This window comes from Lutra lutra, chromosome 17 (genome assembly GCF_902655055.1).
Source record: "Lutra lutra chromosome 17, mLutLut1.2, whole genome shotgun sequence".
NCBI lineage: Eukaryota > Metazoa > Chordata > Mammalia > Carnivora > Mustelidae > Lutra > Lutra lutra.
In genome coordinates, this window is record NC_062294.1 from 25459039 (window position 1) to 25747396 (window position 288358).

General features: G+C 38.4%; 1 long non-coding RNA gene across 1 annotated transcript; it reads right to left on the reverse strand.

Moving 5' to 3' along the window:
* Positions 1-32323: 32323 nt before the first annotated feature.
* LOC125089766 (uncharacterized) lies at positions 32324-219067 on the reverse strand. The gene is made up of 3 exons (XR_007124056.1): positions 219013-219067; positions 65093-65155; positions 32324-32452 (listed from the first exon to the last, which is right to left on the reverse strand). It is a non-coding gene; the product is annotated as an uncharacterized LOC125089766 (long non-coding RNA).
* Between the last annotated feature and the right edge of the window lie 69291 nt (positions 219068-288358).

Genomic DNA, 288358 nt, shown 5'->3' on the forward strand with positions numbered 1-288358 from the left:
TATAAAGAGAAAATGGCTAAAGGACCCAGAGTCATCTTAAGGATCTTCAGGAGAGGTAACCCACTTGTCAGATAAACAAATATTCCCATCATTCTGAGATCCAAGGCCTCACTCATTAAGAGTACACAGGACATTTTGTGGAACTTTCAGGAATTCAGACCATGGCTGGATAACAGCATTGTACTATATGAGCCATTTTTGTGGAACTTCTGTGGAACCTTTCTCTTTTGTCATGGCATAGCATGTGTGCATTTTACAAGATGGATTTTTTTTTTTTCCTCACGAAGGATTTGGAATTCATGGCTAGATTATAATAAAAGAGCATAGTGATTTAAGTCAGCTGGACTCTGTGTTATTGTAATAGTTGAGTTTGGTCATAGAAAGGGAGGGGATGGGTAGATTATTGCCTCCTGGAGTATAAAGAAGGAAGAGCCAGGCCTTCTAATAGAATCTCCAAAACAGCTTTTAGAAAAGATGGTGTATTGTTTTCCATGCTGTGCATACATTTGAACTTGCTGAGGAGCCTGACTGTTTAGCCTGTGTGGATGTTGAAATATCAGCAGTTTCAAATGACAATGAAGTCACAATTGGGAAGGGCATTAAAATGGGAACCACTTGAAGTAAGTGGCAAAGGGAAATCAATCAGCGTTGTTATTTTTTGTGTCTCCTGGAGAGCTAGCAAGGCCATGCATGAAGACAGTGGCAAAAATTTGCCTTTGAAAAATCTCACTATAATTATCTGTCTAATGGCATGGTGTAACTTCCATTCAAGGAAAGGGCAACATCACCTCTGGGTGTCAGGTCCTACATTTCATGATGACTATTAATCATTATAATGGCTGTAACACCACTGTGCATCTGTCTAGTGCTTTGGCATAGTGAAGAAGCCATAAGACGGTGTGTGGTAGTCTTTGATTTCAATCCTCATCCTGCTATTTAAGCCTAGGGAACCCTAAGAAAATCGCCTAATATCCTGATGGACAACAGATGCTCAATAAAGAATGACCATTATTATTACTAATATTGTCAGACCCTCAAAGTTAACTCTAAAGTTAGATGGGGCATGTATAAAATATTTTAAAAAATACATACGAAGAACCTGGTTTCAACAGAGTAGTGGTACTTAGATAACATAGCTTGTTAGCAAAAGCATTAGAATTCCAATGCAGAACTTTCATTCTTGGTCCTGAGTCCTTAGAAAATGTGTATCTTAAATGGCCTTTCCCACAGGGAGATTATTGACAGTAAGAACAGTTGGTTTAAGAGAATGAGGACACAGAAAACCTTTCTTCTGCCTTTCAGTTTTAGAATCTCTATTTTGTATGTAATTAGGGTAAGCAAGTATAGCAAGTACACCACATATTCCAAAACAGGTCCCATTTCCATGTATTAGCATACCCTCAATCCCAATGATGACATTAAGAAAATAAGCTTTCTCTATCTGCATAAACTGCTCTGACACAAAACCAAATGGGGAGGGGGAGCTGTGAATTGAGTTTAAGTCTTTTGATTCATCTGTGAGACATTTTATTTGTCTAGAAAAAATTATCCCTATCAAATTAAACTCTTTGCTGGGCACAGAGCATCTGTTGGGCCAAATTAAACACATATTAGTATCCACTAAAAATGTGCGCTCTCTTGAGAAGCCACACCATACGTTATCTTTTCCTTGTGTGAAATAACAGTTTGGGTCTCTAATGATAGCAGGACATTGAGTAACCAGAATTACAAACACAGACAGTAGTGTGGAATGAGGGATTGGGATGAAGCTACTAAGGATCTTGTTATGTTATTGATTCTCAAAGTCCATAGATAGCAAATCGGTGTTTCTTTACCTGATGGATCTGTAGGGCTTATACAACAAAAGATCCTTTAAGCAGTAGGATTGATGCTTTAAGTTGGGAAACAGTTTATCAATAAAGGTCAGTGTGACAATATGATTTATTCAAATACGATGCAACTGCAAACAGTCAGTTTTTACATTCCAGGATAAATGGCAGGGATTTTTTTTTTCTTTGTGTTTGGGTTCCCCCTCACAGAGACCCTGTTTGAAACGTTTCATTATTTACTGTGGCTTTTTAGAGATGAAAGGAACCAATTTATTTACCTCTCATGATCATGTCTAACTTGTAAGAGAAGGTAGGGACCTACAGCAAAAATCAATTGGTTAATAAAATAGTTAATTGACTAAGTGCTCCCTCTGATGGGCCGAGCACAGACACTGCGCAACCAAAGTAACGATGCTTAATTAAAATGGGGCTGGCTATACTTAATACAATTCTGCCATGTAGATAGAAATTAATGCTGGAAAGACATCTGCATTTATTATACTGCAGAGTGGAAGCAAATTAACGTAGCTCAATTAGGCCTTTGTCTTAATGTACTTCACATAGGGCTACTTGTGGCTCGCACAGCAGTTATAAGAAATTCTAAAACTAATTGTTTTGCAAAATACAAGAGTCCATTACTTATATATGTCACATTCTAATGTGGCATATGAAATAGAAACTGGGACAAATTAGACGAGAATACCCTAATCTTTTGTAAATCATGTTTTTATTACAGATAGACGGTGAGGTATGAAACACAGTGTAGGGAAATTTGCATGCATGAAAGATATTACAAATTTACTTTTTTTGATAAAATGAGAAAATCTCTGAAAATGACAATTAACTCATCCTGCTCATACATTACTAGCCATACCATAGGATTATGAGTGACTTTTTCCTAAGAATATAAAAATTCTAAATGACCAGAGTAAACAGGAGTTCTTTGGTTTTTTGATTTTTTTTTACCATGTCTGTGATTTTTACTTTTTATATCAATTTTATTGTGGTAAAATTTACATATGATAAGGTTCACCAATCATGGTGTACAACTTGAGGGTTTTTTTTTTAATATTTATTTATTTGACAGACAGAGATCACAAGGAGGCAGAGAGGCAGGCAGAGAGAGAGGAGGAAGCAGGCTCCCTGCTGAACAGAGAGCCCGATGCGGGGCTTGACCCCAGGACCCTGGGATCATGACCTGAGCCAAAGGCAGAGGCTTTAACCCACTGAGCCACCCAGGTGCCCCACAACTTGAGTTTTTAAACAATATTTTTGAGGTGGGATTGACATATAATGAGCTGCATATATTTGAAGTATACATTTGGATAAGTAAATCTAAAACTGTTATCACAATTAAGATAATAAACCTATTACTCACCACCAAAGAGTTTCCTCATCCCTTTTGTTGTCAAGGGTCCAGCCCCTCAGCCCCCCCACCCCACCCCATTCTCAGTCAACTGTCAATCTACCTTCTATCACTAGAGATGTGTCTGTATTTCTAGAATTTGAAGTAAATAAAGTCATACAGTATGTAGTCTTCATTTTGATTCTTTCACAGAGTAATAATTTTGAGAGTCATCGATGTTGATGCACACATCAATAGTTCATGTCTTTCCTTTGCAGGAAAGACATAAGACTCAACATGTGACTATCCAACATAATATTTGTCCATTCATTTTCCTGGATGGACTTTTAGGTTTTGTTTTTGGCTTGTCTTTTTTTTTTTTTTTTTAAGGATTTTGACTATTACAAATAAAACTGCTATGATGAACATTTGTTAAGTCTTCGAATAGATACATGCTTTCGTTTCTTCTGCCTAAACACTTAAGGATGAAGTGGCTGGCTCAGGGTAAAAAGTGTATGCTGAATTACTTTAAGAGGTGTCAAACTGTTTTTCCAATGGGGTTGCACGTTCCCATCAGCAGTGCATGAGAGTTGAAGGTGCGCACACTCTTGCCAACATTTGTGCCCGAGTATCTCATTGTGGTGGGTTTCTCTAATGATTAATGACATTGGGCATCTTTTCATAGGATCATTTGACATTCATATGCCCTCTTTGCTAAAGAGTTTAATTTTTCCCATTTTTACTGGGTTGTTTGTTTTGATATTACTGAGTTTTGAGAGTTTTTTATATGTTCCAGATACAAGTCCTTTATTTAAGTATGAGATTTTTAATTCTTTTCACCCTGTCTGGATCATTTTTTTTTTTTTCATTCTCTTAATGGTGTCTTTGGAAGAGCAGACGTTTTTAATTTTGATAAAGTCTAAATTATCATTTTTTTAATTTTATGGATCATAATTTTGGTGTTACATCTAATTAATCTTTGCCTGACCCCATATCACAAAGATCTCCTAGCTATTTTTTTTCTGAAAGTGCTATGGTTTTAAATTCTACATTTAAATCTATGATCCATTTAGAGTAAGTTTTTGCATTTGGTGCAAGATGTGGACCATTGTCAAAAATAAATTGACCATATGCATGTGGTCTATTTCTAGACTTTATTCTGTTCTGTTGATCTATTTCTCTATCATCATGACAGTACCATGCTGTCGACATTTTTGTAGCTTTATAAAATAAATGTTAAAGTCAGGTACTAAAAAGGCCTCCCAATGTTGTTGTCCTTCAAAATTCCTTTGGCTATTCTAGATCCTCAACTTTTTCATTTAAATTTTAGGATATGTACAGCAAATTAAAAAAAAATAGCTTGCTAGGATTTAAGATTGTAACAAATCTATAGATCAATTTGGGGGAAACTGTCATTGTAACTATACTGAATTTGTCAATCTACTTATTTGCTAAATCTTTATTTCAGCAATGTTTTGTAGCTTTCAAAGTATAGATCTTTAAAGTCTTTTGCCATATTTATCCTACATTTCACACTTCTGATGTATGTGGAAGTATGTACAGCATACTTCTGATGCTATAAGTGGTTTTGGTTTTTTATCTCAATTTCTGATTCATTGCTAATACATAAAAATACAACTGATTTTTGTAGACTGATCCTCTATCCTGCAGTTTTGTTAAATTCAATAGTGCCCTTGATTTGTGTGTGTGTGTGTGTGTGTGTGTGTGTGTGTGTGGATTCCATCCAGTTTTCTACACAAATGGCAATGTCCTCTGCAAGAAAAGACGATTTTACTTCTTCCTTTCCAATATGGGTAGTTTTTTAAAAAAAAAAAAAGTCTTGCCTTGCTGTGCTGGTTAGATCCACCATATACTGTTAAATGGGAGTAGTGACAGCAAATATTCTTGCTTTGTTCCTGATTCAAATGGAAAGTATTCCGTCTTTCACCATTAAATACTAAGGAAGTTGAGCAACTTCTGACCAATTTCAAGTTTGCGTCATGTCTTTATCAGGAATGAAGGTTGGATTATTTCAAATGCTCTTTTGTATCTATTGAAATGATCTTTTTTCTCCATTTCTTAATAAGGTAGATTTCATCAATTAATTTCTAAATATTAATTCAATCTAGCACTCTTGGAATAAACTCCACTTAGGCATAATGTAGTATACTTTTCATATCTTGTTGGATTCAATTTGCTAAAACGTTAAGAAGCTTTATGTTTTCATGAGAGATATTACTTTTTAACATTCTTTTCTTGTATTGAGTGTTTCTGGGTTTGGTGTGAGCATAATGCTGGTCTCACAGAACATGCTGGAAGTTTTTCCTTCTTCCAATTTCTAAAAGAATTTGTGCAGAATTTGTATTACTTCTTCCTTAAGTGTTTGATTGAATTATCCAGTGAAGCCTTCTGGGCCTTGAGTATTCTTTGTGAAAATGTTTTTCCTACAAATTCAATTTCTTTCATAAACACAGGTTTATTCCAGTTATTTATATTTTCTTGAATGAACTTTGGCAGTTTGTGTCTTCCAAAGAATTTATCCATTGCACCTAGTTTGTCAAATTTATAGTCATAAAGGTGTTCATAATATTTCTTTACTCTCCCTTTAACATGTATAGAATTATCTGCAGTGATCCTATGGGTGTACACTTGCTACTATATGGGTTTTTTTTTTCTCTTTTTATTGAAGTATAGTTGACATACAATGTTATAATTGTTTCAGGTGTATGACATAGTGATATGACAATTCTGTATACTATGCTATGTGCAGTTACCCTCTGCCACCATTACCATTTTGACAATCACTGCACTTGACCTAGCGAGAGGGGGATATTCTAATTGTTTATATTTACTGTGATTATTAACAGGGTTTTTTCAATTCTACCACCTTGCTGTTATTTGTCCCATTAATTTTCTTCCCTTTTTTTTTTTTTTTACCTTTTCCACCTTATTTGGCAATGAGTATGTCTGTGATTCCATTTTATTTCCTTTGTTGATTTGTTAGCTCTAACTTCTTTTGTTATTTTCATGGTTACTTCAGGGTGTATAGTATTTACCTTGTTATATTTTACTGTATCACTTCACATATAATAATAATAATATAAAAACTAACAACATACTTCCACTTCACCTCTTCTAGGCTTTTTACTTTTGTTGTCATACATCCTATTTCCACACAGGTTATAAACTTTATAATATATTGTTACTATTTTTGCTTTAAAGATAAGTTGATTAGATTATCTTTTAAATAGATTTAGTTGAGAATAATTCCTTATATTTACGCACATAGTTACCATTTCTACTTGAAGGACTCTCTGTAATAATTCTTGTAGGGCAGATCTGCTGGTGATAAAAACTTTCAGCTTTTGTATGTCTGCAACTATTTTGCTTCACCTTTGTTTTTGAAAGACAGGTTAGCTAGGTAAGAATTCTACGTTGATAAGGTTTTTTCCCCTTCTGTCAGCATTTTAAAGTCATTGCTTTACTATCTTTTAGTTTATAATGTTCTCAATGAGAAATCCACTTCCATCCTTATTTTTGTTTCTCCATAAAGGTTCTTCATCTGGCTTCTTTTAAGATTTTTTCTTTTTGTCATTGGTTTTGAGCAATTTAATTATTATGTACCTCTGTATATATATTTCTTTTGTTTGAAGTTTTATTGAGTATTATTTATTTATTGGTATTTGTTGGTTTTATGCTAAGACAAGCTAAGTAACAATACGTTGTGATATGAAATGATACATTCAGTATTGAGGGCAAACTAAACAAGAGGGCACAAGTACTCCCATTTGAGTACTATGGCTTCAGAATTTTTATCATATATATTTTTTTATCATACTTTATCATACATAAATTGGAAGTCCCAGAAAGCAAGAAAAGACATAAAGTTATTTGAAGGAATAATAGCCACAATTATATAGATATAGTTATTTATATATTTATTTTTATATATGGAGATATATATACATATATATATATATATATATATGTTTTCCCACAGTTCACTGAGGCATTTTTAAGTCTTTTTTCTGTTTCACGTTGCATAGTTTATATTACTATATCTTTGAGTGCATTAATATTCTCTTTCAAAATTTCTAATCTACCATGAATTCCAACCATTTATTTCAATCATTGTAATTTTTATCTCTAATTGTTTAATTTTCATTTTTTTATCTTCCATGTCTTCACTTAGTATGTTTTTTTTTTAAAGATTTTATTTACTTATTTGACAGACAGAGATCACAAGTAGACAGAGAGGCAGGCAGAGAGACAGAGAGAGGAGGAAGCAGGCTCCCTGCTAAGCAGAGAGCCCGATGCGGGGCTCGATCCCAGGACCCTGAGATCATGACCTGAGCTGAAGGCAGAGGTTTAACCCACTGAGCCACCCAGGTGCCCCTTTACTTAGTATATTTAATCATTCTTCTAGTTTCTTGAATATTTGGAATGTAGTTATACTTTTCTATTATGTCTTTGTCTACCAGTTATGTCTTATCTACAACTAATTATGGGACTATTGTCCTGGTTGTTGTCAATTTTGTTTTGATGCCTGGTAATTTTTAATTAGATGCCAAATGTGAATTTTACATTTTTCATGTTATTTTTCATACTCCTATAACTTTCTAAAACTTTGTTCTGAGACATAGTTAAATTACCTGGAAACAGCCTGATACTTTTGGATCTTGCTCCAATACATCAATTACACCATACTAATTTAAAAAAAAAAAAAGGATAAATAAGAAATGTCTATCAAGTTAGAACATTTGGGAAGTTTCATGTGCTCTAGAGAAGAAAAGATAAGCCCCACAAAGTTTCAGCACTTTGCTATCTATGTAAAATTTTAGAGATTCAGTGGTCAGGAACATGCTAGAATATCCCCTACACAGTAAAGGACAAATTATTACATCTTATACCTCATTCCATAATGAAGGAAGCATATTACCTGGTAGATCTCTTTGGGTTCTAGAGACAATATTTTCTTTTTATTTACTTTTTTATTTGACAGAGAGAGACAGCAAGAGAGGGAACACAAGCAGGGGGAGTAGAAGAGGGAGAAGTAGGCTTCCTGCCAAGCAGAGAGCCCAAGGCAGGGCTCGATCCCAGGACTATGGGATCATGACCCGAACCTAAAGGCAGATGCCCAACAACTGAGCCACCCAGACAGCTCTAGAAAGACTATTTTCATTATTTGGATCTACTACTATCTACTACTACTACTACTACTACTACTACTACTAGGTCTACTACCCATATACCAAGTATCACAAAAGGCTGTCATCTTTGAATGGTGACCACAGCATGAGAGGACTGTGCAGAAGATCCAGGCTACACTGCAAAACCTCTACCCCTTACAGAATATTTGAGCCAGAAGAACATATGGTTTTTGAGGTATCAGTCATGAAAAAGATGCTGTGTGAAGTTTATGACAAACCCAAGAGTAAAAAGTCACAATGCAGACTAGCTACATTTCTGGAGTAGAGGCATGCCATCTGAAACAAAGAATTATAACCCTTAAAAAAAAATCCTGGGGCACCTGGGTGGCTCAGTTGGTTGAGCAACTGCCTTCGGCTCAGGTCATGATCCTGGAGTCCTAGGATTGAGTCCCACATCAGGCTCCCTGCTCGGCAGGGAGTCTGCTTCTCCCACTGACCTCTCTCATGCTCTCTCTCTCTCTCAAATAAATAAACAAAATCTTTAAAAAAAAATCCTGACATGCTTCTAGACCCCAGTACAGAGAAAAAGTGCCTGATGATGGTGTAACACTGTCCATACAACCAAAACACAACTCCATCATTAGTTGTGTTCATCATGGTTTCAGTTTGACCCACAGGGCTTTATGCTAAGACAAGCTAAGCAACAATATATTGTGATATGAAATGATACATTCAGTATTGAGAGCAAACTAAACTAGAAGGCACAAACAAGCTACCCATCTGGCAATCCAGCCTCCCAGGAGTGTACCAATGCTTCAGTTCATGACCAAGAGCCATATGGGGTTTCCACTATGACCAGCTATATCTGATAATCAATAAAGTTTAAATGAGAGAAAATAGGGTAGCTGTTAATGGTAATCAGATTGTAGAAAGTTTTTTAAAGATATACAATTTTGATTATTTGCAGAGAATTCTATTAAAATAACTGAATCAATGCTCACAGTAACTTAATTTAAACTTTTGACAAAGATCTCAGTAGAAGGGGAAAAATTCTAACATTCCAGATGGATACTGAAGCACCAATTATGTGTCAAAAGCTATGCTAGGCACTTGGTATCTCTTACCTCATTGAATCTATAAAACCAATCCTAAGAGGCAATTATCATTACCACTCATTTCAAGGTGAAGAAGATGATGTTCAAAGGAAATAAGCAACCCATCTAAATATGCAGACTGCTGTTTACTTGGAGGGAAAACTCTAACTGCCTTCAAAATAAATTTTTCCTGTACACCATTCTGATTAATAATGCAAGAATAGGGGCGCCTGGGTGGCTCAGTGGGTTAAAGCCTCTGCCTTCAGCTCAGGTTGTGATCCCGGTGTCCTGGGATCGAGCCCCACATCAGGCTCTCCGCTCTGCAGGGAGCCTGCTTCCTCCTCTCTCCCTCTGCCTGCCTCTCTGTCTACTTGTGATCTCTGTCAAGTAAATAAATAAAATCTTAAAAAAAAAATAATGCAAGAATAGTCAAAATATAGTAAGATACATAGAGAATGTTTTGAAATGGCAAGCAGAGGGTTTGTTGTAGGAGCACTTCACAAGAGCAGAAAAAGGACCCCTGAGACTGAATACCCAACTCACTAGTAACCATCAACCTGGGCACTGAACCTGATACCAACAGAAAAGAGCCCTACTGTCATTAAACAGGACAACACTACATTTCTAGGGCCTTCCCATTGTCACCCCAGCCTGCACTCTTCTTCTCCAATCATACTAACAACTACTACAAATTAAGCTTCAACAGATTATTATTTTAGGGTAAATATCATGACTCCTTTTTTTTTAAGATTTTATTTATCTATTTGACAGAGAGAGCACACACAGGGGAGGCAGCACTCAAGGGGAGAAGCAATTTCCTGGCTGAGCAGGGAGCCCAATGCAGGACTCGATCCCAGGACCCTGGGATCATGACCTGAGCGAAGGTGGACACTTAGCTGACTGAGCCACCTAGGTGCCCATGACTACTTTATGTGTGTTTCCCATAGAAGATAGAGCTCTGTCATGTGTGATGTGTTTAGTGCATGTTTCTTAGAACAAAATTAATGATTTTCATCCCAGAATATGAAGTTCTCATATCTATGTGATTGTGGAAATTTAAAATTGAAAACTTCTGCATAGACAATTTAGTACAATTTTCATACTTTATGAACATAAAAAACTCAAATTTAACTGGTCTGTACAAGATCACAGAACCAGGTAGTGGCAGAACTAATTCTGTAAATAAATACTAAGCAAGTACCTGTTATGTTACAAGAACTAGGATTATAATGAAGGTCTTCCACTACCCAAACTCAGTACTAAGTTCAAATATCTTGGAACTAGTCTTCAATTACTCTTACTATAATATAAGCTACATGAGATTTTGTTCTGTTCACTTCTGGATCGCCAGCAAATTGAGCACTGTCTGTATCTGAATATTTGATGAGTATTTAAAGAATAAGTTAATGTGTCATCAATGTTCAACTACATAAACATCATTTCATGATCTACTGGTTACTTAATATTTTTATCAGTTCATCTTTGGGAATGTCAGTGACTACAATTCAAAGATGGCAGAATTCTGATTATGAATTCGAGTATGTTTGTCTATCTCATAAAAGTGGCACGGAGAGAGACAGAAGAGTTTCAAGTATGTGTGCTTTGTGATTGCATTCAATACAAGCAAGAGTTTGTTCCTCTTTTCCAAAACATTTTCATGTTTGGAGTGAATTTTTCACATCTCCTTCCCTTGTTTGGGCACAGTGCAAACACAGCCAGAATCTATAATTGGCCAGGCTATCGCTGAGCCCTGACTTACCCAATGAAACGTCAGCTTTATGAAAGCAGGTTTGCTTTTCATGTTCACAGTCGTGTGTTGAGTTTTCTAAAATGAGGCTCTTGCAAGCCATTATCAATGAGAAATAATAAAAGGCTAGTGGAGACCAGGTTTGCATTGCTTCTCTTTAAGGCTTTTTACAAAGGTATACTTGGGAATGCTGTTTTTCAAAATCCTGTCTTGACAAGTTAAGTACTAGCAGTTCTTTGTTGAAAGAAAGAACTTTCATCTTTTTTTTCTTCTTCTTTTTAGGAAAGTTTCCTTCCTCTGAGATAGCCTCCTTTGGTCTATAAAACACATATTGTATGGCAGGCAGAAATTCACAGATTCACTCCCCATCACCACCCTTTATTCTGAACATAGGAAAATTGTTAGCTATACATATCCTTGAGTCTGAAGACAAGATGCATTCTTTATGTTTCGTAATAGTTATTTATCTCTCGCAAACATTTCCTGAGTGCCTGATATCTGCAAAGGTAGGCTACACAGGAGTCCAGACGGTGCAATCAACCCTTAAAATTATGGTATATGTACAGTGGAAATGACTTTTACTGCCTGCTTTCTATATTCCAAACACTGAGTGAACCCCTGACATTATATAATTTAATATTCCAAACACCCCCATAAATTGGGCATTAAGATTCTTATTCTTAAAAAGAGCTCAGTAAGTCTCCATGAGATTAAATAGCTTTCCAAAGGTCACATAGATAAAAGACCCTATACCCTGATTTCAAACTGTCTTCATGCCCACAGTCCTCATGCATATTTCTGCTCTAACAGATTATTCTAACTTGAGAAGAACTCGAAAGGGGTATACACAGACACAGCATCCAGGGTACCACTGGATTACATTCTAAAGTAAAAGTGCAAAGAAACTTTCCAAATCAAATGTACAAAATAAATTAAATATGCAAATAAAGTAAACTGTGAATAAATTAATTAAAATAAATTATTTTTCACTAATAAAGTACACATGTATAAATTAGTAATATGATGAAAATTATTTAACTGGTCCTGATCATTAAACCCCATGGTTTTGGGGGTTTATTAAGCTACTTTTAAAGATCTGACTGGGCAAGATGTTAGACACACTGGTGAGAAAGAGAATGGTTGGGGCGCCTGGGTGGCTCAGTGGGTTAAGCCGCTGCCTTCGGCTCAGGTCATGATCCCAGGTCCTGGGTTCGAGCCCCGCATCGGGCTTTCTGCTCAGCTGGGAGCCTGCTTCCTCCTCTCTCTCTGCCTGCCTCTCTGCTTACTTGTGATTTCTCTCTGTCAAATAAATAAATAAAATCTTAAAAAAAAAATACCATTTAAAGAGAATGGTGCCTGGGAACTACAGCCAAGCCACTAATAGGCCCCTGTCCTCTGATCTGTAGAGTGAAGAAGCATGCTTTCTCAGTGGCTTTCAGACTGGGCACCTCAGAGCCCTGCCTTCTAGGTACCTCGGAGGCCCAAGAGAAAACCAAATGATACAGTACTTAGAGGCGGCCCTTCTCATTCCTCCACCCCATAACACATCTGTACTATTATCAGATAGTCTGATATATCGGATTTCTGCTCAGCATTATCTTTAAAGAAAACATCCCAACTTCTAACAATAAGTTTTTAAAAATCAAGCCTGATAGCCACTTGACTCTAAGTTTTAGAGTCGAAGGCCTCTTCTGAGTCTGTAACTCTACTGCTCATAGAAGTAGTAAAACGTGTCTGGTGCAGCAATCACAAACCCATATGCCATCAGGGGTTAGAGAGAACCAATAAACTTATAAAAAATAAAAATCAACAAAAAACCTGGTTTGAGACAACAGGGGTGATGCTATTTCATGGTAACATCAGAATGTATGCCCTACCTTAAAAAAATTAAACCAGATATTTTTCCATCTTTAACAGTGTGTTGACAAACAAGTATGTAATTCTAAACATGTGACTTCCAGTCTAGAAACCACTAGAATGAGAAGCTGTCCCACAAGAACAAGAAACCGTGAAGGGAAAGATTATGTCCGTATTGACCATCTTGGTTTGAATGGGCATCATTATTATCTCATTCAAGAAGAACCTAACGAAGACTTAAAATTCAACTATGGTTTGTGAACCTTGTACCCAAATGTCCACACTGGGGGAAGCTTAGAACATAGATTAAACACAAACATGGGGGAAACTTACAACCTTTCATTCGCCTTCCGTTTCCTCATTTGTAAAAGGGAGTCTAAGGATGCCAGCTCTACCTACCATTACCGTTGTCCAGTCTGTAGGATCTCTCTGCCTTGTTGTGATCCTCTGTAGGTTATTTTCAAATCATAGGTCATAGACTCTCCACATTGTCTTTAGCTAGGACGAAGTGTGTGCACGTGACACCCATGTGCACACACACACACACACACACAGAGGCATGAAGTATATGTGGGGAGACTTAATTCCTGCTGTTCATTGTTCAGTGCATCAAAGGGAGCCTGCCAGCCACTTCTCTGTGAATGCACTAGTCTCAGAGCAGGGTCAAGAAGAGCCTTCTTCCTCTGGCTCTCAGCATTAGCTGTCTTATGTTTGACACCTCGTGCTGAGAGGACTTACTTGGCTGGAAGCTCTGCACTAACTCAGCTTAGTCTGATGAGCCACTTGGAAGAACCAAGTTGAGGCTGTCTTGAAACTGCAAAAAGAGCCAGAGGGTCAGTGTAGTCAGTTTGTAAAGAATCAACCTGCTAATGAAGGGGCCAGGAAAGTCCAGCACACTAGTGTAAAGCTGTCTTTTGATGCTGCAGGGGGAAGGAATTAGCACGTTTATCTTCCAACAAATGTGCTTAGAAACTCTGAATCTAATTTCTTCTCCATTCCATTTTATTCCCCCTTGGAATGGCAGAAGTTGGCCTGGAACATCAAAAGATTGGTAGGTTATCCTGAGACATTAAGCAGAATAGCCTTCAAGGAATAAGGAAACTGGGAGCAAAGTTGTGACATGGGAGTGTCAAAAGCACATTTGAGAAAAGGGTCTGTACCGGAAGGGTCAGAAAATACGTCTCTTACTATTGTTACTCCTAGAGTAAAATGATACAACACAGGATTGTCACTGATTAAATCAGAAACTGCAAGGAAAGTGTGTCACAGTGTTCTTGGTGCCTAATAAATGTTGGTTGTAATTTGTTCTCAGTACTACTATTATTGGAAGAAAAGGTATTAATAACGCACTAACAAAATTCATGTTCTACAAAACTTACCATGTGACTATGCAGAGTGCTTGACATACATTAAATTGTTTAATCCACATATAAGGTGGATACTATGTTAGATGAAGAAACCGAGGTAGAGAGAGGTGAAACAGCAGTCCCAAGATTATCCAATCGGTAAAGGTAGTGAGACTCCAAACCAGGACTATGTGTTCCTGAATGTAGGTTTTGGTCACTGGGCCTTACTACCTCTCCAGATCTTTAGTGGCCAGGAGTGCCATAGTAAGAAGTATAGATCTCATTCTTCCTCCCATGAGAAGCTATTTGTGGTTTTGAGGGAATTGAAATGGTCAGACCGCGCCAAAGTGGAAGAAGCACTGGAAAGCAGAAAAACTACAGATTTCAGAATGTTTTAGGAGGTTACAACAAAGCAAGAGAAGGCACTGACACAAGGCAGTGATTAGATGGAAACAGAAGAAAGACACAACAGAACCACTGCAACTGACAGGAGGAATGAAAGACAGAGAACCTCAGCTCTGAAGCTTAGATTCCATGCAAAGAGAAGGAGGTGGAACTATTGTCCCCATATCCCCAAAAAGGAGAACCGAGGAAATAATCAGGATTAAAGAGAATACATTTAGGTGAAGTGGAAGTCCTAAAAGGGTACCATGGAGTGAAATGAAAATATTGAATAAAAAGTAATTATCACTTTTTTAAAAAGTGATCTGAGTGTTAACACTTTTGTTCAACTCTATGGAGGAGGAGGCTATAGATAATCAAGTAAGGGAAAAAAAAATCCCAAAGGCATAAGGACTGGAAATGATAAAATAAAACTGTCACTTTTCACAAATAACATGACTGTAATTTATAGGCAAACTATTAAAATCACCCAAAAAATTAAGTGGATGTAGCAAAGTCATTGGGTATGAAGTCAAAATGTAAAAATCATATAGTAACAAAAATAGAAAAGGAATTTGTGCAATAATATCATTCATAATTGCTTCAAAAATATTAAATACCTAAAGATAAATCTAATGAAAGATGTATAAGATTGCCACACTAAAAACAGTAAGTATTATTGAGAGAAATTAAAGAAAATATAAAGAAATTACAGATAAGCAATGTTCATGGACTATAACACTCAATATTATTAACATATTAATTGTCCCCAAATAAATCTATGAATTTATTCTGATCCCAATTAAAATCCCTGGAGGGGTGTGTGTGTATAAGAGAGAGAGAGAGAAATTGTGGAAGTTGACAAAGGACAGTACAGGAAGATTTAGCATATCAAAATTTAGATGCAGTATTAAAACAATGCCATATTGGTACAAAATTAAATAAACCAACCAATGGAACAGAATATCAAAAAACAGACCCATACATAATCATTTGTTTTCTGAGAATGTTTATACATTTCAGTGGGGAAAGAAGAGCCAATAATTCATGCTGGGTCACTTAGATATCCATAAAAGAAAAAATTTAATTTTAACTCCTACCTCAAACCATAACAAAAGCTGATTCCAAATAGAGTGTAGGTGTCCATATAAATGAATAAAAAAATCAATAAACTTTTAGTAATAGCAGATGAGAATAACTTCATTACTTTGGGAAAGGCATATATTTCTTTAAAAATACCCCAATATTCCTAATCATAAAGAGGAAAAAAGATAAATTGTACCACATTAAAATAAGAAATTTCATTCACCAAAAGATATGACATAAATGTGACAAGGCAAGCCACAGATTGAAGAAAATATTTATAGTATATATGTAATGGATTGAAGAGCATATCTCAAAAATATATATCCAAATCCTAACCACTGATGCTGCGAACATAATGTTATTTGGAAATAGAGTCTTGGAAGATAAAATTAAATTAAGGATCTTGCAATGAGATCATCCTGGATTTAGGACCCAGTACCCAAAACCCCATACTGGATCTATGACCAGTGTCCACATAGGAGAAGGGAGAGGGAGACCATGGATGGGACTGGAAGAGATTATGCTGAGTGAAATAAGTCAAGCAGAGAGAGTCAATTATCATATGGTTTCACTTATTTGTGGAGCATAACAAATAGCATGGAGGACATGGGGAGTTAGGAGAAGGGAGTTGGGAGAAATTGGAAGGGGAGGTGAACAATGAGAGACTATGGACTCTGAAAAACAATCTGAAGGGTTTGAAGAGGTGGGGGGTGGGAGGTTGGGGGAACCAGGTGGTGGGTATTAGAGAGGGCACGGATTGCATGGAGCACTGGGTGTGGTGCAAAAACAATGAATACTGTTATGCTGAAAATAAATATAAAAAAATAATTAAAAAAAAAAAAAGACAAAGACACACAGGGCAGAAGACCATGGGAAGGTTCATGTGCACATAGAGGCAGAAATGGGAGTCATGCAACCCCAGGCCGAGGAACGAATCCAGCGACCAGAAACTGGAAGAGGCAAGGAAGGAACCCCCTCTATCAGAGCTTCTAGAGGACCTGCAGCTCTACTGATACTTTGATTGCAGATGTCTGGCCTCTACAATGGAGAGAATAATTTTCTGTTGTTTTAAGCCACCAAGTTTGTGTAATTTATTAAAGAAATGCTGTAACAACACAACTTGCGCTTGCAAAGGACTCGTATTCAAAATACATGTTCCTTTAGATGTATCAATAAGAAATTAGAAAAATGGACAAAACACTTGAACAAGAAATTCACCTAAGATGGTACTCAAGTGGCCAGTAAATATATAAAAGATGCTCAACCGGGGCACCTGGGTGGCTCAGTAGGTTAGGTATCTGATTCTTGATTTTGGCTCAGGTCATGACCTCAAGGTTGTGAGATCGACCCACAGTCTCGGGCTCCATGCTCAGCAGGAGTCTGCCTGGGATTTTCTCTCTCCCTCTGCCCCTCCCCTGGCTCACACTCGAGCTCTCTCTCTCAAATAAATAAATAGATCTTTTTTTAAGGAAAAAAAAAAAGGATACTCAACTTCTTTTGTGAAAGGGAGAATTAAAATTACAGTCAAGGGGCGCCTGGGTGGCTCAGTGGGTTAAGCCGCTGCCTTCAGCTCGGGTCATGATCTCAGGGTCCTGGGATCAAGCCCCGCATCGGGCTCTCTGCTCAGCAGGGAGCCTGCTTCCTCCTCTCTCTCTGCCTGCCTCTCTGCCTGCTTGTGATCTCTGTCTGTCAAATAAATAAATAAATAAAATCTTTAAAAAAATTACAGTCAAAATGTGATAAAACCATACTGGACTGGAATGGCATGAATTTAAAAAGGAGGCAATAGAAATGCTGAATACATACTTTATCATTCAGCAATTCCTCTCTACTAACCACTGTACATCAATTCTCAGACTATGCTCATAGTAATCCTGTGAGGCATATACATCCATTTTACAGATACAGATAAAGGGGGTTCAGATTAAGTAAAATAATTTTCCCAAGGTCTAGGACACATGCCCAGGTTTGTCTCACTCTACCGGGCCTGTACTATACACAAGATTAGTACTATACACAGAGAACACATGAGACATTTGAGACCACAGATCTGGAGAAAGCAAAAAGTTCCAGAAGCAGAAGAAGCAAAGCCAGAAAAACACAGTGTATGAAGTATGAATAAAAATTGTAAATTCTTTTTATTGGAGGAAATCTCTAGAATCATACTGCCCAATGCTCCCACTTCACAAAACACTCACCTCACTTCCATGGCGAACTAGCAGAAAAGCTAGGATAAATTCCAGATCCTTTGGTTCCCAGCTGCATGTGTTTGCTTTCACCCTATACGGTCTCCTAACACCCATTCTTCCCAGCACCTACACCTTGATTAAATACCTACTCACACAGAATTGTCATAAAAGTTTCCCCACACATTCATCAAGATGGACCAAGCAAGCAAGCTGACAGGTAACCAGCATTCTAATTCCGTTACCCACTCTAAAAATCAAATTTGATAAATTATATGTAGAGGTGATTGCCTGCTTGTTAATCAATGGTTGTTACAAGTATATTATAATAATTATAATAATTCAGTCTGACTAAAGAGCCTTATTCTTCCTTACCTGGGATGCCTCTATCTGTTGTACATGTTTCCTTATAACAAGTAATTTCTGTGGATCTCAGAGCACTTTTAAAACATCATACTACTCTCAGGCATTTTCATTGCCATTTCTGTGGACTATTTAAATCTCTTCTAAGTTTGTCATAAATTGAGGTGATCCAACAGTTCCAACTAGAAGGATTAAGTCTAGCCCAGTGGGGGAGCCATTAAACCTCCTTGCAAGTCAGCAAAAACAAAAGTGACAGCCTGGTAGCAATTTAAAATTACTCTGAGACCACAACTGCCAATTAAAATAGACTTTCATGGTAACAGATGAACATCTGGTATCTTCCATTTGGAAAGAAAAATTAAAAAGAGTTTATATTTCTTAGTAATGAAAAACTTAGGTATAAGCCTGTGATGTTTTAGTTTGGGCTTTGCTGAAATTATATACTTTCATTATGCCTGCCAACAGTACAATGTTTCTTTTTTTGTTGTTGTTGTTGTTTAATAGCCACAAAATGTTCATAACAAAACAAACTAGGCAAAAGTCAGAATTCATGATTCATTCATAGTCATTCTAAAAGCTACACATTATCCTCCTCTTATCCTCCACAAAAATAGATATGGAGGAGATTATCCTAAAGATGCTATTTTGATGAAATATATGTGATCTGAATTCTGCAAAAACATTCCTGGAAAAGGACTCTCAGATCTGAGATGAAGAGAGGTGGGGGGAGGGTAATAGGGAGGGAGGAAGAGGGAGGGAGGAAGAGGAAGGCAGAGAAGGAGGAAGGGAGGTGGAGAAGAGAGGAGGAGAAGATACACTTACATGTGCACGTGCACGTGTGCACACACACACACACACACAGCCTAGTGACTGAAGCTTGATCCTTACTTTATGCTCATAACCCCTTATATATGATCAAGTTTTTTTAACCTATAGATTCTTCAGTAAGTTGCATTTGATTAGAGGAAAACATACCAAGCATTTTATGATGAGGATTCCAGGATAACTCATATTCCATTGAGAGAAATATGTCTATGTTCAAATGTTACATCTTTTGAGAAATCCACTTTTACTATCTCAATTCATCCATGACATCTACTTCCTACAATGCCCATCTGTACCTCCATGGTAGTAATGAGTACTGAGTCATAGGGCTTGTTGCTATGGGTTCCTAAATAAGCTCTGACATATTTCTTTCTACTTCTTATCCACGACCCAAACTAGTATCTAACACTGAAAGGACATCAAATAAAATTTTGATGAGTAAATGCTATCATGAAAATTCAGTGGAACTATTATCTGGAAGTGAACCTCCCATCATTTCTGCCAATCAAATTATGGGCTAATTTCTTTGATTTTACCTGTAAAACTCAATTTCTCCTCATGCTCAAAAGCCTATATTTTCCAGATTGTAATTATGTTGTTTGGTGACAGATGGTGACTGCATTTATGGTAGGAGGCACCAAGTAATATGCAGAATGACTGAATCATTATGTTGTATACCTAAAACTAATATAACACTGTAGGTTAATTATATTTCAATACATAAGTAAATGAGCTGTTTCCTATTTTTTCATTTCTTTAATAATGTGTGGCCTAGAAAAATTCAGTAGTACTAGTCGGTAGTAGTATTCACACATCCTTGTCACACACGTAATGTACAATGTACTCCTCTAGACAAGCTGGACTTGACCCATCTTACATAACGACAATCTCCCCTACATCTTTTGCTCACTGTCTGGTCAAAAACAGCTGCTGATGTCATTTCCTTCCCAGACACACAATCCATCTGTCTTTATTTTCTTCAATAAGCTCAACCTTTCTTCACACTGATTCTCAAGCCTGTGTTGAGATGAGAAGACAAGGTCTGGGAACCTGAGGAAGGAAAGGCAGCCAAGAGAAAAGCAGAATTTTTGTGTGGTGTGAAATTCCTAGTGACTGGCACTGTCCTTCCAGTCTATGAAGTAAGTTAAATGACATCAATCCTATCTTTGCACATGGTGATATTAAAATATGGAGAGAGTAGGTAATTTTTCTATACATGAAGGTCTCAAAAATCTGTCTTTTAGTGAAGGGAAAATAAGTATGAAAATGTATCTGCTTCTATTAGGTCTTAAGCTCCTTCAATTCAGGGGCTGTATCAAATTTACTTTGTATCAAATCATATCAGTCCATCCATCCGTTATTGTTAAATGAATGAAAAAATGTGCCTCGCACAGGAATTCCCTAAGCTGTCCCACCTATAAACTTTACCTTCCCATCACCTCCTTCACGGAAAATGCAGAATTATGATGTCAACAAGTATGGTCATATATTATCAGTTTCTCCATTTTTTAGATAAGAAAGCTGAAGACCAGAGAATTTATGCAATTTGTCTGGTATCACACAGCTAGAAAATGGCAAAGAGAAGATCCAAACACCAGCTCTATCTAAATTTCATAATCTGTGCTCTACCCATTATGCTTTTTTCTATTTATCATCTGAACCACTCATGCAAGACATTTATAGTGCCTAAAATTGCATACCCAACATAGATGGACCCTATATACTTTATCAATCTATTATACAAAAGACAAACAGTGAGAAGTTAACTTATTACATCCTACTCATTGGTGGGTATCCAACAAAACAATGGAGAGAAATTAGTCCAATCTCTTTGCTTTACCCATACAGAAATGAAGTTCCTGAAAGAGCACAAGATTTCCTCAAGTCTCTCCAGCAAGTGGTGCTAGAAATAAAATTAGAGCCTAGTGTCTGTCAACAAGTTGAGTCCTCATTCTGCCACACTACTCTGCCTCTCTTAATTAATTGCTGCCTCTATTATTATTTTGTCAATATCAGAATGGCCTTTGATTTAGTCATTCAATGAAGCTTTTATAGGACATTATACGCCAGTCCTTGGGATTGCTTCTAGGGGAGGCAAAGGTAAGACACGCTCCCATTTCATATTTAACAAGCCCCCCCATCCATGGAAAGGAGGTCCTTTGTGAGACAGACAAAACATATGTACACTCACTTCTTGATATTTAAAGAAACTTCCCATTTATGATTCTGTCTCTTGCCTCCTGCCCATTGCCTTCCTTTTTATTCTCTCTGGCCAGAGTGATTAGGTTATGAAGCTGAGCTAATCCTGTTAGTGCCGGGATGACTTTTCTCACACTTGTGTGTCCCATAGCTCTTAGAAAGTCAGAAGGAATTACTGGGCATTGGATTCACCTTGCCAGAAAGATGACAAATGGGGGGAGGGAGGAAATGAAAGCGTGGATGCCCAGCTGACCTGTTCTTTAACCTCTCCCTCTGGAAGCCATTCTTCCCTCTGTGTGTGTGTCGGCGCAGGCCAGAGGCATATGCCCTTGAGATACAAAGAGAGCAAAGTTGACGTCAGCTATTTCTTCCTGAGCAAACATTCCACTAATTCCACAGCCAGACAGCTTGCAAAATTGCCTTTGTAGGACTGCTGAGGTCTCCTTTCCCATCAAGTTCACTTTGTATTCTTTCAGCAAAGATGCCCCTACCACAGAGTGCTCCAGGAGACACCGTGTCAGAGTCGTGGTGAGCCCACTTCATGGATGATTAGCATTCTCTGACCCAGCCACCATTTTCAATCACTTGCAACTATGGACTTCTGGTTGCAGCAATTACTTCTATCCTTCAAAACCTTCTCCTCCTCAACAACAGCAGAGTAACTTTGTTAAAGCAGTCTCCTTCAAATGGTGCCTTGCTTGCAGTAGTTCTCTTTGAGCATGGTCTCTATCAAAATATACATATCCTAAATATACTTCATGGAAATCTAACTTCTGTGCATACCAGCATACCCCCAATTAAGAATCACTGAATGAGATAAGTCACCCCTTGTCTAAAGCAGAAGTCCCAAAATTAACTCATTTGATTTTTATTGAGCATCTACTCTGTCCCAGGCATGTTGTTAGGCCAGTGTTCCTCAAGGTACAGTCTGGCAGCATCAGCAACACCTGATCCTTGCTATAAATGTAAGTTCTCAGGCATCACCCCAGACCTACTGAATTAGAACCTCCAGGAGTAGAGGTCCAGGTTTCTGTTTCAATGGGCTCTGTAGGTGATTCCTATCAGTGTTTAAGAAGCAATGTGGTGAACTATATATAGCTCAATGCCAGTGGGAAAGCTATCTGGCCCCTGAGATGTCAATATAACTGTTGAAACCTGGAGTCCATGGCCTGGGTGTGCTAGTTTGCTAGAGTTGCTAGAATAATCAGACCAGGGGGCTTACACAACAGAAATTAACTGCCTCACAGTTCTGGAGGCTGGAATTCCAAGACCGAAACGTCTGCTAGGTTGACTCCTTCTGACAACTGCAAGGGAAAGATCTTTTGTAGTCCTCTCTCCTGGGTCTGTAGATGACTGTCTTCCCCTGTGTCTCTTCAAATCATCTTCCCTCTATGTATGTCGCTATCCAAATTTCCCCTTTCTGTAAGGACACAGGTCATATAGGATTAGGGCCCATTCATCCTAATGAATCCATGTTTACTTGATTACCTCTGTAAAGACCCTAAAATACTAGAAGTATGAAATACTAGAAGACATGCTGAAATACCAGAAGTTATAGGAATTCAACATATGAATTTGGGGAGCAGGGAGTGGGGTACAATTCAACACATAGCCCTGAGGCACTCCCTAAGTTTAAGCATTCATTACTTTACAAATAGTCAGCTTTGGGCTAACACTTTGGTTTTTGCTCTCACACACAGCCATGTCACCCTGAGTAGGATACTAATCCCTCTCTTTAGTTCCCAGGTGAACTCTAATAATGCCAAGTTTTGGTAGATTTTACTGTATCCTCCAGATGATTGTCATGGGGAGACAAGTGTTGCGTGTGGCTTAGCATCTGCCCCTTACTTTCCCCTCCTTACTCCCTCTTCTGTTCTTGACCTACCTTTTTAAGCATAAACTCTTTGTCTGCTGCTGTGCTAACTACCAATGGCTCCAAGGTGGAAGAGAAAACGCCATGATCCCTGTCATGTACACTGAGAGGCGGTACTTTAATGTTCTCACCCCTGATTTAAGATAACATGGTTAAAATTAGTATAACATTTGCTTCTGATTTGCTTTAAAATTCTTGATACAGACATTGTTAATTATGCCTCTCATTTCAAAAACAACATTCTTCTTGATGCAAATGGTTTGTGGCCTTCTGACTTTCAGATGCTCAAATGTTGTGAATGATCCTGAGTTTTTTTATGAGTAGTGAAATGTAAATCACACACTCTATCAGAGCTCTATTAATCTTTATTGTTAGGAGCTGACTTTCATCCTTCTATGGACATTGATCTTTTATTCCTAGTTCAGTAGATGCAGTGTCAATGTTAATATCAACTTTTGAAGGGGGGGATTGCAATATTAAAAAACCTATAGAGCACCTTAAATGCTTATTCGTTTATTAATCAAGCAGCATCTTGTATCAAGCCTCACACCTCAAAGTTCAAATGCCCCAACATAACTCATATCTCACCCTCAAAACCCAACCTCATCCTTGCCTTTCCCAATAAATGGCACCATTGTCCTCCAGGCACCAGCACCAACTTCTCACCTTTTCTTCACTGCCCACATCCAATCCATCAGCAAATGTGTCCAGTATTGCCTCAAAAATAGATCTTGAATCGAGTCACTTCTCCCAGCCTCCACTTCTACCATAGTATTGGCTACTACATTTGTTGACTATCTGACATATCCTCCTGGCTGTTCCATTTCAACTCTCAATCCCCACTTTTCATTTAAATCACAACAGCCAAAGTGGTCTTTTTGAAACTTAAAACATGTCATTTCTCTAGGTAAAACCCTCCAATGCTTTCTTAGTGTGTTTCAAATAACGTCCAAACTCGGCACCTTGACTTACAAAACCATGCACATTTCCCATTCTGACTTCATCTTGTGTAATGCTCATTAGGCCAGATACAGTGGCTTAATTCCTCAACAAGGAATGTCACCTTTACTCATCACAATAGTGCCTTGGCACAGTGGTTGGTAGAGAGAACACTACGGATGAGGATTTAATAAAATTAAAGAATTTTCCCAAGTGCACATAGCTAGTAAGTTCTACAGCTAAAATTCATACCCAGTTTTTGGTATATATTACATGCCAGACACTGGGCCAAGTCCTTTAGACATATTTATTTATTTGGTATTTATATCAGCTCTGTAATATAAATATAAATGTGTGTGTGTGTGTGTGTGTGTGTCCTTCATTTGATGGATAAGGAAACTGAGATTCAAAGAAGTTTAGTAACTAGCTTATGGTCACACAGCCAGTAAATGGCAGACTTGGGATCTGAACCCAGACAGGTGGCTCCTTGTTCACGCTGTTATCACTCTACATTCTGTCACTGTCTTACTACCACTTGGATTCTCCACATTCCAGACTCTTTTTATCTTTAAAGTGCAGTTAAGCTACTTACCTACCTTAAAAAGTTATTTAGAGATTAAAGGAACGAATTATACATGAAATTCAAAAAAATTAAAAACAAGTTCCATTTAATCACTACAGTGAGAGGGAGTCTGGCCCAGAACTCTCAAGTGTATGAGATAAAATAAGAAGTATAAACTTCCGTGCTTGACAGTAGATTAAGACAGGGTAAAGGAAATAGAAATAACATCATCAAGAAGATAAATACAGATTCATGAAAAATGCATTGGCATCCATGGCCCTGGGGATATAAGTAGTCAAACTGAAGACCCAGATGACGTAAAGTCCAATTTCTTAAATATACTAAGCCCAGAGCAATTTGGCAGGAGTGAGATCATAATTCCACAATGTTCATTTTCACCTCTTCTGTGTCCTTTCCCACTGCATTCAAGACCCAGCCTTCTCGGTATCAACCCAGCAGCCAGAAAAGTGGTGTGATCCCTGGAGGAGGCCACTTGGCGTCTGACTCTGACATGGTGTGAAGCCCACGTCCTGCTGTCTTTCACAGTTTTACTTGGAGACGATTCACAGGATGGTTCCTGTGGTTCCTGATCCAGCCAGGGGACACAAAAGTGGCAATTTGACTTGAAAGAAAATTAATGTTTCTCTCTAAATTGGCAACTACCATGACCAGTCAAGATTCCCTACCACCTCCATCCCAGCTGCACTCCATGAACTATAAAAAGGAAAAGACAAAACTATGTGAACAATCTCTCTCTGTCCCTCAAAATCTATCGCTGCAGGTATTAGTAGCAAAAATGAATGAAGTATCTGTATTGATGTTTTTAGAGTTGCCAAAGGGTTTCCTCTCTTGGTCTTCTCTGCCCACTCTCTACAGACGACCAGCCTTCTATCTCTCCCATTCTCCAGGTTCCATCTAGCTCAGGAATGTGAAGAACATGTGTTTCTTCTCCATGGAACAATGTCTGTCCTGCTTGTTATGAGTTGAATTGTGCCCCCCTCCTTCCCAGGTGAATTCATATACTCAAGTCCTAGGATTTCAGAAGGCAACCCTGTTGGAGAGAAGGCTATTACGGAGGTAACCAAACTAAAACAAGGTCATTAGGTGGGCCGTAATCCAATATAAAGAATGTTCTTGTAAAAGAAGGAAATTTGGACAGAGGCACACCCAGAGAAGACAAGGTGAAGAGACACAGGAAGAAGATGGCCATCTACAAAGCGTGGAATGCTGGCAGCTACCAGAGGCTAGGAAGCTGGGAACAGATCCTTCCCCAGTGCCTTTGGAGAGAGTAAGTCCCAACTGGAACCTTGGTTTTAGACTCCTGGCTTTCAGAACTATGACAGAATAAATCCCAGTTGTTCTAAGCCACCTAGTTTGTAGTACTTTGCTATAGCAGCCCTAGCCAACAAATCTACTGATCTTTATATAACGATCTTCTTTTAATCCTTCAGACTAAGATTGGCATTCTCTGACCCTCCTATCTGAGGTACCTCTGAATGTCCTTACGCCTGCACCCCTTTGTTTCGTTCAAAGTGCTAAACACAGTTGATACCTATTCAACCTCCCTCACATGCTCTCTCCCTCTGTGTGTGTTTGTGTGTGTGTGTGTGTGTGTGTGTGTGTAAGATAAATCTCCTCGGAGAAGGAACTACAATTTTCCTGTTAACATTTCTATTCCAGCCATCTGGCATAGTGTCTGGCACATAGTAATTGCTAAAGAAATAAACATATTTAATAAATGGAGAAGAATCTGGAAACAAAAACTCAACAAACATTTAAAAAAAAAAAAAAAGAGCAAATGCAAATCGTACCTTCTGAGACATGTCCTACAAGTTTGGGGACTTTGTCCCACCAGAATGCAATTTAAAAACATGAAAGAAAGCCACTCTAAACTCTTGATAAAATTTTTCCTTTTCTCTTGCCATTTGCCATCTCAGAACTTTTTGACTCCTGCTAAATTTCACCAGACTGGCGAGTTTGTAGGGAGCCACTCAATATTCATTTGGAGCCTCTGGGAAGTCTTGCTAAGGCAGGCCCTGTAGGCTTCTTCCTTACCAGGTGGGAAAGAATTGATCAAACAAGAGAGTGCTTCATGAGATGTCCAGGAGGTGAAGGGAATAGGAGAAAAGCTTGGCTCTGTTATTTGCCAGCCCCTGCTGGCACCTTCATGCCTGGAAAATAAGCATTAGGAAAGAAAAACTTATAAAAGCTGCCTCTCATTGCCTATAGCTCAAAGGTCAGAATTGAACAAATGCTAATACTGCACAGAAAATTGCCTCTGAAAAGTTCTCTTCCTAGATCTATATCCGACATGCAAATATAGTAGCGTCTTATTTTTCCTTCTTAACTCCTAAGGGTTATAGATGTCTCACTTTCATGCCAACAATGGTGAGAATCTTGATCTTGGACTCCAACTCTGGATCCCACAGTTTAAAAGGCACATGACCAACACAGGACACAGTCAGAGGAAGGTCAGAGGTAAGGTTACAGAAACAAAGGCAGAAGGCAGATATTAAACCAGGGAATAGCATTAGACAGAAGGGCCTAGTGATACTTACCCTGGAAAATAAAATGCATTATGATCTGTGGGGATTGGGAGGAAAGAAGTAGGGCCAGTGAGTGTGACAATTAGATTGGACAGAACTTTAGCTCCATCTAAAAAGACCTTATATTGAGATGTACTCTTTTAAAAGCAGCTGAGTTTCCTGTGTAAGAAGACTCTCCCTGTGTAAAACACTCCCTGGCCTGTTTATAGGGCAGTCTTACAGAGGAATTGCAGGGGGAAGTCTAAATCTCCTTCAGCACTAATGATGGTGATTTCATAAAACTTGCCCCAAAGTCCAGCCTGTCTCACTTACCCAGTTTTTACCTGGGAGGAACCACTAATACTTGTAGACCCTATTATTTGTAGAATCCCAAAGACGTCTATCTGAATTGATGAGAGACATTCAAGGTCTGGGCATCTCATTCTTTATCCACTAAGACTCACTTGCCCCAAAGACTTGTCATTTAGCATAAAGAAGTAGCTGCTTTGTCAAGTTTTTCTTTGCCTTTCCTATAATTACCAGTCCCTAGGAAGCCTATGAGTCTCCAAGCAATTCGGTCATCTCTCCTCTGGCTCCTCATCATCTACAGGGGAAAGCCCAGTCTTGAAATCTTCCATAATCTGGCATCTGCCTCCCTCTTCAGGCTCAACTGCTTTTCTTTACCCTTTACCCTTTTCTTTACCCTTTCTCTACATCCTCTATTACCACTCTGCCAAGATGTCCTTTCGTCCCTAAAGCTTCTAGAGCACACCTGAAGGATCTCCTCTGAGATTCCTGCACAACACACGGTTTGCATAATAAACATTTCTATAATGCTACTTATCATACCACACTCTGAGTCTCCTATTCCACTGTGTCCTTCTTGGGAGCAGGGCTTGAATTGTTCACATCCAAATGTCCACTATCTAATGTATTACCACACACAGAGCAGAACCTCAGTAAATATTTTAAGTCCACTATATATACCTATGGTATCAAGAAATTGAATTTACAGCCATAGACAACAGTCTTTCTATAAATTCTAGTAAAATACACAGAGTAGAGTTTTTGTTTTTTTTAAAGATTTTTATTTATTTATTTCACAGAGAGAGATCACAAGTAGGCAGAGAGGCAGGCAGAGAGAGAGATAGAGGAGGAAGCAGGTTCTCCACTGAGCAGAGAGCCCAATGCGGGACTCGATCCCAGGACACTGAGATCATGACCTGAGCCAAAGGCAGAGGCTTAACCCACTGAGCCACCCAGGTGCCCCAGAGTAGAGTTTTTTAAATACTGTTTGTGATTTAGTAAATGAATATACTGTCCCTGGCATAAATATTTTTTTCTTTTCAAATTATATTAATACATTTAACTGAAACAATATTGTTCATTTAACAATACCAACATTTTTATTCACGTATTTTGTCTTCAGCTTTTTCTCCCCTCTCCTTGATTTTCGCTCTTTCTTTCACCCTTCACTTTCAGCCCATTGCCCATCTCTAATAATTAATCTAAGCTGTTCTCCACCTTCCCTTGAAGTCTTCCTTTCTTTTCTAAGACATTCTTAAAGTACATATTAGATACCAGAAATAGTGAGCTTTGTGCTGGAGACCGAGATATTAAGACGACATGCTTTTCATTTAATGATTTTTCATCTGGTGGAAAAAACAGACTAGTGGAGCAATACTAAAATAAAGCATAGTAAATATGAAAATAGGCAGTGGTAAGGCTAGACAGCTATAGGTGTTCAGAAATGGGGTACCTTCCTTAACAGGGATAGCCTGGAATGCTTCCCAGGGGACATGATGCTCAATTCTGTTTTAATATCCTACCATAAATGGACTTGCCCAAACTCCAAAACTGGAGTCAATATATTCTATAAATGGAAGACTAAGGAAAAGTCAACTTTTATGTCTTGAATGAAAAAATTCCTAAAGCATTGGTTATCGAAGTCCTAAGTGACTTCTATTCCTATAATAGTTGTCTTTTCCTTCAAGTCATCTTCATAATGGGTACTAATTGCTAACGGGCCATATTGATCTTCTGGGAATTCACATCAGCTGTTAGGAATGGCTAGAGAGAGTGAGGGTAGATATTAACATAGACTGATTTCCATAACTTAAATGTTCAAAAATTGAAAAATGAACTAAATAGCAACATATCCATAAGATGAAATATTCAAAATTCAGTAAAAATAATGGCATAGATCTATATTTACTGACTTGGAAATAGGCCTATAACATATATCTGAGCAGAAAGGCAGTACATGTATGTACTGTTTTATTTGGGTGAAATGTTTGCAATCATTGATGTGCATAAAGAAACATAGAAAGGTACCCAAGTAAAATATTAATCCAAATGAATCATTTTTTGCATACCCTAGACAGGGAATTTGTGTTGCTTTTATTTTTCTTCTTTGCACAGTTGTGGGTTTATTTGATTTTTTTAAAATTAGCATGTCATTGGAAGAGCAGTGATAGCATTTAAGAACAGGGCTCCAGAAGACATCCAGATAGCTAACAGACACATGAAAAGACGCTCAGCATCACTCAGCTCAGGAAAATACAAATCAAGACAACAGTGAGATACCACCTCACACCCGTCAGAATGACTAAAATTAACAACTCAGGATAACAGGTGTTGGGGAGGTTGTAAAAAAAGGGGGGGGGGGAGGGATTACTCTCTTGCACTGTTGGTGGGAATGCAAACTGGTGCAGCCACTCTGGGAAATAGTATGGAGGTTCCTCAAAAAATTAAAAAATAGAATTATCCTGTAACCCAGCAGGTACACTACTAGGTTATTATCCAAAGGACACAAATATAGTGATTTGAAGGGGCACCTGCACCTCAATATTTAAAGCAGCAATGTCCAAAATAGCCAAAATATGGAAAGAGCCCATATGTCCATCAACTGATGAATGTATAAAGAAGATGTGGTACATATATACAATGGAATACTACTCAGCCATCAAAAGGACTCAGAAATAGGCAGAAAATGCTTGGTCATTTTGGTTACTTTGCACCACAAAATGGAATGGTCCCTGGAACACTGTTTTTAAGGAATTTTAATAATTACTGCAATGGTTATTTAACAAAAGCAACAAAAATATAGTTTAAATTATAGGGCTTACTCCTTTACATTCTTCAGACCTTGAGTCAAGTTTCATCTCATAAAGCACTTCTCTGGCCAATGAAAAACCAAAAACAAACAACCCTTCCCCCTTTACCACCAACAGACACTCCCATTCCCTCTTTTTTTTTCCTCCATAATGTCTTTCCCTACTTTATTTTTCCCATTGGCACTCATTACCATCTAACACACTGTTATTCGTTCATTCATTCATTCATCCATTCTGTTTGCTCTTGATCTCTTCCCAATAGAATCTCAGGCCCAGGAAGAGGATTCTTGCCTAGTTTATTAATGTATCCTCAGCAGTATTGGCACGTGGTAAAAATATAAATATAAAATGAATTTACATGTATATATTTATATAATATTAATATTTATATTGATGAATTAATAAAATATTAATATGTGCTTGTTACTATATCATTAATAATTATATTATATAATTAATAAAACATTAATGATATGTTTAAACTATATCATTAATAATACATTAATAAAACATGATGGTATATTTATATAATATTAATATATCATTATATTTATTATAAAAATATAGAATAAATATCCACTGAATGAATGAATGTTAATAAAGTTTACACTGACATGGTAAATGGTATATGTTGGGCATATATATCTATTCAACTTGTCCTTTCAGTAGAAAGTGATTTGACCAAAAATGCCAACTTAAGTGAAATCAACTGAGGCTGTTGTACACACTTGAACAAACTAGAGATGCAGCCTGATCTGAGCGGCGCTGGCGGAACAGGGGAAAGGCGGGGATCGGCATGAACTGGCTAAGAAGTAACACACAACTGGTATCTCTCTTACTCAGTTAAAGCAATGGTAAATAATTATGCCAGACTAAACTGGCTTCTTTTGGAGCTTCTTCTAGAGACTACAGCAAGGATGAGCCAGGTGATGAAGGAAAGAGTGATTTACAGAAGGAAGGAGAGAGACCATAAAACAAAGTCAAAAGAGACAGCAAAAAACTGACCAGAGCTACTGCCACCTCTAACAGTTCTCAGTTCCAAATACATGTCAGAACGGCCGTTCAGGAATGAGCAGCCTCCTGTGTTTTTTGTTGGTTGGTTGATTTCCCTTAAAGGAACTAAAATAGCTTTGTCTTTGCAATCCAAAGATCTATGCTAACAACTGAAGACTGGTTAACTAGAATAAGTAGTACACAAATTATGCGCTGGGTTTAAATCACTATTATTATTACTATTATTACTATTTTTAATATGCTCACCAAAACAAGACTAGAAGGAAATGTTCATCATGCCATGTCACTGTTGTCTTCTGATAGTGGGATTAAGTTATAATTATTTTTGTTTCATAATATATTTTAATATTTAATCTTTAAAATCTTCCATAATCAGTATGCTAAGAGCAAACATTTTAGGCATTTAAAAACCACTATGTAGTAAGTATTCAATATTTATATCATTGTTTGTCCATTTATTCATCAAGAAAACTCAAATGAAGTGCTTACTATTTGCCACCTATCTCTGCAGAATAGTAAGGAGGATGATGTCATTGCTAAGTTTCAAAAGTTATTTTGAATCATTGGCCAGAATATTCCTGCAAATTAGTATTATATTTTATTTATAATATATTTTATTTTATATTATTTTTATGTTATATATATAATATATAATATATATTATATTTTAAAACTATTGTGAATTCTAATAACACTTTTTTTTTAAAGATTTTATTTATTTATTTGACACACATAGAGAGAGAGAGAGAGAGATCACAAGTAGGCAGAGAGACAGGCAGAGAGAGGGGGAAGCAGGCTCACCGTCAAGCAGAGAGCCCGATGAGGGGCTCGATCCCAAGACCCTGAGATCATGACCTGAGCTGAAGGCAGAGGCTTAACCCACTGAGCCACCCAGGCGCCCCTCTAATAACACTTTCTTATGTGGAAATTAATTGCTTTTGAGAAGGACAAGTTGTAGAAAAGCCTTTTTTCAGCTATCCTTTCAGGGATGATGCTCAGATTTTGATGTTTTTACCTGTGGAAGAAGATGAAGGTCAAAGTGTTAATTCCACTATCATTAATACCATGATTCTAATTATTATCATTATACGTTTTTATAGCACCTTTCATCTTAGAGACTTTCAGGAACTAACTGCTTTGTCGATGAGCTGATTAACTCCTCACTGAGTCTGATGAAAATTTCTAGATGAAAAATAAAGTAGATCATCATAATGGGGTTCGGATATCTCTCCCCACGAAGTGGAATGAAACTATCGTGGTTGGTTTCACCTTCTTTTAAATTCGATATAATTTGAGTTGAACAGAGACTAACTGGAAAGTCCTGAAATTATCTCCCTCAGAACGTGAAGAGTGACAGTATCTGATCCAGCGGTTTCGGCAAGTGCATTCAATTTTGAAAGGCCAGTTAGATAAGGGAATATTGGCACAACTCTCCAGATATCCGTTCCCCAATTAACAATGTCATTTTCTGTTTTTCTAAATGGAGTCTGGGAAATTTGTCTTGGCAATACTGGTCTCTGCTTGGAGCTTATGCTTTTCACAGATGATGACTGCTCCAATTCCACAGCCTTGGAAAGATGTGGGCACAGGTGATGGAAGGTGATGGAGAAAATGAGAATAATAATATAATAATATGTAAACACCACAGCTTATACTATCCCTCCATGCCCTCCTGTGGCCAGGTTTCTACTTTACAGAAACCTATTTTTCAGTAAGAAGATACCTGTCTAGACATAGTAACAGAAGTCAGCTACATGGGTTTCACTTTGCATGGCATAATGAATGGACATCCAAGAAACAAAGAAGGAGATAAAAGATCAAAAATAAACAGAATATTTCTGTTGAGAAATTTTAGACTTGGACAGACTTCAGCAATCCTGTTGCTCACTCCACTGTGGTAGTTCACAGGTGTGTTCAGACGCTTGGCAAATTTTAAATGTATGTATGTGTATTTATGTGTGGTGCAGGGAATTTATGGATATATATGCTAAACACTTATATGTGTAAAGAATTTAGGATGGCGCATCCACCCTGCTCTTTACCTTTTCCCAACAAATTTCTTTATAACCAAAGACAGGAATGAGTTCCTAATGTGGAAGATGAATTCGAGAATTACCTCAAGGGAAAAAAAAAGTGAATACTGTTAATCTACAATGGTTATTCTAGCCTACAAGCTAGAATAGATACATTCCAATTATCTGTCCTCTTGTTATACCAATCAATAGTTCAGACATACGCCTTCCTCAAAGCTTACCAGTCATTTGAGTTCTAGCCAATAGCCTACTTTTCCACTCTTTTTCTTGATATTTATTGGAGGAACAACTGCATTTTACACCTAGACTGATTTATGAGTACATGGCCAGCGGTCCTTTCTGGTGACATGGTTTTTCTACTCTGAAGTAAGATTCTAACAAAGAAACTGGTGTGAGAAACTCTGACATCAGTTTGCATGTGCCCATCAGACACCAGCCACTGAGCTTACTTGTGGCTTTTGCAAGAAGGTCAAACACAAGCCATCAATAACCAGCAACACTGACAAGAAGATAGAGCTATCAGACCGGGGACTCAATGGAACCAGTCACAGGAAAGAGCTTATCTTTGTTGAACACATGCAGTGCTTTTCTTGTAAAATATGTCTTTTGAGTGAAAAGTAATCATGTCCACTTGTTTAACTGAGTGTTCATGTATTCTAATTTTATCTGGACAAACCTAGAAAAAGGAAAAGACATTGTCTGAGTGTTTGTATGGTAATGGGGATGGGGGTAAATATGCCCAGTATCCAACTGACCGAATTTTTAGAGGTCAGATAAAATTAAATTGAGGAGGCATTTAATGACTTGCACAGAAATACTCAGAATAGTTTTGTTTCTAATAGCTGAGAAGTGGAAGCAACGCAAATGTTCATCAAGAGGAATATGGCATACTCATTCATACATGAGTATACATGTATGAATTACTTATTGATTCACACAGTGATTCATACATTGTGTGGATGGTAGATTCATACAAGGTGATATATTGTGATTTATTAATACAGAATAAGACACTGTTCTGCGATTTAAAAAGTATCAAACCATCAATATAACAGCAACACAGATGAATCTCAAAAATTTTATTTTGAGAAAGAAAGTCAGAACCAAAGGAGTACATACTGTATTTACACTGAGCTCCAAGAACAGGCAAAACTAAGGCAAAAACATTTTGAGTAGTGATTCTACTTGGGGTACCCAGTAGGGCCCCCTCATTATACACATAATGAAAACTGAGGCTGCCAAAGCAGACTAGCAAGGTTATGAGAACAATTAGCAACAAAACTGGGATATAAATTCCCAGACATAGGCTGTGTCCTCTTGGCTCAAATTTATTCAGTCAACACATGCTTGTACACCCTACCCTTTGTTCCAGGTGCTATGCTAGGCATGAAAATCAAATGATAAAAATAGACTTAGCCGGTGCCCTAACTGGCAATAAAGCACAGAAGATAACGCATTTATTGCAAACCAAATACATTGGATTCGTAGTACACAGAATAAAACTTCTTAATAGAATATAGGTTGTTCATCTCACACCTTTAAGCCCTCACCCTTCCCCTACCTAGGAAGAGAGGAATCTGCTGAGCAATGACTTCAGTCCTTGGATCCTAATTTTCTCGAAGGTGGATACAGAGGCTACAGGTCTGTTCTTAAAGGCAGCCATATGAGAGTATCCTGCCATTTCCTGCCCTATCTCCAATACCTCCTCCATTCTGCAAAGTGAGGTCGCCTCTACCTTACTACTTTGGTAAAGCTGTAGTTGTTTTAGATCTGATTGTTTTCTTCACAATATTGTGAACTCCTTGTAGGCAGCGTATTATTTCATTCATCGCTCTATCCGCTGAGCATACACCCTCGTGTGCCGACTGCCTGAATTCTACGCTCTGCCTAGCAATCTAGACCCTTCCCATCACCCGCTGCTATATTCTTACTCCAGAGACTGTGGGTCTATCTAATATATAGGTTCCCCTATATATTAGATAGCCCCATGTATCCTTCGCTCTGGAGGGAAAATGGCTCCACCCAAAGGCTTAGATCTACTGTGGGACACGTATGTATTGATCGTGAGTTAGAACGGAATCCCCAAACTTCAGATGTTCTCCCATGGCCTCAGAGTCATTCATTCTAGTTCATCATCAGCCTCACCTCATCCAACCTAAAGGTCCAGTCAAACCTCAGGCTTTGAAAGTGGGAGCAAAGTCGGAAGGATAAAACCCTTATCTGATTCAGCTCAGGGTCCTTGGCCTCCCAGCACTGGAAACCTGAACAAACAAAGAAGTGAGTATCCCTCAGGGCTATATCCTGAAGTTCTCATGTGAAAGAGAAGAGGAAAAATGGAAGATAATTCTTAGAAGATACTACTTGGAAGAAAAGTCTCGTATAAGTGCCAAGTACTGAGTATACTATGACAAAATACGCAGGGGAAAAACAGACTACTCAAAATGGCTGCTATCAGAAAGACCCCCCCCACCCCAAAAAAAGCCTCATACCTGATTTTTTTTTTCTTTTCTGTTCTACAGTGTTCAATGTGTAAACAACAGTTCAGAGAGAAATAACAGAAATGGTGTATGTACCTACCTAGCACCATCAACTTCATTTGATGGGAAAGGATATTGGGCACAGGGCCTGTGGTCCAAGCTAGGGACCTCCTCCCCTCTGTATCCCTGCTTCTATCATTCCTTAACCAAAAAGTTAGATACTGCATAGACAACCTGCATTAGAGCCTCAATCATGATAAAAAAAAATAATAATAATAAGGTTTTAATATTTTCTTATTATTACTTATTTTTTGTTTGTAATTTCTTCAAAAGCATTACATACCATTGAGAGTCTATATGGACTTCAACAGAACGGGGGAAAGAAACTTTTAAACCCAAATGTATTATTGCTCTTTTGCCATGAGCATGTGTTCAGCTTAAGAATATTTATTCAGGCCCCAAAAATAGCTCTAGGCTTTTCTTTTTTTCAAGTTCAGTCACGAGTTACAAAGAGCCTTCATTATGAAAATTTAATTGAGCCACGTGGCTTTGTATCAATGTGCACCGTGAAATATTTTGCTTCTGCCAGTGGGAAAGATATTATTCTTAGTTAGGTTTCTAAAATCCTACCACTTTAATTCTTCTCTACCATTCTGAAATAGATCTGGTTTCTGGCAAATTGAGTCAGTAAGTAGAATTTATTTTTCCTTATAATTGTTTTATTTTCCTAAAAAAAAATACGTGCAACATGAAAAATGAAGCAGGGCTAGAATAAATGGCTGTCAACTCAACAAACCTTAAGTAAATTTTATGCCTGGTGCTGCCACTGGTATTCAATATCACTAGATATTTTACCTTGAATCATCACTGATGGACATTGATTTTGTCTTTGCTCTTCACAGCACAGCAAAATTAATGTGAAAGTCAGACTCAAATGAGTCCCAATGGTGTCCTCCGATCTCTGCTGAGAAGCACATTTCAAATACAGAAGAAATGGCAACCAGCTGAGACCCAGCGTATCTTGTATTGTAACAATTAATGGATATGAATAGCCCTCACAGGAGAGCTCAGGTTACCTTTATATCAACTTTGGAGGTGAGAGTCTGAAACAGTTCATTGAGGTTAATATGTAGTGGTTTTATGATTTGATTAATCCTCACCAATTAAAATGATGTTTCTCTTTTTTTCACATTATATTTTCATAATTATTCTTTTGGGTATGTGGATGTAACAGTAAAATGTCAACAAGGGGGCAATAATTTCATAGGAGTTTAGAGTCAGGGAAAAAATGTTTCCCTGAATGTAGTTTTTTTTTTTTTTTTTTTTTTAGAGAAGAAGAGAAAGATAAGAGTGTAATGTAGTGTTTAAGGAAAGTTTAAGGAAAGGGAAAGTAGCAGTGAACATAGGGCTTAGAGCACAGATCTCTATCCTTGATTCAAGAAGGCATGTGGTGACCTGTCACAATGACAGTGCCTAAAACTCCATGCTCCCATTTCTCTGGTTCGACCTAATTCCGGTGACACCACAGAGGACTGAAGAAAACACGAGAAACCATGTGATGTGAGCTTTGGACTATTAAAGATTGTAGAGGAGGTTTGTTCTTTGTTTTTACATCTCTCAGTACCTAATTCAGTTCACAGGGCAGAGAAGGTAGGTAGATGCTTAGAAAATTTTGAAGCATGACAAATAAAAGCCTGCCTGACATTACTATCTTTGTGGAGCAGGTACAGTTGGTGGTCCATTCCTAAACGCTTGGCTCTCACTTCTAAGCTCTGTACTCACCAACGGCATTTGATGGCAAACACAGGCAGCGCTCTGCCTAAAGGTTTCTCCCATTATCCAAGCATTCTCATCCCGCAAAGGGCAAGCCATCAGTGCTAGGTATTTAACAGCATGAGAAACAGCCCTCAGTGATTGACGGACAGGAGGAGCTGGTGGATTAATGACACAGTATCTTCATCTCTTGGGCAGAACAACTCAGGAATACTCAGCAATGTCACCCAGAGTTCCTTAGTGGGACTGACACCAGGGCTACAAAAGTAATCATCTGATTCATGCTCCCTATATTTTCTGCCTTTCCTTCCCTGTCTTACCTTTGCCCTCCCCTTCTAGCACCTCCTGGAATCACATCCCATGTGCTACATCTTGTCTTAGGTCTGCTTCTAGGGAAATTCAAATTAAGACACATTGTTGGAAAACATCCCTCAGGATGCTAAAAAAAAAAAAAATGATAACACATGTCATCCTATGCCACAATGTGTTTTAAAAGGCAATGCAAATAGGTAGCTGTCCTGCTCAGTTCTAGTACCTGCAATTTAACACCTTTTCATGACACTGAATGCTTCGTACACTTCGTACACACTACACTTCGTACACACGTAAGTTAAGTGCACACCTCCTACAGGTGTCTGTATTCTACTTTGAGCACCCGCTCTGACACCAACGCAGTGATCACAGAAGCAAAAATGTTCTACATAGTTAACTAGATTGCTTCATGGACAAGGGGAAAAAAACCAAATCCAATCATTTATCTTCAGTGCTCTTCTAGTCCAATGTTACTCTTTCAGCTGTCTGTGCAACATACAATGAAGAGAAGATTTGGCAATTATTTGGTATAATTTAATCAAAATAGATGGCAAATCAAATAATGCAAGGCATAAAGTTACACAGAGACTAGATTTCATCTGTGTTGATGATACAACTGCCAAATTACTATTTTAATCTCTCCTGAATCTTTACCTCCCTTAATGGAACCAGTTGTAATACCACTGGATTTTCGTTTTACCATTTTCACGTTCAACAGTCTTGATCAATTGGATTGATTTTTTCATTCTCAGTCTATCTCAACGTTTTGAAATATATTATATCAAATATTAAGACTAGATTATGCTCAAAGTGAGAGTTCCCATTGATAACCAAGCACAAGAGATAGTAAAGAATCCTTGAAGCTACATACTGCTAATTAAATTTATTACTGATGTGTGACCTTGAACAAAGTTCTTGATCCCTCTAGGCCATTTTTTAAATCTATATAATAAGAATAACAATGCCTAATTTTCAAGGACTCCATGAAAATTAATAATAATAGACTTGATGTTGCTAGCACAAGGAAGGTGCTCAGAGCTATTTTTGTTTTGGTATTATGGCTAATTTCTTGCCCAATTGTATTAATTGCCTCTGAAATTGATTATGCTTCTTTGGAAAGCTTTCCATTTCATGTTTCCCTCAATTCACATGGGACCGGTTTTAGCCAAGGCTTTCATATGCTTACAATTTCATCAAGTCAACAAATAAAACTTTGCACGGGCAGCTCATGAGGTAGAACTGGAAGGGCCTGTTTAGATAGTTTCCATGGAAAGGAAATACAATTTTAAGATAAGCCTAACAATGTAATTAAGTGTAATGTGTCACTAAGCTAGGAAGAAAAGTAAATTTGAAATTACTATTTTGGAGTTTACGCTTTAGAATTTAGCGTACCAAATTGCCAGCTCTAACAAATAGCTATTACAGTATTGCAAAGATTAAATGAGATAACATAATTAAACCACCTAGCACAGTAGTTGGCACAAAAGCCATTCAAATAAAGTATGACAACATCTTAACAAATGAGAAAAATATGAAATTGTATTACTATTCTTGCGATATTGTGGTCCAAGATGATTTGGATTGCAACATACTACTCTATCTTAATGTTACACATCAGCGATATTAAATATGTAACATATCCTTATGCATTTAAAACCCAGAGACATGATTTATGATGAAGCAGAATTTTAAATGACTTCTTCACTTTTTTGCCCATAAACTGCATTTCCTTTCTGTCTTGAAACTAACAGCTGGGAAAGTCCCTAACATTCATTCGCAGTGATTTAAATTTAAGATTTTGGGTTTTAGAAAAAATAAAGTATGCCAGTTCTTGGGTTTGTTTCTTCCTCTGAACTCAGATTGTCAGGACTGATGGCACAGAGCCCAATTTGTAAAAAATGATTCAGGTTTACAAAAAACAGTCTAGGTCTAAAGAGCATTTCTAAACTTTCCATTTGGGAATCTGTATTCCCAGGAGGCATGTAATCCAACTAGGGTAAGAGATCGGTTCTATCCTGTTAAATATCCAAAAGATCTAAAAGACATTTTAGATCTGTGCCATAAGAATGCAATGTTGCGCACACATATGCACAAGATTGGAACCAGCCCATTTTAATTTTCAAGCTTTCTACCAAACAACTCATGAGAAAGTTAGTGCTATGTGCAAAGAACCTTTTCTTTTTCTTTTTTACGGTAAAATCTATGCATCTTTCTTTTGATCTTTTCACACACACTCTTGCACTGCTTGTGTAAAACAACAGAAAACTGGGCACAGTGTGATGGCATCACCAAAGTCTCTTTAATTTCCGGAAGCATACATCACTTACAAAGTGAACCAATTCAGTCAGATAAATCCTGCCACTGTTTTGTAAAGGGAGGTCCTAGAGTTTAGTTGCTTGATAAGCTATGAAAATGTCTTACTATGTTGAGCAGGAGAGCTAAGTGGAAAAAGCAGAGTTTGCATAAGATTTTCCTAAATATCTCTGTATTTTCATGATTTAAAATTGACCCATACACTATGTCTTTCCAAACATACTTTTCTCTTATTCAGGCCTCTCCCTTTACATTCTTAGCGTAACTGGACATTTATGAGTATTACATACAGTGATCCTGTCCTACTACACATTGCAATAGCAGTAGAGAATCTTCACATGGAGAACTTTTTATTTTCAGCTAGGCATGCCCATTAAATAAATGGACATGAAGGTCTGAGTCCTTCCCACCTTCAAATTAGCAGGTATGTTAACTAAATTTGGATGGTAAGCCATTGAATAATTCGTAAGAAAATAAATATGACATAAAAGATCATTGCAAATTTGTACTGTTTGCTTTCCTCTTAATTATAACTGAAGGAGAGAGTTGGCTCTATGGGTTGCTAATTGGGATGGAAATGGGAGTGGGGAGCTCATTTTCTGGAAGCACAGTTCCTGGGCTTGGTCAGCTTGAACTTCAACACTGGAAATGAATCCAGCAATCATGATCCTAAAATGCTCCATCCTGGAACCAGGATGGCAGTCAGGTCTCCTTTCCTATTTCAGTAATAACCTATTGCCTGGCACATACTAATAGTACCAAAGCCAAGTTCTTTGCAAGAAAATGAATATTAGGTCTCACTGCTTGAATAATAATTAAATTTGGACGGTTAACTACACTAGATATGACAGTCTGTTAGGGAATGTTCCATTAGAGAACTGAAGTGTTTGGATATATTACAGTCACAATGGAATTGAAAGCCCTTTCTATATGAAAATGCAGATAGAGTCCCAGAATTATCTTTCAGAGACATGCATCCATGGACATGCTAAAGATCCAAATTTTCTGCAAATAAACTAGATTTTGTGATCCCAAATAATTGTATAAGTGGTCAAACTTTTCAGATAAAAGTGTTTAGCAAACATTCACCTATCGATCAGATTGTCATAAAATTCCCTACAAGTTATCACCACTTTAGGGCTGAGGAAACTGAGGCTCAAAATGCATCAGTAACTTAGTAAACGTCTCAGGCTATGACATATTGCATTTTCCAAAGACAGTCACAACAATACCTCTACGTGTTTTTCTTCAATGCAACCTTGAAGTGGAGTCTATGTCTCCTCCTCTTTTTTTCTGGGAACTCTTTTAACAGCTCTAACCAACAGAGTATAAGAAAAGTGATGCTATTGGACTTCCAAGGCTAGGTTGCATGCAGCTTCTGCCTTGCTCTCTTCGGATACTAACCCTGGGGGGACCGTATAAAAGCTCCAACTTCCCTGAGACTGCCACATTGGAGAGGTCACATGTAGGTGCTCCTCAGATAGCCCTAGCTGAGCTTCCAGCCAACAGCCAACATCAACTGCCAGTCATGTGAGTGCACCATCAAGGACATCCAACCCAGCTGAGCCTTCAGATGACTGTGGCCACCAACATCCAACTGCAACTGCAGGAAAGATCCCAGGTGAGAACTTCTCAGCCAGACTCTACTTAAATTTCGGACTCACAAAATCATAAGCAAAATAAAATAGTTGTTTTAAGCCACTAAAGTTTGGGGCAATAATGACTGAGAGATGCATCACCAAGCTAGGCTTTGGAGCTAAATGTGTCTGATCCAGGAGTATTATTTTTCCCAATTATATTTTCCCATTATTTTTCATAGTAAGGATGTGGTGTTTCAGTGAAGAGAACATAGAGCTTTCAAATCACCTTTAACGAACTGAGTGGTCAGATAAGTAGAACCAATAAAGACTGAGTTACAATAAAGGTAAAAGAAAATATGGGGTAGAAAGCTGACATTCATTAAGCCATTATGCTAAACCAAAAGCATTAAAGTAGTCTTTAAGGCATTGAAATCTAGCTCTGTTCTTTTGCTTTAGTGATTAGTTAGGAGACAAAAATGTACCAGAATAAAGGCCTCTACCTCATCCCCACTCCTCAAAAATATCCTCTGTTCTATCTCGCAGAAATCAAATACAAGTAATTGAAAAATAGACAGCTATTAAGAATTTAGCTTTAACACAACTCACAGAAGGGAGGGGACAGTTAATGGATGCAGCATTCCAGGGGAGGCAAGCATCTTTCATAAAGGTGAAGCAGAGCAATTGAATTTGTTCTTGTCAATCATCATCAAACAAGGTATATTGAGTATCTGTGTAGTACAAAGAATCCTGAGATAGGAAAAAAAAAGGAACAGAACATAATTTCTATCCCCAGAGAGCTTCAGCAAGCTCTCTAGGGATAAGACAAGCATATGTGAAGTGATAGCACAATTTACTTACTTCTTGCTTAAACACATGTACATTCATAAAGGACCCAAGGGCAAAGTGAAAACAAGAAGGAAAGAATACTGATATGAGAGAAGTCATCTAACATTTGCGGGTCTGAAGCAAAATTGTAAGAGTATTCATATTTTTCTCATTTGGATATAAAAGGACAGGATTAGAGGAGTTGGGTGATTTGCTCAAAGTCACCCAACAGAGCCAAGTTTATTTTTGGAGCCTGTTAATTTAGAAGCACACTTTCTACTCATTTTGCAATGAAGGTGAAGGGTAGAGTAGACACAGAACTCTAGGCTCAGGACAGCTCTCAAAATGCACAGTTAAAAAGAAGAATATACACACAAAAACTGATGTACATCCATGTGAATCCATCTCCATGTTCCCTGCATCACTTGATTTTCTGCATTCTTTATTTTTTTTCCCACCTTTGAATTGGATTGAAACCAGAATCCCTACCACCTGCCATCCCAATTCCTGGAAGCATCTTTATACATGCTACCTTTCTGGTCTCTAACTTGCCTCCAAGACACAAGTGTGTAACTAAATCAAGTGCATTTTTGAAAACTTTTTGCATGCATTTGTCTTAATTCCTTGATGATAAGCTAAGCTGCCTACCTTACATTTGCATTTACCTATGCTTTACAACAGCTTTCCCCCTGTTAAAAGGAGACAAGGAGCCCAAAATGGAGTCAGTTGTGCTAAACCCGAAGTCAGCAAACCAGGACTTAATACCTCCCCTAACTGCAGTTTCAACCCCCTAGGAATGTAACCTTTTTTTTTTTCCTTAAGAAGCAGGCTCCCTGCTGACCAAGAAGCCTGATGCAGGGCTCGATCCCAGGACCCTGGGATCATGACCTGAGCCAAAGGCAGCGGCCCAACTGACTAAGTCACCCAAGCACCCTGGAATGTAACCTTCTTAACCAGTCAACATGGAATTACCTGGTTGGCACTAGTGAACATAACCTGCCCAATGAACCCCTTTCATTGCCCTCAGGAAGGGGACCAACCTTGCCTGAAACAATGCATTCCTTGCTAATAATTTCCTTTTTCCATCCCCTCTGCACCTTGAAAAAGCTTTCCCTTTTTGCAGTTTGGAGGAGCTCTTTTCTATTTGCTAGTTGGGATGCTGCCTGATTCATGAATTGTTTAATAAAACCAATTTGATCTTCAAATTTACTCGGGTGAATTATTTTTTTAACACCTCCCATTAGACTTGCTCATCTGGTTGTTAAGAAACCTAGACAATCATACAAAAAGAGTTCAAAGAAAAAAACTGTACCTGGACCTGAACTTGTCAGGAATGTTTTCCTTGATTAAGCAAGACTTGAGCATGACATTTAAAATGGTGGAGTAATAAATATGCAATAAACACGGAGAGGCTGGTGCAAAGTAAAGGTGTGGGATAGTGGGGAAAGAATTACATCACATGACATATTACAATAAAACTTATTTCTAATGTTTTTTTCTAAATGATGGAATGACTTACATTGGCAGGAAAGGTGGGAAGAATATCATTTGGGGAATGGGTTGAAATACAACTGTCATAAAATGTGATTGCTTTGTCTTTCAGTAAAATGTTTTTATCTAAAATTTACTTAAAATAAAAATATAAGATAAACATACCAAGCACGTAATCGGCCTAGTCATTCTGCTGTGTATTTGTATGTGATTCACATGGATAATTAATAAGGTTTGCATGGAAATAAAGGATGGAGACTCCATTGTGGGCTAAATCCTATCTTTGCAGCTTGGAGGCTTTTTCCCATCACAAAGCTCATAGATGATGTAACCTAGTAGAGAAGAAGTCTCCAGAAGACAATTGTGTATTGAAAACCTTTTCTCAGATGCAAATTGACATCTGGGGCAGTTATCTTAATGGTCCCCTCCATTCTCACACAGTACTTAGTGCTTTCTGGAGAGCTTTTCTACCCTTTTAAAAATAACATTATTGGAATTTTATTTTAACTGTCTTTCAGAGGCACTGAAGAAAGAGCCAAGATGTTTATGGCTTTTAACTTTTTTTTTTTAAGCCAAGTACTCTCTAACTGTGTTGATTATAAGGGCTTTCTTTCTTCTTTCAATTCTCTAGTCTAGTTTACCCTTTGATAATCAAATTGATGATGGTCAACATTAGTTAAGCAAAAAGCTGTCTTATTTTCCCCCTATTTGCCTTTTCAGCAAATCTGACTGCTGTAAGTCATGTACATAGAATAATAGCATAAAAGCATGGCCCTGGAACCAAACTGCCTGAGTTAAATTCTCAACTGTCACTCACAGCATCACAATGGATCTTGGACACAATGCTTGGTCTGTGTTTCAGTTTCCCTATTTGTGAAAATGGGGAGAATAATATAATCTCCTTCATAATGAGGTAATATATTTTATTCTATAAATCTGTCATATTGTGTACATGTAAAGTGTACATCCTGCTATCTCGATACACTTACACATCGTAATATGGTTGCCATTGTAATGATATTAACCTTATTACATATTTAAAATACAATATTTTTGTCTATGTTCAATATACTGTACATTAAGTCTTTATGGCTATTTTAGTATTTGTTATAAGTTTGTACCCTTAAACATTACTAATCTTAACCCCCACACCCACCCCCAGATAACCACCATTTACTCTGGGCTTTTTTTAATGTTTCTTTTTCTTTCTTTCTTTCTTTTTTTTTTTAGATTCCACATATAAGTGTTATCATAAATGGAGTGATATTTATAAAGAGCTTTGGGAAATTCCTGGCACATAATAAGCCCTTTACACATGTTAGCTATAGAAAGTACTGGGATCTAAGATCCAAGAGGGCAGAAGTTTTTTTTTTTTGTCTATATTATGCATGGTTGTATCTTGGGTAACCACACTGTGCCTACCACATAACAAATGTTCAATATGTAATTGTTGAATAAGTATATAATTTCATTTGCTTATTGTATTTTCATAACAACAAGAGAAACACTGCTAGAATTCCATTATCCCAGGTAAATATAAATAAAAATTTAACTAAAGAAAAAACATTAAATCCTGCTGCTGACCAAAAACTTATATATAATGAATTTTACCATAGAAGAGCCTCTCATGTCCCAAGAGAGTGAACATATAGTCCAGAGAATTTCAAGAGGAGTTGCAAATATACATGTTGAGTTGTAGCAAATATTTATTAAGCATTTACTATACACCAGGCATTTGATGTGCAAATCATATTGAATGCTAGCATAGCCCTGTGCTTTATAAAAAGGCGATTTTTATCCTGATTTTACAGATGAAGCCCTTGAAGCTTAGAAAAGCTAAATAACTTGCCAAGGTCACCAACTAGTAGCTGACAAATAATAGAGCCAGGTATGGAACCCAATGATTCCAGAGAACAACCATTTAAACACTACACTAACTGCTAACATACTCATTTAATAAAGAATGTTTTGTTGGGAATCTAAAATATGTCTGGCTCTATGTTGATTATTCTGGACATGAAAACAGGCTGGAGGAAGAGTTCCAATGGAAAAAAATGGCAGAGGTGCACCAGGAAAACTAAAGAGAAGATGAGCATCTGAGTTAGTGACTAATGTAAAGGGATGTCTATGCTAAACTACATGAGGAATACTGAGATCATTCTACAAAAGCTGGACTACAAACCCAGTGACTGGAACAAAGGGGAGAGAGTCAGTCACAAGTCTGGTGAGCAAACAAAAAGGTGGTCCTCAGTGAACCTGACTTGGCACAGATGAAAGGAACGAGGTTAGATGGCCCTCTCTACTGAGCACACTCTGTCTCTCCATGACTCCTTACTCTGTGTATACAGTGGCCCCTTACTAGGATGCACGGTTCTAGTTTGTTTAAATGTTGCTATCTCTCACTAAATACCAACTGTTCCTGGACAAGAACCCCTGTCATTACTGATTCTAGTATCACTTTCTCAGCTTCTTTCATTAGCACAGTTTACATAGTAAACGTACAAAACAAAACTGAATGAAACAAAACTTGCTTATTACCAGTCCGGTGAACTCTGGAGAATGCGACCCATCAACCCAAGGTGTGGGATATGGTTTGGGGTTGAGATAGTGTCCTGGCAAAGGGAAGCAATCACAAAAATCCCTCAACCGATGAAAAAGCTTAAGTGGGCAGCAGACAACCAGATAGATGGGTCAAGGCAAATTATACCTGTGGCAGCTGAGGTAAGAACATGTTTGTACTTTTGAGGACATTTTCCATGAAGTGATTCAGCATTGCTCATATGAGCATCTACATATTGTACTCCTGGTACAGATTAGGTCGGCAACATCATCAGATGGCAGGGGTATGTGCTCCCTTGTCCACTGTCTTCCGGGAAGCTCAAACTACAATTATAAGTCTTAGCCTCAGCTGCAATGTATATGTTTATCTTGAATTTCTGTTACATTGAATTTCTCTTATCTTTTATTCTTCAGTGATCATTCAATATTTATTTCTTTACTCCTTCTTATTCTAGTGGGGAGAATATTTAAGTTTGTATGATAAGCATCTCCCTCTATTTATTAAAAATATAATAAATAGTGTTTTTGGATGGGCATGGGTGCTATGAAAGAAATAAGAAAATGCCTAACTATATCCAAGATCACATGAAAATCAGTGCTGTTAGTTCTGCACCTATGTTGAAAAGTTTGACTTCCTCAACCCCGTTAAAGCACAAAACTACATACTACAACATTGATGAACTTTAAAAACATGGTAAGTAAAAGAAACAAAATACAAAAGGCCACATATTAGATAATTCCATTTATATGAATAATCTTAAGTAAGCAAACTCATAGAGAAAGCAAATAAATGGTTCCCAGGGGCTGGCGGTGGGAGAATGGAGAATGACTGCTTGATAAGTATGGGGTTTCTTGTTGGGGACAGGAAAATTTTCTGAAATTAGGTGGTAATGGTGGTTGTACAACATTGTAAATATGCCAAAAGCCAATGAATTGTACTTTAAAATGGTTAAAAAGGTGAATTTTATGTTATGTGAATTCCACCTCAACTTTTTTAAAAAACAGGAAAACAAGATCTTTTGTCCACAAAAAGTACTTTTTAACTTCAATTCCAAAGCTTCAGGATATTCATCTGAAATCAAACACACTCTGAAAGTTGACAACATTTACTCTTACAGAGATCGAGAAATTGAAAAACTGAATGGTTTGCTTCTAAAATAAGAAATTACCTCTTCCCCCAAAATAATCACAATAAAGGAACAAATCCTGAGCCACTTTTCCCCCTGAATCACTCCCAGCAGAGCTGCCCTCACACACGGGTATGTCTTCACTGCTGCAATAAATTGCTTTTTTCATGGGCGCCTGGGTGCCTCAGTCTGTTGCATGTCTGTCTTGGGCTCAGGTCATGATCCCACGGTGCAGGGATCCAACCCCATCTTGGGCTCCCTGTTCAGGGGGGTGCCTACTTCCCCATCTCCAGCCTACAGCCTCCTGCTTGTGTTCTGTCTCTTTCTCTCTGTCTCTCTCTCCTGTGCCTGAAGAGGAAAATTACCCAGAACAGGCCCAGATCAGAAGGCACCAGAAAATGGAAGTTACTAACAGTAAGCTAGAGATAACCAGAAGCCCTACTGCGAGCAAGAGATAACCAGCCACTTCGGCTTCTGTAAACAGGCTTCCCGCCAAAGGCTTCCTGCACTACTGTTCCCGCCTAAAGCAGCCTCCCCTGCCCACCCCCTCCGCTCCCCCAGGTTAAACCCACCCACCAGCAGTCAGCAGAGCCCTTGGAACCTGACTGCTTGCAGACCCCTATAAAATCCCTATAACCCGGTTGCCAGGGACCCAGAACTTTGAGCATGAGATCTAGGTCCGCTGGCATAAAATCCATCTGAGTTCTCCCACTCCTCCGAATGTCACTTGGTTTCTCACCAGTCTGATTATTTTCCACATTATGCCAAATAAATAAATAAAACCTAAAAATAAATATTTTTTTCATGTCCATAATAAAATCTTAAAAAATACTTTAGGAAAACTAATTTCAGATGGCACAATAATATTATTTGAGTAATTATTAACACCCCCCCAAAATAACCAATATTTATTTATAGTGAGTAACCAAGAAAAGACATTTGTAACTTAAAATATTTTGGTTTTCGTTATCATTCTTTACTCACTTTAAATAGTCCAATCTCCCCACCGCTAAATTAATCAAGCTCTTGCCAATTTTCCCAAATACCACCAACATCCTTCCATCCATCATGTCCCAACTCTTTAAAGTATTTTGCAATGTCCTCTTCCAACTCCAAGTATCCAAATGCTCCTTCAAATTAGACAATGAAGTTAGAAGCAAACAAAAGAAGAAAAAGTGAAGCTCACAGAGAAAAGAGATATGAGACTGGGATAGGAAGCATGGAGATCATGGAGCTGAGATCAGAGCTTGACGCCCAAAAAGGACCAGTTGGGAGCCTTGCTAGTTACCATTGATACACCCGCTACCTTCCATAGTGCATCACAATGCAGATTAAAGTGACAGGCTTGTGGTCAGATATCCCTGGGTTTGAATCCATTTCTTTATTCACATGGTTAAATTTTTATCTACTCTTAGCCTCAGTTAATTTGTATATAAAATGGGATTAATAATACCTATTTCATGAAATTATCATGATGAGTCAATAAGATTATTTTAGCAAATCACCTAGCACTGAATAGTTCATAGTAAACTTTAAGCATTACAGGGGCACCTAGGTAGCTCAGTCAGTTAAGCGTCTGCCTTCAGCTCAGGTCCTAATCCCAGGGGCCCTAGAATACAGCCCCATTTCTAGCTCATTGCTCAGCAGGGAGTCTGCTTCTCCCTCTACCACTCCCCACTGCTCATGTGCTTTCTTGTGCGCTCTTTTTCTCAAATATATAAACATTTATAAATTTTATCTCCGCATCCTGATGTGGTTTTGGGATATCTGTGAGGTGAGGTCCAGAGCCAACAACCAATCTCAAAAATTTGAAAATAGAGCTACCCTACGACCCAGCAACTGCACTACTGGGTATTTACCCTAAAGATACAAATGTAGTGATCCAAAGGGGCACATGCACTCATAATGTTGATAGCAACAATGTCCACAAAAGCCAAACTATGGAAAGAGCCTAGATGTCCATCAACAGATGAACGGACAAAGAAGATGTGGTATGTGTACACACACACACACACACACACACACACACACACACACGAATACTATGCAGCCATCAAAAAGATGAAATGTTGCCATTTGCAAAGACGTAGATGAAACTAGAGGGTATTACACTAAGTGAAATAAGTCAATCAGAGAAAGACAAATATCATATGATCTCACTGATATGAGGAATTTAAGAAACAAGACAGAGGATCTTAGGGGAAGGGAGGGAAAAATGAAACAAGACAAAACCAGAGAGGGAGACAAACCATAAGAGACTCTTAATCTCAGGAAACAAACTGAGGGTTGCTGAAGAGGAGCAGGGTGGGAGGGATGGGGTGGCTGGATGATGGACATTGGGGAGGGTATGTGCTATGGTGAATGCTGTGAATTGTGTAAGACTGATGATTTACGGACCTGTACCCCTGAAACAAATAATACATTATATGTTAATAATAAATAAATAAATAATTTTTTAAAATAGAAAAAAAAAAGAAGAAGAGGAAGAAGGAATTCTTGAGAGGTCTTTGGTGCAAATGGTGGCTTATTAAAGCACAGGGATGGGACCTGTGGGCAGAAAGGGCTGCTGCACTGAGGTTGTGAGGGGTGGCTGATTAAATACTATAGGGTTGGGGGAGGTAAGGAAAAAGGGAGGTTTCAAAGAATTTTCATATGTTAAAGAAGACACACAGGATACCAGAGGCCTTGCCATGATCCGGTTAAGGTTGTTTTTACCTCTAGCAAGGTATTAACATGAAGATAGTTGGGAACTTCCTGGAGGAACATTATACTCTCCCTGCTTCAAGTATCTGTCAATGGGCTGCAGATTATAAGGACATTTAATTGTATTTACATTCCCTTCTGGAAGCTATTGCTACGGCCTTTGCAAGTAAACTGAGGGAGACTCCTGTCTTACAGGACTGTGATCTCTACAAGTTAATTGTTTTTCCTTTCAGGCAGCCAGGAGTGCCTGAGGAATGGCACATTTATCTCATGGTGGGGGCGGGGGGAGGCTGTCAGCTTCTGCTTTGTCCTTAGCTTGCCTTCTGTTCCCTCATCAATCCTAATTATTTATTTTTTACTTACTTGAAGGACTTTTACATTTATTCCCTGTTCCTCTTGTATTGTATCATTCCCCTGACCCTTTTGGGACCTTCCAATATCCCACGCTTGCCTGTGAGTAGTCTCATTTCAGTTTCTCTTGGTTGCCACCCTACAATTCCAAATCACTACTGAGACAAGCATCAGTCAACTGAACAACTGAAGAGGATAGCCCTTCCACTTGCGTTTGCCTTCTAGAAAAGACTAATAAGTTGATTCACGGTCCACAGCGCAGGGATGAATCTGGAGAGTCTGTTCCCAGCAGGCAGGGCATATGCCTTCTCTGTAACAGCTGTCTCTTTGTGCTGTAACTTCAAGTGCAGTATTGTGCTACGACAGCAAGTAATGTAATAAAAATGAAACAATTCAGCCTCCCCTCTATGCACTGGGGCGTGTGAATAGGAGAAATAAAGAAAAAAAAAATATGACTTTTCATCAGTGAAATAGAAGAATTGCCTAAAATACAGCTGGGGTGGAGAAATGGCCTGGGAGATGATCTTTCCGCATCTCCTCTGCTAAAGAGAAACCCCAGTTACTCTCTTGCTCACCTTCTGATGTCTTGCCAGTAGCATCGGACCCTCTTGAAATGAAGGCAAAGAGATACCAACAGCTGTGCCCAGTGTGAAAACCACCAAACTGAAGCAGGTCTTGTGGCCTGTCACGTGGCATCAAGCCAAAGGAAAACATCAATGGTGCACTTAATGAAATCTAAAAACAACTTGCACCTATCAGAGTATTTAAGAGAACTAGTGGGAAGAGCATCTGGAAGCACCATGGGCTCTACAGTAAATTTCTTTTCTGAAGATATGAAAATCACAGGATTTCCATGAATGTGCTGGGTGAATGGATGCAGTAAAAGAACATATCACTATGCATGGTACCAGATGAAATTCAAGAGAAAAAAAAATAGTACCTTTTAAGTAATCATAGTGCCACACTATTTCACATGTATCATTCAAATGATCTTCATGCTAACCTTTTGAATTAGGGAGAACTTTTTAGTTGATAGAAACCAATTTCAAACTAGCTTACACAATGAAGAGAATTTATTAGCTGGTCTGGCTTCATGAATATCACATACCTTAGAGGATACTCCTGTCAAACTTATATTATTTTGTCCTTGGACAGAATTCCTCCTATTAGAAAGTGGAGTTGATTAAAAGAGAAGGAAAGTTTTGAGCTTTCTCTCGTACTCAGTTCCCTCCATTTGTTTTTGTGAGCCGGCACCCTTTCTTCCATATGCCCTCAAGATCTCCTATTCCCACACTGCTAAACAAGTGTCAAAGACCTTGTCAAGAGGGAAGGAGGGAAGAGCAATAGAACAAAAGAAAGGAGAAATGATGGAAATGCTGTAGAAAGAGGAGGACACAATCAATGGAATATGAAAATAAATTAATGTTCCAGTGTGCTCCCTTTTCTCTCTAAACATAATAATAAATTAGGATTTTATTAACCTACAAAGATATACTAAATCTGTACCACCTAATATGGCAGCCACTAGCCACATTAGGTTACTTTCATTTAACTAAATTAAAATTAAATAAAATTAAAAATCCAGTTCCTCATTGCTTGAGCCACATTTCAAGTGTTCACCACATGTAGCTAGTGGCTACCCATACTGGACAGCATGAATGTTAGAACATTTGCACCACTGCGGAAAGTTCTATTGGACAGCACTGATCTCTAAAAAAGAAAAACCAGCCAGAGCTTTCTTAAGCCTTAATTTTGATGAGGGAGCAGGAGGCTGACTGAGGACAAAGCAAAAGCTGGCACACTGTACCCCCTCTCCATCCACCCCCTTTGGTAATATGTGTAGCATTCCTCAGGCACCCCTGACCACCATAAATGAGAAACAAATAGATAACTTGCAGAGATCACAATCCTGCAAGACAGGAATCTCCCAACTATCTTGATGTTAATGGCTTGCCAAAAGACAACATTGATCAAGCCCCAAGACCTCCGGTGTCCCGGTGTCCCGGCACCTTGTAGGCCCTCTTTAGCACATGAAAACTCCGTTGAAACCTTCCTTTCCCTCACCTTCCCCCAATCGCAGGGTACATACCCTGCCATCCCTCACAACCCTGGGCAACAGCTCTTTCTGCCCACGGGTCCTGTCCCTGTGCTTTAATAAACCACCATTTTGCACCAAAGAGGTCTCAAGAATTCTTTCTTGGTCATCGGCTCCGGACTTCAGCCCACCGAACCTCACCTAGGTTCTGAACTTCATCAATTTGGCAGGCAAAATAATGAGAAACATGATCCATACTGGGAGAAATAGAATCAGAATTGGAAAAAAAAAATAAGATTTCTGATGGGGGCAGGATAGATCAGCCTTTAGTAGATAAATCTCTCCATATCAGAAAGAAGAGATAAGGTTTGAGCTTGGAAGTGAGAAAACCGGATCTGTAATATGGGGCCTGATGAAATATACAGAGTCAAATTAAACCTCAAACTTGAAGATCAGAGATACACCACTCAAGGTGAGGAATTTTCATCTGCCTAAAAAATGTAGTTTTTCTTTCAATGGAACTGCCATAAAATATACTATAAATTGGCTAATCGATCAGGTTGCTCTATCAGTTTCATAGAGCAAATGCTAGAGCTTGCAAATTTTATTGTGAATTAAATACAAAATAATGCATTCTTTCTTAATTTTCTTAGGTGAGCAATTACACTCAAATGGTGGTGTTTGAGTAAACAGATCATGGATACAAATAACCATGATCTTAAAATGGAAACAATAAAGTATTTTTTTAACTCCAGATTTAGCATGAATTGTGACACCAGATGTCACTAAGTATACATAACCTGAAATTTTTGTAAATCTAAGCCTCTGTGATCCAACACAAAGTTTGTTCTTTCTCTAACCTTCCAGATAGGTTAGTACATTGACCCTGGTATCAGAATGTCCTATGATTCTTGGTATACCAACTGAAAATGAAAATGAAAGTCAATATTTTCTCTTTTTTTTTTCAAGTATAGAGTGACCTATAAATCAAAGTAGAGGATTTTCAACTTAATAAAGATAAAAACATGTTTCCAATGTCCTTGACAGGTATTTTTTAAAATGTCAATGTTTAAAAATATATTTATTATCTCTGTAACAATATACTCATTATAATAGAAAAAATAGAAAAAAGATACTCAAACATATTTTCACAACTTAAATATAATCCCTATTGACATTTTGATTTTTCTTTTCCAATTTGTAGCTTAAATAAATATGTTTTTGTGCTATATTTACATTTAGGATTATTTTTTTTTTAAAGCTGTCAATAAACGAACTTTGTTTATATAATTTTACATAGTATAATTTACTTAACCATTCTCTTTATTTATTTATTTTTTAAACTTTTGAATCACCATAAATACAATGGCAACTAATACTTTAGGAGATAAAATGTTGCACAACATTCAGTGATTTTTGTGTTTAAACACAGATGTTAGTTAGATCCTGAAGGCTGAAGACCTGATTCTTCATTTCCTATCTGTGGGATATCTCAAAGCTGTTAAAACTCTCTGTGCCTCAGTTTCCTCATGTGCAATATTGAATTCACAGAGTTGTTTTAAGAATCAAAAGAGATGACCGCACAAGGCATAAAATAATAGCCCATTCTCTTCATAAACAATAGTATCTCCATAGGGTAGACTCCCAGAACTGAAATTACTGGATCAAAGCTATAAAAGGTTTTAAGTTTTTCCAGAAATTTTGCCAAGTTTGCTTTTTAAAGATTTATGTCCATGGTCGGGACTGGAAGAGATTATGCTGAGTGAAATAAGTCAAGCAGAGAGAGTCAATTATCATATGGTTTCACTTATTTGTGGAGCATAACAAATAGCATGGAGGACAAGGGGAGATGGAGAGGAGAAGGGAGTTGAGGGAAATTGGAAGGGGAGGTGAACCATGAGAGACTATGGACTCTGAAAAACGATCTGAGAATTTTGAAGGGGTGGGGGGTGGGAGGTTGGGGGCACCAGGTGGTGGGTATTGTAGAGGGCACGGATTGCATGGAGCACTGGGTGTGGTGCAAAAATAATGAATACTGTTATGCTGAAAAAAATAAAAAAATTAAAAAAAAAAAAAAGATTTATGTCCATGGTTATGCCACCAGTCATTTTCGAGCATGCCTCTTCATTGTCTAGTCAACCAGCCCTGCTTCCACTGGCTTTCTAACTTGAAGCAAGTAATCATGTAAACAACAGCCTTTTTCAGCCAAAATATAAAATAAACTAAAATTCTACACACACACACACACGTCAAAGTTCGAGTCTTACTCTAAAACACCTGGAAGGAAATAATCTAGACACCTATTTAAAAATATTCACCACATATGTCTCAGGAGACCTTTGTTTACATTCTCAGTGGGGAAAACAAATGTCCTACCAGTAAATGGAATATCACTGCTTATAAGTAAAAGCAACAGTTTGCAAGGGATTTAGAAGGGATGAATGGAAATGATAAACATCCAAATGATAATAAGAGTTTCATCCTTTTCCCGTGCTGTAGCTAAATAAAGCTTTACAGTAGATCCCAGGTGAGGGAATCTACTGGCAGGTTTTGACTATCCAGATTTTCTATCACATTTCCCAAGGTTAAATGCGTTGCCTTGAGGCAGCTGCTCAAAATGATAAAGGAGACACTGTAGGACAGTGGTGCTCTTTGTAATGTTAATAACCCTTGATTCTAATATCTGATGCAACTCTGGGGAAATCTGCCAGTTCCGGACTTTAAAATCTAACTCAGTTAAATGCATATTATTGCAAAAAATAAAATAAAATAATTTTTTTTAATTTGGCAGAAGCAGGAAGATAATTTGAGCTTTCCACATGTTTATATACTTACTTTATTTCTATCACTGAATTGAATTTGCACAGTATAACATGTTATGGTATAAAATTAATGTGTGTTTTTTTCCTATAAAAGCAGATGGAATTTTATTTCAGAATTCACGTATATTTATACGCTTATTGAATTCACTTTTATGGTATAAACTAACCATGATAGTGATCATTTATCATATGTTTTACTTATTTATTGATTTAAGATTTATGCTCCATCTGGCTTCAAAGGGGCATGAGAAGTCTGTAAATGAAAGCATAGGTAAAATGAGACATAAACCTGTGGTAAGTTAATCAAAAAGAGCAGAAGGAATGAACACATTCAGAACCAGAATTAATATCAGGTCCTGCTTTGGGGGGGAAAAAAGTTCCTCTATATTTTCTAATTGCTAATTCAAAAAAACAAGAAGAAAAAAAATGAATATTTTTAAGCACATAAATCTCCATCCACCACCTTTTTTTTTTTTTGATAGGAAGCATCCTCTGAATCTATCTAAAGAAATTAATGTGATGAAAGTAGGGGCCATAGGAGCCAAGAATAAAGAAGAAAAGAGAAACATAGTACAGGGGATGATTCTAGAAGCAAAGGAAAGGGCCCTTCTTCAGTATGGCACGCACTGCGGTTGGTTCAAGGAAGGCAATAACAAATACAATGATGTTACTATCATGGGAGGAGGTCTGATGAATAGGAATTGTTTAATAAATGTTGAAAGAAATGAAAGTGGGTACTTTCTACATGGTTTTTTTGTTGTTTTGTTTTTGTGTTTTGTTTTTGTTTTTGTTTTTAGTTAATACAGCCACTGTTTGGATTTCCTTTTGAAGACATGGAGTCAACCAAGTCATAATATACTTAATTACAGTTTTATGGAAGGCATTTTCATATTATTCAATTTGCTATCACCTTAACTCTCAGTAAATGCTAAGGATGAAAGGAACAATATAATTTGTATTCTAATGGTCTTTTAGGATAGAATTTGGAAAAAGCTGGAGAAATTGATAAACAATAATATTGACCTTCTCAAACACCAATCCCCTTACAAACAATAGGGCCACATACTAGGGCTCATTCATTCACTTATTAATTCATGGAATTTCTGAATTCTGTATACATATATGCTCAGTCATCATTGTCCCCTAGCTATCAATTCCCCACTTGTATGTATGTAGTGTGTAATTTTTTAATTGCAAACTACAGCCATTATGGGTATGTCAGTTGAGTTTTCAGTAGTCAAATAAAATGACATCAGAAGATTTCAAGCATAAATAGCTACTAAGGCGGAGAAAAAGATGTTAGGACTAGAATACCTGTGACCCAGCAAGAAGAAAATTACAGGCCATATTTTAAAAATAAGTCATAGCTGATAGATAACAGAAAGTTAACTTGGTTGCATATACCCCTCTTCCAGAAATCACTGGACAGGGAGAGAGATGGGCTGAAAGTCATAAAGTAAGAAACAAGGAATGTGGGATTTACAACTGAGTTAGGCATTATATCTGCCCACAATCTTGACCTTTGCATTTTGCCTTTCTGCGGTTCTAGAATCCTTTGGGGGCTAAAATAAGGGAACCTACTGCTAGATACAGGGATCTGCAGTCGACAGTTTTCCCTTCTTAAGTACGACTTAGAGACAGGAACAGTTGCTTCTGAGGCACCTCAGGGTGATACTTGAAAGACATGCTCCATAAATTTCTGCTCCTAATGTTCCAAGAGTTCTCCAGGCTGTTGACCTTCCTGAGATGCAAATTTTAGTATTGTGGCACCCAATCTCTTTTCTATAAATTCCCTTTGGGCTTCAGATAGCCAGAGCTACTTTTGCATCTTGCAAACAAAAAACATTACATAAGATAAGGCCTACATTTGTTAACTCCTGATTATCTTTTTCGCAAAACAAGTCCACTACAGTATTTTGATTGAATCTAAGGAATTCTATCTTAGCTTCCACAGTAGAGGTTGGGATAGGAGCTTGTGTACAAGTGGCTTATTTGGGAGCTGATCTTGGGAAGCAGGAGTCATGACTAGAGAGAAAAAAATAGAGGAGGAAGGGAAACCAAGAAAAAAGTATATCGTCAAGTTGGCCCTGATGATCCCACTGGCCCCCTTAAAGAATGTTTAGAATTAGTCCCTGGAGGCATGAAAGGAAAAGATAAGCAATGACCCCTGTTCCTCTTTTGTCGAGGGTTGCCTACAGACATTTACTGCTTTTTCTACAGTTCCTTGACTTCCCAACAGACTCTCTCACGTATTCCCCGCTAAGCAAAGGCATTGGGAGAAAATAATAGCTAAGGCAAGAGCTAAATAATAAAAGAAACTGATTAAGTGTAGTGGTGGTAGAGTAGAGAAATACAGAAAAATATTCCAGGCCTACACATTACCTAATTTAATACTGAGATGTGTGTTATTTCCATATACTGATGAAATAACTCACATTCTGAAAATTTAAATTATTTTCTCATAACCACAGGTCAATAGACAATGAAATAATCACTTTATTATTAAATTTGGAAAGTCAATCTGAGTTTCCTCAGTGACTCTTGAAAAATATTTTTAAAATTGGGGCGTCTGGGTGGCTCAGTTGGTTGAGCTACTGCCTTCAGCTCAGGCCATGATCCCGGACTTCAGGATCAAGTTCCGCATCGAACTCCCAGCTCCTTGGGGAGTCTGCTTCTCCCTCTGACCTTCTCCTCTCTCACACTCTCTCTCACTCATTCTCTCTCAAATGAATAGATAAAATCTTTAAATATATATATATAGATAGATAGATAGATTTTTTTTAATCTTAAATACACATTCTCCCCTTTGCCTCTGATCTTATTGATAGGTATATGTGTTATTTTTTTCCCCCTCAGTATTTTTAGGCAGGTGTTCTTATTTTATTTAACATGATTTTTCTCACTGTATTAGCTGGGAAAGAAAGGGGCAAAGAATAGTAATAATAAATGAAAAATTTTAATTAAGCTTATATTAGATCTAGGCAATGTTCTAAGATTAAACATGCATTTGCTAATTTAATTTTCACTGCAACTCTAAACCATAGCTCTATCATGATATTTGCTTTCTATATTAGAAAAATGAGGCACAGGACTTAAGTGATCTGGCCAAGATTACCCAACCAGTCCCATGCTGAAGTGGTACCTTAACCACTGTCATACATTGCCTCATATTGTGTTATGTGTCTGTGTCATTCAAAGCAATCCAATCATGAGAAGTTCAGTCAGAGACTGGGGAAAGCTGGGGTGTCTTCTGAGTTCATTTCCAAAGTTATTTAATTTTTGACCTCTGCATGATAGTTAATATTATAAATTCAAACTGGAAATAGAAACTTTCAGCACTATTTTTGATCTATTGTTATGTGCTAAGTGCTTTACATAATGACTTAGTTCATCTTCTCAGTAGTCTTAAGAGGTAGGATTTAGTTGGGGGATGAAGTCTGAGACTCAGAGACATTCAATAACTTACCAAAGGTCACTTAGTTGCAATGATAGACATAATTAAATTAGCATTCTGGCTGAGACTTCAAAGCCCATATTCTGTGACCTAAATATGTAAGGATATTTATGGGAAGGATGGCTCTATTTGAACATCAAATATGGAGTTAGATGCTATAAAGTACAATGGCTTGCCTTTTTTTTTTTTTTTGGTTTGTTTTTTTCAGTCTTTCCAATCATATCTCGAAGTACTAGAAGGACATTTATTTTTTACAGTGATAGCTTTTGAACAAAAAGCTACCTACATATCAAATCATCATGTACACCTAAAACTAATGTAATGTTATATGTCAGTGATATACCAATTTTTAAAGAGCTATCTATATAAATATCACCATTGGTATTTAAATAATTTTATTTAATTTTTAATTATATTAAGATTTTTTTTTTTATTTGACACTGAGAGTGAGAGAGCACAAGCAGGGCAGAGAATGGGGAGAGAGAGGGAGAAGCGGACTCCCCATGGAGCAGGGAGCCAATGCGACGCTCGATCCTAGGACCCTGGGATCACAACCCTAGCCGAAGGCAGATACCCAGCCATCTGAGCCACCCAGGCACCCCTAATTTTTAATTACTTTAAATACAACCACCACTCTCTCAAAACATGTTTCAATTTGTTTCCTGGCCAATCTACATAGCAAGATCTTCCTAGCGACTCACTGAAGCCTGAGGAAGACTTAGTCCAAGGACTAAGAGGAAAATTTCTAAGAGAGACAGAAATTTACTTGATACTGATAAAAGTAGGAGTTAAGTGGAGTAGTGCTAAGGTGTGGGAGAAGAAGACACGAGCAGAAGTATAGGGAAAAGTTTGTGGAAACTTATACGGAAAATGTCATAGGTTCATTTTAAAAATTAAATGAGATGCGCCATAAAGCACTTAGCTCAGCATATGCTCTATAAATTTTAAAGTCTTTTACCTCTATCATCATCATTACCACCACAAATATTGTCATCATTATCATGATCACCATCATCTTAATCATAATTAGGCCCCTGCCTACCATTCAATATCAGCCTCCACTGCCCCCAAATTTTCCATAGACTTATAATGCAACATCATTTTTATTGTGAGCAGAAACTGATGGAAATATCATGAACTTTGTAGACCTTGGCAAAACTGCATAGATTCTTTTTTTTTTTTTTTGAGTTTTTTTTTTTTAAATTAGAGAGAGAAAGTGAGAGACAGTGCAGGAGTGGGGGCAGAAGGCAGAGGGAAAGAAAGAAGGAGAATCCTTCTTGCTGAGGTGGGAGCCCAGCACAGGGCTTGATCCCAAGACCCTGGGATCAAGATCTGGGCCAAAGGCAGACACTTAACCAACTGAGCCACCAAGGTACCCCAAATTACATAGATTCTAATGAGAAAATTATTATTTCTTATCAGAAAATTAAAAGGGAAATTTTACATAGTACTTGTATTGGTTGACACACAATAAATGTTCAATACATGATTGCTTAAAGTAACATAGCACTGCAAGGTGATATGAAGTAGATATAAAATAGAAAGTCTACAAGCTAAAAACATGGCACTTCAAAATTAAGATAATTTGAGGAGACTTTAATAAGGAGTCTATTTTAAAATGTGAGAAAGAGAATACAGAACCCGTAAAAAATACTACAGTACCCTGGAGTTCTATTTTGACCCCTACTACTGACTGGGTAAGAAGACAGGAGGATTTGCTCAAAGAGGTCAGGACTGTGTATAGAGAGCCATTGTATGCTAGCAGAGAACATTCGTTGAAAGAGGGAACAAGCCTGCAGCAGGTCACAGAAAGGATCCAGTGGATTAAATACCCCTAACTCCATCTCCATCCTCCTTCTTTCCATGGATATAATGTATACAGGTCAGCCTCTTATGGCACAAAACAGAGAGGTAAAGGGTACAAAGTGTATCTGAAAAGGCAAGAGGAAAATGTTCACTGAAGGTCTATTTAAATAATTAGCTTCTGGGGCACCTGGGTTGTTCAGTCAGTTGAGCCTCCAACTCTTGACTTCAGCTCAGGTCGTGATCTCAGAGTCATGAGATTGAGCCCCACAGCAGGCTCCGAACTAAGCATAGAGCCTGCTTAAGATTTTCTCTCTTCATATCCCTTTGTCCCTCTCTCACTGAGGCTCTCTTAAATAAATAAATACATAAATAAATAAATAAGCTTCTGTACATATGCATAAAACATATAAACATACGTATGCTCACAGTGAATTAGGCATAAAGCTTTCTTCTGTTACATCAAATGTTGTGATAACAGGTTTCCTTTAGCTTAACAGTCAAACAAGAATTCATATATTTATTTTTCTTGTTAATTCCTTAATGGCATGGATTTATTCCATTTTGTATCCATTTTCACCACCTTTCAATATATACCTAGTTCAGTGTAGTTACTCCATAAATTGCTTATTGTACTGAACTGAATTAAATGTCTGTTGGAAGCTACCCTTTCCTTCAGTTTGGAATCTCACATTGAACTTCAACTTTACATCTGGAAAATAACCTTATTGAAAGGGTTAAAGATTTTAGTCAAAGTCACAGAGTTGATGATCCATAATACTGGGTAACAGCCTGGATCCCAATTTTTAATCCTATTCTTTTCCAGTATGCCATTCTCTACATACAAATTCTCCTTCCTATAAGCTTGACACATCCATCAGTTCAGCACCCTGGACAGTGCTCAGGATGTACAAATAGACCCTTTGTTGTTGTTGTTTATATTCTTTTTCTTTTCGCCCTCCTGTTCTCTGATCTTACAACAGTACTAAGAACCCTGTAGATGCTCCATAATGGTTTGTTGAGGAAGTAAAAGCATTGATGAATGAGTAGAAAGAGAGGAAGGAAGAAATTTGTCCCAAGCAAACAGCATATCTTCCTATTTACAAGTCTTTTCCCCTAGGTACTTTGTTTGGGCACCTTGCACATATATGCAAATCAAGCAAGCACAATGCACCAATAGCTGTGTGCTCGAGCAACACAAATTATTAGGGCTATTCCTCACCAACAGCTGGTTTCATGGAGAGGAAACTGAAGGACAACCAAAGTAGAATTTTATGTAAAGAGACGAGTCATTTTTCTATGTTCTCTTTCACAGCATTAAAATGCTATTCCTTATTTAAATACCAAAAAAGTACTTTATGTGCAGAGCTCATTCTGGACAAATTTCTCAATCTATGGGTGGAATGACTGAAATCTAGCTTTTCTCTCAATGAAAAATTATTAACGGAAGAGCTTTAGAGATCATTTCCTTGTGAAATATAAATCTGTCGTGTTGAATAAAGCATTCTGACAGGCAGACTAAAAAGTATTAATACAAGGTAACAATCTATCTATACTATGGGACTTTATTTGACTGTGACAGTATAAAATTCTATTATGGCACATCGGGAAGGCCAGGCTTTACCCAGGCCTTTGTATTTCTTTTACAGAAATCCTCATAAATCATTTAAAATCATTGACCATATCTCACACCTCCCTTTCAGCCACAGTGCAGATGGAAGCTGTGTTGTACTCTAAATGGCTTTGCTTCTCAGATGTAAAACGGAATTTATGTTTACTATTCTTCCTCAGACACCCACACTTTCCTTCTGCAAGATAAACCTTATAACTGCTTTAAATCATCCATTTTCTTCATGTGATTACTGAAAGACTGGCAGATTTACAGGCCTAAGACCATCTGTGCCAAGAAAAGAAGATGATTTTTTTTTCTTAATAGAAAAGATGGCATTGTTTTATTGTCACTTTTATGATCTTGCTTATCTGCACACAAGAATCCTCCATGTTTGACCTGCAGGTACTCACTGGGCTCACTGACAGTCTCCTCTGCTCTCCTACTCTCCCATAGAAAACCAGTGAAATGCAGCCAGATTTATGCTAAAGCAGGGTTTGACATTTGGGGAATGAACAATTTGATAATTCTTTGCTGTATGGGGGAATACCCTGTACATATTAGGATGACTAGCAATGTCCCTACCTTTTTTTCACCCACTAGATGCCAGTAGCACACCCATCCCCTAGTCGTGAAAACAAAAATGCCAGATATCATACCGCAAAAAGTCGCCTGGGAGACAAAATCACCCCGGGTTTGAGAACTACCATAAAAGCATTCCATACCTGTTTAGTAAATTGTGGGGGGGGGAATTAAAGATAAAGTGCACCTACTGAGTGTCTAACAGAATTCATTATACCCGTTCATACATCTGTTCATTCATTTGCCAATTCTTTCTTCCATTGACTTTCTTTCCTGACCGTTTGGAGTTTCCACAGATCTTATCCCCAAATAAATAACATTCTCATGTAGAGTTGGCTTTACAGTTATTTGAAGGGTATAAATATGCAGGAAGCTCTGGAAAGGACTTGGTGGTAAGTCCAGGAGAGAGTAAAATTGAATAAACGTGAAGCTTATAAACCCATGAACTCTGACAAGAGTAGTCAGGGCACTCTCACTCACCAAGATTCTACTTTACGTAATGGACTTAGAAGAAAACATAATACAGGGTGCCAATGCTTCTTAAGATACCTAATGCTTCAAGTGCCCCATCTCCTTTAAGGAGCCACTACATCTTAGTAAGCATTTAAGAGACAGACTTCAGAATATTTCCTAAAACCCTTGGAATGAATTATGCAATAAATATAAGATAAAACTTGGATTATAGATTTTTTTTCATTTGCTTGATACTTGTCTGTAATTTGAAGTTTTTCTATAGTGAGTGTGCCTTTCTTTTATAATTAGAAAAAAAATTGATAAACTTTATAAATTAAAGTTCATTAACATTTCTGGCTCCTATACATTTGAAGTTAAGCCCAGTGTAGCGAACACCTTACAGTACCTTTCAGCCTCAGAGGGGATTATTTATGGGTAACCACCGAGTACCCCTAGAGAGCAAGGAAATAAAGTTGACATGATGGGATTTTCCAAATTGCTTCTGAACGTACAAAACAGTAGCAGGTCTTTGAAGAGCAGGCCTGCAGTGCCTGCCTGGGGAACAGTGGTCCATGTAACAAAGTCATCTCTCTCCAGTCCTCCTGACTTCTCCCCCAAGTGATTTCTGCTGTGGCAGCTAAAACCTCTAGCAGCCCATGCCCAGGCCTCTGGAAGGTCACATTTGCATTGGCTAAAAGGACGGTCCAGGTGGTGCTGCCCGTGGATACTGTCTGCCATTGCTTGTTTGCTTAATTACAGATTCTTCCCTTGCCAGCTTTTCCTTCCTGATCACCTCCTGCTGTGTGCTGTTTGGATGTTTAGCAGGAGGTAGGAGAAAAGGAAATATAAAGCTGGGGATCAAGCTATGACCTGTGAGAAAGACAATCTGCAAGTTGCATGCAGAAGAAAATGGGAGAAAGAGTCACTTGGTGAGAAATTATTCCCTTAAGGACATGAATAAAATCTTTGGTGAGGTTGTTAGAAACACTGACTTGAATGCCAGGTAGACCAGGTTCCAATCCCAGCTCTATGGATTATTAGCTATGGGACCTCTGTTAAACTCCCTGAATCTACTTTTCTTCTCCTGAAAAACAGACTTAATAATACCTGTCACAACCTGAAAATTAAATAACCACTATAAACCGTATTTAAGATAATCTTACAAGTCATTCATAAATTCATTCAATTAGTTGAATGCATAGTATGTGTCAGAAACTACTACATATTGAATAAGACATAGCCAACAAAAGTAAACACAGTCAGCCCCTCCCCTCAGGGAGCATCCAGTCTAATTAGAAATCCATAATCTAGGAAATAAACACATAAGTATATCATTCTAATGGTGATACATACCACAAGGTAGAAGTTGGTGGGGGCCATTTGAGGGTATGGAAGGCTGTGTTGAGGATCGTCAATCTAGAAGATAGAAAATTTACTAGGTAAAGGGAAAAAAAGTATTCAATATTGACAGAACAATATCGAAAAGTGTCTTATGATATTATAGAACATATGGGGCTCAAATAACAATCCCCTTTGTACACTCAGTACATGGCACAGTGCTTCGCTCACAGAGGTCAAAAAATATTTGTTGAATGAGTAAATTAGATTTCTAATAACTATTTTGTGAGTGTTGATTCAGTTACTTGCTAAAAGTAGAGTCTTTGCCAAATCATTTACTTGTCTAAGAATTAGTTTCATTATTTTTTGGCCACAATGATTCATAATACTGCCATCTCTAGATTATTTTTAGGATCACATGAAGGAGTGAACATGAAAGGACCTGCTCGGTAAACTACTGCACAAACTTCACTTAAGTCTCCCATTAATAAGAATTTTCCTCTAAAACTATCACTAGATGGCAAGCCTCTTGAACCAAAAGCCAAATCTACCTTGTTTATCCCTGCATTCATAGCATCCATCAGGGTACCTGGACTGAAGCAGATATTCACTAAGTATCTGTTATTAAAATATCCATTGGTAATAATTATGCTTTTATTTTTCAATGTGTATACAACTATGTGTGCACATACATCCCTTTCATTTAGGATCCTGCATTGTTTCTGTCAAAGGCATCAAAACCAAGATGTCAACAGTATATCAAAACAAATGTGATGCCATGATCTCTCTCTTGTGCTTCTTTTACTATCCACCAAGTCTATGCCTACTAACCAGCCTGAAAAGGCCTAAAAATATTTTTAAGCAGAGCTGGTGCCTCTACTAATTAAGCTTGTTCCTTTTCTCTCCAATTCAATTTGCTTCTGACAAATAAAAGTGGGGCACAAAAAGAAGGAGATGTGGGAGATTTATGTTGTAATTTATTGGATTATCAATATGACCACCCCAGTGTTTGAAAAGCACTAGAGCACAATAAGAGTTGGGAGAAGAAATCTGCCATGGACCTTGAGCATCCCTGCATATTCTTCTGGGTATGTCAAGAATGCTAGACCTTGAGCTTTATGTATACCATTTCTCAGGGCTATGTTAGCAGAAGTAACCTGGAGGGATGAGGTAATGTCTCTTCCTCCTACACTACCACCACCCCCCATCAACAAAAACCAGACTTGCTTCCACTTACTATGAAAGTGGTTAATCCCATAATCTAGAGATTCTATCCAGTAATGCACTCCTCGGAAATTGCAAGAGGGGGACCAACACAAATATACATAAAGCTCTGGTTACTGCTTTTACTGGGAGTAATAACTTTATTTGTCTCTGAGACAGGAGTTTCATGTCTTCAGCCAGTGTCCATGACACTATAGCAGACTAACCTGATAGCTTGTTAAGTACAATAAAATGACAAACTTTTCATTGTTCTGGATACTGAATAATAATCTAATGTATCTTGGTCTATCTTTCCATTTAACTTTTTCACACTCTAGTTTTATCTTCTGAACCTGAGATCAGAACCCCAATCACAAGTACTGAGCTGGAATTATATTCTTTCACTCACAATCAAATAGGTCTAACTACAGGATTGCAATAACAACAAAACAAAAAATAAAATAAAATAACCACAAACTTAATGGAAATGAGTGGGAGAACTTATAGAGCCTAAGAAATAGTTAAATAACTATGTTACAGGAAAATCAAAAATAGTTCTGAATGTCTCAGACATGGGAACTCATGAACCATTTCTAGGGTAATTCTTAATGACACAACTCCAATTATCTTCAATCTTTTTGTTCAATATTCAAATGCCTAGAAGAGGAATATTGATTATTTGAGCTTGGGTCATGTATTTTCCTTGTAGTCAAGGTAAAGTGAAAGGGAGAGAGGAAGAACAGGCATTTTACTAAATATCTGAACTATAGAGTAGCAAATTCCCAAAGAAAAAAGCAAAACCAGATAGTCTTCAAATTTCACTCCTGACATATGTCAATGCTCAGTACATATTAAGTGTTTTTATCTTGTATTTTAATGTTGCTGTTGTCACCATTATTAATAATAATAAAATTCATGTTACAAAGCTGTCAGTTACAGATAACATAAGCTCATTAAAAAAAATATCTTCTATTGTTAGAAAATTCAGCTCTATGAGGGAGAATATCACAGAAGCAAATTAAAGAAATACCAAAATTTTTTCAATGTTAAGTGTATACTGGTCTAGCACCCAGTCAGTGTGAAACCCTAAACTAACAATTTGTCTTCAAGTTGATAAGAAAATGAAGAATATAACTGTTGGTTAAGAGTATAAATTCTAGGGATGCCTGGATAGATCAGTTGCTTGAGCATCTGACTCTTGATCTCATCTCAGGTCTTGATTTCAGGGTTATGAGTTCAAACCTCTTATTGGGCTCCATGCTGGGTATAGAGCTTACTTTTAAAAAAAAAAAAAAAGCCAAGAAATAAACAAGCAAATAAATAGGAGTATAGAGTCTAGCTGATTTGACTCTTAGCCTACCCACTTCTTAATTATCTGATTCTGGGAAATTAAATTAATCTCTCCATAGTTCAGTTTTCTCACATTTAATTCATAGAGTAATTGAAGCAGACAATCATCTTAAAGCATTAACACCATCCCTGATACTTAGTAAATGCTCAGTAAATGTGAACTACAGTTATTATTCAGTGAGCTATAGAAGTCCATGTCTTCACTCTTTCATCTGTCTGCTCACTCCATATAAATAATGGGTAGATCTGCAAACTCAAGCATGGACTCCACTGGACGTGTTTATAAACAAAAATAAATAATTATGACAACTCTGTATACAGATGATAAGGGCTTATCTGACAACATATTTTTCTGAGAAAAAGAAAAAGACCCAATAAGATTTTAAATTTGCCTGCATAGGAAAATAAAGTACACCTAAAGAAAGAGTTAATTATTTGGCAATAACATACTCCTCTTTTATTGTGATTTCAGGGGGTAATTTAAGCATGCTTTTTGATTCATGTGTATCTACATTTTAATCATTCAACTGTCTTAATTTAGCCATTTACCTCCTTTGTCTTAGAAATTGCTTTTTTTGCCCTGAAACAAGCTTTCAAAAATTACCATAAATATTTGTTTTATATAACCACTGTTAAAGAAAAAGCCCCTTCACTTCCATTTAATTCTAAAAGGTACAGAAAATATCATGTTTTACTCCTCGCATGGCTAGGCTATAGTTATATAAATAGGACCCCTGAACAACTGAGCTTGCATTCACTGAACACTTGGTCAAAATAGGACCCAGGAATTATAAAATGTGTTGATTTATTGATCTGTGGCATCTTTCCCCCATTTAATCTATGCCTTTTCAAAAATGCATAACTATCTAACGAGGGATTTACCAAAATGTTAGCTATATAATAGCTATTGATCTCAATTGCTAATCACAGCTTCTGAAGAAAAAGGAAAAGATTATCATTTTTGCATCTGTCACAATTGGGTTCATGCTTTGGAAATACCGACTCCTGTGGACCTTGATCCAGACAAACTTGGGCCCAAAGTCTATCTTTAATGTTTACTCCCTAACAAACGTCACACTTCAATAAACTTTGCTGAGCTCTAGTTTGTAGGGATCCTGGTCTTTAATATTATTGGGTCTGTGGAGAAATCATAGAATAATTTTCCCAAGTTTGTGGTCCCAATTGTATCAGAATGGTCCTCTCTCTCAGAGATGACTTCATTATTAACAATCTTCTTGGCCTGTATCTTCTTCAAACTTTATACCCATGACCAAAGAACTAGGTTTCCATTACAAATTCCTATTCTGCTTTTCCTTCTGCCTCTTTAATCATTCATTTGTCCCATCTACATTTCTTCTTCCTACCACCCCATGCATGGAAAGGACCATAACACAACTGAACCCTTGGCCCTATATTCCCTTACATCTTCATTCCTAGAAACAACTTTAAAAAATTCTTATCCCACCAATCAGTACCAGCTAGAATGGCAGACACTATTATTCTTGGAACAATTCTACAAGTTAGTTCTAATATTTGTCTCTTAACACATTGCTTGTATTTCCAGCCTCAAAAAAAAAAAAAAAAAAAAAAAAAAACAAACCTTTAAACCAGATTTGTCTGACTCTAACAATCATACTCTTTCAGGTACACACACTGCTTCTTTATTTATATCTCTCAGCTCTAGACTTGGCCACCTAAATTCCTGGCTTACGTGTTCAGCTAAGTGGGTCTGAGTGTTTTTAACTGGTGGGTGATCAATTTCCGACAGACATACTCCCCTATGCCTATCTCAGTTTCTGTCCATTAGAATTATTACTATCCTTATAATTCCCTCAAATGTTGGGATATTATAGTACCTATTTCAAAGGGCTGATCGTAAGAACAAAATAAATAAATAAATAAATAAACAAACAAAATAAATATGGATGGACAGTGGCTGGAACATAGTGTATTCTCAAGAAGTTAGTTCTTGTTGTTATTATAATTTATATTATACTAATACTTCTACAGCAAAAACAATTACTACTACCCACTACTACTACTATGAACATGCCCTAAAATGTTAAAATCTAGAAAATGAGTAGATAGAGAGTAATAATTCAAAGAGTTAAGTGCTCTAACAGATATTTGTAGAAGATCCTCTATCACCACAGCAGAGAGTGCCTAAATGTACGATGTCTGTACTTTTAATATTTAGTCACTGAGGACACACACACATACACACACACTGACTGAATATATGTGTTCCCCATACTTTGGGGAAGGAAAACACACTGGTAGGATTCCTCTGTATCATCCCCAAGGGGAGGAAATTCTTAGTGACTACCACTTTGAGGTAAGAATTTCTATCTTCAGTTACCAGATTGTATCCGAAAGTAATTGAAACCTGTAAGCCTTAGAAAGAAAGCTGCTTGGTGCCATTAATTATAATAGAGTAACTTCAGTTGAAGTTAACAATACTGTTTTTGAAGTGGGAGGGTTAGCTTAGCCTATGAAAAATATATAAATACATATTTACTTAACTATGGATATTTTAAAGGATTTGTATCTGAATACTGCAGCTCCTGAAACTAATTATATTTAATATAATAAGGCAGCCTACTCATTTCTTCCTGGCCCTTCCAACAAGAATCAAAATAATATTCACAGTGAGGTTCAGAAGGGAAAGCACAATGGCCCTATCTTTCTCTGGAGAATTCTAAAACAACAGAGCCTGAACTTGTTCCATGCTGCTGCTGATTGGACAATTTCTTGCTGGCCACTATCTGAAGGGATGAGATATCTTTTATTTTATTGGGATCTGGAGTAGGAAGTAAAGCTTACTTCTACTTTTGCCTCTGAAATAATCAGAAGATTAATTCCTATTCAGAGCAATCGAGAGACGGAAGTACATGGATAGACAAGGACCACATGCCTCTTAATAACCTCCTGTCATAATGTACCCTGATGAAGGCACCAGTGTCCAGCAGTCATGTGAGAGTCAAGGGAGATAGACCTTTCATACAGAGGCACAGTGCTGAAGTATAGGGATATTCCAAAGAAAGACAAGTAAAGGAATTCTTGAAATAGAACTGCTTGTGCTTAAATCCTAGCTATACCATATTTACCAGTTCTGGAGCCTTCAGCAAATTATTTTAACACTTTGAATTCCAATTAGCTCATTTGTATAATGGAGAAAATACTTATGTTAGATAACTATCAATAGAATTAAAGATGATATATGTATATGGTGAAGCATGTAATCCAGTCAATTATTATTTTCTTCTTTGTGTTGCCTATCAACTCCATCTCCTCCAATAATACATTTAAGAGTTGAATGTTAATATCAGAATCAAATAATCAAGAAATGTTAGATTATTTTCTGATTAAAAAATAAGTAAGAGTGGGACACCTGGGTGGCTCAGTTGGTTAAGCCACTGCCTTTGGCTCAGGTTATGATCCCAGGGTCCTGGGATGGAGTCCCACATCGGGGGGGGGTCCTTGCTCAGCGGGGAGCCTGCTTCTCTCTCTGCCTCTGCCTGCTTATGCTCTCTCCCTCTCCCTCTTTCTCTGACAAATAAATAAATAAAATCTTTTAAAAAAATAAGGAAGAGTGTAAACCAAGGAGTTGAGAAAATATTTTTTAATTTTGTATTGAAAAAAATATTCTGAGGTCAAGTTAAGACCTATGTGGGTAGGGTATTCTTACTGGTTAACAATATCTACACAGTCAAAGGAGGAGATGGTACCTGCTTACATACTATGCAGTTACAATCTCTGAACTAACATGTTTCAGAGATATCTGCAGTGTAATATATCAGATTTTACTCACAAAGTCCAAAATATTTAACTACAAAGAATGTTAAAAGCATGACTGACTTTTGCATTTTATTATATATTATTGGGAGTAAAAAGAGGAATAAGACATGGTCCTTGTCTTCCATTTATTAGGTGAATAAAGATAGAAAAGATGTTCTAGCAAAGAAAACACATAGTGGGCAAAGGTATGGATTTGTAAGAGTGTGTGAATTAATAAATATATGTGAGGAACTACAGTTGCTCCACTTTAGAGAGTATGTAGTTTAAAGGGATAGATCTTTGGTGGTTTCAAAACACAGGAAGAGAAAGTAAGTAGTTACATGGAAGAGAACCTCCATAAGACTCTCAGCAGATTTTTTAGCAAAAACTTTTCAGGTCAGAAGGGAGTGGGATAATATATTCAAACTGCTGAAAGAAAAAAAGACTGACAACCAAGAACACTGAATCTAACAAAGATGCATTTTAGAAGTAAAAGAAAAATAGAGCTTTCCAGACAAATAAAAACTGAAAGTATTCTTCACCAGCAGAATGACCTGTAAGAAATATTAGAGAGTTCTTTAAGCTGAAACAAACAAACAAACAAAAAAAAAACAATTATTAATATGAAAAGATACGAAAGTATAAAACTCATTGGTAAAGGTAAATATATAGTTAAAATCAGAAATCCATAATGTTATAATGGTGATAGTAGGTAAGTCACATGCAACTCTAGTATAAAGATTAAAAGACAAAAGTATTAAAAATAACTATAATTATAATAATTTGTCAGTGAATACACAACATCAAAAGATGTATATTGTGACATCAGAAACATAAAATGGGGAGGAAGAGTGTAAAAAAATGTAGAGCTGTTGTATGCATTTGAAGTCATCAGTTTAAAATAGACTGTTATGGGGCACCTGGGTGGCTCAGTGGGTTAAGCCTCTGCCTTCGGCTCAGGTCATGATCTCAGGGCCCTGGGATCAAGCCCCGCATCGGGCTCTCTGCTCCACAAGAAAGGAGCCTGCTTCTCCATCTCTCTCTGCCTTCTTCTCTGCCTACTGATCTCTCTCTGTCAAATAAATAAATAAAATCTTTTAAAAAATAAAATAAAATAGACTCTTACAACTATATGATGTTTTATGTAAGCCTCATGGTAACCACAAAGCAAAAATCTATAGTATATACAAAATGATAAAGAGAAAGTAATGAAAGCATACCACTACATAAAATCACCAAATCACAAAGGAAGAGAGCCAGAGAAGAAGAAAGGAACAAAGAAATTACAAAATGGCCAGAAAACAATTAACAAATGCAGTAGTAAGTCCATACCTATCAATAATTACTTTAAAAGTGAATGGACTAAACTCTCCAATCAAAGTACATAAGATGGTTGAATAGATTTTTTTTTAATAGACCCAATTATATGCTACCTACAAGAGACTTACTTCAGATTTAAGGACACAAAGAGAAAGTGAAAGATGGAAAGAGATATCATATGCAAATGGGAAACAAACAAAAAAAGGCAAAGATAGCTATATTTATATCAAATAAAACAGACTTTAAGCCAAAAACTGTCACAAGAGATAAAGGACAAAGAAGGTCATCATATAATGATAAAGGGATTGTTCATCAAGAAGATATAACAATTAGGGGGGAGGAGTCAAGATGGCAGAGAAGTAGCAGGCTGAGACTACTTCAGGTAGCGGGAGATCAGCTAGATAGCTTATCTAAAGATTACAAACACCTACAAATCCAACGGGAGATCGAAGAGAAAAAGAACAGCAACTCTAAAAACAGAAAATCAACCACTTTCTGCAAGGTAGGACTGGCGGAGAAGTGAATCCAAAGCAACGGGAAGATAGACCGCGGGGGGAGGGGCCGGCTCCCAGCGAGGGGCGGAGCAACGGAGCACAAATTCGGGACTTTTAAAAGTCTGTTCCACTAGGGACATCGCTCCAGAGGCTTAACCGGGGTGAAGCCCACGCGGGGTCAGTGTGGCCTCAGGTCCCGCAGGGTCACAGAAGGATCGGGGGTGGCTGAGTGTCGCAGAGCTCACAGGTATTAGAACGGGGAAGCCGGCTACAGAGACAGAGCCGAGGAGTGACGCTCAGCTTGGGGTTACCTGGAACCGGTCGCAGGCTCGGTCAGCTCGGAGCGCAGCCGGAGGCCAGGGTGGCGGGAGTCATTGGGCGCTGTTCTCTGGGGGCGCACTGAGGAGTGGGGCCCCAGGCTCTCGGCTCCTCCGGGCCGGAGACCAGGAGTCCGCCATCTTCATTCCCGCCCTCCAGAACTCTACGGAAAGTGCTCAGGGAACAAAAGCTCCGGAAAGCAAACCCGAGCGGATTACTCAGCCCGGCCCCGGGTAAGGGCGGTGTAACTCCGCCTGGGGCAAAGACCCTTGAGAATCACTACAACAGGCCCCTCCCCCAGAAGATCAGCAAGAAACCCAGCCAGGACCAAGTTCACCTACCAAGGAGAGTAGTTTCAATACCAAGGAGAGCGGCGGAATTCCAGAGGAAGAGAAAGCAAAGCACGGAACTCAAGCTTTCTCCCCATGATTCTTTAGCCTTGCAGTTAATTTAATTTTTTTTCTTTTCTTTTTCAATTTTTTTTCTTCTTCTGCTAAATTTTTTTAACTTTTACCCTTTTCTTTTTTAACATTTTTTAACTAGTTTATCTAATATATATATTTTTTTTTCTTTTTATACTTTTTCTTTATTGGTTTTCTTTTTTTAATTTTTTTTCTTTCTTTCTGAACCTCTTTTTATCCCCTTTCTTCCCCCCCCCACGACTTGGGATCTCTTCTGATTTGGCTAAAGCATATTTCCTGGGGTTGTTGCCACCCTTTTACTATTTTACTTGCTCCTTCATATACTCTTATCTGGACAAAATGACAAGGCGGAAAAATTCACAACAAAAAAAAGAACAAGAGGCAGTACCAAAGGCTAGAGACCTAATCAATACAGACATTGGTAATATGTCAGATATAGAGTTCAGAATGACGATTCTCAAGGTTCTAGCCGGGCTTGAAAAAGGCATGGAAGATATTAAAGCAACCCTCTCGGGAGATATAAAAGCCCTTTCTGGAGAAATAAAAGAACTAAAATCTAACCAAGTTGAAATCAAAAAAGCTACTAATGAGGTGCAAACAAAAATGGAGGCTCTCACTGCTAGGATAAATGAGGCAGAAGAAAGAATTAGCGATATAGAAGACCAAATGACAGAGAATAAAGAAGCTGAGCAAAAGAGGGACAAACAGCTACTGGATCACGAGGGGAGAATTCGAGAGATAAGTGACACCATAAGACGAAACAACATTAGAATAATTGGGATTCCAGAAGAAGAGGAAACAGAGAGGGGAGCAGAAGGTATATTGGAGAGAATTATTGGAGAGAATTTCCCCAATATGGCAAAGGGAACAAGCATCAAAATCCAGGAGGTTCAGAGAACCCCCCTCAAGATCAATAAGAATAGGTCCACACCCCGTCACCTAATAGTAAAATTGACAAGTCTTAGTGACAAAGAGAAGATCCTGAAAGCAGCCCGGGAAAAGAAGTCTGTAACGTACAATGGTAAAAATATTCGATTGGCAGCAGACTTATCCACAGAGACCTGGCAGGCCAGAAAGAGCTGGCATGATATATTCAGAGTACTATAGGAGAAAAACATGCAGCCAAGAATACTATATCCAGCTAGGCTATCATTGAAAATAGAAGGAGAGATTAAAAGCTTCCAGGACAAACAAAAACTGAAAGAATTTGCAAATACCAAACCAGCTCTACAGGAAATATTGAAAGGGATCCTCTAAGCAAAGAGAGACCCTAAAAGTAGTAGATCAGAAAGAAACAGAGACAATATACAATAACAGTCACCTTACAGGCAATACAATGGCACTAAATTCATATCTCTCAATACTTACCCTGAATGTTAATGGGCTAAATGCCCCAATCAAAAGGCACAGGGTATCAGAATGGATAAAAAAAAACAAAACCCATCTATATGTTGCCTACAAGAAACTCATCTTAAACCCGAAGACACCTCCAGATTTAAAGTGAGGGGGTGGAAAAGAATTTACCATGCTAATGGACATCAAAAGAAAGCAGGAGTGGCAATCCTTATATCAGATCAATTAGATTTTAAGCCAAAGACTATAATAAGAGATGAGGAAGGACACTATATCATACTCAAAGGAACTGTCCAACAAGAAGATCTAACAATTTTAAATATCTATGCCCCTAACGTGGGAGCAGCCAACTATATAAACCAATGAATAACAAAATCAAAGAAACACATCGACAATAATACAATAATAGTAGGGGATGTTAACACTCCCCTCACTGAAATGGACAGATCATCCAAGCAAAAGATCAACAAGGAAATCAAGGCCTTAAATGACACACTGGACCAGATGGACATCACAGATATATTCAGAACATTTCATCCCAAAGCAACAGAATACACATTCTTCTCTAGTGCACATGGAACATTCTCCAGAATAGATCACATTCTCGGTTCTAAATCAGGTCTCAACCGTTATCAAAAGATTGGGATCATTCCCTGCATATTTTCAGACCACAATGCTCTGAACCTAGAACTCAATCACAAGAGGAAATTTGGAAAGAACCCAAATACATGGAGACTAAACAGCATCCTTCTAAAGAATGAATGGGTCAACCAGGAAATTAAAGAAGAATTGAAAAAATTCATGGAAACAAATGATAATGAAAACACAACGGTTCAAAATCTGTGGGACACAACAAAGGCAGTCCTGAGAGGAAAATATATAGCAGTACAAGCCTTTCTCAAGAAACAAGAAAGGTCTCAGGTACACAACCTAACTCTACACATAAAGGAGCTAGAGAAAGAACAAGAAAGAAACCCTAAACCCAGCAAGAGAAGAGAAATCATAAAGATCAGGGCAGAAATCAATGAAATAGAAACCAAAAAAACAATAGAACAAATCAACGAAACTAGGAGCTGGTTCTTTGAAAGAATTAATAAGATTGATAAACCCCTGGCCAGACTTATCAAAAAGAAAAGAGAGAGGACCCAAATAAATAAAATCATGAATGAAAGAGGAGAGATCACAACGAACACCAAAGAAATACAGACAATTATAAGAACATACTATGAGCAACTCTACGCCAACAAATTTGACAATCTGGAAGAAATGGATGCATTCCTAGAGACATATAAACTACCACAACTGAACCAGGAAGAAATAGAAAGCCTGAACAGACCCATAACCAGTAAGGAGATTGAAACAGTCCTCAAAAATCTCAAAACAAACAAAAGCCCAGGGCCAGATGGCTTCCCGGGGGAATTCTACCAAACATTTAAAGAAGAACTAATTCCTATTCTCCTGAAACTGTTCCAAAAAATAGAAATGGAAGGAAAACCTCCACACTCATTTTATGAGGCCAGCATCACCTTGATCCCAAAACCAGACAAGGATCCCATCAAAAAAGAGAACTAAAGACCAATATCCTTGATGAACACAGATGCAAAAATTCTCGCCAAAATACTAGCCAATAGGATTCAACAGTACATTAAAAGGATTATTCACCACGACCAAGTGGGATTTATTCCAGGGCTGCAAGGCTGGTTCAACATCCGCAAATCAATCAATGTGATACAACACATTAATAAAAGAAAGAACAAGAATCATATGATACTCTCCATAGATGCTGAAAAAGCATTTGACAAAGTACAGCATCCCTTCCTGATCAAAACTCTTCAAAGTGTAGGGATAGAGGGCACATACCTCAATATTATCAAAGACATCTATGAAAAACCCACAGCAAATATCATTCTCAATGGAGAAAAACTGAAAGCTTTTCCACTAAGGTCAGGAACACGGCAGGGATGTCCGTTATCACCACTGCTATTCAACATAGTACTAGAAATCCTAGCCTCAGCAATCAGACAACAAAAGGAAATTAAAGGCATCCAAATTGGCAAAGAAGAAGTCAAACTATCACTCTTTGCAGATGATATGATACTCTATGTGGAAAACCCAAAAGACTCCACTCCAAAACTGCTAGAACTTGTACAGGAATTCAGTAAAGTGTCAGGATATAAAATCAATGCACAGAAATCAGTTGCATTTCTCTACACCAACAACAAGACAGAAGAAAGAGAAATGAAGGAGTCCATCCCATTTACAATTGCACCCAAAACTATAAGATACCTAGGAATAAACCTAACCAAAGAGACTAAGAATCTATACACAGAAAACTATAAAGTACTCATGAAAGAAATTGAGGAAGACACAAAGAAATGGAAAAATGTTCCATGCTCCTGGATTGGAAGAATAAATATTGTGAAAATGTCTATGCTACCTAAAGCAATCTACACATTTAATGCAATTCCTATCAAAGTACCATCCATTTTTTTCAAAGAAATGGAACAAAGAATCCTAAAATTTATATGGAACCAGAAAAGACCTCGAATAGCCAAAGCAATATTGAAAAAGAAAGCCAAAGTTGGTGGCATCACAATTCCGGACTTCAAGCTCTATTACAAAGCTGTCATCATCAAGACAGCATGGTACTGGCACAAAAACAGACACATAGATCAATGGAACAGAATAGAGAGCCCAGAAATGGACCCTCAACTCTATGGTCAACTCATCTTCGACAAAGCAGGAAAGAATGTCCAATGGAACAAAGACAGCCTCTTCAATAAATGGTGTTGGGAAAATTGGACAGCCACATGCAGAAAAATGAAATTGGATCATTTCCTTACACCACACACGAAAATAGACTCAAAATGGATGAAGGATCTCAATGTGAGAAAGGAATCCATCAAAATCGTTGAGGAGAACACAGGCAACAACCTCTTCGACCTCAGCCGCAGCAACATCTTCCTAGGAACATCGCCAAAAGCAAGGGAAGCAGGGGCAAAAATGAACTACTGGGATTTTATCAAGATCAAAAGCTTTTGCACAGCAAAGGAAACAGTTAACAAAACCAAAAGACAACTGACAGAATGGGAGAAGATATTTGCAAATGACATATCAGATAAAGGGCTAGTGTTCAAAATCTATAAAGAACTTAGCAAACTCAACACCCGAAGAACAAATAATCCAATCAAGAAATGGGCAGAGGACATGAACAGACATTTCTGCAAAGACATCCAGATGGCCAACAGACACATGAAAAAGTGCTCCACATCACTCGGCATCAGGGAAATACAAATCAAAACCACTATGAGATATCACCTCACACCAGTCAGAATGGCTAAAATTAACAAGTCAGGAAATGACAGATGCTGGCGAGGATGCGGAGAAAGGGGAACCCTCCTACACTGTTGGTGGGAATGCAAGTTGGTGCAACCACTCTGGAAAACAGCATGGAGGTTCCTCAAAATGTTGAAAATAGAACTACCCTATGACCCAGCAATTGCACTGCTGGGTATTTACCCTAAAGATACAAACGTAGTGATCCGAAGGGGCACGTGCACCCGAATGTTTATAGCAGCAATGTCTACAATAGCGAAACTATGGAAAGAACCTAGATGTCCATCAACAGACGAATGGATAAAGAAGATGTGGTATATATACACAATGGAATACTATGCAGCCATCAAAAGAAATGAAATCTTGCCATTTGCGACGACGTGGATGGAACTAGAGGGTATCGTGCTTAGTGAAATAAGTCAATCGGAGAAAGACAACTATCATATGATCTCCCTGATATGAGGGATAGGAGATGCAACATGGGGGGTTAAGGGGGTAGGAGAAGAGTAAATGAAACAAGATGGAATTGGGAGGGAGACAAACCATAAGTGACTCTTAATCTCACAAAACAAACTGAGGGTTGATGGGGGGAGGGGGGTTGGGAGGGGGGTGGAATTATGGACACTGGGGAGGGTATGTGCTATGGTGAGTGCTGTGAAGTGTGTAAACCTGGTGATTCACAGACCTGTACCCCTGGGGATAAAAATATATTATATGTTTATAAAAAATAAAATTAATAAAAATTTTTAAAAAAGAAGATATAACAATTATAAATATTTATGCACCCAACATAGGAGCACCTAAATTTATAAAGCAAAGATTAACAGATATGAAGGGAGAAATAGACATCAATACAATTAAAATGGGGGACTCCAATACCCCACTTTCAACAATGGACAGATCACCCAGACAGAAAATCAGTAAGGACTTTAATGACGTGTTAGACTAGATATACCTAAAAGTTATATACAGAACATTCTATTCAATAGCAGCAGAATACACTTTTTTTTCTCAAGAACATGGAGTGTTTTCCAAGATAACTCATATGTGTTAGGACACAAAACAAGTCTTTTTTTTTTCTTTTTTCTTTTTTTTTTTTTAATTTCTTTTCAGCATAACAGAATTCATTGTTTTTGCACCACACCCATTGCTCCATGCAAGTCTTAATAGATTAAGAATACTGAAATCATATTGAGAATCTTTTTCTCAGGGCACCTGGGTGTCTCAGTTGGTTAAGCATCTGCCTTTAGGTCAGGTCAAAATCTCAGGGTCCTGGGATAGAGCCCTGCATCCAACTCCCCACTCAGCAGGGAGTCTACTCCTCCTTCTCCCTTTGCCACTCCCCCTGCTTGTGCTCTCTCTCTCTCTCACTCTCTCAAATAAATGAATAAAATCTTTGAAGAAAATAGACTCTTTTTCCCACTTTTTCTATTAATGATATGAAGCCAGGATTAATTATAAGAACTAAACTACAAAATTCAAAAATACATGAAAATCAAACAACACACACTTGAGCAATGGATCAAAACAGAAATCAAAAGGGAAATCAAAAAGTATCTTGAGACAAATAAAAATGGAAACACAACATATCAAAACTTATGAGAATAGCAAAAGCAGTTCTAAGAAGGAAACTTGTAATGATAGAAACCTACATTAAGAAAACATAAAGACTCAAATAAACAACCTATCTTTATATCAAAAGAATCTAGAAAAAGAACAAACTAAGCCCAAAGTTAGAAGGAAGAAGTAATTGAAATAAAGACTAAAAGGCAATAGAAATGATCAATGAAACTAAAATCTGGTTCTTTGAAAAGATAAAATTCACCAACCTTTAACTAAACTCACCAAGAAAAAAAGTGAGAGGACTGAAATAAATAAAATCAGAAATGAAAGAGGCGATGTTATAACTAATACCACAGAAATTCAAAGATCATAAGAGACTACAATGAACAATTATAGACCAATAAATTGGACAACCTAGAAAAAATGGATAAATTTCTAGAATCCTATAACCATCTAATTACTAGTAGGGAGATCGAATGAGCAATCAAAAACCTCCCAACAAACAAAAGGCCAGGACCAGTCATTTTCGCTGGTAAACTCTACCAAACATTCAAAGAATTAATACCAGTCCTTCCCAAACTCTTCCAAAAAATAAAAAAGGAAGGAACACTTCCAAACTTACTTTCTGAGGCCGGCATTACGCTCATACCAAAGCCAAACAAGGACATTACAAGCGGAAGAAAATTTCAGGCCAGTACCCTTGATGATTATAGATGCAAACATCCTTAACAAAGTATTTGCAAGCCAAATTCAACAGCACATTAATGATACACTGCGATCAAGTGGAATTCTTTCCGAAACAAAAGAATGCTTTAACAATGTAAATCAAATAGGTTACACAGCATTAATATGATGAAGGATAAAAATCATATGATGATCTCAACAAAGATAGCAAAAGCATTTGACAAAATCTAAAATCCTTCCATGATAACAACTCTCAATGAACTGGGTGTAGATGGAATGTATCTCAACATAATAAAGGCTATATGTTAGAAGCACACAGTTAACATCATACTCAATAGTGTAAAGCCGAAAGCTCTTCCTCTAAGATCAGGATAAGAAAAGGATGTCCACTCTCACCATTTTTATTTAACATACTACTAGAATTAGGCAAGAAAAATAAATAAAAGACATTTAAATCAGAAAGGAAGGAATAAAACTGTCACTATTTGCAGATTACATGATATGTATACAGAAAACCCTAAAGACTTCACCAAAAATACTCAGAACAAATCAACAAATTCAGAAAGTTGCAGGTTACAAAATCAATATGCAAAAGTCTGTTGCATTTCTGTACACTAACAACAAACTACCAAAAGAGAAATTAAGAAAATAATCCCATTTAGAATTACATCAGTAAGAATAAAACCCTAGGAATAAATTGAACCAAGGAACTAAAAAACCTGTACACTGATAATAAGATACTGATAAAAGAAATTGAAGAAGACACAAATAAGTGGAAAGATTCTCCACAGTCATAGACTGGAAGAATTAATATTATTAAATGTCCATACCACCCAAAGCAATCTACAAATTAAATGCAATTCCTATGAAAATTTCAAAGGCATTTTTCACAAAAATAGAATAATCCTAAATTTGACAGACAACCCCAAATCACCAAAGCAATGTTGAGAAAGAAGAATGAAGATATTGGCTTCATGTTTTCCAATTTCAAACTATATTACAAAGCTATAGTAATCAAAACAGTATGGTATTAGCATAAAACACAATCAAAAGAACAGAATAGAGAAATAAACTTATATATATATGACCAATTAATTTAAAACAAAGGAGCCAAAAATATACAATGGGGAAATGACAGTATCTCCAATAAAACAGTGCTCAGAAAACTGGATAGTCACATGCAAAATAATGAAACTGGACCATTATCTTATACCACACACAAAAAACTCAAAATGGATTAAAGACTTGAATATAAGACCTGAAACCACAGAACTCCTAGAAGAAAATACATGGGTAAGGTCTTCAACATTGCTTTTAGCTATGATTTTTAACTTGACACGAAGACAACAAAAGCAAAAAGACACAAATGAGACTGTATCAAACAAAAAAGCTTTGCACAGCAAAGGAAATCATCAACAAAATGAAAAAGCAACCTATGGAATGGAAGAAAATATTTGCAAATCACTTATCTGATAAGGGGTTAATATCCAAAATATACTGAAACTCCTACAACTCTGTAACAAGAAAAAACAGATAATCTAATTTAAAAATGGGCAAAGGAGCTGAATAGACATTTTTCCAAAGAAGACATAAAAATGGCCAACAGGTATGGAAAGGTGCTCAACATCACTAACATCAGAGAAGTGCAACTGAAAACCACAAAGAGAGGTCACCTATACCTGTTATGATAGCTATCATCAAAATCACAAGAGATAACAAATGCTGGACAGAAGGTAGAGAAAAGGGAAACCTTGCACGCTGTTGGTGGAAATGTAAACTGGTACAGCCACTGTGGAAAACAGTATGGAGGTTCCTCAAGAGATTAAAAATAGAACTACCATATGATCCACCAATCCCACTTCTGGGAATATAGCAAAGGAAACAAAGTCACTATCTCAAAGACCTGTACTCCAGTGATCATTGCAGCCTTATTCATAATAGCCAAGGGATGGAAACAACCTAAATGTGTATCAACAGATGAATGGATAAAGAAAATGTGAGATCTCTTTCTCTCTTTCTCTCTTTCTCTCTCTCTCTCTCTTACACACACAAGAATATTATTCAGCCTTGAAAAAGAAGGAATCCTACCATTTGCAACAACATGGATGAATCTGGAAGGCATCATGCCAAGTGAAGTAAACCAAACAGAAAAAGACAAATACTGTATGATATCACCTATATAGAGAATTTTTTTTTAAGTTGAACTCATAGAAATAGAGTGGTGGCTTCTAGGAGATGGAGGAAGTAGGGAGAGGCTGATAAGAGTATGTACATTCAATTATAAAATAAATAAGGCCTGGGATGCCTGGGTGGCTCAGTCAGTTAAGTATCTGACTCTTGATCTCAGCTCAGGTCTTGATCTCAGGGTCATAAGTTCAAACCCTGCATCAAAAAGAAGAAAAAAGGGGGAAAAGGAAGAAAATAAAAAGAATAAAGTCTGAAAATCTAATGTATAACATGGTGATGATACTTTATTGTATAATAGAAATCTTCTAAGAGAATAGAACTTGAGTGTTATCACCAAGAAAAGGGGAGATGTAAATAAATATATGAAGTGATGAATGTGTTAATTAACTTGATGGCAGGAATTCTTTCACAGTCTATATGTATATCAAGTAATCATGTTGTAAACTTCATAAATCATAATACAATTTGTCAATTATATCTCAATATAGCTAGGAAAAAAAATAATAAGAGGAATATTGATACTCCTGTCATCAAGAGGTCCATGACCCTACCTTGAATCTGGGGTGGGCTGTGCTTTCCAACATCAATTTTCTAAAACCAACTGGATGTCCTATAATTCAATTAAATTCTATCTACCCAGATTTAGCACCGACCCCATGGGTTAAGGGGCTCAGTGCTATGAGACTGTCTCTCTTTCACACTATAGCCACAAGTCCTGAGGATTACCACACTTTTACCACAAAGGGCTTGGCTACAAATTCAGAGGTTGCCCTGAACCCCTGAAGTTTCAATAATTCACTGGAACAATTCACAGAACTCAAGAAAGTGCTATAATTGATATCACCATTTTATTATAAAAGATACGAAAGAACAGACAGGTGAACAGGTACATGAAGCAAGGGTCCCAAGCCCAGGAGTTTCTGTCCCTGTGAAGTCAGAGTACATCAATTTCTGGTACATCGGTGTTTCACCAGCCAGGAAGCTCACCAGCCCCTCTCCCCTCCCTGGAAGTCAGAGGGTAGAAATGAAGATTCCAGCACTCTAATCATATGGTCGGTTTTTCTGACAATCAGTCTGATGCAAAAGACACCCTGAACCCTCAGAAGAGGGTTTTGAAGGGTTTTTGAAGCTCTGTGCCAGGAACCAGGGACAAAGACCAGAATATTATTTATTATACCACAGCTTGTAATTGCTTTGACAAACAGTGAACTGCCTGAAGTGATTTTGTGGGATTTACAAAGCTTCTGCCTTTTTCAGTGAGACACTCATGCTCAGAGCCCTGAACCATACCATAAGAAGCCAAACCCTAAGACGTCGCCATGCTATAAACCAACCAAACTACATGGAGGCAATCTGGTTGTGTCCTAACCTCTGAGTTATGCCAACATAGATATGAGATGAGCCTTTAGATCGCTCCAGCCCCCAGGCCTCTAGCCACTTCAGCCATTAAGTCTTCCCAGCTGAATCTCCAGATGTTATAGATCAGAGAAAAGCCATCCTTGCTGGGCCTTATCTGAATTCCTGACCCATAGAATGTATAAAAAGGATATTCTAAGTTTCTAAGTCACAGGGTAACTTATTGCTAGAACAAGTCATAGCAAGCACAGCTGGAGAAGTAGATGGGGACAAAGTCATGACATGTTAAAAGTGTTGGGCTCAGTTCCATAGAAAACCAGTTTTTAGAGTGGGGAGGGATGCATCAGAGTTGGATTCCTTTTTAAGATAATTCATTCTGGCTGCTCCAAGAAGGCGAAATTTAAGGCAAGCAAGACTGGAGACAGGTGAGAAGGAAGAAAGACACTGAGGACACTTACTAGGACAGTAATGATAGAAATAAAGAAAAGAGGACAGTTTTAACGAGAACAACCCCCCCCCCCCACATACACACCAACAACAAAAAAGTTAGGAAGGAAAAAACAGCAGAACTTAATGGAAAAAAATCAAATATAGAATGGGGGAATAGGAGGGAGAAGGAAGAACAGAAGGGAGAAGGAAGATATCCCCATGTTTCTGAAATGAATGGCTAGGGAGGCAACAGAACTCTTAGTAGACTTAGGATAATAAAAAAGTTCACAGTGCTTGAGGATAAGATAATAACCATCAAGTTTCTAATGTACTGAATTGAAATTTCTTGTGGATTCTACATGGATATACCCAGCAAACTGCTCACAAGCCCAAAGCTTGAGAAAGAAGTTAGGATGGATGACAGTATAATTAAGAACCAACAGTCTCTATAGTTAAACCAATGAGACTAGATTAGGTCATTTAAAGAAATGATACAAAATAAATAAAATGGAGAGTCAAAGATAAATCCCCACAGAACTCCAGTGTTTAAGACTTTAAGCTGCTTGAATCCATGAATCAGAACTTTTTTCATACTTAAAACCTAAGGACCACTACTTGGAGTTCAGAGGGTTCATCCATATGTTGGTGCAACTTCTGGGAAAGTCACACAGACTAAGATGGATAATATGTATTAATTTTTTTTCAAGTCCCACCCAGAGAAGCAAGGGGACTGCCATTCACACCAGTCCCCAAGGGAAGCCAGACCCTTCTCATTGTTCAGCATCAGTACAACTAATCGGTAAACGGCCTCTCCGCACAGAGGACCTCCCTGCTATTGTTCTGACCCTGCGCCATTACACCGAGTGGAGAGCAATTGAAAGAAGCTTTTATTACTGCCTTGAATTGAAATCCAGAAGCCAGGATTGTTCGGGAGCTAAAAGCAATTTATTCTTAAGCTTTCATTTTTATAAAGTTGAGATGATTCCCACATCCCATCCCCCCCACCCCTCCTGCACTTTCCATCTGCAGGTTCCAGGGCAAGGATGTCAGGTTTGCAGGAGGGGAGTGTGTGTGCTGGGGTTGGGGGTGGGGGGGTTAACTCCAGATGGTTTTAAGCTTTTGCAAGGCCTAAGAATTTACACAACCCCAGGTTTTGTCTTTAAAGAAACAGCAAGCTGTGTATTTTTAGATGTAGGAGAATTTCTTCCATAGTCAAACACACAGAAGGATGCAAGTCCTATGCCTACAACGGTAATTTTAGTAAGAAAATACCTGTCCCTTCAAAGTGCTATTGAGGCATGTGTGTGGGTGCATGTGTGATGAAAAGGAGAGAGGAATGAGATCAATGATTTCAACCTGGGGCTGTTTTACCTTCCAGGAAACATCTGACAATGTTTGGAGAAATTTTTTGGTTGTCACAAGTTGGAGGTATTACTACCGTCCAGTGGTTAGAGGCTAGGGTGCTACTCAGCAATCAACAATTCCCAGGACAGCCCCCTTCTCCCACAAGGAAGTCTGCAGCCTGAGCTGTCAATAGTGCCAAGATTGAGAAAACTTGAGCGAGAGAAAGAAGAGAAATTAAGCAAATATTCCAGTGCACTTTTCCCCCCTATACAAATTAAGCCTCGTCACAGAACCGTCACTTCTCAGGGACAAGAGAGTATTCTAGTTAGGCATCTTGTGAGCCATAAAATAAAGTATGAGGATGGTAAGATTGGTTTGGGCATTATAATTCTATTAGACAGACTTGCATGAATAAAAGAGAAAGCACGGAACATAACCCCATGATAAGGCTGCAAAAATGTCACCCTTGTGCTGTGACTAAAAACAGATAACCCCTCAAGCTAGCAACAGAAGGAAACTGGCTGCATGAGGAGACAACAAAGGCGCCTGCTAGCTTCAGCTCTGAGATGGTCTTGTAGATTTAGGAACCAGAAGGGAAAATGGTCTTTGACCTCCAGGGGATGCTGGGAAACAGATGCCTGAAGATCCCAGGGAAGAATTTTTGACCCAACAAGAGGCTTCTTGCATGTGTCAACTGGTATTTCTTTTTGTGTGAAAATTTGCTGTTTCTTATTAAAACACGAGAAAACGTCCAAATTCTCAAGCAGCCTCCCTGCAGCTCATCTGGTTGGCCACACTCCCTGTTGGAATTCCTAATACCCAAATTCTCTCACTGCATGTTACTTAAGGATTCACTGTTCTAGGAGATAGCATGGGGCTTTCCCCTTGTCTCATGGCTCACTGAGCAGCACAAGTCTTAGTAGAGATTTTCAGGAAGTTAGATGTAAAAAAGTTAGATGTAAAAAGAGACAAGCTCGAGCAACAGATGAGCCTGAGTATGAATACTGGCTAGATTTCTCTCTGACAGCACGTGACCTTGGTAACATCATAACTTCTCCAAATCTCAGTTTCTGAATAAGCAAATGAGGAAACACAGCTGTTGTGAGACTTGGGGGTGACAGCATATTTAATTATGTCAGGACAATGTCTAGGTCATGGTAAGTGTGCATTCAGATTCCTACTATTGTGATAAGTATTATACTTCTTTTCAAACGTAAGGTCTAAAAATACTTTTCTACCTCTATTATTTTGAGTTCCTGCTTAAACCATGCTGAAACAAATACCACTTGAAGAATATGCCTTGTGCTTCTTACTAATTATGCCGGTGACAAAGCAACAAAGGCACAGGCCACACAGGATGGAGAAAAGAGCATTAGAAATTTAGATAGAGACAGCTTTCCTCTTGGAATCAATTTTAGGGTCTACACATATCAGTCCATATTTTTCCTGAACTTTTTCACTGAAATGGAGTAGAATGTCTTTAATTTCAGTAGAAGGAGAGAGTTGACTTATGAATGCAGAGCCTCTTAAAAAAGAAGATACTTTCTTAGACTCAAGTACAGTTAATACCCAAAGGGGCAAAGTGTGTATCATTTTTCCCATCATATGTCCTCCTTTGCCACCATTTAGCAATGACCCCAATCCCAAAGTCCAGATCTTCCAAAGGGCAGTGGAAGGAAATGGATACATTGCTCTGAAATATACTGCATGAAATTTCATGGAGGCAGAGACTTCAAATGTGATATATGGTATTAGATGTTATGTCCATGTGGTAATACTAATTATTTCGATAGTGAAGCCCCTAAAAATACAGAAAATATTTTTCTTTTAGTCCAGGGAGCCATTGGCTCAGCATGAGTACCTAAGTACTAAAGCTGTTAAGAACCCCCAGCCTCAAAGGTCTTGCAGAGCCAAAGGAATAAAGGAAAAACCACAGCAGGCCCAGACAGATGCTGGAAACAACAATATGTTTGGGTGTGATTCCTGATACTGGCAACTACTAGTTATGTAAAGTTGGCAAACTAATTTTATTCTTCTGAGTCACAGTTTTCACATCTGTAATATAGGTACACTATTATCCACCTTGAAGTCTTGTCTGTGGGTATTATATAGATAATGCACATAAAACAGGTGAGATAGCCCCTGATGATAGCCTTATCTTTGTTACTAAATTCCCATTTCATCTTTTCATAGAAAAAGTGCTTAGTGCATCTCTGGATTCATCTCAACTCCATCTGACGACTTGCTGCTTACGTTTCCTCATTCCCTAAACTGAATATTTTTTTGCACTTTTTCAAACCAGTAAGAGAAATGCCACTTCATTTGGACAGATTCCCAGATATAACTACTGCCCTGTAAGACATCCCAGCCAATGACTTACAGACTATGATAAATATGGTATGAATATTGCAATCACCCTTGACCTTTTCAGAGCATTTTGGATCCTTCATCCCAATACCCTTCTATGTGTCAGGGTTCTCCAGAAAAATAAAACCAATAGGATGTATATATACAGAGAGATTTATTTTCAGGAATTATTTCATATGACTATGAAGGCTAGCAAGTTCAAAACCTGCAGGGTAAGCCATCAGGCTGGAGACTCCAGGAAGAGCTAATACTGCAGTTCAAACCTGAAGGCTGCCTACGGCAAAATTCCCCCTTGTTCAGAGAGCAGTCCTTTTTCTATTCAGGCCTTCAACTGATTGGATGAGGCCCACCCTCAGTATGGAAGGGAACAAAGTCCACCAATTAAAATGTTTATCCATCCTAAAGCATCCTCACAGCAAAATCCAGAATAATGTTTGATGAAATATGTAGATATCATGGCCCAGACAATTTGACACATAAAATTAGCCATCACAATCCTCTCTTAGGGCAGTTGTCTGAATTCTCTCAAACCCAATGCAGATTTTCATTCCTTCTGTCCATGTTCTGGCAGAGAGCTTTCAGTGCTATGATACCAGTTCCTAATTATCAAGTTAGTATAATGTCCCTAGTCATTTCAGGAACTATGATCATGAAAGATATTTGAAAATGGTATTTCTGATAAGGACTTAATATCCAGAATATATAAGGAATTTATACAACTCAACACCAAAAAAGCAAATAATCTAATTTAAAAATGGGCAGAGGAAAAATAGACATTTTTCCAAAGAAGACATATAGACGGCCAATAAACAACTGAAAAGATGCTTAACATCACTAACCATCAAGGAAGTACAAGTAAAACCACAATGGGATATCACTTTACACCTGGCAAAACATAAGAAATAGCAAGTGTTGTTGAGGATGTGGAGAAAAAGGAAACTTTGTGACTGTTGGTGGGAATGCATACTGGTGCAACCACTGTGGAAAACAGTATGGAGTTTCCTCAAAAAAATTAAAAATAAAATTACCATATGATCTAGTAATTCCAACTGGGTATTTATACAAAGAAAACAAAAATACTAATTCAAAAAGATAGATGCACCCCTGTTTATTACAGTATTATTGACAATAGCTAAGATATGGAAGCAACCCAAGTGTCCATTGACAGATGAATGGCTAAAAATGATATGGAAAATATAGATATACAGACATATATAGATATAGATGAATAATGGAATATTATACAACCGTGAAAAAGACTGAGATCTTGCCATTGCAACAACATGGATGGAGGTAGAGAGTCTAACACTATATGAAACAAGTCAGTCAGAGAAAGACAAATACCATATGATTTCAATCACATGTGAAATTTAAAAAACAAAACAAATGAGTAAAGGGGAAAAAAGAGAGATAAAAGAAGAAACAGACTCAATTACAAAAAACAAACTGAGGGCTACTAGAAAGGATGGCATGGGAGATGGGTTAAATTGGTGATAGGGCTTAAGGAGTGCACTTGTCATGATGAGCACTGGGTGATATAAGGAACTGTTGAATCACTACAATGTAATGAACGTTACCTAGCTGGAATTAAAGACTGAAAAACAAGAAAAAAATCAAATGAACAACTGAAAAAATCAAATGATCAAAAGACAAACAGAAAACAGACTTTTAAATACAGAGAACAAACTGGTGGTTGCCAGAGAGGAGGTGAGTGGGTGAAACAGATAAAGGGGATTCAGAGTACATTTATCTTAATGAGCACTAAGAAATGTGCAGAATTGTTGAATCATTACACTGTATACCTGAAACTAATATAACACTCTATGTTAATTATACCTGAATAAAAATAAATAAAAAAAAACTGTAATCATCAAAATCATAAATCTACATTTTAGGCCATCCCATAGTACACAGCATTGCATTCTTCAGACAGTAGTGTGTATCACAAATATTTATTGAGGACATACCAAATTCTAGGCTTCCACCTATCTTAAATATGGCAACAACAACAAAAAAGAGCCTCCTGCTCACACAAAACATATTTGCTTACATCATACATTTAGAAATGAGATGTATGACATGAAGATGACTCCTTTCACTGCATTTATCACAAGCAGAAATCAACAAGGCACTGTGACAGAGTTTAGAGATACAGTGCAGTTCAGATATAAACGTCTGGGAACGTCTCTCTGAGGATGACATTTGGGCAGAAGTTGAAGGATCAGAAAGAGCCGGGTATGAAAAGGGCTGAGAGCACCTCCAGGCAAGGGAACAGCAGGAAAAGGGATCTTGAGAAGCTCAGAACAGCGTGATGAGAGTACACAAGGTAAGGGGACAGATTTGGAGGTGAAGATGCTGAGATCACATAGGGTCTGGTAGGCCATGGAAGCATCTGTATTGAATTTAAAAGGCCACAAGAAGAAATGAATGCATTTCATGGGAGGATGTGGGACAAACCAACTTATATTTTTAAACCTATTCCCTGGGCTTTTGGGGAAAAACAAAATGAGAAGATGGCCTACAATAACTGCCCCCAACTTATCTATCAATTTTCTACAACACTGGGCCTTCTCATTTATATTTACTTCAATTGCAGAGTTGGAAGATTTAAATACTTCCATCATCCTACTTGTTGTGATGGCTTAATTTCTCCCTGAATCCCATTAGTCCAATAATAGAGGCTTAGTCACAGTTTTGGATAATCCCTGAAGCTTGAACAGTCTTGGTTTCTACCTTAATCCATTCTCACCATTCTTTCAAGCAACCAGGGGCTTGTATACTTTATTACAGTTAGGGACAGGTTTTGAAAGGAATATAACTAATTAAGACATTATAGTTCTTCAGAATCTCTTTGTTAATATTCATGTATTCACTTAATTGAAATATTTATTCATTGTGTATGATGAGTTGGACACTATGCTGGTCATTAGGGTTATAGTAATGGATAAGATGGGCTGTCCGTACTTGAATGAAAATAAATGACTGAATGAATGAATCTCAGAATATTCAAGTCGAAGGTCATATTAACTAAAAGAATTTTTGTTTGAAATAAGAAAGTGTCTTCACATGGAAATGGGGATGATAGTAGTAGTGTTGTAAGGATCAAGTGTTTAAAATCACTTGTCACAGTGACCAGGACATAGCCAAACACATTTTCAAATGCCATGTGTATAGAGCCCTTGATAGGAGAAATGGAAGTGCTTAGAATTACAGTGCTACTGTGATTTCCTGCCTATAATCAAGGCTTGTTTGAGCTGCGGATGTCAGTGGATTTTAGGAAGGGATTTTTATGCGATCTGCTATAGATGAGCAATTTCTTAGCAGATTACCTAAACCAGTTGGATGCATCCTTCAGTTATACTGACCATACACTTGTGTATTAACACGTGTTTCATCCATCAAAGGGGCCACAAGTTTGACTCTAGAAACAAAATTAGTTTTAAAAAGCTAATTTTTATATATATATAAAATGAGATATAAGTCTGAATCTGATTGATAGCAGAACAACATCTTGGGACCCACAGAGAGGCAAGCGCACTTTCTTCCTGATAAGACAAAGGTGAGGTATTGTATTAGTAGTAACAACCACGTAATTTGTATTGTAAAAAAAAAAAAAAATTGCAAACTTTATGAATAAGAATCTTTTCTCTAAGATTCTACCAAGATTGGTAGTAATAAAAATAAATCCCATTTATTGAACATAATCATGATAATAGTTATAATTTATTGACATTTATTGACACTTACTATATATCTGTCCCAAGTACTTTGCATCCAACTTAACCCTCTAACCAAACCAAAGAAACCCTCTATTATCTCACACACAGTAAAGTCAGGGCTTGAAAAGGTCATCCAAGTTACTGGTGGAATTGATATTCAAACCCAGGCTTTCTAAAACTAGAGCCATGCTTGTGATGAGTATATTGTCCCAATATAGAAGGACAGTCTTGCGTAGTAGGCCTAGGAGTCCAGAGGTGCTGTTGCAGACCTCCTTCTCTCCAGGCAAGCAAAGGCTGTTCAACAGCTATCATGCTGGAAATGAGCAGCCTACACTGCCAATGGCAATGACACCGAAACCAAGTCCACTGGTGGTAGAGCGGAGCCTTTTGTAACAACAAGCATAGGCTGCCAGGCATTTGCCAATGACGCAGCAGCATCACACCGGCTGAGGAAGTCACGTTTTCTGTAAAATCTGCGATTCTGCACACTCCTATTGTGCTGTATTACTTCAGAGCATGCTCGATTTTAGAGCATTCTCTAAGGGGGAGGGGGGAAGCAAGCTCAGTAAATCCCCGTATTTTTACTGCCTTTGCCAAATTTGACATCTTTCAAAGTAACTGTGAGAAGCACACACAATCTCTGCCAACTGCATGATTTAGCAGCTATAAAATCCCTCTGAATCAAACCCATTTTGAAATAAAAAGGAACCTGCTTGAGAATTTTATTGCGCTGTTGGATACCTACTCAAAGATCAATCACCTCTCTTCATTCTGTATTCCTGGTATATTTTTAAGTTTAATCTTTCTTGCAGCTTACCCATTTAGTTAAGGGTAGAATTTTAAAAGACTAAAGATCGAGCAAGAAGGAGGAAGACACGAAATCTGAACAAAGAGCTTCTTTATATTCTGCACAATAGAATTGAAAAAGATGGTCTATTTTCTTTTCAGCTCTTTCCCCAATGGTGCAGTACCTAGAGTCTCAAAACTTGAGTGTCCTTTCCCCCAAGGAAAATAGTATCTCTCTGCAGGCTGTCTAGTAGGATGAAACAGCTGTGTTTCCTACTCCACAGGGAATTTCTTCAGATGAAAGTCTATTTTTTAGGCTAAATATGATTGAGTGAGGAGAAGACTAAACATATTGCTTATGGTTTGGCCTCCAATGACAACTGGAAAAAAATGCATTCATAAAATGTAGTACAAAAAGAATTAAACTAACTACCTTAAAACTGAAATATACATTGTAAGGAAAATACTGGTATAAAGAAATATAAAGGGTGAATATCACCAAGCCTCAAAAGAACAAAAATAAAATGGTTTGAATTTGAGTTTCTATAAAGGTTTGGTGTATAAAGAGCAGAAAAAAATCTTGGCTCTCTCTTTGAGTCTCAATGCAAATATTTCAATTATGACATATGTAGAGATACTTCGCTTATGTAGATACATACACACTACATGTTTAAAGGTGACAGAAACAGAGGAAGACACTTTTTTTTTCACAGTAAGATGTTTACAAAGGACTTATACATGCTGTTCTATAAAACTACTAAGAAAATTCTAAAAGCCTGGTATGAGCTAAATTCTCTTTATGGGGAAAAAGTGTGTTAGAAATACCACATAGCTTTTATCTTCCTCTTTCTCTTGGAACAAGTCCCCAAAAGAATCACACCTAGAAACCATTCATAGATGATAAATGACTATGAGACCACATTTTTCTAGTCTGGACAACCAATAACATTTCATTAATAGGCCAAATTGACTTCAATGGTAGTAAGTTCAGGGTGTATCCACTCATATGGAATTGGTGTGGCACTCCCAATATCAGGAATAGATTTGCAATCATGTCAGTATAAGACAAGATTTTTGAAATGGTATATGTTCACTCTGCATAAGCCATCAAATTACTAAATTGTGATTTATAGCTTGAATGCGAAGTGCATTACATTATTTTATCACATAGTACCCACAACTTTCTTATAAAATCCACCATAAACTCTGCAGTGTCTGTGTGTGTGTGTGTGTGTGTGTGTGTTAAAGAAGCTGTTCCACAGGAAAATTTAGAACTGGAAATAATAATCTGCCACAAAAACATAAATAAAAATGTTGGTTATTAGTAGGGAAATTACATAATTTATCATCAAAATGGATAATCATGGGAGTTAAAGGGGACACTATCAATGATTGTTCTGTGAGAACAGGCATAAACCAATGTATACTGTACATTAGCAAAATATCCTCTCCCTCATCAGAGCACAAAGTAACAACAGCATAACGTGGCGGGGGGTGTTATTTCATGTTCTTGGGAAGCAGCTAGGCCTAAATTTAAATCTAAGCTCGAACATGTATTAGTCATGTGCATTTGTTTCTATGCATCTCCATTTCTTCATTTGTAAAATAGCAGGGAATATATCTAACTTTGATTTAGGGTTTACAATGTACAAAAAATATGCCAAGGCATAAAATATCATAACAACTAAACCATGTTATTATTATTTTCCCTATTTTACACATGAAACAATGGATTAAATGAAGTCAAGTGACTTGTTCACGGTCACTCAGCAAATAAGTAGTAGAGCTGAAATATGAATGCTGGCAGTTGGTCTTTAGTATTCATACTCTTATACAGTGTGATATCCAGAAAATAATAATACCAATCTTTCAAAGTTTTTGTTAGGGCTAAATGAGACATTGGATGCCAGACACCTAGCACAATGCCAAAAACACAATAGAAAATAAAGTCACTAATAACGGAATTTTAAAAAATGATTGTAGGTATGCCTGGTTGTTCCAGTCAGTTAAGCAACCAATTCTTGGTTTTGGCTCAGGCCATGATCTCAGGGTCCTAGAATCGAGCCCCATATTGGGCTCTGTGCTCAACAGGGAACCCTCTCTTCCTCACCCTGCTCTCTCTTTCAAATAAATAAATCAATCTTTAACAAAAAATATAGGGCATCTGGGTGGCTCAGTCAGGTAAGCATCTGCCTTTGGCCCTCGTCATGATCCCCAGGTCCTAGGATTGAGCCCCATGTCAGGATCCTTATTCAGCAGGGAGTCTGCTTCTCCCTCTTTCTATACCCCTCCTCCTCCTCATATTCTTTCTCTCAAAAAAATAAAATCCTAGGGGCACCTAGGTGGCTCAGTGGGTTAAAGCCTCAGTGGGTTAAAGCCTCTGCTTTCGGCTTGGGTCATGATCCCAGGGTCCTGGGATCGAGCCCCACATTGGGCTCTCTGTTCAGTAGGGATCCTGCTTCCTCCTCTCTCTCTCTGCCTGCCTCTCTGCCTCCCTGTGATCTCTCTGTCTGTCAAATAAATAAATAAAATCTTTTTTTAAAATAAATAAATAAATAAATAAAATCCTAAATAAACAAATAATAAATCTTTTTAAAAAACAGCTGTAAATTTTTTTTTGAGGTCACCCATATGGGACTACTTTGGAGGTAACAGTCCTTTGATGATTCTATAGCTAAAGCTCTCACTTTGACTAGAAACCTCTACTAACCTGATTTATACTAAATAATAGTTTATAAATCAGAGGGTGACAGTGAGGGAACAGTATATTCATTTTATATTCCTAATAGTCTGGGATTACAGCCATTTCTGAATTTTTTTATTCACGACACTCAGTAATTTTTGTAAAAGAAGTATTTCTTCTCAAGAAGTAAGAAGAATCAACCAGGTTGAAAAATGTTTTGTCAAAAAGCATTTGACAAAGTTCAACATCCATTCATAGTAAATAATGCTCAGCAAACTAGGAATGGAGGAAACTTCCTTAAACCTAGGAAGAGGCATTTAGAAAAGAATCCTTCAGCTAACATGATACATCACAGTGAAAGGCTGAATGTTTTCTTCCAGAGTGAACAAGAAAGGTTCACTCATGCCACTGCTATTTCACATCATACTGAAGGTCCTAGCCAATGCAATTAATTTTTTTAAATTAAACAAACAAATAAAAGGTGTATATACTGAAAAATAAGAAATAAAATTATCTCTATCTTCTATTTTCAGATTATAAGATTATCTACATAGAAAATCCTAGGGAATATCCCCCAAAAAGCCACTAGAACTAATAATAACTGCGTTTAGCAAAGTTGTAAGATGCAAACTCAATAAAATGAAAATCATATGAATTTCCTCACATAGCAATGAACAATTGGAAAGTAAAATTTTAAAGCTACCTTCTTTTCTCCCTTAGTATGCAGAAAGCTGGAATGAGTATCATTTTCATCTAACTATTTTTTTAAAAAGTCAGATAATCAATAAAACTATAACATTTCTCAAAACCACACAGCCTGGAATCTAAGGAAAGACAGACATCTCCAAGGAGAGATGCAGACACAGTACTGTTTTATCCACATCAGAGCACCGGAGAAAAGGCAAAGCTACTATAGAAGCAGGTCAAAAGACTGGTTAAGTTTTTTTAATGAACTGCTGAAAGTCAGCTGTGGCCAGTGTGAGAGAAAAGAATCTGCAAGATCTACAGACACAAGGAGAGTCTTCACCCATTTCTACACTTGGGGTGCTTGTAATGGGTTGAAAATTTATATGTTGAAGTCATAATCCCCAATATCTCAGAATGTGACCTTATTTGAAGATAGGGTCTTTACAGAGGTAATCAAGGTAACACGAGGTAATTAGGGTGAATTCCAAACCAACATGACTGGTAGCCTCATAAAAAGGAGGAATACATTGATCTTCTGGGGGAGGGACATATCAGATAAAGGGCTAGTGTCCAAAATCTATAAAGAACTTAGCAAACTCAACACCCAAAGAACAAATAATCCAATCAAGAAATGGGCAGAGGACATGAACAGACATTTCTGCAAAGAAGACATCCAGATGGCCAACAGACACATGAAAAAGTGCTCCATATCACTCGGCATCAGGGAAATACAAATCAAAACCACTATGAGATATCACCTCACACCAGTCAGAATGGCTAAAATTAACAAGTCAGGAAATGACAGATGCTGGCGAGGATGCGGAGAAAGGGGAACCCTCCTACACTGTTGGTGGGAATGCAAGCTGGTGCAACCACTCTGGAAAACAGCATGGAGGTTCCTCAAAATGTTGAAAATAGAACTACCCTATGACCCTGCAATTGCACTGCTGGGTATTTACCCTAAAGATACAAACGTAGTGATCCGAAGGGGCACATGCACCCGAATGTTTATAGCAGCAATGTCTACAATAGCCAAACTATGGAAAGAACCTAGATGTCCATCTACAGACGAATGGATAAAGAAGATGTGGTATATATACACAATGGAATACTATGCAGCCATCAAAAGAAATGAAATCTTGCCATTTGCGACGACGTGGATGGAACTAGAGGGTATCATGCTTAGCGAAATAAGTCAATCGGAGAAAGACAACTATCATATGATCTCCCTGATATGAGGGAGAGGAGATGCAACATGGGGGGTCGAGGGGGTAGGAGAAGAGTAAATGAAACAAGATGGGATTGGGAGGGAGACAAACCATAAGTGACTCTTAATCTCACAAAACAAACTGAGGGTTGATGGGGGGAGGGGGTTGGGAGAGGGCGTGGGGTTGTGGATATTGGGGAGGGTATGTGCTGTGGTTGTGGGGTGTGTAAACCTGGCGATTCGCATGCCTGTACCCCTGGGGATAAAAATATATGTTTATAAAGCTGTAAAAAAAAAAAAAAAAAAAAAAAAAAAAAAAAGACATTAGCAGGTTCCCCTCTTAAGTCTTCTTAGTCAGAATTAGTTATCGGATTTTGGGCAGGAGACAGGGACCATCTTCTAGAAGTGTGCTTGGAAATGCACTGAAATTACAGGTTAATGTGGAAAAATAAATATAACACTCTATGTATTAGGGTCTTTTTAAAAAAAAAAAAAAAGGAGGAATACAAACAGAGATACACATACAGGGAAGATGATGTAAAGGGACATAGAGAGAAGATGCTCATCTACAAGTCAAGTAGAGGCCTGAAATAGATCCTTCTTTCACAGCCGTCATAAAGAACCAACCCTCTTGACCCCATGATTTTGGACTTCTGGCCTACAAGATGATAAACTTCTGTTGTTTGAAGTTCTTTGTTATGGCAGGCCTAGTGAACTAATACCATGTTCATGAGAAAAATGGGGTGGAGTGGGAAACCATGAGACAGCTTCCTTCAGTAGTGTTGGCCAGGGGGTAAGGAAATAGCTTTTTTCTTCCACTCACTGTAGGACAGGTACAAAATCCCAACTGGATCCTTCTCTCCTATCCCCTCCAGTAACCATTTGTTTGTTCACTATGGTTAAGAGTCTGTTTTTTTGGTTTGTCTTCTTTTTTCCTTTGTTCATTTGTTTTGTTTCTTAAATTCCACATATGAGTGAAATAGTGTGGTATTTGTCTTTTTCTGACTGGCCTATTTCATTTAGCATTATACTGCTCCATCCAAGTTGCAAATTGCAAGGTTTCATTCTTTTTTATGGTGAATCATATTCCATTGCATTGGGTGTGGTGTGTGTGTGTGTGTGTGTGTGTGTGTACCACATCTTCTTTATCCATTCATCTACCTATGGATACTTAGACTGCTTCCATAGTTTGGCTATTGTAAATAAAGCTGCAATAAACATGTATGCGTGTATCCTTTTATATTAGTATTTTCATATCCTCAGGGTAGATATCCAGTAATGTGCTTACTGGATCATAGGGTAGTTCTGTTTTTAATTTTTTTAGGAACTTCCCACCATGGATAAATCTTAAATGCATTTTGCTAAATGAAAGACCCAAATGTCATGAAGGAAATTTGGAGGATGATAAAGCACCTGTCTTAACTGTCAGAGTAATTACATGACTACACGTTTTATCAAAATTCAGAACTCCAAACTAAAAAAGAATTTTACTTTTAAATCTTCTCTAAATTTCCATCTAGTTAAATTACCAATTTTCTCTCAAATTCTTTCAAATCAAACATTTGCATCATCTACTTATAATGTTATAGAACTGTAATTAAACATCTGATAATGATGGATACCATTTGAAGTACTGTGCAAATAGAGAGTTTTTAGAAAATTTGTTGATCCATTCTCTCAAAAAAAAAAAAAAACCATAGAAGACAATCTATTAAAATGATTGATTAACACAGCATTCATGTGACCAAGGAGCCAATAAATTAATTGAAGTACATTCATTCTACTAGCTCATCTGATAAGGAAGAAGTTGACTGAATTGAGCATAGTCAAAGATTTTTTTATCCAATTTGCCTTCAAAATAAATTTTACATCTATGTATATAGACTTTTTTCATATGCTTATAGGAGATTTAATAACTTGGAAAATGTACCAAAATAACACTTAGGAAGGTATTTTAACAAAACTCCCCAATCAGACTTTTTAAACCTTATGAGTATGATTTAGGATGCTAGCGTAGATAAAATTATTTTCCATCACCCATTTAGAATATTTGATTACTGATTTACATAGGCAAGGCATCAGAATATAATGAATGTATAAGTCACCTTTGAGAGAGAGCCTGTTCAGAATTGAAAGTGAGTACCTTGTTGCTTTCAACCTAAGAATACTAATGATTCAAATACATTTCTGTCCTATCGGGTGAAAGCACCATAAAGCACTAATATGCTGGGAAGTGAGAGACGGTTAATACAAAAACGTGTGGGTAGATGAAGCAATCTTTTATTATTTGATTATGAAGTACCACTTTCACCCTTCAACTCTGAGTAATTTATTATAAGATGGTTAAGACCAGGTGCTGACGCCTCAAAGGAACTATTCTGATTTACGACAATTTCACACAAAATCACGATTGGCTTGTTTAAAGGTATTCTAAGTTGCAGCCCATGTTTGACTACAGAAAAATAATTTAAAAGTTTACCACAAATAATTCAATATTTCCATCAAAGTGTAGATTCACAGGGGGTTTCTTCTTGTATATTTCTCTCCTGATAGCTAGGAGGCTCGTTCTTACACAGGACATTGTCGGACTACAAAGTGAGAATGGTAGCTGGGGTCCTGGTCTGCTTAGCTTCTAATCCTACTTACCATGCTCAGCAGACAATTGTTGCCAAGCACAGTCCTTTTTCTAAGATATCTTATCAATCCCTAGCAAATAAAAATACAGTGGCATTTTAACGAGACATTCATTAAATATTAGCATTCTAAGTATTTCTTATGTGTAGGAGTGACCAAGAGATTGAGATGAACATTTAAATACTTGAGTTACATTAAACTCTGCTAAGAATAAATACCTCTATATTGATGGATAGATGGTAGTGTGGAGTATTAACCAACGAAAATGGGCTTTAGGGGCGCCTGGGTGGCTCAGTGGGTTAAGCCGCTGCCTTCGGCTCAGGTCATGATCCCAGGTCCTGGGTTCGAGCCCCACATCGGGCTTTCTGCTCAGCAGGGAGCCTGCTTCCTCCTCTCTCTCTGCCTGCCTCTCTGCCTACTTGTGATTTCTCTCTGTCAAATAAATAAATAAAATCTTTAAAAAAAAAAAAAAAAGAAAATGGGCTTTAAAAAGGAGTTCCAGACCTACCTCACCTAAAGCATGGGATCTTAAATATGTAATGTTGGCCAAATGCCTGGAGAAATGTGCCAGCTATTTTGAAGCCACAGAACAGATCACTTGAGCTTTAAAAACTCACTGATTTTTCTTAATGTCGTTGTAGTTTGAGTTGTAGGTGGGTATTCTTGCTCCCTGCAGCAGCATGGTTAAATTTGTTTCCGCCTTTCCTCTATCTTTTATAAAGTCTTTTTAGGAAGTCTCACACTATCTCATTTTTGCTCTACAAACCAGGGGATTTTGTCACATCAGCACTAAGGGTTTTAAGCGGGTGGGCCAGGGGAGCAGGCAGTATTTCCCGGTCACTAGTATGGTGACAACATCTCACATCTTCCCCATCTGACTTTCCCACTCTGAAGGTTTTTCTTCTGCCCGAGCTCCAGGCATTCCTATTATTAAGGAAGGTGACTTTTCCTTTTCAGAACTTCAAACTAAAAAAATTTTATTCTAGTAAATTAGTAATGGTAAAGAACTATCAAAAAAAAAAAGATTTTTGAGAAAATAAAGTAAAATAAAAATAAAATAGTATTGGATCTGGCAGAACAACCCAAATATTCACAAGACCCACAGATGCTTACGTTACTTGTAACTCTGACTTCATGTTAATTCAACAAATATTTTCCTATCCCTCCAATGAGCTCAGCCCTTGATCTCAACCTTCTTTACCTCTGCAAGGCAGTTTTATAGTTTATGATGTATTATCATATACTCCTAACTCATGTGAATTGGTGACCATTGAAAGGGATTTATTTAAATCAAGACAACTTGGGCCCCTGGGTGGCTCAGAGGGTTAAGCCTCTGCCTTCAGCTCACGTCATGATCTCGGGGTCCTGGGATCAAGCCCTGAATCAGGCTCTCTGCTCAGCGGGAAACCTACTTCCCCCTCTCTCTCTGCCTGCCTCTCTGCCTACTTGTGATTTCTCTCTGTGTGTCAAATAAATAAATAAAATCTTTAAAAAAAAATAAGTAAATCAAGACAACTTCTCACGAGTGAATAGGTAAACTTCAGGGGTTCTTTTTGTTCGTTTAATTGTTCTGGGCTTTTTCATTGTTGTTTTTGTTTTTTCTGGATGTGTGTGCTTTTGCAAGTAGGATGTATAAGCCATGTAATTATCATTCCTCTTGAGTTTTCTTGGGTCTACAAATATGAAACTTGCTACCCCTCTCATATTATTCCTCAGTCGGGGACTTCTGTTAGCCTGACATTGGCCCAGAGGGTAAATCTGAAGGTCTCTCAATTTTTTGACAGGTTTTAAGAGCCAAGCACATACCATTCTATAATCTCAAAGAGCAGAAAAGAGGAAGAAGCTGCTTTGTAGGACACACACTCTCCTGCCAGGGGTAGAATCAAGATCACATTTCTTCTTTCCTCCAATCTACTATTGAAGGGTGCACATCAGCTGTTTCTGGCTACTGAATGATATTTTCTCCACAATGTGACTGGGAATTTCACAGAGTCCTGGCAGGCCTCATATTACTAACAGACCTTCACACCTCCAAGAGGCCACATGTCTGCATGACATGTCATCTCAGCTGGAATTTAACTTCTATTATTACTATCTTGTTTTGTGACCTTTGGCAAGTCTCTTAACCTTTCTGAGAATCTCTTAACATTTCTTCAGTTCCACACTTTGAAAAGTGTGGATAACAATAGACATAGCACTTGCCTTTCAGAGGTGACATGAGGATTAATTATCTCATGTTTGTTAAGAGCTATATAAATGCTAAGTATTATGGTTATTCTTTGCTCATGTTAGCCCTACAAAATGTCAGCGTGTTGAGTGGGAGAAGATGGGGTTATAGGGCCCTGGTGGAGTATGTCTCTCCTAGAATTTCCCCTCTCTGATGAAATTACTAAAACTATGTTTAGTTACCCTGATTAACGGCTTCATGATTACCAGGAGATAGGAATTAGCTCATTTGAAATGATATATGCAACTATGACTCACACTATTAAACAGACCAGAAAACTCAGGGAAGGACCCCACAGGATAATCTCCAAATCAGTGAGTTATAGAGGGATGTGATTGCTCTGTGGGGCCCATACCTGACTGCTTAGAGTGAAGCATGCTCTGTACAGGACCAAGACAACATCAGATCCCCCAAAGAGAATCGGGTTGTTCTACTAACTGATTGCTTATGTTCAAGTAGTGAGCCTGGCTGGTGGCTGTAGGCCCATTAATCACTCAGAATGTAACTCTCTCTTTCTCAAACCCGAGTGTTGAGCAGTAAACAGATAGTTTTAAACAAATAAATACATAAATAAATATACAAATAAATATACAAAAGCAAGAGGACTTTTGAGCCAATAATTCCACAAGGATGCATAACAATCATTGACTCTGACGAATCTTTTGTTCCCTCTACCATGGCATATAGTTAGTCTTTACTATCTGGATACCTGGAAGTGTGAATAGAGCCAGTATCTGGATTGCATAAATATCTTCACAGTGGTGTAGTCTTAGTTTAAAAAAAAATATTTTATCACTTTTATTTGGATCAAAATAATTATTTTTTCATGGATATTACAGGGCCTGCATACAGACTCTAGTGTTAATATACTTCCCTAAAAATACAAATCAAAATCACTATGAGATACCAACTCACACCAGTCAGAATGGCTAAAATTAACAAGTCAGGAAATGACAGATGTTGGTGAGGATATGGAAAAAGGGGAACCTTCTTACACTGTTGTTGAGAATGTAAGCTGGTGCAGCCACTCTGGAAAACAGTATGGAATTTCCTCAAAAAGTTGAAAATAGAGCTACCCAGCAATTCACTACTAGGTATTTACCCCAAAGATACAAAAGTAGTGATCTGAAGGGGCACGTGCTCCCCAATGTTTATAGCAACAGTGTCCACAAAAGCCAAACTATGGAAAGAGCCTAGATGTCCTTTGCGGATGAATGGATAAAGATGTTGTGCATATACACACATACACATGCACAATGGAATATTATACAGCCATCAAAAAATAAAATCTTGCCATTTGCAACAACATGGAAGGAACTAGAGTGTATTATGCTGAGCAAAATAAGGCAACCAGAAAAGACAATTATCATAGGATCTCACTAATATGTGGAATTTGAGAAACAAGGCAGAGGATCATAGGGGGAGAGAGGAAAAAAATGAAACAAGACAAAACCAGAGAGGGAGACAAACCTTAAGAGACTCTTAATCTCAGGAAACAAACTGAGGATTGCTGGAGTAGAGGGGGATTGGAGGGATGGTTTGGTTGGGTGATGGATATTGGGGAGGGTATGTATGTGCCATGGTGAGCACTGTGAATTGTGTAAGACTGGTGAATCACAGACCTGCACCCCTGAAACAAATAATACATTATATGTTAATTTAAAATTTTTAAAAACTTTAAAAAATACACTTCCTTAAGAGTCTACATTATATTCTTGGCATCCCACAACAAATGGTCCCCAACCCTGATGGGTTGCTGGAAGCCACGGATATTTTTCTTTAATTTATTTGCATTCAGTACTTGAGAGACAAGAACACCAACCTCTCATTCTTTTTTGATAAGAGTGCTCTCAACACCCTGCCATCACCATGACCACCAAAAGAGAGTAAGAGAAGAAATATGCAAGGAGGCTTATACAGAGAAGCGAGGTTAAGAAACCTAGTGCTTATTCTCATCCATGCTTTTTCATACAGGGTCAGTTCCCCAATGAGGAAATTGAGGCAGATGATCAGACATCTTCAAATGTTCACATGAAAATCCTCTATCTGACCATTCAGAGCTGGATGATAGATAAAACCGATTTCTGCAGAGACTATAGTATGCTCTGATGCTGTCTTATATTCCACAACACTTTTACCCTGACACAAAACTATATTACTAATTGGCACTGAGTTATATAAAACCCCAGAACAATAGCCATTGGTTAGCAGATAGAGGTAAGGAATCCCCCAATAGACACACATTAATAAGAATCCAGGGTGAGTCTAGCAAGAAAGATGAACCTGCCCCAGAAAGAAAGGTAACAGCATTAGCCAAAATGTCACATAACTATTTAGAAGTCAACGACTTACTCTAAGTTCGGACAAATGTTTCTCTCATTCATGCACTTAAATGTCTCCTTCCTCAAAAAGAAAGAAAGAAAAGAAAAGAAAGAAAGAAAGAAAGAAAGAAAGAAAGAAAGAAAGAAAGAAAGAAAGAAAGAAAGAAAGAAAAGAATGGTGTTTGTCTTTTTCTTTTTCTCCTACAGACTGCCAGATTATTATAAGAGCATTTTGTATAGGTGAGTATGGTACATCAATTGAAATACAATTGTATCATCATTTCAAGCTCAATAGGTACAAAATACATCTCTTACTTGGCAATTCCCATATTGTTGTCAGGAAATAGACACAAATCAACTGTAAAGGTTGTATTTATTCATACATAAGAAAGGTTTTCTTGTCAATAACGGTGTATGGATTTTCCCCTACTGATTTAAACAAAAGGAAGATCTACAATGTTTTGGTAATTTATTCTTGTCTTCATTTGTATCTCTACAGAAGTAGAGTTAATATTATACGATGCCAATATATTTTGAGCAGAGCAATACTCTCAGTACAGCTATGACCTTTTCCCCTATAATTAGTTCCAACTGAAATTAGATTCGGTAAAAGCATCGCTCCAATTAGAGCTAAATCAAAACAAAACTCAGGGCTTGATTTCATATAGCAAAATTGTTGAAGGAAAAAAAAAAAAAAGGTGAAGGAAGAGGGGATCTTCTTCAAATTTAGTTCAGGAAATTGAACCAGATGGTAAATCCTTTGAACTCTAGAGAAAATGTGCATTTATTTCCAAACAGGCCTATGTTAATATTGTCCATGATTCATAGGGATTTTGCAGTCTCACCTGATTGACCAGCTTTCCCAAACTGTGTAAATAACAAATCTGAACTGTGATTTGAAGCCTTCACACAGTGAAGAAGTCTTCACAGCTCTGATTGAGGAAAAGACCTAGTTTCTCTAGGAGAAGGAGAAAGAGAATTCTTCCAGCTTTCTTGGGGGATAACATCATAAAACAGAAAGCCATTATGAGGATTACTGGAAAGCATTTACTGCTTGTCTCATCTCAAATAACTCTACATAATTTCCTAATATATAAGCTATACCATAGGAGAATTTCTAAGTTCAGTTTACCTATCCATAAAACAAACACACAACCAAGAAAGCCAATAAACAAGAAGGGGATCAAAACTAAGTCCTAATTCATGAGACATATTATAAATGTGAGTTACATTTAGTTCTCTTATCAAACTGGTGTTGAGGCACAAAGCATCAAAATCCATGTCCTAACCAGACAAGAGCCTTCACAAAATACAGTAGGGGCAACATTAGCCTTAAAAAAAACAAGGTTGGGACTAAATCATTAGGAGCTTCAAAGTCCAGGTTAAGAAGTTGTGGCAACTGTAACAATGAGCCTCACAGACCTACAGGAAGAGACAACTACTCCAGATATGAATTTGCCTTTTATTCACAGAAATCTATCCCAACAACCATTATCTGAAGACTTATGGAATTCCTGGTCCACAAGCATGAAATTCCATACAGCACAGCATCCAACCAGGGGACCTACATTACAGCAAAAGAGAGGTAGGCGTGGACCCATGACTCTGAGGTTTACTACTCACATCACATACCACACCAGCCAAAAGCATCCAGTTAGCTTCACAGAACACTAGAACAGCTTCTTTTTTTTTTTAAGATTTAATTAATTTATTTGACAGAGATCACAAGCAGACAGCAAGGCAGGTGGGGGGGGCGGGTGTATAGGGTGGGGAGGAAGCAGGGTCCCCGCAGAGCAGAGAGCCCAATGTGGGGCTCGATCCCAGGACCCCGAGATCATGACCTGAGCCAATGGCAGAGGCTTAACCCACTGAGCCACCCAGGTGCCCCACTAGAGCAGCTTCTAAATGCACAGATATATTGGCAGCTTGGAAGAAACACTCTAAAAGGATGGGGTATCAACCTTTGGGGTTGAGATCACTATATGATGCTAACTCCCCATCAGGAAAAATAGAGGGGTTTGGAAATTAAAAAGTAGAAGCAGAAGTGGTTCATTTACCATCTCTCACTTACCATCCCTTACCATCTCTCTCAATGACCCACGGGGGACTTTGTGCTTTCTGCCCCCATAATTCTGGGCTATGAAAAGTTGGAGGTATTGGACCCAAGACTCATGAGCAGACATCACCATAGTTCATGCTATTAAGCCACCAGATACAGCTGCTTCCAGGGCCCTTAAAACCACTTGTGTCCAAAGGCCAGCAGATGAGAAGAGTCACTGAACTGGCAGGGGTATTGTACCCTGATCAGCAAGAGATGTAAGGCTACTTTTAAACAATAGGGGCTGGGAGAAATATATATTGAACCTAGGCTCAACAAGGTGCCTCCTGGTACTCTCATGCCTTGGAATAACTATGAACACACACACGTAACAATGCTTAACTGAGAGAGGTATGATTATCGAATGTTCAGATCATTCAGGTATGAAGGTTTGGTCACACTACCAGATGAGCTACCCAGGTCTGCTGAGGTGATAGCTCAGACTGAGGAGAATTTCGGCTGGATAGTGGAGGAGGAGAGAGAATATACCAGTAGCAGCCCCAAGGTCAACTGTAGTGATAGGAGCCATAGTCCACCCGTGTAGTCTCCTTCTTTATGAAATTCCCCTCAAAAAGATAGACCCCCCGAAAACTATGGAGGAGCTCTTTCCTGAATCTTTGTGAAAAGTAGAAATGTGTGACACAAGGGTAGACAGTGGCAAGTATGAGAATGTTCTGCATAGACCTCCTATTACAACACCATCTATTACCAGGGCACCCGGGTGGCTCAGTGGGTTAAGGCGCCTGCCTTTGGCTCAGGTCATGATCCCAGGGTCCTGAGATTGAGCCCCACATCCAGCTCTCTGCTCAGCAGGGAGCCTGCTTCCCTTCCTCTCCTCTCTGCCTGCCTCTCTGCCTACTTGTGATCTCTGTCTGTCAAATAAATAAATAAATAATCTTTAACAAGACCATCTATTACCCTTTCCAAAAGGGGGAGAAACTCTAAGGACCTCAGTTTTAGAGGTTGATAGACCTCCATCTAGAAATCTGCCATTGCCCTGGATCACTGCCCACCTCAAGTCTCTATTTTTCACAGTATAAATTATCAAAGAACCTGACTGATTCAACTTGAATTAAGGGTCTAAACCTAGTCCAGTTGTCTCTTCCCAATGAGGTAAGGTTATCTAACACAAAATGGCTGTCAGGCTCAGTCCTAGAGAAGGCTCCCACTGCACAGACCCCATCTGCTAAGAAAATCAAAAGCAATAGTCTAAATTGATATGACAAATATACCCTCTACAATTCCTCTGATGTAAAAGAATCCACTTTCTTCAGAAGCAGCTTTTCCATCTGGGGATAGTTCTAAATATTTCTCTCTGTCCCTGGGTATTTTTGGAACCGCATGAGGCCACTGCCTCTTAAGGTAACACAGATGATATCTGCTGCCTCTCAGAATTTCAATAAGTGACCAGAAATCTGTAATCTCTAGCTTCTGGAAATTTCATCATTTGATGCGATTTCAACCACTTTTTCTCACCATTCACTCCATGCCCCCAGCTCACCACTGCAAATGAAGAAAATAGTTTAAAGATTTGTGTTATTTTCCAGTATCTCTTCAGGTTACTCGCTTGCAAGTGTTCCATATCAACGGATATGAACAGAGCAAATCTTCGTTTTATTTAAGTCATGAGGGTGATGTAGGAGAGAGGTTCAAATCTGTCATTTTTTTTCTGCCTACATTTCCATTTTGTTTTCTAAACCTCAACTCTCCATAACACAATGTTTATCAGGATTCTGTATCTAAAAGAATTTTTGATGTTGAAAACTTTTTATCTTCTGTTTTACAAATGAAACACATCTCCCTACATTGCAAAACACCACTTAGAGTGAATCCCTTTGGGAAAGACATTAAAGTACTATTCAGCTTTAGCATAAGGAGCTCCATATGCAGAGACTGAACACAGAGACATCCTCCTCTCTGGCCACTTGAAGAGTGTATTCTGAGAAATTTCTGGGAATTGGGCTGCAAAAATTGATAAAAACAAAAAGAGCCTAACTGTTCACTGTCAAAAAACTGAGATGTTTTTTCATCTCAGGCAAAGTAAAGGAATGCTTAGGGGTTCCTCTGAAGGCCAGACATGGGGCCTCCAAGGGCAGTAAAGCATCGGACATTTACAAGGTGTCAGAGAGATGGGCTTTATCCCCATTGTTTCCAAGGGGGCTCAGAAAGGATAAGCAATTTGTCAGTATGGTCACACAGTTCATATATTAAGGAGATGGTACTCAAAATCACATCACCCTTTCATCAAAGTACATATTTTTCAAAAACATAACAGTGTCCATTCTCTAGTCCTACATCAACATTTCTCTTCCTCCTCCCTTGTCATTGAATATAAGAAGAAATTTGACAAGAATTCACATTGAGTGGGCAGTCGCTGTGCCTTCATAGCACTGTCTTTGAGGGCAATAAAGACAAAGAGAGAATAGAAAATTATAGTTTAGGGGTGCCTAGGTGGCTTAGTAAAGCATCCGACTTCTGATTTCAGCTCAGGTCATGATCTCAGCGTTGTGAGATTGAGGAAGGGAGTTTGCTTGAGATTCTCTCCTTCTGCCTCTGCCTCTGCCACTCCCCTCCCCTAAAAAAGAACCAAAAAAAAGAAAGAAAAAGAAAAGAAAATATAGTTTAAAAGCTAACCAAATGAGTATAAAATGTCAGTGGCAATCAAAGTCATCTAATGTCCTACTCTTAGCCCTATCCACCATGGGCTAAAATAGAGAAAGTTTATATCCACATGGCAAGGAGAAGTAGAATTTACTGAATAACACTATGTGCTTTGTGTTTTATATGCTCTATTTTCTTTTATCCTAACAGACCGCTCATTCACAGAATACAGTTCTCATTTGACAAATGAATAAACTGGAACCCAAAGGGAGTTTAGCAGAATCAGTTGGGTATGGGATACAGAAAACCCAAAAGTGGCTTGGGCAAGTAAAGCATCATTTCTCAGGTAATCGGAAGTTTGGGGTGGTAGCAGAGGTTAAAACAAAGGGTCAACATTGCCATCAGGGTCTCAGGCTCCTTCTGCCTCCCTGATATGCTATCCCCAGTACATGGGGCTTATCCTTACTCTTTCAACGTGGCTGCTGGAACTCTGGACGGGAAGTTAAAGAACAAAGAATAAACAGGAAAGGGCCATGCCAGCCAAATCTGCCTCATTTTATCAAAATGACAATGGATTTTCTGGGATTTCTACCCAAAGCTTAATCTTCTTGTTCGGAACTCCATCCATCTCATAACCACCTGTCTCTGTAAGGGAAGCCAGTGAACTGAGTATTCTAAACTCAAGTGCAACCCTGAATAAAATCAGGGTTAATAAAGAGGTGATGTATGTAAAGTGCTTAGAATAAGATCTGACATAGAGTGCTACGTATTTAATAAATGAAGAAATGAAGGAATTAAGGAATGAAAGGATGAAGAAAGAAAAGTGGGTACTGAGTAAGCAAATAGAATAATTTCACATGGAGACAAATGACTTGTGTAAATTGCCCAGCTAATGAACAGTAGTGATACAATTCCAACCAGATGTTTTCTGATTTTGAGGGACCTTTTCATTATTTCCTTTTCTTATTGTTACATAATAACATCCCCCAACCACACACAGTTTTAAAATTCCAACGTGATGATGCCTGTGAATGTCATGGAATTTTCATGAGCTGCTTCAAATAGTAGTATTGAAAGTGAAGAACTCAGTTATAATAAGCAGGCCTGTCTAACCAATTTCATTCTCTAGTGGGCTCCTTAGTTCTTCATGTCTCGGGCTGGAAAAAGGGCATTCACAGAAGCCCAACCTTGGCTTAAACTTAAGAATCCCAGACTATCGTAATTCTGCCACTTAACCTAGTGCCACAGATAAACCGGAAGTGAAAGCAGCACAGGACTCCCCAATAAATACTGACAAATGAGCACTTAACTGTAATGTGGGGGCTGCCTTTTATTAGCTAGTTGTCCAACATTTCTAGGTTTTAGCCCTTAGGATAGTGAGTGATCCCAGTGTGTTGTGTCAACTACTGACAGTACATCCATATATCAACACAGTTGGTAACCTTCTTTGTTTGACCTTAGAAGTCTTTAAAAGTCATATATCATCCTCCAAATACAGACACACCAGGTCGACTTGAGTTTATCCTAGATGACAGAAGAGAGACTCAAAGATCAGCTCTTATAAAAATTCATTACTGATGAATATTGAAATATTACTGGGAAATTAATCAGTATTATTAAACATCAAGAGATTAATGCTGGCTTGTTCGATGGCAGACAGAATTAACCACTACGGAAGAGCTATTAAAAGCTCTGATATAAAATGTTTAAATATATATGTATAGAATGTGAAAATGACTAACTTTTCAAAGGTCAATCAAAGACAGAAAGCAAACGGGAAAGCTGAGAATGAAGGGTTCAGTGGTACAGAGTATTGTCTGTGGCCCTTCTCAACAGTCCTGTCACACCCACAGAGTTCATATTGACTTTACCTGAAGTACCTCTTTACTAATCAAAGAAAGGGAGTTTGGCTTTTTGCTTTAGCTGAGATCCACTGGGGATTCAGTGGATATCCACTGACTAGGTTAAGACCTTAAAAACCCAATCAAATAATGAAATCCCATCCCTTCCCCAAAAAGAAATTACTGTTTTCTTTTCATGTGGATTATGACTAGTTTAAACCCCAATGGCTATTCCGTTTCTCCTCACAGAAGACAAATATTTGCTAATTAAGGGTAAGAACAGATAGAACCAGAAGGTCAATCTGCTTATACCTTGCTAGAAATTATACAAGGAATTTTTTTTACAAGACACTTAGAAATTCTTGTCTTCCACGCACACTGACACCATTATCATACTTTAATCTGCCTTCCTTTGTGAGATTATGATGCAGTGTGAGCCCCAGAAAGAGAACAAAGAATGACTTCTGTTCCAGACACTCTTGAACTATTCAGCCCTGCATCCTGTGTAATCTCCAATCCACCTTCTGAAATTAGACACCCCAGGTGTGAATATGGGTTCCACTACACTCCTAGTACAGTTTCAAACAAGACATTTCTTCTTTTAAGTCAGTTTCCTCTTCTACAACACGATGATCTTGATACTGTGCATACCACAGACTGGTAGCTAGAGTTAAAAGAGAACAAACACGTGAGGTGTTTAACATAACTCCTTGATATCTAACAAATAGCCAATATGTAATACCAGTTATTACTTAAAGCAGAATAAAGTGCTCTGTCTTAGGAAGATGGCATCGAATCTTCTTATAATGGATTTAGAGTACATTCACATGCAATATTTTTTCCCACTCTATCCTTTCAAGAAATTAATAAGCGGCCTAACTATATGAATACAGTCCTAGAATCCCAATGTATCTTAAGGCAAAACCCATTCTCTAGCACTCAGTGGCTCACCATCTGATTAATGGGTTAATTCCTTTCCTTTGCTTCTGGAATAGAGTGATATAGTAAAAGGAATGCAGACCTATCATCTGAGTAGGAAGCATCATCTATTCCAAGATGAAAGGTAAGACCTTTAGGGAATGTCAGAGCCCCCTGTTCATAAGCTTCAGTACATAAATGGATATGTATCAAGGTGCCTCTCATTTGCTTTAGTAAAACCTCCCTTTGAGAGACATTAATTAAAATATTTAGGGATCACAGCTGAGTCCACAATTTGAGTAGAAGCCTGATATTGAAAAAGGTCTCTCTTTCACTGTGTTATTTATTGTTGGTAGAAATATTCCAGCTGCTGCTCAGAATGCTAAAACAACACTTCAAAGATGTCATACATTTAATCTTCCCCTGTCCCACAAGGACCAGAGAAATGAGTCAAGATGTAAAATGGTTCTCCTGCAGACATTCTGATGCAGCAACAGTGGAATGAGGAGAAGGAGACATTCTGGGCTCAAGCACCAAACCCAGAGTATAAAAGGTCTCTAAGAACATAGGAATGGACTGGCCCCAAATCGAAATTATTGTACCAAATGGCCAATATCTGTGACCTTTCTAAACATCACTGTGTCAAATGCATCAACAAATTTTTTTTTAAAGATTTTATTTATTTATTTGACAGAGAGAAATCACAAGTAAGCAGAGAGGCAGGCAGAGAGAGAGGAGGAAGCAGGCTCCCTGCTGAGCAGAAAGCCCTATGTGGGGCTCGAACCCAGGACCTGGGATCTTGACCTGAGCCGAAGGCAGCGGTTTAACCCACTGAGCCACCCAGGCGCCCCTGCATCAACAAATTTTGATGAATAATTTCACATCTAGAATTCTCTTCTAATAAAATGATCAGAGTCAACATATCTCTCACTCTCAAATCTCTATTCTACCCACACTCAAATCTCTCTTTTAAACTTCACAAACAAAATTCTTCAAGCACCTGTGTAGCACAGTTGGTTAAGCATCTGACTCTTAGTTTCAGCTCAGGCCCTGATCTCAGGGTTGTGAGATGGAGCCCCTCCTCAGGCTCCGCACTGAGGCATCTGCATAAGGCTCTCTCAGCCATTCCCCTCTGCGTGTTCTGTCTCTAAAATAGATTTTTTTAAAAGATTTAATTTATTTACTTGACAGAGAGAGACAGACAGAGAGAGAGTGAACAAAAGCAGGGGGAGTGGGAGAGGGAGAAGCAGACTTCCCGCCTAGCACAGAGCCAGATGCAAGGCTGAATCCCAGGACCATGGGATCATGACCTGAGCCAAAGGCAGATGCTTAACGACTGAGCCACCCAGGTGCCCCTAAATAAATAGATCTTAAAAAAAAAAAAATGCTTTCTCTGACTTCCAAATTTACCCATTACTTATCATATGCCCCCAGCACTTTTCACACAATAATGTAATTGCCGTTTTTTCCTATTCCTCTCTAGACTTCTGCTTTTCCACGATTATTAAATTCAGCAACTTCATTTGTTGAGTTTTCAATGCATAAAACAGGGTCTCACACAAAATAAGTATTCAATAAAGAATCTTAAATAAATACTAATATATTCATCAAGGTTTGATTACAAAAACAAAACAAAAAAATTGGTAACTCTGCAAAATGCCAAAATATAGAAATGGGTAAACAAACTAGGGTACATATATAAGGTAAAAATTAGCATTTTTCCTTTTCAAAATTAAAAAAAAAGGTTTTTTAAATTCTTCACAGATGGGAGCACAGAAATTACAAAATACTGAGTAAAAATCAAACAAAATCTGCATTACCAGTATGATGTTAATTAGATAGATAGATAATAGATAGATGATAGACTGAAAAGTATGATGACAGTTTTTATATTTGTCTTATGTATAATTTTTATTTGCTTATTAGGCTTTGAAGTGTATTTCTGATTTCTTGTGATGAATCAAATAAAAAATAATACAAGAGTTAAAAGGGCTGCAGTGAATTCTGACTTCACCTGGGCCAGTATCCATAACCAAAGAAGTCACATTTGCTGGAGCACCTGGGTGGCTCAGTGGGTTAAGCCTCTGCCTTTAGTTCAGGTTGTGGTCCCAAGGTCGTGGGATCAAGCCCCGCATCGCATCGGGCTCTCTGCTCAGCAGGGAGCCTGCTCCGCCCCCCGCCGCCCCCCCCCCCCCCCGCTCTCTCTGCCTGCCTCTCTGCCTACTTATGATCTCTCTCTGTCAAATAAATAAATAAAATCTTTAAAAAAAAAAAAAAAAGAAGTCACATTTGCCGACGTGGAGCAGCACAGCTGGAATCTCAGAGCTAATGATGAAAGTTAGGTGGGTGGAATACACTGGGGTCTGACACCAATATTGAAGGCAGGAATGAAAACCAGGCAGCCAAGAGCAAGTCCAGAACGTGGAACTCAGTGAACGGCCAAGAGAAATGTCCCAGAATAGCTCCTAGAATCATAAATTAAAACAATGTAGTCTGGATCTGGGTGGGCCAACAACGCCAAAATAAGGAAACTCAACAGATCAATTTCTGCAAGCAGAGAGAAATCTGAGCTCCTCCTTAGGAACTGAAGTAGTCAGTCTTCCATTGCCTAGATTAGATATGCACGGTCAGAATTAGGGTAATGATTTGGGGGCATGAGGGTAAATATAAGATACATCCACTGATGTCAATAAAACTCATACTGGACCCCACTGGCTAACATAAATTAATTCCTCCATATATCTTCTTCAAAACGTGCACAAGGCCTAGACAGGGACTAAAGCAGTAAATGACAGAGTCATTTTATGCTTTAGAAGGGTGGGGAAGCCAAAGGCAGAAGGCAGGTAAGGGAAGCAATTTTATGACTATTCTTTGATAAAGACAATGTTCCAGCATTCTTCAGTAATTTTCAAAATGGAACTAAATAATAAATGCTCTCTTCGAAAAGAACAATTACCTGGTTAAATTAAAGAGTGTTTTCTTACGAGGATTGCAATTAAAAATAGAGGGCAAGAGAAACTTGCCTTAGCCATTTGCCATCACCCCAGGGTTTGTTGATCAACTTTATGCTTCATTTATGTCTCCATAAATCATACCGTGGAATTAAGTGTGTGGCTGACATGAATACTGCTCACTTTGCAAAGGAAATGACAAGGAGAAAGAAAAACTTTATGCCAAAGCATGACGCTATCATACAAAAATTCTTTATAATTATTATCTCTGCTTCCTCACAAAAATGAGATTACTCTCTTGGTGGATGTCATAGAATTGAGGCTTTGAAATGGAGATGCCAAGCTGTAAATTACATTTCTGAATCAATTATGCCTCTATCAGAAAGGCTATAAATAACATGCAGAATTACCAGATGTGTAATTTTTTGTTACACTTGAACATTTGGCGCGTTTAGAATGTCTAAGTGAGGGACTTGGGTTAATCTGTGAATTTCACGGATTCATCTGACAAGACAGCAGAAAAATGTGGGTGAGAATTACGATGACCTTGCTTCAAGGAGATTTATCAGAACAAGGTCAACTCAAGAATTTTCCTGCATTTTTCTGAAAAGAGACTCAGATGGGAAACAATCCTGGAGCCCCTTGGTGTTCTTTGGGATGAATTCTCGAAAGAGTTAGCAAAGGACACATTTGGCTTCAGATGGGTTACTTGAGCAAAATATAATTCATGGGAGAGCCTTTCATCTGACAGCTTTACACTGATTTTATTTTGTCACCTTCTTGAGAAGTCTAAGCAAGAAACTGTTGACCTGTGTGCTATGATCAGGCTCAGCATCCGAAACTGAAACGTCAAACAGTGGGTACATATAAGGGCTAGAGTTTATCAAGCAGCCTCAGGCAGTGACCTTCCCAGAAATCTCACTTATTCCTGGGTCCGTTACATCATAGCATTTTTCCCCCTGTGGCAAGTTAAGCTTTTGTTACTCTTATTTGTAGGCGAGCATCTGTGTTATTAAATTTAGAAGCTGTCAGTAATAGGACTAAGGGAAAAATATTCCTCTCCATTTAGGAGAATTTTATACCTACCTTCTCCTGAAAAATGCTCAGGTCACATAGGAGCTTGTTACTACACTAAAGGAAATCTGGCTCCTTCAGTGGACTTAGGTAAATACTACACAATCAAATAAATTTTTATCAGTCATGCCTAGAGTTGACTACTGCTTCTTAAAGCTAGGAAATGGAATTAGTCTCTGCGTTTTTTTTCTTCCTTAGCGCAGCATAATAAAACGAACAAAGAAGATGAAATCTGCTGGAGTCTGACAGATAAAATATATCTCAGATCATAATGTTGAAAATGCCACACTATGGTTCCAACCCAACTCAGTTTTCTTATCCATACAATGGATATAATGGCATCTAAATTCCAGCATTATTTTTTAAATTAAATTGGATAATGTTTGCCAAAGATTTTTCATCATTCCCTATGGGTCCTAGAGGAAGTAGTTCTCACTATCATTTAGAGAGCTTTTTTTCCTCCTTCTTCTTCAATTCCACATGCCTCTTCCCACATTTACCTTCCACCCACAATCTCCTGCTCCCAGGGAGAAGCGGTGCTTAACAGTTAAGAGCTTAAACCCCATCTGGTTTTGGATCCTAATTCAGAAACCCATCAGCTTCTTGAGCTTCAGCTCAATATATAACTGACCTCTGCCTCTATTTTCTCATCTGTTAAATGGGGATAATAATAGTAACCGCCTCCCAGAGAGGATACTTTCCTTACCCAGGGAGTGCTTGTTTTCAGGAATTATTGGGATAAAACAGGGAAAGTGCTCAGGACACTGCCTGGCACATAAGAGCACACAGTAAGTGCTGCTTCTCCTACAAATACATTTAACATCTGTTGAACCCATTCTCCCTCCTCTGTTTTGTAGGCTTCAAACTTCCGTTTGCATGGAAACCCTGTAACGTTTGAGAAATGTGTTGACTTCTTCTAGTTAAAATGGTCATCCCCAGCTTTTGAGTAAGAGGATACAAAGTGGACCAGTGACTGGACCTCAAAAGAACAATGGCAGATGTCAAGGCTAATGCACTTAGGGAAAGAAAAATCAGGCTCAGCTATCATAATGAGATGCACCCGAACCACGTAAGGTATGACGATGAAGGCTAGTAGCAAATCCTCCAAAAAAGTAAGCAAGAGTAAATAGGAGATGAAGAGGGGACCACAATCATGTTCATACATATGATATTCTAGAGAGTTGTTCTTTAAGGAGCAGGAGCTCACCCACTAAACAGGCCACTTATATCCTGATTTCAATTATTAGAAAACTAGCCCCTGTGCCTTTTTAGAAAGGTACTAATAAGGACCTGCTTATGAAGCCTTGAAAGCACTGTGTTTTTTGTTCTGATGGAGAGATGCATCCAAACACAATGGGTATCTCCTCAACAAGGATGAGAAAAAACCCATGGTTTGGGCTTTGTAATATGCAAAAGTATAAACAATCTGGTTTGTTTTGTTTCTCTTTAATAACTGGCACCTTTATTTTTTCATTGACAGCAACAAGACGTCTTGCCCTGTCTTCCAGAAAGTGGTAGCTTTTCTGTTCATAGAGTTGCCGCTATTCTTCATTCGATCTCCTGCTGAGTTCTTAGGTGTTCGGAATGGTTTGATAGCTATCTAGCTGAATTCCTGGGACGAGATGAAATTTCGGTCTCCTTCTCTTCTGCCACCCTGGACTACCCCCTGAATTATTTTTTTTTTAAATACTGGGGGACAAGTTGTCACGTCAGAACTTGTTCATGTACTTGCCCTCGTAACAGATCTGTGAAGATGTGTTAACTAAAGAGTCAACATTTCAACCAAATCCCAAAGATCCTACAATATTCCGATGAACACTTTGCATATGGTTACCCTCAGAATAAAGGATTTTTTTCCCATCTAAGGATAATAATAGAGTAATATCAAGCTTCCACACTGAAGTATAGTTGTCACATCCTATCACATTATACTGATAATTTGCACATTAAACATTCTTATTTGTTTAAAACATGCTGTTTTGCTCCTCTCTGAATGACAGCTTTTTGGGAATAGAAAGAGGAACATTAAAATCTTAGAGTTTACTCTTTAAAGCATATAGTCATCAGATACGAGTCATAGAAAGAAAATTGATGGGGTCAAATCTTCTCTTTTGCTAGCAGTGAAATGTGAGTAAATAAAAAGGAAAATTGAAGGATTCTACCAGTAAAATACATGATACAAGTTTAGTACAACTCACACAAATTTAAAGCAAAAGTAGGACAGCACAGGAAAAACTAAGTACATTTGTAATTTAATGCTTAGTCAAAAAGATGAATTGACTATGAAGACAAAAACAATTATTCTCACAATGTGAACATATTTAAAGATATGGCCTGTGGAGCATAGTAACACATGTGAGCCTATAATTTCTGAGTTACTTTTTTGCTCTTGTTTCTTTTATAGGATAAATAGTCCTAAATTGATTATAAGCAGAAAATGAACGGTATGAGCCTTCACTGCTAAACTTATGTGCACCTATTTTAAAAACTTATTAAAAAGATAGTTCTGTTAGTATGTGAGCATATTTTGGATGAACGAAAAAAAAAAATCCCACTGTTACTGAAAATCTCTGACCCACTGAGGAAATTTTATTAAAAAGTGATTTTGGGGTACGCCTGGGTGGCTCAGTTGGTTAAGCAGCTGCCTTCGGCTCAGGTCATGATCCCAGCGTCCTGGGATCGAGTCCCACATCGGGCTCCTTGCTCATCAGGGAGCCTGCTTCTCCCTCTGCCTCTGCCTGCCATTCTGTCTGCCTGTGCTTGCTCTCTCTCCCTCTCTCTCTGACAAATAAATAAATAAAATCTTTAAAAAAAAAAAGTGATTTTGGTAATTGACTTTATTCTCAGCATGGTTTCATGCAAGATGGTATACAGGGAGAGGAAGATGAGCATATAGATTTGGAAAATAGGAACCAGTGCTGGAAACTCAGCATTTACCCCAGATCTAACTTGGATGAGGAACAGAAGTGAGGCAGCTGATGCCGTGATTCAGGCAATGTTAGCAGAGAATTCATTCCCACGGGTATTCAGATGAACCTATGTAGCTGACCAATAACAATGGCAATCTCAGTACAAAAAAAAAAAAAAAAAAAAGAAAATTAATTCTGTATATTCTCATTTATTACACTAGTACCTTGTTTGTAATATTATATCCAGTATAAAATGTAGCTAGATGACAAAACTAATCCAGATTCTGGCTGGCTGATTTATTCAGGCCCATATTATATAGTTCAAATTTAAAGAAGTATAATTAGGTTAGTAGCAGGCTACAGGTTTGGTTTTGTTTTGTAATATTTATTTATTTTAAAGCAAGAGAGTGTGACCAGAAGGAGGGGCAGAGGGAGAGGAAGAGACTCGCAAGCACACTTGAGAGCTTGACTCGGGGCTTGATCTCACGACCCTGAGATCATGACCTGAGCTGATATCAAGAATTGGTCGCTTAACTAACTGAGCCACCCAGGTGCACCTACAGTTTTGTTTTGTTTTGTTTTTTCCTTAATCAGAATTGATTTTATAAGGCACTTTCACAAATGCCACAGGATGGACTGCTGAGTATGCACTTGTTCACTTATCACATTTTCTTATAACAAGATCCTTGCAAGATGGGTAAGCTTCTAAATGAGGCTCTTGGCTCCTGTGGTCTCATTCCCCTTCCCTACATTTCAAGGAAGGATGGTGATCTGGATTGGCCACACTCCAGGATGACGTGACATGTCACCGACTGAGAGACTGGGAATGTCAAAGGAGTGAAAAGATCAAGCATATGACTAAATACTCTCTCTTCACACATGTGGCTAATGGACATAGGCCATGAGAATATTGGGAGTGACCCAGGGTATATAGCAGGGCCACCACTATGCTGGCTTCAAGGTTAAGCCATTTTCCTCCAGTCCTCAGGCAGGCGTGCTCAGACCTGGATGGCGAGAGCTGAGGTACGTGTTTTGGCTATACCAAGGTATGGCAGCGTAAGTGTCTAGGGAAGAAGGTCCACATTTATAGATAAAGCCAAACCTCCAACTGGTAATAATGTATTTCTACAGCTTACTGTAGAAATTCACAAGGAAGAAGAATTTCTAGAGAACCTCTATTTCTAGCACTTTTTTTTTTTTTTTTTTAGATTTTATTTATTTATTTGGCAGAGAGAGACACAGCGAGAGGGTAAACAAGCAAAGGGAGTAGGAGAGGGTGAAGCAGGCTGCCTGCCAAGCAGGGAGCCTACCACGGGGCTCCATCCCAGCACCCTGGGATCATGACCTGAGCCAAAGGCAGACACTTAACCATTGAGCCACCCAGGCACTCCTTCCAGCAATTTCTACCACTATGAGTAAATGTCCAGAAAATTTCCTATCTCTGTGGAGACAGAATTCCTAGGGCATTCCCCATAATTCCTCTCCTGAATGAGGAACAGGCTTGCGTTACATTATTTATCTTCTTTACATTTTATTCACTTCATATTTTGATAGATGGCTTAAAGGACTTAAAGCAAGGTCACTGTCATTCTGTTCATGATAAAATTATGAAAACAAATGAGAACACACACTCATGCTTACACAATCATAACTCACAGATTTCTTCATCTTTTCTTCATGTGCTTAAATTAGACACACAAATCACTTTTCAAAGCATTCAGAGACGCCTACTCATAATTTCACAGGTTTTATGCACAGTATTGGCATTATGAAGGAAAATGTCAAAAATCTTCTACTGAAATAATTTGGCCAATAACAGAATGTGGACTAATGGCAATAATTTACACAGAAAATAGATTCAAGTTAACAAACATTTAACAACTTAAATAGTGACCAATTGATCATTTTCGTTGGTGGCCAATAGAAAATTCTGAATTTGTGAAGGGTTCATTATTCCTTGACCAACAACTGTTTGCCACAGTTCATATAAATATTTGAAAAGATAAACTGGGCATATTACCCTCTTACAGATACAAGTAATTTCTGGTTTCACTCAAATAAAGAAAATCAGTACTTCTTTTATTCATTTTATTTTTCCTTTTCTTGCTGTTGCATTTTGACAAAGTACAGTGGGATAATTTTTTTAAGCCAATGAGACCTGAGTTCAATTCCACATGAACTACTTATTAAATGTTTGATCCTGAGCAACCTGTTTAATTTCACAAGTTTACTCATCTATACAGTGGGAATGCTTACAGATGCTACTTACAAATAAGCCTACTGAGAGAATTAAATGAGCAAATACCCACTAAAGATATTCAACAAACACTGGGTCCTCGGTACTTAAGGCATTGTACAGGCATGAAAAAGTTACAAAGATATTTATGGGACACTTACTACTTTTAAATAAATTAGTTTAGTAAGAGATTATATATATATATTTTTTTAAGATTTCATGTATTTCAGAGAATGAGTGCATTAGTAGGGGGCAGGGCAGAGGGAGAGAATCTTCAAGCAGAGTCCCTGCTGAGCACACAGCCTGACATGGGGCTCCATCTCACAACCCTGAGACCATGACCTGAGCCCAAATCAAGAGTCGGAGGCTTAACTGATGGAGCCACCCAGGTGCCCCAAAGATTATATTTAAATAATTAATTTTTATTATTTTCAAATAATATTATTGGGACACAATGTGAAGATTGAATTAGGCTGCTCTTCAACCATGTCTGCTCCTTCTGTCATCAGATTCTTCTTTGCCCCACTCACACCCTAGAACAGACACCATTTTTCTTGACTGACAAATCCATACTACCCTTGGCAATAGTCACCACCCTGGTGCACATTCTCTTGAGTATGTGTTCTCTGTTATTAGGAAACACTGACATTTAAAGGAACTAAACAGTAATATTTGTGAGAACAGAGACTGTATTTTTGTTAAGTATTTTATTATTAGGAAATAATAAGTATTCAATAAATTTTGGTTGCACAAATGAATGTCTGCTTTGTTCCCAAAACCCCACTAGAAAAAGTTACTATGTGTTTTCCTAGTCAATTCTCCGAAGAACCCTGAGAGTGAAATATTAATACTGTTTTACATGAAGAAAATCAAGTTTCAAAAAACCTTTTTAAGTAAAAAAAAAAGTAAGATTCTTTTTATGTAAAAAAAAAAAAAAAAGAAAATCAAGGTTCAGAGATAATTATTGACTTGCCAACCTCTCATATATGCTAAAAGATTATGTTCGTCTTTATGCCAGATCTATGTAACTCCAAAGTTCCTGTGCTATCATCTACTTTAGCATTCTCTCTCCCTACATGAGGTTCAGTTCATCACAAGATAACAACAACATCAACAAAAACTATTGATAAATGCATTAGTGAAAACTTTAATGACCTCCTGTCCAGAGAATAATAATGGACTGAGCATCCCCACTTAAGAGATGAAGTAATGGGGCGCCTGGGTGGCTCAGTGGGTTGGGCCACTGCCTTCGGCTCAGGTCATGATCTCAGGGTCCTGGGATCGAGCCCCGCATCGAGCTCTCTGCTCAGCAGGGAGCCTGCTTCCTCCTCTCTCTCTACCTGCCTCTCTGCCTGCTTGTGATCTCTCTCTGTCAAATAAATAAAATAAAATCTTTAAAAAAAAAAAAAGAGATGAAGTAATTATAATAATAACGAATATCCATAGTAATAATCATTGATACCTTCAACTTCTGTTAGAGTTCCTTAAAATTTACAATTACTTTACACATTTGATTTGACCTGCCCACTGTCACATGCCTATAAGTGATAGAGCCAGATTTCTCTGTGATGCTGAAGGCCCTCCATGAAATCATTTCTTATCCCCTAAAACATGCCAGCAATGTTGAGGAGGCAGGTACTTTGTCTGGACATTGCTTAAAAGCTCTCTTACAAACTGAATGAAGGACTCTTTCTTAATTGCCCTCCATTTCACTCCACTCTGACAACCCCGGGACATGAGTAGGAAGGTCCCCTTCTGTTCAATGAAGGCTGGTAATAAATAAGCCTGGAAATGGCCATGGATACTGGTAAGGTTTACTTCTTCAACGTTTGATGACACCAAGTGTTTCACCAGCACAAGTATTCTATAATACTCCCTCTTTGGATAACAACAAACATTTTACAAACAAACAATGAACATTATCTTTGGATAACAACAAACATTTCAAAGGAACCAAAAAGTATTAATTCTGTAAAATGCTTAGAAAACATATCGGGGGGCTCCTAGGTGACTCAGTCATTAAGCAGCTGCCTTCAGCTCAAGTCATGATCCCAGGGTCCTGGGATTGAGCCCCGCATCAGGTTCCCTGCTCCACAGGAAGCCTGCTTCTCCCTCTCTCACTCCCCCTGCTTGTGTTCCCTCTCTCACCATCTCTCTCTGTCAAGAAATAAATAAATAAATAAATAAATAAATAAATAAATAAATAAAATCTTAAAAAAAAGGAAAGGAAAGGAAAGGAAACATAACGGGTCTGATCTAACCACTCTGCAGAAGAAAAAGTCAAGTCTGATGAGAAAGTCAAGATTAAGAACATTTCCTTCCTTCCTCCTTCCTTTCCTTCTACAATAATTCATTATCTGTCATTTGAAAATGACAATGTAGGATTCAAAAGATCCCTCAAAAGATAGATTGTTTTCCTATGTATCTGTAAGTGTGTATCTGTGTTTGGGGCTGGGGGGGCACATATGTGTGTGTGTGTGTGTGTGTGTGTGTGTGATTTCCAAACAGGGTTCTTGCCACTGAAGATACAATGTTGATTTTCCAGGAATTCACTGTCTATTATTAGAGAAGTCAAGTCATTAATAATCACCAAAAAATACATAGTCACACATGTCATGATAGTGATATTGTCAAGACTGAGTACCTCTCCTTTGAGCCAAATCAGCTTGCTGGTGCCTCTTCTGTTTCTTAGTCTATAGCTTGTTTCTTCCCTCCAGATTGATTCTTACTGCCTTGTCAATTGTAGCCCTCCTAGGAGACCAGAGTGGATGACACTGTAACCCAGAGCAGACCTCAGGGACCAGCCCCTGTAGCCAGGACTATGACACTTTCCTTCCATTAACCCTGAAAGAGTACTAAAGATGGAACACTTTGGTTTACAATTCCCTAAACACCTCTTGAGCTCAGCTTGCCTCAAGTAGGACCATATCAGAATTACATTTTCCCTAGCTTCGATGCCTTATATTCTGGTTAGTTCCAGGGGTTCAGGTTTCAAGCACTAAACCTTGTTCTTAAAAGTCACTCTTTCAAATATTCATGATGTTCTATTTGTTTGTTTTTAAACTCAGTGGAAGAGATTAAACAGAAATTTTAATCCATTTAAGAAGAAGCTAGTAGAGAAGCTGGATTATAATTAGTACCATTGCTAAGTATAGGACTTCTGTTTGCCTGAAGGCTAATTGCCTACATCATCCAATATTTATAGCTGATATGGGCCACTGGTATCCATTTTTTTAAAGACTGTATTTATTTATTTGAAATACAGAGAGCAAGCAAGCAAAAGAGAGAGAGAGGAAGAGAGAGAGAGAGCACAAGCAGTTGGCAGAGGCAGAGGGAGAAGCAGACTCCCTGCTCAGCAGGGAGCCCAATGTGGGGCTTGATCCCAGGACCCTAGGATCAATGACCTGAACCGAAGGCAGATGCTTATCCAACTGAGCCACCCAGGCGCCCCACTGGTATCCATTTCTGCATCTAGTGAATGCTTTAGACAAGGGGATTACATAAAATTTTAACCAACATGTTCTTTCCTTCTTCTCAAGATAACAAACCTGTAATACTGTAAAGTATACAGGAATAAATTTTAGAAAGAGCAGGTATACATCAGATTAGGGCTAGCCATTAGCCAATATTTTTAAAGAAGTAATGGACATTATAGCACAACAATGATCAACCACAAAACTCACTAAATATACACAAAATATATATATATCCTATCTGAGTCAATCTTAACATCCTGTCTGTTATGCATACTGGGACTATTTATTTCCATGAAGCAATAACATTAATAAGAAGAATAAGAAGATTCTATCAGGTTTCTGTTATTGACATTTTTAATCACACACTAGCTCAGGTTTCCTAAGTAGTCAACACACTCAAGGCTTATGCTACATCTAATAACAGTCACTTAGACCCTTCTGGTTTAAACCATAAAAACGCTCCATGTCTGAGAGAAAGAGAAACAAACAAACAAACAAACAAACAAAAAAATAGATGGGTGGTATTTCTAATTCTAATCTGTCTTTGCCATGTACTAATCTTTTTTATCACATTCTGGAGCAAGAACAAATTATTGCTGAAATAGGTAAATATCTTAGAAGAGTTGTGTTAGGTAATATAGCAAAACACCCTCAATAAATATTCTTTCTGAATCATTTGTGTAATACATATTTTCCAATGACTGCCCTGTCCCATTCACCACGCAACTTCTGAGAAGCCACAGGGTATAAGACTTCATCTCTCTTTCAGAGTCATCCAAGCCTCTCTTCTAGAGCCATGCAAACAAATAGTTAAATGCCATGGCCAGGACAGTTCTCTTTTCTTTCTGCCTCCTCCAGCCATCCAAGATGTAGAAAGGAAAGAAGGCCAAGGGAATGAAGTTGGCCTAAGCCCCTGCTGTTGTTAAGAAGCAGGAACCCAAGTAGGTGGTCAATCCCCTATTTGAGAAAAGATCCAAGAACTGAACAGGACAACCAGCCCAAAAGGGACTTCACCTGCTTTGTCCAATGGCCCTGCTAATTGGCTGCAGCAGCAAAGGGCTCGTCTTTGTAGACATCTCAAAGTGCCCCCGTGATGAACCAGTTCACCCAGGTCACCTTGGACCACCAAATATCTACTCAACTGCTTAAGCTGGCCCACAAATACAGACCAGAGACAAAGCAAGAGAAGAAGCAGATTGTTGGCCCATGCTGAGAATTTAAAGCTGCTGGTGAAGGGGCGGTCCCCACTAAGAGGCCAGCTGTCCCTCAAGCAGGGGTTATGACTGTCACCACGTTGGTGGAAAACAGGAAGGCTCAGCTGGTAGCAACTGAGCATGATGTGAATCCCAGTGAGCTGGTTGTCTTCCTGCCTGCCTTACGTTGTGAGAAGCAGTTCCCTAGCACCTTATCAAGGGGAGGGCCAGGCTGGGCTTCTGGTCCACAGGAAGACTTGTACCACTGTTGCCCTCACACAGAGTAACTCAGAAGACAAAGGAGCTCTGGCTAAGCTGGTGGAATCTATCAGGACAATTGCAATGACAGATAGGACGAGATCTGCCATCACTGGGGAGGCAACCTTCTGGGTCTGAAGTCAGCGGCTCACGTTGTCAAGCTGGAAAAGGCAAAAGCTGAAGAATGGGCCACCCAACTGGGCTAAGCGTACGCTGCTGAATTGTCTGTACATAAAAGTAATCAGAAGTTCTCTTTCAAAAAAAAATGCCATTACCAGAATAATAGTATAGGTGCAAACAAACATGATGTCACAGAAGAAAAAATAAATGACTCTGATCTGGGGGGAGTCGGGAAGGGTAATAGGAGGTGACAGCAGCGGAATGAAGAGGAGCATATGATGTGCATGTGTGGGGAGAACAGGAAGAGACAGGTGGAAAGTGGGGAGGGTGGAGAACCCTGGTGGGATTAACCACAAGTTGCCGAACCATGAGCGCAAAGGAGAGCAGAAGTGGAGGGAGAGAACTAATGCTTTTCCTGTTCCCACATACTGGTACCTACTGCACAGATACAGTTGTTCAGAAAAAAAAAATATTAAAAATTAAACTGTTATTACTTTTTGGGCTCCTGGGTGGCTCAGTCGGTTAAGCATCTGCTTTCAGCTCAGTTTGTGATCCCAGGGTCCTGGGATTGAGCCTCACATCGGGCTCCCTGCTCAGTGAGGAGTCTGCTTCTCCCTCTGCCCCTCCCCTTGATCGCTCGCTCTCTCTCTCTCTCTCTCTCTCTTTCAGTCTCTTTCTCTCATGTTTTCTCCCACAAATAATTAATAAAATTTTAAATATTTTATTTTATTTTATTTTTATTATTTGACACAGAAAAGGGGATCACAAGTATGCAGAGAGGCAGGTGGAGAGAGAGGTGGAAGCAGGCTCCCCACCAAGCAGGGAGCCCAATGTGGGGCTCGATCCCAGGACCCTGAGATTATGACCTGAGCCGAAGGCAGACGCTTAACCCACTGAGCCACCCATGTGCCTCTAATTAATAGAATTTTTAAAAACCTGTTATTACTTTTGGGAAATGTGAGTGGACGCTTCCAGACTGGAAGAGATTCCCAGTTCTTCCTTTTCCTACTCTCCATTACAACTCATCCTTCAGCAGCTCCCCTCTTCCAACACAAGCCCCCAAGTCTGTTCTATAGTACTTATTATGCAGAAGGCTGAATGATGAAAAGTTATCCAAACAGCACACTACAAGCTAACTATTCCAAGCGTATCTATTGACTGAAGAGATTTGCATTATGAACTAAGTCAGTGCAAAAAGACAATGGTAAATAGCAGCAAAAACAAAGAAATAGATCATTTAAATAAAAGAAAGGTGCTACCACCACCATGTTATCTGTTTCTCCTCTGCGGTTGAAATTTACCCTGGAGGAACCAATATAAACTAATATGAAAATATTGCTTTTGTTGTAGAAAGGAAATCCAGTGGAATGGAATACTAATTCTGTGTGTCTGGTAGTCAAACAGGAAAAGGAGAGATGCATTCAACTGCAGTACTTCCAGTTTTTGGCTATACACACACTAAAATGCTGGAGAAGTGAAGATAAACAAGCCATAGTCCTTGCTCCCAAGGATGTAACAATTCCTTAAAGGGCACAAATAGGTAATTGCAATGCCCATTGGTCAAGTGTACAAAGAATGATACACAAAATGTCATGGGAGTATAGAATAGGAAGGAATTATCCTACTGTATTTGGATGACATTATGTGGGGGAGGGAAGATCATTAACAGGGGAGGGAAGATCATTAACCATGAAAACTTAAGAGGTTACATTTAAGCCAGGACATTAATAAGCAGAAATGTTGATAAGGGTTACAGATGACGTGGGAGATGGAGTGCCCTATCAGGAAGAGGGAATAATGTACAAAAGCCTCAAGAACATGAAATAATATGACCATAGCAATTATTTCTATCATGAGAAGAAAAAGGGGTATCAGTGAGACCGATGGAAAGCAGTTAAGTTTTGGGATGGGAGTTTAAGCTGAAAATATTGCATGGAGCCAATCTGTAAGGCCTGCTTGTTATATGCCAAGAAAGCTGTATCACATCAGACACTTGGAAGATAAGATTTGCTTTTCAAGAAGAAAACAAAAGTAGGGACAAGATGAAGCAAAGAGATATTACTTAGGAAGACCTGGGAAGAAGTTATTTTAATAATGTGGAGTGGCAGATGCTATAACCCGAATCAGAGTTTACATGGGCTGGGGTAGTTTTTATAATTCAGTAGAAAAGCAACAACTAAATAACATTTATTTTTTTTTTAAAGATTTTATTTATTTATTTGACAGAGAGAGATCACAAGCAGACAGAGGGGCAGGCAGAGAGAGAGAGGAAAGCAGGCTCCCCGCTGAGCAGAGAGCCCGATGTGGGACTCGATCCCAGGACCCTGAGATCATGACCTGAGCTGAAGGCAGCGGCTTAACCCACTGAGCCACCCAGGCGCCCTAAATAACATTTAATAATGATAAAGTGCTTAGACTTTCTCCCAGCCTAAAGCAAACCCCTCCCCTTTTTTTAAGTAAAACCAGTAAGGAGCTTCACAGAGATCTTGCTTTCAGAAATCCTAAGAATCCCAGTATATTTTCAAGACTTTGAATAGTGCCTAACAAACAGTAGGTGTTTGATACTAACCTGGTGAATGAGTGAATGAATGAATGAGTGAACAAACGAACAGAGTTTTAACTGGCTTCTGACTTAGATCAGGTTCCCTAGGAACTAGACTTTGAGGCAGAGACTGGAGCACAGGAGATGTTTTGGGAAGCACTCTCTGGAAAAACACTTGTAAGAGATAAAAGAAGCAAGACTGGGCAGATAGAGAAGATAAACCACAAAGAAGCCTCAGTTAAAACTAGGGGGAGATCTGCATGGCTTCTCAGTGTTAAGCTGTGCTTGTACCCTAGGTCAACTAGTCATTGAATGAGGACCAAATGAGGACCACCCAACTGGCTAACGGGAGTTCCCAGAGAGGGAGTCAGCTCGACACTTTTGTTAGCAGCCAACCAGAGCAGCCTCTGGGGAAAAGAATGCCTCATACTTAATGCGAGGTGAGTCTGCATTGTGCACTGCAGTTTGCCACCACATCCCAATTTATAAATGAGGAAGCAAATGATTGCCCTAAACTGATGGCAGGCAGGGGGCATCAGGAATCAAAATGGCAGTTCTTCCAGTGTAGGTCCCAGGGCAATACCAAGTGCTTGTCAAGCACCTGGGCTACAATCCTATACTTACCACCTTCCATTTGCACTTTCTCCAGTCTCCCTGGGCATTAGTTTCCTGATATAGAAATGGAACATAACAGCAGTGCTTGTCTCACAGCATTCCGGAGAAATAAGGTAATATGTTTCATGGTGTATGGCACAGAGGAAGCATTCGCTAAATGGTGAAATAGTATTATTTAGGAAACCCTGAGATTACAAGAGTGATTTTCCCCATGTTTCTTTCTTGGGTCATTTCCAATGAATTATGTTGGGGAATTAAACTTTCCAAGTCTCAAGGACCTGCAGTTCAAAGCTCCCTGTGTTAGGACCCCAGAGTTTCTTCTATAAGGTCAAATGTCTTCTTTGGAATGAACATGAAGTAAATATAAATTAATGGCTACAGTGGGGCACCTGGGTGGCTCAGTGGGTTAAGGCCTCTGCCTTCGGCTCGGGTCATGATCCCAGGGTCCTGGGATCAAGCCCCGCATCGGGCTCTCTGCTCAGCGGGGAGCCTGCTTTCTCCTCTCTCTCTCTGCCTGCTTCTCTGCCTACTTGTGATCTCTGTCTGTCAAATAAATAAATAAATAATCTTAAAAAAAAATAATGGCTACAGAGAACGTGTTCATTCCCCTAACAAGCATGGCTCTCCTGTGCAAGCATGTCACAGGACTAGGAAGACCCGGGAGTACCTGTCAGACCTGTGAGTTTAAAGAAGTTGCTTAAACTCCCAGAATCTAAGTTTCTTCACTGATAGTAGAACCTTCTTCAAAAGGTTGATTTGAAGAGTACATGAAAGCGTATCCACATGTAAAGAGCCAACAAACTGGCAGGGGGCACTGGCTCTTTAGGGCTTCAAATTCCAAATAATAACTTCCTTTTTGTCTTGAGACCCTGGTCCTAGTTCTAGTACTTAATTATTCTTCTCACAGACCTGTGTGGAATTATACCCCCAGGGTTTAAAAATCAGACGAACAGGGGCGCCTGGGTGGCTCAGTGGGTTAAAGCCTCTGCCTTCGGCTCAGGTCATGATCCCAGGGTCCTGGGATCGAGCCCCGCATTGGGCTCTCTGCTCAGCAGGGAGCCTGCTTTCTCCTCTCTCTCTCTCTGCCTGCCTCTCTGCTTCCTTGTGATCTCTGTCTGTCAAATAAATAAATCTTTAAAAAAAAATCAAACAAACCAGATATCACAAAACCTCTTTACCTTATATAAAGAGAAATGCAGTTTTTTAATTCAACAAAAAAGGACATAAAAATTGTAAAAGAAAAAACTATATACATTATATGAAAATAGTTATAATGTGCTATATTACTTAGAGTAGAAATAATGCGCCAAATCTTTGATTTTGCCATGTTAACGTCTTTGAACCCTAACCTTGCACCCTGCTATGTTGTTGTACTAATATTAGTACAGCACTTGAGGTCAGAGATTATAACATCAGACAATTTACATTCAAAACCTAGCTCTGCCACTATGTGATGAATTAAGATCCCTAAGCCTCAGTACATTATTTGCAAAGTAAACATGAACAGTAGCATCTAATTCATAAGATATTTTGATGAACAAAAAAAAAAAGATTTTTTGATGAACAAGTAAGATAATGCATGTAAAGCTGCTTTATGCAGTAGCTGGGATTTGATAAGTCTTAACAATATAAGCAGCCATGATTTTTTTTTTTTTTTTAAATGTTATAGGCTGCTATAACAAAATAGCATAGATTGGGTGGCTTATACAACAAAAATGTATTTTCTCAGAGTTCTGGAAACTTCAAGTCCAAGATTAAGGTGTCAGCAGGTTTGGTTTCTCCTGAAGACTCCCTCCTTGGCTTATAGATAGCTGCCTTCTTCCTTTGTCTTCACAGGGTCCTTTTTGGGTGTGTGCATGACTGGCATCTCTTCCTCTTCTTATAATGACACTGGTCATATGGAATGAGGGCCCCATCATAATAGCCACATTCAATATAATCATACCTGTAAGAACTTATCTTCAAATACAGGTACATTCTGAGGTACTAGAGGTTGGGACATCAATATATGAATTTTGGAGGGAACCAAATTCAGCCCTTAACAACCACTTACTATTTGTTATCTACGACATGTCAGGCACAATGCCAGAAACCACTTTCTTCTGGACTTGCTCCAAGGGTGTTCTTAGCTATACTTCATAAATTCTTTTACTCATTAAATCAGCTCCTTTAGCAGCTTACTTACCCTTATGTTTTTTTATCAAAATAGAAAGAATGTCTTCCTAATTATTTTAGATACAACATGTATGTTCACTATAAATACTCAGACATTATAAAAATATACAAAGATAAAAGGAAGCCTACCAATAACCCCACCATAAAGAAATAACCACTATTTCCAATTTTGTAGATGGCCAGAATTTTTTCTTTTTCTGTTCATACATACAGAAATTTGTTATTTTCCTGTACTAGGATTACACCCCGCCTCTGTCCATATTTTTCACTTTAATTATTTTAGACAATGTTTTTCATCTCAAGAAATAAGTTGTATCACAACTTTAACACCACATATTTCATGGTAGCTCTGTTTTCCAACATTAACTTGTCTACAGTCTTCCTCCTATTATTGAAAAAAAGTTCAATGAGCATCCTAGTTAAAGTATCTTTGTCCTGATCACTTCTTTCATATACTTTCTTATATAAAAGCATTAAAAAAAACCTTAGATTCGCTTATACATATTTCCAGATTGCATTCTAGAAAGATGTTCCAATTATACTCCTAAGTGCTAACAGGTTAATATAATTGCCAGGAAACGTGCTGATTTTGCATCAATCCTTTTCTACCCCCTGCTTCCCCCAACTATAACCATCTTTTTGAGAAGCCATATAATATTAATCGAACCAATATAATATGGCCCTTTCTGCTCAGAGTGAAAGGGCTTAAACAGATGATACAATTTGCAAGTAACACATGGAAACATATATCCAAGTGCTAAATTGCATGTAGTACAGATGCTAAGCACCCTGGGAGGCTCAACTTACTTCTTTCTGCTTTTAGTCCCCAGTCAGGGTTGAAATGAAACAGATCCATGAGCTACAATGTGTTTAATGCATTGTACTGAAGGAATACTTAATCTTCTGACTCAACTATGGAGAGATTGAAGCAAAAATAGCCCTACCAACTATTTCTGCTTTCACCTGGCTCCATGATTACCCTTATCCACTAAATGCCAGCCACACTGGCTTTATGTTTCTCTAGTATTAAGCTCATTGCTAAATAAAAGGCTTTCCACTTGCTCTGTCTCACCCAAATGTTCTTCAGCCAAGTCATCTACAGTGATTTCTTCCCACTATTCAGGTGTTGGTGCCATTCATTGCACTCATGACATCCTCAGGAAGGCCCTCACTGATGACCCAATCAAAGGCACCTTTAATCGACTCCATTAACTATCTTTATAGTACATACCATGGGTGAGAATTATCTAGCTTATTTTGTACTTGTTTTGCTTTGGCCTGTACACATTAAAATGCAAGCTCAATGAGGACAGTAATCTTGGCTACTTCACTGTATAGAATCCTATATTTCTATTTAGCATATACAGTATTCCTTAGACTTTAAGACACACTTTTTTTTCACATTTAAACATCAAGGTGTGTATTACACTTAATGTCATTCAGACAGCAATTGAGATATAATTGGTATTGCTTACACATGATCAGACTTAGTCATAGCAGCTCATATTTTCATCTCTTCATTGGAGTTTGGATAGTGTTGAAACTACAGGTGTAGAGTTTAACTACCATGTAAAATAGCTTGAAAATATGTTATAATTCTGCATTGACTTGAAAGATTGAATACACAGAAAGTCATAGAAAAAGAGTACCAGTAACAGAACATACATTTGATATTAGTCAAACAAATAATTATCACAAGAGAAAGGGTCACATCTTCATATTTTCCTTCAAAATAAAAAGAAGTACATTATGGGGCTAATGAAATGGAAAGATACTGAAGTAGATTAAGATGTGTTACATGTGAAAGCTGTGTCTATTATCTGTCAAACAGAAAATATATAAATCACAAACATTTATACATCCAAAAATGGAGCAGAAAGAGAGAACTTCAAGTAAAAGTAGACAAATTACAGTCAAATATAATTTATAGAAAAAGTAGAAAGAATATCAGGAAAGACATGGAAGACTTGAAAATCACAAACAAACTTGATTTCATTGGCATTTAAGAACATTCCTCCCAATAAAAGCAGAGTATATAGCCTTCTTTTTTTTTTAAGATTTTATTTATTTATTCAACAGAGAGAGATCACAAGTAGGCAGAGAGGCAAGTGGAGAGAGAGAGGAGGAAGCAGGCTCCCCACCAAGGAGAGAGCCCGATGCGGGCCGAAGGCAGAGGCCGAAGCCGAAGGCAGAGGCTTTAACCCTATGAGCCACCCAGGCGCCCCAGTATATAGCCTTCTAAAGTGTACATGGAATAGTTACAGACAGAGCATATTCCAAGCCATAAAAAATTCAGGTCATAGGGGGAGGAGTCAAGATGGCGGAGAAGTAGCAGGCTGAGACTACTTCGGGTAGCGGGAGATCAGCTAAATAGCTTATCTAAAGATTGCAAACACCTACAAATCCAACGGGAGATTGAAGAGAAGAAGAACAGCAATTCCAGAAACAGAAAATCAACCACTTTCTGCAAGGTAGGACTGGCGGAGAAGTGAATCCAAAGCGACGGGAAGATAGACCGCGGGGGGAGGGGCCGGCTCCCGGCGAGCTGCGGAGCAACGGAGCAAAATCAGGACTTTTAAAAGTCTGTTCTGCTGAGGGACATCGCTCCAGAGGCTTAACTGGGGTGAAGCCCAGGCGGGGTAAGCGCGGCCTCAGGTCCCGCAGGGTCGCAGAAGGATCGGGGGTGTCTCAGTGTCGCAGAGCTTACCGGTATTAGAACGGGGAGGCCGGCTGCAGAGACAGAGCCGAGGAGTGACTCTCAGCTCAGGGTTGCCTTGAACCGGTCGCAGGCTCGGTCGGCTCGGAGCGCGGCCGGAGGCCAGGGTGACGAGAGTCATTTGGCACTGTTCTCTGAGGGCGCACTGAGGAGTGGGGCCCCGGGCTCTCGGCTCCTCCGGGCCGGAGACCGGGAGGCCGCCATCTTTATTCCTGTCCTCCGGACTCTACGGAAAGCGCTCAGGGAACAAAAGCTCCCGAAAGCGAACCCGAGCGGATGACTCAGCGCGGCCCCGGGTAAGGGCGGTGCAACTCCGCCTGGGGCAAAGACGCTTGAGAATCACTACAACGGGCCCCTCCCCCAGAAGATCTATGGGAAACCCAGCCAGGACCAAGTTCACCTACCAAGGAGAACGGCGGAATTCCAGAGGAGAAGAAAGCAAAGCACGGAACTCATGGCTTTCTCCCCATGATTTTTTAGCCTTGCAGTTAATTTAATTTTTTTTCTTTTTCAATTTTTTTTTCTTTTTCTCTTCTTCTGCTAAATTTTTTTTAACTTTTACCATTTTCTTTTTTTTAACGTTTTTTAAATAGTTTATCTAATATATATATATATTTTTTCCTCTTTTTATATTTATTTCTTTATCGGCTTTCTTTTTTTTAATAGTTTTTTTTTTTCTTTCTTTCTGAACCCCTTTTTATCCCCTTTCTCCCCCCTCACAATTCAGGATCTCTTCTGATTTGGCTAAAGCATATTTTCCTGGGGTTGTTGCCACCCTTTTAGTATTTTACTTGCTCCTTCATAAACTCTTATCTGGACAAAATGACAAGGCGGAAAAATTCACAACAAAAAAAAGAACAAGAGGCAGTACCAAAGGCTAGGGACCTAATCAATACAGACATTGGTAATATGTCAGATATAGAGTTCAGAATGATGATTCTCAAGGTTCTAGCCGGGCTTGAAAAAGGCATGGAAGATATTAAAGCAACCCTCTCGGGAGATATAAAAGCCCTTTCTGGAGAAATAAAAGAACTAAAATCTAACCAAGTTGAAATCCAAAAAGCTATTAATGAGGTGCAATCAAAAATGGAGGCTCTCACTGCTAGGATAAATGAGGCAGAAGAAAGAATTAGCGATATAGAAGACCAAATGACAGAGAATAAAGAAGCTGAGCAAAAGAGGGACAAACAGCTACTGGACCACGAGGGGAGAATTCGAGAGATAAGTGACACCATAAGATGAAACAACATTAGAATAATTGGGATTCCAGAAGAAGAGGAAACAGAGAGGGGAGCAGAAGGTATATTGGAGAGAATTATTGGAGAGAATTTCCCCAATATGGCAAAGGGAACAAGCATCAAAATCCAGGAGGTTCAAAGAACCCCCCTCAAAATCAATAAGAATAGGTCTACACCCCGTCACCTAATAGTAAAATTGACAAGTCTTAGTGACAAAGAAAAGATCCTGAAAGCAGCCCGGGAAAAGAAGTCTGTAACGTACAATGGTAAAAATATTAGATTGGCAGCAGACTTATCCACAGAGACCTGGCAGGCCAGAAAGAGCTGGCATGATATATTCAGAGTACTAAATGAGAAAAACATGCAGCCAAGAATACTATATCCAGCTAGGCTATCATTGAAAATAGACGGAGAGATTAAAAGCTTCCAGGACAAACAAAAACTGAAAGAATTTGCAAATACCAAACCAGCTCTACAGGAAATATTGAAAGGGGTCCTCTAAGCAAAGAGAGACCCTCAAAGTAGTAGATCACAAAGAAACAGAGACAATATACAATAACAGTCACCTTACAGGCAATACAATGGCACTAAATTCATATCTCTCAATACTTACCCTGAATGTTAATGGGCTAAATGCCCCAATCAAAAGACACAGGGTATCAGAATGGATAAAAAAACAAAAACCATCTATATGTTGCCTACAAGAAACTCATCTTACACCCGAAGACACCTCCAGGTTTAAAGTGAGGGGGTGGAAAAGAATTTACCATGCTAATGGACATCAGAAGAAAGCAGGAGTGGCAATCCTTATATCAGATCAATTAGATTTTAAGCCAAAGATTATAATAAGAGATGAGGAAGGACACTATATCATACTCAAAGGAACTGTCCAATAAGAAGATCCAACAATTTTAAATATCTATGCCCCTAACGTGGGAGCAGCCAACTATATAAACCAATTAATAACAAAATCAAAGAAACACATCGACAAGAATACAATCATAGTAGGGGATTTTAACACTCCCCTCACTGAAATGGACAGATCATCCAAGCAAAAGATCAACAAGGAAATCAAGGCCTTAAATGACACACTGGACCAGATGGACATCACAGATATATTCAGAACATTTCATCCCAAAGCAACAGAATACACATTCTTCTCTAGTGCACATGGAACGTTCTCCAGAATAGATCACATTCTTGGTCCTAAATCAAGTCTCAACTGGTATCAAAAGATTGGGATCATTCCCTGCATATTTTCAGACCACAATGCTCTAAAGCTAGAACTCAATCACAAGAGGAAATTTGGAAAGAACCCAAATACATGGAGACTAAACAGCATCCTTCTAAAGAATGAATGGGTCAACCAGGAAATCAAAGAAGAATTGAAAAAATTTATGGAAACAAATGATAATGAAAACACAACAGTTCAGAATCTGTGGGACACAACAAAGGCAGTCCTGAGAGGAAAATATATAGCGGTACAAGCCTTTCTCAAGAAACAAGAAAGGTCTCAGGTACACAACCTAACCCTACACCTAAAGGAGCTGGAGAAAGAACAAGAAAGAAACCCTAAACCCAGCAGGAGAAGAGAAGTCATAAAGATCAGAGCAGAAATCAATGAAATAGAAACCAAAAAAACAATAGAACAAATCAACGAAACTAGGAGCTGGTTCTTTGAAAGAATTAATAAGATTGATAAACCCCTGGCCAGACTTATCAAAAAGAAAATAGAGAGGACCCAAATAAATAAAATCATGAATGAAAGAGGAGAGATCACAACGAACACCAAAGAAATACAGACAATTATAAGAACATACTATGAGCAACTCTACGCCAACAAATTTGACAATCTGGAAGAAATGGATGCATTCCTAGAGACATATAAACTACCACAACTGAACCAGGAAGAAATAGAAAGCCTGAACAGACCCATAACCAGTAAGGAGATTGAAACAGTCATCAAAAATCTTCAAACAAACAAAAGCCCAGGGCCAGACGGCTTCCCGGGGGAATTCTACCAAACATTTAAAGAAGAACTAATTCCTATTCTCCTGAAACTGTTCCAAAAAATAGCAATAGAAGGAAAACTTCCAAACTCATTTTATGAGGCCAGCATCACCTTGATCCCAAAACCAGACAAGGATCCCAACAAAAAGGAGAACTACAGACCAATATCCTTGATGAACACAGATGCAAAAATTCTCGCCAAAATACTAGCCAATAGGATTCAACAGTACGTTAAAAGGATTATTCACCACGACCAAGTGGGATTTATTCCAGGGCTGCAAGGCTGGTTCAACATCCGCAAATCAATCAATGTGATACAACACATTAATAAAAGAAAGAACAAGAACCATATGATCCTCTCCATAGATGCTGAAAAAGCATTTGACAAAGTACAGCATCCCTTCCTGATCAAAACTCTTCAAAGTGTAGGGATAGACGGCACATACCTCAATATTATCAAAGCCATCTATGAAAAACCCACTGCAAATATCATTCTCAATGGAGAAAAACTGAAAGCTTTTCCGCTAAGGTCAGGAACACGGCAGGGATGTCCGTTATCACCACTGCTATTCAACATAGTACTAGAAGTCCTAGCCTCAGCAATCAGACAACAAAAGGAAATTAAAGGCATCCAAATCGGCAAAGAAGAAGTCAAACTATCACTCTTCGCAGATGATATGATACTCTATGTGGAAAACCCAAAAGACTCCACTCCAAAACTGCTAGAACTTGTACAGGAATTCAGTAAAGTGTCAGGATATAAAATCAATGCACAGAAATCAGTTGCATTTCTCTACACCAACAACAAGACAGAAGAAAGAGAAATTAAGGAGTCCATCCCATTTACAATTGCACCCAAAACTATAAGATACCTAGGAATAAACCTAACCAAAGAGACTAAGAATCTATACACAGAAAACTATAAAGTACTCATGAAAGAAATTGAGGAAGACACAAAGAAATGGAAAAATGTTCCATGCTCCTGGATTGGAAGAATAAATATTGTGAAAATGTCTATGCTACCTAAAGCAATCTACACATTTAATGCAATTCCTATCAAAATACCATCCATTTTTTTCAAAGAAATGGAACAAATAATCCTCAAATTTATATGGAACCAGAAAAGACCTCGAATAGCCAAAGGAATATTGAAAAAGAAAGCCAAAGTTGGTGGCATCACAATTCCGGACTTCAAGCTCTATTACAAAGCTGTCATCATCAAGACAGCATGGTACTGGCACAAAAACAGACACATAGATCAATGGAACAGAATAGAGAGCCCAGAAATGGACCCTCAACTCTATGGTCAACTCATCTTCGACAAAGCAGGAAAGAATGTCCAATGGAACAAAGACAGCCTCTTCAATAAATGGTGTTGGGAAAATTGGACAGCCACATGCAGAAAAATGAAATTGGATCATTTCCTTACACCACACACGAAAATAGACTCAAAATGGATGAAGGATCTCAATGTGAGAAAGGAATCCATCAAAATCATCGAGGAAAACACAGGCAGCAACCTCTTCGACGTCAGCCGCAGCAACATCTTCCTAGGAACATCACCAAAGGCAAGGGAAGCAAGGGCAAAAATGAACTTTTGGGATTTTATCAAGATCAAAAGCTTTTGCACAGCAAAGGAAACAGTGAACAAAACCAAAAGACAACTGACAGAATGGGAGAAGATATTTGCAAATGACATATCAGATAAAGGGCTAGTGTCCAAAATCTATAAAGAACTTAGCAAACTCAACAGCCAAAGAACAAATAATCCAATCAAGAAATGGGCAAAGGACATGAACAGACATTTCTGCAAAGAAGACATCCAGATGGCCAACAGACACATGAAAAAGTGCTCCATATCACTCGGCATCAGGGAAATACAAATCAAAACCACCATGATCTATCACCTCACACCAGTCAGAATGGCTAAAATTAACAAGTCAGGAAATGACAGATGCTGGCGAGGATGCGGAGAAAGGGGAACCCTCCTCCACTGTTGGTGGGAATGCAAGCTGGTGCAACCACTCTGGAAAACAGCATGGAGGTTCCTCAAAATGTTGAAAATAGAACTACCCTATGACCCAGCAATTGCACTGCTGGGTATTTACCCTAAAGATACAAACGTAGTGATCCGAAGGGGCACGTGCACCCGAATGTTTATAGCAGCAATGTCTACAATAGCCAAACTATGGAAAGAACCTAGATGTCCATCTACAGACGAATGGATAAAGAAGATGTGGTATATATACACAATGGAATACTATGCAGCCATCAAAAGAAATGAAATCTTGCCATTTGCGACAACGTGGATGGAACTAGAGGGTATCATGCTTAGCGAAATAAGTCAATCGGAGAAAGACAACTATCATATGATCTCCCTGATATGAGGGAGAGGAGATGCAACATGGGGGGTCGAGGGGGTAGGAGAAAAGTAAATGAAACAAGATGGGATTGGGAGGGAGACAAACCATAAGTGACTCTTAATCTCACAAAACAAACTGAGGGTTGATGGGGGGAGGGGGTTGGGAGAGGGGGTGGGGTTATGGATATCGGGGAGGGTATGTGCTATGGTGAGTGTTGTGAAGTGTGTAAACCTGGCGATTCGCAGACCTGTACCCCTGGGGATAAAAATATATGTTTATAAAGCTGTAAAAAAAAAAAAAAAAAAAAAAAAGAAAGAAAGGATGAATCCCCAAGTTTTGTAGCAACATGGACGGGACTGGAAGAGATTATGCTGAGTGAAATAAGTCAAGCAGAGAGAGTCAATTATCATATGGTTTCACTTATTTGTGGAGCATAACAAATAGCATGGAGGACAAGGGGAGATGGAGAGGAGAAGGGAGTTGAGGGAAATTGGAAGGGGAGGTGAACCATGAGAGACTATGGACTCTGAAAAACGATCTGAGAATTTTGAAGGGGTGGGGGGTGGGAGGTTGGGGGCACCAGGTGGTGGGTATTGTAGAGGGCACGGATTGCATGGAGCACTGGGTGTGGTGCAAAAATAATGAATACTGTTATGCTGAAAAAAATAAAAAAAATTAACATAAAAAAAAAAAAATTCAGGTCATATACCACTGGCTTACACCACACACAAAGATAATTTCAAAATGGATTAAGGACCTAAATGTGAGACCTGAAACTATGAAAATCCTCAAAAGGAGCACAGGCAGTAATTTCTCCAATATCGGATACAGAAACTTTTTTCTAGATATGCCTCCTAAGGTAAGGGAAACAAAAGCAAAATTAAACTGTTGGAACTACATCAGGGTGCTGGGTGGCTCAGTCAGTTAAGCATCTGCCTTTGGTTCAGATCATGACCCCAGGGTCCTGGGATTGAGCCTTGCATCGAGCTCCCTGCTCAGCAGGAAGCTTGTTTCTCCTTCTCCCTCTGCCTGCCACTCCCCCTACTTTCTCTGTCAAATCAATAAATAAAATCTTCAAAAAATAAATAAACAATTGAGACTAGCTTCTGTGCAGCAAAGGAAACAATCAACAAAACTAAAAGACAACCTACTGAATGGAGAAGATATCTAAATAAACATAAAGGACCTAGAATCTCCAAAACAACTTTGAAAGTTGAGGACTAACATTATAATTATAAAGGTACAATAATCAAAAGGGTGAGTTATTACCATAAAAATAATTAGGTCCATATAACAGAACAAAGAGTCCAGAAATTAGACCCAGACATACATAAACAACTGATTTTCAACAAGGTACAAAGACAATTCAGTGGAGAAAGAAAAATCTTTTAAACTTGTGATGGAAGGGAGCCTTGGTGACTCAGTCAGCTGGGCGTCCAACTCTTGATTTGGGCTCAGGTCATGATCTCAGGGTCATGAGATAGGGCCCCACATGGAGCTCCACTGTAGGTGTGGAACCTGCTTCAGATTCTCTCTCTCCCTCTGCTTCACACCCCCCCACCCCCATTTGCATGCTCGTGCTCTCTCTGTAGAAAATAAAATAAACACATGGTGGTGGAATAATTGGCTATTCATAAATGAAAATAATAATAATATTATTTATTAATTATAATTAATAATAAATGAGCAAAAGATTTGAACAGAAATGTCAACAAAGAAAATATATGAATGGAAAAGAAGCATATGGGACAATGTTCAACATCATTAGTCATTAGGAAAATACAAATTAAAATCACAATTAGATACTACTGTGCATCTACTTAAATGGTAAAAAAAATTTCTAAATGACCATACCAAATGTTTGCAGGAATATGGAGGAACTGGAATGTTCCTATACTGCTAATGGGAAAGTAACATGGTAGGATCACTTTGGAAACAAATGGGAATTTTCTTTAAAAGTTAAATATGCATCTACCATATGATCCAACCATTCCTCTTCTAGTTATTTACTTAAGAGTATATGTCCATTCAAAGATTTGTGCACAAATGTTCATAAAAGATATAAGTGTAATAGCTAAAAACTAGAAACAACCCAGAAGTTCATCAATAGGTAAATAAATGAATAAATTAGTATATCATACAATGTAATACTACTCAGCAATAGAAAGAAATGAATTATTAATATACACTACAAACATGGATGAATCTCAAAACAAGTAAGCTGAATGAAAGAAGCCAGAGCATGAGGATGTGGAGAAAAATTGTTCTGCACTGTGGGTAGGAATGCAAACTGGTATAGCCACTGTGGAAAACAGTATGCAGGGGCGCCTGGGTGGCTCAGTGGGTTAAGGCCTCTGCCTTCAGCTCAGGTCATGATCTCAGGGTCCTGAGATCGAGCCCTGCATCGGGCTTTCTGCTCAGCGGAGAGCCTGCTTCCCTCTCTCTCTCTCTCTGCCTGCCTCTTTGCCTACTTGTGATCTCTGTCTGTCAAATAAATAAATAAAATCTTTAAAAAAAAAAACTGTATGCAGCTTCCTCAAAAAATTAAAAATAGAACTACCTTCGCATCCCTGGGTGGCTCAGTCAATTAAGCCTCTGACTATTGATCTGAGCTCAGGTCTTGATCTCAGAGTTATGAGTTCAAGCCCCACATTGGGTTCCACACTGGGCAAGGAGACTACTTTAAAAAATAAAATAAAATAATCACACTACTGAGTATTTACCTACAGAATATGAAATACTAATTTGAAAAGATATATGCAACCCTATGTTTACTGCACCATTATTCACAATAGCCAAATGATGGATACAGCCCAAGTATCTATCAACAGATGAATGGATAAAGATGTGGTGTATGTATATATATAACGGAATATTACTCAGTCATAAAAAAGAATGAACTCTTGCCATTTGCAACATATGGATGTATCTAGAGGGTAAAATGCTAAGTGAAATAAGCCAGTCAGAGAAAGACAAATATTATATGATTTCACTCATATGTGGAATTTAAATAACAAAACAAATGAACAAAGAAAAGAAGAGACAAACCAAAAAAGAGACTTAACTACTTAACTACAGAGAACAAACTGATGATTACCAGAGAGGAGGTTGGTGGGGGGATGGGTGAAATAGATGAAGGGGAGTAAGAGTACACTTATCACAATGAGCACCGAGTAGTGTATAAAATTGCTGAATCACTATATTGTACACCTGAAACTAATATAACAATGTACATTAAAGAAAAAGAAACCAAAAATAGTACTTATTGCATAATATCATACATGTAAAATTATAGAAAACATAAACTAACCAGTAGTGATAGCAAGCAGATCAGTGGTTGCCTAAGAACATGCTGAGACTAAAGGAAAGGTTTGTGCAGCTGGGGAGATAGGGATTACAAAAGGACCCATGGAAACTTCTGGGGATAAGGAATGTGTTCAGTATCTTGATTGTGGTGAGGTTTTCATGGGTGTAGTATACATCAAAACTTATTATATACCTTGCAGTTTATTGTATGTTATTTATACCTCCATAAAGCTATTATCCAAAAATGCATGCATCTCTAATATGACAACTTAAAAAGAGAAAGTACAGATTAGTTCCCATATCATATATAAAAACATGTTATATGGAGAAAAATATGACAATAGAAAAGAGATGCAAAGAGTATCTTAGATGAAATATCCTCACTATGTCACTGCCCTATGACATAAATTTCTCTTCAAAATTAAAGATCTGGTTCATAGGTTAACAAAAGAGAGTTCCTATTTTCTGAATTTTTAAATAAGTATTTTTAAACTTGTAAGATTAAAATCACATTGATTATAAATACATTTAATTGATTTTTTAAAAGGTAAAAAATGTGAAATACGTAAAGCTACCCAAAATTGTTAGAGATTTTTTCAGATAATCAAGAAAATATATAATCATATAAAATTTGTAAAGTATAAACATGTAAAGTATATAAATTTAAAAAGCAGAAATAAAATAGTAAATAAATCCATATCCCAAGGCAACTACTTTGTTAAAAAAAAAAAAAACTAAAAAGATATCAAAATGTATTTGAGCAGATAATTGAAATCATAAGTTTTGTATTATGATTTTTTCTTAATATTGAATCAAAATATTTCCTCAATCACAACAGAAACTCTGCAACAAATTTGCCATTTTGACTCTTTGATTTGAGATGGTTTTAGTACATCCTAGGTATGTGGCTATTGTTCTTTGACTTTTTTAAAGCTTTGACTGCTCTTAATAAATAACATAGATTGGAAAGATAGAGGCATGATATTAATTCCACATTTTATATGCCCCTCACCATTCAATAGGACTAGAGAAAGTTTCTGGTATTTTCTCTGCAATTTGAAGTCTTTTTTGGGCTTAGTATAAATAGTTGTAGGTCAACATCTCAGCAGCTTTCTATAAAACACAAAATAGAGTATGTCCAAAATGCTATATTTTTCAGGACTATTAAGTTCCAATGTTATTAAGTTCAAACTTGAACTAACCCTGTAGGTTGAACTGCAAGAAACACTCTCATAAATTCTCTGTGAATTCAGTAGCATTCACTTGGACAGTCTGCATACTTCTTGAATATTCCCAAGAGGCTCATTTCTGCTTTGGATCTTCTCCTAAGGTACATACACTTGTTTATAAATTTTATATATACGCAAGTCTATCCTATGTTATGAGTACAGGATAAAAGACCTTTTTAAAGTATGAACCAAAAATGAAATGACCCATATTTTAAAAATAATTATTCAATGTATTATTGGAATAAGGAACCTTTTCACTGTCATTAAAAATATATAACTATGACTCAAAGGTCCGGATCTTAGTCCAACTTATTTCAAAACTATGTTTTAGCAAAGCTTAACTGGCTATCTCCCACAATGCAGAAAACTTTAAAAAGGAAAAGAAAGAACATCATCAGCTTGCTAAATAAGTCATAATACTCATTTACCAATCACACAGGGTTTGCTTCATGTTTTAGATGAATCATTCTTAAATATCTTGCTAAGGGTGATGATTTCATACAAGCTTTAGTCACTATCTCAAGGCAAACTAAACAGAATGTGGTATATTAATAATCATGTCTGTAATGTATGTATTAAGTAGTTTCCCAGAAATTTTCTTTTTTTTTTTTTCAGTCTACTTCTTGTTTGACTTGATTAGCTTGCTGTTTTTAGCCTCACTGTGCATGCCAACAGGCTTGTAGGGGAATAAAAAGGAACGTGACTATCATTTTCCAGTGTTTGATTTTTTTGCTTGCATTACTGACATAATTTGAAATTCATGATTCTTCACAGTAATCCTTTTTAACAGTTTTATTGAGGTATAATTGACATACAATAAATTGCATATATTTAAAGTGTACAATTTGATTCATTTTGACATATGTACTCAGGAAACCATCCCGACACTATCTTGATTATGCAGCTCTATATTAAGTCTTGAAATCAAGTCAGATATTCTTTATTCTTCTTTTTTGAAGAAGTTGTGGCTATTCTAAGTCCTTTGCGTTTCTATATGAATTTTAGAATCAGTTTGTCTATTTCTACACACAAAGACTGCTGGGGATTTTGACTGGGATTCCACTGGATCCATAGATCAATTATTGAGAGAGATGTATTAAAATCTATGACAAAAATTGTAGAGTTGTCTATTTCTTAGTTGCAGATCTGTCAGTTTTACTGTCATGTATTTGAAGATCAGTTATTAGGTGCATACACACTAGAATCATTAGGTCCTCTTGATAAATTGATCCTTTATCATTATGAATCATCTTTTTCCCTGGTAAGAATCTTCTCTGAAATCTACTTTGTCTGATTTTAAAATAGTCACTCAGTATTAGCATGGTAGCTGTTTCCATTGTTATACCTTTGACCTATTACATTACATTTAAGTACATTTCTTGTAGGCAACGTACACAATGTCCTGTTCTTTTTAACCAATCTAAAAATCTCCACTTTTTACTTGATAGATTTAGAGTACTTATATCTAAAGCAATTATTCATATAATTAGGTTTCTGTCTTGTTGTTTTCTATTAGTCCTATCTTTCATGTTCCTTTCTCCTTTTTTTCTATCTTCTATTATATAATTTACTTTTATGAGTCCAATTTATTTCCTTTGTGGATTTATGAGCCATAATTCTTTGTCTTGTTATTTTAGTGGATTTTTTATTTTTTAGTGCTCTAAGGTTTATGGTATTCACCTTTAATTTATCATGGTCTGCCTTCAAGTAATATTATACCACTTCCTATATAGTATAATATCCTTGCAATAGTATGCTTCCTATTCTCTGCTTCCCTCTTTATGCTGCTGTTGTCATATTTTTTGTTTTTACATATATTATAAAGCCACACTATGTTGTTATTTTTGCTTGAACAGCCAATGATCTTTTAAAGGTATTTAAAAACAAGAAATAAGTAAAATTTTAAATTGAAATAAATAAAATTCTGTATTTGCCCAGAGAGTTACATTTCCGGTGCTCTTCAAAGTCTTCTACAGCTCACTGATGCTCCATGCATTTTTTATTCTCTTTTGTCTTTTTGCTTTGTTCAGTTTCTACTGTTATCTTTTCATGTTTACTAACGTTTTCTTCTACAATGTCTAATCTGCTGTTAATCCCATCCAGTGTATGCTTCATCTCGTGCATTGTGGTTTTCATACCAAGAATTTCTAGTTGGATCTATTTTATATCTTCTATGTGTCTAACTAACTTTTAGAATATATAGAATACAATTATAATAAATGTGTTAGCATTCTTTTTTTTTAAAAGATTTTTTTTTTAATTTATTTATTTGACAGAGAGAGATCACAAGCAGGCAGAGAGGCAGGCAGAGAGAGAGGAGGAAGCAGGTTCTCCGCCGAGCAGAGAGCCCGATGCGGGGCTCGATCCCAGGACCCTGAGACCATGACCTGAGCCGAAGGCAGCGGCTTAACCCGCTGAGCCACCCAGGCGCCCCATGTGTTAGCATTCTTGCCTATAATTCTAATACATGTCACTTCTGAGTTGGTTTTATTTTTTCTCTCATTATGAATCATATTTCCCTGTTTCTCTGCATGCCTCATAAGTTTTCACTGAATGCCAGAAATTTAGAATTTGCCTTATTGGGTACAGGACTTTTTGTATTCTCATATTCTTGAGCATGGTACTGAAATGCAGTTAAGTTACTCTAAATGGTTTGATCTTTTTGAATTTTCCTAATGATATTCATTAGGTAGTACTGAGATATGCTCAGTCCAGGGATAATTATTCCTCACTACTGAAGTAAGAGCCCTCTCTGTACTCTACCAAATGTAGAGGATGTTAAGTCCCATCAGAGCTCCAACATAGGCAAGATAGCACTATTCCCTTGAATAGTCGGTGGAAATTTTGGAAAATTTAAATATATAGTCCAATTTATTCCCTACCCATGCAGAAGCTGGGATCTTAGGTTTTTCACCTGCTTGCTTGATGTGGAGCGTGAAGGAGGGGTTATGATGACTGTTTCCATGCTAATAGAAACCACCATCTTTGTTCTCACTGATCCTAAGGTGCCTAGAATATGCCAGGTCCCATCAGTGTGCCAAGACAGGTAAGACAGAAGCCAGTATCTTGAGCAGCCCCCAGAAAAGTTGGAACAGTGACTTACAGTTGAGCTCTTTTCCCTCTCCCAGGGAGAAGCTAGGAGCTGGGGGTTTCTTCTGGTTGTATGGTGCTGTGTCAGGAGTAGGGTTATGGTCAGAAGGGGTCTCGATTTTTCCCAACCACTTCAGTGTGGCTGGTTTTGCACTCTCCCCAGGTACAGGAGTCTTGCAACTAGTTTCAGGATTTCTCACTAAGGGAATTTGTCCATATATTGTTGAACCAATGTATTCAAGAGGGGAAGGAGGGCCCCATGCTTCCAATTCCATTACCTTGATGAAGTCACCACCTAGTCCTCTCTCAAATGATAATTTAATGTGGATCTTTTGTGTGATGGTCAACAAATGCACAGAAAACACTATGAATTGAGTAAATGCTATAAAGCAATATAATGCTTTTCACTTAGAGCATTTAACCAAGGAAACTGACTGACTGTACGAAAGGAAACATTTCCTTGAGAAAGTTAATAGATGATGAGTAGAGAAAAATGTCTCCAAGAAAAGGAAGGGTTCCTCTAAAGAACCTGTAAGGAGAGAAGTGGGGAATGTTGGAATCTAGAGCAAGCATGAGGCAGGATGGTGCCATGAAGGTAGCCAGGGTCAGACCATGCACAGTTTAAAAATCGTAGTAACTATTTTAGACTTTCTTCTGAGAGCAATCAGAAACCACTAAATGATTTTTATCAGAGACAACACAATCAAATTTGTGTTTTGAGAAGACTGGGTTTTTTGTTTGTTCCAGAAAATCAAAAGGAAAAGGAAGAAGAAGGATGGAAAATCTGGTAATCTTTGACCTAAATTAGTATACCGGAAGGGAGATCAAAGAATACACGAAGAATCAGCCCACAGAACACACAGGGTTGGGATGTATTAACCCCCTTGCCATGAAAGGGTAATACGCTAGGCAATATTGTACGTGATCGAAAGTGCCCTAGATTGTAGAGTACAACACACTTGCGTTCAATTCCTGGCCACTTCTTAGTTGTGAAATTCTAGACAAGTTAATTATCCCTATTTTACAGATGACAAAACTAAAGCTCAAAGAGGTTAATCATACCTACTTCACACAGACGCAGTGTGAGAGGAAAAACCTTTCAGTATACTCCTAGCCCCATAATAAGTGCACAAAAAAACATTAGCTCTTAGGGGTAGTAGTGTTGTAAAACAAGGCTGGCTCAAAAAGATTAAGTGATATATGCTTCAGATCACAGAGCTGATAGATGTAAAATTGTTTTTTAAAAATTATCTTTTCAGCTCACACAGATTATTTAGCAAAAAAAAAAAAATATATATATATATATATATACCAATTTATACCACCACACACACACCAAAAAATGCCCATTTCACACTCTGGCACAAACATTTTTAAAATGTCATTTAAAAAAACATTGTTTTCATAAACGAGATTTTAAATGATTGTGTTCTATTTCTGGATTTTCTAGCAAAAATTTATTTCAAACATAAATGTTAACATCTGTGGTACTATATAACAGTAAAAGTCTAGGTCAAAGATTACACTGAGAAACAGATTGTAGTCTACAATATTATAAAGTGAAAATATCTTCTGTTGTGTCTTATTATCTATTACCATTTTGCTTTTATTCTTCATATGAGTTGATAAGGGCTCTATTGTTATTCAAAATAATCTATATTGGCAACTTCAAATAGGGATCCTGGCAATTACACCTACAGAAAGTCCTTTTGAAAAAGCACATGCATGTTCACTGACCTCCTAAGAAGCCAAAATACATTACAGTTTACCCTAAAAATATGCTGACCACCATCACATTGACCGTCAGTGGAAGATTTTAGGGAGTAGCAATTTCAGGCAGTTTACCTCCTCACTGTTTACCTATCTCACCCTTATATAGTGTGTCAGTTTCCTTGGAGATTTTCCAGAAATTGAATGCTATGAAAAGAAATGTTTAGAATTAAAATTTAAAATGTTTAGACATTTTTTTAAGTTTCTTAATCATTTACATTTCCTATGCTTGAACCAGTGTAATAACAAAACTGAATAATAGCTAAAGAAGTCCTCTTATTTGAGTGTAAAGACCAAATACTATGAGGATGAACAGCACCCAGACAGAATCCTGTTTCCACTTCAATTCATTTTGCTACCTCTTTAGACAAATCACATGAAGCCAAAAAATCACCCTGTCTGTAATCAGCAGCTCAGTCTCGAATACTGTCACAGTTTTCTCTGAAAATGTTGCCTGAGTACTTGAAAAATCATCTTAAAATTTATTTTTCAAGTGGCAGGTGTAATTGGTATAACATGAATTAGTCCGACTAATATTCAGACTGATGATGTTTATTTTGATCTTGTGCAGACACTTACCACACTCTTATCTGTAACACAAATATGGGAAAAGCTGATTAGTGATTACAGGAGATCTAACTTAACATGTTGACACTGACCCTTGAATTTTTCTTTTAGTTTGAAAAACTGAGTTCAGCTCTTTGAGCCAGAGTGTGGTAAAATGGAGCTATTCTTTGGATGAGGTACTATCTAAGGAAGTTTTCAGTTGATGTTTTATGAATTTCTGCCCAGATCATGTGGAAACAGATGTTCCTACAGTGGAGGTAATGTAAGAGTTTGCAAAGGCCAATCTCATAGGTGTTTTGTATGCATAGCAAAGGAAATACTAGTATATTTTTTTAAAGATTTTATTTATTTATTTGTCAGAGAGAGAGAGAGCACAGGCAGGCAGAGTGGCAGCAGAGGCAGAGGGAGAAGCAGGCTCCCCACTGAGCAAGGATCCCGATGTGGGACTCAATCCCAGGACGCTGGGATCATGACCCAAGCCAAAGGCAGCCACTTAACCAACTGAGCCACCCAGGCATCCCAGGAAATACTAGTATATTAATGTGGATATATCCACAAGATGGAATTCAAAGTGGACAGGTAATTATTTTTTTCCTTCTGATGTTTATTACCTTGGGTTTATAATTCTGAATTACACATGCTGCTCAAACCCTTCTCTAGTTTTACTCTGTTTTTATTTTCCCCCATCACCAGTGCCCATTTCCTTTCTCCTCACTACTCTCAACTGTGTATATAACTTTGTAAAACATTCAATGTTATTTTATGTGTGTTTGTTTTCAGCTTACATAAATGATGCTTAATTTATAATGCAAAATATGCAACTAAAATCAATACAAGTTTTATTACATATACCCAGTTAATTGCTTGTGATATTTTACTTATATTACCAGAAATAGGCACATAGGTTACCTCAAATTTTTCATTACCACAAATATTATATAAACAAATTGAAATCTAAAGATCAACAAAAGAACCATGTTAGCAGGAAGAGACAGTCCCTTGAAGAAGAGATGATACAATAATCTTGTCTATAATCCCCTTTATAGACATACGTGATTATTTTTTTAAGATCTATTTATTTTGGGAGAGAGCATGCCAGTGGGGGAGGGGCAGAGGAAGAGAGAGGGAGAGAATCTCAAGCAGACTCCCCACGGAGTGTGGAGCCCGGTGCAGGGCTTGATCTCTCAACCCTGAGATCATGATTTGAGCCAAAACCAAGAGTTGGAACTCAAACAACTGAGCCACCCAGACACCCCAACATTCGTTTAAAAGATTTATTTATTGGGCGCCTGGGTGGCTCAGTGGGTTAAGCCGCTGCCTTCGGCTCAGGTCATGATCCCAGGTCCTGGGTTCAAGCGCCACATCGGGCTTTCTGCTCAGCAGGGAGCCTGCTTCCTCCTCTCTCTCTGCCTGCCTCTGCCTACTTGTGATTTCTCTCTGTCAAATAAATAAATAAAATCTTTAAAAAAAAAAAAAAGATTTATTTATTTATTTTAGAGAAAAAGTAAGAGCAGTGGGGGGTGGGGAGAGAAGAAGAGAGAGAATCTCAAGAAGACTCTCCACTGAGTGCAAACCCAGGCACAGGGCTTGATCCCACAATCCTGAGATCATGACCTGAGCCAAAGCTAAGAGTCAGATGCTTAATCAACTGAGCCACCCAGGCACCCCTATGTAACATTTTTAGTGGGATAGATAATGAGAAGTGGGGACTGTTAGTCTACAGATCTGTCACTCCTAATTTTATTACTGTCAAACTCTCCAAAACGGCTGTATCATTTTTTTTTTAAATATCTCTGCCAGCAATACAAAAAGGTTTCCATTTGTCCATATTCTTCATCAAATTTGGAACTTTCTGACTTTCTGTTGTTTTTCAATCTCATAGGTAAAATAGTACCTCACTCGTTGTTTTAACTTGCCTTTTTCCCATTACAGTAAGCTTGAGTATCTTTTCACATACTAGTTTGGCTATGTAATAGGATAAGCTAGGCCTTGTTGAAATATCAGTGACAGAACTCAACAAACTTCTATCTCCTGTGTTGGTCCACGCTCCAAAACAACCCTCTTCCTTGTGGCTACTATTAGCAGCTTACATCTCATGACTCCGAGCCATCACGAGGGGGAGAGGGGACAGAAAACACACATCAATTCTTTCCCACCTTAGCCCAGACATGACCTATGTCACTCAGAGACCATCTGCCAGAACAAGTCACTTAATTCCAAGGAAGCCTAAGAAATGGAGAACACTGCATGAATATTTTGTGAGTACTGTCTGCCACAGTGATTTAACTTTCCAAGAAGTCTGTATGCTTTGGCTTCCTACAATGTTTTTTATGCCTTCATAATAAAAGAAAAAAAAAAACATGTAAGCAAGGATCAAGGAATCAATTTTCTCTGTCACTGCCAGATATAATCATGTCACTCCTCTGTTCACAAGCTTTCAATGGCTCCCCACTGCCTAACAGGCTAAACTTCTTGGCCTAGTTTTCTCTCCAGTAATAGCAGATCAAATTTAGAATGACTTTTCAATCCCATAAATTTTTGATCAGTTTTTATTCAATCTTTGCGTAAATTGGAGGACAGTGATGGTCCCTTAAGAATTGGTACAGAACTGAATGAAATTTAATAAGGCTCCTGACTATTATGTGATTGTGATTTGTAGAGCTTTCATTTTACAACCTTAAGCAATATTGACCTCAGAGAAGAACAGATAGAATGAGAGACAAAAAGAATGAATATGTTATTCATCTTTGTTCTAGTCTTCCTACTTGATAACTGCCCCAATAAAAGTCTAAATTAATTTCTGAATTAAACTCACACCAATTTCCTTTTGAGAAAGTGGACTCATTGTTAAGACATTTCTTATACAATATGCAATAAAAGATGACAGGTATATGGATTTTATGATGAGCACATTGACAGGTAATATAAAAGGCACTGACAGAAACAAACAAAAAATAAGAGTCATGGGTTGACTCTCAAAAGGACAGCCTAAAGAATTTGGGAGGTCCCTTTAACATAGCCAGTTTTACTTTGAACCCCAAGAGATGGCCCTGATTCTCTCAAGCAGAAAGAACACATTTTGAAACTATGCTCTTCAATTATTTCAGTTGAGCACACAATACAAATAGCTCTTAGGGTGAGCTGAAGTAACTGAAAGTTTGTAGGCCTGCTTTAAAAAAAAAAAATTACCTCTGCTAGATTTTGTAAAATGTAATTTCAATTATTTTTGCACAATAGCATTGCAGAAACGACGCTTCCTCTGATTAGTTTGACACGTGGTAATTTGGGAAGAGTTTAACTTTATTTATCTTTGACTAGAACAAATTGTCTCTCTGCCCTTGTTTATACAAAATGCTGTTATTTTTGCTCCTTTCATTTGTATAATCTGTGGCTTGGTTTCATCTTAAATGCTTATAATTGTACATTGAGGCAGGCTTTTAACTGCATCAAACTCACAGCTAAGAGAGCAAATGGTGCGCAGAGGAGAGGTGGGGAAGATTCGGTACAAACATGAGACGCATTACACAAAAGCCAAGGATAATTTTTTTTTTAAATACTCCAGCAGAACAACGAACTAGCAAAGAGTTTCAAACTTAGAAAAGAAAAAAGGAAAACTGAAGAGGAAACATTTCTAATACAACTTGGTTCCAATTCTCCTTTACACTGATGAATACTTCCTGACTCTCGAGCTTCTTTCCGTAAGTTTAGATCAAGGGGACTCCAAAAGGCTGGCCTCGCCCTCATAGGAAAAGTTCACATGTGAAGGTAGACGTCCTCCTGAAAGAGCGTTGGCGTATTAAATGATGTTCAGAAATGGCAATCAGCCTTGAGAACATTTAAACCCATACACTATTGTGAATATAAATGTGAATTTTATTCCCTTAATTATGCTACATTTAATTGGACCCTACTGGAGTAGATCACAGAATCAGGCAAAACCCAGGGTTTAAAAGTCACCTCCGAGGCTACCTCAAACCACAAAGCTTATTTATTTTCTCTCTCCAACACACTTTATTTTAGTTCTGTTGACATACATTAAATTCTATTCATTGTCGATCTGGCCTTTGTATGCAGTATCTAGATGGATCATTTTATGTAAAGTCTCAGGACTGAAGAGAGAAAATGAAAGAGAAAAAAACTGACTGAGCACCTACAAATGGTCACTCTTTTAAGCCTTTTATGCATATTAAATCTCATAATCCTCACAATTATCACAATTTTACCTATTTAATTTAATAGCCTTAATGCTTATTGCTTACTTTTGGCCTTTGTGTTTTATTTTTTATAAACTTAATGCTGTCCCTCATAGAAGCTGTGGAAAGATATTCAGAGGAAACTATAAATCATCCATAATCTATGGTCTAGATATTATCACTATTGAATTGCTATTCATTTGCCACATGGAAGTCTTTGTTTTCAATGTAATTGGAATCACGCGGGTTATACAGTTTCTTGCCCTTCAATTTTCACTGAAATTATATCATCAACATTTTTTATGTCATTATAAATTCTCCATCCATGATTCTGAAGGGCCCATTATGTTTCATCATTTGGATGCACCATAATTAGTCTGACCTCTCTGGTATTTGGTGGGCGAGGGGCATTTAATTTGCTTAGGATCTTACTTTCTGTGAAACCAGAATGCATCTACAATAGTGATACTGTGAATTGCCGTGGCCACAGCCTCCCTTTTGAGGTTATTGCTGTAACCCAGTCGAAATTTAAAGGTCTGCACAAAAAATGCACTAGCATGGGATGAAGAGGAGGGGAGAGTTCAGAGAGATAATTGAGAGTCAGCAGGATAGACAGTGCTCTACTCTCTTATGTATTCTATTTTTCCAGCCAAATTTTAAAAGGGTTAGGTTCAAAACATTTAGACATTTATGTACTGGGCTCCAGAGCTTCCTAAAGTCTAGTGAAATCTGTGCACAGCTCACTAACTCCTAATATAAATTTGTCTTTTTGGTTTTTTTTTTTTTTTGGTTGGATTATTTTACAACTTGCAACCAAAAGAGACCAATATATATTTATTAGTGAACAAGCATGTTTAGTGTCCATAACAAAGATAATAACAGGCTCACTCTATTCCAAGCAGGCCACATTGGGATTAAAGGTAGTTAGATCATTTAAACCAGATATTAGAAAAGTAGGGTTCTTCCACCTAAGACAAGAGACAAGGATGTGGAAGTTTCCAAACAAGTTCCTACAAGGACTGGTCAAAGTAAATGGGAAGAGTAGCCCAGTGAGAGTTATTTATAAATGTTGAAATATTGTCTTGTGTAAGAGGAAATAGATTTATTCTATGTAGTTGCAAAGAATTTAGACAATGAAACATAATTTTGCTTAATATTAGGAAGAGCATTCCAAAAGAGTGAAATAAAAAACAGATTGGGCTGCCTCAGGAAGGAGTAAGTTCTCCAAGACTAGAATACTTAATTATATACTTAGTAATCTTTTGATGGATATGTTAAGAAAGGAAGTCAAAATATTGTCAAAGTAAGAAGGAGGGAGGGAGAGAGAAAGGAAGGAAGGAAGAAAGAGAGCGGGAGGGAGAGAGGGAGGGAGGGAGGAGAAAAGAAAGAAAGAAAGAGAGAGATTGAGAGAGAGAAAGGAAGGAAGGAGAAAGAAGGAGGGAAGGAAGGAGAAAGAAGGAGGGAGGGAAGAGGGAAGGAAGAAAGGGGGGAGGAAGGGAAGGAAGGAGGGCTGGAGGGAGGGAGGGAGGAAAGAAAAGAGGGAGGAAGAAAGAAAGAAAGAAAAGCTCTATTGTGTGACATTCCAATTGACTTCCAAATTTAATGTTTGTTTTCTTGCTATACAGTAGGCTATTATAACAAAAAGCTACATTCTTAAAGTATGAAGTTCTGTTCATTTGTTTTTTCAGAATGAATGCTGCCTGGTTTTCCTTTGAGGGGCCAGGACAAAAGCTTGGTAGCAATGTTACCAACTCCTGTGCCACCAAGATTATTTTTCCAAAAAAAAAGAATGAGAAAGTGTCATTGAGAGTGAACACAAATTATGGTTAGAGGGAAGAAAGTCAATATCCAGGGAGACAGTGTCAAGTCTGGGGGTGAGAAGAGACAAGAAATTTAAGAACAAATAACAAGATCAAGGAACTGTGAGAAAGAATTAGAAAGCAATGGAGAGAATGGGGCAAAGCAAGTGGGTCACAAATAGCGCTAGTGAGCACTGAGCAAGGGTTAATATTCTCTGGCATTTTCTGTTAGGCATGGATCTTAAAGGAACAGTAAATGGCTTGAGAAAAGGAAACATGTTTATGGAGAACATAGCACGGTAATATTTTTTTTTTTACGGTAATATTTTTTACCTCAGGCATTTACATAAAAGTACAAAAATCAATTTTAAGAATTTTGATTCATTCCGGAATATAGAATGTATGAAAGAAGTTCAAAAAGCTCAGGGAAAAAACACTGAAGTTCTTAAAATTTCAGTGGAAGTGCAAACTCACTTAGAGAAATAAAAACCTAGATTAGGAAAAAGAATCACACTGCATTATTTAACTCTTGAGCACTCAACAAAAGAATATGTTGCTAGAGGGCATAGCACGTGTCCTTCAGCCAAATTGAACCCAGAGACTTAGAGACAAAGGACATGAGCTTTGCAATGATAGAGACAGGAGGTCAAATTCTAGCTTTGCTTTCAGCATGTTATACCTTGTAGAAAATGGCATGACTTCTCCAAGCTTTACCTTTCTCATTTGTAAATTGAGAGTTGTTCCGGAGGTTAAAGGAGAAAATATATCTGATGAGTTTAGCACAATTCTTAGAACATTGTAAGTTGCATTATAAGTGTAGCTATGATTGTGAGTTTTGTTTTGTTTTTTTAAAGATTTTATTTATTCATTTGACAGATCACAAGTAAGCAGAGAGGCAGGCAGAGAGAGAGAGGAGGAAGCAGGTTCCCCGCAGAGCAGAGAGCCTGATGTGGGGCTTGACCCCAGGACCCTGGGATCATGACCCGAGCCGAAGTCAGAGGCTTAACCCACTGAGCCACCCAGGCGCCCCTAATTATGAGTTTTTTAAAGGTCTGCTGCATGCACCTGCTCGTTAGGTAAAAGCTTACTGGCTGTCAAAGCTTGGCCTGATCTTTTCAGCCACTACCATTACAGAGGCTAGAGATCCTCACAGACTTCTAGCCAAAGGTGAAGTGGATGATGGCATCCAAGTAAGAAGGAACATGCCAGGTTAGAATATGAACTTCTCATTCTGCTTTCTGAGGAGCAAAACCAAAATGGTCTTTGTTGTAAAGAGACCTCTATGTGTTGTAACAGTGTAGTGGAAAGTGAGTGATGACATTGTCCAAGGGCTCATTAGCATAAACCAAGAACCCAATAGGATTTGGGCTTCTCTAAGGCCAGGTGTGTTTCCTCTAAACCTGTTTCCTACAACACAGTTAAATAGCAGCCAAAATTATTTAATTCAGATCATTTATTTTGATAAAATGTCTTGTAATTCAGCTTCCCGGGGTTAAGACAGTCACTTTACTTAATTTACAGCTCTTAGCTTGACAGCATACCAAAGATATAGCAGGACTTGGCAGCTGACCAGGGAAACCATGCACACGTTGGGTCAATTTTCAAAAAATGTTTTCAAATTGCAATGGCTCCAAGGTGTGCTTCATGACATATAAATGATTGCAATGGACTCATAAACAGGAAACTTGGGAGCAGAGAAATAAAGAAAAGGTGGAATGGGATTAGAGAGAAAATTTTTGACCTTCCAAGGAAGGGTGCAGTGAAAAAAGTAGAGGAAGTACGAGAGGCACATTTCTGATTTCTTTTTCAGTATTGTTAGTTGGATGGCCTTGAGAGCTTTGCTTATCTTTTCTGAATGCTGCTTTGGTTTCATTTTTTCATTATTTCACAGAGATTTGTGTATTGACTGGCAGAAGGTTAGTGAGGTATAAATACACCAATATGCCCAGTTATTGTTACAATAACATTACATTAAATAACAGATGTGCAAAGTACTTAGCATAGTCCCTGGCACATAAAGGGTATTTTGTAAAAGGTCTTACTCTAAAAGTCAGAGTTTTGAGGATATTTTTCTAATCAGATTTTTAGATCTCAGACCCAACTTATTCTAACATAAACACTGAAAACCTTAACTAGACAAAAAGATAAAACATGATTATATGTCCATTGACTTAAAGAAGTATCACAAATACAATATATTCATTTTCATACACAGATGAGGTACTAAAGCTGACTAAATCGAATGTTCCGTGTTAGGTGAAGATTTGGTTTGATTTTTTAAAAGTATATAAAAGCTAAGATTTGAGAAACTTTCTGAGGAAAATGCAGAAAAGTGCTGGGGTAGATCATGACCCGTTGGCAGAGATCTTAGTTATGCTTGCTGATGACCATGCAGAAAACGGAAGGTCAGGAATCTTCCAGACTCCTTCCTGGATTCATCACTAAGCTACTTTTTTTTTTTCATGTCAAATAAGACAATAGAAGTTGAAAGTTCAAGTAAAAAGAACCTCTGTCAATCAATACACTCTTGGAGGAAGTGATAAGTCCAACTGTTGCAATTTTAGCCAATCTAGACCCTTGTGCATGGCAGGGAATCAGAATCAAGTGCATGGCAGGGAAGCAGAGGTCTCTGTTACTATTGATGATTTTTTTCCTCTGGTACAAACCTGTAAGAACAAAAGGAAGTGGAGGCAAAATGCTTCCTATTTTTTCAGTTCTATTTCTGTTGCTCATTTGGAGGAAGATCCTGAAGGAGCTACATCAACATACTCTCCAGAGCTGAGCCATAAAATTATCACGGGTAGAAATGAACTACAGAAGTCTATACACTGAATAGAGGTTTAGAGAAACTGCTCTCAACAGACATGGAATCTTCTCATTTTATTGTTTGGAGATGATAAGTAAGACAGGAAAAAGCTATGTACAAACTGTAGCAGTTTCCTTAATATTCCTTAATATTTTCAGAAGTCAAGATAAGAACATAGGCAGAAGGGGCAATAAATTTGCCAATGGCTTTGCTTTTGAATGACATTACAGAATAGCTTGTGAATCCCCTCAAACTTTTATCTGTCCCAGCCACCAAGGACAAAGATCCAGTCTATAAATCTCCCATCTATATCCTGCCCTCCCCCAGCTGAACGTCTCATAGCACCCATTTTGAAAGACTAGTGACAGAATATAAGACAAACAAATATAAAAAGCCTCACCTCTTATTTCCTAGAAACTCGTAATGTAAAGTAGGGCTCTTGGAATTCCTTGATAGCTTTCTAGAAATACAGATTCTCTGGCCCCACTCCAGATACAGTGAATCAGAATCTGCATTTTTAACTATATCCCTAAGTGATCCCATGCACTTGAGAGGCTGAATAGCCTTTTTCTGGATATATTCATCATCAAGAAAAACACAACAAAGTCTTGTGCCTGTTACTCTATTATGTCCAAATAGAACATTGGCAACCCAAATTGCGAAATGATTATTTGTTAATTGTGCAGGCATTAGATAAGCCCAGCAAGCATTCGGATTCAAATGCATCCAAAATGACTCTGCTCATCAGTAAGAGCACAATTTGTGAATTTACACCTGGCTCCCATAGACCATAACTATTAATCATTTGTGGGTCTCTCCACTCAGGAAAGAGACCCGCAAATGAGAGGCTGCGCGTTCATGATGGTAATGGTTTGATGGTCTGTTAGCGCCCATATTCTGAATTCTAGACTGACTTTACAATAACAAGCCTATTTTTCCTATACTCAGGCTTGTGCCAGCAACCTTCATGCTTACTCACACTAGCATTTCACTTCTTAGCACATCTATCTTACGTTAGCCAGAACGTGCCTAGGATTTGCCCGTGAGCTTCAACTATGCATATATCGCAGGTGTCTATGAGAGAAAGGCACTCTGGAAAAAATTCCAATGCTTATCAAATAGAAAAGTCATTACTCAAACATTCCTACATTCATTTCTTGAATAATAAACATCTTCTTTTCTTTTTTCTCTTCAGGTTTATTTAAAAAGTAAATATTTCTTAAATGGTTTTTATGTGCCATACTGGTAACAAGACATATGCAGGCTCACAAATTAACCCTTGGGAGATAGGATAAATTAACAGCACATGATGATGCCCAGTTACATGCACTAACTAGGGGAAGTTTAGTGTGATGTAACTACAGAAAATATTCCCTAATAAAATCCTCAGATCAGAGCGTATTACCTAGAGAACACGACATTTAGACCAATGTGACAAACAGCAACCGTTTGATTAACATAAAAGGGAAAAGGAAAGAATGTACCAGACTGGGGGGCGGGGAGGGAAGGCACCCAGATTGTAAAAAGGCCTTGAGGGAAGCAAGTAGGGAGCTAAATAGAGTAATCCACTATATCTACAGTACAGAATGGGTCACTGACAAGGGACGCAAAGGATGAGATTGGCGGGGTAAATAAGGGACACATCATGAAGAACTTCATAAGCCATGTTGATGACTTTGGACATTGAATGCAAGAGGAGTTGGAGAATCAGACTGACTTACTGGATTTCTTGGGTTGCAGTCTAGGGAACAGATGGGAGTAGGACAGGAATAGAAGTTGGGGGACTAACTAAGAGAGCCACAGGTTCAGAGGTCAGGAGTGGGTGTTTAGACATCCCTCTGTAGAGCTGTTACTTAAGGCTCCAGAGACAAGATCAGTACCAAGTAAATGAAGCAGAGTTTTGGAAGCCCAGAAGGATCTCCTGAAAGGATTACATAAAGCCAGAATGCAAAGGGAGCAAGAACAATGAGGATGGTGAGAGAAAGGGAGGGGTTGGTGAAAGGAGGCAATCCAGGATCAGGAACACCCAGCAGATCTTTCAGGGTACTACTGCAGACCTCATTGTGCCACAGCAGACCTTTAAAGAGGACAAACGGGATAAAGAGGACACCTATCTCGTTTTTTTAAATGCCACCTGTCATTACTATCAAAACCTAACCTGAAGGTTAGGAGAATATACACACAAAAACACCACATTTTGGGTGCAGTACCAAAATTGATGAAAACATGTTAACTATCATGAATTAGCCTATCAGGGAACACACAGACAAATGTAAAATATTGAGTAGTCCAGGCTAATAAAAGGTTTGGTTCCAATTCTCTAAATATTTAAATTTTGCATCTTAATGTGAGAGTGGAAAATAATAAAGTCCATGCAAATTAAGCATGTGAACATATGTAACTTGTTAAGATATGCTTTACTTTTTACAATAAAAATTGTCCGTGAATTGAATTTGGGGCTGTTAGCCAAATGTTAAATACATTCTCTTGATAAGCAAGACTTCTGTAATTAATTAACCCTTTGGTATTATAAATACTCTTCATTTATACCTTCCCATGCAGATTGATCAGACCAACATACTTCATGGGTGTGGTTGTGTATATGTGTGTTGTTTGTTTTCTTACAACAGAGAAGTGTCTTGGAAGGGTCTTTTTAATTCTTGGGAGGTGAATAACTTCCGAATCCAACATTCTATAACTCTAAACTAGTTACTGTCTCCTTTGGTGACATAATGACAACAGAATTTTTGCTCTATTGCCTTAAGATATTATAAAATAGTTTCGTAAGGTTTAAGAGTTAAATCTCATCTATTTTGGCATGGCACCACAATAGACAAGAACAACAGATCTGAAGTGCTTAACTAAGGAAACCACCATGAATTTGGATAACATTTCAAATATTTCCTTATTTTTGCTTTATTAATATTTGCTTTATTTTTCTTTCCAAAGCTAAGGTAAGAGGCACACATCATGTCTGTACTGAGTTGAACAGTGTCCCCTCAAAATGCATGTTCACCCAGAATCCCAGGGTCTTGGCAGAGGTAGTCTATCAAGTTACAGTGAGGTCATACTGTATTAGGGTGGCCCCAAGTACCAATGTATTTATAAGAAGGAAATTTGGACACATACACATAGAGAGAAGAATGCCATGTGAAGACACACAGAGAGAACATCATATAGCAATGGGGATAAGGGCTGAAGTGATGCATCTACAAACCAAAGAATGCCAAGGTTGCTGGCAACCATCAGAAACTACGAAGAGACAAGGAAGGAAGTTCCCTAAAGTCTTCAGAGACAGAAATAGTCCTATCGACACCTTGATCTCAGACTTCTAGGCTCCAGAACTAGAATAAGACATAGAAATTTCTATTGTTTTAAGCCACTCATTTTGAGGTAATTTGTTACAAAGACACTAGGAAATGAATACAATTTCTTTTCACCACTGTATTGAATAAGTTGAATAACAATATGCTAACCCCCCCAGAAGCATCCACTGTCCTGACTTGGAAAACTAACCTTGAGAGTCTATTGGATGGAAACTATAATGGAGAGGAGAACCTTAATCAGTTTTAAGTACACCCAAATGAAATTTTGGCTCAAAGTGCATTTTCTTACTCCCTCCATCCTTAAACAACAACAATAAAATGATGCTCTTAATTGAAATCTCTGAAAAGTTATCAGTTGTCCCAAAAGAGTGTCTCATCCTAAAACCTGAAGAAATCGGGCTGAAAATACAACAGGGAAATTCTTCAGTCCCCATCACAAGAGATTTGTATTAACTTTCTAATGCTGCCATAACAAATTACCACAAATTTAGTGGCTTAAAACAACACCTATTTATTATATCATGGTTCTATAGAACAGAAATCTGGTGGGCTCAGCAGGTTGCTCTGCTGAACATCTCAGAAGACCAGAATCAAGGTGTCAGCAGGGCTATATTCCCTTCTGGAGACTCTAGCAGAGGATCTGTTTCCAGGTTTATCAGTTGTTGACTGAATTCAGTTCCATTCAGTTGTAGATTTGAGGTGCTGTTTTCTTGGTGGGCTGTCACCTGGAGGCCACCTTAGATCCTAGAGGCCTTTCTCCAGTCCTTGTGTGTGGCCCCCTACATGTCAGAACCAGTAAAATTGGGACAAATCCCTCTCATGACTGTCCATCTCTTCTGCCTGCTCTTCTTCCACAACATCTCTCTGACTGGCTCTTCTGTATTCCTCTTCTATTTACTTTTAAGGACTCTTGTGCTTACTGATACTCCATGATAATCTTTCACTAATCAGCTAATTAGTCATCTTAATTCTACTTATAAAAACCCTTCATAGCAGTACCTAGATTAACATTCAATTGAATGAACAGAGGACAGGAATTTTGGGGAGTATCTTCAGAATTCTGCCTGCACCGTGTTTAAAATGACTCATTCAGGAGAGAATATATTCACAAATGACATATCAGATAAAGGTCTAGTATCCAAAATATATAAAAAATTCATCAAACTCAATGCCCAAAAAAACAAAAAACCCAGTCAAGAAATGGGCTGAAGACATGAACAGACATTTCTCCAAAGAAGACAGACAAATGGCCAACAGACACATGAAAAAATACTCAACATCACTCAGCACAAGGGATATACAATCAAAACTAAAGTGAGATACCACCTCATACTAGTCAGAATGGCTAAAATTAATGACTCAAGAAACAATAAGTGTTGGAGAGGATACAGAGAAAGGGAAACCCTCTTACACTGTTGGTGAGAATGCAAACTGGAGCAGCCACTTTGGAAGTTCCTCAAAAATTACAAAATAGAACTACCCTATGACCCAGCAATTGCACTACTAGGTATTTATCCAAAGGATACAAACATAGTCACTTGAAGGGGCCTCTATACCCAAATATTTATAGCAGCAATGTCCACAATAGCCAAACTATGGAAAGGGCCCAGATGTCTATTGACAGATAAGTAGATAATGAACATATGGTATATATACACAAAGGAGTATTACAAAGCAGCCATCAAAAAGAATGAAATCTTGCCATTTGCAATGATGTGGCTGGAACTAGAGGGTATTACGTTAAATGAGATAAGCCAGTCAGGGAAAGAAAAACACTATATGATTTCACTCATGTGTGGAATTTAAGAAACGAAACAGATGAACATAGGAGAAAGGAAGGAAAAATAAAATAAGATAAAAACCAAGAGGGAGGCAAACCATAAGAGACTCTTCACTATAGGGAACAAATTGAGGACTGCTGGAGGGGAACTGGGTAGGGGGATGGGGTGGGATAATTGGGTGATGGGCATTAAGGAGGGCACTTGTAATGATGAGCACTGGGTGTTATATGTAAGTGATGAATCACTAAATTCTACCCCTGAAACTAATAATACACTATATGTTAACTAAACTGAATTTCAATAAAGAAATTTTTTAAAATAAATTAAAAAAATGACTCATTCAAGTAGGCTTCACGAGCCATGCCATGAACAGATTCCTAATATGATGAAAGCTATGCTGTCTATCTTGTTGGTCAGGCTGATGGATCTGAATATCCTTGGAAATCCTGGATTCCAGCAGCATTAATGTGATCACACTATATTCTGCCCCAGAGTTCCCTCCTAGGTACCTCCAGGGTCCTATCTCAGTCCTTTTGAACACTGGAGCTTCAAGTAATCTATCATATATAAAAATGCAATAAACTAAGAAAACAACTAAACAAAAATGGTAATTTTCTACAAACCTAATATGATACAGTTAGGCCACATGCTCTCATTTCTGGATCACAGAGGTGACTGACTTGAGTGTGGGGTTCCAGTTTCCTTTCTGATACACTGGGAACTCACACTAATAAAAGGAGCCTGGGTGCTGAGAAAAGAAGAAAACCCAATTTGTGCACTCAGGTTTGTTATTACTTAACTGCAATTATGCTTTCAAGACAGTGTTGCTTTAAGAACCGCCCATTTAATTTCTTAGACTTTGAAAACCTTCTGGTAGAGTAATTGCCTGACACAGAACACCTAGGAGGCAAATTGAAATAAAAACCCTTTTACTGAGAGGCAAAAAAGAAAGTATTAAATGCTTGATTAGAAGTTCTATGTCACTAATAGTGAATGCAAAAAAAAAAAAAAAAAAGCCAGATGAATCCTCATATCTCACATCATGTCTTGTCTGTCATTAGGGAACATGCAAATTCCCATTCCACCTGAGGCATCCCAAAGTGGCTTTGAAATTCCGTTTTTCTTACTAAAAACAAGGAAAGGTAATTGATTCATTTGTTCTGTTGAGTATTTTCTCAAGGCAATCACTTCCTTAAAACATTTCTTTATAATGTTCCAGCTTCGTGTCATGTAAAGACTTTGAGCCTGATATACCTGGGTTCTGTCACTTCCCACCATTAAAACCTTAGGTAAACCTCTGAGTCTCAGATTTCTCAACTATGATATGGGAATGAAAACATCCATTTCTTTTTTTTTTTAAGATTTTATTTATTTATTTGACAGACAGATCACAAGTAGGCAGAGAAGCAGGCAGAGAGAGAGAGGAGGAAGCAGGCTCCCCGCTGAGCCGAGAGGCCGATGCGGGGCTCGATCCCAGGACCCTGGGATCATGACCTGAGCCGAAGGCAGAGGCTTTAACCCACTGAGCCACCCAGGTGCCCTGAAAACATCCATTTCTAAGATAGTTAAGAGAAATAAAACACAAAAATTATCGGGCACGCAGTAGATGCTCAAACATTAAATCTCTTTTCCCTCTTCTCCTGTCTCCTCGTTTATGTTCTAGTTAATCTCTGGCTTGTGCTTGCAGGAGTACTGCAAACAGATTATAAATCCTCTAAAAGCAAAAATTGTACCAATGGGATTCCATGAGAAGATTCTTCGATTGGCACTGAGGAGATTTAGGCCCAAGGTGCAAAAGTGACCTTGATTAAGCCAACTGCCCTCTCTGTGTTGCGATTTCCACAGGTATAAGAGGTTCTTTAACCACTTAGATTGCCTAGCTCTAAAACGTCATGTTAACACCTATTTTGACCTCTTGAAAGGCCCTGCTGAGCAGGAAGTAGGCATCCAATTAATGCTTGCTGACAGCCTGCTGAATGAATGTATTCAATATGAGAGGCTTAATGGCAATAGATGCTAGGGTAATAATGAGACTTAATGCAAGGCAAATTATTCTTAATTTTAACCAAGAATTTCTAAGAGAATTTGGAAGCAAAACAACACTTCCCCTTGGGAGTTTGAAGACAGTGAATTGTGGCTAATGGGCCATCTTCTATGAAGTAGACTTAGATAGACCCAGGACCTCCAGCTTCTTTCTGATCTCAGTGATGTTATTGATTTATTTTGCACTTTGGATTTGGATGGCTACTCATCATGGGGACTCACTATGAGGAAACAATGGGGAATTCCTAAAAGTTATGAAATCTTACAAAGTTCTTATAGACCTTGATCTCACATGGCATCTGTACTGCATTTTCTTGGGATTTTTTGTTGTTGTTGTTTTGGGTTTTTTTTTTTTTTTACTGAGTTTTAATTTACATAAAGCAAATGTTCATATTACAAATATACATTTTGACATACTGTGTTTTGACAAAATATACATCTACAAGTACCATTCCATCACCCACAAATCTCCCAGGGTAACTTTCCAGTCAACTTTCCTCACAAAGACAACTACTGCTCCAAGTTCTAACATATTAGCTTAGTTTTGTCTGTTCCAGAAACTCATATACAGAATACACAATAGGCAATATTCATATCTGACTTCTTTCACTCAACAGAATGTTTTGAGATTTATCTATGCTATATACATCAAAAGTTCATTCCTTTTTATTGCCGATTAGGGTTCTATTGCGTGAAAACATCACAATCTGTATGTCCAGTCATTTGTTCATGGACATTTGAGTTGTTTCTGATTAGGCTTTTATGAATAAAGCTATGATGAAAATCGTGCTCAGTGTGGACATATTTTGTATTTTTCACTGATAAACAGAAATAAAATTGCTGGATCAATGGGTTGGATATATGCCCCAATGTATTTTTGTTCCTTTATTCCTAAAGGTAAAGCTCACAAAATATTTTTTCTTCTTCTGACCTCCAACCCACTATGGAAAATTTCATTATTAATCTCCAAAAATATGCAATGTGGATTTAGCCCTCACTCACTTGTGCCAGGACCAGGGATAAGTTTTCTGCATGCATTATCTCATTTAATCTTTTTTAAAAGATTTTTTAAAATTCATTCATTTGGGAGAGAGAGAGGAGGTAGGGTCAGAGGGAGAAGTGAACTCCCCATTGAACGGGGAGCCCCTACATGGGGCTCACTCCCAGGACCCCAGGATCATGACCTGAACCATAAGCAGACAACCAGCTGAGCCACCCAGGTTCCCTCTCATTTAATCTTAACGGAACCTTACAATTATCATCATTTACAAAGGCCCTACAAGATTAATAAGGGAAGCCATTGTTAATCTTGTATAAGAGTTAGGAACCATTAGAAAGTAACTCCAGAGGGCGCCTGGGTGGCTCAGTGGGTTGGGCCGCTGCCTTCGGCTCAGGTCATGATCTCAGGGTCCTGGGATCGAGCCCTGCATCGGGCTCTCTGCTCAGCAGGGAGCCTGCTTCCCTCTCTCTCTCTCTCTCTGCCTGCCTCTCTGTCTACTTGTGATCTCTCTCTGTCAAATAAATAAATAAAATCTTTAAAAAAAGAAAATAACTCCAGAACTTGCATTCTAACCCATTTTATTATACTATCTCCTTTCACAAAGTTTTATCTTCTCAGCAAGACAAACTACTTATTCTTTGGGGCAAAACAATGAGTGCCCTCCTAAGTAGAAATGTTTCAACTCCTACAGCCTCCAAATGGAAGATGCCAAGGAATCTGATTCATGAGAAGTATCCCCCAACTATTATGGTTACCAAGTAGGAAAGTGTTAATAGCTCTTAGTAGATGACACCCTCTAACAAGAGTGAAATTTACAGTTAAATAATCTTAACTGTAAATTATCTATAACCAAGAACATCATCTCCATGGGATAGATTAGTACTACTTCACATCCTTTAGAGTATGTCAAATCACCTTGAGGACTTGTTAAAATGTGTATTTCTGGTTCCCACTATCAGAACTTCCAATTCAGTAAGTCTGGGAGGAGCCTGAGATCTTGCATTTAAATCAGAGAGAGAGAGCACCCACAAGCAGGGGGAGTGGCAGGCAAAAGGAGAAGCAGGCTCTCCAATGAGCAAGGAGCCCTACGTAGGACTCGATCCCAGGACCTTAAGATCATGACCTGGGCTGAAGGCAGCTGAGTAACTGCCTGAGCCAAGCAGGCCTCCCAAGATTTTTGCATTTTTAACAATGCTCCTAAGTAATGTTAGTGCTGCTGGTCCTCAGACCACACTTGGTTAGACCACACAGATAGATGATGATGAAGATAGGCAGACAGGTAGGTACATAGGTTGGTAGTTAGATAGAGATGATAATATCTCAAAATGTGTACCTTTCAAATGAAGCAAAAATCATTTTGAGAAGAAAATCACTACCTTGCTCTTACTTTTATGCTTTCACCACAAAAGAGGGAACCCTACAAAAAGATTCAGTGTTGAATGTGGCTATACATGATTCCTTTCTCAAACACTTTTTCAGTAGTCACAGAGACCCCAGCTCTACACAGACCCTTCATCTAATTTCCAGACTGAGTGTTTAATTTCTTTACCAAAGCAAAAGTTTGGCAAATTATTTGATTAATTTAACCTCATTCTTCTTTGTCACTAGAACAAATATAAATGTCTCCACTGACAAACACCACTTTAGAAAACCCTGATCCTGATAAATGGTTTCCTTAAATGCCTTAAAAGTATTATTAGCATAGATGGTTGTTTGATTCTGAACTCCTGCTCTCCTGAGAGCCATGGGAGTGGGAACCATGATCCAGACTGGGAGGGAACTGCCATGCCCTCAGGCAGAGTGTGAGATTAGTATGTAGAACCAGTATTGGTGACTCTGAATTTTTAAAGACCTTTTCCTTTTTTTTTTCTATTTTTCCATTTTCAGGTTCCCAAAGGAGAGCTCAATTATTCACTGTTACAAAAATGGACATTGATTATCTTGAAAATCCAGGCGAAGGAAAAAAATAAAAAAGTAACAATACTGACTGCTCAGCTGCTTAAATAGTCAGTTTTTATTAATAGATATAATTGTTTTTCACACCTTACTAAATAACATGAAAAGCAGAAAAGAAACCGTATTACTGGTGATTTTTAATCAAGTTTCTATAAGTCTCAGTCATAAAGTAATTACTCAAACAGATGAAGGAAGACAGCATAATCCATAACTGCACTAAAAATCTATTGAAGGAATAATGTCTTGTTTTAAGATAAAGTACATTAATGATATACAATTCAAGCAAAGCATCTTTTCATGCACTTTATCACTTCATAAAAAACAAATCACAAGTAATTCTATTTAATGATTAGATGTTATGTACAAAATAATGCACCACTACTGTATCTACTATCTTTAGCATTAGGATGGATTACATTTGTTAATATTATTATTATTAAATATAACTATAGCTCACACTTTTTCTGTGCAAAACATTTTTTGCAGCCTACTGAAGTTAATCCACACAACCCTAGTGTTATATTCTCTTCGTTTCTTTTTTAAGAAACTGAGGCCAAAACAGTTTAAAGACCTAACTATCAATCGGTCAGGAACTAGACCTGCCTATGAATTAAGTTCCTGTCTGCTTGATTCCAAAATCCATGCTTCTAGTCCCTCCCATACTACTACCAGCTGAGGTTCAAAGATAACACACATGACGGAGCCTGAGTGGCTCAGTTGGCTAAGCTTTTACCTTGGACTGCTCAGGTCATGATCCCAGGGTCCCGGGATGGAGCCCTCATTTGGGCTCCTGGCCAGGGTCAGAGTGAGGGGGAATTGCTTCTCCCTCTCCCTCTGCCCCTCCCCCACTGCTCCCTACTCCTCCTCACTCTCTCTCAAATAAATAAATTAAAAAAAAAAAAAAAGATCACACACTTGATATGATTCAGTGCTCAGTGAGAAGACAGAGGTGTTTCTCCACATGTTCTAACCCAAAGTGGCATATGGGGACAGAAGAGGTTTCCATTCAGTTCCCTATCCTCAGTTTCCCATTTTCCTTTTTAAGGCATCAACCATGATACCTGAGTTCTATTCCAAAATGTCTCATTGACCAATGTTCCTGCTTCTATATCCTAATCCCTGTTCCTCGAACTTTATTAGTGGAGAAAAGCTGTAACATTGCTTTGTCTGTTACTATTAAGCTATTATTAAAATATCATCAGCCTCTTTTTCTCTCAATAGTCTAGCAACACAGAAAAGCCAGATAGCTAATCCAATGACCCCAGGACAAGGAAAGGCATGCACTAAATGGAGGAAACCCAAGAGTTCTCTCTATGTAAACACTTTTCTTCATATTCCTAAAGTGAGTTCCCTATTCCTTCACTTCTTTCCTTTCACAGTAAGTGTTTTAATTATTTCATCCATACAGGTCACTCTGGTGCCATGGAAAGAAGATGGCCTCTGAATCAGGTAGACCCGGATTTTGTTTTGTTTTTAATATTTTTTAAATTTAGTTATGTTGAAAGAGAGTGACTGTGAGCAGCAGGGAGAGGTAGAGGGGGAGAGAGAGAGAGAAACTCAAGCAGACTCAAGCTGAGCTTGCAGCCCTGTGTGGGGCTCTATCTATACCACTATCTATATCGATACTATCTATATCTATGCCACTATGAGATCATGACCTGAGCTGTAATCAAGAGTCAGATGTTTAAATGACTGAGCCACCCAGACATCACTAGACTTGGGTTATATAAGGCTGGTTCTATATTTGAGCAATTTTGACTACACCATTAACTCAGAGGAGTCTCAAATTTCATGTCTACAAATTACTACAAAGAGATGATTTGAGGATTAAAGGGGCAATTACACATAAGAATTGGTATATCAAATAATTAACATTTGCTTACTTCCCTTCTCCCTCTTCTAGGGATGCAAAAAAAAAAAATTTTTTAAGCACATGCTTACCATCAATAATATCTCAACGTACAGTAAAGAAGAGAGAGACCCTGAGGCAAATCAGTATGAAAACAATGCTAAATTGGCCAGCAACTCATCTGCTTGTTTCTTTCCTTTGTTCAGAAAATATTTATTGGCTATTTAGTATGCTCCATGCATAAATTCAGTCACCCAGATATTCGAAGAGCTGTAAGACAAGAGTTCCAAAAAGTGGGGGAAGTAAATACAAGGGCCCAGAGACAGAAATAACTGATAAATTCAAATATCAGGAAAGAGGGGTGCCTGGGTGGCTCAGTGGGTTAAGGCCTCTGCCTTGGGCTCAGGTCATGATCCCAGGGTTCTGGGATCGAGCCCCACATTGGGCTCTCCGCTCAGTGGGGAGCCTGCTTTCCATCCCCCCACGCCTGCCTCTCTATCTACTTGTGACCTCTGTCAAATAAATAAATAAATAAATAATCGGGAAAGAAATTAATACAGCTCCAGTATAGTGAACCTGGCGAGTGGTATGAAATGGCATGACAACGGGCAAATGCTAGGCTATGAGAAGTCTGATACAGTCCCTTCTCTGACACTGAACCAGTCATTTCCTTAGAACAAGACGGCTTCACATTTTACAGAACTACATGATATGGATTTTCCTTAATTTCTGGACGATCCTATTAGATATTTATTACAGTGGGCTTTTTCTTTCCTATTGTTGCTATAGAGATTCTAAGTGCATATCATAATTGAAAATTATGACCACAGCATTTTAGACTTTTTAGATGACCCAATCTGGCAGGACCTCATAATGGCTAAAGCATCACTCTTAGGGTAGGAGCAGCCAAATTTAGATGTTCATCTAAGGTATGCGCTGGTTCTAAAATGCAGAATAAGCCCTTCTCTTCTCTAGTCCTATCTCTTTTCTGCACATGAAAGCAAATGGTTCTGTGAATTAAATTCTGTACAAGTGCACTTAGCACAACACCTGATACACAAAGACCCAATTCAGGATAGTCAGTGATAGAATTAATAGGTAGTACCATTTCTCAAAATCAACATCTCACTTGACTATTGCTCTCAAAATCCAGATGGTATAGTCTTTAAGATAAGTTTTTAACTGTCAACATGTGTATCTGTGGTTTCTCTAAATTGGGTAAAATTATGAGTGAATCAAATATGAGCAGTGATGTTTCTCTGTTTTCAAAAAGTTTCATCTTCTGGTAACAGGCATGATTCTAAAGAGTTGTACAGTTATGTTTTAGCAACACAGCCTCGGGCTGGAAGAGCTCTTATGCATTCATTTATCCATTCCTTCACTTACATATTATTAAGTACCTATTATGAGCTGGACCCTATGTTATGTACTGGCTATAAATAGAAAGTGATAAGTCACACTCCTTATGAGTAGAGATTATGACTTACATCATACTGGGCTTTAGGAAAGCCTTTCTGAAGGAAATCACATATGCACCAAATTTTAAAGGGCAATTATAAATCTGTAGCATAATGGCAGGGGGAAGTATATTCTAGACAGTCCCAGTTGGAAACCTAGTTAGCAGATGAATGGTGATTAAAGACACAGTGGGTCACAGGGTTACACTCAGAAGGATAGACATGAGTACAGGAGTGGCAAGGGACAGGGATGGGCAGGTTTATAACTGAGAGATCAGACTTCCAATGGCGATCATGGTCTTCTGCACTCAAATCTGTGTCTAGCAATTGAAGAGCTTCATGTACTGCCCATATAAACTGTGAGATACCTTCTGGAGAATCCAACAATGAGGATTCATCCTGCCTCCCACCATGCTTAATTTTTGCCTTTTTCCTTTTGGAGGCTTTAGAGTTTGAAGCCTGCCTTCTTTCATTTTAGTCCAAATGTGAAGCCAAACCAAAACAATGGGAAGTCCCATTCTCTAGACTTATATCACCTTTTCCTGCTAGGTTCCCAATGAATTTAATCTTTAGGGAACATTCTGGAAGTCCAGCATGGATCACTCATCCTCTGTTCTCAAGTATAATGCATGACACTATGCCTCCTGATAAAGTCCCTGGGGGAGTACCAAGGTCAGCCAAAATGTCTATGTCCTCAAGGAACATATACTAAACATGCTTATGACTATACCCCAAAAGAGGCAATTGCTGTTCTACTTTCTCTGTTCTCATTGGAGGAGATTTTGCAACATTCTCTTAGATTTTCAAATTAAATTGTGTATCTGGTAGGCTGTCTTACCACTCAGCAAGTCTGGGAGACAATATTAGAAGCACCTAAAATTACATAGTTATCCCTTCTAGCTCTAAAATTCAAGAAGTCAAAATTGACCTCATTTCTCTAACCCTTATAAACTCACAGAAGACTTCTCTACTAAAGACTTGGATAAGACTGGTCTCTTATCTTGTTATGGCTTGTTAACATCAAAGATGGGAGGGAAAAGGTGGAATTAGCATTCAAAAGGAGACGAGCCTCATTATTTCTTCATACCTCATTTTCATTAAGAAACATGTGCTGTAGCCTATAAAACATACATAAAATCATTTATCTTCAGGTACTTTTTAGGGAACTTTTTAAAAATTAAGACAAACCATTTTGTTTTTAATGACAATTGAAAGAAACTGAATTATGTTCTTTTTTTTTTAAGATTTTTTTTTTTATTTATTTATTTGACAGAGAGAGATCACAAGCAGGCAGAGAGGCAGGCAGAGAGAGAGAGGAGGAAGCAGGCTCTCTGCTGAGCAGAGAGCCCGATGCGGGGCTCGATCCCAGGACCCCGAGATCATGACCTGAGCTGAGCGGTTTAACCCACTGAGCCACCCAGGCGCCCCCTGAATTATATTCTTATTGATCAATATGACTCTACCATCCATTAATGTATCTAATTCCATTTTTTCAAAACATAATTTCATCGGAGAAAAGAAAATACAGTTATACAGAATAAATTCACTCCCTTGAACATTTCTGGTATGTATGTATGTAATTATGTATGTATGTATTTATATAAACATATAATGTATTTTTATCCCCAGGGGTACAGGTCTGTGAATCGCCAGGTTTACACACTTCACAGCACTCACCATAGCACATACCCTCCCCAATGTCCATAACCTCACCCCCCTCCACCAACCCCCCTCCCCCCAGCAACCCTCAGTTTGTTTTGTGAGATTAAGAGTCACTTATGGTTTGTCTCCCTCCAAATCCCATCATTTTTTATCCCTTTTCTAAGTTGCTTATACTATCCATCTGAACTATCTTATCAAATAACATGGTAGACAGAATAATTGCTTCCCAAGGACATCTACATCCTAATTTTTGGAACCTGCTGAGTATAAAAGAAGTTACAGATATAATTAAGGATTTTGAGGTAAGAAGATTACCTAGATTATCTAGGTGAGCCCAATATAAGGACAAGGGTCCTCATAAGATTGAGACTGGGCAACAGGAAAAAGGAGTTGTTATTCAATGTGCATAGTTTCAGTGTTGCAAGATGAAAATGCTCTAGAGTTCTGATGCAAAACAAATGTGCACACAGATAACACTGCTGTATTGCAAAATTAAAAATGTTTAAGATGATTAATTTTATGTTGTGTATTTTTCACCACAATAAAAAATGATGAGGGGGAGGAAGGAGTAAAATAATCAGAGAAGGCAAGATGACAACAGTAGAGTTTAGAGTGACACAGGGCTACAAGCCAAGGAATATGGGCAGCCCCTCTCAACTTGGGAAAGGGCAAGAAATGGCTTCTTCCCTAGAGCCTCCCAAAGGAACATAGCCCTACTTACACCTTAAGTTTAGCCCCATTTGGATTTCTGATCTCCAAAATGATGATAATAAATTTGTACTGGGCTTTTTTCTGTGTTTTTTTTAAAGATTTTATTTATTTATTTGACAGAGAGAGAGAGATCACAAGCAGGCAGACAGACAGGCAGAAAGGGAGGGGGAAGCAGGGTCCAGCCTGATGCAGGGCTCAATCCCAGGACCCTGAGATCATGACCTGAGCTGAAGGCAGAGGCTTAACCCTCTGAGCCACCCAGGCACCCCTAAATTTGTATTGTTTTAAGCTGGCAAGTTTGTGGTAATTTGTTTAAGCAGGTATAGGAAATTAATACAGATGATAATAATTCCTTCCATTTGCCCATCATTTGGTACCACTTTTGTTCTTGTAACCTTCCCCTGAGTTCACCAAAACTTTTATGATTTCTCTTTTTCAGATAAGGAAACCTAGCTTTAGAGAAAGAACAGTTGTGTCCACAGACAGACAAGAGTTAGGGCTGAACAGGAATCTGAGTCTTATCTAATTGCTTTTTCACTAGAGTGCACTGTGATAACAGGTACCATATTACTAATTCTTGTATCAAGACTGCCTTTTATTACATAGTCAAGCTCTCAAATGATGAAATGGTAGAAATGGATATCCTGGTCCTGCTATTCTGGAAGTTCCCCTCTGCAGACTTGTCATCATTTATAGGCTTTAAGGATATGCTCTCATAACCCCTGGGAAGAACTGAATGTTTATGGCCTCGAGATTCATAGGCTGAAGCCCTGATTCCCAATAAGATAGCATTAGGAGGTGGAGCCTTTAGGAGGTAATTAGACTTAGATAAGGTCTTCAGGGTTGGACCCTCATGATGGGATTATGGTCCTTAAAGAAGAAGAAGTGACACCAGAGCTCCACTTTTCTTTGGTTAGGGGACAGAGTTGTTCTTCATTGCATCACTTCATCCTAAGTAGACAGAGGCCAACTGATGGATTGCCACACAACTCACTCTGGGGCAACACTTAAAAGGACACTTTCCAGATAGAACAAACACAAGATTTGGTGTTTTATATACTTCATTTCATCTACTCTTTACAACCATCAGGTGAGGCACATGCTCCGGGAGTGCTGCAATGATTGATCAAGCAATCAACTGATTGATTTTACTATTTTCACTACTCTAAGACAAACTACTTTTTGAAGACATCCAATTCTTAGCTGCCTTCATATATCCATGGCTTACTCATCAGCATTAGCCACTTTTGTGAGTTTTTTATCTTACCTGCCTCAGTCTTTACAGTTAAAAAGCTGGAGAAATGGCAGGGATGCCTTGCAATTAGATTTTTACATCAGAATGGATTTGATTTTTGACATCAGTGAACAAACCCATTGTCTATCCCTGCATTTCAGTACTAGAAATCCATCATACTTATCTGCCAGCTGTTGGTTCACCCCACTCATGGCTTCTTACTGAAAAATGCTTCCTAACCTCCAGCAAAGTCCTCACTACATTTGTAGTTTGCAGGTATCTAAAGAGCTTGCATTTTTAATGAATTCTAATGTACTCACTGAAGCAAACAAGAAAATTATAACCATGGAACATTGCATTTCAGACATTAATCATAATTACTTAATAATACCAAACAAGGAGATTTTATTACCAACTGAGACTTCTTATTTAACTTCAGAATCAGAATAATTGTCACATTTGCATATATTCTAAATGATACCACGTATTTCCAAATGCCTACATTAAACAGTTTAGTCATAAAGAAATATTTTGTCAGCTAATTTAATTTAATTGCATGGCATAATCATTTCACCTATTTCTCTAAAAACAGATATTCTAATAAGAGTACTGCAAAGAGGTTATAAAAATCTCACTTTCTCAATTGCTGGGAAAGGTCTCTGCTGAAAGTTACCAGACAATTACAGATTTGGGGTGTTTCTATAGTTCTTCAATGTATTTGTTATATACCATTAGTCACCAGGTGAAACCCTTCACTAATAGCAATACCCTTCAACAATAGCCCCAGAGAATTTAACACTGATTGATGGCAGGTCACCTGGAATTGGTTGGCAGAATTTCCAATTTTCTGTTGGGAAATTGCTTATCTCTCCAAGTCTATTCCCATTTTTACAAGTGGACAGAAGCTGAGATTATACATTATTATGTGTCTAAATATAAAATTGTGATGGATAGTGTCACACATTTAAAGAGAGTTAAGCATTTAATTTAAGATTTTAAAAGTTTAAAGAAGTTTAAAATGTATTTTTAATCTTTCTTGGGAATTCATAGACTGATCCATATTGGGGGACATACTGAGAGATTGCCTGAGGATGGAGAATTATTTTAATAAAATTACCCGTTTAGATTCTCAAAGCAGTAGCACCGTAACTTTCTTGTAAATATATCTGAGGATCCCAGGCTTATCAAAGGACTGAATGGATAAATAGATTCTTCTCGTCAGGGCACTATACTAAATGGCACAAAGAGGAGATGAAAGTAAACAAAACTCAAAAGCCACATTAAAGTCAGAAGACAAAGTGTGCTATTTACATTAAATAGTTATTTGTTTGAAAACATATATTAGGTGTCAATCTTATTTTTATTTTTAAAGTAAACTCTATGCCCAATGGGGGGCTCTAGCTCACAATCAGGAGATCAAGAGCTCCATGCTCTACTGACCAAGCCAGTCAGTCTCCCCTTAGATATCAGTTTTAAAAGTGTGTATTTATGATGCTAAAATACTGTATAATATAGTAATATTACTCTGTAAGTATTTTAGCACACAAGAACTCTACCAAATACTTGAATTAAGCATTAAAAAGCTGGCTACCTATACAAAGATACTAGGGGCAACAGGTAACAGTCCAATGACAAGTTTGAAATTTAGTCAGTATGGGTCATTCTGGAGAAACAAACTCAAAATCCTTAATGCTGAACATGATTGTTTAATCAACCTGAGGACTAAAAGCCTTTATGACTTGTGGCTCTTTTATACAAAGAAATACTTGTGAAAAATATAGAGAAGCACAAGAACAAATTTTTAAAAATTGCAAACCATTCAAAGAATAAACTAAACTGAATTCTCTCCACTCAGAAATAATTACCATTAACATTTTTGTTTCTTTTTCATACATACACAAAAACACACAAATATGTATGTATATGAGGAGAGAAACAATACTGAACAGTAAAAACTGAAAACAGTGAAAAGCCTGTTTTGCAAACTATACCTTTTTTACTATTATAAACAATCTACCACATTAAAAAAACAAACAAACTATAGGGGTGCCTGAGTGGTTCAGTGGGTTAAAGCCTCTGCCTTCAGCTCAGGTCATGATCTCAGGGTCCTGGGATCAAGCCCCACATCGGGCTCTCTGCTCAGCAGGGAGCCTGCTTCCCCCTCTGTCTCTGCCTGCCTCTCTGCCTACTTGTGATCCCTCTCTCTCTGTCAAATAAATAAATAAAATCTTTAAAAGAATAAATTTTAAAAATAAAAAAAAATTAAACTATATATTTATAACAATGCCATTTTAAAGACTGCACAGAATTTCATTATACAGTTATCTAATTCATTTGGTCAATAATCTGATGAACACTTGGTTTGTTTCATTTTTGTTATTTATTCATTCAACAAATATTTATGGACTATGTGTTCATTGCTCAATATTTACCTCATCCCAGATTGGGAATGCAAAGCCTCTGTTCTCACAGAGTTTAAATTTTGGGGATTGAGAGATAAAGACAAATAAGTATGACAACGCACACGATTAAATATGGCAGTTGGCATGTAAGTCCTACAATAAAACTACAAGAATCATAAAAAAGCAAGATAAGAAGAGATAAAGAGATAGTGGATAATCTCTATAAGATGACCTTCAAACAGGGATCTGAATGAGAGTATATGATGCTAGCCATGTGGAAATCTGAATGACAAGCTTTCCAAATTCAGTGTATAAAAAATGGAAGAGGGAATACGTTGGCTTATTAGTATAATAAAAAGTGTTAAAACAATAAAAAAATAAAAACAGCCTTTGTGTCTGGGTTTCTACACTTACATTTCTATCTTTGGAAGACATTCCTGGAAGTATATTTGTGAGGTCAAAGATATGCTCATTTTTAAAAAATCAGAATTTTCTCAATATTTTGTGAAAAGAATTTTTTATGGAAATAGTTTTTTTTTTTTTTTAAAGAACCCCTCAACGTTCTATCTCATTACTTAGTAAGGTATGGAGAATCTCTGCAAATTAACATACTCGCAAGACTCTGCTGTTGTGTATTTCTGTCATTTATATGTACAACCAGGCCTATCATTTGACATTATTCAACAGTTGTTGGTGATAAATGTCAGCATGCTATCATTTGCGTGACAGTTATTTTGCACATGTTCCCTTCCAGATTGTGAACTCAGAGAGGATAAGACCCCAACTGCACCACTATACATGACAGCTCTGCACCTTCCAGAGATTCTATAACTGTATGGCTGATGTTGTATCACATTTCCTTTTTTATATTAAATTCACTCCTGAAGGAGTAAGAATGGTGACCATGCAGTCTTTGTCTCCTCAGAATCCAGCAGAAATATCTACCACAAGCAGATGCTCTACATGTATTTTGGACAAATAAATAAACAAAAACATCTTCACCAATATTATAAATGAGATAAGGACTAGTTAATAGCCAGGGAAATAATTATTTTTAAATGTTCAACAAGTCATCAAAATGTACCAACAAACTTCAGCCCCAGGAGTCTCTGTGATTTCTAATGCTCAGTGGGTACTCAAAGAGTGTATGTTGTCTTCAAAGTCTCTCATCTGAAAAATCTTACAAACTTATGTGCCAAGCCCACAGTTCCAAGCATGCTTTATAAAACGGGAAACATAAAACACTTTCCAGCAATTACAAATCATGTATGTGTGTGTATATATATATATATATATATATATATATATATATATACTGAATGCTTAGTATAGGCCAGGCATTGAATTAGGAGCTAGAGATGGTACACTAACATGGTTCGTGTGCATGGGAGGAGACATATGAGCACATAGTTCCAAGGGTGTGATACTTTTCCTTCTAGTTTTAGAAAGATACAGTCTTCCCAAAGAATATAAAAATACTAAATTCAAAGGGATACATGCACCCCAATATTTATAGCATTATCTATAATAGCCAAATTATGGAAATATCTCAAATGTCCATTGACTGATGAATGGATAAAGAAGACATGGTGTGTATATAGGCAGTGGAATATTACTCAGCCTTAAAAAATAATGAAATCTTGCCATTTGTAATGACACAGATGGAGCTAGAAAGTATTATGCTAAGCAAACTAAGTTAATCAGAGAAAGACAAATACCGTATGACTTCACTCATACACAGAATTTAAGAAAGAAAACAAATGATCCTAGGGGGGAGAAAGGGAAGACAAACCAAGAAAGAAGACTCTTAACTATAGAGAACAAATTGGTGGTTACTAGAGAGTGGGGAGATGGGTGAAATTGGTGACAGGCATTAAGGAGGGCACTTGTTGGAATGAGCACCTGGTGATGTATGTAAGTGTTGAATCACTAAATTATACACCTGAAACTAATATTACACTGTATGTAAACTAACTGGAATTTAAATAAAAACTTTAAGATTATGCTGAGTGAAATAAGTCAAGCAGAGAGAGTCATTTATCATATGGTTTCACTTATTTGTGGAGCATAACAAATAGCATGGAGGACAAGGGGAGATGGAGAGGAGAAGGGAGTTGAGGGAAATTGGAAGGGGAGGTGAACCATGAGAGACTATGGACTCTGAAAAACGATCTGAGAATTTTGAAGGGGTGGGGGGTGGGAGGTTGGGGGCACCAGGTGGTGGGTATTGTAGAGGGCACGGATTGCATGGAGCACTGGGTGTGGTGCAAAAATAATGAATACTGTTATGCTGAAAAAAAATTAAAAAAATTTAAAAATAAATAAAAACTTAAAAAAAAAAAAGAAAAGAGAGAAAGACAGTCTCCTCATTGTTCATTTATTTTGCATTAAGGATAGAGGATAAAAGAAGAAAGTTAAATTTCTATCTGACAAAGACACAAAGCTGACCAAATGAGCAAAAATAGAAACTTGAAGGCCGTGCCTGGTCTGCCTCCAGTCTACTTCTCCATTTCTTCTGACACTCATCTTTTACTCACTGATCTATTAAGCCTGAGGTAAAGCAAGCCCTTTCCAGACTTGAGAGCTTGGTGTTACCTATCTTCTATGTTCATGCTCTGAACCATCTGCTCCTCACTTTTCCACATGGTGGTTCCCTGGTCTTTAAGGTCCCACCATCAAAATCCCCTTACCCAAGATGCATTCCCTGACTATCCTGTGTTGTGCCACCCAAACCCCATACATATTTATTTCTCCTTCACATCACCCACTTCATTTCCATCATAATTCTTACAACTAGCTGTGATGCTGTTGTTCATTAATTTCTTGTTTCCTTATTGTCAGGCACACCCCACCCCACAAATATGACCTCCAGTTGCCAGGTTTCTCTTGCCCTCTTCAGTGCCCAGTGCAGTGCCTGCCATATAAAGAACATTCAGTAAATATGAGGATAAAAAACACAACGAAACAAATGAAAGAATGCATGAGGAGACTTTGATTATAGACATCCACAATGAACTGGTTTCCAAGTATGACCTACAGCATATAACTTGAATTACATATAACATTCCATAAAAAGGAGCAAGCCCTAAAGAACTTCCTAATGCCTGATCTAAAGCTACCACATATTTGAATGCACCCTCAAGATACTAACACAAAATGTGTAATGATACAATTTTAATCTTTTTTTTAAAGATTTTATTTATTTATTTGACAGACAGAGATCACAAGTAGGCAGAGAGGCAGGCAGAGAGAGAGAGAAGGGGAAGCAGGCTCCCCACTGCCCAGAGAGCCCGATGCGGGGCTCGATCCCAGGACCCTGGGATCATGACCTGAATCGAAGGCAGAGCCTTTAACCCACTGAGCCTCCCAGGCACCCCCAATTTTAATCTTTATGCAAAGCATCATATAGGATAATACATGAAACCACTTTCTTCTTTCAAAACATCACAATTCATCAATCTAATCAGGGCAGGTATGCACCCAGCTCTGCTGACAATGTGTTCACAATTTATTTATCTACCTCTTTGGTGTGCTACCATGCAGTTGCTAACTAAGCAGTTGTCCAGATCATGTCAACACCAGGAATCTGACGCTAGTAATAAGGGTTGGTTCCCTTTGTCTTTACCAATTATGTCTAAGAACTACTGATATTGTAATTAGTCACAATTATAATTTTATTTTATTCAACATATTCACTGTCATTTGAAATTATATTTTTTATTTATTTTATCTCAATTTCCAATAACTTGCCAGGTCCATGACAGCAGATATTTTGTCATAATCGTTCTCCTTATATCCCTCATCTTATCCCATCCCCATTGCAAACAGGACTAGACTCAAAGCTGGCATCTGACAAATTTTTGAATGAATGAATGAATGAACAAATGAGCTGGGTCTCAGTGTAGCCTATGGACTCCATGTACAAAATGTCTTTCTATTCTTGTCTGTTTCATCAACTTCAGTTGTGCAGGGGTTATCCATATAAACATGGACAAAATATAGAATCCTAGCTTCAGTCAGCAGTCTACCATTCTAGAATAAATCCAAATTACATGATGTTAAAATTGTGTCCCACGTTCCTCATACATAAACTCAGGGCAGCAGATGCTGCCATAGCTCTGACACCATCTGCAGCTCCTTACATACCAAGAACTACTTCCTATGTCTCCCTGTTTTTAGAATATGGTAACATGACAGTGAGTAGGAATTAATGCTCCACAAGCAACTCTTAGACAATGAGGGGTAGAAGTTGGTGGATAAAATATCCAGCTTCATCCTTCAGTGGAACAATTATGAGGCATGTTCTATACAGATCTCCAGGGGTATATTTGAGCCCTGGTTGTCCACAGCGGACACTACTAATTAACAGAAGTTTATTTAGTTTTCCCCCCTTCTTTTTTTTTTTAAGATTTATTTATTTGTTTGAGAGAGGTAGGGCAGAGGAAAGAGAAACACAAGCAGACTCCACACTGAGCACAGAGCCAGATGAGGGGCTCAATTTCACGACCCTGAGATCATGACCTGAGCCGAAACCAAGCGTCGGATGCTCAACCGAGTGCACCACCCAGATGCTCTTTCTCCCTTACCCATTCTCGCAAAGAAAACAGAAAAGCTGGGTTCATTTCCCTGGGATTGAACCCAAATTCCTGTCTTTGGGTCTCCTTTTAGGATAATACAAGGTTTAGACATTGTCATATAAAACAGTTGAAAAGATTCATTGAGTTAATACAAGTAAAGAGTGTCTGGGATGTAGTCTGTGGTCTGTAAGTGTTATCTATTAGTTATTATTTAGAATTATTGATCTCTCTTCTGATCCCCTTAATTCCTCTTAGTTTTGTCAATCTTGGTTCTCTATTTGGGTCCATGCCTTTCTTCTTGATAGTTGCCTCAATCCCTAATTAATCTCTGAAATTTCTAGATTAAGTTCGACTCCTTTTGAACTGTTGGTAGTTGCATTTCCACTTGTCTTTCTCTGGAATGAACCACCCTGGGTCATTCCCAACAGCTTCAGAGGTAGGAAAGTGAAATTGGACAGATCTAATTAAAAAGATTTACATTTAATTTTAAAAAAAAACAGACTTCCATCATTGTTAAAAGTAGCTGAGAAGACTTAGATTTTCCAGTTTGGCCTTATTTCCTCTGGAAAAATGGGCATTTAACGATCATTATAGTAGATCCAACTGACCAAATATTTATGTTGCTGGGAAGCTCGTTCTCCTTTTTTACTAGTGAAAAGGGCTCTAAATTTCTTGAATTAATTCTCAGCCAGGATTCATTCTAGAACAATTCCAGAATATCTGACTTTACAAAGCAGCTGTGTCAATGCCCTTAATGTATTATGAGCAATGACTTCACAGAATGTTGTCAGGTAGTTACCTTCTTGCTATTTATCTTCATCTTCCCTCCCAACTACCAAAGGCTATGAAACATTATGAGTATGTACAAGATACATCTTGTTGATGTGGTATCAAAATTATAAAACAGTAAATTCTCTTTGGCATGTGGATATCTCTGAAACAACCAGATGGTGTCCATTTAGACTAGCTGGCCCAAAATATACATATTAAAATACCTTTATGATGGATTACTCTGACATAATTATGATGCATAAAATGAGGATGACTTCATTTTTTTCGATTATTTTAAGTTGTGGTAAAATATATGTAACATGAAATTTACCACCTTAACTATTTTTAGTTATACATTTCAGTAGCATAAAGCACATTCACACTGTTACACAACTAATATCCAAAATTCTTTTCATTGTGCAAAACCAAAATGCTGTACCCATATTAAACAACTCATTTCCCCTTCCCCTAAGGCCATGGCAACTACCCTTATTTCTATCTGTATGACTTTGACTACTCTAGTTTTTCATATAATTGGAATCATACTGCATTTGTCTTTTTGTGTCTTAACATAATGTCTTCGAGGTTCATCCATGTTGTAGCATGCATCAGATTTTCCTTTCTTTTTAAGGGTGAATAATATTCCATTGTATGTATACACCACATTTTGTTTACCAAGTCATCTGTCAGTGGATACTTGGGATGCTTCTAACTTTATTATGTATAGTGTTGTGAATTATATTAATAATGATTATGAATAATGTTATGAACACTAGTGTACAAATACCTCTTTGAGATCCTGTTTTCAATTGTTAGGTATATCCATAGAACTGGAATTGCTGAATCATAGAGGAATTATGTTTTCAATCTTTTAAGGACTTGCTATGCTGTTTTCCATAGCACTGGTGCCCATTTTACATTTTTACCAACAGTGCACATGGGTTCCAAGTTCCCCATAAGATGACTCCATTTCTTAAACTATTTCTGAATGTTTCCACATCTTATACTCCATTTTCTTTCAAGCTTTCTTATTAACTGTAAGGATCCTATATACATACTCTTATTTACCTTTGAACATTTTTTTTTACCTTTGAACAATTTTTAAAAATGAGTATTCACTGAGCGCCTACTTTTGATCCTGGAGATTTTTTTAAAATGAGTAAAGTATTAGCCCCTAACCTGTAGACTCTCTCTAATTAATATGAGACATGTAAAGATACTTGAAAATTTCAATGTGACAAGAAATTCTCATCATATCCATATGTAAAAATACTATAAGAACTTGTATAAAGTGATTACCTTTGTTAGAAGAATCTCAGTTGGAGTTTCAAAGAGAAGGCAGCATTGTGTTTGAATCTAGACTACTGAGGAGTTTCAAGTTGAAAAACATAGTACAAGGGGAAGTGCATTACAAATGAGCAATAACATATACTTAAATGTATAACATACTTGAGAAACTATTATCAAGTCAGTCCCAAAGCTCATTATATATCACATAAAATTATTTATGTTTGCATCAATAATGCATGTATTAAAATTTCATTTGTGAAAATATAAAATGGAATGGAGATAGAGTCTACCCATCAGGGATTAGTTGCCTTTTACAAACCAAGTCCTACCCGGACTCAGGCATACAAAGGTTAACACTGTTGTCTAACCACTGAGATTCAGTCAGTCATCTGGCATTGTGACAGGGGCAGAAAGTAGGCATTCCACAGCCAAATATAGAGTATGTAAAGTGTTTAAAAAACCTAATGAACCATGCATCCATTAATTTGGTCATGTCATAGAACCGTTGTTACCCTAATTAAGGGCCTCTCTGTATGGGGCACCATGACAGACACTCCTGAAAAAGAGTCTTCATCATAACTTTGCATGAATAAAATCAAAGTCACAGAAAACTGATGCAGACAGATTCCAAGGACACTGAATGCAAAGTTCCATCCAATAACAAATGCATACAAAGGTATATTTTATATTTATACTTATAAATATAAAATATATATGTCATATATATGACAAGTAGACATATATATGTGCATATATATATATGTTACATATATATATACATATGACATTTAGAAATGTAGATAGATAGATAGATAGGTAATCCCCTAAGAAAGAATACATACTGTAGAATGGAGGATAAGTAGGTGTCATTGGCAGGTATGTATATTAATAGAGTGGATCAGTGGACTTTGGGGAAAAGTCATTACTTCCTGCATTTATCAGGAAAGTTCACTCAAGGATGTTTTGGGAGAGTTCAATTTTTAAAGATAATCATCTCCTTCTACATTTTGCACATAAAGACCTAACCATTAAAGTAGTAAATCATAGATCACAGTTAGTTAGCATAACCTACATAGCACAAAAAGGCATTTTTCACATGTAAAAAGTAAGAAATTTACTACCAAGTTGTCAGGTGCCTGATCATTTCACCAATGGAAATAAAATATGATCTACAAACCTCTCCATAATATTTGGGTGCATATGAACTAACCTTATTTTCTTTGTCCCCAGAGCCAACACTTCTGTAATTATTTGATATATATAATTTTTTTTTATCAAAGGCATTGGTGCACATCAGTGAGAACTTTCAACCACCTTGAAAATGACTTTTAGAATATTTCATTAGCAGACTGTCTTTCAGAGCCTGAGTTGACATTCATGTTTCCTCATACCAGTCTTTCATCCATAAAACCCTTTGTTCTACTGAACAATTTCCAGACAATGTAGGCAATCAAAAAAGGGGGGGGGGGCGAGAAAGAAAAGAAAGAAAGCGTGCCTTCCAGTATTTGATCAGTCTTATTCAAATCTAAACTATTAATAATCTTTTGAGATCTTTCTAAGAATTTTATTTCCTTTCTTTTAGTATCATATTATTTCCTGAAACAACTCCCCAAATTTAATGAAATGGAAACTTGATATTTCATAGGAAATAGGCATAATTCATGGTTAAATTTTATCCATTTCTATCACTTTCAATAAAGTTTATGGGAAAATAACTGCTATGCTGAGCTTAAAGATTTATTTTTAATTACAGAAGGTTGAATTTTTAGCAAATTTTTAGGAAAAACACTCTATTACTTATATAGTAGTTTACACATACCAAAATATATGGTCAAAATGAAACAATCTAAATAGTCAAATAGATATTTTTCAGTATTTTAATAAAAATAAAATGTTAAATGAGTATCGTGAGGAGCAACATGTTTATAACACATCCTAAAAATTAGATTTTAGAACCACAGAGATAGAACACATACAACATAGAAATTCATTGTGTCTAGTGCCTGCAACGCAAAAATCACATTGGCTTCTTCAACACTTGCAATATGTATGTGCAGATGTATATCATTTTAGCTGATGTACTTTGGAACCTTAAAACTGAAGCTGTTACTAAAGAGGTAAAATTTTGATGTATCCTGGCCATCACACTGTGTGAAATATGAACATTTCAGAAGCAGAAAATCCTGCTTTTGCTGCACAACTATGCCTATTAATACTACCACAGTGATTTTAAACAACCATTGGGAGAGTTTGCTCTTAAAAGTTAAACACAAAGCATTAAAATCAGAGAAACACCAAGCTCAATGTGATTTATTATCTCTTAAATATTATGCCCCTGCCTATTGGATAAGGGGCCCCAGCAGCCAGACTGAAATTTGCAAGATTCCTTTTCTTAATAGAGATATTGATTTTGCCTTTTGTTCTAGAATTTAGAATATCCTGGTTTCATTATGTTTTAATATTTTGTTGTTCAAGCTAGACTGCTTTTATGGTACTTCAAGACATTATGTTTTGTGAATGACGTAAGAAGAAGAAATAAAATTTGGTTTCAAGTAATGTTAACTTAGAAGAGACAAATGGCAATTGTCAAAAAGTTGGAGAGTTAAAAGAAGCAAGATTCCCTTTACATTCTTCTTTCAAAAAATATTACTGGAAACTTCTAAATATGTCAAAATACTGTTTTTAATTTTTAATTTTAATTCCAGTTAGTTAGCATACAACATCACATATTAGTTTCAGATATAAATCTAGTTATTCAATTGTTCCATCCACCACCCTTTATGAATCATGAAATGTGCACTCCTTAATCCCCCACCTATTCAACCCATCTCCTCATCTACCAGTAACCCTCTGGTAACCATCAGACTGTTCTCTATAGTTAGGAGGCTATAAAAAAAAAAAAAAAAGAGGCTATTTCTTGGTTTGCCCATATTTTTTCCCTTTGCTTGTTTTGTTTCTTAAATTCCACATATGAGTGAAATTATATGGTATTTGTCTTCCTCCAACTGACTTATTTCACTTAACATTATACTCTCTAACTCCACCCATGTCATTGTGAATGGCAAGATTCCGTTCTTTTTATGGCTGAATAATATTCCATCATTTATATATCACATCTTTTTTTAATTTTTTATTTTATTTATTTGTCAGAGATAGAGAGCTCAAACAGCAGGAGCAGCAGGTGGAGGGAGAAGAAGCAGCAGGCTCCCCCCTGAGCAAGGAGCCTGATGTGGGGCTTGATCCCAGGACCCTGAGATCATGACCTGAGCCAAAGGCAGACGCCTAACCAACTGAGCCACCCAGGCGCCCCATATCAGTGGACGCTTGGCCTCCATTCATCAATCAGTGGACGCTTGGCCTCCTCCACATCTTGGCTATTGTAAACAATGCTGCTACAAACAGCAGCATGTATCCCTTTGAATTAGTGATTTTGTACCCTTTGGGTAAATACCCAGTAGTCAATTGCTGGGTTGAAGGTAGTTTTATTTTTAACTTTTTGAGGAACCTCCATACTGTTCTCCACAGTGGCTGAAGCAGTTTGCATTCCCACCAACAGTGCACAAGTATTCCTTCTTGCTGTTCAGTTTTCTGAAAACCATTTGTGGAACAGATAGTCTTTTTCCCGTTGGATATTCTTTTCTGCTTTGTCAAAGATTAACTGACCATGTAATTATGGGTTCATTTCTGAGTTTTCTATTCTGTTCTACTGACCTATGTGTCTGTTTTTTGTACCATACTGTTTTGATTACTACAACTTTGAAATGTAACTTGAAGTCTGGAGTTGTGATGCCTCCATCTTTGCTTTTCTTTTTCAAGATTGCTTTGGCTATTCAGGTCTTTGTGGGTCCATACAAATTTTAGGATTGTTTGCCCTAGGTCTGTGAAAAATGCTTTTGGTATTTTGATAGTGATTGCATTAAATGTGTAGGCTGCTTTGGGTACTATAGATATTTTAACAATATTTGGTCTTCTAACCCATGAGCATGGAAGCTCTTTCCATTTCTTTGTGTCATCTTAAATTTCTTTCATCAGTGACTTAGAGTTTTCAGAGTACAAGTCTTTCACCTCTTTAGTTAGGTTTACTCCTAGGTATCTTATTATTTTGGGTGCAATTGTAAATTGGATTGTTTTCTTAATTTCTCTTTCTACTATGTCATTATTGTTGTATAGAAATGCAACAGATTTCTGTATATTGATTTTGTATCCCACAACTTTACTGAATTCATTTATCAGTTCTAGCAGTTTTTTTGGTGGAGTCTTAGGGGTTTTCTACATGTAGTATTATATTATCTTCAAGTAGCTTTTACCTCTACCTTACCCATTTGGATGCCTTTTATTTCTTTTTATTGACTGACTGCTGTGGCTAAGACTTCCAGTACTGTGTTGAATCAAAGTGGTGAGAGTGGACATCTTGTCTTATTCCTAACCTTAGCGGAAAAGCTCTCAGTTTTTCCCCATTAAGGATGATGTTAGCTGTGGGTTTTCCATAGATGGCCTTTATTATGTTGAGGTATGTTACCTCTAAACCTACTTTGCTGAGGGTTTTTATCATGAATGGATGTAGGACTTGGTCAAATATTTTTTCTTCATCTATTCAAATGATCATCTGGTTCTTATCCTGTCTCTTATGGACATGATGTATCACACTGATTGATTTGTGAATATTGAACCCCACCTTGCAATCCAGGAATAAATCTCACTTAATGGTGGTGAATGATTTTTTTAAATGTATTGTTGGATTCAATTTGCTAGTATTTTATAGAGAATGTTTATATTTGTGTTCACCAGGGATATTGGCCTGTAGTTCTCTTTTTTAGTGGTATCTTTATCTGGTTTTGGTAGCAGGGAGATGCTGGCCTCATAAAATGAATTTGGAAGTCTTCCTGTCTTTTTTATATTTTGGAATAGTTTAAGAAAAGGTATTAACTCTTCTTTAAATGTTTGGTAGAATTCACCTGTGAAGTCATCTGGGCCTGGACTTTTGTTAGGAGTTTTGTTTTGTTTTGTTTTGTTTTTAATTACTGATTCAATTTCTTCACCAGTTATTATTCTGTTCAAATTTTCTACTTCCTCTTGTTTCAGTTTTGGTAGTTTATACATTTCTAGGAATTTAACCATTTCTTGAGGTTGTCCAATTTCTTGGCATAGAGTTTTTTTTAATATTCTCTCATTGTTTGTATTTCTGTGGTGTTGGTTTCAAACTATTTCATTAAACAAGAAAACCAGATAGTCATAGGGTAACTTAAAGTTCCTTCCTACCCCCTTTTGGGGATAGAACTTTCTACCCCCTTATGGCCAGTGAGACAGGAAATATTTCTCAGTCTTAGAACTCAAGGCATTGTAATAGCAGATTGAAATGGAACCAAGTTAAATAGGAGAAAAATCACCAATAAAACCTTCTGAAGAACTTCATGAAGAGAAACAGTTTACCAACGAACTTAAATTCATAGGCGAGATGAATCAAACTCTCTCCTGATAAGATGGGTTAAAACTCATTTAAGGAAACTACTTATTAAAGGTGCAAAAGAGATGGTAAAGGTGAGATGTGGACTATATGCTGAAGAGGGATGGGGCTATAAATGGCTTTTTTAGCTTTCCTAAATATAACCAAGTGGTATTCATATGTCATATTGTGCTTTTGGAATATATCAATGGTCTTGAATATTTGAACATTTTTGCATTCAATGATTTTCACTGAGCACCTTCTATGTTTCAAACACCAAATTTGGCACTGAGGTTATGATGACATATCAAGTGGACTCTCTCCTCTGCAGGGAGGGAGACAGTGGGTACAGAGCTCATGCACATACATCCTCTCACAGACCGGTCCTAATGAATGCCTCTTTATGCTGATCTGGGCTTTATCTTCTTCACAATTCTGGAAAACTGGAACGAGATCATGCAAAACTGAGGCACTTGTTTGAGTCAGTAACTTTGTGTTTCTCAGCATGTAAACATGAATAAGGGTCTGCCACCATGACTTATATCTACCATACACGACCCAAAATTAATTTTCCAGTCACCCCGCAAACTCTCCCTTAACAGTAGCTCCTCCTCCTCACTCTTATTCCAACCCCAGTTTAGTCTTCACAGTCTACATTCTGCCCCACTGCTACCCTGAAAGTTCTTTCACCAGAGTCCCCAGTGATCCCTTATAATCAGTCTGTGCTGTGTAAATTTTTTTCGTTCCTTTGGGATCCACTCCCATCTCTCCTCCAATTTGCTCCACATGAGAGGCTGATCTATATATAGGGACTACTTCACAGATTTACTTGCTTCTGATTGGGTTTGGCCAGTGGAGAGTACATGCAAGAGAGTGAGGGGAAGAGTCAAGACAGTGTCAGGATAATTCCCCTCCAGCCTCACCCTAAGAAGTCCCTCAAACAAAGCCCAGAGCTCCCTCATGCCAGGTTCTGGTAACTGTTCCGTCTTCCTGCCCTTTTAGGCTGAGAAGCAGTCATAGCCTCACTCACTTACTAGCCCGGGTGTGAGGCTCTGTCACATGGAATTTCCCCCACACCTTGGTAAACAGCCTCTTTATTAAGCACTCCTCAAATTAACTCATTTAGAGCTCAATCTGTTTCATGCTGGTAACCGGACAACTACAATCCTTATCTTACTTGCCTGCTCTCAACCATTTGATAAACAATGTCCATTCTCTTCTTATCTCTGACTCTACCTTCTTAGTCTCCTTAATGAGTCTGTCTTAGTGTGGTCAAGAAAGAGTGACTCTATTAATCTTCAACAGCCCTCCCCCATAAACATACAGTCTGAGTAAAAACAATGTGCTTTGATGGAAACATAGCTTCAAAACAAGTTCCCCATGCAGTACCCTTTCTCTCTCTCCCTCTCAATCTCTCTCTCTCTCTCTCACACACACACACATACACACACACACAGACACCAAATTCATTTTATGCTCCTTGGCACCTCCAAAATAAAGTCTAGATTCACTCAGTGGCTTCTCTTCCTCTGCTTATCCCTTAAATACTGTTACTTTCCAAATGCACATTTTACATTTTCCATGCTTTTATTTTATGCATTCATTCTGCAAAACTTCAAGTCTTTTAAGTTGGTCAAATTGGGTTCAGTTTCCATACAAATGTTGAACACCTGCCATTTTACCAGTCGTCTCCTCTGACCACTTTACCAGTCATCTCCTCTGACCTCTTATCCCAACAATCCTTCTGAGTACTGGGTAGTCCCTTAGGAGGCTCTAAAGAATCTCAAACTCAACAAATTAAAACTAGAATCATTAAGAGCCCTCTAAGACTTACCCATTCTCCTGTTCCCTATCCCAGTGATTGGCACTGGTATCAGCTCAGAATTCCAAGACAGAAATCTATAAACAGTCCTAGATGCCCCTTTTTCCATCCCCTTCACCCATGAAATCATCTGGACAGGACCACTGATCCTATCCTCTTACATCTTAAACCTACCCCTCATCTTTCCTCAACCTCATGGCCTCCTAACTATACCACCTGAATCAAATCTCATCCTTTCATAATCCATTTTCTATACCACTTCTGATGTTTTAAAAAAAAATCTTACCCTGTTACTCTCCCTTTGTATCCTTCAATGACTATATTATATTCAGGAAAATATGAGTTTTCAAAAAAAAAACATGCAAGACCCCTACTTACATTTCCAGGCTCATATCACAAACACACATATGCCATAAAATCTAGTCATTTATAATTAATGTTACATGGTCATGTATACCTACAAATGTACATTCCTATTTTCAGACTCTCCATTCTGTTATAGTATTCTATTTATCTATCTTTATGCCAATAACTACCTTTCTTGTAGCTTTACAAATGTCTTGCTGCTACCAACACACACACCCCATAGTCTCGGTGTTTAATATGATGTATTTCCTCATAAGTACTGCTTAGCTGGCATGCCACAAATTTTGAATGTTGCATTTTCCTTTTCATTCAGTACAAAATACTTTTCTAATATTCCTTTTGATTTCTTCTCTGATCCACGAGTAATTTAGAAGTGTGTAATTGAGTTTCCAAGTTTTGAGGGCTTTCCAGATACTATTCTGTCACTGGTTGGTAATTCCATTCCTACCTGATCAGAGAACACACATTGTATGTTTTGAATCCTTTTAAATTTATTAGGATTAGTTCTATGGTCCAGAATATGGTCTAAACTGATAAATGTTCCGTGACTAATAAAAAAAAAAATTCTGTCATTAGGAGGAGTATTGTATAAATGCCAATTAGATCAAGGTAGTTGATTACTACAATGAGTAAGTCCTCCATGACCCTATTGATTTTTAGTCCTCTTTTTCAGTTATTGAGGGGAGATATTTTTTTTTAAAGATTTTATTTATTTATTTGACAGACAGAGATCACAAGTAGGCAGAGAGGCAGACAGATAGAGAGAGAAGGGGAAGCAGGCTCCCTGCAGAGCACAGAGCCTGATGTGGGGCTCGATCCCAGGACACTGGGACCATGACCTGAGCGAAAGGCAGAGGCTTTAACCCACTGAGCCACCCAGGTGCCCCTTGAGGGGAGATATTAAAATACCTAACTATAATTGTGAATTTGTCTAGTTCTCCTTGCAGTTCTGCCAAGTTTTACCTCATATATTTTGAAGATCTATTATTAGATGCTTGAACATTTAGATTGTTATGTCCTCCTAATGAACTAAACCTTCTATGAATATGAAGGGACTTTCACTTACCCTGATAATATTCTTTGTTCTGAATCCTACTTTATCTCATATTAATATAGACAATCTAGCTTTCTTTTGCTTAGTGTTAGCATTGTATATCTTTTTTTTATTGTTTTATTTTAAATCTATTTCTGCCTTTGTAAATTATGTTTCCTATAGGCAGCATATAGTGGGATAATGTTTTCCTTTTCAATCTGACAATCTGTCTTTTAGATTTTTTTTTAATTTAGCAGTTGCCTTGTGGTTCATTATATTTATTGTATTTATGTAAATATTGTATTATATGTATACATAAGTATAAATATACATTTATATATATTGTATCATATATATAGTGCGTTTTATCAACTCCATACGAAGAATTAAAACCTCACAAGAGTATATTTCTATTTTTCTCTACTCAGCCTTTGTCATACATTTCTTTTTTACATATGTTACAAAATCCACAATGCACTGTTTTATTTTTGTTTTAAAAAATCAATAATCTTGTAAAGCAATTTTAAAAATAAGGAAATAATTTGTACATTTATCAATGTAGTTATTATTTCCAATGCTTTTATTACTTAATGTAGATTCATGTTTCCATCTAATATGATTTCCTTTCTCCCTTAAAGACTTCTTTCAGCATTTTTTATAATATAGGACTGCTGGTAATTATTTCAGCTTCTGTATTTCTGAAAGTCTTTATTTTACCTTCAACTTTGAAAGATATTTTACTGAGCATAAATTCTAAGTTGAAAAACAAATTATTTTTAATGAGCATAAATTCTAAGTTGAAAAAAAATTTTAAGTTGACAGTTAAATTCTAAGTTATTGTGTTTGTTTTTAATTATTTAAAGATGATATGCTTCCATTTTCTCAATTACATTCTCCAGTGAAAAAATCTACTGTTACCTTTATTCCTCTATATGTAATGTGGCTTTTATTTTCCTGGCTTTTTTAAGATTTCCTCTTCAGGGGCACCTGGGTGGCTCAGTGGGTTGAGCCTCTGCCTTTGGCTCAGGTCATGATCCCAGGGTCCTGGGATCGAGCCCAGCATTGGGCTCTCTGCTCAGCAGAGCCTCCTCTCTCTCTCTCTCTCTGCCTGCCTCTCTGCCTACTTGTGATCTCTGTCAAATAAATAAAATCATAAAAAAAAAAAGATTTTCTCTTTATTAGTGGTTTTAAGTATTTTGATTATGATGCGCCTTGGTGTAATTTTCTTCATTTTTCTTATGCTTGGGGTTATCTGAGCTTCTTGCATTTGTGGTTTCATAGTTTTCAACAACTTCAGAAAACTTCAATAATTATATCTTCAAGTATACTTTCTGTGTCCCCCTCTTTGTGGACTACATGTATGTAAGACTACATAAAGTTGTCCCATAGCTGATTCTTTTTCTCATTTTCTTTTGTTTTGGCTATTTCCTATTGTTATGTCTTGAAGTTCACTAATCATTTCTTCTGCAATGTCTAATTACATTAATTGCATTCAGTTTGTTTATCATTTCAGACATTGTAGTTTTCATCTCTAGAAGTTTTATTTGGGTCTTTTTTTAATCTTACATGTTTCTATTTAACTTTTTGAGTATATGAAATAAAGTTATTAGAACTTTCTAGTGTCATTTTTGGTTAATTTCCTTAGTTCTGGGTTTGTTGGAATTTGATGATTTTTTCAATAGAGACTGTATTTTCCTGCTTCTTTACTGCCTCACAATATTTTATTGGATGCTACACATTGTGAATTTTACCTTCTTAGATGCTAGATTTTTCTATTCCCACAAACATCCTTGAGCTTTGTTTGGGGATGCAGTTAAGTTACTGGCTAACAGCTTGATCCTTTCCGGTTCTGCCTTTAACTTTTATGATCAGAGCCATATTTAGTCTAATGATAATTATTTCCCAACACAAGGCAAGAATCTTCTTAGTACTCTAACCTGTTGCCCCATGATTTATGAAATTTTCCACTCCAGTTTATGGAAATGAGCACTATTGCTGGCCCTGTGGTCTCCTGAATCCTTTCAAGTGGCTCTTTCTCAGCGATGGGTAAGATTTCTCACACATACATGGTGTTGATCAGTACTTCGCAAAATAGTCTACAGATCTCTGGATTTCCCTCCATGAGCAAAGCTCTCACATCTTTAACAGTTTTTCCTGAAAACTAGTTGCCTTTTTCTCTCCAGACTCAGTTCCAGCTTCTCAACTCAAGGAGTCTTCTAGGCTCTACATGGGTTTTCCCCTCTTGCACTGCAGCCAGGAGACCCTCAGGGATAATCATAGAGTTCATATCGTTTGTTCCCCATCTCTCAGAGATCGCTATCCTCCATTGCCTCATATCCAGTAGCTTGAAAACCAGTTTCCTATATTTTTTCCAGTTTTTGTTTTTCAAGTGGGATAGTAGATCCATCATCTGTTACTCCATCTGGGTGAGAAGTATCTCTGTATAACCTTATTTGAATCATTTGTGAGAGCCCTAATATTACTATTCTGAGTTCACTATATGCTAAATTTTTAGAATGTTCCTTTCCACTTATTCTATTTAAATTTTCAGCAACCCAGTCAGTTAGATGCTATTACTATAAGTATTTTATAAATGGGGAAACAGAGTTCAAAAGAATTTTTTATATCCAGCTATTAAATGCTGAAGCCATATTTCAAACCTGGACAGTTTGATTTGAATTTATATCCATACCTGTATATGTAACACACTATAAGACTAACCACAAACTACAACATTTTTAATCATTATACGAGAGATTTATATATCTATCTATTTTTCAATCTTTGGCTGTATGATGATTAATTTTGTGTGTCAACTTAACAGAGCTAGGGATGGGTGCTCAGATGAACGGTAAAACATTATTTCTGGATGTGCCTGTGAAGGTTTTTCTGGAAGAGATTAGCATTTGAATTGGTGAATAGAGTAAAGCAGATGGCCCTCCCAAGTATGGTGGGCATCTCTTGAGCAAGCAGCTAAATAAAACAAAAAGTAGAGGAAGGGTGAAATCCTCTCTCTGCTCGAGCTAAGACATCTACCTTCTATCTCAGACATCAGCACTCCTGGTTCTGAGGCTTTCACACTCAGATCAGAAATTACAACACCAGCCTCCTCTCCACCCCTAATTAAAAGGCTTTCAAACTCAGACTGAATTACACCACCAGCTTTCCTGGTTCTCAAGCTGGCAGATGGTGGATCATGGGACTTCTCAGCCTCCAAAACTCTATGAGCCAAGCCAATTCCTATAATATATATTGTACATATATTAGTTTTGGAGATAAATTTGGGGGATTGAGGGGGTAGGGAGAGAAAATCCTATTGGTTCTCTTTCTCTGGAGGACCCTGACTGATACAGGTTATTACTTAAATAGAACTGTAGTTCATACCACCATTCAGCACATACACCCCTAACTATGTAACAAAACTAAAACCAAAATTTCATGGCAAAATATTTACTGTTATTATAGCTGATTTTTTTTCTTTTATTATTAAGGCCTACGTGAGCCCTTAAATTAATTTTATGATTAATGAAGAGGTTTGACTTTCGGTTAGAAAAACAAAATGATGTAATGTTAATTGAATCATTTATTCTGAGACCTCCTTCTAAGATTGCAATCTTTTCCCCTGACTTTTGTTTTGATTTTATTTGATTGAAATTTTGCAGTAATCAAGTAGATCCAAGGGCCAATTATAAATTGGTCACATTTATTTCAAAACTTGAAGTTTTGAATTACTTTTTTTAAAGATTTTATTTATTTATTTATTTATTTATTTATCAGAGAGAGAGAGAGAGAGAACACAAGTAGGCAGAGCGGCAGGCAGAGGCAGAGAGAGAAGCAGGCTCCCCACTGAGCAAGGAGCCCGATGTGGGACTCGATCCCAGGACCCTGGGGTCATGACCTGAGCCGAAGGCAGAGGCTTAACCAACTGAGTCACCCAGGCATCCCGAAGTTTTGAATTATTAATAATAATATTGCTCTTATTGTCTTTATTTATATTTCAGCTTCATGAATTTTACCACAAATTGGTAGAGGTGTAGCTTGTTTTATTGCACATTGCTTTACTGTGCTTCACAGATGGTACTACAAATTTGAGAAGAGAGTTTATCTTAAGTATAAGAATATTAACTAATACTTTAACATTTCCCTTTTGGTTTCTCACATGATATTTCTTACTGTTTTCTGCTCTTATTATCACCTGTGTGCTCTCTATTTTTCATATTTAAACTTCCAGCTAATAAATAACATTATTGGCTCAGAGCATCATGAATGTTTCTCTCAGGTCACATTTTTGTTCTACACTGTTTCATGGATTAATTGGACCTGCAAGCCCAATCAACTATAACCAGAGAAACAAGTTATAGAGACAGGGAGAATGACAAACTCTGTAACAATCCTGCCCACAGATGGGCCTATTTTTTTCTGGCAAAAACTCAAAGCTTCCCTCCTCCTTTTCATTTTAAATTACATTTCACTGTATGTAAATAGCATTAAATAAATTTTATATAACCACTGGTCATTTGATTTCTTATTTCTTTTTTTTTAATATATTTTTTTATTTTTTTATAAACATATAATGTATTATTAGCCCCAGGGGTACAAGTCTGTGAATCACCAGGTTTACACACTTCATAGCACTCACCATAGCTGATTTCTCATTTCTTAATGTTAATATACCATATCCCAAGAGTAAAATAAATAAAAATGCAAACTTATTATTATTTAACATAAAAATATTTAATTAACATGATGTTTTTATTTCCTGTTTGTTTGAATCAAGCAACTTGGAAGCTGGGAGAGTATACTGAAAATCCTTAAATCACTTAAAATAATTTAGACCTGCTATTAATTTTATATCATGAGTAGTTAATGCAGAGTTAGCAAGTTTGTCACTGCTTTTTAATTAAACATAAGTTGATTGTAAAGAGAGAACTATTGAGCATTTGAGAGATATATCTAATGGCTATATAATGAGATGAAAATTACATAAGAAAGGAATGCCCAATTTAATTTTTGGCATATTAGCTGTATAGTAAATATGGAGCTACTCCATTCACATTTATCAAAATAGCCTACAGCAAAATAATTACAGATCACTTTTGAAAATAGTGGCATTTACTAGATATATTAATTGTTATCAATCTTCCTTCAAATAGTCCATTAAGTGGAAAACTCTTATGCAGAAAATAGCTTATCTATAAAAATCAAAATGCATATCTTTTATTTCAATGTTAATTGACTGTCACTCATATATTTTCATTTATTAAAGTTAAATAATGATTTTCTTTGCTTTGTTGATAATTAAATCATGACGGTAGCTAACTCAAAGATTCTCAACTAAATCATGATGGTAGCTAATAATCAGTTTATAACAATGATAATGATGATATATTAGGCAATCAGAAATAATAAAATCTGAATTCATTATACGGAAATAAGAAAACTATATGACTAAGTTTTATTTAAGTGTGTTTAAGATTGGGTCAGCTTCTAATAATAATATTTAAAATAATCTCTTCTTGAGGAGGTTGCAATAAGTTGAAGGAAAATCGTATCAGAACTTCTATCTTATGAAAGTAACCGGCTGGCTGAGGACGACTGTTAGGAAAAGTGAACATTTTCAGTCAGTTCACAATACCTACTACATACAGGTATTTTGGGTTTGGTTCCAAACCACCACAATAAAATGAGCAACACAATAAAGTGAGTAAAAGGAATTTTTTTGGTTTCTCAGTACATATAAAAGTTGTCACACTATATTGCAGGTCTATTAAGTGTGTGATAATATTTTGCCTAAAGCAACAATGTATACACCTAGGCAATTTCTTAAAATAAGACAACAATGGAATGTGCCACATTGATTGACTCTTCCTTTCATAAATGATTTCTCCATAGCATGTGATGTTATTTGATTACATTTACCCACAGTAGAACCTGTTTCAAAACTGGAGTCCAACCCTGCCACTTCTTTACCAATTAAGTTTATGGAATATTCTAAATCCTCTGTTGCCTATCCAACAGTCTTCACAGCATCTTCTCCATGGGGAGATTCCATCTCAAGAAACCACATCCTTTGTTCATCCATAAGAAGCAGCTCCTCGTCTATTAAAGTTTTATCCTGAGATGGTGGCAGTTCAGTCCCATCTGTAGGCTCCACTTCGGATTCTAGTTCTCTTGCTATTTCTGTCACATCTGCATGACTTCCCTCCACTGAAGTCTTCCACCCCTCAAAGTCAGAGACAAGAGTTGGAATTGACTTCCTCCAAACTCCTGTTCATGTTGCTATTTTGACCTCTTCCCATAAACCACAAATGTTCCTCATGGCATCTAGAATGATGAATCCTTTCCGGGAAGTTTTCAATTTACTTTACCCAGATCCATCAAAGGAATCACTACCTATGACAGCTATAGTCTTACGAGATGTATTTCTTAAATAATAACAACTGAAAGTCAAAATGAGTCCTTGATCCACAGGCTACAGAATGAATGTCATATTAGCAGCCATGAAAGCAACATTAATCTCATTGTACATCTCCATCAGAACTCTTGGGTGACCAGGTGTGTTGTCAATAACCAGTAATATTTTTAAAGGAATCTTTTTTTCTGAGCAGGTCTCAACAGTGGTCTTAAAATAGTCAGTAAACCATGTTATAAACAGATGGGCTGTCATGTGAGCTTTGTTGTTCCATTTGTAGACATAGGCAGGGTCAGTTTAGCATAATTCTTAAAGACCCTAGAAATTCTGGAGTGGTAAATGAGTACTGCCTTCAACTTAAGGTCACCAGCTGCAATAGCCCCTGAGAGAATCAGTGTGTCCTTTGAAGCCAGGCTTTGACTTCTCTCCAGCTATGAAAGTCTTCTAATAGAAGGCTATTTCATCTACATTGAAAATCTGTTGTTTAGTGTAGTGGCCCTCATTAATTATGTTGGCTTGATCTTCTGGATAACTTCCTATAGCTTCTCCATCGGCACCTGCTGCTTCACCTTGCACATTTATGTTTTCCTTAAAGCTCGTGAACCAAAATCTGCTGGTTTCAAACTTCTCTTCTGCAGCTTCCTCACCTGTCCCAGCCTTCATAAAATGAAATAGAGTTAGGGGCTTGCTCTGGATCAGTCTTTGGTTTAAGGGAATATTGTGGCTAGTTTAAGCTTCTTTCCAGACCACTCAAACTTTCTCCATACCAGCAGGAAAGCTGTTTCACTCTCTTATCATTTGTGTATTCACTGGAATAGCACCCTAAATTTCGTTCAGGAACTTCTCCTTTGCATTCACACCTTGGTTGTTCAGCACAAGAGGCCTACCTTTTGGTCCATGTCAGCTGCCAGTGCACCTTTCTCACTAAGCTCAATCATTTCTAGCTTTTGATTCAAAGTGAGATACATACGGCTCTTCCTTCCACCTGAACACTTAAGAGGCCACTGTAGGGCTATTAACTGGCCTAATTTCAACATTGTTGTGTGAGGGGACAGGGAGTCCCCAGGAAAGGAAAATATAGGGAACCACTCTTTGGTGGAGCTGTCAGAACACACATAAAATTTATCAAGTTTGCCATCTTATGTGGGCATAGCTCATGGTGCCCCAAAACAATTAGAATAGTAACACCAGAGATCACTGATCACAGATCACCATAACAAATGTAGTAACAATGAAAAAGCTTGAAATATTGCAAGAATTACCAAAATGTAACAGAGACAAAAAATGAGCAAATACTGTCAGGGGTGGGGTGCGGGGAATATGGTGCCAATAGACACTTGACATAGGGCTGCCATAAACCTTCAATTTGTAAAAATGCAACACAATGGGGACAATAGCAATATTAACTCTCATCACCATTCTGTTCATGAGATCTCCAGGTTTACCCATCTTACAACTGAAAGTCTATACCCATCTCTCTACTTCCCCCACCCACTCCGGTCCATGATAACCAGCATTCAACTCCCTACTTCCATGTGTTTGACTGTTTTAGATTCCACATATAAGCGAAATCATGTAGTACTTTTCTTTCTGTGTTTGGGTGATCTCACTTAGCATCATGTCCTCCAGAATCATCCATGTTCTCACAAATGACAGAATTTCCTCCTTGTTTATGGATTAATAGTATTCCATTATTATATACACATATATATGTCATATTTCCTTTATCCATTCATCTCTTGATGGACACTCAGGTTGTTTCCATATCTGGGCTACTGTAAATAATGCTGCAATGAACATGAGGCTGAAGATATCTCTTCAAAGGATGCGGAGAAAGGGGAACCCTCCTACACTGTTGGTGGGAATGAAGCTGGTGCAACCACTCTGGAAAACAGCATGAAGGTTCCTCAAAATGTTGAAAATAGAACTACCCTATGACCCAGCAATTGCACTACTGGGTATTTACCCTAAAGATACAAACATAGTGATCCAAAGGGGGCACGTGCACCCGAATGTTTATAGCAGCAATGTCTACAATGGCCAAACTATGGAAAGAACCTAGATGTCCATCAACAGATGAATGGATAAAGAAAATATGGTATATATACACAATGGAATACTATGCAGCCATCAAAAGAAATGAAATCTTGCCATTTGCGACGATGTGAATGGAACTAGAAGGTATCAGGCTTAGTGAAATAAGTCAATCGGAGAAAGGCAACTATCATATGATCTCCCTGATATGAGGGAGAGGAGATGCAATATGGGGGACTAAGGGGGTAGGAGAAGAGTAAATGAAACAAGATGGGATTGGGAGGGAGATAAACCATACGTGACTCTTAATCTCACAAAACAAACTGAGGGTTGATGGCGGGAGGGGGGCTTGGGAGGGGGGGATGGGGTTATGGACATTGGGGAGGGTATGTGCTATGATGAGTGCTGTGAAGTGTGTAAACCTGGCGATTCACAGACCTGTACCCCTGGGGATAAAAATATATGTTTATAAAAAATAAAAAATAATAATAATAATAATATTTAAAAATAAATAAATACAAACAAAAAATTTTTTAAAAATATATCTCTTCAAGATAGAGACTTTATTTTCTTCGCATATATACCCAAAAGTGGGATGACTGGATCATATGGTAATTCTGTTTTGAATTTTTTAAAGAGCATCCATATGGTTTCTGTGACAGCTGTTATCACTATACATTGCACCAATAATACACAAGGCTTCCCTTTACTCCACATCTCACCAACACTCATTATCTTTTCTCTCTTTTTTTTTTAAGATTTTGTTTATTTATTTGACAGAGATCACAAATAGGCAGAGAAGCAGGCAGAGGGGGTGGAGAAGCAGGCTCCCTGATGAGCAGAGAGCCCAATGCAGGGCTCGATCCCAGGACCCTGGGATCATGACCTGAGCCAAAGACAGAGGCTTTAACCCACTGAGCCACCCCGGCACCCCCATTATCTTTTCTCTTTTTGGTAATAGCTATCCTTATAAGTGTGAGGTGATATCGCACTGTGGTTTTGATTTGCATTTCCCTAATGATAAGTGATGTTCAACAACTTTTCATATACCTGTTGGCCATTGTATGTCTTCTTTGGAGAGATGTCTATTCAGGTCCTTAGCCCTTTTTTTTTTTTAGCTGAGGTATTTGTTTTCCTGCTGTCACACTGTTCTAATTCCTCTCTTAGTCTTTTCTACTATACATGTAGTACTATATACAAGAATGTTTTAAGTTTTAAGAATAAAATAAAACGTTAAAAAATTTTTTAAACTCTCTTACTGGGGTGCCTGAGTGGCTCAGCCGGTTAAGTGTCTGCCTTCAACCCAGGTCATAATCTCAGAGTTCTGGGATTGAGTCCCACATCAGGCTCTGTGCTCAGCAGGGAGCCTGCTTCTCCCTTTCCCTCTGCTGCTCCCCCTGCTTGCACGCTCTCTCTCTTGCTCTCACTCTTTCTCTCTCAAATAAATAAATAAAAGGTTTAAAAAAAAAAAAGAAAGAAACCCTTTTACTAAAGGGAGAAGATGAGACTAAGCGATAGTTAAAATTGTACTTCATCTTGTAAAACCATCCTCTATCCAAATCACCATCAGGCTCCTCGGTGCTTGGCTTTTCTATTATTCTATGAGGCCCAGTTAACACAACCTTTCTCACAAAATCCTCATTACACCAAATAATGTAAGTGAATAGCTGTTCTGTCCAACCAAATGGTGTTAGCACAATGAGATTCCCCTTTTTGAACAGGACAGTAACAAATACTTGTGTGATTGTAGGTAATGCCCAAGCATGATGATATGCAGTATACATGACAATTCATATACTCTCGGTAGGAATAAAAATTGTTCCACTTGCCTGCACAGAAATTTTACTTGTAGTAAGTTAACCAAAATTTATAATTAAGATTAGGTGGAAAGATTCAGTGAAGAAATCTTTCAGAGATTTGTATATAAAATTCCAATAAAAAAAGATTGGTAAAATAGTCATGTGATAGATTTTTATAGATTCAGTAAAAGTAGTATTATAAAATAACTTTATTGGTCTAGAAATATGAAAATGAAGTATTAAATGACAAAAAATATGTAAAAAAATTATAACAATACGTATGGTTCCTTTAATTAAAAATAAAATGTGTTTCTTAAATATCTATATGCAAATATATAATCTAGGTAAGTACTAAGGCCAACATGTTCAAAGTAGTCATCTCTTGGTGAAACTGTGAGTGATAACATTTTTTTATTTTCTGCATGTCTAAATTTTCTAAATTTCTTCTCTAAACATGTTTAACTTGTATAATCAGAACAAATTAACATTTAGAAATAAGAAAGCAGTAATTGTCCCTAGGTGTTAAGGATTATGCTTTTCCCTTACTTTTCTATAATAAACAATTATTAGTTTTATAATTGAAAAATAAATTGTATTTTTAAAAAACGGCCTAAGTATAATGTAAAATGAGAGAATAAGTTTGATTCCACAAGAGACTTTATCAGGATTATGATACACTGTTGATAGATCCTGCCTGAGCCATTCTAATGTTAAACATACCACTGCAGAAACAATCACCCCCCCCCCAAAATTAGTACAATATAAGCTGGTTCAGAGGCAAGAATTTCCAATTACAAATTGATCTTCATTGCCTTTGTAATATACAAATGTAATTTTCCTCTTCGGATATGAAAAACAAATCCCGAGCTATGTTACAGTAAATCCACCAGTGCTAGCATTGTTGCCAAGAATTGCCACTTATCATCCTCATTGGATAAATCATTCTCTCTAGAAAGGCAGAAGTTGGGTAGTAATTCAAATATTGTCAATATATCTAACTGTACTGTTGCTAACATCAACAGCAAAGAATATGTTTGTTATATGGCAATATGTGAAAGCATTCATTTAACAAGCAAGAAAAATACTTGTTTTGGATGACTACACAAGTACTTTTGTAAGACTGATCAAGGCTTTCTAATAGATACACTTTCTAGAACTTCCAGTACCTTACCATGGTTTTAACACGGGGTATTACTTATTCACTTATTTATGTTTCTTTATATAGGAGTCAAAAAGAATCCAACATTGTGTCTGTACTAAATACATCAAATTTTTCTCCATAGAATCTCACAAATTTATCCCTCCCCATGTTTATTCTTTTTTAAACTCTAAGTTTCATGGATCCAATTCATCTCCAGTCATTTTGATGTCTGGGTTAGATTAATTCTCAGTTAAAGGATACTTTTCAGTAGACTGATGTCATGGGTTTGATTCTCCACCGTCAGTTAGTACTGCTTGAGTGGAGGCTAATAGACTGGTCTTGTAATTGTGGCCATCCACGTCACATATGGTGATGGTGACAAAGGGACTAAGAAAAACCATATGCACAAATCAAAACTAGCTTTTCCCAATTTACTGAAAATAAATAGTAGCACAGCACCTTGAACATAGCAGTCATTAATTCATTCGAAAAACACTGAGACCTAGCAAGTGCCAAGAGCTCTTAGAATTTCTAAAAATACGCAAGTGAATATGACAATGTCACTGCCTTCATGGGGCTCTTATTTTGGAATTGGCTTTAAATACTGTAGATCAGATTGTCAGAATCCTTAACTCCTACCCCAAAGCAAGAATTCTCTAATTGCTCAATTAATTCTTAGTGGATTTTTCAAATACCTCAGGAGCCTCCAAAAGAGACACAGTGAGTGTCCCCATACCCTCTCTTCTCCATTCTCCAGTATCCAAACATCCAAGAAACTACCTGTTTTAAGCATGGAACAACTTCATTTTAAGTTCGACATATCAGAGTTCTGCGTAAGATTTCATTTGCCAATGAGATTCCACTTGAGGGGAAAAAAACAAAGGACATCAATAGGGGAAAAAGCAAAGACCCCAATGACTAAGATATCATAAAGGTCCTCCAAAGAATCAGACGTCACTCAGGCCACGGAGTCTCACTGCTTTCTGAACAGCAGAGCTTCCTGGAGGATATAGCCCTGTGTCTGCACAGAGGTTACATACTTCTAGAAACTAGACACTCGCTGACTCCGACACTTCTCAGTGTAGTCCCCAGGCACAGAGTGTATCCATAAAGTTGACCCACTTTGACCCACACAAAAGGGTCCCCTCAATTATATTTCTATTTATTTCTATAATGTAGAGAAGCTTGTCACTGTTATTATTATTCATTTTGCTTCCATACTAAATATCTTTCCTTTTTTATCATGTTGTTTTTTATATCATGATAAGTGTACTCTTTAATCCCGATCCCCCTCCATACAGACCATCTCTTATGCACTGTGTCAACTCATATCACCCTCATCTCTTTTTCCAACCACTAACATTATGAACAGATTCATGAAGATGCCATCTGATAGCACACTTCTCATCCTTCTCCAGGCATCTCTGATGCTGTGCTCAACACTTACACAGGAACAACCCGGGATGCACCTTCCTACCCCTTGCTACTTCAGACAGGGGTTTTGAGATACTCAGTAAGATTTTCAAAAAGTCCCCAAACACCAGCTGTCTTGTATCCTTAGAGAAGTTGGTTACACATCCTTGTATTAACAGTCCATTTTTCCCTGTTCTGCTACCTCAATCCCTCACATCTGCTCTCTAGGATCACATTCTTAAATCAATAATATGCAAATAAGCCTTTGATTTTGGCTTTGATTTAGGGGAAGGGTAGCTTCTCTGTTGTCTTAGAAGGCAGCTTGAAAAGTGACATCGGCAAGATGGCACTCTAGGAGGTCTCAATGCTTCTCCATTCCTATCCCCCATTGCAAAAACAAAACAAAACAAACAAAAAAAAAATGATTAAACAACTAGCTACCAGGGAAAACAGCTATGGGAGAACTCTAGAGTATGACGAAGAGGCTGCAACAACTGGAAGATGGCCACATGAAAAAGTCTAGTCCCCATCTGTGTTACCCCATCTCCTAGTCCAACACATCTCTTCCCATCTGTGTTACCCCACCTCCCGGTCCAATATATCTCTTCCCCTTCCATGGGGGATAAAGAAAGTGACACCATTAAAATACTTCACCTCCAAGGACCCAAGCAGCCCTGACCATGGCTGTGAAAACCCACAGCCTTGGCCACCTAGAAACCCAGCAGTCTTTGCTGACACTGACATTGGGGTTTTTTGTTTGTTTGTTTTTTGGTTTTTTTTAAGATTTTATTTAGTTATTTGACAGACAGAGATTACAAGTAGGCAGAGAGGCAGGCAGAGAGAGAGAGGAAGGGAAGCAGGCTCTCCGCTGAGCAGAGAGCCCGATGTGGGGCTCGATCCCAGGACCCTGAGACCATAACCCGAGCCGAAGGCAGAGGCTTAACCCACTGAGCCACCCAGGCGCCCCTGACACTGACATTGTTGATCGAGCTACCTGGATTCTACCCTGCTATGCCACTCCCCCAAAGCCAGAGATAATGCACTCCACTCAGTTGGTGCCCCTGCACCCACCTGCAGGAAAAAGTATTTCCCTACTGAAGCCCTTCCTTTATTTTTTTTTTTACATTTATTACCAAGGACTTTAATGTATATACAAGTATATGGCAAATACACAGTCTACACTCCGTGCAATCTACAAATTTCCCCAGTTATCCCCACAACCTCCCTTAGAGGTATTTTTTTTCCTTCCAAAACAGAAGCCCTTCCTTTAAATCAAGAAGACATGACTGCTCCTTAAATCCACACAATATAGAAGTTCTTCAAAAAATTAAAAATAGAATAATGATATGATCCAGCATCCCACTTCTGGGTATTTATCCAAAGGTATCAAAATCAGGATATTGAAAAGATACCTGCATTCCCTGTTCATTATAACATTATTCATAATAAATGACTTATGGAAACAACCTAAATGTCCATCACTGGATGAAAAGATAAAGGAAAAGTGGTATAGACGTACAATGGCATATCATTCAGCTTTTAAAATAAAGGAAACCTGCCATTTGTTACATCATGGATGAACCTCAAGACATTATGCTAAGTGAAATAAGCCAGACTCAGAATGACAATACTGCATAATCTCCTCCTATGTGGGATCTAAAAAAGACACATTTATAGAAGTAGAGAGCAGACAGATGGTTACCAGGGGCTGGTGGGAAGGAGAAATGGGGAGATGTTGATCCAAGGGTACAAACTTTCAGCTATATGATGAGAAAGTTCTTGGGATCTAATGTACAGCATGGTGACTAAAATTAACAATACTGTACTCTATACTTAAACCTTGCCAACAGGGTAGATCTCCAATGCCCTCATCACACACACACACAGAAAAAGATGGTAACTGAGATGATGAATATGTTATTTAGCTTGATTGTGATGATTATTTCACAATGTATACATATATAAATTACCAAGTTGATCCCCATACTTATATACAATTTTTAATTGCTAATTATACTTCAATAAAGGTAGAGAGAAAAAAAAAAGAAGGTAGCTTGATGTAGAGACTATAAGGAGCAATGTGCAGACCTGAGTTTCAACTTTAGTTTACAACTGATACGCTGCAGGACTACACACAAGGTTCATAATCTAGGCATCTTATATGAAGTCTGAAGAGAAGAGGTGACTGGGTGGCTCAGTTGGGTAAGTGTCTGACTCTTGATTTCAGCTCAGGTCATGATCTCAGGGTCATGAGATTGAGCCCTGAGTCAGGCTCCTTGCTCAGCAGGGAGCCTACTTGAGATTTCTCTCCCTCTTCCCCTCCCCACTGCTCACAAAGTCTCTCTCTCTTAAAAAAAAAAAAAAAAAAAAGGAAAGTAAATAAGGTAATATATAGTTATTAGCTTCCAGACACCCAGACTCCCCTCCCAACCCACGGCCATTTTCAGTGCCTTATAGACTCCCAGAAGATAAGGGGCGCCTGCATGGCTCAGTGGGTTAAAGCCTCTGCCTTCAGCTCACGTCATGATCCCAGGATCCTGGGATCAAGCCCCACATCGGGCTCTCTCCTCAGTGGGGAGCCTGCTTCCTCCTCTCTCTCTGCCTGCCTCTCCACCTACTTGTGATATCTCTCTCTGTCAAATAAATAAATAAAATCTTTTTTAAAAATGTAGTAATTCAATGAAGGAGAAATTGAGACATTTTCTCCTATAAATGGTGTTTCCTCTTTTTCCCAGAAGTTTACTTGTTGACTTTGGAGGATTTTGCCCTTTAGAATTAGATATTCTAATATCTAATACCCTTTGGATAATGTTAATTTTAAGTAGTTACTATTTTTAAGAACATTTCAGATTCTACAATGCAGGTCCTTATAATTTTTCAGTGGAATTACCTGGGTTTGGTAGTAACTCTTTCAAGAAGACAGGTAAATCAAGAAGAGAATAGAAACAGATCAGCAGGAAAATAGGACTGCTGAGAATGACTGAGGTCCCAGATGCTACTAGGTTGCCAGTGAATTCTGGTGAATTTAATCAGTAAGATTCCAACAAAGTGCCTTCTCTGATCCTACCAAAGCACCCTTCACTGGCTTCCTATTCATAACCAGATCATAAGTAGCAGTTAGCACACTGAAATTTCATTGTTTATTTCCTTGTCTATATCATTCATTAGAAAATGTTATAAAACAAAGGGATCATCTGCCTGGGGGGAATGGCGGGGGGAGAAGTGTTCAGATATCCAATATTTTGCATACACTTTCAGGGAGTTCATTTTCCTAGATTAAGAATCTCCATATGTGACTCTGAGCATCTTGACAGAAGTGCTCAAATCGTGTTAAACTTTCCGTCTCCAATGCCTGGTTCCTAATACGTAGGACCTATTCAGAAGTATTACTGGGAAAATTAATGAAGAAAAGTTTTTCAGTTTGGAAAAGAACTGAATAAATCACACCAGGGCTAAGGTTTGGCAGAGCAGGAATCATGAATAAACAAAGGGATGAGGAGGTGTCAAGATGAAATGGTTTAATATGATTTCACTTATATGTGGAATTTAAGAAACAAAACAGATGAACATATGGGAGGGGGAGGGAAAAAACGAGAGAGAGGAAAGTGAACCATAAGAGACTCTTAACGACAGAGAACAAATTGAGGGTTGATGGAAAGAGGTGGGTGGAGGGTGTGCTAGATGGGTGATGGGCATTAAGGAGGGCACTTGTTGTGATGAGCCCTGGGGCTTTATGTAAGTGATGAATCACTGAATTCTGCTCCTGAAACCAATATTGCACTGCATGATAACTAACTAGAACTTAAATAAAATCCTGAAAAGAAAAAAAAAAAAAAAGACGAAATCATTTCGGTTGTGTGAAAAGGCAGAAAAATGACATAAAGGCAAAGAAGATTGATGGTCTGAGAAGATTATGAGCATGCTCCGTATACAAGGAAGAGAATGGGGGGGAAATGGGAATCTTGTAGTCGAAGAAAGCAATCTAACAGTGTAGCTATATTTTGAGTTATTATCACATGACTCTCAGCAAGAGAAATAAATTCTTTGTATAGTGACAAAACGAGTCTCTGTGTACAAACAGAAATGTAGACTAGAAAAACTATTAAAGACTTGATATATAGTGAGTAGAAAAGCAGATCTCATTTAACCTATAAAGGAGAGATTTGAGATAGAAAAAAAAAAAACAGGAAACAGAAAAGACTTTATCATCCTATGATGATGATTTATCAAGTTGTCCCTACTGAGGTTCAATCTTTTTTTTTTTAATTTTTTATTTTTTCAGCATAACAGTATTCATTATTTTTGCACCACACCCAGTGCTCCATGCAATCCGTGCCCTCTACAATACCCACCACCTGGTGCCCCCAACCTCCCACCCCCCACCCCTTCAAAATTCTCAGATCGTTTTTCAGAGTCCATAGTCTGAGGTTCAATCTTAATTGTTTTCTGCAGCCTAGAAAGCTGCTACCAGGAAAATAATTGTGTGGTGGATTTTGTTCTTGTGACATAATTACTTAGCTCTCCAAAACATGGAAACCCAAGAAAACACTGGATATAACCAACCATCCATCTACCCACCCATCCAACTATTATTCACTGAATAAGCGTTGTTTACCAGTAGATCCCAGAGACTAGTACATAAAACTCGCTTGATGAATCAAACACTTACAAACAGAGCATTGTGCTGATGGTTAAGTTTACAAAGATGAATAAGGCACCATCGCAGCACTGAGGAGCTTGCAATTTAGGAGAGAGTGGGAAATGTTAATGAACAGTTACAATGCATTCTGATGATGGATATGTAGCTGGGGGTGTATAACTCTATCTTTTTAAAAACTATTAAGATTATGTAAATTCAGATTAATTGGATGCAGAAGTGGAGAGATATTAGCAAGAATTGTAGGCACTTACAGACAATATATTAACCAAGTTGGATCAAGTTTTAAAAGTAAATTTTAAAAGTTGGATCAAGTTTTAAAAGTAAATTTTAAAAGTAAATTTTACACTTATGTGCAGTTGAAAGACTCTTTATCATACAACTGATAGTCTTAGCCATCAGGACTTAACTCTGGCTTTTTCCATTGGGGCTGAACAGGTTACACAGACTTCATTTCTGGGCAAGACATGCTGTGATGTGTCTTGAGTCAGCACTGCAAATGCTAGTCAAGGTTTCATATCAACAGTCCTCCTGAGCCAGCATCTGTGGGTGACTGAGAATAAGCCTTTGCAAGGAATCATTTTTTAAAAGAAAAACAGCAAAAGAAAAAAAAAGAGTAAAAATAAAATAAATTTATGACCTTGGCTTTCCAACTTTTATCTGTGCACTTCTTGTTCAAATCATGTCCCCTGGGTCCCTCTCTGCACAAAGGGGAATGTTTCTCTCCTCTGTATGACTAGGATGCCTGCCTTTCTCTCTACTCCCAGCCCCAGTAGGATGTCGACTTGTGATCAACAGAGAGAAGAGATCATGGAGAAATGGGCTATTTTTCCACATGGCATGTTTCCCCATGACTGCCTTTTTCCTGGTCTGGAAGAAAAGTTTCCATGACAACCAAGTAGCTAACATTCACTCCCCACCAGCTGACTTGCTTGCCTCCCAAATGATCAGCTGGATATTGTGTTAAAATTATTTTACAGAGACAGGCTAATCTGCAGGGATTATTTGTCTGTTTATTTTTGAGAAACTGGCTCCTTGGTGAAACTTTTTAAGTGGACCTAACTTCCTTTTCTGAGGCTTTAAGAGCATAATCTCAACTAAACAGAACAAGCGTAAACCAACATTAGACCGTCACCTCCTGGGACATAAAATATGAATGTGAACCATCCTTCCCCATGAAGGGCACATAAGTGCTTTGAGCAAGAACTAAGCTTTATTTTTCTTTCCCTCCTCATGTGCCTAACACATGGTCTAGCAGGTGGTATACATAAAATAAATGTTGAACATCCCAACACCCAAGCTTCTCTAAACAGAGTATTTATGCTTAGGTTGATGGGCTGAGGCAGAATCAACCCCCTAGTAATGTAATAATCTTACTTTTCTTAATGTCTGTCTATAAAAAGGGTGAAAATTTTGCAACAGAGAATTAGCACACACCAATTGTTAAGCCTATGCATGTAAGAAAGACTGGAAGGAAATATACCAAAATATTCACAAACGTTAGGTTTGTTGAGTATTGTCTTCGTCCTTTCAGGCTGCTGTAATAAGATACCATAGACTGTGTGGGGTTTTTTTGTTTGGGGGTTTTTTTTTGACTGGGTGGTTTATCAACAAGAAACATTTATTTCTCATAGTTCTGGAAGCTGGGGAGTCTAAGATCAAGGTACCAGCATGGTCACATTCTGGGCCCTCTTCCCAGCTCATACCTTCTTGCTGGTCCTCACACAGTAGGGGTGTGAGGGATCTCTGTGAGGTCTCTTCTGTAACAACATTAATCCTATTCAAGAGGGCTCCTCTCTGAAGACCTAAGCACCTCCCTGGGCCCTACCTTGTAATACCATCACATCAGGCATTGGGATGTCACCATATGAATTTTGGAAAGACACAAACATTCAGATCACACAGCAAGAATCTGTAATGTTCAAGGCACTGCACTACCCCAGGATAAGAAAGATTAATGGGTCTCTCATATTCAGAGCCATGAAAAGAAGAGGTAAACTAAGTAGAAAACAACTTGGTAGAAGGATTATCTACTCTGACATGCATATCGACTGGTGTTGTAACTGTATCTTGTGCTGGGATGAAGGTCAGAGAGGGTTGGGAGCGAAAACAGCCAACAAAGCCTTTTCTCCTTCTCTATAGACAAATCAGATCTTCCGTTAACTTGCTTACTCTTTCTCCTGAAAACCTGGTAAAGGTGGAATCATATCTGTATTACTGGGCTACATTTTTTTTTTTATGGTACAAATGGCCCATTAGAGATAAATTCCATCTGAACTGGAAAAACATGAATAAAGCATAAATACCTGGTAGGAAACCATACTTTCAGGATTCCTTGCATGCAGAGACTCCTAACTGGCCCCACCCTTTGGAGGTCTGAAAACTATGCCTAAGCCTATTTGTTGAAAGAGATATTGGTCCCTATGGGGCATGAGGCCTCCAGGTCCAGCAGCTAGTCCATCTGTCTAGTAGGAGTCTTGGTCCCTTATACCTAAACTCTCTTGGGGAATGGAGAGAAGAAAAGGTGCAGGTGGCAGGAAGAGTCCAAGAGTGGCTTGTCAGGAATATTATTCCCTCTGAAAAGAAACACCTGACACAGCCCAGTTGGGATGCTGTCTTTGCTTGTGGACCAATATCTATCAGATCGAACTGGTGCCAGCAGTTACCTGTTCAGCTCTTGTGAGTCTGAATATCTAGTTAAGAACATCCCCCACCAGGAGCTGCAGAGAGGAGGAGGACAGCCAATTTTAGAAGAGTTGAGATCATCTCCTCAATTATTTCTTCACCAGAAAACACACAATAAGCATGACTCCATGTGAGCTCCCTGAGGGCATGCTATCACAGCTTCCACAACATTCTTTATGCAGTCCTGGAGCGAGTGGGTCCAAGCATGTGGTTACTGAATCCTTCACCCATGGTGGACACTAGATGTGCCATTCAAATCCCCCTTCAGAAAGGAAGGAGTAATGTCCCAGCTGCTGGTCCTGCTGCTGGCAGGCAGCCCTCAGCTCTCAGCCCCCTGTAGAGACTGACTGCCTTGGTGGAAATCAGCCCCTGCACCTGATTACTGAACAATGCAGGTGTAGAAAAGTCCAGGCCCCTGAGCCCAACTAGAGACCATCCTGAAGAATTATCCCAGCTTCAGAGCTCCCTATAGCACAGCTGTGGCTTCCACAAGGCTATGCCAAGGTTCAACCTCTCCTTCTGCCTAATCCCCATTCCAAGAGGGCGCCCTGAGAAATCTGAGAAATCTCCTGCCCACCAATTTCTACCTGTGACAACCCCTTATCAGAAACCTCTGTGAGACACTGATCATGTTTTGGGTGCCAGAATCAGCTCTGGTAAATAGGAGAAGGTCTTCATGCACAGGAAGCTTACAAGTTAGAGCACAGAAGTGTATCCATTACAATGCAGTATAGGGGCACCTGGGTGGCACAGCCAGCTAAGGGTCTGGTCCAACTCTTGGTTTGAACTCAGGTCATGATCTCAGGGTCATGAGATCAAGCTCTGCATCAGGCTCCATGCTCAGCACAGAATCTGCTATAGTGGGGTGCCTGGGTGGCTTAGTGGGTTAAAGCCTCTGCCTTCAGCCCAGGTCATGATCCCAGCATCCTGGGATCAAGCCCCACATCGGGCTCTCTGCTCAGCAGGGAGCCTGTTTCCCTCTCTCTCTCTGTTTCTGCCTGCCTCTCTGCCCACTTGTGATCTCTGTCCATCAGATAAATAAACAAAATCTTTTAAAAAAAAAAAAAAGAGTCTGTTATAGTATCTCTCCCCTTCTCCACATTCATTCTCTATGAATCAATTAATCAGCCAATCTTTTTTAAAAATGCAGTAGAATAAGAGCTGTGATGGGTAAACATTATGAGGGCCATATAAGGTATTCCCAACTGAATCTTTGGTCAGTTAAGAAGGGATTTGTGAAGGAGGAGATGTCTACACTGGTTTCTAGGAGACACAAGAACTAGGTAGTCTATAGGAAGGAAGGAAAGAAAGAAAAGCAGAACAGTATTCCACACAGAACCATGTAGAAGGTACAACATGCTCAGAAAGCTGGATGATTATGAAACATGATTGACACTGTAGAGGAAGCAACTTATTTTCACTTACTCATGGAGCAGAATATAGGGGAGAGGTAATATTCCATGCAAAAAATATTAAAAATACTCATCATAAAGAGATACTAAACTTTGATGCTAAAGGAAAGGAGAGGCGTGGAAGGTTTGTACATGTTTGTATTTTACCATTATCTTTGTGCCTACGGTGTGGAAAGGAACAGAAGATAGGAAGAGCAATGAAAAATAGGCCAGAGTATTTCTGGAGGGAAGGGATGTCAGCCTGAACCAAACTGGGATAGAATGGGTGAAGAGAAAAGAAAAATTGAGACATTTTGGAGGTGGAATTGGTAAGACTTGGGGAGTCACTGAATGAGGGGTAGAGGTAAAAGAAAGGAAGGGATTGAGGGAAACCTCAAATTTCTGACTTAAACAAATGGGCAGAGAAGGAAAAATACGAGAGTGCAAGAGGCTTTAGCGATTTCTAGATAAGGTGAATCTGACCTGTTTGTGGGACAACCAAACAGATATATAAAGTTAACAGCTCAGTGTGGGGCTAGGACTGTGTGTGCACGAACCCATGAGTAACAGAGAAATGCTTAGGGTGCTGACCCGGACATCATCAGATTTGTAACAGTCTTTCAGATCTCAATGGTACAATACTACTCAGCAGTTATTAGATAGCCTGGCATAGAGAACAGGCTTTGAAGTCAGGCACACCTCAGCTTTGATCTCTGCGACACTGCTTTCTTGCCACAGGGACCTGGGCTGGTTCTGTATCTGAGCCTCCCTCTCCCATGAGAAATGGGACTGCTGTGCCAGGCTGTCATAAGGGCTACACGAGATGATACACATCGAACATTCTGCACCAAGCAGGCCTTCAGTGAGTCTTTACTTCCCCAACACAGTGTCTAGTGATCTTTACGGTGTCCCTCCCCCTCCTCCAGCGCCTCCTAACTCCAGTTTCCACTTTAAACTCCTACAGTTAACAGAAAGCCTGGTTTCAATTACTGATAAAGATAAGATCCTGCCCTCCCTCCCTTTCTTTGTGGGGTCTGGCCCTGCAGGTGTTTGGAAGCCTCTCCTGGCCTTGTCTACATCTAATTTACTTCCTTTCAGTTGAATGTTATCACAAGTCATGAATTATTCTCACATCATGTTTACTGCAAACAGATAACCATTATCTCCACCCGGCCTGCTTGGTTTTATCTTAGTGGCTTCACATTCCGCAACTTTTTAATTATTTCATTTTATTTCTCCACATTAGGTTGTTTCTCTTCTGCATTGACACTTGGATTAAGAGAGGAAAACAAACTTGGAATTTAATATGCCTTTTCAAACATATTACCGCTGGAAACAAGCTGAGCCCGTAAAGTGCGTTCTGATTGTAAAGTTCAATGACCATATCAAGATTCTTGGCTGGTGAAGGCAAAGTCTTTCAGATTCTCCTTTACAGGGAGCTGAGTTCATTTCAGCAAGGGATCGCAGTCAAGTGAAGCAAGGCCAGAAGACAGGGCTCCTCCATTTGAGGGTTTACACAGGGGAGTAGAAGTAGATGAGATCAAAGGGTAGGTATCAGGCCATATCCAAAAAGAGGAATAATGGCCAAACTAGAGAAGAGAAAGCAGTTGCACAGGATGGTGGGGGGGGGGGGGGGGGGGCGGGGGGGGGGTGAGGAAGGAACCAATACTCTGGAATCAGGTAAACCTAAGAGTATAGGGAGAGGGTTCAAGTCTGAAATATGAACCTGGGGCAGGGATATTTAAGCTTTCCGGCATCACGGTCAAATATACGCAAATAATACAATTCAGACTGCAGTAGGTAAGGACAGACCCTTTTGTGCTCATCCTGAGGGAGGATCCTTGATTCCCATCCAAGACAATTATACTAGAGCCTATAAAAGATCCTGCATTCTGTCCTTAGCCACCTCGCACTTTGCTTTACTCTCATCTCAACCCTCCACCTATGTGTCCACAGTACACACCCAATCAAGTTAAGCTTCTCCTTTCTCTGCTCTTGATCACCCCCCACCCCCAAAGGACTATGCACGCATTCCATCTACCCTCTCCTGGGTTCCCTATCCCACGTACCTCTCTGCCAATTTAGAAGTCTGAAAGAAAAATACAGACCAAAAAACAAACTCTGCCTCTTCCTTGTTAGCCACATCAATCAGCCCCAGTTAATGGAACTGAGAAGAAAGGAACTAGTGTTTTAGGAGTACCAGCTGACTGCCCACCATTTAAATACTTGGCATGCCTTATCCCACTGAAGCCTCCTGATGTTCCAATTTTACATTTGGGGGAACTGAGACTCCTTCACGTGACAAAGCTGGTAGATGGAAGAAAGACCTGGAACTTAGACACTGGCCATTCGGAGTCCAAGCTCCATTTGTGGCAAGTCCTACTTTATACACGGCCCTTTGATGGCGCAATATTAATCATGTCTCCACGGAGAACCGCCAGCCCTCCATTATCTGCTATTTCTTCCCTTGTGTCAATGTCTTCCTGGTCCAGCATAAGCACAAAGTGAACTCGGGAATCACATTAGAAAGCAAATAGCTCCCAAGGCCTTTATTCGCCACTCTGGGTCTCTGGTATGCTTTGCATTTCTCGTACCTACACTGAAATATAATGCATTTTGTGATGTTAATACTGGAGTGGCATTTAGAGACCCAAAACCTGACACTCAGCTTTAAAATCCTATCATGAGATAAATATCCCCCTTCTGTGCCAAAAGGAAAAAAATCAAAATGAAAAAGCAATACATTTAATAATCAACCAAATGAACAGGAATGAGAGGAGCTACGCTGGCTGGTTTGATGCCAAGTCACCTCTGCCCTGTCTGCGGCTGATCCACCACTTCCGTCCCCGGCTGTTTATTCAGTCACAAGCTTCACTTCCTGCTTGATATGCGTCCCGGGAGCTGCCTGTACCAGACAGCCTGAAATAAATTACCAAATGGACTCCAGGCAAACTTCTTGTTCTCGTTATGAATTTTGAAAAGTATAAAGAACTCTCCATGGACCACAGCGTAGTTGTTTCAGGTATGCTGAGAAAAGGGCCTCTTTCCCCTTCTGGAGGATGTTATCTCCACGAGCCCAAGAACAGAGAGCCATAGTAAGACCTCCTGTGTTCACTACTCCTTCTGCAACATGGTTCAGAGAAGAGATCATGGGTTATGGAGTCAGAGAGATTGAGTTCAACTCTGAGCTTTGCTACTGTCTGCAACCTAACGCAATGTGCACTAATTTCACTGACCCTCAGGATCCTCCCATACAAGGCAGATGAGCAGTTACAGTGGGAGGAGCATTGCAATAATTTTGTAACCAGCTGATGTTTAAAGATACTTTCCTGGTACTGGGCATAGAGTCCACATACAAGAACTGCTGAGCCCCTCCGCCCTTTGAAAAGAGGCAGCACCTTCCTTTTCCCAGCAACTTTAGGGAACAGAAAAAGGACGCGACATGTTGCATATGTTGATGAAATTGATGTATGAAGAGGTAAAATGACATGCTAATTGCTCTTCAGAAAACAGGAAAAACTTCTAGTCTTGACCACTCACCTGAATTGTCTCCCCAATGTCAGAATTTTTTTCCTACTAATATGACTTCAGAAGCAATTAATGGTGCGATTACTGGAGTAGCAATCAGCTGCACGCCTTCCCTGGGGCCCAAGGGAGGTAGACACCTATAAACTGAGCCATATTCTTTGTTTACCCAGAACACAGGACCGCTGGGGGACATCGTAAGGATCCTTCAACACAGGGTGGGGGATAGGGGAAAGAGCCCTGATGGAGGAGTGAGAAGGCACCAGCCTGCTGCTGCTTCTGTCCTTAACTCACCAACTCAGGAGGGTGTTCTGGCTCCTCTCTTCTTCTGCTTCTCAAATTTGCATCTGAAAAGGATGGCATGGGGTCAGCTCTGCGGGTCTCAAATATGCTCTGCATCATGATCATCGGGTGAACGTTAGTTTTAATTAACAGACTTCAATGTTTAGAGTAGTTTAGGGTTCACAGCAATACTGAGATAAAGTATAGACTTTCCCACGTGCCTCCCCCACTCCGCCCCAGGCACACATGCAGCCTCCTCACCCACATCCAAATCCAACACCAGTGTGGTATATTTGTTACCAATGATGAACCAACATTGACACATTTTTGTCAACCAAAGCCCATAGGTTGTATCAGAGTTCAGTCTTGCTGTTGCATTCTATGGGTTAGGACAATGTATTTACTGACATGTATCCACCATTATAATATCATATAGAATTATTTCACTGCCCCCCAAAATCCTCTGTGCTCTGCCTAGTCATCCCTCCCCAACCATCCACCCCTGGCAACGGCTGATTTTTTTTTTTTTACTGTCTCCATTGTTTTTGCCAAGTCCAGAATGTCCTATAACTGGAACCATATAGCATACAGCCTTTTCAGATTGGCTTCTTTCACTTACTAATATGCACTTAAATTTCCTCCATGTCTTTTCACGGCTTAATAGCTTGTTCTTCTTAGCCCTGAATCTATTATATGAGTGTACCAGCGTGGTGAACATTTTTTAAACAGAAAGCCCAGTTGAGATTTATTGCATCAGAGTTTTTGCATGCATTTTAACCAGGTCCTTGAGGGGATTCTGATCTAGATGATGGGAAAGATTTCTCCTGGATTGAAAAATTATATTGGTTAATGCTTCCTAGATTTAAGTTGATTCTTTTCCTTTGAGGGAAAATATTTCTTTCCGCTAAGATGGGCATGTCTGTGCTTCGTCCACATCCTTCACTCAGCAGATGAGTCCCAGCCAGGGGAGAATATAGGAGACTGTGGACAGAGTAGCTCCTCCCACCTGCTAGGGTTAAATTTGGCTCTCAGTTCTTGATCAGTTGGAAGGGAGGAAGGAGAGGTGTCAAGACAGAGTGGTGGAACACAGATAAAGGACTAAGCTATCTTATATCCTAATTTTTGCCACATGACAGGTAATCTAGAGATATTGTCTCTTTAGCTCTATTTCTATAGGCGGCAATATGTACCCACTTATAAGGAAACCAAGACCAGAGACTTCAGGTCACATTTGCATTGACAGATCAAGATTCAGTCTAATGTCTGCCTGTATGCCTGTAATATTATTTTACCCGCTTCAATCCAGACTATAAGACTTTTGAGGACAGGGACTACATGTGTCCATTTTAACCTAAGCATTTGACAGACACAAGATACAAAAGATTTATGAACTATGTCCTAAATGAGTAATTGTTCAGGAGTATATGGCTTCTTCTTGAATAGATGAACTATAATAGAGAGTAGAGTGAAATTGGTTAATATTCCCGGTATTTTTAAGTGACTCAATTTCTGACATTTTTTTATAGCACAGGCCTCAGACAGAGACATCTCTTAAAGCTATAGATGATTCAGTAAAGCCTGTTAAATCCCAAATTCATAATCACACTAGGCCATGGTGGCTTGTTTCCTTAGCTCAACTTGACACACCTTTTGATCAAGGAGATCCAGGCTAATGGTGCCTGCAATTTATCATGCTTCTAGAAGATTCCATTCTACTATGCCTCAAACACATTTATAGCTTCTTTAGACTAAACATCAATTCCCTCAACATTAAAAAACAGCCAACAATGAATAAGGAAGAGGGTTTGATCCTAACTACGTGGAGTGTGTTTCTTTTTAAATCCTCTCCGAGGGCTCCTAATGACATATAACTCATATTGTAGTCACAGAATGAGCCACATTTGCCCCTGGGCCTTCTCAGTCTGGTAACACATTAGACATTTGGGATGCACTTTAATTCTCTCCTACCGTTCACTGCCTTATATTTCCAAAGAGCTAGTAGCTCAGTGTGAATGAGGTCAAGGTCCCAGGCTTGATTTCTCCTGGGCACAAATGATTATCCATCTCTTGTTTAGACATATAAATATCACTGAACCTTGCCAGTTCTGACTATTTTTTCTTCACGGACAAGTTCTAATAGAGAAAAGAGGGTCATTTCATCCTCTGACTCTCAGTGTCCTAATCTATAAAGTAAGAAGAAAAATAATAAATCCTTATTACATATCTTATAATGTCTAAAGAAGAATGTTAGGAAATAATTTCTATCAATGTACTTATTAAACATTATAGAAAGAAAAGCAGGAGGAAGGAAAGAGGGGGGAGGGGGGAGAGAAGGAAAGAGGGGGCAAGTATGGAAAAGCTTTGGTAAGATGGTATTAATAGAGTATCATAGTGGCCTTTCATTCTTTTTCCCTACCCAAGGTCCATCTTCCATTTGGATTATACTATCAACCCGCTCTTTATCTCCAGAACTCACATGCTCCCACTTTGTATTTATGTGGTTTGATACACCTCCTAGATCTAGGACTGGATCTATGTTACAGGTCTCACCAATCAATTTAGTTCCATTTCTTGGCCACAGTGATTATTTCCAGATTGGCACAGACCTACATCAAACCAAAGTCAGTCTCACAACTTTTCTAAAACAGCTGGACAAAGGGCCTTCTCCACAAACTTGGAAAGTGAAAAAGTGAGTCTGCAATGTCTTGGAACCATCCTGAGTTGAGAGCCTGCCTGAAAATCAAACCCAAACAGAACAGTAGAATCTAAGGATGTAGAGAACTCGCCTGTGATAATACTGTTGGAGCTCCTAGATCTAGCTATGCTTGAAGCTAATATTTTAAATTGTCAACATATTAATTTCCTTCTCATATGAAGCCAGTTTAGAGTTCAGTTTCAGTCACCAAGACTGGAGAGTCCTGCTTGGCATGAGCACAGAAAGTAGAAATAAGGTTCCAACTGGCTACCACACATCAGACAGCCTGTGCCTGGAAAGAGAAAGGACAGAAGCTGTACACCTAACTCATTTAAATCTTAACTGTACTAACTACTGGTGTTGAAGCTAGGGCTGAGCACATTACTTAATCTCTCTGAGCTTTATCTTTGCAGCAAAACAGAGAGACAGTGAATACCCCATGGGATTACCCAGAGCATTAAAAGAAATGAAGCATGTTAAGAGTGTGGCACATTGTGTGTGCTCCACACACTGTCTCCTAGCTTCCTGTTGACCCCTGGGAAACCCAGAGAGGAGAAGAAATTGGACAAGTTCTCAGTGATTGTGCTCTTGAGGCTGTCAGCTGCATGCCACGTTCCAGGTTCAGTTTTCCATTTACTTGAGTTCCAGCACAGTGTGACTAACCAGATTACTATCTCCAACCAGCTGGAGTTATTGTTTCATTCTCCATAAAACCCAGAATCCTTTCATCAGCATAAATATATATTTTTTAAAAAACAGGGAGGGGGAAGGGGGAGGTTGTGCCACAGAGAGAATATTTAAGGCAGTTGGAAGCACAGCAAGAGGGAAAAAAGAAATCCTTCATCCAGAGAGCTTTGTAAAGGCAGACATCTGTGAATGGAAGGCACAGATTTGGTCTTTTTAAAAAACTTGGTCAGAAAACAAACAAGGAAACCCTGAGCAATTCAGGAAGCACATTTAAAAAAAAAAAAGAAAGAAAGAAAAAAGGCTAGGAAGAACCTGCACATATTAAAATAGAAACCAAACTCAAAGAGGATAGCTCCTAATTTTTACACTGCTTGTGTATTGCCAAGCTCTCTGTGTGTCTGATCTGCAACCCTCCACATCCCAGCAGGTGGATGTTCCATTTCATCCTTTTACCAATGAGGCTGGAAAGGGTCTGAGAAAGCTCAGGAAAGTTACAAGCCCGCTGTGTCCCCTCCCCATTACAGTCTTCCTGTCGCAAGCCTTGTCTTCCTCACCTCAGAGCTGGAGTCTATGTAGCAACCTGGCAATCTATGTCCCAAAGAGCACCTAGAATGGTCTTACCAAAAACACGTAATAACAAATCAGACCATCCCTGCTTCACATGATCCAATCACTCTGGAAAACATGTTGGTAACTTCTTTAAAACTACACACGCAACTACCAGATGACCCAGCAATTGCTCTATTTGGACTTTATCCAAAAGAAATGAAAACTTACATTCAGACATATACCTATCTACAAGCATTTGTAGCAGTTTTATTCAGAATAGCCAAAAACCAGAAACAACTCAGTAGGTGACAACTGCAGAAACTGGGGTACATCCATACCCAGTAACATTTCTCAGCAATGAGAAGAAACAAACCATCAACACACGCATATTGATACATATTGATTTTGAAAAAAAGTCAATCCCAGAAGGTCACATACTGCTAATTTCATACATATGACATTTTTTAAATGACAGACTTACAGAAACAGAGAACAGATGAGTGGTTGCGAGGGGTTAGGGCTAGGTATGGAGGCAGCAGGGGCATGGATGTGACCATGAAACTGTTCTGTATCTTGACCATGGTGATGGATACATGACTCTACATAGGTGATAAAACCACAGAGCTAGGGGCACCTGGGTGGCTCAGTCAGTTAAGTGTTTGCCTTCAGATCCAGTCAGGATCCTGGGGTCCTGGAATCAAGCCCCACATCGGGCTCCCTGCTCAGTGGGGAGTCTGTTTCTCCCTCTCTCTCTAACCTTCCCCCACTGCTGTTCTCTCGAACACTCTCTCTCAAATAAATATATAAATAATCTTTAAAAAAACAAAACAAAAGAGGGAGGAGCAAGATGGCGGAGGAGTAGGAGACCTAAATATCATCAGGTCCCAGGGGTTCAGCTAGATAGTTACCAAACCATTCTGAACACCCACAAACTCAACAGGAGGTAGAAAATAAGAACAACAGAAAATCAACCACTTTCTGGAAGGTAGGACATGCGGAGAAGTGAATCGGAGACAACATTCAGGAAGATAGACTGCAGGGGGAAGGGCCAGCTCCCAGCAAGCAGTGAAGCAGCGGAGCACAAAATCGGAACTTTTAGAAGTCTACCAAGGGACATCACTCCAGAGGGTAAGCGGGAGCTGGAGGTGTCCCGGGGACAGTGTGGTCTCAGAACCCACAGGGCCACAAAAAGACCAGGGGTGTCTGAGTGTGGCAGAGCTCCAAGGTATGAGAAAGGAGAAGCCAGCTGCAGAGACGGAGCCAAGGAGTGAGTTCTCACCTCGGGATTACCTTAAACCGTGATCCAAGGCACAGTCGGGCCACTGCTCTTTGAGCAGGAACTGACAAGTGACAGATCCAGAGAGACCCCCTCCTTCCTCTTCCGGAAAGAGTGGCGCAGGAGTACGTGGCAGGAATCTCCTGGGTTTGGAGACTCCAAACAGGGCCGTGCACCAGAGATAGAAATACTGGGTCACAGGATAGGTGAGCTCAGAATGTGGCCAGAGACCAGGGAGACAGGAATGATTGACTGCTTTTCTCTGAGGGCACATTGAGGAGTGGGGCCCCCAAGCTCTCAGCTTTCACAGGGCCAGAGATTGGGAGGCCGCCATTTTCATTCCTGTCCTCCAAAGCTCTATGGAAAGCGTTAAGGGAACAAAAGGTCCCAAGAGCAAACCCAAGCAGATCACTTAGCCCCTGGTAAGGCGGTGCAATTCCACCTCAGGGAAAGACATTTCAGAATCACTGCAACAGGGCCCTCCCCCAGAAGATCAGCAAGAACATCCAACCAAGACCAAGTTCATCGATCAATGAGAATTGCAGAACTCCAGAGCTAGGGGAAATCAACACTCAGAATTCATGACTTTTTTCCCATGATCCTTTAGTCTTTCAAAGTTAAATTTTTTAATTTTATTTTTTCTTATTCTAATTTTTTAAATTTTTCCTCTTTCCTATTCTAACATTTTTAACTCTTTTATCTTATCAATACCTTTTTAAAAATCTTTTTTTAATTTTCATTGTTATAGTCATATTCTATCCCTTCATTGTATTTCACCTTATTTTTTGTATACGAATAAGTTTCTCTTTTCTTTAAAATTCTGGGATACAGTTTCTTCTAATAGATCAAAATATACCCTAAATCTAGTGCATAGCTTTGTTCTAGTCTCCAGCCTGATCACACAATTTCCTCTTCTTTTTTTTTCTTTTCTCAACCAACTTCTTATCAACTTCTTTTTTAGAACCTTTTTTTAATTTTCATCTTTACAGTCATATTCCATCCCTTCATTGTGCTTACACTTATTTTTGTGTATATATATATAAGTTTTTCTTTCTTTAATATTATGGGAGGTAGTTTCTTCTAACAGACCAAAATACACCCAAAATCAAGTGTGTGGCTCTGTTCTATCCACCAGTCTAATATATTTTTTTTCATTTTTTTCCTTTTTTCCTCCTTTCTTCTCCCCCCAGTTTCAGGTCTTTTCTGATTTGGTTCGTGTATATCCTTCAGGGGTTGTTGCTACCCTTTTAGCATTTTATTCTCTCATTCACCTATTCTTATCTGGATAAAATGACAAGGCGGAAAAACTCACCACAAAAAAAGAACAAGAGGCAGTACCAACAGCTAGGGACCTAATCAATATGGACATTAGTAATGTGTCAGAACTAGAGTTCAGAATGACAATTATCAAGGTGCTAGCTGGGCTCGAAAAAGGCATGGAAGATACTAGAGAATCCCTTTCTGTAGAAATAAAAGAACTAAAATCTAACCAAGTTGAAATCAAAAAAGCTACTAACGAGGTGCAATAAAAAATGGAGGCTCTTACTGCTAGGATAAATGAGACAGAAGAGAGAATTGGTAATATAGAAGACCAAATGATGGAGCATAAAGAAGCTGAGAAAAAGAGAGACAAACTACTGGACAATGAGGGGAGAAGTCGAGAGATAAGTGATACCATAAGATGAAACAATATTAGAATAATTGGGATTCCAGAAGAAGAAGAAAGAGAGAGAGGGAAAGAATGTATACTGGAGTGAATTATAGTAGAGAACTTCCATAATATGGCAAAAGGAACAAGCATCAAAATCCAGAAGGCACAGAGAATCCCCCTTAAAATCAATAAAAATAGGTCCACACCCCATCCTCTAATAGTAAAACTTCCAAGTCTTAGTGACAAAGAGAAAATCCTGAAAGCAGCTTGGGACAAGAAGTCTATAACATAAAATGATAGAAATATTAGATTGGCAGAAGACCTGTTCACAGAGACCTGGCAGACCAGAAAGGACTTGCATGATATACTCAGAACACTAAAGAAAATATGCTACCTAGAATACTTATCCAGCTAGGCTGTCATTGAAAAGAAATAAAAGGCATTCAAATCAGCAAAGAAGAAGTTAAACTATCACTCTTTGCAGATGATATGATACTTTATGTGGAAAACCCAAAACGCCACACCAAAACTGTTAGAACTCATACAGGAATTCAGCTGTGTCAGGATATAAAATCAATGTACAGAAATCAGATGCATACCTATACACCAACAGCAAGACAGAAGAAAGAGAAATTAAGGAGTCAATCTCATTTACAATTACACCCAAAACCATAAGATACCTAGGAATAAACCTAAACAATGAGGCAAAGAACTTGTACTCAGAAAACTATAAAGTACTCATGAAATAAAATGGAAGAAGACACAAAGAAATGGAAAAAAATTCCATGCTCATGGATTGAAAGAACAAATATTATGAAAATGTCTATGCCACCTAAAGCAATCTACATGTTTAATGCAATCCCTATCAAAATACCATCATTCTTTTTTCAAAGAAATGAAACAAATAATCATAAAATTTATATGGAGCCAGGAAAGACCTCAAATAGCCAGAGGAATATTGAAAAAGAAAACCAAAGTTGGTGGCATCACAATTCCAGACTTCAAGCTCTATTACAAAGCTATCATCATCAAGACAGCATGGTACTGGCACAAAAACAGACACATAGATCAATGGAACAGAATAGAGAGCCCAGAAATGGACCCTCAACTCTATGGTCAACTAATCTTCAACAAAGCAGGAAAGAATGTCCAATGGAAAAAAAGGCAGTTATCTTCAACAAATAGTGTTGGGAAAATTGGACAGCCACATGCAGAAAAACGAAACTGGACCATTTTCTTACACCACACACAAAAATAGACTCAAAATGGATGAAAGACTTCAATGTGAGAAAGGAACCCATCAAAAATCCTTGAGGAAAACACAGGTAGCAACTTTTTCAACCTTAGCCGCAGCAACTTCTTCCTAGAAACATCACCAAAGGCAAGGGAAGCAAGGGAAAAAATGAACTATTGGGACTTCATCAAGATCAAAAGCTTTTGCACAGCAAAGGAAACAGTGAACAAAACCAAAAGACAACTGACAGAATGGGAGAAGATATTTGCAAATGACATATCAGATAAAGGGCTAGTATCCAAAAATCTTTAAAGAGCTTATCAAACTCAACACCCAAAGAACAAATAATCAAGAAATGGGCAGAAGACATGAACAGACATTTCTGCAAAGAAGACTTTGAAATAGCCAACAGAAACGTGAAAAAGTGCTCCACATCACTCGGCATCAGGGAAATACAAATCAAAACCACAGTGAGATACCACCTCACACCAGTCAGAATGGCTAAAATTAACAAGTCAGGAAACGACAGATGTTGGCAAAGATGCGGAGAAAGGGGAACCCTCTTATGCTCTGGTGGGAATGCAAGCTGGTGCAGTCACTCTGGAAAACCGTATGGAGGTTCCTCAAAAAGTTGAAAATAGAGCTACCCTACGACCCAGCAATTGCACTACTGGGTATTTACCCTAAAGATACAAATGTAGTGATCCAAAGAGGCATGTGAACCCGAATGTTTATAGCAGCAATATCCACAATAGCCAAACTATGAAAGAACCTAGATGTCCATCAACAGATGAATGGATAAAGAAGATGTGATATATATATATATATATATATATATATATATATACATACATACACACACATACATACACACACACACACACACACACACACACATACAGTGGAATACTATCCAGCCATGAAAAAAATGAAATCTTGGGTGGGGGGAGGAGGGTAAGAAAAAGGAAGTGAATGTCTATGGAATACATAGAAACTTCCCAAATAAAATGCCACTGATTGTTAAAAAAAAAAAAAATGAAATCTTGCCATTTGCAAGGACATGGATGGAACTAGAGGGTATTATGCTAAGTGAAATAAGTCAATCAGAGAAAGACAATTATCATATGATCTCCTGATATGAGGAATTTGAGAGGCATGATGGGGGGTCATGGGGGGTAGGGAGAGAAAAAAATGAAACAAGATGGGATCGGGAGGGAGACAAACCATAAGAGACTCTTAATATCAGGAAACAAACTGAGAGTTGCTGGGGTGTGCTGGGGAAGGGATTAGGTGGCTGGGTTATGAACATTGGGAAGGGTATGTGCTATGGTGAGTGCTATGAATTGCGTAAGACTGATGATTCAGAGACCTGTACCCCTGAAGCAAATAATACATTATATATTAATTTTTAAAAATCTTTAGAAAAAATGCACAGAGCTAAATATGCTTGTAAATGCATGCATGCACACACACATACAAATAAAACCGAACACATCAGACTAAGATCAGTGGATTATATCCATATCAATACACTAGTTGTGAAACTACATTACAATGTTGCAGATATGAACCAAGGGAAGCTAAGTATAGGGTATACAAGAGCTATTGGCATTATTTCTTACCACTGCATGTGAACTCACAATTATCTCAAAATAAAAGATTTGACTTTTTTTAAATCACCCAATATATTCTCACCACATAAGAGAATATGTGGGGGGGGGAATAACATCGCACACACCTGGGTGGTGAGGTCAGTTAAGCCTGGGACTCTTGGTTCCACTCAGACCCTGATCTTAGGATCCTAAGATCCAGTGCTCAGAGTGGGTCTCTGCACTCAATGGGGAGTCTGCTTGGGATTCTCTCTCCCTTTCCCTCTGCCCCTCTTACTCATGTACTCTCTCCCCCTCTCTCAAATAAATAATCTTTTTTTTTAAAAGAAGGATAACAACATTGCCATGGTGCGTGGATGGCTCAGTCAGTTGGTCTCAACCTCAAGATGGTGTGAGTTCTGCCAGTATTGGGCTCCATGCTGGACATGGAAACTACTTAAAAAAAAAAAAAAGTACCATGGAAGGCATGTGGTGGAGCAGAGAGCTGACCCCAAAGAGTCAGGAAGCCCCACCACCTCTGCAGCAGACCTAGTTACCATCACACCCAGTGGGGAGCCAAGCTGCTCCAGTCACCATCACCTGTAACCAAAGCCAAATTCCAGCAGCCCCCTCTCAGCCCTGCCCATATCCAGCCCCCCACCACCCACAGCTGCTCTGGGAGCAGAGTGCTCCTGTGGGTGGGGTGCCTGCCTTGGGGGACAAAAAAGTCTTGGCAAGGATGTTTCGGGAACTGTAAAGTATGAAAGAGATGTGGCTCCATCAACAGAGATGATGCCAGAGAAGACATATTTGTGCGTCAGCCTTCCAGACAGAACCACCTCGACAAGTAGCTTGGCATGCATGTGAAACAGAGACTGTGGAGTCTGATGTGGAGGAGAAAGGGTGCGAAAGTGGTCAAAGTCATAGGCCCTGGTGGAGTTCAAGGCAGAGCAGCAAATATGCTGCAGTCTGGAACTGCTTCCAATGCTGCCCTCCCCCTAACACACATCCTGAGGGCCTCCCCCACAATCCCAACAGCATTACCCAAAGAGCCGGGAGAGAAGAGAATGAAAGATCCAAGACAGAGCTCCTGAAGGCCAGACCCAACTGCAAGGCCCCCAACGGCCCCCAACTTCCTATCTACAGAGACCCCAGGAGCACCACCATGGTTCAAGCCCTCCCCTGCGGGGAGGACGAATAGAGGGGGCTGATAACCAGGGTGCAGGAGAGCAAGGCAGACCAGTGAGGCAGAGTATGCAGGGGTTTGGAAGCTACAGATGACAATGAAGAAGATGAGGACAATCAAGGAGAGGAGACCCAGCGGCAGCAGACACCTTGGCGCGGGTACCACTATAACTCAACTCCCAGCACAGATGCCAGAAAACCCTAAACCACAAGATGGCAGAGACTAGAGCAGCCGATCTACCAGCTGATGATCAGTCTACACCCCAGCCTGCTCACCGTCTCTACCATCGTCCTGTTTAGTCATCCAAAAAGAAGAAATGAGCAGGAAATTTCAGCAATAAGAAGCAAACAAAAGATTGCAGCCAGAGACCTTAAATGCTTGCTTCTTGACCACTGATCAGACAACCAGAACTACCTGCATTATCCATGCGGCACTTTTTATTTTATTGTTTTTACCTAAAGATACCTTTTTTGGGTAATGACAATCATGCTTTCACTTTTCTTTTAAATCTTTTTTCTTTTTAAATTGTTTTATATCTGGTCAAGTTGAGGTTTCTAAGAACATCACTTTAATTTGTAATAAAAGTTTGCATGTTGGCCAGTTGCGGGAGAGGGAGTCAAGATGGCGGAGAAGTAGCAGGCTGAGACTACTTCGGGTAGCGGGAGATCAGCTAAATAGCTTACCTAAAGATTGCAAACACCTACAAATCCAACGGGAGATTGAAGAGAAGAAGACAGCAATTCTAGAAACAGAAAATCAACCACTATCTGAAAGGTAGGACTGGTGGAGAAGTGAATCCAAAGCGACGGGAAGATAGACCGCGGGGGGAGGGGCCGGCTCCCGGCGAGCGGCGGAGCAACAGAGCAAAATCAGGACTTTTAAAAGTCTGTTCCGCTGAGGGACATCGCTCCAGAGGTTTAACTGGGGTGAAGCCCAGGCGGGGTCAGCGCGGCCTCAGGTCCCGCAGGGTCGCAGAAGGATCGGGGGTGTCTGAGTGTCGCAGAGCTTACCGGTATTGGAGCGGGGAAGCCGGCTACAGAGACAGAGCCGAGTGACTCTCAGCTCGGAGTTGCCTTGAACCGGTCGCAGGCTCGGTCAGCTCGGAGCGTGGCCGGAGGCCAGGTTGACGGGAGTCATTGGGCGCTGTTCTCTGAGGGCGCACTAAGGAGGGGCCCCGGGCTCTCGGCTCCTCCGGGCCGGACACTGGGAGGCCGCCATCTTCATTCCCGCCCTCCGGACTCTACGGAAAGCGCTCAGGGAACAAAAGCTCCCGAAAGCAAACCCGAGCGGATTACTCAGCGCGGGCCCCGGGTAAGGGCGGTGCAACTCCGCCTGGGGCAAAGACGCTTGAGAATCACTACAACAGGCCCCTCCCCCAGAAGATCAACGGGAAACCCAGCCAGGACCAAGTTCACCTACTGAGGACTGCAGTTTCGATACCAAAGAGAGGGGCAGAATTCCAGAGGAGAAGAAAGCAAAACACGGAACTCATGGCTTTCTCCCCATGATTTTTTAGCCTTGCAGTTAATTTAATTTTTTTTTTCTTCTTTTTCAATTTTTTTTTCTTTTTCTCTTCTTCTGCTAAATTTTTTTAACTTTTACCGTTTTCTTTTTTAACGTTTTTTAAATAGTTTATCTAATATATATATTTTTTTTTCCTCTTTTTATATTTTTTCTTTATCGGCTTTCTTTTTTTAAATAGTTTCTTTTTCTTTTTTTCTTTTTGAACTCCTTTTTATCCCCTTTCTCCCCGCTCACAATTTGGGATCTCTTCTGATTTGGCTAAAGCATATTTTCCTGGGGTTGTTGCCACCCTTTTAGTATTTTACTTGCTCCTTCATAAACTCTTATCTGGACAAAATGATAAGGCGGAAAAATTCACAACAAAAAAAAGAACAAGAGGGGGGAGGGGGTTGGGAGAGGGGGTGGGGTTATGGATATCGGGGAGGGTATGTGCTATGGTGAGTGTTGTGAAGTGTGTAAACCTGGCGATTCGCAGACCTGTACCCCTGGGGACAAAAATATATGTTTATAAAGCTGTAAAAAAAAAAAAAAAAAAAAAAAAGAAAGAAAGGATGAATCCCCAAGTTTTGTAGCAACATGGACGGGACTGGAAGAGATTATGCTGAGTGAAATAAGTCAAGCAGAGAGAGTCAATTATCATATGGTTTCACTTATTTGTGGAGCATAACAAATAGCATGGAGGACAAGGGGAGATGGAGAGGAGAAGGGAGTTGAGGGAAATTGGAAGGGGAGGTGAACCATGAGAGACTATGGACTCTGAAAAACGATCTGAGAATTTTGAGGGGGTGGGGGGTGGGAGGTTGGGGGCACCAGGTGGTGGGTATTGTAGAGGGCACGATTTGCATGGAGCACTGGGTGTGGTGCAAAAATAATGAATACTGTTATGCTGAAAAAAATAAAAAAAAAAAAAAAAAATTTAAAAAAAAAAAAAAAAAAAAAAAAAAAAAAAAAAAAAAAGAACAAGAGGCAGTACCAAAGGCTAGGGACCTAATCAATACAGACATTGGTAATATGTCAGATATAGAGTTCAGAATGACGATTCTCAAGGTTCTAGCCGGGCTTGAAAAAGGCATGGAAGATATTAAAGCAACCCTCTCGGGAGATATAAAAGCCCTTTCTGGAGAAATAAAAGAACTAAAATCGAACCAAGTTGAAATCAAAAAAGCTATTAATGAGGTGCAATCAAAAATGGAGGCTCTCACTGCTAGGATAAATGAGGCAGAAGAAAGAATTAGCGATATAGAAGACCAAATGACAGTGAATAAAGAAGCTGAGCAGAAGAGGGACAAACAGCTACTGGACCACGAGGGGAGAATTCGAGAGATAAGTGACACCATAAGACAAAACAACATTAGAATAATTGGGATTCCAGAAGAAGAGGAAACAGAGAGGGGAGCAGAAGGTATATTGGAGAGAATTATTGGAGAGAATTTCCCCAATATGGCAAAGGGAACAAGCATCAAAATTCAAGAGGTTCAGAGAACCCCCCTCAAGATCAATAAGAATAGGTCCACACCCCGTCACCTAATAGTAAAATTTACAAGTCTTAGTGACAAAGAAAAGATCCTGAAAGCAGCCCGGGAAAAGAAGTCTGTAACGTACAATGGTAAAAATATTAGATTGGCAGCAGACTTATCCACAGAGACCTGGCAGGCCAGAAAGAGCTGGCATGATATATTCAGAGTACTATAGGAGAAAAACATGCAGCCAAGAATACTATATCCAGCTAGGCTATCATTGAAAATAGACGGAGAGATTAAAAGCTTCCAGGACAAACAAAAACTGAAAGAATTTGCAAATACCAAACCAGCTCTACAGGAAATATTGAAAGGGGTCCTCTAAGCAAAGAGAGACCCTAAAAGTAGTAGATCAGAAAGAAACAGAGACAATATACAATAACAGTCACCTTACAGGCAATACAATGGCACTAAATTCATATCTCTCAATACTTACCCTGAATGTTAATGGGCTAAATGCCCCAATCAAAAGGCACAGGGTATCAGAATGGATAAAAAAACAAAACCCATCTATATGTTGCCTACCAGAAACTCATCTTAAACCCAAAGACACCTCCAGATTTAAAGTGAGGGGGTGGAAAAGAATTTACCATGCTAATGGACATCAGAAGAAAGCAGGAGTGGCAATCCTTATATCAGATCAATTAGATTTTAAGCCAAAGACTATAATAAGAGATGAGGAAGGACACTATATCATACTCAAAGGAACTGTCCAACAAGAAGATCTAACAATTTTAAATATCTATGCCCCTAACGTGGGAGCAGCCAACTATATAAACCAATTAATAACAAAATCAAAGAAACACATCGACAAGAATACAATAATAGTAGGGGATTTTAACACTCCCCTCACTGAAATGGACAGATCATCCAAGCAAAAGATCAACAAGAAAATCAAGGCCTTAAATGACACACTGGACCAGATGGACATCACAGATATATTCAGAACATTTCATCCCAAAGCAACAGAATACACATTCTTCTCTAGTGCACATGGAACATTCTCCAGAATAGATCACATTCTTGGTCCTAAATCAAGTCTCAACCAGTATCAATAGATAGGGATCATTCCCTGCATATTTTCAGACCACAATGCTCTAAAGCTAGAACTCAATAACAAGAGGAAATTTGGAAAGAACCCAAATACATGAAGACTAAAGAGCATCCTTCTAAAGAATGAATGGGTCAACCAGGAAATTAAAGAAGAATTGAAAAAATTTATGGAAACAAATGATAATGAAAACACAACGGTTCAGAATCTGTGGGACACAACAAAGGCAGTCCTGAGAGGAAATATATAGCGGTACAAGCCTTTCTCAAGAAACAAGAAAGGTCTCAGGTACACAACCTAACCCTACACCTAAAGGAGCTAGAGAAAGAACAAGAAAGAAACCCTAAACCCAGCAGGAGAAGAGAAATCATAAAGATCAGGGCAGAAATCAATGAAATAGAAACCAAAAAAACAATAGAACAAATCAACGAAACGAGGAACTGGTTCTTTGAAAGAATTAATAAGATCGATAAACCCCTGACCAGACTTATCAAAAAGAAAAGAGAGAGGACCCAAATAAATAAAATCATGAATGAAAGAGGAGAGATCACAACGAACACCAAAGAAATACAGACAATTATAAGAACATACTATGAGCAACTCTACGACAACAAATTTGACAATCTGGAAGAAATGGATGCATTCCTAGAGACATATAAACTACCACAACTGAACCAAAAAGAAATAGAAAGCCTCAACAGACCCATAACCAGTAAGGAGATTGAAACAGTCATCAAAAATCTCCAAACAAACAAAAGCCCAGGGCCAGATGGCTTCCCGGGGGAATTCTACCAAACATTTAAAGAAGAACTAATTCCTATTCTCCTGAAACTGTTCCAAAAAATAGAAATAGAAGAAAAACTTCCAAACACATTTTATGAGGCCAGCATCACCTTGATCCCAAAACCAGACAAGGATCCCAACAAAAAAGAGAACTACAGACCAATATCCTTGATGAACACAGATGCAAAAATTCTCACCAAAATACTAGCCAATAGGATTCAACAGTACATTAAAAGGATTATTCACCACAACCAAGTGGGATTTATTCCAGGGCTCCAAGGTTGGTTCAACATCCACAAATCAATCAATGTGATACAACACATTAATAAAAGAAAGAACAAGAACCATATGATACTCTCCATAGATGCTGAAAAAGCATTTGACAAAGTACAGCATCCCTTCCTGATCAAAACTCTTCAAAGTGTAGGGATAGACGGCACATACCTCAATATTATCAAAGCCATCTATGAAAAACCCACCGCAAATATCATTCTCAATGGAGAAAAACTGAAAGCTTTTCCGCTAAGGTCAGGAACACGGCAGGGATGTCCGTTATCACCACTGCTATTCAACATAGTACTAGAAGTCCTAGCCTCAGCAATCAGACAACAAAAGGAAATTAAAGGCATCCAAATCGGCAAAGAAGAAGTCAAACTATCACTCTTCGCAGATGATATGATACTCTATGTGGAAAACCCAAAAGACTCCACTCCAAAACTGCTAGAACTTGTACAGGAATTCAGTAAAGTGTCAGGATATAAAATCAATGCACAGAAATCAGTTGCATTTCTCTACACCAACAACAAGACAGAAGAAAGAGAAATTAAGGAGTCCATCCCATTTACAATTGCACCCAAAACTATAAGATACCTAGGAATAAACCTAACCAAACAGACTAAGAATCTATACACAGAAAACTATAAAGTACTCATGAAAGAAATTGAGGAAGACACAAAGAAATGGAAAAATGTTCCATGCTCCTGGATTGGAAGAATAAATATTGTGAAAATGTCTATGCTACCTAAAGCAATCTACACATTTAATGCAATTCCTATCAAAGTACCATCCATTTTTTTCAAAGAAATGGAACAAATAATCCTAAAATTTATATGGAACCAGAAAAGACCTCGAATAGCCAAAGGAATATTGAAAAAGAAAGCCAAAGTTGGTGGCATCACAATTCCGGACTTCAAGCTCTATTACAAAGCTGTCATCATCAAGACAGCATGGTACTGGCACAAAAACAGACACATAGATCAATGGAACAGAAGAGAGAGCCCAGAAATGGACCCTCAACTCTATGGTCAACTCATCTTCGACAAAGCAGGAAAGAATGTCCACTGGAAAAAAGACAGCCTCTTCAATAAATGGTGTTGGGAAAATTGGACAGCCACATGCAGAAAAATGAAATTGGATCATTTCCTTACACCACACACGAAAATAGACTCAAAATGGATGAAGGATCTCAATGTGAGAAAGGAATCCATCAAAATCCTCGAGGAGAACACAGGCAGCAACCTCTTCGACCTCAGCCGCAGCAACATCTTCCTAGGAACATCACCAAAGGCAAGGGAAGCAAGGGCAAAAATGAACTTTTGGGATTTTATCAAGATCAAAAGCTTTTGCACAGCAAAGGAAACAGTTAACAAAACCAAAAGACAACTGACAGAATGGGAGAAGATATTTGCAAATGACATATCAGATAAAGGGGTAGTGTCCAAAATCTATAAAGAACTTAGCAAACTCAACACCCAAAGAACAAATAATCCAATCAAGAAATGGGCAGAGGACATGAACAGACATTTCTGCAAAGAAGACATCCAGATGGCCAACAGACACATGAAAAAGTGCTCCATATCACTCGGCATCAGGGAAATACAAATCAAAACCACAATGAGATATCACCTCACACCAGTCAGAATGGCTAAAATTAACAAGTCAGGAAATGACAGATGCTGGCGAGGATGCGGAGAAAGGGGAACCCTCCTCCACTGTTGGTGGGAATGCAAGCTGGTGCAACCACTCTGGAAAACAGCATGGAGGTTCCTCAAAATGTTGAAAATAGAACTACCCTATGACCCAGCAATTGCACTGCTGGGTATTTACCCTAAAGATACAAACGTAGTGATCCGAAGGGGCACGTGCACCCGAATGTTTATAGCAGCAATGTCTACAATAGCCAAACTATGGAAAGAACCTAGATGTCCATCAACAGACGAATGGATAAAGAAGATGTGGTATATATACACAATGGAATACTATGCAGCCATCAAAAGAAATGAAATCTTGCCATTTGCGACGACGTGGATGGAACTAGAGGGTATCATGCTTAGCGAAATAAGTCAATCGGAGAAAGACAACTATCATATGATCTCCCTGATATGAGGGAGAGGAGATGCAACATGGGGGGTCGAGGGGGTAGGAGAAGAGTAAATGAAACAAGATGGGATTGGGAGGGAGACAAACCATAAGTGACTCTTAATCTCACAAAACAAACTGAGGGTTGATGGGGGGAGGGGGGTGGGAGAGGGGGGTGGGGTTATGGATATTGGGGAGGGTATGTGCTATGGTGAGTGCTGTGAAGTGTGTAAACCTGGCGATTCGCAGACCTGTACCCCTGGGGATAAAAATATATGTTTATAAAGCTGTAAAAAAAAAAAAAAAGAAAAAGAAAAAAGAAAGGATGAATACCCAAGTTTTGTAGCAACATGGACGGGACTGGAAGAGATGATGCTGAGTGAAATAAGTCAAGCAGAGAGAGTCAATTATCATATGGTTTCACTTATTTGTGGAGCATAACAAATAGCATGGAGGACAAGGGGAGATGGAGAGGAGAAGGGAGTTGAGGGAAATTGGAAGGGGAGGTGAACCATGAGAGACTATGGACTCTGAAAAACGATCTGAGAATTTTGAAGGGGTGGGGGGTGGGAGGTTGGGGGCACCAGGTGGTGGGTATTGTAGAGGGCACGGATTGCATGGAGCACTGGGTGTGGTGCAAAAATAATGAATACTGTTATGCTGAAAAAATAAAAAAAAATTTAAAAAAAAGTTTGCATCTTGATTTCTTTAAAAAAAAATTACAAATACCTGTTAACAAAGATCTTAAATAATTACATGATAGATAAATAGACAGACAGACAGATAGATACCATTGCATTACTTGCCTTGGCCCACAGAGCCCTACCCAACCTGGGCCTGATCTCATCTTGCCATCCCTTTACCCTGCTCCTGAAAGCATCCCAAGGACCTTGGCAAGAGTTGTTTAGGAACTCTAACTTCTGAAAGACTAGTTCCTTCCTGTCACTCAGTTCCCAGCATGTTTCCTTCTCAGGGAGGCTCCTCCTAACTGCACACTCAGAGCCATGCAGCCATCCTATTACATTACCCTGATTTAGTTATCATTCTGGCATCTCATATTCATTTTCTTTTTCATGTCATTTATGTTTGTTTCCCTCCACTAGAAAGTAAGCTCCTTAAGAGCAGGGATTCTATTTGTTATCTGTTGTTTTCTGCTATATTTCTATCATCTGAAATAGTATGTCATACATAGTAGGTGCTCAATAAATGTTTATGGAGTGGATATAGATATGCATGCATAGTAAGTTGTGGAAAGAGGTCTTGTTTAATACCTAGTCATGTCCCTCTTGGCGTTCAAGATGCCCTCCTATCTCCAAGGAGTTCAAAGTCCCCATCTAAATATTATACCTTAGTGTTCTAATGGAAGTCTCAATATCGGTAGGACAGCCCAGACCTGAAGGAGCCAAGAATTCAGAGAATAGACACATTCTAGGGATGGACAGAAGAATGGGGAAGAACCCAGGAATAGAGGTGGTAATAGAAAGGTGGACAGAATGGAAAATCCAGGTAAAGTTAGCAAGTGCACACCAGCCTCCCTAGGTTCCCAGCACAGTGCTATATACTGTAGAGATTAAGAGATGAAAAATTCCCAGTCTCAAGCGTATAGATAGTCCCTGAGACTCTATCTGAGGAGCCCAGAAGGAAGGGGCATCATCTGAGTAACTTGACAGGTAGGCTGGACAACCTGAGCACAATGGTCAGAGCTAAGAGAACTTTAAAATTGTCACCTTATACTGGGACGTCTGGGTAGCTTAGTCAGTTGGGCTTCAGACTCTTGCTTTCAACTCAGGTTGTGATCCCAGGGTCCTTGGATCCATAATCAGGGCAGAATCTGCTTGGGACTCTCCCTCTCCCTCTGTCCCTCCCCTACCCACCCATCTTGTTCTCTCTCGCTCATAAAATAAGCAAATCTTTTTTTTTTTTATAAAGTCATCTTTCGGGTGACAATCACTGGGCAAATAACATAGGAACAAACCCAGAGACACCTACCCTCCCCCTTCAACTGGAACAGGTGCACTTTTACTTATGTCATTTACTGGCCTTCTCTGATCCACACATGACCCCACAGTTCCAACAGTTAAGAAGTATTTGAAGCCACTCTACATAAGGCAGACCCAGATCTTGGACTAGATTAACAGTAAAAGATTTCAGAACATTCCATCATTTTAAGACAATATTTGCTTTAAACGTTTTCCACTGCCGTCTTTATGAAATACATAAATAGAAGCAGTGTACTGACATTCTCATTTTCAAGTCCCCAGTGGGTTTCATTGTCAGAGTCACCTGGGGTTATCAAGCTGCTTTCTTCATGACTGCCACCCAGGCCAGACCTGGAACAGGCTAGCATATGCTTTGCACATCCCACTCCAATTGGAACAGATCTCTCTCATTCTTCAGAAGAGAACAAAGGCTGGTATTGATTTCTCTATGAACAACAGTGCTTAACTCTGGTGCTTTTAGCCTGAGGGGCCCTGGAAGCTTCAAGTATTTTTCCTGGAAGAGAGTAAGGCATCCCCCTTTCTCTTGGACTGGGGCTGCTTGTTCCCATGGCTTCTCAGATCTGCAGCAGGAAGCACCATTCATGAGCTGAGCAGCCATACTGCAAAAAAGCAGTGTGCCATGTCTTTACCAAGTTCTCACATTCTCACCTGCCACCATTTGCCTTAGTGCTTACCAGGACCTGCCATCTGATTCACTAATTAACCAGATCAAATTCAGAAAAAAAAAAAGTGATTGCCTCTAAGGTAAGTATAGAGTTCCATGGGACGCCTGGGTGGCTCAGTCAGTTAAGCATCTGTCAGGGAGATCATCCCAGGTCATGATCTCAGGCTCTTGGGATCAAGCCCCATGTTCAGCTCTCTGCTCAGTGGGAAGTCTGCTTCACACTCTCCTTCTGACTTCCCCCTCATTTGTTCTCTCTCTGTCTCTCTCAAATAAATAAATAAAATCTAAAAAAATAAAAAATAAGTATAGGATTCCAAAGGATAACAAAGGACATTCCAGTCTTTTCTCTGATACAGCCCTGCCAGCAGCCCTATATGTAAGAGTAAAGGCAGGGATTTCCATAACCATTTCACAGATGAGAAAATTGATTCAACAAAGCATTTCAAAAGTGCAGGCAAAAACCTAAGTCATTGAGTTCTATTCACCCTGTTGTGCTTCTTGCCATAAAAATCATCTGTTTTCCCCCCTGAAATGAGTTTTTTTAACTAAACTGATCAAAATGATTGTTTCCTTTAATCAGAGCCAACTTTAACCCATATCTAGTAAAATTAGTCTTGACATACATCTCTAAAATCTCAAGTCTCCCCTTTCCCATAGGACCAGCCAGAACAGTTAGCCCTTCCATGACTCTATCAGTACTAGAAAACATCTATCCATTAATCCTGATGGAAAAGTTACAAAAACAGTTTGCTCAAAAACAGTCTCATATGGTAAAAAGAACAACAATGATAAATAATTTACTTAATATTTGTTGCCCCGAATTTCCACACACACACCCCACGTTATTTAACTATTACAACACAGTGAGGTAAATATTGGGATCTTATTTTATAGAAGAATAGATGAAGAAATGGAAGAGCACAAAATTAGTTAAGCCACACGAGGTGGCACACCTCCTGGAGGACAGCAGCTTTACTGGCCCCTAAAATCTGTTCTCACATCTTCATACCTTGCTTCTCAGGCAGAGAAGTTGGGAAGAATGTACCTGTGTGTATTCAGCAAAAAGGATGCTGTCCAATTTACCCTTCTCTCCACAGATATGTATCGAGTGTCAAAGACATGCCACATATCAGTGTGCTCACTGGGGCCACAGCAATGAACAAAACAGTCCCCGCCCTCCTAACACTAACATTCCAAACATTAATGGTTTATGAATGACTGTTATTCCTTGCCATCTATTCTCCCCACACAAAAAAAAGAAAAGATTTCCTTATATACATATCACAAAATGAGAAATTATACCTCTAGTCATAGTGAAATGTGAAGGCAATGGTTCTTGGTCTTTTTATTCCAAGGTGCTATTCAAATACGTGAGCCACCACTCTCATTCACTACTGTGACACAGACAAAGCAGGCTGGGGTTCTGTACAATTCCCTGCACGTTAGCTGTATCTTAATTGCTTTGGCTCTTTCTCAAGATAGCACAGCAGAATGGAAGAAAGTATTCTGTTATTATAGGATAACTATGAATCCATAAGTAATTACTTGCAAACTTCAATACTTTTGAATGCCACAGTGAATGGTAACAAATTACATGTGACCCACCTACCCAGTGAGGTAGATATGGAGATACTATAGTCTGGGGTAAGTTATTATTCTTGGGAATTTTGTAAGATTCCTGCCCTGGAGAGAAGAGCAACGTAGGAAATCATCATAAACCATACATATTATATCGTGGATCAATATATCATATATGTTGGTGCCAGTCTGGAAATGCATAGCATTCAGGATAATTTTTTTTTAAGATTTTATTTATTTATTTGACAGACAGAGATCACAAGTAGGCAGAGAGGCAGGCAGAGAGAGAGGAGGAAGCAGGCTCCCTGCCAAGCAGAGAGCTCGATGTGGGGCTTGATCCAGGACCCTGGGATCATGACCTGAGCTGAAGGCAGAGGCTTTAACCCACTGAGCCACCCAGGCACCCCAATTTTTTTAATTTCCTCAGCTTAGCGCACAGTAACAATGTGAGAGGTCAGAAATGGCCTTCCAGATAGGAAGCTAGAGGAGGGAATCAAGAAACGTGCAAAACCTCCCCTAACCTTGTAGATACACCTTCAACCAGCCTTATTATATGATTCAGATCTGAAAGGAACAGTTATGAAGACTGTTGTATGGAATCAAGCATCTTGGGTTGACAAGAAAAGTGGTACTTTTATTGGACGTAAAGGATGTTTCCTCAGCTGCATAGTCTTAGAGCCCACCTGGATAAACTGGGGTCCCTGCAGGAAACAGAATTCATCCCAGATCACTGAAATAAAGATACTGTAATTTAGGAACTGCTTACAGGAGTATAGGCATAGTTCGGGGAACAAACCAAAGATGATGGGGAAATAATAATATGAAGACATTAATATCCCTAAAATGAAAGCTAGTACTCTCCAGGAACCCAATGAGAACTGGAGCCATGGAGGAGAATTCTCCAGAGGAAGTGGCAGGAGGCAGTTCTCCCTGAGTGGGCACCAAGGCAGGGAGGAAGTTAGAAGAGACACGCCCTCAACCCCTCCCTTCGTACTTCAGTACCGTGCCTTTGCAGCCCATTGGTTAAATCCAACAATGAGCCAGCCAGCAAGGAAGTCCGGGTGATACAGTCTGCAAATTCAACTTTGCAGCGCATAGGAAAGGGCAGAAAAGGGAGAAGAATGGAAGTGGGGATACAAATCAATAAAAAGCACAGGGGGTTGTGGGGGTCGAATGTACTCATCCTTCCAGCTCCATCCCAGGCCAACATCTTCCTCCCTCTCTGTATCCCTCTCCAGACCTACAGGCCTTCCCACTGGCTGCTCTATTCTCCTCAGAGTCTTTGCACATGACTCTCCTTCCTTCTCGGATTCCCTCTCACCTTCCCCTTTCAGGTGCGTAGCTTCTCCTCCTCCTTGGAGGCCCCACTTATGCACCATTTCTCAGGGAGACTCTAGGAGACTTCAACACTTCGGAGTCCTATTCTATAAAGGGTTCACTCAAAATGAAATGACATGAAGACAGATTGAATTACCAAACCCCTGTCAAGTGTGTAATGTGGTACTGAGTAGAATCCAGGGGGACTGATCAGCTAAATCCAGGCAGTTGCTAAACTTCCTTGAAAGAGGGTGGGTTTGGTTAAACACAGGACTTCTATTATGCTGAATGGAGCGTACAGTTGAGGGCCAGTGTGGAATCACCCAGGATGGGAAAGGAGAGTCTCTGCTTGCAGCCACTGCTCCTCTGCTCAGCCCCTCCTGCTGGTGAAAAATGCTCTCACAAGTATCCATCTGGGGGTTTCTACATGACTAAGTTGCTCAAATCTCAAAACCCAGCTGGTGATAGAGTATGTTTCTTCTGTGCTGCTTTAATGCCCCTCACTCCTCCATCCCTAAAATGTATCACACATACAATGATACAATCAGCATGCACCTGCCCCACCCACCTGCCCCACCCAATACTGTAAGATTCAGCCTTGTTCCTTCTCCTTTGGTACTGTATAGTGCTTAGCTCACTGTTGGGAACCTCCTAGGAAAATCTTCAAAAATTGTATCAAATAAATAAAAGAATGAACCTAGGATATTTACCTGGGTGACTCAGTCAATTAAGCATCTGTCTTTGGCTCAGGTCATGATCTCAGGATCCTGGGATCCAGCCCCACATCAGGCTCCCTGCTCACTGGGGAGCCTGCTTCACCCTCTGCCTGCCATTCTCCCTGCTTATGCTCACTTGCTCCCTCTCTCTCTGTCAAATAAATAAAATCTTTTTAAAAAGATTAAAAATACAGATATAAAGATGTAAACATAGGTACAGATATACACATACACACCGGCTGGATCAAAAAAGATATATAGTATTTTATCCTGTGACAATAAGACATCATTTGCAACTCTGAGTTTGATTCTGGGTATCGTCATTTTAGGGAGATCTTGACTAATCACAACATACCTAAGAAAAGTGGGAGCACTTTGAAAGTCCTAGAAGTCATCTGATCACCTTTGTGGGAGACCAAATTGACTTCAAATCTACTTCTGAAATGCTGCTTCTTTTCTAAATACTATCAAGTACCTTTACACAGAGGAGTTTTTCTTTTAATGGTGGTAGGTAGCTTACTCATTCGTATATGTATACCATGCCTACAATTTCTTATCCCAATCATGAGATTTTGAGATTGTGAATGTTTGCATGAACTGGCAGGAGAGACTGAGAGATAAGGAAATTTACAGTTTAAAACCAAAAGCTTACTTTTTTACAAGTCTACTTAGAGCAATTCTGCAACCAAAGTAATGCATATACTCATCATAAATGTGCACCTACAAACCCAGACATGCTATTAATCCTTTACCTTAAGTAAATAAAATAAACTCAAGAAAGTAAAAGGAGGCAAGATAATACTTAGCAGTTCATCTTTTTCCAAAGAAAAGCTCATTTCCCAAACTAAAATCTAAGAAATATTTACAGAGAAAAAAAATTTTTTTTTTAATTTCAGAGGCATTTTTCCAGTTTTGTGCTGGTGTTATACACTCCTGTTACAAGTCATCTTCTACCAAAATGAGTTCATATTGATGCTTCTTAAGAGCATGAAGGTATAGCTCTGGTTACATCACTTAGCTGCCAACAGGAAGGCAGGGGGACACAGCGCTTGTGCATTGTAAACACGCCCGGCTGAGGCATAAAGGTCCTGGGCATGTCACACAGGAGAGGATCCGAGCACATCCTTTCTCCCTTTATTTTGGACTGCAGTTAAAGTCCTTGCTAATATCATTTCCCATTTCCTAGGAAAGAAATTAAAAGTCAGAAACAATTTAAATTACTTGAATCCTCCCCCATGAGAGGAATTTGTATACCTCAGAAATGAATGTGGCTCTTTGATGGGGAATGCTTATTTGCTGTTGACAGCTTTTTAGTGAAAAAGATAGAAATCAGATTGAATTTCGACAGTGAGAAATTGAGAGCTTGTTCGGCCAGCAGGAGGCTGAGGTCTCTAATTTTACCTCTGCAAAACAAAGATGAACCAAGAATATAATCTACCTACTTTTCAAAAACAAAACATAAAAATTCTTCATGTAGCCTGCTTCAAAGTAAGAAAAATTGCACAGAGGGCCAGCTCTGTTCTGTCTTGGATTTAATATAATAGCTGGACTGTATTCAAAACCAGATAGAATAGATTCCAAATTCCATTATACTCTCTATTCTGAACTTTTTATTTGAACAATGAAGTCCACAGTAACCCCATCAAACTTCCTTAAAGCAAAGGTCTGACAATCTCTGAATACCAAAATATCTCTAACACATAAAATTAAATTCTATTCTACACACAAAATATTGATCGTCAAAGATACATTTTTGCAACAGTGGTGATGTATAGATAGCCTTCGTTAGACTACAGTAAGCTTCTAATTATATATAAAAAATCCAAACAGACAATACTTGTTTTGTAGCAGAAATATAATTTGGCTTTGGTGAGTCTGTCAGATTCTTCAAAGACATTTTGTTTTCTAACAGCCGAATCTGAGACAAAGGCAGTGCTTACAAATTTCACTCCCCAAATGAAGCCTAAGGAGGAGAAATATCATAACAATTTGCCAAGTTAGTATACTATGGTGGTGGAAGAGATTTTTGCTAATAAAGATTTTAACATCAAGGAATGTCTGTTTTGATACCCTGACCCAATGTGTATTATCTTAGGAAAAAACAATGTAGATGTTATTATAGACTCAAAACAGGGTTTTATCAAGTAATATGGGCTCTCCCTTCCCCCATAACAGAGTAAACAGAGAAAAATTTAACAATAATAACACCAACTACTATTACTACAAAGCTGCCAGACAGAAAAGTATGTGATGTTTCAGGAGACAAAATTAATCAAATGCAAAAGTAAATATGATGAAAGAAAGTAGTACAGTATATCAAACAAAAATCCAAAGTAAGCTCAGGGATGGAAGGAGGAAAGGACTACTAAGTCCCGAATGATGTAGATGTGATATTTGATTGAGAAATGAAAGTAGTGTTACGGAGATATACAGAATATTCTCTTTTAGCAAAGTCTCAATTAACTATGTGTTTACAACAGTTTTTTACAATTTTAAAAGAAATGAATTCAGAAAAGAAATGAATACAGAAGCATAAACACTGCATGTCAATTGAGCTAAAGAAAATAACCAAAGTCTACTTGACCTTATTAGTTCAAAATAATTAATTTTACTAAGTTACTGAATTCACATTAAAAGTAATATCAACATGATATTTAAAAAAAAAAATCTGAGGGCTTATCCAGTTCAATCCCAGAATTCTACAATAGAGAAACTGAGTCCTATGAAAAAAAGCCACTGATTTCCACTTCTGGACCTATAGTTGCTTATACTGAAAGATCTCCTAAAAACAATTAGAAATACTGAAGAAGAAAAAAAAAAGTAAGCATTTTTTTAAAGTGTGTTGGCTGACCAGAGAGAAAATGATCTTCTAGTACAGAATAGAATGAAGAGCAAAAAAAAAAGGGGGGGGGGTTTAAAAAAGTGGGTGAATCTAAATAAATATTTATTGTACTAAACAATAACAGTAATACATTGTGGTATTTGATATATGTAGAAAAATGTGGGATAACAATAATATAGGCAGGAGATAAATAAATTGGAATAAAGCATTCTACAGCCCTATAATTTTTACAGAAGTAGTAAAAGTATCAAATTATATTATAACACAATAAGTTAAAGATGCATGTTTTAATTTTTAGAGGAACCACAAAAAGAATAGTGAAATTAACAATTTAATAGGTGATGAAAATGGAATAATAACTTTTAAAATGATTAATCAGGAAATGCAAAAAAAAGAAGAAAGAATATTGCCAATGAGATAAACAGAAAACAAATAGTAACCTTACATTTTCATATTAAAAACTCCATACTTCATGGACTTTCCTCAAAAAGTTAAAAATAGAACTACCCTACAACCCAACAATTGCACTATTAGGTATTTATGCAAAGGATACAAACATAGGGATTCAAAGGGGCACATGCACCCCAATATTCACAGCAGCATTATCAACAATAGCCAGACTTGAAAAGAGCCCAAATGTCCATCAACTGATGAATGGATAAGGAAGACATGGTATATTATATATATGAATGTTATATATATATGTGTATATATATATATATATGAATATTACTTAGCCATCTTAAAAAAAAAAAGAAATCTTGCCATTTGCAAGGACATGGATGGAACTAAAGGTATTGTGCCAAGTGAAATAAGTCAGTCAGGGAAAGACAAATACCCACATGATTTCACTCATATGTAGAATTTAAGAAAGAAAAGAGATGAACATAGAGGACGGGAAGGAAAAATAAAATAAGATAAAAACAGGGAGACAAACCATAAGAGACTTTTTCTTTATTTTTTTTAAAGATTTTATTTATTTGATAGAGCATAAGCAATGGGAGCAGCAGACAGAGGGAGAGGGAGAAGCAGTTTCCCTGAGAGCAAGGGGCTTGATGTGGGGTTTGATCCCAGGACCCTGGGATCATGACCTGAGCCAAAGGCAGATGCTTAACTGACTGAACCACCCAGGCACCCCCATAAGAGACTCTTAAGTGAGGAGAACAAACTGAGGGTTGATAGAGGGTGGTAGGTAAGAGATGGACTAACTGGGTGATGGCATTAATGAGGGCACTTGTGATGAGCAATGGGTGTTATATGTAAATGATAAATCATTAATTTCTACTCCTAACCAATACTACACTATTTGTTAACTAACTTTAATTTAAAATTTTAAAAAAGTAAAAGAAAAAGAAAAGATGATTTAAAGAAAAAAAAAAAAAACTCCATACTTCAAGGTAAAATAGTAAAATACTTCCCCAAGATCAAGGCTCATAAAACAATACCAATTCTTACCAATTCTATCCAACATTTAATAATGAGGGGTATGGGGAGGTATTCAATAATGGAATGGGGTCCAGTCAAGGCTTTAAGTTTTTTTTAAGACAAAGAAACAAAAAACTAAATATGTCTTTATTTACCAACAACATAGTCGTATACATAGAAAGTTCAATACTCTATGGACAATGTATCAGATATAAATGGATTTGGCAGAAATTCCCAGAGACAAGGTCAACATGCAAAAACCAATTACACTGCTGAACACCAAAAAGAAAAGAAGAGGAGACAAGACGGTGGAGGAGTAGAAGACTGAGATGACATCAGGTCGCAGGAGTTCAGCTAGATAGTTATCAAACCATTCCGAACACCTATAAACCCAACAGAAGATCAAAGAGAAAAAGAGCAGCAATTCTAGAAACAGAAAATCGACCACTTTCTGAAAGGTAGGATGTGCGGAGAAGTGAATCCAAAGGGATAGAAGATAGACCGTGGCAGGGAGGGGCTGGCTTCCAGCAAGTGATGGAGCAACGGAGCACAAAATCCAAACTTTTTGAAGTCTGCTCCACTGAGGGACATCGCTCCAGAGGCTAAGCAGTGGTGGCACCCTTGTGGAGACAGTGTGGTCTCAGGCCCCCCAGGGTCACAGGAGGATCGGGGGTGTCTGAGTGTAGCAGAGCTCACAGGTATCAGAGCAGGGAAGCCAACTACAGAGACAGAGCCAAGGAGTGAGCTCTCAGCTTGGTGTTACCTTAAACTGTGATCCACAGCTCAGTCGGACCACTGCTCTTTGAGCAGGAACCCCAAAAGTGGCAGATCCGTGGAGACCTACCTTCCTCCACTGGAGAGCAGTGCAGTAGGAATCTGCTGGATTTGGAGATTCCAAACAGGGCTGTGTGTCAGAGATAGAAATGCTCGGTCACCGGCCCGGTGAGCTCAGAGTGCGGCCAGAGACCAGGGACACGAGAGTGATTGATAGCTTTTCTCGAGGGCGCACCAAGGAGCCACCCCAAGCTCTCAGCTCCTCTGGGCCGGAAATTGGGAGGCCGCCATTTTCATTCCCATCCATCAGAGCTCTATGGAAACCGTTCACGGAACAAAAGCTCCTGACAGCTAACCCCAGCAGATTACTTAGCCTGGCCCCTGGCAAGGGAGGCACAATTCCGCCTCAGGCAAAGACATTTGAGAATCACTACAACAGGCCTCTCCCCCAGAAGATCAGCAAGAACATCCAGCCAAGACCAAGCTCACCCATCAAGGAGAACAGCAGAATTTGAGAGGAGGGGAAACAAAGCACAGAATGCATGGCTTTCTCCCCATGATTCTTTAGTCTGGTGAGGTTAATTAAAATTTTTAATTTTATTTTTTTCTTATTCTAATTTTTTTAACTTTTTCTCTTTCCTCTTTTAACATTTTTTAACACATTTATCTTAACAATATCTTTCTTAAAAAAAAAAACTTTTTAAACCTTCATTATTATAGTCATATTTTATCCTTCATTGTATCTAACTTTATTTTTTGAATATATATACGTTTTTTCTTATAAAAAAATTTTGGGATACATTTTCTTCTAATAGATCAAAATATACCCTAAATCTTGCACAGGGCTTTGTTCAAGCCTCCAGCCTGAGCAAATTCTCTCCACTTTCTTTTTCTTTCTTTTTCCAACCAACTTATCAATTCCTTTTTTAGAATTTTTTTTTTAATTTTCATCTTTACAGACATAGTCTATCCCTTCATCGTGTTTACCCTTATTTTTTGTATATATATAAGTTTTTCTTTCTTTAATATTTTGGGAGGTAGTTTCTTCTAAGAGACTAAAATACACCCAAAATCAAGTGGGTGGCTCTGTTTTATTTACCTGTCCAATATATATATATATATATATATATATATATATATATATATATATATTTTATTTCTTTTTATCCCCTTTCTTCTCACCCAAATTTGGGGTCTCTTCTGATTTCATCAGCATACATTTTTCTGGGGACTTTGCTACCCTTGTAGTATTTTATTCTCTCATTCATATATTTTTATCTGGATAAAATGACAAGGTGGAAAATCTCACCACAAAAAAAAAGAAAAAAAAAGAACAAGAGGCAGTACTGAAGGCTAGGGACCTAATCAATATGCACATTGGTAATATGTCAGATCTAGAGTTCAGAATGACGATTATCAAGGTGCTAGCTGGGCTTGAAAAAGGCATGGAAGATATTAGAGAAGCCCTGTCTGGAGAAATAACAGAACTAAAATCTAACCAAGCTGTAATTTAAAAAATCTATTAATGAGGTGTAATAAAAAGTGGAGGCTCCTACTGCTAGGATAAATGAGGCAGAAGAGAGAATTGGTGATATAGAAGACCAAATGATGGAGCATAGAGAAGCTGAGCAGAAGAGAGACAAATAACTACTGGATCACGAGGGGAGAATTCGAGAGATAAGTGATACCATAAGACAAAACAATATTAAAATAATTGGGATTCCAGAAGAAGAAAGAGAGGGGGGCAGAAGGTATATTGGAGTGAATTATAGTAGAGAATTTCCCAAATATGGCAAAGGGAACAAGCATCAAAATCCAGGAGGCGCAGAGAGTCCCCCTCAAAATCAATAAAAATAGGTCCACACCACATCCTCTAATAGTAACTTCCAAGTCTTAGTGACAAAGAGAAAATCCTAAAAGCAGCTCAGGACAAGAAGTCTGTAACATACAATGGTAAAAATATTAGATTGGCAGCAGACTTATCCACAGAGACCTGGCAGGCCAGAAAGAACTGGGATGATATATTCAGAGCAATAATTGAGAAAAACATGCAGCCAAGAATACTATATCCAGCTAGGCTATCATTGAAAATAGAAGGAGAGATAAAAAGCTTCCAGGACAAACCAAAACTGAAAGAATTTGTAAACACTAAACCAGCTCTACAGGAAATATTGAAAGGGAACCTCTAAGCAAAAGAAAAGCCTAAAAGTAATAGATTAGAAAGGAACAGAGACATTGTATAGTAATAGTCACCTTACAGGCAATACAATGGCACTAAATTCATATCTTTCAATAGATACCCTGAATGTAAATGAACTAAATGCCCCAATCAAGACAAAAGGTATCAGAATGGATTAAAAAAACAAGACCCATCAATATGCTGTCTACAAGAAACTCATTTTAGACCCAAAGAAAAGTCCAGATTTAAAGTGAGGGGGTGGAAAATTATTTGCCACGTTAATGGACATCAAAAGAAAGCTGGGGTGACAATCCTTATCTCAGATAAATAACATTTTAAGCCAAAAACTATAATAAGATATGAGGGAGGACACTGTATCATACTCAAAGGGTCTGTCCAACAAGAAGATCTAACAATTTTAAATATCTATGCCCCTAACATGGGAGCAGCCAACTATATAAACCAATTAATAACAAAATCAAAGAAACACATCAACAATAATACAATAATAGTAAGACTATTAACACCGCCCTCACCAAAATGGACAGATTGTCCAAGCAAAAGATCAACAAGGAAATAAAGGCATTAAATGACATACTAGACCAGATGGACATCACAGATATATTCAGAACATTCCAACTCAAAGCAACAGAATACACATTCTTCTCTAGTGCACATTGAACATTCTCCAGAATCGATCACATCCTGGGTCACAAATCAGGTCTCAACTGGTACTAAAAGACTGGGATCACTCCCTGCATATTTTCAGACCACAATGCTCTGAAGCTAGAACTCAATCACAAGAGGAAAAGTTGGAAAGAACTCAACTACATGGAGGCTAAAGAGCATCCTACCAAAGAATGAATGGGTCAACCAGGAAATTAAAGAAGAATTTTAAAAATTCATGGAAACAAATGATAATGAAAACACAACTGTTCAAAATCTGTAGGACACAGCAAAGGCAGTCCTGAGAGCAAAGTCTATAGCGATACAAGACTTTCTCAAAAAACAAGAAAAGTTCTCACGTATACAATCTAACCCTACACCTAAAGGAGTTGGAGAAAGAACAGCAAAGAAAGCCTAAATCTAGCAGGAGAAGAGAAATATTAAAGATCACAGCAGAAATCAATGAAATAAAAACAAAACAAAACAAAACAAAACAAACAAAAAAACCCAGTAGAACAAAATCAACAAAACTAGGAGCTGGTTCTTTGAAAGAATTAATAAAATTGATAAGCCCCTGGCCAGACTTATCAAAAAGAAAGAGAAAAGAGGGGCACCTGGGTGGCTCAGTGGGTTAAAGCCTCTGCCTTCAGCTCAAGTCATGGTCTCTCGGTCCTGGGATTGGGCCCCACATCAGGCTCTCTGCTCAGCAGGGAGCCTGCTTCCCCTTCTCTCTCTGCCTGTCTCTCTGCCTAGTTGTGATCTCTCTCTGTCAAAATAAATAAATAAATTTTTTTAAAAAGAAGAAAAGAAAAGGACCCAAATTAATAAAATCATGAATGAAAGAGGAGAGATCACAACCAACACCAAAGAAATGCAAATAATTATAAGAACATATGAGCAACTATACTCCAGCAAATTTGACAATCTGGAAGAAATAGATGCATTCCTAGAGACCTATAAACTACTAAAACCAAACCAGGAAGAAATAGAAAACCTGAACAGACCCATAACCAGTAAGGAGATTGAAGAAGTCATCAAAAATCTCCCAACAAACAAGAGTCCAGGGCCAGACGGCTTCCCAGGGGAATTCTACCAACCATTTAAAGAAGAATTAATACCTATTCTACTGAAGCTGTTCCTAAAAATAGAAATGGAAGGAAAACTGCCAAACTCATTTTATACATACAAACAATGGAATACTATGCAGCCATCAAAAGAAATGAAATTTTGCCATTTGCAACAATGTAGATGGAACTAGAGAGTATTATGCTGAACGAAATAAGTCAATCAGAGAAAGACAATTATCATATGATCTCCCTGATATGAGGAATTTGAGAGGCAAACTGGGGAATTTGGGGGGTAGGGAGGGAAAAAAATGAAACAATATGGGATCAGGAGGGAGACAAACCATAAGAGACTCTTAATCTCACAAAACAAACTGAGGGATGCCGGGAGGAGGCGGGTATGGAGAGGGTGGTTGGGTTATGGATATTGGGGAGGGTATGTGCTATGGTGAGTGCTGTGAAGTGTGTAACCCTTATGATTCACAGGCCTGTACCCCTGGGGCAAATAATACATTATATGTTAATTTTTTAAAAAGAAAAAAATTATTTTCCAAAAAATATTAATTAAAATACCATTAAAGGGGCACCTGGGTGACTCAGCTGGTTAAGCATCTGCCTTCCACTCAGGTCATGATCCCAGGGTCCTGTGATCAAGCCTTGTGTCAGGCTCCTTATTCTGCGGGAAGCCTGCTTCTCCCTCTCCCACTCCCCCTGTTTGTGTTCTTTCTCTCACTGTTTCTCTCTGTGAAATAAATAAATAAAATCTTTTTAAAGAATTAAAATAAAATAAAATACCATCAGAAAAGTCAAATACCTGTTGACAGATGGTAGCTACATTTGTGGTGAGCATAGAGGAACACAGAGACTCTGAATCACTATGTTGTACACCTGAAACCAACATAATATTGTGTGTCAACTGCGCTTCAATTTTTTTAAATGCCCAAGAATATATCTAAGAACATGTAAGATTTTTGCATTAATTAATTAATGTACTGTACTGAGGAAATTAATTAATACTGTACTGAGAAAAAAATTTAAAGAAGTAAAAGATGAAAAGAAAAAAAGAAAGGCACATGTGATGAGCACTGGGTATTATATGCAACTAATGAATCACTGAACACTACATTAAAAACTAATGACATGGGGCACGTGGGTGGCTCAGTGGGTTAAAGCCTCTGCCTTCAGCTCAGGTCATGATCCCAGGGTTCTGGGATTAAGCCCTGCACTGGGCTCTCTGTTCAGCAGGGAGCCTGCTTCCTCTTCTCTCTGCCTGCCTTTCTGCCTACTTGTGATCTCGGTCTGTCAAATAAATAAAATCTTAAAAAAAAAAAAAAAGCAACTAATGACATACTATATAGCAGCCAACTGAACATAATAAAAAAATTTTTTTTAATAACTAGCCTCAGGCTCCTGGAGCGCCACACCCCCCCCAAAGAAGAGGAAAAAAAACGAAAAAAAAATGGAATGAAGAGTCATATTCATGGATGCAAAACTATCTAAAATTATGAATTCCCCTAAATTGATCTATAGATCTGATGCAATTCCAATAAAATTTTCAGTTGTGTGTGTTTGTGCATTTATAGAAATGCAAAGAATAGATTAAACTTTGTGTTGAAGAACAAAGCTGTGTATTTACACCACTAGATATTAAAACTTATTTATGAAATTATAGCAATTTAGATGGTTGGATATTGGTACATGGAAAGATTAAAGAACTAATGAAAGCTTTTTGTTTTAAATCTATGTGAGATGAGGGGCGCCTGGGTGGCTCAGTGGGTTGAGGCCTCTGCCTTCGGCTCGGGTCGTGGTCCCAAGGTCCTGGGATCAAGCCCCGCATTGGGATCTCTGCTCAGCAGGGAGCCTGCTTCCTCCTCTCTCTCTCTCTGCCTGGCTCTCTGCCTACTTGTGATCTCTGTCTGTCAAATGAATAAATAAAATCTTAAAAAAAAAAATCTATGTGAGATGATGGATGTTAATTTGCTGTAACCATGATGTATCAAATCATTGTGCTATATAGCTTAAACTTACAGAGTACTGTATGTTAATTATCTCTCATGAAAATCAGGGGGAGGGAGCAGATTGGTATCCAGAATTGAAATTACAATACAATGAGAAAAACACAGTCTTTATAATAAGTGATGCTGGGTCAATCGGATATGTAAATTTAAAAAGTAACCCCCTACTTCACACCATACACAAAATTCAATTTTGTATGAATCATGGATCCAAAAGTCCATGATTAAACAGTATGCTCCTAAAAAAATAAATAAATAAGAAAATATCTTCATAACCTTGAAGTAAAAATATTATAAATGGGATGCAAAAATTACTAGTCTTAGAAATAATTTCTGCCTTGGGGCATCTGGGTGGCTCAGTGGGTTAGTGCCCAACTCTTGATTTCAGCTCAGATTATGATCTCAGGTTGTGGGATCAAGCCCCAGGTCAGGCTCCATGCTGGGGGTGGAGCCAATTAATATTCTCTCTCTCCCTCTCCCTCAACCAGCCCCCTGTCTCCTACCCACCTCAAAAAAAAAAAAAAAAAAGTAATTTCTGCCTTATCATATCACATTGGGCCCAGTTAAAATGCCACACCAAATGGTACAGGACATGGCTTCCATACCACCCTCCAACAGCAATAAAAGAAGCAAGGAGAAGCAAGAGGAATAATTCCCAGTGAGACAAACTTTGACCAATAAGAGAAAGGCGATGGAAAATAAGAAGGAGCCAGGAAATAAATTATCTTATCCTTTATCTTTCCAAGGTACTAGTCCAAGGAACAGCTTCTCCGTCCCAAAGCACCCTGTGATTTCAATCAGCTGGAACTGCTGGGCAATCAGTTGTCTGCTGTCTATTATGGCTTATTGCAAAGCGGTGACCACCTTCCTTTGAATGCTTCTCAATCTTCCCCATTTGAATGCTTCCCAGTCCTCCCCATCTCACTTTCTTTTCCCCATCACATTGCCAAGTGAATGCAGGCTGATTACGTCAGCACCAATCCTTGCCTCAGGCTCTGTTTTGGCACAGACCTGTGACAAATGCACTGATGGATGGATAAATAAATAAAACAAATATTTATTATTATACCAAGTGTGTGAATAATTATGACAAGCATTATTGTAAAAACCACATGCAGCTCCCTAACTTTGAATCCAGTGATCATAACTGTGAAATTCTTTTAAATATATATCTATTTGACCCTTTTTAAAAAATGTTTGGCCGTTTATTAAGATATAATTGACATGTAACATTGTTAAGTTTTAAGGTATACAAGGTGATGATTTTATATATACATATAATAAATACATACACAAAATAAATGTATAATATATACATATCTACAAAATATATACCTATATAAATATATATAGTTAATATAGTCAACTAAACTTATTGTGGTATATAGTATATATTTGTCTATATTATAAAATAATTACTACAATAAGGTTAATTAACATACCCATCACCTAACATGGTTACCTTTTGTTATGGTGAGAATATTTAAAATGTACTCTCTTCTAACTTCCAAGTATATAAAATGGTTATTATTAACTACAGTGACCATACTGCACATGAGCTCCCCAGAACCAATTCCTCTTGTAACTGAAAGTTTGTACCTTTGACCATCTTCACCTATTTCCCCCAGCTCCTCCACCACCCCCTAGCCCCATCCCATCCCCAGGTTCTAGAGGCTGGGAAATCTCAGATCAAGGCACCAGCAGATCTGGCGTGTGGGGAGAGCTCCCTTCCTGGTTCACAGTGGTTGCCCCACTGAGTCTTCACAGGATGGAAAAGGCAAGGGAGTTCTTTAGATGCACTGTGTAAAGGTGCTAATTCCATTTGTGAGACTCTGCCCTGGTGACACAATCCCCTCCCACAGGTCCCACCTCCAAATTCCATTACATTAAGGATTAGGTTTCAACATACTAACTTGGAAGAGACCCAAACATTCCATCTATAGCAGGGTTGATGCAAAAACGAAACAGAAAAAAAAATTCCTGTGTAAATTGCAGGGTCTCTGAAATAGAGAAGGTAGAAGCCTTCAATAATATCTGTATCTAGAGAAAGGTAAAATCCATAAAATCGCTTTTTTTTTTTTTTTTTTGCAAATCTTACCTCCTTGTCTAGATCATTTGTGCACTGGCCCAACTTAAGAAAAATAAATAAACTTTAGGTTAAAAGAAGGCTTTACTGACCCTATATCATGAAAAACAAAAAGCTGGCAAAAGTCAACCAAATATGCTTCCAGGAGAAGCTTATGAGTATGCTTCCTTCTCTCCTCAGAAACAAGGCTCAGGGAAAATGTCAGGAAGACCACACCAGAGAGACACTACATAAATCTGGCAGGAGCAGCTAAAGGAAAGGCTATGACAGTAGGAACAGGAATAAGCTTTTTTCCTAGTTACCCTGCAACTTCTATTATCCTGCAAACTGACTGAAGAAAAACCATCTGATGGAAGAAATAAAAAAATGCATTCCTCCCCACCATATGCCTATGAGCAGTAATCTACAGGAACATCCATTTAGGAATCAATTCTCAGAATGTCGACTTTAGAAGGGAAAAATCACAAGAAGTGAGTAAGTTGTTGTTTAGTTACTGGAGTTTGATTTTTTTTTTTTAATTTAGTCCATTGGATTCAGGTTTGGAATTCGTATTTGATTTAGATTAGGTCCTGTGCTGAATTTGCCATTCAGAAAGTTATATGTAATTTTAATATACATATAAAACTAGAATATATATGGGTTTGTATGTTTACATATATGATTTGTCTATTTTTATAAGATTTAGGAATTAAGGGATTCAATGTTCTTGTTCATTTTTTGAAGCAAAAATAATAGAGTTGAGAGAGCAAAGGCATTTGGATTCTGAGTCTCTTCTTGAAAGACAAGAATAAACAAAATAAGATATTTTTGAAAACCACATTGCGTCTGGCTTTTTCTCACTTTCCAATTCTCTACCCGCTTACCAAAAGGCTTCAAGCATTTTTTGGAGTGGCAGGATTAAACAAAAGGCAAGCGTGTTTCTCTGTAGACTTCCCCACGTTCTCTCACCTCAACTTTTAATTAAAATATTGTCAGTTGGGGATAAGGGGAGCAAAATACAAAGGCAATTATGTACAGAAAACAAACCAAAAAAAGCATATTTCACCAGAGCACTAGCTATTAGCACTTTCTTAGCTATCTGATCATCTGAATTTAAAATCACATACTGAGCTCCTATGGGATATGAGGGACAAACTCATGAGCACAAAGAGAAGTCAACACCAAAGCGGGAAAAAAGGAAAAAGGAATAGGGTGCTCTGGTGAATGCACAAAGGCCACCACTAAGGAGAGAGTGTCAGGCAGCCCACAGTAAATTCACACATGCCCGAGCCGCATCATGAGGGACATCAACTGCTATATGGATCCCAAGGTACACATAACAGAAGAGTACTAGAGAAGCAGAAGTCCTGGTTTTGTACAAGAAGAAAAGAAATTAACTTTGGCCAGTGAGTCCACTGGTCACAGTTCCCACCGTGTGGTTTGCATATCATGATTCAAGTTGTAACGTAAAGAGATGATAAATTCAAATGGAACAAGGGTCAGGGTTGCCCCTCCCCTCATCACTGACACTGATGCTTTCTAGAGAACCTTAAACTCTCCATTTTGGAAGTCACCGATCTGAACCTAACTGTTTCCAGTGCTTAATTATCTCTACCAAGCCTGACAGATTTAACTTTTGGTCAGTACTGCTGCCCATACTCTGCAAATGGGTGACCAGATTTCATCTGGCTGAAGATTTCCACCTTTTTTCAATCAACAAAATTTATAGGCATGTATTTTATTTGTCTTTGATTTCCTAGTTTGGTTGACTTTGTAATGTTACATCAGAAATACAGAGGTGCATAAAGGTAGTGACAACAGAGGTCCCTGAATGAATATTTTTAATATCTACTATGTGAAAAGTGCTTCAGACAAATGGGTCAATTAATAGTCTAGATGAGATGAGCATTGTGTCTGTCATTCACATGGGTAAACTAATCTGGATCATGCTGCTTAAACTCTCTAAGCTTCACACAGTTAATTTAGAAAAAAACTGAGATCTGAAATCATGAACACACACACACACCCTTATTTCCTCAACAAATGATGACCCACAAGGTCAGTACAGAACAAGAGTAACTCTCTTTAGATCTTTTTAAGCAGGTTGTCATCTACTGATGTTCATCACAAAAATAAGAAATGAATTTGAACTGATGACTGGGTGTAGGCTTTGTTTTAAAAAGGATCTGATTCCTGGGGCGCCTGGGTGGATCAGTGGTTAAAGCCTCTGCCTTCAGCTCAGGTCATGATCTCAGGGTCCTGGGATCGAGTCCCACATCAGGCTCTCTGCTCAGCAGGGAGCCTGCCTCCTCCTCCTGTCTCTCTCTGCCTGCCTCTCTGCCTACTTGTGATCTGCCTGTCAAATAAATTTTAAAAAATCTTAAAAAAAAAAAAAAGGATCTGATTCCTGTATTGGAGGGTTTAGTGGCAAGCAAAATTGACTCTTCTAGGTATAATCATAAAATTTGTACTCATCTCCACCATCTACTAGATCTTTGGCAACTCACTCAACTCCATTGACACTCAGCTATAAAGTCACAAAGATTCCATGTAGAGTGGACTGGAGCTTTGGATTTAATAACAGATGTAAAACACCTAACACGATGCCCAATAAATGAGTTCCTCTGCCTGCCCATCATCAACAAAGAAATGCTGACCTTGAAGAGGGAGAGGGAAAGTAAGCAATAATATAAGGATATAAGGCTTTAAGGGTACACAATTTTAGTGGGATCAGAAAGTGGTTTCAGGTAATGGGCCCCATCTATAGACAACCCAAGATGTAGAGTAACAAGCATCCTAGTACTTTTAACATTATTCTTCTATCATGTTAAAGACGAGTGACACCAGCAGATACAGAAGCCATCTTATCGGCTCTTCTCACAAAATGCCCTGGGCAAGCACAACAGTCTCCCAGGTAATGCAAAGTGATGTCAGTGAACAAGTTAAGTATAGCCCACTGTTCCAAGATGCAGCCTGGACTCCAAGCCCAGTCCAGTATAAATACATGGGGTTAAGGGAGGCAATTAGTGGAGGACAGAGCATTGCACAAGAATTCAAATAAGCTCCCTTGACCCAGGGTTGGATGCCATCAGGGAAGTCTGAAAAGTGAAGGAGGGACATCTAAAATATTTGTGCTGGAGAATTTCCAGAGATACACTGGCCCATGAGGATTTTATGATTCTAGGGAACTGCTGAGTCTACGTAATGAGCAGCCATGCAGGTAAGTAGAGAAGCTGCAAGCACAGAGTGTACCATCCCTTGGCCAAGTGTTAATGCAGTTTCTAATTGACCATCTCCAGTTGCCTATTCAGTGTTCAGACAATCATGTGGGAAAATGCTTCCTAATGTCGGACTAAAATCTTCTCCATTGTAATCAGAATCCATTGTTTCTGGTCTTACTTCTAAGGGCAACATGAATCAAGACTCACTCTCCACAGGACAACTCTCTGATATCTTGGTTCCTCATCCCTGTAAGTGTCCTAGTCTGTCAACCTTTTACCTACAGGACCCCTGAAATACTTCTAGATAAGAAGGATGGAGGGACAGTGCAATTTTGCAATTTTCACTTCCTTTGCTTTTAATATTTTACTTCTATTAAATCACTCTGATAAACCACATATCAGATTGGTGATAAATACATTCATCAATGAAGTGGGCCAGAATTCACTGAGCTCTTGATATATGCTTCAGGTGCTTTACTTTGTTATTATTCCTTTACTTCATCCTCTATTCTATTCTGGAAAGTGTTGTAAAAACCACTTATGAGTGAACAAATTAAAGCCAGCCTAAGGTCACAGAGCTAGAAGAAGTTAAAGCTTTCCAAGAACAAATCCAGGTCTATCCGTTCTACAGTTCACGCCCAAGCCCACCAGTTTCTACTGTAGTCCCTGTACAGATGAGCTGCAAACCCAGACATAGGGCCCTCCAACACAGGGTTACACAGGATTGGTTTAATTATCTGTTAATCAACAAAGCACTCTGACATTGCTCAATTAATGAAAAACAAGTATTTTTTGACCTTCAAACCTGTGGTATGCTCAGTTTCATACATTGTTCCAGCTGGTAGAAAGAAAAAGCAGAAAAATGAGAGTGGGAGAGTAGGAGAGGGAATGTGCCTTTGAGGGACTTTTGATGGAATTAGGAATCTGAAATAAATTAACTTAATTCCGTTAGAAAAAATTACCAGGTATGACATGATAAAATGTAAAGAACTATAGTGCCACATAAATTCAAAGAGCACAAAATCAACACAGAATTGAAACACTCTTAGAGGGCTCCATCTAGAGCTGGAATGTAAGGTTATTTTTTTTCTTTTTTCTTTCTTTTTTTTTTTTTTTTAAGTAGGCTCCACATCTAGTGTGGAGCCCAACATGGGGCTTGAACTCACAACCCTGAGATCAAGACCTGAACTGAGATGAAGAGTCAGATGCTTAACCAAATGAGCCAGCCAGGCGCCCCAGTTCTTATAGGATAAGTCAAGTCAGGATGGGCAGATAAGTACATCTAGAAACTGCTGCTATTCGGACTACCAGTCGGTTTTCTCAATTACATGGCTCAGAAACCAAATTTTAACTTACACATGAGAAAGAACTTACTAGAAGGATATACACCTCAAAAGATCAACAGAAAGCAGAGAACAGAGGTAGGAAAAGGCACAAGAAGCAAAGGAGGCCACATATCAGTAAAACACAGCCAAGATCATTTGGTAAAATTAGTCTGAAGACTGCACCACTGACATGCAACCAGAATAGTCTCTGGACAGCTGATGCCATGATCAATGATTCTTCCCTCTGCTGCTGTAATTATGAGTTTCTGAACTATTCTTCAAAACTTGTATAATTTCCTCAAGATTACAAACAAAAGAGAAGTTGGAGGAGGGATACAGGAGAAAAGGAAGGAAAAGGAGAAGGGAAGAGGGGAGGAAAAAATGAGAAAGAAAGACAAGGAGGAAGAGGAAAAGTCCTTGTTAGTAGATTCCGTAAAATACCTAGATACCAGGGTAGAGAAAAGAAAGATCCCCCACCCACCATCTTCCAACAACTCTTTAACTCTAACCACCTTCTGCTTCCAAAACGTGAGGCACTCCTACATTATATATGATAGGGAGTTTATTCTAAACAGAAAGTTTTAATTCTGGGTAGCCTCAAAGTTTAAACTCCCCTCTTCCCTTTAAAGAAAAAAAAAAAAAAAGAGGGTGCCTTGGGTGGCTCAGTTGTTTGGGTGACTGCCTTTGGCTTAGGTCATGATCTGGAGTTGCAGGATCAAGTCCCACATCAGGCTTCCAGCTCCATGGGGAATCTGCTTCTCCCTCTGACCTTCTCCCCTCTCATTCTCTCTCTCTCTCTCTCTCAAATAAACAAAATCTCTTAAAAGAAAAAAAAAGGAAAGAAAAGAAAGTTCCAAAAGGCCTCAAGACTTCAACAAATGCTAAACTCTTATTTAGTTCAAGAAATTGTGCGTTTTATGTATGGTTAAACAATATTTTTTTAAAAAACAAGACACACGAAATTTAAATTATCTTACATTTGAGGTTAGTGTTGGAAGGAATTTCCAGGATCTTTTATTCCTTTTTTTTTATTTTTTTATAAACATATAATGTATTATTAGCCCCAGGGGTACAGGTCTGTGAATCGCCAGGTTTACACACTTCACAGCACTCACCATAGCACATGCCCTCCCCAATGTCCATAACCCCACCCCCCTCTTGCTCCCCCCCACCCCCCACCCACCCCCCCCGCAACCCTCAGTTTGTTTTGTGAGATTAAAAGTCTCTTATGGTTAGTCTCCCTCCTGATCCCATCTTGTTTCATTTATTTTTTTTCCAGGATCTTTTAATGCTTCAAGAACCAGATCATGATTCTCGAGGATAAGCCAGCAATGCTGGAAATTCTGTCTGAATCCCTTCATGTTAGCAGTTTTATCTTTTCCAAGAACTTTGAACTACCACATGGAATGCATCCATGGGAATGCTAAAAAACATTGAGATCTCAGGAAAGCAAGTTCCCTAACATAAATGAATTCTCTGTCAGTGGCTGCTGAAATTATCATGGAGATTGTAACACAGAAACCAAAAAGAAAGTCAAGTCACTAAAGACTGCCAAAAAGTTAGAAAATAGTATAGAGTTTCCTCAAAAAAACTTAAAATACAATTACCGTATGATCCAGTAATCACACTACTGGGTATTTACCCAAAAAAATCTGAAAACACTAATTCAAAAAGATATATGCCCCTAAGTTTACTGCAGCATTACTGACAATAGCCAAGATATGGAAGCAACCCAAGTATCCATCCATTGATGAATGGATAGAGAACATGTTGTATATACATGCCATGGACTATTACTCGCCCATAAAAAAAGAATGAAATCTTGCCACTTGAAAAAATGGTAATAATGCTAAGCGAAATAAGTTTGTCATGGAAAGATTCTGCAATTTAATATGTGTAATATAAAAATGAAAACAAAGAAAAAAAGAGACCAAAAAATACAAAACTTTTAAATATAGAGAACTAACTGGTGGTTACCAGAGGGGAAATGGTTGGGGGATGGGCAAAATAAAGGGGATTAAGAGTACAATTATCATGATGAGCACTTAAATGTACAGAAGTGTTGAATTACTATATCTTGCACCTGAAACTAATATGACACTGTATGTTAATTATACTGGAAATTTTTCAAAATAAAAAACTAATATTTTTAAAACACTGCATATATATATGTGTATAGATATGTATATATATATGTGTGTATATACATATATACTCTCACGCATAATAACTCATATATAAATATATATAGTATGGCAAATACGGTAAAGAGACTAAAATTATTGAGGCCCTACTCTGTGCCTATCGTTGTATAAAGAATTTTACATGTATCATTTTAGTCAGCAAATTTATGGATGTGCCTTAATTTCTAGCCATTTACTTCACCTCTTTAAGCCAAATATTCTTGCCCCAATTATCACACTGGATTATTAAACAGAGCAAATGAATGCATAAATATAAGAAGTGTTTTGGAAACCCAAATGCAAGGGACTGTGATGATGACAGTTACACTTGATGGCTGAGCCCCCGTCTGAGCTCTCCAAACATTCAGGGCAATGTTCTGTTCTTTGCTTTGCTGCTCCTCTGAGAATCTCAAGCTGGAAGCTAGCATACTTTTAAATGTAGCTCTGCTGGCTCCAGGACACAAATCCACTCTGTAAAAGATAAATTGAAGCTTGTTCCTAAAAGTACACTGGAAGCTACCAAGGGAGAAGACTTATCAAAGAGAGGACATCAAGATGTCACTCATTCTTCCCAACTGCACCTGTGATTGAGAAAAATGTTTTCTTTAACACAACTTGATATTTGAAAAGAAAATGACAAAATGAGATCCCTTCCCTTCATCATTTACATTATGCCATAGGGGTATACATTTGATCTAAGACATTATGATTTATGGCAGTCGGTAGAATGTGCCCAATAACAGAAAGGAGTCTATTCCCAGGAAGGGAGTGTGTGTGTGTGTGTGTGTGTGTGTGTGTGTAGAAATATATACACACATATACAGATGTATGTCTGTTAGATCAGGTAACTCCCTTGCTCAAAAGTACCTGAATTAAAAAAAAAAAAAAAAAGGTACCCGAATGTTTCCTACCACGTTAAGAACAAGATACAGGGGCACCTGGGTGGCTCAGTCCACTGGGTGTCCCACTCTTAATTTTGGCTCTGGTCCTCAGTCAAACCCCACATGGGACTCCACATCTCAGTGGGCAGTCTGCTCGAGGGTTCTCTCCCTCTTCCTCTGCCCCTCTCCCCAATCCACTTGCTCTCCCTCTACAATAAATAAATCAGTCTTTAAAATAGAAAGGAACAAAATCTTTACCAAGTTCTACAAAGTGGCCCAAGAACGTCACTCCAGCTGCATTTCTGTGGCACTCCCCATAACTCACACTGCCCAAACACACTAGCTTCCTTATTCCTGAAGCACACTCAGAATACACCTATCTTGGAGGCTTTGCTTTGAGTGTTCCCATGGTGTAAAATATTGATCTCCTGATATTGCATGGTTCAGTCCTAGCCTTCTCTCAGGTCTATCCTTCAGTGTCACTTTCTCAGATCTGCTACCCACACATCCTATCAAAATAACACCCTTGGGGGCACCTGAGTGGCTCAGTCAGCTATGCAAATGACTCTTAGTTTCAGCTCAGGTCATGATCTCAGGGTTGTGGCACTGAGCCCCAAGTTGGGCTCCATGCTCAGCAGGAAGTCTGCTTGAGGATTCTTTTTCCGTCTCCCTTCGCCCCTCTCCCCACTCACTTTCTTCTCCCCACCCCCACCAAAATAAATAAATAAATCTTTTTTTTATTAAAGATTTTATTTATTTAGTTGACAGACGGAGATCACAAGTAGGCAGAGAAGCAGGCAGAGAGAGAGGAGGAAGTAGGCTCCTTGCCGAGCAGAGAGCCCAGTAGGGGTCTCGATCCCAGGACCCTGGGATCATGACCTGAGCCAAAGGCAGAGGCTTTAACCCACTGAGCCACCCAGGTGCCCCATAAATAAATAAATCTTTAGGGAAAAAAAACAAAAGCCTTGCTTACCCTTCCCCTTACTTTCCTTACTTTCCTTATTTTCCTTCATCTCATTTATCATCATCTGAAAACATGTCATATATCAGTTTATCTGCCTGTTGTCCATCTCCTCCACTGGAATGCAAGTTATACAAATGCATGACTTTAACTAGTGTGTGCCTGACATTATTCTAGGTGCCAAATGTAAATATAGTGAACAAAATAGACAGCCAATGAGTATGGTGAACAAAAGAAAGGAGAAAGAATTCCAGATCAGGAAAGTCTGAATGCGCATCTCCACATCTTCCCCTGTCTCAGGTTACTTAAGTACGGGCTCTCAAGAAACCATAACCTTTTCTTTCAAATAACTTGGTCTGTATGCATTTATGAATTTATTAGTAGATGAGTGCCTATCCCCACCAGAGCTACAAGCTCCATGAGAACAGAAGTCACATCTCTTTTTTATTTATATTTGTTTCCCTAGCTCCTTATAGCATAGGTTGCATACAACAAACATTTGTTGATTGAGCAAATGTGTGCACTGAAGAATGGATGTTGGCCATCCAGTTATGGCCAACAGCTGAACATTTGCCCTCCACTATTTAACAAGGCAAAAGGCTTCCCCATGAAACACTTTCTCTTTTACTTAAAACAATCATTTATTTTGATAATAAAAATACCCTCTTTTGGAATTGAAGTGTCTGGGAAGCATGATATGGAGAAGAGTAGGGATTGGTATTTAGAAAGCCCTGGATTCCAAAACCTGATTTCCTCACCTAATAATCTCACCTAATAATTTCTATCCAACTCCCAGAATTTAAATACACAAAATGATACACTAATCATTTTAACACCATGAAGTCAAAATAAGTTCATGCATATTTATTCAGAAGATAAACTATGGCCCCTCTGGTCTAGTCTCTGTGCTGTCCAACCCTAAAACTGAACTTGGAGATTATGAAGGGGACCCATTCTCCACATGACTCTTTAAAAATACATATTTAAAAGGATCAAATTCCTAGTTCACAGTCACCTCTCCAACTTCCCACCCCCACTTTCTATTTTCGGGAATCTTGTGGCCACCCTAGACCCCTCATGGGACTTTCTCAAACTTTCTGCCAGTCCTGTAACTCTTTCTCCTCTTTTTCTTTCACCTCTTCATTATTCCACTTTATTTAGGTCTTTTATTGAACTCTTCTGTGCCCCTCTCCAGGTTCCCCTTCCCTGTCTTAATCCAGGCCTCTCAATTACCAAGGGAGATCCAACTACCAAGAACAAAATAAATCAAGTGTGGGGGGGTGAGGGGGAACTCATCTAGTTGTGAGGGACTGGGGGAGAGGAACACTAAAAATATAATAGATCTTGGGACGCCTGGATGACTCAGTGGCTTAAGCATCTGCCTTCAGCTCAGGTCATGATCCCAGGGTCCTGGGATCAAGTCCCACATCTGGCTCCTCGTTCAGCACGGAACCTGCTTCTCACTCTGCCTGCCACTCCCCGCATTTGTGCATGCACACACGCACTCTCTCTCTCTCTCTCCCCCTCTCTCTGATAAAATAAATAAAATCCTTTCTAAAATATATAATAGATCTTATCCCTCAAACTAAAGACCAGGGGAAAAAGGCACCTGCTTAGATTCTTCAGTTCATAAACAACGGAGCTAAGATGAAAACTCGGGTTTGATTCTGAGTGCACTCTGGACCTTACTGGGAGACTCTGAAGCCCCAAATCTGCCTAAATATTACCTTACCTTGAGACCCAATCGATGAAGCAGGAGGGAGCAAGTTTAAGCTGCCTGGTTCCTCTTTGACCCCTTTTTTGGAGGAATCTAAGTAAAGGAACATGAGACACGTTCACATATGTATTTATATTTACTCCTTTCAACTGGTGGCCTCCAGAAAGAGAGCTCCGTGGCAGGGTTTGATTTAGCTGCAATCAGCTTGTTGCCACGTTCGCTGTTTAAAAAGGGCAAGCTATGTCTATGTGCTCCAGCCCATTGCGTGGTGAGCCAATTTGGTGAGGTTTATCATCTGTCTCTAATAGCAGTGGGCCCCAGAAATGGCACAGGGCAATTTTCTGCTTTCATTTCCTCAGCACTTGAGAAAAATCTGGGGGCAATTTTTTAGTCTGAGGCAATATTTCTTAATGTTTTTATCTCTAAGAATTGCTACTTAATTCTCTCCTTGACTCACTTTCCAAGTTTAAGGCAGAGTTGACTATCTCGTGGTTCATTTCTGACCAGAAGGAATAAAAGAGGGATTGCAGGGGAGAATGGACAAGACATTCAAGACGGGGGAAACGGAGAAAGTGAGTCAGCCCAATCACAGAGCAATTTCTGGCTGAACTTCCCCCATCCTTCGATCGGACACAAATTTGTCTGCAAAATTATTTCCTTGACTTACATATGTCCAGTGCCTCAGAGTCTGGCATTTCTTTTATTTCATCTTTGTCATAAATGTGAACATTTCTATCCATCTTTTTAAATTTATAAGCTTATGGACTGAAGGCATAACAACTAGTTTGTTCAAGCTCCCAACATTGAGAACCCCCAGAACTTTTCATTGCTTCCAGTCTTGTATCCGGACACATTCTTAACTGACACAAAGGGACATATACTATTAAACTTGCTACCATCACACGATATAACATAATTATCCTTCAAAGTAACTTAATTTTCTTTATTTTCTATGAACCCTTTTTTTTTTCCTACTGCCTACTTTTAATGGCTCTGCAAACCTGGTGGTTTATTTAACTAACCACCTGTGGTTGTCCACACCCTTTGTCTACAAATCATTCACTTAGACGTGATATTCCAGTCAAGACCCTTGTAGCTTAATATTAAGATGCCAGTGAGTAACAAGATAGTTTTTTCCTAGTCCTCCTGATGGTGGAAAGCTAATGTTTACCCTTTGGATGGCAACCAAAATTGACCTCAGGACTTGGAAACTCTACTTAAAGTTCCCAGCAGAATCAACAATTCCCTTAGGGCTCAGCCCTCAAGCAAACCCAGGTGTCCCGACTTGATTCCATTAAACCAAGTGGTTGTTGCCCTCCTAATGTCTACCAGTAAAGGGGTTCCAGGCACAACGTGGAGGCATGTAGCTTGGTAACAAGGGGTTACTGAGTAAGTTCTCTTAGGAAGTTGATTTTTTCTCTTTTTTTTTAAGACTTTATTCATTTATTTGACAGGGAGAGAGAGAGCACAGGTAGGCAGAGTGGCAAGCAGATGGAGAGGGAGAAGCAGGCTCCCCAATGAGCAGGAAGCCCGATGTGGGACTCGATCCCAGAATCCTGGGATCATGACCTGAGCCGAAGGCAGTCGCCCAACCAACTGAGCCACCCAGGCACCCTCTCCTGACTCTTCTAACAACACCCGTGTTGGGGTGATATGTTAAGGAGAGGAGAGGCATGTAACATGAGGGTAGCAAGAAGGAGCAAGAGCAAGAAAAAAAGAAAAGGTGAAGGTAAGAAAGAGAGAGAAGGAGGGAGAGTCAGGGGGAAAGCTCGTTCCGTGTCTCTCACTCTCTCACAGAATGAGGTTCAGTCACTGCTGCAGCTCTTACAACCCATCCCATTCAAACCCTGCCTGCCATTGATGAGAAAACCGGGGGCCACTGAGAAATTAGATGGATTTTGGAGCCAACTTTCCCAAATCCCCACCTTGTGCTCTTCTCACTCGGCCTTGCTCCCTTTTACCAAAATTTTAAACTTGCACTTATAAAGAGCTTATTAACACTGAGCAAAAACACTTTGCATATAGTATTTGATTTAATACCAAAGCATTCGTCTTAAGCAGCCACTGGTACCATCCGAGGAAGGCCACTTACCAGCCCTCAGGTCTCCCAGAACCCACGGGTGAGGAAGCTGGAGCCGAATGCGATCACACATGGTCTCTCACTTTCTCACACGCTGTGACTGGAGCTCAAACTTTCTCATTGGCTCTGCTGAGAGCGAAACCGCAGCTGTTCCCGCTCTGACACAATAAATAACGCGCTTTTCTCGGGGATATATTTTTAAAAACAAGCCCCAAAGAGAGCTTCACAGAAGATGCAAACCTTTCTGAAATAAAAGGTATTTTCAGCAAAACAGAAAATCTCCCGTGTATATTATAAGTAGTTTGGTGTGTGAAGACAAAATGTTGGCAAGAAAAATTTGGCTCATTATATATCCATAATTTAAGAGTTGTACCCAGCAACAGACAAGAGTTAGAAAAAAGAAACCATTTACAGGACTTTATCAACGATGTAGATCTATTAGACTTTGACTGGAAATGATGTATTTATAGCACACAAATGTGTCCTATCTTCTTGGCTATTTGATGTTCCCATTTAGGAACTTTGAAAAAAGAGTGCAGAAAATAGTGACTGCAAATAGTCTGATTATTTTGGCAACCGCCATAGAGCCTTTTCAACCACCCGGTGAAATTCGGAGTATCGCTTCCCGCTCCCTACGGGGAAGTGCAGTTCCTGTCAGAAGTTACCTGTCGCTGGTGAAGCCGACAAGACAAATGTTATCCAATCAAGTCTGTAAGCGTCTCAGGCAGGTGCATCTCTCCTTCAACCTAGTTCACCCTGAATAATTCATTAATATGTTTCTCTAAGCAAACATACCTGAGGCGAAGAAAATCATGTTGTGGCACTTTTTATGTGGAAAAAGTAAGGGCTTTAGTATCCTCAAATTCTCACAGGAAACATCACAAAACCCTTTTTTACACCACCCCCCCCTTAAAAAAATCGGTATTAGGGAAATGGCAGGCCTTACCCCTCCATAACCAACTTCCTACCTGATTCCACATCCATAGTTTGGCTCTATCCTGCTTCTAAGATAATGCCCTCCGTTGGTTTAAACCTGTTTCTAAGTCAACATCCTCTCCAGGCAGACATGAACAGGCTCACTTTGTAGCTGCTGCGGATGGTGCGTCAGATCCTTTCCCTGCCCACACTAGGGGGTAGAGCAGACAGTTTCCCAGCTCCCCTTCTGGTCCAGCCTCTCTGCTCCCAGCCTTACCCTCACTTCCCACTGTCACAACTGGAAGCTGGTTTGCTTTTGCTTTAACCTTTCAGATCTCAGACCAGAGTGCCTTGGGATATACTCGCATCGCCCTACACCCCAACACAGGCTGTCTCATTTTATCAGGGATTCTCAAATGTCAACACACACCCGAGAGCGTACGGGTACACAGATAGCAGGGCCCCGCCCCAGAGTTTCTGATTTAGTAGTTCTGGAGGGGATCAGAAAAGATGTATTTCTAACAAGTTCTCACATGAGGCTACTGGGGATCACCTTTTTAAGAACCCTGAGTTACACTGATGTTTCCCACACGGGCTTGTTCTTAAGTAACACCTGAGAGTGCACGGGGTCGGGGGAGAGGTGAAAGGGACAGGAAATGAAAGGTTTCAGACTCCCTCTGCTGTGGACGCCCATTCTCAGTTAGGCTCTAGTTCTCACAAGCTCTCTGGGTGCTTATTATAAACAGGCATGTTGGAGTTTTTGAGTTGTCAAAAGCACAGAGTAGTTCTGAACCGACAGGTTTCACATCATCATGATTTGGGGAAACGGGCGAAGAATATCTGCTACAGTAGATCACCGGCGTTCTCACACTGATCATTTACATATCTGACTACTCAGTAGCAACCACACAAAACTGTAAGTTCTTTGAGGGCAAGGCTTTGTGTCTCCTCCCAGATATGCATAGTATAGACTAGTAAAAAGAAGGAAGATAGGGAAGAAGGGAGGGAAGGAAGCGGGGGGCAACTTTAAAAAATACATAAGCACAGAGCCAACCTTATAGTAATTCTGATTTAATTGAGCTGGAGTGGGATCCAGGCATTGGTAGTTTGAGGAAGAACTCTAGGGGATTGAGATCCATAGCCAAAACTAGGCACCCCCATGATCTGTTGTTCTTAGAATCATAAAAAGATTGAAAAGATGCAGAAAAGAGCAGAAAGCAACTAAGGTTCCAACTGAGTCTTATCATGCCACATGCATTGCACTGGGCGAGTCGCTTAATCTCTCTAATATAAAATATAAATCATATATATGATTTATAAAATATATATAAATATATAAAAATATAAATTAATATAAAATTTAATCTCTCTAAATTTTAGTGTCATCATGTATAAAATGAGGATAAAATCTCTACTGCAGGGGCACCTGGGTGGCTCAGTGGGTTAAGCCTCTGCCTTCGGCTCAAGATGTGATCCCAGGGTCCTGGGATTGAGCCCCGAATTGGGCTCTCTGCTCAGCGGGGAGCCTGCTTCCCTTCCTCTCTCTCTGCCTGCCTCTCTGCCTACTTGCGATCTCTGTCTGTCAAATAAATAAATAAAAATCTTTAAATAAATAAATAAAAATATTAAAAAAACAACAACAACAACAAAACTCCTTCACAGTTTGGATGAGAAGTCCACAGCCCTCTGAAGCAAAGTCCCCTCCCATTGGACTGGTTAACTCTCTCAGTTCAGGCCTGGAGTGTTTTTCATCAGCAAACACTCCACAAGTGCCTGGTCAGTGTCTCACAGAATGTAGATTCTGAATAAATGTTTGTTGCCTAAGAGAATGAATGAGAAATATATAAAGGTCAGTGGTAATCTTTGTGTAAGGGTTGTACATTGAACATAAGGCAGCCAAGTGGGCAGCTTTTCAATTTGGTATTTTAAAACATGAGAAAAAGCCTATAAATATCTCATCTTCTCTGAAATAGCACCGTAGGTAAGCATGTGATAGTATTAAATAAATTTTATAAAAATAAGCCTCTTTTCAGTGTAAATTAATAAATTTCCTTTTCACATTATTTTTAGCTATCTAGGTCCTTAGCCTTTACTTAATGATGATGCACTTGATTAAATAAAATGAAAGAAAAATGAAAGTTCTCTCAGACATTAAAATGAATAATGAGTTTAGACTTAATCCAAAAGCAATTTAACTTTAAACATTCATATGAAATTAAATGAGCCATTGAATTTGCTATATAAGCAAGCATTAATCTTATCAAGCTATGAAAACTAGAAAGTTATACAGTGACCCATTAATTTCAGAGCCTAATACAAGGTCTGTTTAATGCCTGTACTCCATTAAAAAGTCTTATTCCACAATATAAGTGCTTTTTCATAAAAGTTTAAGCCCCAATTCATTTTTTTTTACTGCTCCAATCATGTGATAATTGACTCTGACAAGATTACGGCTGCAAATCTGAATATGGTATGTAATGTCATGTGAAACAAATTTTGTTCATGGCCTGCTTCCATCAAAAGAGAGGACATTTATATCATTGGCAGGAATGTGAGCATAAATTACTCTCCCACTCTCCCTCCATTGCAGGGTTTTTCCTCTGAATAGTTTATAATCCTCCTATCACATGGATGGCTATCCCTGAGATGTAGAAGCAAAATTCTTTCATAGAATTACACAAGCCAAGAACAGCATTCCAGTACACAGGGATCATATGCCCCAAGCGGATACAGTTCCATGTTGAGATCAAACAACGTATGTTTATTTTTATACACTGAAAATATTTCTCCATATTTTAAAAAAATCATAATTTCATCAGAAATTTTCATATCTCAAAAAAAAGAAATTTTCATATCTCAACTTGAGGCATCATGTGCAACAAACCCATTTTGCAGTTGAAACCACAGCTGAATAAAGAGTAAAGAGAAAAGCAGCTGAATATGCAGCTACATGGCAAATCTATACTTTCAGCCCACAGGACATTTCACGAATGCTGGAAGTTGGTTGAGGGGGAGAGAAGAAAACAAGTAGAGAAAAGTGAAATATATGTATTTTGCTAACAGGAAGGGTCACAGTCAATTTTATTATATGTCATAAGACAAACTGATTGATGATTTCATAGTAATAAAGAGGGGACCAAGGAAGTAGAATGTGTCAAGAATACAATCAAAATAATGTGGACTCAACGTATTTTACTTATTTCATTGCATTGAGATTAGATTAAGGAATTACATAGTTTACCTATTTTAAACCCTCATTAATAAATATTAGTTCTCATTATTTAGAGAATGGCTAATAACTCACCAGTGACCTGATATTTGATATCTGAAATTTACAGCAGTAAATTTAAATAGTGAAGTCTGCTATTCATGAAAAAGGATTTTGCAGTATAAGAGAGCAAATCATTGAAGAATTTTTTAACGAAATAAGCATGGTTTACAGTATAAATTTTTTCAACCTTGGGCTGGCATTCGAGGTCTCTATGAGCTTGCCTCCTAAATAGAGAATATGGCAGTGGGGGGTAGTGTCCTGTGTTGCTCATTCAGCCTTAGAGATTTAGCAGTTTAACCCCATCTTGGCATTTAATCACCTCTCCAGTCCAGCGCAAGACTGGCTGCCAAAATAAGGCCACTCAAGACCTGCTCCCACCAATCTAGGGGCTTAAGCCAGTCCAAGTGCTGCCTGCCCAGCCCAGCACACCAGTCCTCAAGTGAAGCTTGAGAGACTTAGCAAAAGTATGCTTTATTTCCTTGTACTCACCAAAAACCTTAAGCTACTTTCACAAACTCTAAGTGTTCATTGACCCTTCATGATGGATACCCTAACATTTTTGGTTCTCCTAAAAAGAGAAAGGAAGATTCATAACTCTTCACTTTGAAAACTGATAGACATAAGTTTTGGAGTTAATTTTTTTTTTTTAAGAGAGAGAATCCCCAGCAGACTCCGTGCCCAGTGCACAGCCCAACGTGAGGATCAGTCTCACAACCCTGAGATCATAACCTGAATGAAAATCAAGATTCAATGCTTACCCAACTAAGCCACTCAGGCACCCCTGAAATTTCAAATTTATTTTTTTTAAAGATTTTATTTATTTATTTGTCAGAGAGAGAGAGAGAGAGAGCACAGGCAGACAGAGTGGTAGAGGGAGAAGCAGGCTCCCTGCGGAGCAAGGAGCCCGACGCGGGACTCGATCCCAGGACCCTGGGATCATGACCTGAGCCGAAGGCAGCCGCTTAACCAACTGAGCCACCCAGGCGTCCCTGAAATTTCAAATTTAAATAAAAAGGAGAGTTGAGTATCAAACATGCTACTATCTATGATGGAAGCAAGTTATCACTGTTGTAAATATTTCCTAATTTGAGAACCAAAACCCCTTTGTACAAGGATGCCTGGGTGGCTTAGTTGGCTAAGCATCTACCTTGCTCAGGTCATGATCCCAGGGTCCTAGGATTGAGGCCCATGTGGAGCTCATTGCTTGGCAGGGGACCTACTTCTCCCTCTGCCTGCTGCTGTCCCTGCTCTCTCTCTCTCTCAAATAAATAAATAAAATCTTTACAAACAACAAATAAAATCCCTTCATACTTTGAAGGCCTCTCCTTTCATGGCTCTTAGTGAGACACAGAACTTCCCAATATCCTGCCAATAAGTTATCATTTTTTTAAGATTTTATTTATTTATTTGACAGAGAGATCACAAGTAGGCAGAGAGTCTGCCAGAGTGAGAGAGAAGAGGAAGCAGGCTCCCTGCTGAGCAGAGAGCCTGACGACGACAAGGGACTCTGATCCCAGGACCCTGAGATCATGACCGAGCCAAAGGCAGAGGCTCAACCCACTGAGCCACCCAGGTGCCCAAGTTATCATTTTTTTATAAATTAGACAGAGTTGTTCCCCATCATCTGCAACCAAGAACTCTGAGTGACAAATTATGTCCTTAATACTCCATTTCCCTATCTCTGAAATTAGAGATATTATAACCTATGCTGCCTACCTCATGAAATTGAGGGGGTTAAAATGACATAACAGAAATTAAATTACCCACAGAACTGACAAATAGTTGGCCTTCCACAAGACTCTGTGCTTTCCTCTTAATGGTCTCGAAAAATACTGAGAAAGTGTATTTCACAAAAATCTTCTAGTTTTTGTAAAAATGGAAATGATTTGTTCTTGAATGGTTATTGTGAAGATCAAGTGAGATCATATACGTAAAAATAACAAACCATTATCTAGCATGTCATAAGCACTCAAAAACGTTTTTCTTCTTTCCTCTTAGTGAGAGGGGAATGATCCAATTTCAAACTCTGTGATAATTATCAGCCATCCAAAGCCACAGAATGTCTAGCTGAATATACTTTGCAAGCACAATCAAAGAGGTATCAAAAAGCAGAAGTAATGTGAATCGATAAGAATATGAAAATATAATCACACCTTCCTGGTTTATGTTCTCTTATTAGCTGTAGGATCTTTTTAACTCAATTAACCTCTTTGATCATCAGTTCTTTTATTTGTAAAATAGGGATAATTACATCTACCTCTCAGAGTTACAATTAGGATCAAAACACAATGTGTGTGGGCATGGTTTATAAACTCATACATACTGTTCAGAGACTATTTATCATCATTACCATCAACTTAATATTTACTGAGAGGCATCTGCTCTAAGAACCATCACATGTACACACACAAACACACATTAATTTTACTTAACCATCATAAATATACTAAGCAAAATATTAAAAATACAAGTATAACAATATGGATATTAATTTTTTTCCTGAAAAAATTCCCAGCAACGAGAGATGTTGCCAGCAATGTACTGGCCCCTTGTTTAAGATCGACAGGATGGTGTTGCTAGGACTCCAGCAAAAAACAGGAATTAAACCAACAGAGCCATGTTAATTTCAAGCTTCATTAGAACTTGGGCAAGCATGCCTATGAAGACCACCTGAGAAAAGGAAACACCTAGCCAAGTACTCACTCACCATTAACCACACTCTGTGTTTACCACAGCTAAATATACCCCCATGATCCTGCAGACTTCTTGTTAGGAGTAAGTCAGATTTTCTTTTGCATTTGTCTTGACTCTAATTGTAAATTAAGACCATCAACTGAAGGTATCACATTTGTTGGACTGTATCAAATCAAAACTTTAAAATAATAAACTAATGATTGATGATAGATAGATATTGATCTATCATACCTGATAGCTATGATTGATTGGTCATACATGACAGGGTTTTAGCTACTTGATTCTACGTGAGGTAAGCTATGAAGAATTTCATTCTTTAGTTTGCTCCAAATCAAAATAATTTCTCAAAAACATGGCCTCTGAGAAAATGAACTTGCAGCCAATAAAGTTTAAACAGAACAGTCCTTGAAGGCAACTCGTTAAACTTAACAAATGTAGGGTGAAACAACTTCCTTAATGTGGAAAATTATTGCTAAATAATAGGGCAAAACCACGAGCAAAATTGAGGTATTTTTCATTAGTCTTTCTTTTTTTTTTTTTTTAATATTTATTTGACAGAGAGATCACAAGTAGGCAGAGAGGCAGGCAGAGAGAGAGAGGGGGAAGCGGGCTTCCCGCTGAGCAGAGAGCCCAACGCGGGGCTCGATCCTAGGACCCCGAGATCATAACCCTGGCCGAAGGCAGAGGCTTAACCCACTGAGCCACCCAGGCACCCCTCATTAGTCTTTCTTAAAGGCATCAGAAATTATGTATTTTTTAAATAAAATTATTAAAAGCACTTTTTCGGAAGTCTTCTTAAACATTCAGGTTAAAGGTGCTCTATATAAAGATCATCACTTTAAAAGGGTGTGCTCATGCAAGATTAAGCATGCAAGAATGTGATCAGGGAAAACACCTATGTGAGAGAAAAGAGAGAGGGGGCAGAAAAGGATGGGCAAACCATCTGAGTACAAAGCACTCTGGTCCCAAATGGAGGAAAAGAGGAGGTATCCTAGGCTGTCTCTCATGAAGTCATAGGAAGTTTTGGCAAGACCATCACGGAGTCCTGAAGCCAAAGTTGCTATCCGAAGAGTCCACATCTCCTTGGAAGAGGCCCACCTTACTGTCCCTGCCACCCTTATTCACTGTCTGGGAGCAGCTGGTGGGAAACATCCCCCAAACACACAAGCTTGGATTTCAGAATGCAGCAGCTGAGGCTTTTGGTCAATTAGACTTGCAAGCACAATCTCATGGCTGCCACTAGGGCATTCCTATTAAAAATATATTTAAATATACTACATAGAGTATTTCCAGTTAAACATACATTTCATATATATGTAATATATATTACATACACATACATATAATACTATATGTGTCATATGTATGTATCCTTTTTATTTATTTCATTAATATGATGATCAATGTGGAAAACCATTTCATCACAGTTTATTAAGTACACTAGGGGAAAAAGATCTTCATTTGCTCCATATTTTCAGCTACTGTATTTGATATGAGACCGTTCTTTGAAAATAATGGTTTGGTGACTGAGTGAAATATACTCTCCCCGTCTCTTCCCTAGCCTCATAAAGAAAAAGAGCTGTTAAAATATTTTGTTGACAGGCGCCTGGGTAGTTCAGTCATTAAGCATCTGCCTTTGGCTCAGGTCATGATTCCAGGGTCCTGGGATCAAGCCCCACATCTGGCTCCCTGCTCAGCAGGGAGCCTGCTTCTCCCTCTCCCTCTGCCACTCACCCTGCTTGTGCTTGCACTCTCTCCTTCTCTCTTTCTGTCAAATAAATAAAATCTTTTAAGAAAATATTTTGTTTATGTCTGGAACAAAAATCGTTGTTTTTTTTGTTTTTTTTTTTTTCAGCATAACAGTATTCATTATTTTTGCACCACACCCAGTGCTCCATGCAATCTGTGCCCTCTACAATACCCACCACCTGGTGCCCCCAACCTCCCACCCCCCACCCCTTCAAAATTCTCAGATCGTTTTTCGTTCTGTTTTTTAATGGGCAGAATAACTACTGCATTAAACACTAACATCGATGGGTATAGCTCACTCTTATCTTTCATTTCCTCACTCAGTGTGGCTGGATCGATAAATGAAGAGTCTGAAACCTCAGGGTTCCTTCATCATTTTTTTATTCTCCTATATATTTCAGCAACCCACAGGGCAATAAGGTCCTAGGTCTAGATCTGAGATTTGAGGAAACTGGCAGTCTCATGTAAGCCTTAAGCCTAAGACATGTGCTCCAAATATGCTTCCTCAAAATGCTGCCCTAAGGAGCAATGAGCCCTGGTCCAACTAACCATGCACTTTGCTTCCATTTCCTATGACTCCTTGTGTTCACCTCTTCTTACAGGAACCTCGGAGAGAAGGAGATACTTGGGTCTTGGGATACAATTCCTTTCTAATACTAACCAAACTACAACTTAATATTATACAAAGATCCATTTATAAATAATATACCAAAAATGGTATCAGCAAGACAGCAGACTAAGAGATCCCAGCCCTCACCCACACCTACACACAATGATCAAGTCAACTATCCATGGATGAGGATAGCTTTGGGAGGACGCTGGAGAACAGCTCAAGGGCTGCAGTGACACAGAGGAGCACAGAGACTGGGAGTGGCAACATATAAAAGGGGTAAGAAGCCTTCTGCCTGGATTGCCCCATCCCCAGATTGGCACATCACCATGAGGAATCCTAATATCCCTGAGTTCCTTCCACAAGAGGAGAGATCAAGCAGAGGACCTCAGCAGTCTTTGCCACTGAGGATCACAGCAGCCCCAGCTGCTCCTGCAGAGAACCCCCACCCCAGTCTTCATGCAGACCGCACCCTGCTGGACCTGCCTAGAGCCAGAGGGACTGCACCCCCTCAAGCTGGAGCTGCCAAGAACTATTTCTCCCCTTCTTGGAGTCAGAAATACTTCTTCTACATTCTTCTCCTACATTCCCAGTGCCTGGAAATTGACATTGTGAAGCATGTGCCTGCACATTGGTCCTGGCACCCACTAGTGCCACCACACGTGCACCCATGTGCTTCCTAGACCAGGTCCCCATTGCAGCAGCACATCTGCACCCCCAGGACCAGGTGTTGGCTACAGCTATGTGTACTTCTACATGCCCACCAGACCACACATGCATGTCCACTTCAGATGGTACCCTGTACACCCCCAGAACTAGCATCCCCATGTATCCCCTAACACAGATCTGGATATGGAGCCACTACTCACCTCACTCAGGTGACATCCTTACATACTTACACCAACCTGTGGGAGGTCTTTCCTACCAAGCCCAGTGCATAACATTTAGAAGGGATGACTGCTTCTTCAAATGTGAAGACAACAAAGCAAGACCACCAGGAACAGGAGAAACCAAGGACCTATGACACCACCAAAGGAATATAATAATTTGCCATAACCAACCTTAAAGAAATGGAGATCTACAGATTGCCTGACAAATAATTCAAAATCATTTTTTAAAGATCAGTGGGCTACAAAAGAAGAGAGACAGATAACTCAATAAAATTAGGAAAGCAGGGGTGCCTGGGTGGCTCAGTGGGTTAAGCCGCTGCCTTCGGCTCAGGTCATGATCCCAGGTCCTGGGTTCGAGCCCCACGTCGGGCTTTCTGCTCAGCAGGGAGCCTGCTTCCTCCTCTCTCTCTGCCTGCCTCTCTGCCTACTTGTGATTTCTCTCTGTCAAATAAATAAATAAAATCTTTAAAAAAAAAAAATTAGGAAAGCAATACCTGAACAAAACAAGAAGGTCAACAAAAAGAAAAATCATTAAAAAGTATCACAAAAATTGTGGAGTTGAAGACTATAGTGTCCAAAATGAAAAATATAACTGAGAGCTTCAACAGTGACTTAATCAAGCAAAGAATTAGAAAACTCAAAGATAGGGCATTTGAATCTATGCAGACAGAAGAGAAAAAGAAAATAAAATGAACAAAAATGAGTGGGAGGAAAAAAGCCTAAGGAATGTATGGGATGCATTATGGGAAGAAGAGACAAGGTCAGAAAGCTTATCTAAAGGAAGAATGGCTAAAAATTCCCAAGTTTTAAGAGCTAAATCACATCTGGATTCATGAAGCCCAAAAGACCCAACCAGGGTCAACCTACCAACTCACCAAGACACATGATAATCAAATTGTCCAAAGTCATGGACAAGGAAAGAATTTTGAAAACAGCAGAGAAATGTGACACATAAGGGAAGCCCCATAGGATTATTGGTGGATTTCCCAACAAAAACCTTTCAGGTCAGGAGATAGGGTGATGATACATTCCAAGTCCTAAAAGGAAAAAGCTGCCAAACAAGAATTCTATACCTGACAAAATTACTCCTTAAAAATGAAGGAGGGAGGTAAAAATGAAGGATAGGTAAAGTCTTTCCCAGACAAAAACTGAGGAAATCGGTCATCACTGGACCTGCCTTACCAAAAAGGCTTAAAGGAGTTCTTCAAATTAAAACACTAAACAGTGCCATGGATGGCATAAGAAAACATAAATCTCATGGGTAAAGCTGAATATACAGTCAAATACAGATCACATAATACTGTAATGGTGTGTATAAATTACTTTGAACTCTAATATAAAACTTAAAAAACAAAAAATATTAAGAATAATTATAGTCAGAAAAGTTTATTAATAGACACAGAATATAAAAAGAAGTAAATTCTGAGTAAAGAAAACAAGGACGGGTAGAGTTTTTGTAAGCAACTAAAGTCAAGTTGTTTCCAACTTAAAATAGACGATTATGCCTACCAGATATCCTGTGCAAGCCTTCTGGTAACCACAGAGGAAAAATCTACAACAGATACTCAAAAAATAAAAAGAAAAGTATCAAATAAGTCATTACAGAAAACCATCAAATAACAAAGACAGAAAGAGAGGAAGAAGGTATCAAAACAACAGCAAAACAAACAGAAGTATTAACAAAATTAACAATAGTAAGTTATTAACTTACTATTTACTATTTACTATTTTTTAATTTAATTTACTATTTTTAGTAAAAAAAATTTAAATTTTTGGGGTGCCTGGGTGGCTCAGTGGGTTAAAGCCTCTGCCTTCAGCTCAGGTCATGATCCCAGGGTCCTGGGATTGAGCCCCGCATGGGGCTCTCTGCTCAGCGGGGAGCCTGCTTCTTCCTCTCTCTCTCTCTGCCTGCCTCTCTGCCTACTTGTGATATCTCTCTCTGTCAAATAAATAAATAAATAAAATTTTAAAAAAAAATTTTTTAATTTTTAATTTAATTTACTATTACTATTTACTAAATAGTAAAATTAACAATAGTAAGTCCTCACCTGTCAACAATTTAAATGTTAATAGATTAACCTCCCCACTAAAAAGGCTTACAGTGGCTGAACTGATATTAAAAACAAACTCCAGCAATGTCTGTCTATAAGATACTCACTTTAGATTTAAGGACACACATAGGCTGAACATGAAGGGATGTAGAAAAATATTCCATGCAAATGATACCCAAGAAAAAGTCAGGGTAACTATACTTATATCAGAAAAATACACTTTCAGTCAAAAGCTGTCTCTACACGTGAAGAAAGTCATTACACCATGATAAAAGGACCAATATATTCATAGGAAACATAAAAATTTTAAAAATATATGTGCCAACACCAGAGTACCTAAATATATAAAGCAAATATTTAGAGATTTGAAGGGAGAAATTGACAAAGGGATAATACCCAAAACACATACAACTCAATAGCAAAAAAACCTAATAGTCCAATTTTAAGATGAGTAAAAGACCTAAATAGACATTTTTCCAAAGGAGAAATACAAATGATCAACAAGTGCACAAAAAGGTGCTCAACATCACCAGCCATCAGAGAAATGCATATCAAAACCACAATGAAATATCTCACACTTGTTCGGATGACAATTATCAAGATTAGTCACTTGGGTGGCCCAGTCAGTTAAGCATCCAACTCTTGATTTCAGCTCAGGTCATGATCTCACAGTCATGGGATCAAGCCCTGCATCAGGCTCCAAGTTCAGCGGAGGGTCTCCTTGAGATTCTTTCCTTCTGCCCTCTCTCAAATAAATAAATAAATCTTTAAATTAAAAAAAAAAAAAGAAAGAAAGAAAGAGGGGCACCTGGGTGGCTTAGTGGGTTAAAGCCTCTGCCTTAAAGCCTCTGAACCAGGCGGTGGGTATTAGAGAGGGCACGGACTGCATGGAGCACTGGGTATGGTAAAAAAACAATGAATACTGTTATGCTGAAAATAAATTTTTAAAAATGATTAAAAAATTAAAAATTAAAAATTAAAAATTAAAAAAAATAAGCCTCGGCCTTCAGCTCAGGTCATGATCCCAGCGTCCTGGGATCGAACCCCACATCGGGCTCTCTGCTCAGTGGGGAACCTGCTTCCCCCTCTCTCTCTGCCTGCCTCTCTGCCTACTTGTGATCTCTCTCTGTCAAATAAATAAATAAAATCTTAGAAAGAAAGAAAGAAAGAAAGAAAGAAAGAAAGAAAGAAAGAAAGAAAGAAAGAAAGACAGGAGATAACAAGTGTTAACAAGGATATAGAGAAAAGCAAACCCTTCCACACCATTGGTAGATAATGTAAATTGGTACAGTCACAGCAGAAAACAGTACAGGAGTTCCTAAAAAGAAAAATAAAATAGAACTACTGTATGATCCAGCAACCTGCTTCTGGATACATATCCAAAAAAAATGATATGAAGTTCGGATCCTGAAGAGATAACCCACATTCTTGTGTTTGTTGCAGCATTATTCACAATAGCCAAGATGTGGGAACAAACTGAGTGTCCAATGCATATGAATAGATAAACAAATTGTGAGAGAAATATGTAATGCAATATTATTCAGCCTTCAGTATGTCAGTGAAGGCACAATGGGGTTCTTATTCTCATTAATTTCTTTATTTTGTTATTTTACACTTTTATTTCCTTCCATTCATTTCCTCTGTTTTTATTCTGCTGTTGTCTAAAAAACTCATGTCTTTATTCAAATGCTTGGTTTTTAATTTTTAATTTTTACCCTTTCTTTTTTATTATATCCATTTAAGGCTTTAATCTCCTTATAATTAGTTGCTTTAGAAATAGCTCTTTACTCTTACTAATGAATTAGTTTGTTTTTAATAAAAATTATATTTAAGGTATATGTTGTGATGTTTTGACATACACATACATTGTGAAATGATTCCTATGGTAAGGTTAATTAATATGACATCCTTAAAAGATAATGTGTTCAAGAAAATAATATGCACACAGAATTTTCAATAAATACATAGCTTCCTTAAGAAAAAAAATTAACATACAAATACAAAGTAGGAGTTATTTGTACAACATAAGTATCCCAATCCGTATTTAGTATCTAAATGTTATTACGTACTCAAACCATCTGACACCCAGGTCAGTTTGATCTCAAGTTTTACTACAATGTGGGGATTCTTAGCATTTTAATGAACGAGTGAGTTGAGAATTAATTATATAACTCATTTTGATGTCTTCTCTTTTAGAAATTATGGTTTTAAATATCTATGTCTAATCAGCAGAACTCTCAAAACCTATCAGAGTAAAAGGTAGATGTTTAAGTATGTTTATCCTCCAAGGCAGGTGTTCTCACTGACATACCCTGATTTACAAATACAAGGTCAATATCAAACTGCAGGTCTTCAGGAAGGGGAGAATTTCAGGAAAGAAATGTACCCGATAGATTAAAATACAACATTAACATATTTAAGCTCAGCATTACCATCAGCTTTCTTCCCAGGATACCCCCAAATCTAGTTTTGTAGAGGGGATTCATGCATTTTCATTAAGTGACTATATACATGAACACATTATATATAGGTGAGTGTTATTTTATTTATTTATTTATTTATTTATTTATTTATTTAAAGTAATTCACAGTAATGTCCTAAAAAGCAATCATTTCAATGGCTAAACCGTCTTTCTTGACAAGGCTGTAAATGCCTACCAATATCCATGGTCTTCACAACTAAACTGGATTCCTCACGCCTGCACCTCTAGGTAAAGCTATACAACTGAGTCCTGGTCAGTGGAATACACGTTGAAGTGGTATTTACCACTTCCAAGCCTAGAGCCCTAAAACCAGTATCATGCTGGTAAATATTTAACAACCACCTACTGGGGAGGGTGAGGGGGGAGTCCTGGTTTTGTGGTATTTGCCAATTTCTATGGTATAAATACTCCTACCACACCTAATTTCAAAGTACCAACAAAATGTCACCAAAGCTGGGAAAGATGTATTATACCGTATTTCTACCATACAAATGGTACGTATAGTAATAGTAATACTATACATGGTAATATATCTAATATAGTAATAATATATCTAAATAACCTCAAGAGCACAGATAATAGTAAAATGTAATAATATAATCAGGGAATGATGAGTTTTATTTTTAATATAAATTATTTGAACTGTAAGTGTATATAATTTAATTTTGAATAACAGTCATGTTTAAAAACCAAGTCACAAAATTTCTAAAAATTGAGCCATTGGTTCTTGTAAGCCAGTATGAGCCAGCTCCAGCAGACCACTGCTGAAATCTCCCATGTGACTCTTCATACTCTCATTCTCTCCTTGTGCCCTAGCCAAATAAATGCCTGAGATTCAGTAGAAGTTTGGGAGTCCACAGAACCATAGAGTGGCCCTGGGTCCCCAAACTGCATGGAGCAGATTCCCATCTCTCCTGACCCTGCTCACCACACTGGATTAAGAGTAAGAAATAAAGTCTTGGTATGTTAAGATATGTGGGGTAACATGTTGCAACAGCTGATACAGACCACCCTGACTATATGCACCATTAAGAAAACAAGTGAGTTCTCTCATTCATCAATTCCCACATCTGGGGAATCACCAAACCCAGCTGAGAATGTATAATAAAATACAGATCCCTGAGCCTCTGGAGATTAAGAATTTTCAGGTGTAAGGTCCAAGACTTTTGGAAAAGTCTTAGCCAGGTTTGGGAAACACTGGTCCAGTTGAACCTATTTCTCCCCAACTATATTTTTTCTCCCAAACTATTTTTACTAAAGCATCCTTGCAGCTTTGCAGAAGGAAAATAGCATCTAAGATAAATGGGGGCATAACGAGAATAAGCCTATCTCAAGTTTGAAATTAGGTTGAAGTTTTTCTTCTTTCATCTTAAAAATGTCTTCAAATTCCATATTTTGTTCCATAATAAATCTGTGTTTACTTTGATATTATTAAAGATGCTTCAAATTACTTACACCACTTAGGTTTTTTGACTCCCTCCCCCTTTTCACTCTGCAAAAATTGTTAGGTAGAATTTAGGGGTCATATGACCCAGTACTACATTTAGGAACCCTATCAGTAGTCCAGTAAACTGATCCTCATGGGAGAACCCCTAAGAGGCAGTTGGCCAGACTCTGCTTGAGTACCTCCAGATACAGGGCACTTATTACTACTCAAAAAGGATGACTTTTTCATCACTGCATACATCTGAACATTTAAGAGCTCTTCCTCATAATGCGCTAGAATTCAAATCTGTATTTCAAGGCTTTAGGTTTGTTCCTTTTGCCCACCAACAAAACAAAACAAACTCCTACCCATGTGATAGTCCTCTAGTCCTATAGGACAGCTATCATGTTCTTACTCCCCCTGATTTTTCCATTCCACAAGCCTAATAGTTTACAGAGAAACAAAACAAGAAGCTACTCCATTTTCCAAGGGAAAACAGAAAAGGATTTACCAAAAACGCTTAGATTTAGTCTTAAAATAAAAGCAGGAGTCTGACAGGCAAGGAGGGAAGAAGGTGCCAGGGGAGGAAACCAAGCAAAACTTCTGTTGAGGTTTGATATATTCGAGATCAACCAGAAACTGAACTAGGGCATGTAGTAGAGGATGATGTGGGGAGAAAAAAAAAAAAGTTGGAAATATAGGATGGTCTATTTCTTGGCTGAAATAGCAGCACTAGGATCTCCTGGGAAATATTAGAAATGCAAGGTAGGAGTGAAATTAGAGGCAAAAGAAGATAGTGGGTGAAAGGCAGGATGTGGAATAAAGACAGAGGGAAGGGGACGGGTGCGTCATTTTTACTATACATAAAGGAGCCCTGGGATACTAACTAGAGGGGAGGAAGTATGAAACAGGAATAATAGCAAAACTAATATCAAACTATCCAACACTGGAGAGAAAACAGGGTGGGGTTAAAGGGGAGGTCAGGTAAACAAAATTTTCATATTTCATAGAAGGGAATAAGTAATGTCTTAAGTTGATAAAGGAAAAGAGTTATAAACATATAACTTAAAGTTATGCAATAACCAACTACCAGAAGACCCAAAATCAAAAGGACTTCCTCTAGGCTGTGGGATTGGAAGTAAAGGAGATTAAAAAAAAAAAAAAAAAAAAAACCTATAGACCCCACCCCAGACTTACAGAATCAGAATATGGATTTTTGTAAGATTCCCATGTGACGAGCACGCACATTAAAGTTTGAGAAACACAGATATAACAGACCAGTTAGAGTCTTGGCAAACATGTTAGCACTCAGGAGGGAGGAGAGAAAAAGAAAATTTGATATTCCAAATGCAAAATCCATATGTAATGAACATAGGGAAAAATTATAACTTTTTTAGTTTAGTATTGTTTTCATCTTTTATTACATAGGAATTATATGCTATAATATTTTCAGTGCTTACTATATCTAAAGGTTATAGCCTAGCTCTTTCGTTATGGCCAAGACTTTGAACTTTCTATCATTGGGAAGCAGAATCACTGAGCCAGAGAATGATGAGCAAACCTGAGTTCTAGGACCCTCCCTCAGGTGTCTATGGAATGTCTGAGGGAGAACTAGAGTTCTTCCAGAGTAGTCCTAATTTTGGGTCATTTTGTGTGATTCCCCAATTGCTTGCAAATACAGGATGGTATAAAAGCTCCTTAACGCTGTTATAAAAACATAATCCTTCCTGAAACCATTTAAATACTCTTGTCTGGTATTATGAGGGCAGTCTCCTTTCCTCTGACTCTAGAATTTCTATGTCCCTCTGACTGTATCCAGGGTTACAATGACAATCCGTATTTCGAATTCAAAGAGGCCTTTGTTTCTAGCAAAGATGTCACTGAGGTGGTCCACTCTACGTCTGAGAGAGCCATTAACTGGTCTTAAATGAGGATTCTGGGTCTGATGAGTATATTTTGCTCCCCCTATGGTGTCTTGAACCCCAGAGTGTTAGAAACAGTGCAGAGCTACTTATTTCAGAATAAAGGATTCATACCCACTTGTATCAGTTAAGAGAAGCAGACAAGAGGAACACCTGGGTGGCTCAGCTGGTTAAGCATCTGTCTTCAGCTCAGGTCATGATCCCAGGATCCTGGGATCAAGCCCCACATCAGGTTCCCTGCTCAGAGGGGAGTCAGCTCTCCCTATCTGTCTGCCCCCCCCCATTTGTGCTCCCTCTCTCTCTCATCCTCTCTCTCTCCCTCAAAATAAAAAATAAAATCTTAAAAAAGAAAGAGAGAGAAGCAGACGAGAGGGGAAAAGTTCAGAAAAAACACCATGATGGATCTACCTTACGTACTCATGCTTGCCCAGTATATTGTGGGGCCACCCTCTCCCTATGGCCTGGGAGGAGCTCCCCTAGCTGTCATTCCAATGGGGGACAGAGTAGATCATCTCTGCCAGTCAGAGCACAGCATCAGTCATTCCACCCAGTGATTGACGGGTTCAGGGTAGGCATGCACCAAGCCTAACCAGTCTTTCATAGAAGTCATCGGGAAATAAATTGTTTTCTACTTTACATTGGAATTTCAAAATCCCAAGCATATATCCCTAGAGCTGCTGAGATCCATCTTTGCTCCATTGCACTCCCAGAGCCCACCTGACAATGAATGACCCACAGAAGAAAGCAGAACTTCAGCATAAAAAGACAGTCTGTTGATGATGTTATGAAGTTCTGCCTACTTGGGTCGTGCATGAAGGCTGTCCTAGACTTGGACTCGGCTGTTTGTGAGACAGTAATTTCCTCTTAGCTTAAGCATGGTAGAATTTGATGGATGATATTTGCCATCAAACAAGAGCTTTACTGACCTAGGAAGATACAAAGGGAAAGAAATCTATTCAGGCCAATAACATGGATTGAGTTCAGGACTGGCCCAGGTCACAGAGATAATACACACACTTATTGGACACAGCACAAGGCCAAAATATGCAACATGAGAGCTGATCAAAGTTTGGCCTCTAGAGCCACACTGCCTGAGCTGAGTTTGGCTCATTTGTAAGCTGAGCAATGCTGGGCAAGTCATCATCGCATTTGTCTCTGCTTTCTCATCTGTAACCTGGAGTGAGTGACGGAACCGACTCTAGAAGGTTGAGAAACAAATTCAGTGAGGTAACAACATGAGGCACCTAGAAGAGTGACTGGCACTGAGAAGACATATTTGTGAAGGCTACTTTTTTTGTTGTTGGTTTTTTGTGTTTTTTGAGAGAGAGAGCACACACGTGAGTGGGAGGAGGAACAGAGGGAGAGAATCCCAAGCAGACTCTACCTTGAGCACAGAGCCCAGTGCGGGACTCTATCTCACGACCCAGAGATAATGACCTGTGCCAAAATCAAGAGTCAGACACTCAACCAACTAAGCCACCCAGGTGCCCCAGGCTATTTTTGTTTTAAATCCTTCCTTCCTTCTTTTCTTCTTCCTTTCTTTCCTGAGTCCATACTTCCTCTTCTAAATCAGAG